At 41.8% G+C, this 288,358-nt stretch overlaps 1 protein-coding gene across 1 annotated transcript; it reads left to right on the forward strand.

Annotated features, from left to right (window-relative positions):
- Positions 1-5,933: 5,933 nt before the first annotated feature.
- On the forward strand, positions 5,934-234,169 carry ITGA9 (integrin subunit alpha 9; the record flags this gene model as incomplete). The annotated part of the gene is made up of 28 exons (XM_081996300.1): positions 5,934-6,167; positions 15,173-15,300; positions 16,449-16,555; positions 23,072-23,195; positions 31,578-31,645; positions 34,128-34,257; positions 35,874-35,959; positions 38,535-38,603; positions 41,791-41,928; positions 44,086-44,191; positions 45,467-45,561; positions 48,505-48,595; positions 49,136-49,181; positions 52,162-52,316; positions 58,868-59,028; positions 126,141-126,296; positions 140,781-140,857; positions 156,532-156,682; positions 181,630-181,716; positions 183,140-183,219; positions 186,491-186,580; positions 189,308-189,416; positions 192,184-192,291; positions 208,119-208,244; positions 209,305-209,424; positions 211,112-211,213; positions 218,783-218,902; positions 234,071-234,169. The coding sequence occupies exons 1-28, from the start codon at positions 5,995-5,997 to the stop codon at positions 234,167-234,169; spliced, it is 3,102 nt and encodes a 1,033-aa protein (XP_081852426.1). The 5' UTR covers positions 5,934-5,994.
- Positions 234,170-288,358: the final 54,189 nt, after the last annotated feature.

Here is a 288,358-nt window from a genome sequence, read left to right on the forward strand (position 1 = left end):
TGTGAGTATGAAAATGCAGAGATCTGGATGGACCAAAGAAAGAAAAAAAACCCCAAACCGAATAATCTTTATCAAATGGGAAAAATTTACCTGACGGATTTTTTTTTTTTACTTGGCTCAGATAAACTCCTTCAGTTACTGGCATACTTGCATATGATAAATGTTTTAGAAATACGTTGTATGTTCTACGATGCATTTTCCTTTGGGCACAAATTGACCATAAATCAGGCTGAAATATACCCTGATATTGAAAGCCGGGGCAAGTGTTTATATGCAACGTTAATGCATAGTTTTCAAGGGAATAGAAAAACGGTGAGGCTGGATTGCTAAATAAGCTGGACTGCTGCTGAAATGGTACAGTTTAGGAAAAGAAAACACTTAAATACTTTAAAAGATGCAATTGATTTTTGCATATGAGGCTCTGAAAATTCTGGCTTTCCGCTCTCTTAGCTATTATTATGAGAAGATGATTTTTGATTATATCATCAGCTTCTGTATCACCTAAGATTTGCATTGGCTCTGCCTTCCACCCAGATAAAACTTTCTGGATTCTCAGTCTGTTTGGAAAACTCCAGTAAAGCTCTATGAGAAAGGTAAGAGACAGTGATTGAGGGGCTAACAACAGCAACTAACAGTAACAGCAAGAGAATAATTTTCCTTCTTCCCTCTTGACTCCAGCTGGAGAACTAGCTACAGCCAAATGGAAGAACAGAACTGTAGGAATTAAAAGCCTATATTATGTGAGGAGATGAGTGTAGGCACTTCATTCAATTTTACAGTGGGAACTCAACCTGAACATTTTACCTATCAAAAGTAATTTCTCATGCGTTCTTTGATGTGAAAATTGAGGGAGACGTCTCCTTAACTTAATGGGAATAACATAGGAAGATATAGTTTGTACCATGACAATCACAGTCTGGATTTGCTGTTGAGCCTAGATGCTGCAAGCGGTCGGATGTCTGACAGACTGAAATGTTATGAGTTTAAACATAGGAAGCTCCTCTCTGTGTGAATGGAGTCATGTTGAAAACAGAGCTCCGTCCCTGCCAATCCGGCCGATTCCTACCTCATTCTCTGGTAGGCAAGTGAATGCGGGGAGTTCCCTCTTTATCCAATGTATTTTGTATTTATAATGTTTTTACGTGTATATATTAATATTTTTCCGGTCTTTTGTAGTTACTTGTTTCGTGTATTTGTTACAAAGCAACACCCTTCTCTCTGAGAGCTTCAGTGGTAGCGAGGTCTTGAAAACGGAGGAGGAAGGAGGAGAAGCCCCTTCCCTTCTCCTTACGTCGGCGTGAAAGGTGGCTGTGCTCTTCTCTCTCCTTCAGTGGGGGAGGCATCCACGATCAATCTCTTGCACGAAGCCATAGCGGGAGAGGAATCGAAGAGGATGCTCTTTACCTGCTATGCAAGAGGAGCAACAAAAAATTGCTGGAAAATCTCTCTTCCACTGAGCGACTGAAGAAGTCCAGTCTCCAGAGCTCCTCACAGCTGAGTCTGAAGGCGGACTAGATCACACGGCTCTGTGGGAAGTGACTAAAAAGAAACTGCAGTATTATCGTGAAGACCTGATTTACAAACGGCGTTACCCATCTCCTCCTGTTGGGCGCGCGCCAGAGCAATACGGAGAGTGCGTGCAAAGAATCGGCAAGTGTCGCAGACACGACGGGAAAGCTTTGGCACCAGTTTGCTTCAAGCCTCCTCGCTAAGCGCGTGCCGACATAAACCTGTAGGTAATGACTGGGAGAGGCAGCAGCCTTGCTGGTGATGAGCTTATGGGATGGCTTCCCATCCTTACCACGTCCCTGCTGACGGCTGCCGGGGTGGGAGGAGGGGACGTAGCTCGGTCCCCGCGTGGGACGGGTTGGAGATACCCACACCCCAACAGGCGGGGCTCAAAAGAGATGGTCAAACGAGCTTAAAGCAACTGTACTCGTAATTTGTGGGTGCCTGCGGGAAGTCAGTGAAAATGCAGAATTACTTGTGGATCTAGACTGGCTTAAAACAGACGGTAAAACCTCAACCACAGTAATACCACGGGAAGCCCATGGCACGACTTGGATACAAATGCCAGGAAAGGCAAATGATTGGCATATCAAAAAGAGTGTCTTAAAATTAAGTAAGGTATTGGTCAAAATAAGGAAAATTATTTTGAGTACAATATGTGTGGCACAGGAGCAAAATCATATATATATTAAAAAAAAAAATTATTTGCAAAGTGGCATTTTGCGGGGAGAAGCCTGCAGGAGGGAAATGGTCTGTTAACGCTCGCTCTTGATAAACCAGGTCTGTACCCAGCTGAATCTGCTGGCATGGGGCATTTCTTTTCTTTCTCTTCCCACAGTCAGAACATTATTGTGGTGGTGTTTTGTTTTGTTTTTTTCCTGAGCTCTACAATTCCAATTATTAATTAAAAAGTATTGCCAAGGGTGCTGTTTCACTGACGGTCCTCAATTTACAGGTAACTTCTAATTTAAAAACTAATCTGGAGACTGAGCCCTGCCAAAATACAGCATGCTAAATTCCAGTTAAGTGCTTAATTAATAGAGGTGGGTGTAAACTACGAATCAGCCCTGTGGTGCAGGTATGGAGCTTCTCTAGACGATGCAAACATCAAGGTTCAAGCAGCGAGGACAGGGATATAGAAACACAGATAGAGCTATTCCCACTTTGAATATTTCCTTCACAAAGGGTTGGCATATGATTTAATGTGTTATTCCTTGCTCTCAGCCCTTATTTTTACCATTATATTCATTTAACAGGACATTATTACTGTGCTTGTCGCCGCAGTTGGATGCTTCCCATTGCTTTCATAAATGGCATGCCAGGATTTTATCAGCTAAATCTACACCATCGAGACAGGCAGTTTCTGTTTCTGCTCGGACTGACAAAATTCCCGTTGGATTAAATGTTGTGAGATGACTTCAGCATTTGGATGCGCAGTAAAAGAAAGAAACGGATGGAAGTACAGTGTTTCTGGCCTTCCTCTGGATATCTTCCTTGCCAAGAATGGAGAGCTGAAATTTTTTATGGACTGACACAATTCCGTATTGTATCACTTCTAGTTGAAATAAGTCCTCCCGAGAGCGCTCCACAACATGAGAGACAAGTGTTTCGTTTGCCTCGTCCAGCCGCCGTGCTTCCCTCCTCCCTCTGGAGACGGATGAGCCCATCGCTCCCTCCAGCGTGTCGGCTCACACGTCCTTTAACGTTGGCGGAGAGCTGTCTGAGCATCGTTCGGTGCGCGGGTAATTAACTGCAAAACCCCATCACTTTCTTGCTTCAAAAGGCAGAGAATTAGGCTTGGTAGTGCTAATGGGATTGCATGTCGTTTGTGGAATTTGCTTAATCACGGCATATTGACTTTCTGCCTAAAGCAGGTTACTTTTATCCCTATTGATTGCACAGTTATAAAACCCTTCTGAAAATCTTTTCATTAAATGTTATAAATATCCCTGCTAATATGACGTAAATGCCCCGTTATTTTTACTTGGTGCTCTAATGAGTAAATCAGTTTTTTTCAATTTGACCCACACCTAGAGGCCGAAATTATTGGTAAGTGGCTTTTCCTCTTCATTTGATATTGGGCGCTGTGCCACTTAGATTTAAGACTGGAAAATGTTCATGCCTCCATAACCCTGGACGTACTTTTGCATAGGTGTCTACACACACGGAGAGGTAGAATTGTGTGCAGATAATGAACATAGTGCCGAAAATTGCAGAAGTGTCGTACGTGAACAGTGTAACATTGCCTCGCTCGACCTGTTTTGGAAGCAAATGTGAAGTGTCTCATAGTGGCGCTGGTGTTGCAGCTGTAGTGATCTAAAGACAAGATTTGTGAAGTAACTTTTGCCAGTCCCACCTACTTTGTAAAGGTGATGTGTCTCTAAGTCATCACATTGTCACTCGCAACTTTATCCCCCCAAAACTGAAGACTTGTGCTACTCCAACTTTTTTACAAGCCACCTTGAACGTGAGCTTCGAATACTTATACCACTAGGCTTCGCGCAGCAAATATAAAATACTTTGATGACTGGAAGCCTCCCTTCCTCCACTGATATTTCTCACCACAAAATTCTGTAGTTATTACTTCTCTATGAAACTTCTCCCCAGAATACTCCTGTGCTAACGTCCACTTTCAGGCATCACGGTCAACATCAAAAATGGTGTTTTCTAAACAGCAACACGTACATATGGCACCGGGGCACTTGCTCTGAGGGTGATGTTCAAGGGCGATGCTTATGAACCATCTTTTTACCTGACGAGGATGCTCCCCTGCAGAAACAGGCTATGCTTTTGAAAGAGCCATGCGGGTATTATGAAACAGCTTACCACGCGATCCTCTCCTTGCCGAACGCGCATCCTGCTGGCCACAGCCAGCACAAACCCCTTGTAGAAAACAATTAAACTTTCACCGAGATCTTCCTATACTGAAAGACGATTCGACCCGCGATAGCGTTTTCCCGCATCAGCTTTCAAACAGCCCCAACGTTCAGCGATCTTCCCTGGGCATCGCTGTCGTCATCAGAAACACCTTCTCCATGAACCGTCAGGTGCCAAAGACTCCCAGAACCTGCCTACGCGAGAAATACCAGACCTGGCCGAGTGTCTCCAGCTGCTTCCCAGAAGAAGCTGTTCCTGTCGTATTGGAGTTCCCTTGCTCCTGTGTTTCCCAGGACCTGCTCTGCTTCTCCCAGTGCACCTCCTCCGGGGGCACGTGGGATTACGTAGCCAAAGCCACAGCTAACAGCAACACAGGAAACTCCCAGTTACCTCCAAGGGAGCGTTTCTTCTCCAAGCTCCTGGTCTTGATCCTCAAGAGGGACCTAAACATGATTTCTCATAGTTTTTTATAAAAATTTATAGTATAAAAGTTGTAGGTTTTTACTGAATAATGAAAGGATGGGCTTTGTGGGCCCAAGGGTTTTCTAGCACGTAACTCCCCTCCTCCTGCAGGGTGGTGTGTCACCCTTGTCTCATCCATGGAGGAGACTATCCGCTTGCCTTTGCCCTTGCTCATCTTTCATTGCATGTTTGATTAGTTTCACTCTCAGATAGTCTAACTATTACGATATTAGAGCATTCACCTTCAGCTTTTACTTGGCTACAACGGTTGCCGCTTCTTTTTCAGACCTGAAGGACTGATGCCTGAAAACATGGGTCTGACTTTTTTTCCCCAAAGTATTTTCATTCCTGTCACCTTCCCAAACAATGACACCTCTCCGCTCGGCTTCGCTTTCCCCAGGACAACCTCCTGCTTATTTTGGCGTGATGTGAGTTGGGCCCTTCTTCCCTCACCCTAGACGTGAAGCGTTCCCCTCCGTGTGCCAAATTCAAGCAGGGCTGATAGCCCCAAACAGGCAGGGCCCATTGCTCCGGCTCCGTGACTTCCCTCTCCTCCCTCCGCACCCTCGACGGCCGTCGCGCCCGCGCTGCGGCTCAGGGCAGAGCGGCGGGACGGGCGGGGGTGGGGAGGGGAGCGCCAAATTCGAGATGAAGCCGCGGCCGAAGGGCTGGTTTCTGGAAGCCGGGGGGTGCCGGTGGGCGGCGGCGGGGCCCCCGCGGGACACCCAAGGGTGCCGCGGCGGGAGGAGCCGGGTGGCCGAGGCGCGGAGGGCGCGTTCCGGGGCCGAGGGCGGCGCGGGTGGGGTCACGCCGTGTCCCCCGGCGGGGCCGCCTTTACCGCGCCGCCCGGCCCTGCGGCGGCTGCCGCCGGGGGCCGCCAGGGGGCGCCGACGGCAGGCGGCGCAGAAGGCGCGCAGTCCCCGCGCGGCGCGGCGCGGGGCGCAGCGGAGCCGCGGCGGGGCCGGGCCGTGCCGGGCCAGGCCGCGCCGGGCCGTGCCGAGCGGCGGGGCGGGCACAAAAGGGCCGCGCCCGGCCGCCCCGCCCGGGAGTCGGCGCCGGGGGCGGCGCGGGCTCGGCGGGGCCGGGGCTTTGGGGCTCAGCGCTGTAGCGGCGCCGGGAGGGGCGGCTTGCCGCGGGGCTCGCAGGATGCCGGCGGCTGCGCGGCGGCGGGGGGCGCGGGCGCTGCTGCGGGCGCTGCTGTGGGTGGCCCTGGCGCGGTGCTACAACGTGGACGTGGGTCGCCCGGTGGTTTTCCAGGGCCCTAACGGCTCCTTCTTCGGGTACTCGGTGCTGCAGCACTACCACGACAGCACGCGGTGGTGAGTAGCGCGGACCCTGCGCAGCTGCGTCCAGGGCGGCGTAGCCAGGGGCGCGGGGGCAGGCGGCAGCGGGGACGCGGCGGGGCTGTAGCGCCGCCGGGGCGTCCCCCGCGGCTGCCGGGGCTCTTCCCCGCGTACCTTCCACCCCGTCCCGGACGGGTCGTTACGCGGGGAGGAGGCTCACCCAGGGCGGCGTCGTGGCGGGGAGTGCCCGCCAGCGCCGGCGGGCCCTCGCCCGGTGCTTTGGGGCTTTGCTTCTTCGGGGGAGGTGTGCAGCGGCTCACCTCCCTTGCCAGAAAACGTGTGGCGTGAAGGGTGCTCGGTCGCGCCGCGTTAGAGGGGAGGCGATTTAGCGGCGGTGAGTGACCCCGGCGGCGCTGGGCTCCCCACAGCCGTCCCTCCGGTGGCTGGGGGGTGCTTCCAAATCAGGAGGCGTTCGTCCCCTCTGCGTGCCCGCTCTTGGCGTGAGGGAGAGCAAATGGATAAGTAACTAAAAAAAAAAAAAAAACCCCAAAAAAACCCCCAAAAAATCCCAAAAAACCCGAAACCCTAGAAACCCCCCCAAAACAGCAAACCCTCCTGATGATAGAAAGTTTGTCTACATCTCAGAAAAATTATGCAAACTGGCAAGCTTCTTGTTTTTCCCGTTGACTGAAAAGAGCCTTGGAGCATAGTCTGTCTCTCTGTTGTCTGGGTCAGAGGCTCTTTGTTATAATTAAAACTGATTTCTGTTAACTGGACCCAGTTGATGTCATCTGGTGCACTTCTAATGTGAGTAGGTGCCACTCCTGCCAATAAATGTCCACAAAGCTTGTCTTTATCTTTTATGCTTAGATATGGCCCGATTACTCAGCTGTTGATGTTGGAACTGTGGTGCACTGTGATATAAATAAATGTATTGATGCCGGTGTCCAGTTCTTTAAAAATGAATTTCTTTCACACCCTTCAGTTCACAAGTAGTTGTGTGCTCAGCCGTTCTGCAATAGTGGCTTTCACGGAGTGTTCGTTTTTAAGGACTTATCAGAAGACTTCATAGAGGAAAAGCGCTCTGGGAGAAGAAAAGCTCTCAGTTTAAAGCAATGCTTAACTTGGGGCAGGAACCGACAAAGGATGCAGAGGCTGAAAAGCGACTTGTATTCGGCACAAATGGCTGGGGATTCACAGTGGTGTGAATGAAATGCCAATGTAGTGGGCTATGGTGGGATGAAAACAGTATAATTTGTTGCTCCTTGTGTAGGTGTCTATCATTCTGGTCAATAACATGAATTATATTATAGCACCTGTTGGTGGGGTTGGGTTTTTTTTTTCTTTTTAAGAGGAGAGGCTGAGCAGGGAAGAGAATCTACCTGCTACCCCACTTTGTTTGGAAATGATGCTGGACTGGCAGTGTTGGGCGGCTGTCTGAAGGCAGCCGTCTGCAAGAAGTCTGGTGCTGAAAAGTAAAAGCTCTAGTTATGGAAACTCCAGTTTTCTGAGAAAGGACCACCTTCACCCAGAAGGAAAAAGTATCTAAGATCAAGAAGTGTTTCTAAAGAAATAGATTGTTAGCCTCAACACCTAGCAGGGTTAACAGCGGCTTAATATGGGCAGCATCAGCACTGGGCTGTCCAAAATCATGAGAGTGGGATTGCCACCACTGATGGGAAAACTGCTCTCTTCATTGTGGAACGTGGGAGCTTGTTTTCTTTCACGGGTGTTTCAAAATCCGATGTCCAACAGAGGTTGGGGTAAAAAGTCTGGGAGACAACATTTTTTACAATCACCTTGACTCTAATTTGCTATATGCAATTGTGCCCTGAAATGTGTGCACGCAGCCTAAAGGTCAAGGGCCAGCAGTGGCCTCTTTCAAGAGCCCTCTTTGCTCTTAAAAGTATATGCAGCCTTCTTCCAGTTTTCTGGATGCTTCCCCTGTACTGGATGGGCATATGCTGAGTGCAGGCAGGTTTTTTTTGCATACTGCAAAGAAGTTAAGCGTTTAACATATTTATTCTGGCAAGCTTAAAAGATCTGGCCAATCTTCCTCAACACTCAGACCATCAAAGGACTGAACCCTTGTCAGTGCCTTCAGCTGTGCCCACTTCAACTGAGTAGGGCATAAAGGCTTCCAGTATCATATAGTACTATTTTAAAACCATATTTATACTGTATAGAATCTTATACATCCCTTTGGAGCATGAACTCTCTGATTTCAAGTTTGAAGTGATTACCAGTTGCAGGTTAATGAAATAGGAGATACAGTCCCAGTTTATTGGATGAGTGCAAAGGGAAATGCTTAGTAGATGCTGTTTTTCAGATTTGTCAGGGTTTTGTGTAAAGCTTTTGTGTGCAAAGCTATAGAGCTGTTAACTGGCTTGTAGAGTTACTGGGTGATTTTTAATTTTTTTTTTTTCCCCTTCTCTTTCAAATGTGGTATTCTGGGGAATGTCTGAAGTCTTTTATATGGACTAGGTAGTAAAAATGTTTCCTATTCATCCCGTTGTAGCATATAGCTCCTCTTAATAGTCATAGGGTTATTGTTTGGTTTTGTGTATCAGTTTTCTTCTTACTTTTGTAGCTTTTATATACCCAGAGTTATGATTTTATTTTTTCTCATATCTGTTTGACCTGTACACTATATACACTATATATTGGCAGTAGTTAAGCTAAGTTAACTTTAGACAGTGATATTTTGGGTATTCATGTCTTGCCTGGTGAGCTGTGGACGATGTGAGCCTGCAAAAATGGGATTGATTGTATCTGAGGCTGATAGGGCTCCCGCCTATCTAAAATTATTTAATGTGTTAATATGCTCTCAAGCATTTGAGAGTGTTGTCATGATAGTTCAGGGTTTCTCGCTCTGAATATCGGGGCCTGATATTCACCTAATGTACTTCTGATTATGAAGGCTTCTTAGCCTAAGTGTGTTATTCTCAGTAGCCCGTCCATGTGCTGGGGTGTGTGTATGTATCTGTGTATATGCCTATATCTTTGTCAGATAAACATGAATAGTCAGGCTGCTACGCAGCCCCTGCCACAGAAATTGTAGTGGAACATGGGTATTCAGCCTCCACGGGGACAGTGGAATACATCAGTGCCTTTGACCCGTCTGAAATAGTTTATTGCAACGATGCTTCCGTTTAGGAGTTGTTTTCGCACAGTTTTCGTCTCAAGAAAAGTTTGTCATCGCAGATGTTCTGGGGTTATTGTATTTCTGACAATGTCTCCTTTTGCTTCCTTAAGTGGGTTTTATGACTAAATCTTTAAAGATTTACCCGGTTCCCTGTCATTGCCATTTTCAGTGGAGTAAGGAACCAGGTGGCTGCTTGCATTTGGAGCAGAGACAAGCTGAAGTGCTTCTGTTCTCTGGATATAATTTTGAAGCTTGGATTAAAGGCCCTGCAAAATGACCAAGAATGTTGCTTTCTCTGCTTTCTATCAGACAGTTTAAGAAGAAACAAATGTCACATTATTAACATTTTTTTTTTATTGGGGCAAAATTGACATCTCAGATCATTCTTTTTGTAAAATAAGATGTTACTTTATCGCTCTCCTTTCCCCTCCCTATGCCCCCTTCTTGCTGACACCCCCAAATCCTTCAGCACATCCAGGGTAACAACTTCATCCTTTCTGGCAGCATAATCTGGCACGAATAAGTAATGGAGTCAGTTTAGTTGCATGGTGTCCTGCTGTGAGTTTTACAATAAGGAACGAGTCTGGTTTCTGTGCTGTTGCTTCATTCCTTCGGCCCTGCTCTTCACTGGATTGCGCTGCCGCTGAAAAACGAAGGCTGTCCTGCATCTCGGGCTGCTGGATACGTGTTGTTAGTGCATGATGTGCTTGTGTGCAACCAGAAGGAAGGTGTGGAAGCAGACTGACCCCATGGAGGCTGGGTGTTGTGTTAACGATGCTGTGTTGCATAAACCATGTAGTGATGCTGTAGGTGCTGCCGTGGTGTTTTGGGGAACCTGGGCTTGCTGCTGTTGGTCATGGGTCATCCGTCTGCTGCCCAAATAGCAGCCCTCCTGTTTCTTGCTCTGCATATAATGAATGAAGCAGGTTTTGGTGTGTGTGGTTTTTTTTTTTTTTTTTTTTAATTTTATTTTATTTTGAGGGCTTAGCAAGTGGCAGAGACCTTTGATGAGAAGAAACTCAACTGGGATATGCTGGTGCTGCACCCTCCTCTGGTGCTGCTTTTGAAATCAACTGCGGTATGCAAGGATATTTAAAGACTTTTTTCTCTGGCACTTAACATTGCAGTGAGGTGAGGTACCTACACTCCCCAGTCCTTGAGCTGTGATTGCCTAATCGCTGCTGGCGTGCTGTAGGCTGATGCTTAATGTGCTTGGCATCTCTCCATGCCATCGGTCAGCTCGACACTTTTGTTCGCTGTTCCTTCTGCTAAATGCAGCACTTAATTTCCAAATCTGTATGTCCCAAGGGTCAATCACCAGTGAAGTGATAGTTACTGTTCTGCAGGAAGTAATTTTAAGGAGGTGTGGATTTCCCTGTGGCCAAGAAAGCTTCTTGTCATCCATTAATATTGGCTGCTGTGGCTCTTGCAGTGTGATGGTTTCTGGCCACGCAGCTACGTAGGTGTCTCCATATAGATGCGGGTGTTTGTCCTTGATCATGCGAGTGTGAGTGCAAGAAGAGAAGGTTTAAGTGGCCTCTCTGCCTGCTGCTCTTCATGTTGGTTTAGACCCCAGTACTTCCTTCACAGAGCCAGTGGGATGTGGCTGATTGTAATAGATTTCTGGGCACGTCAAGCAAAAGTGATCCTAAAATGACCCCAAACCCACTCCTGGTTCTCTTCCATAGAAAGTAGTCTCTTCCTCTTGATGGCATTTCCCCTTTAAGGTGTCTTCATGTAGCTACTTACAAATATCCTAGGGGCTTCCTGCAGAGTATTGTGGTTGTGATGAGAACCTGCACTCATCCCTAGTCTCTGCAAAGAGTACTGCCCACGTCATAAGCCTTTTGGCAAAAGGCTGGAGAACTGCTGGTGCTTGCTTGCTGACAACACAAGTAGTGCTATAGCAGCACTGGAAAGCTCTACCACAAAATTAAGCTATTAAACGAGAGCTGGTTAAACTACTTGGAGTATGTTGGAAGGTTGCCTGATAATGGCAAGAGGACAGGACTGTACTTCTGCTGGCTGTTTACATATCCTTTGTGTTTATGCCAGGCAAGACTCCACAGCACTGAAATGCAAAAAGACTGTATTGGACTTTAAGGCTTTGTTCTGAAATTTCTGTTTTGTATGGTACCAGAGAAAAACACCTTTTCTGGTTGCAGCGTTGTTTCATAGAAATTGCAAAAGATTTCAAAGGTGTTTTAATATGTAGGGGAGATAGAAAACAGGTGTTTGTTTTGCTTGATGAGTACCAAAGTATTCGGCTGCAAATGAGTCTTCTATCCAGGTCTGCTGAAAAGTCTCATGACAGTTAAATAGGTGACTTTCTTCCAACTGTTAAGCTGTTACATACAGAAACTAATGAATGGGACTCTCTTCTTGACAAAAGAAATATTCCAGTCTCAAACCTTTGAATAAAACCAAAGTAGGTGGTATGTGGCAAATATCAACTTGACCAACCAAAAAGCACGTGAACCAACAGAAAACCTCCCATTGTCCCTGAAGGTAACAGTCTCATGGCACGTCTGAGCATGGGCCATGCTGGATGGAACAGGAGATCTGCAAAGGTTTCACCTGCTGGGGTCTAGGTGCAAGAGTGAAGGAGTGAGACAAGATCCTAAGATGACACAGTGTGTGATGTAGGTGAAACATCAAATTTGAATGTATGGACATTCAGGACAATCCAAGCTAGATTTGCTTTTGGCACATGTCACCAGTTGCCTTTACTGGCTGCTTCCTTCTGCGCAGTCCCCATAAAGAAATGGCAACAGATGTTTTCTTTTTGAAAGGTATATTTGCTTAAGACAGCAATGTTATCTGTGCCAGTAGCCTACTCAAATCATTAATTATCAATTTTTCCCATTCAGCTTTTTAAAGAGAGCTGAAGAATCTTTGTGATTTAGACTCCTTCATCTCCGTCTTGCATTCTGCAACCCAAGGTATCTTGTGCACTAATTGCTGAATCGTGTTTACTTTTCTTGGGTTAGAGCAAAGCTTCTTTTAAACTGGATGTCAATGTGGGCTACATTATCTTATTGTTATAACAGGTCATAGAAACAGCTTCTTGCCATTTGCAATTTGAACCCGTAACTCTTTAAGCTAGTAATATCCCCCCTTATTTATTTTTGTTAGACCTCATGAATGTCACTAAGTGAATGACATGCATTCATCGCCTGTGTAAATGAAATGATTGGCATTTGATTTCCTGCCTGCTGCCTGCCTGGTGGGATTTCCATTTCGAGCTATTATTTCAGTCTCTTTTGCGCTTGCTGCCCAGTGTGTGCAGGCTTTGTAGTTTTAGCAGCTTAAGTATTTTGGTCATTAATTCTTCTCACTTGTGAAAACATGATGTGCGTTGTAGAGTGCAGCCCCATCAAACTTCTCCAAATGATACTGCTTAGCTCCTGAAACCTGGGAGAAAATGATCACTTAATATAGGGGATTCTCTTCTTTTTGTAAACGTACTTCCAAATGCCATGGGATGCTTTTGTCGCATCCAGGGAGCTGTATCGCAGCAGGAGTGGAGACGTGCTGCTGTTTGGTACAGAGCAGGCTGATGCAGGAGCAGCTCTTCTGGGTGGCTCAGGCTGACCCTGGACATGCGCATGCCTTGTGCCTTGGGTCTCCCTGTGTTTACTGGGATGGTGATGATGGGTAGCGGCTGGGGACGGCACTTAAAGGATGAAGGAGACGTTGCATAAAACAGGGAAAACTTCCCTTTTGGGGCTGGTGCTGGGCTGTCCATCTGTGCTGTGGGCGGGCTGCGTATGCAGACTGACTTTGCACCAGTAGCTCTTTATCCTTTTAGAGGGTAAACCAAGAGCAGTGTCTCCTTGGACAGCTGCAGCCTCCCAGGTAGCAGGTTGGATCCACGCATGCGAGTGCTGGAGGCTCAGTCTTTTACAGACTGTCGCCCCTAGTTCCAGCCCTGGGCTTATCTTCAGCGAGGATTTTGTTACGTGTAGCGACTCTGCCCTGACTTACAGTTCAACAGAACTGATACTAAACTACCTGGTGCTCCCTACCACCCTCCCTGGAACTGCCTTCCTCCTGCTTAACCTCCCTTCTCACCCTCAAGTGCCCAGGTATGGGCTCACAACCAGGCGAGAAAGATTGTCCCTTTAATGAGGCGGCAGTAAAAGGGCTCCCTTAATTATAGAATCACAGAATCTTTGGGTTGGAAGGGACATTTAAAGGTCATGTAGTCCAAGCCCCCTGCAATGAGCAGGGACATCTTCAACTAGATCAGGTTGCTCAGAGCCCCGTCCAACTTCACCTTCAATGTTGCCAGGGATGGGGCATCTACCACCTCTCTGGGCAACCTGTGCCGGTGGTTCACCACCCTCATTGTAAAAAATTTCTTCCTTATAGCTAGTTGAAATCTACCCTCTTTTAATTTAAAACCATTACCTCTTGTCTTATCCCAACAGGCCTTGCTAAAAAATCTGTCCCTATCTTTCTTAGAAGCCTTCTTTAAGTACCGGAAAGCTGCAGTAAGGTCTCCCTGGAGCCTTCTCTGCTCCAGGCTGAACAACCCTGGTTCTCTCAGCCTGTCCTCACAGGAGAGGTGCTCCAGCCCTCTGATCATTTCTGTGGCCCTCCTCTGGACCCTCTCCAACAGGCCCATGTCTTTCCTGTGCTGAGGGCTCCAGAGCTGGATGCAGGACTCCAGCTGGGGTCTCCCCAGAGCAGAGCAGAGGGACAGAATCACCTCCCTCGATCTGCTGGCCAGGCTGCTTTGGATGCAGCCCAGGATATGGTTGGCCTTCTGGGCTGCCAGCGCACATTGCTGGCTCATGTCCAGCTTTTCCTCCACCAGTACTCCCAAGCCCTTCTCAGCGGGGCTGCTCTCAGTCCCTTCATTCCCCAGCCTGTACTGATACTGGGGCTTGCCCCAACCCAGGTGCAGGACCCTGCACCTGGCATTGTTGAACCTTATGAGGTTCACACGGGCCCATTCCTTCAGCTTGTCCGGGTCCCTCTGGATGGCATCCCGTCCCTCAGATGTGTCAACTGCACCCGTCAGCTTGGTGTCATCTGTGAACTTGCTAACGTGCACTTGATCCCACCATCAATGGGGATCCCACTGTCCCACTTGTGCTTCCTCTTGTAATCCTCCTCAAAAAGCATTTCTTAGGACATGAGCAGCTGCCACTTGTTAAACAGTTAATTGGGTTGTAACACAGGTGATTAAAAACTGCTCATCATTTCTCAAGGGTATGTTAAGGAACCCTATGGTTAGAGTTTGTGCATTGGTGCTTCCCAGAGACACTAGCTCTCATGTGGGATAAACAGCCCAGCTATAGTCTTCACAGCCTTCGTGGTAAACGTTGATTGATAGCACAGTGTCGTGGCAGAGATTTGCTCCTGTGTTGTTGGTTGGGTGTTTTTGTTGTTTTTTAAAGCTGTAGTTACATAAAGTGTTCTGAGAATGGGGTGCCTCAATTTTGTAAATGAGCTTATTAATCTTTGGCTGGCTGGCAAGCACGCAGGCTCAGATTTCATCCTCTCGTGGGTGTGTGTATTAGCTCTTGTGGGTTCTTGGGTTGATAGGGATGTAGTTAAAACTGAGGAAAAATGGATGCAGCTGCTGTTGTCTGTCCTAATACTTTCCTAAATGCTTTCAGGGTGGGGGTAGGGTGGTGCTTTAAATGTGTTACAATCCTAATGGTAATTTAACTTGTTAAGGTATTTGTGGCTTCGCTGGGGAAAAATGCCTGTATTGCGTGTGGTGTTTTCAGTTTGTGAGACAATGTCATAATTTTACAAGGCTGCTGGAGACAGGCCTTTTGCTAAGGAAGCTTTGGCAGTGTGAACTTTGGTGGTGTGTTTGTTTTTTTTTTTTACTTTTCTCCTAAAATTAATCACTTGTTACTTTGCTTTTGGTTTCCAGGGTCTTGGTTGGTGCTCCCAAGGCAGAATCTAAATACAGCACCTCTGTTCAGTCCCCAGGAGCAGTATTTAAATGTCGAGTCCATACCAATCCTGACAGAAGATGCACAGAACTGGATATGGGTCGAGGTGGGTAGTTCAGCGTGAGTTTGCAGCGTGTCGTGGGTATGTGAGTGGCTGGGAGCACTGCTGCCTACTCCAGGCAGTGCTGAAATAGGGGTGCGTGGGGTAGCCCCAGGCGGTACGGTGGTGGGCTCGTGATGGGCGGTGTTATTAGCAACGTGGCCATCTGTGTGTTCGCTCATAATGTCATTCCTTGGGTTTGCTTCTTGTGCTGAAGGAAGTATGTTTCTCAGTGAGAGCCGTGCTTGTATGCTATTGCACGTGATCAGGATCAGCTTTGGTTTCTCTGATGTATTGTCTGAGTCGGGGGAAGGAAGAGTGCTAAAGTAAGGCTCTGATCTAAAGCCTCGTGCTGGATTCCGATGGAGAAAATTGAAGCCTTTTAATATTTTTATTTTCTTGGTGACATGCGTGTAATTGCTTTCTCCGCCTGTAAAAAAGGCATGTTGGTATTGTTCGTTTTTTCATGACTGAGTCAAGTAGAATTTATTTTTATGAAGCTTACATGTGTTAAAACAGTGTTTTGGCTAAGTTTGATTTGTCCTGCTACTATAATGTAAAATGTTTCTCATGGATTTGTGAATACTGCCTGACAGGACTAAGCATTTAGACCTCAATTTTTTTTAAATGCTCCAGATCTCATTTTCAAGAGTAATTCTTGGTTTGATTCCATGCTGCAGGCAAGCTTACCTCCCTCCGATTGACTTCAGTTGCATGATTTATTCAAGGAGAGCTGTGGACATGCTGTAATAACTGCTGTCTTTTTGGGACAGGATCTGTCCTCTACTGTGTGTTTGTATGATGCCTAGTAAGAGTGGGAGCATTGCCCTGAGTAATGCATACAAGAAGTAATAACCAGGATGAAAGAGAAAAGACAAGCACTGTCAGCAGATGTTTGATGGGCAGTCTGTTTTCTTATAGGGATTCTTTGGTGGGAACAGGTTGCCCAGAGAGGTGGTAGATGCCCCGTCCCTGGCAACATTGAAGGACAGGTTGGACGGGGCTCTGAGCAACCTGATCTAGTTGAAGATGTCCCTGGCCCTTGCAGGGGGCTTGGACTACATGGCCATTAAAGGTCCCTTCCAGTCCACAGATTCTATGGTTCCATTTAAGTCATGTCTCCTTGCCTTGCTGCCTTTCCTCTCTTTCTGTAGGCAATTCTCGGGGCACGATCTGCGGGAAGACCTGCAAAGAAGACAGAGATGATGAATGGATGGGCGTGAGCCTGGCGAGACAGCCGAAGGCTGGTGGAAGTGTGCTGGTAAGTCCACTCTTTTCTTTGAACTGATTAAAACTGATGCTGATGCTAAACACGTCAGGATTCATGTATTCGGCAGTGACTGATGGAGTCCAGCTTTACAGGCAGCAAATTCTGAAGTCCTTTTCTTCAAGTGGAAGGAAAAGTGAGCCCCAGCCAGAAAGCTTTATTTGTAGAGGGAGGACTTCAAAGCTATCACACCTGACTTGTGTCACCCAAGGGCTTCCTCCTAAATCTGAGGGATTAAATCTTTGAACCGAACAAATAGAACTTTGTCTGGGAGGCACCTGCTAGTTTTTTCTTTTTGTCATTTGCCTGTGTTTGTGGTGAATATGTATGCATCCATTTTCCCTGAGCATATGTATTGTGTGTCAGGACTTAACATGAAAAATGTAAGATGAGTCTTTGTAGCGATATTTTTTCTTTTTGTATATTAATTTTCCATTAATAAGGCAGAAGAGTTGAGAGTAGCGATTACTTAGCTGTGTGTGGGTGGCCTTGTCTTTGATATGGTTACCATGCACATAGACAGGTCAAGGAGAGCAGATGTGATCCTTAGGATGTGGAAATTATCTTTGCAAAACAACATTTCCTGTGTTGGAAAAAAAAATAAAACGAAGAGAGCTGGGCAAAAACCTTTCTAAAATACATGGATTGTGTTATGATCAATAGTTGTCTCTGTTTACATCTGCGGTTGGGTTCTGACTGTCTACCCGAGTGAGTCTGTCTACAGGAATGTTAAACTGAAATAAAAAAAAATTTGCAACATAATGTTGTGAATAGTGTATGTGGCAGGCAAATTTCAAGCTCGTATCAGAGTAACCCTGACAACCATCTAATTCTAAACACCGTTGTTCGGGAGTTGGAAACTTGAAGTATGACCCCATCTTTGCAAGGAGATAGGGGATTTCCTGGGTACGTGGCACCAAACCGTCAGAAAGCTGCTAGTGAGAAAGATCTTGTTCGATGATTACTGTGCCAACCACCCCTGTAAGCCAAGCGCACGAAGCTGCTTTGCTCAAAGGCGTTGTTCTTAGCATGCGCTCGGAGACCAAAAGCTCATGACCCGGGTCCTTGCACACCAGCTTCCCCATGGGGGGGCAGGTGGTTTTTATACCTTTCTGCGATAGTACTGTGGTATTTTATCTGATTGTCTCTTCTGGTGTACAGCTTGCCAGTGCTGTAGCAGCTGGCTGATGCTTTACTTTTCTTGGATGTTTGAAATGTGTTTAGCAGTAGGGGCGGAGAGGCATAAACAAAATACACTGTAAACATGTATAGCAGAGCACAAAATTAAGGCATTCATGCTGGTGTAAGCAATCCATGTATTCATGTTTCCCGATCTGCATATGTGCTCAGTCCTGTGTGACAACTGAGGAGTAACTTGCCCTGCTCGGGATAACGCTGCCGTGAGGCAGAGCATCCTCTCCATTTTGCAGTCATCAGGCTGAACTAGACAAATTCTTGTCCCATTTTCAGAAGCTAGCGCGTATACTTTTTTAGGCAAAACTGAGGCATTTTTGTAAAAATGGTATCTTAAGAATAATGGCTTCATGTATTTTGATTCAAAGGGAAAGGGTTGCAGATGATGCTTAGGTGTCGTGCCCCTAGACAGAAGCAGCAAAGGAAGAGAAGGCTGGTGGGGAAAAAAAGCCGGGCAACTACCAAGGCTGGGCTGGCTGCTCGCTGGCTGAGGGGAGGCTACAAGGGTGAGAGATGTGGGCAGGCTGTGAGGGCTTAGGTTGGGGCTGAGGGGCTAGAAATTTCCGACATAAAGCAGCTTAAAAGCAAAATGCAGCTGAAGTAAAATGCGTGGCCGGTAGCGTGCTTATAGCGGTGCAGCTCAAGCTGGTAAAATATCTCCAAGTTACATCGACTTAAGGCAGTCCTAAACCAGCCCCTCTACAAGATTACACTGCCCTGAACAAGTATAAATGTATAATTCCCATTGATTTCAGTGAGATAGTTGTCACCAAAGCTCTTTATCTTAAACTACTAATTAAACTGTGCACATCTGTCTGCAGACAGAGTCTGGAATGAGGGCATAGGGATTCCTTCGTGGATGGAAAATACCTGGCTGTTTCAGGGCATTGTTGCTCTTTGTTTTGAGATACCTTTTTAATGAAAAAGATCTGTGACTTTCCCATAAGCAGATGGTATTTAATTCACGTGCTCTTCTAGTTTTAAAGATCAGGATTTCTTTAAAATGCAGTTGTCTTTGAAGCGCGTGTGAGAAACTGGTGTTTTGAGAAGACGTGTCTGAATGTGTGTTCACAGCTGCATCTATTGATTTTTAGCTTTTTAGCAAAATTGCTAGCTAACTGTCGTGAGCGGTGCCCAATAGTTACGACTATGTGCAGTCTATGTTGTCAGGCATTACAGCTCTATTTACTGCACCTCTTCCTTTAAGTCAGAGTGGTATCTTTTGGTGAATAGCCCTGGATGGACTTTTTTTTTTTTTTGCATAAATATGCTTAGTCGCTTTTTAAACCCATGTGAACTAGTCATGCTCTTGATGTCCTGTGTTAGAGGAATTAACCCCACAATTTAACCGTGATTGTACAAAGAAGTTGTTGCTTTTGCTTTGCAACTGCTTTGTGGCTTAAATGTCTGTCTTATCGGCCTTCCTCAGTTGCCCTGTTGAAGTACCAGCTTCTGTGGAAAGGGGCGGTAGGGAAGGTGAGGAGTGTGCCGCGGGGCTTTAGCTGATGGTTGGTAAACTGGATTGTGTTTGAGCTCATATGATGCCACAATGTTACTGAACCACAGTTTTATGTTTGTGTGACGGGCTAAATAGAAAAGCATCAAACAGTGAGGATTTACACAAATGAAGAAGTAAGATTAGCTTAGAAAAGCTGAGAGTCTGCAGGTCAGTGGCTTCCTGTCCTTGGGTATCCTATCAGTCAATATTTGCATTAATCTAGGTGCTGCGATAATACAGCTGAGATTGCCAGCTCTTTCCAAACTGAAATGGCTAAAGTCCTCCTTTTACTTCTGCTGGGAGAGGAACCGGGGACAGTGCATTATGATTTGGAGATAAGCCACATCCTTCAGTCTTGCTCTTCCTAAGTACCTGCCATATTTGTCATTACTCTGTCTTTTGTCAAGTGTTGCTATTCTTCATTTTAAGTAGTTGACTTACTGGCACATTTAGTGATTGTGTGTGTGTGTGTCAAAAAACCCAAACATCACTGCCGTAAAGACAAAGTCCTCCTAGGGAAGAGCAAACCAGAAGTGATCTGCCAGTGGCATGTTGCAGAAAGTCCCTTGTTTTGACTTTGACTTTAGGAGTCAGCAGAGGGCTCTGTAAGGACCCTGCATTCAGGTGGGGCCTCTGAAGTGAAGTTTGGGTCTCCCGTGTTGCTTTTCCTATGGTACAAAGCCCGTGGCTGTCGTTCGGTATGCAAGAGCGGAGTGGCTGCAATTCTGAAATGGCCTATTCATTATATTGCGGTAATGCAGTGTCTGCCGTTGATAGAGACTGTGTGCTTTGCCCAGAAGTGTCTTATTTTGCTTCAAGGGTTTGCATCCTTTTCCCCCTGTTCCATGGTAGAGCTGGAGCCCGTGCCTTGGCAGCAGCTGCTGAGCACCTAAGTGTGTTGGTGGCCACCTCATTGCACAGGGGCATGCCTATGGCTTGCATCTAAAAAAGGATGTATAAGCTGGCAATTGTTTGCAATAACCTTAGGAAAAAAAAAGCCCTCCCCAAAAACCAAACCCCAAAACTACAGAAAAACCCTCTCCACAGCATCAAATTCAGGTGACTTATTTCTGTTCCCAAGACAATCAAAGGAGGAGGGCGGCTGTGGCTGCCCTCGGGAGCACATCACCTTGCCTCAGCACCATTCAATAATGCAGGCACTGCATACTGTAACACAGCTATGCATTTTTAGGAAGGCAGGAGAACCCACAGCAGCTGTGGATGAGCTTTGCCATGGCTGGGAGACAAATGTGCTAGTTGTTTGGCTGCAGAGAAATGAGTGTCAGGAAGTAAAAGGACTCCTCTCCATTGGGAAAAAGTCAAATTCTGCAGCTGTGGTGTGGGGGAGTCTGGGGAAGCCCCTGCTGAGTTAGGCAAGGTGGAGTTCATCTCTTAGAGCTACAGTTACGAGCTGTCCACGGACTCAGGTAATTAGTGGTAAACCGTAGTGTACCTGAACACACAGCATGCTGAAGGTACAGAAAAGTGATAATTTAAAAAAAAAAAAAACAAAACCACCCAACAAAACCAAAAAAACCCACACAAAAACCCCAAGAACACCAAAGAAAAAACAAATCCTAACAGATTAGTTAAGTGTGCCCAGAATTGCTAAACTGAGCCCATAGCCTCTGTTTGATTTTGAACATATTTCTTATGCAGCAGGTCCTTTTTTGTTTTTTGTTTTTTTTTTTAAACTTGTTTCTTTTTTCCTCCTCCTTATACTGTTCTGTCTTTCTTGGCCTCTGCACCTCACTCCTGAGCAAAGACTCCTGCTTGTGATGAAATGCTATTGCTCTTCCCAACTCTGTCATTTGTGCTCCTCTGGGAGAGATTGGTAGGTTAATTTATGTGATTCTCTTGCAGTTTCTGAGATATAAAATGTCAAGGAATTTACGATATCATGATCCTTTATTTATCTTTCCATAATTTAAAAAAAATACCCTTGGTCTGTTTCTGTTTGAGTTTATATCCGGAGTTGGGGTTGACCTGGCTGTCACTTTAATGGTATGTGTCTTTATGGTACTGTCTTTAAAAGGGCTGTGCATGTATATATTTGTGCTCACAGCACAGATCCGTCAGGAGAGAAACTATTTCCTGGTTACTCTTAAAATGAGTGTTTCACGTGCTGTTTTTTTGTCGCTGTTGAATTTTGAATGAGTAGTGCACGGGGATTAAAAAAGTAACTGAGCTTCCTTTAAAGCAAGTAAGGGAGCCCCCAAAGCTGCTCTTTGTAAAGACTCCCCATGTACACTTGGCTGTTGAGCAGAGTGCCATCAGGAGCATCCTTTGCATCATGGGTGGCAGCCTGCGTCGCGCGGTGCAGTGCAGAGCTTTCCGTGGCCGCCAGAGTCCCTTGTTATCCCTCTGATAGACATTTAGACATAGAAAGCAGTAAATATCAAACTCTGAATACAGGATGACTAGCAGCAGAGCAGGCTTGTGCACAACTGGCTTTGCTCTGTTTCAGTTAAAAAAATGAAAGTAGCATTACCCTTTTATGCCTTTCTGGGGTTAAGTATATCGGAAGGGGCCTGGGTTGACTGATGGATTGAATTCTGAGTTGATACACTTCCCAGGTCCTGGACTGTGCCTGGTTGATGGAGGTTTTTACTGTGAGATGGTCCCATGGGCAACATGCTCAGCTCTGAGCTGCTGAGGCAGAGAAGTAGAGTAGCACGCAGGGAAGGAAGAGAGAGGGTGTCTCATATGGGGAGGATAGGGTCAGATGTGGGGATCGTGAAGTAGACTGATGCACAGTTTCCAGAAAAAGTTGAAAGTATGCGGACATGATTTGTAGCATAGAGGCTGCTCTGTGTGCATGGGACCAAGCCTTAAATGATATAAATTGACACATCTGCACTGACTTCAGTGACTTAGACCAGCTGGAGATACGTCCCGGCATGTGCTCAAGTTCAAAGCCGTTGCTGTTTCACATTTCCTATCTTTTTATTCAACTAATCCCTGAGCATGAGGTGACTTGTGGTTTGTTTGACAGGAATGCAGTGTTAATTTTTGGAGTAAATGGGTTCTGGGAAGGTGTGAACCAGTTTCCACATAGCTTGTATGTGTAGTTGTCTGTGGCAGTTGTACTGAGGAGTGTGTCCTGGTGAAACTGGTTTAGCTCTGGTTTTGCTGCGTCATCGTATTCTTCACCACGAAGGGAAAGGCACTTGGATCTTTGCAGCTCATCTCACACAGACTGATACTGCCACTCGTGTTGACACAAAACCACTGGCATTTTCACTTGAATTCATTCCCAGTAAGCAAGGCCCAGCTCTTCTGTCGCCAGAAACAAAGCCACCTTTCCCAGTGAGACAAGCCTTTGACTCACACATGTGTCCTCTGGTGGGGTAACCTTCTAATATGGTCTTAGTAACATTCTGAGTCTTAGTATCACTTCTGATCATCTTTTGTGAATTCTCAATGTCTTTATTCCCATCTTCCCCCCCGTTTCTGGCTTGACTGTGTTCTGTCAGTGCATCTTTAATTTAGAAAAGCTCCGCTGCCTGTGGGGATTCGTACACAGTGAGAGATCTTGAAATCTCCAGCGTGGACTCTATCTTGCTCTGGAACCTGCTGTTTTCCTAGTCATACACACATGAAGGCTGAGATCTGAGCTGCCAGGTCAGGCAGTGTCACAAGTTGCAGAAGATAAGTGAGAAGACACTTTATCTAGAAAGGGTGGGGTGTAAGGGGAGGACAACAGGGCGGTGGGGAGAAAGTGATGCTGAAGAGGTCTTGTGCGTGCGTGCTGTGCCTTGGTCGAAGGGCTCTTCTGTGACTCTGGGTCGATAACACATGTGGTATGATCTGTTCAGGCATGTGCGCACCGCTGGAAAAACATCTACTACGAGACAGAGTACATCCTGCCCCATGGCTTCTGCAACATCATTCCCCCCAACCTGCAACCCAACGGGAAGAAGCTCTTGCCCTGCTATGAAGGTAAGGGGTATGGGGGCCATCAGTGGGGCTCACCTCCCTCGCTGCGCTCTCATTTTACAGCTGCTGTGCTCTCCCTTTATTTCCAAAGCCATCCACAGTAACCCTCACTACTGATACTCTTCTTTCTTTTCTTTGGTAACATAAAACTGCCTTGTGGCACATCTGGGGTGGAGGTTGGGTTTTGGATGAAGTTAGGAGAGTAGCAGAATGACTGGATGGGTCCTGTGACTTGCTGTGCGTGGTTGCACTTTAGTAAAGGAATAATACATTTCTGAACTGTGTTTTTGAGGCAACAGCTTTCTCTCACTTATGTGACCAATTAGTAGATATTGATCTGAACTTGGCCTTTCATGCTTTGCTGCAGCACAGAGTAAAAATCCTGAATTACGTTGAAGTGGGGAACCAATTTGCCCATCTTAAGGAAGTATTTTCCTTTTTATGCGTTGATTTATCAGAGGAGTGGGGGCAGGGGGGAGCAAAAGGGCTGTTTAACACCTTGCTCATTTCAGGGAATTTTGGCAGCAGTTTTTATTAGACTGTTTCGGGTGCCATAAGGTGTCTTGGTCCTTGTTTGGACCCTCCGAAGGTTTGGCTTTGGGGGGCATGGAGAGGGAGGGCTCCGACTCTGAGCAGTTGGTGGCTGTGCCTGTTGATTCTGCTCCAAATGTCAAGTGTCAGCATTTTAATGTTCCAGCTCTTTGGTGCATTTGAGACTCTTGTATCGAGTTTCCTTTCCTAAAGACTTCAGAAGACACAGTCTCCTCTGCCAAGAGCAATTAACTAAACCAGAGGCATGAGTGTGTTGTTAGGAAGAAGATAGGGTATCTCCTAAGATTTCTTGGCCTTCAGAGAAATGCTTTGGGGGGAGAACAGCTTCTTGGCTTCTCCTGTCTTTCCCCTCTCATCTGTAGGAGCCTGAGGAAGCATGGGAGTTCGGAGGACAAGACGCACCAGGTTTTGTTGTGGGCGAGACCTAAAAACCCCCTTTTAAAATTTTTTTTTATTTGTTTTTATTCATTCCCACCCTTCCCAAGTTAGCTGCAGCCAGCAGCAGGCTTGCCACTGACATTAGTAAGTGGGAAAAGGATAAGGTGGTGGATGTCCTGGTGAGTTTCTTTTGCTGCTGGCGAGTGACCATGTCCCAGCTCAGTGGCCTGTGAAGCCAGTTGCCCACTCCTTTTCCTAAGGCAGCTCCTCACCTCCCTGCGGGGAGCTGCCACTGCAAACCCACACACCTTTTGGAGACGGCACGCACTCATGCATTGAGCCTTTCCCAGCCCTGAAATTGGTCATTATTTGAAACATGAGGACTTTTGAGTCTTTCAACCAGGCCATGCCAGCTGCTTTGCAGCAGAATAGAAGTAAACTATGTAAGCCTTCCTGTTGTGAGCACCATCCTACTGTATTTATCCTTTTATCCCCCCTCCCCCCCGCCACCTTGTTCCTGTCAGCAAAATCGGGATAAGGTCTCACACTGAGGTAATGCACCGCAAATCATCCGATAAGAACTTCATGGCCAACGCACACACGCGGGGACGCTGCGGGGGCTCCCTCTGAGCCTGTGTCACCGCTCCTGCGCCACCTTAAAGACAGCCCGCCTGAAGCTGTGGCGGGGAGGTGGTTTCTGGAAGAGATGAACCGCTTGTGTTTTTCTGTGCGTCATGTCTTTGGAGTAAAACTGCTGCTAATCTGACAGGATATTTGCCAGGAATTGCTAGAAAATAGAAATGTGTGGGCCTAGTACATGCAGAGCAGCCAGTGGAAAATTGGCAAGGCTGGTGCTGTGCGATGTTGGCTTAATTTCACTCCGTGGAGTGAAAATTGCAGGTTTGGGACTGATTTTTTTCCACCCCCCACCCCTCAGACATGAAATCACAAAGTATCATGAGGGATGGCTGCATTTGTTTACTTCTGGATCTTTTAGGTTTCAATAAAACAAGCTCAAAGAGCGAGAGATAGCCGTGGTGCGTCACGGAGAGGGATTTGTTGTTTGAGGTTTGCTGTGAAATAAGATTGCAGTCATCCTTGTAACATTTTTCCTTCGCTTTCTGGAAGCAGAAGAAGAAATTCTCCTCCACTGACACTGAGGAACAATCCAAAGGGGAGAAGTGGCGAGTCTGTTAGGGATAATAAACATGGTGTGTAATACAGCTGAAGTGCTGCTATACCAAGAGCCTCTTGGCCGTCACTGGGAGGCTGCCAGACCCATGGCTGCAAGCCCTGTGCTGGCCAGCGCACCTTCACTCACCAAGGTCCCGGCGTCTCGGCCTTCTCCAGGACTTGCCGTATATGAATGGGTGCAGGCAGTCATGTCCTCATTTCCAGAAGCCCCGTCGTTGGCACAGCTAAGGCAATAAGCCCCGTGAGAGGCTGGCGCAGCTGCACGGTCCGCAACCAGAGCTGGCCCTTGCCTAACTGGCGAAGGGTGCAGGCCAGTTGAGTGCACATCAGCCTCCACCCGTGTGTGTGTGTGCATACACCTCAAGACAATTAGCTTGTATATCAAAAGCCATGTGCCAGAAAGGGAGAGGAGTCTGACCTTGGGACAGACGTACTTAATGCATATGGTATGTTTTCTCTCCGCACAAAGCAGGCTTAATAATTAAAGACAAAGGAGGAAATGGAAATTTCCTGACTGCATGGTAGTGGTGCAACAACATAGTAGTCTCAATCCATCTTATTCTTGTCCAGCTTCCCTGAAAGGGCTGACAGAAGTCTGGAACTGATTGAGAGCTAATGAGAACAGCAGCAAGCCTAATAGTTAAACACAATCTTTTTGAATAGGAATTAATCTGGTTTATATGAGCTGGATGTCCTGTGTAGTATAGCTGGTGTATGGAGCTATGGTCTTCCAGGCAGTGCTTTCACGTGCTTACGTTTCCTGTAGTTTTAATTGCCTTCCAAAAAACAGAAAGCTGTCTCTTCGTTCCCCCGATGCATTCAGTTTGCAAAGAAGAAGGGTAGCCACATCTACTGTGAGAGGCAGCCCAGCTGGTTTGGAGAGCTGGGATGGTTTCCTAGTTCTCTGCGGTAGGAGTCGGTGGTGGAGGTGGGGACGTTGATGCACGCTTTGGTTAGTAAGTAAGCGGAACAGCACATGCTCGTGTGCCTTGCCTCCAAAGGGATAAGCAAGTTTTCCCACAGGGTCCAGACCACATTTGGTTTTCTGGGAGCCATCAAAACATGCCGGCTTTGTGGTGCAAACCAAATACCACAATGCTAGGTCAGAAAGATTGCTACTGTTTCTTCCTAGTGTAGTGAAACACTGTCAGATAGGAAGGAAGAGGCTCCCAGTGCAAATAATAGTTTACTGTAACTGTCCACTTTGCTTCCCTCAGTGAAGATGGTAGATACAGGATTTTATTGCACTGTGGAGTTTATGCTATGTTACGGCATTGAAGTTTGCTTAGGGTCTTTTAGAGAGGTTTGCTCAGAGAAGAGGTTGAGGAGCATTTGCCTTCAGAATCGTCATGCATCACAGCTTATCCTTTTTGTTTGTATCTTGTTTTATCCAATTACTTCTTCCTCAGCCTTGCTTCTCTTACAACCCGAGATCGTCATGGCTACAAAACACTAATGTCTCTTTCTTCTGTGGTGTTTTTTCTTTATGTTTTTATTCATGGCACATCTTCAAAGCCACAGAGGCAGCCACCTCTTCCAGACCCAGCCTCGTCTTTCTTACTGCTTTGCTACCAGCTGTTGCTGCAGCAGTTAGTGTAGTGTCTTGCAGTCTGTGTCATCGGGGGTGCACAGCAGCCTGCGGGCAGATGAGGAGGAACAGTAAGGAAGGAACAAAGGATCTGTTCACGACAGCAGTTATTGCCTGGAGCTATGTGGAAACTACCGAATCCACTATATGCAATATCAAAACCTCATGCAGATGTTGCTGTTCAGGTGTGCGAAGGCTGCGAGCTGACGCAGTAGCTGCACGGTTTCCTGCTGGTTGATCGTTTCACTGCATTGACGGGTGAATGGATGGATAGCAGTGTCGTAGGAGTGACAGGTGTCACTGCTGTGCCCCAAAGTGGAGGGGAGGAAGTGGAGCAATCTTGGTTTTCATGCCTTTTGGGCTCATCCATTGCTGGGCAGAGGCAGACCAGCTCTAGGGAGGAAACAGAAGTCTGTGGGGCTGGGATGTGACAATCCAGGATGTGGTGGGGTTGCTCTGGGCTGTGACCGTGGGTGGAAGGAGACCCAGTTGGCATGTGGGGAGGGATGGAGGGAGCCGCATGCAGGTGGGAGTTAGGTGGGCTGATGAGGAGGGAAGGGTTTTGTGCTGAAAGGGTTATGCTGGAGACCAGGAGCTCAGTGTCCATCTGGGCTGGGCTGCTGGCTCCCTGGGGAGGACTGCTTCTGGATCCCCCTCAAAACACAATACTGATCTCTGCTCTGTGTCAATGGAGGTTTAAACACTCAAATAACTTCAATATCTGAGGTGTTTGGGCCTTTATGCTTCCATTTCATCTGGCAAAATGTCACTAAAGCTGTTTTCCCTCTCAGAGGTGTTGGGAAAAGAGGTGAACTGGTATGCGTGATGTGCTTACGACCCCATAATGATAAGATGGAGTCTTGATACCTGTAGGGAGGAAGGACGGTCATTGCTTTGCATTGTTGCTGTATATTAAACCATGCTACTGTAATGAATCCATTTATTATTCTTCTGTAAGCTCGTATTTTTTTCCTGAGATGTACTGTCAGGTATTTATTCAAGTCAAAATGTTTTGATGTCTCTTCTTCATGGTTATATCCAAACTATGAATGTAATTGAAATGCCGCAATCCCATCTATGCGCTGTTACAACCACAATGTAACTAATTACTTAAATGAAATGTAGGACCATTAGTTCAAGCAGACAGTATTGCCAATATAAGTGACTCAGAAAACACTGAACATCACAGAAAGCCATGAACTGGGAAAGTATGAGCTTCGGTGGATGTACCAACTCAATTTATTACACAACCATTTAAAACACCAAATCTCTCCCATTCCTTATGCATTGCAGTTAATAATAATTTGGTTAATTTAAAGAATTAAAACAAAAATTGGTTTTTCATTGCCTGACAATGAAAACAATGTATGTGTTTCTGTTCCTTTTCTAATACGTATATGGCTGATGAAAATCAGCTATGTTGTGTCCTCTGTTTGGGCTTTTGTTTCAAGTTCCTCCCTGATCTGAATTTGGTGTCTGTCTTTTTTTTTAAGTAGGCAAAATTATATTATAATAAAACAATGCTATGAATTCAACAAACTTTTTGAGTTGATTGGAGAAACAGTTTAACTTTTGTGCATACACTGTTTTATCGGAAGAAAATCCTCTGTTTATGCGAAGAAACACAGCAGTTTTGCTTATTTGTTAAACACAGTCGCATGAAACTACGGATCCATCTACCACCCTTGAATAGCTGCCTTGTTCCATTGCTAAAGCTGCCGCCATTCCTTCTGCCGTCCTCCTATGGTTTTACATGCCCGGGGTTTTTCATCGCAGCCGAATTCAGGGGACAGCTCCTGCCAGCTGGATCACTCGCACTCCCAGGCGTGTGTGGACGGGGCCTCTCCCTCGTCTGGAGCTATGGAGGGCGACGGTTTGGAGGACGTTCAGGTCTCACCCAAGTCTACTTGGGAAGCCGCCATTGTGTTTGAGGCTTTTACGTGTTGCTGAGTTGTGAAAAAAGTTCTGGGAAGCCTGTTTGTGAAAGAAGGGAAGGACAATTTTGAAAAGCCAAACTAAGAAACAAATTTTATTTGCCTCCCATCCCCTCTTGAGGCATTCCCCGCAGTTATGTCATTATTCCCCTGACCTAAATCTTCACTGCGCAAGTTAAATATCCTATGGCAATTTTCCTCTTTTATTTTAAAGCAAATTGAGCCGTGTGTTTTTTGAAGACGACACTTAAGGAAACGGTGAGCCAAGCGTAGTACGATTTTATAGGGAAATACAACATTTTAAACCCATCAGCTTGTCAGTGGGGCCTACTCGCAGCCGGGGGTCATGGGCCTGACACAGAGAGCCGTTGAGGCTTGCTCTCACAAGAAATACATGCGTAAGCAATCCTCTCTCCTCGTGTCCCGGAGCATGGGCTTGTTTGGCTTTTAAGAGGTGAGGCACTGTCCTGGGTTGTGAGTAAGAGCTAGCAGGGATCATGGCCTTTAGTGCCTAAAGGGAGGGGGACCGCTGTGGTCTTGTGGTGGAGTGGGGGCTTGGCTGGCAGGCCTGGTCGGCCATGGCTGTGCAGCCCTGGGTGGCTTTTCAGGCAGGGCATGGTGCTTGCTTGTGCTGCCTGAGCATCAGCCTGAGCCTCTTTATCCCTCCCTTAAAAAAAAAAAAAAAAAATCCTGTAAAGTGGGATTTAAGAAGGCAGTCTCTAAAGCCTTCAGCATTATAAAAGCCTCCTGCCAAGTTTAGCAGGTAAGGCAGAAAGATACTTCCCCACCTCCAGGGCCACAGTGGCTAGTGGTGTTTTGTTTCAAATTACAGTAGGTCGAGTGCAAAATTGGGAAGAGGCAAGATCTGTTCACATTTCAGTACATCATGTAAAGGGAAAAGCTTGGCTGGAGGCAAAAGCAGCTGAATGGGATGGACATGGAACTTGCTGCATTTCATCCTATGTGAGGGTGGGAATCCAGCCATAGCAAAGGCAAGGTCTTTAGGACATGCACAGAATTATTTTTCAGGAAATGCCAGAGGGAGAAACCTCATCTCCTTGGCTCTCTGAATAAAAAAAAGTTCATATCAACAAACAAATATTTTTTTCCCAGGCAAGGAGTGCTGGGCTCGGTGAAAGACTATATGTGGAGAGTTAGCGATTCAGAGGCCCAGCGCTTTCTGAATAACCATGAGCAAATACGATCTTCATTTCTCAGTGGAATTGTTGTTGTGTGTACCCACTAGGAAACCCAAGTGTGCTTCTGGCCCTCCTGGTCTGCTGGGACACACATCTGCTTTGGCAGGACCCTGCCTCAGCCAAGGGCGTTAGGCATTTGAGCTGTAATTTGTGGATCAAGTCACTGTTCTGCACAGTCTCTCCAATTAAACCTCTCCCTGTACAACTGGTATGACCTCAGCAAATTCCTTAAAATCTGAGCATCTTTATGGTATTAGGAAGAGACTATATATAACATATAAAGGGGGAATGGCGTGTGTATGTGTGTATATATATACATAGAATGTTTTGAAAGAATTCTGTGAGAAGGCAGCAATTTGTCATTAATTCCTTTTGATCTTCAATAAAATAAAATGCAACTCAAAAGGAACTTGCTGGATTCTGAAGAGCCAATTTTCTCATTGATTTCATTAAATTTTTTATCATTTAGCAATGAGTTAATGGTGCTTACTTAAAAAAAAAAAAATCAGAAAAATTTCACAGTTACCAGGCTATATGGTGAATGTTTTTTGGAACCTGAATTACTGTAACAGACAGGAAGTGGCAATACACTGAAGCTGGGTGCTCATTAGTATGGTAAATATTTAAAAGTAATGCTCTGGAAAAAACTTGCCAAGATTCTGATGCAGCCTTAAGTTTCAAATGCTCCTAAACTGAAAATGTTTGGATTAAGGCAGGGTGGAAGATGACTTCCTTTTTAATTCCTTCCCCCACTGCCCTGCCCTGCCCCGCCCCCCCAACTTAATGTATTTATAAAAATATTTTTTTTCCTATTCTGCAAAAAAAGAAAGTAAAAATTCATCAGGTTTGATAGAGAAAGCAATCACTACATAAAATACAGACACAAAATATACAGTGATGCTGGTTGGGTCCCCTGTGAACTGGGGGCTCTGAGTAGGTGGCCATGAAAAGTGGCAGACCTGAGTATCCCTCAAATGAGACTGTTGTCTGATCACTTAGAAATGCAGCACCCTCTCCTCATCACCACCTCCCTCCTGGGGCAGGTGTCTTGAAGCATCCCTCTATCAGAAATGTTTATGGGGGCTTTGGTAACTGTTGTTGTAGGGGAAAATCACTTTACTTCTGTAGGTAGTGATGGGCCTGAGGATTAAACCTCCTCGTGCGTGGTTGGTGGCGTGCGGGCACGTCCATCACCTTTTGCTGTGCTAATCTGGCTGACAGAGGCAGAAGCCTCTTCTGATGCACCTTTACAGGGGTGATGCTGCTGCTGTTATCGTGTTACTGTGATGCCGCTCACTTAGTGTCTCCCTAGGCAGCATGCTGGCTGCCCCCCGAGTTTCAGGCCCCTTGCTTTACCCCCCGATGTGGGTGAGGATGCTGCCATGGTGCACGTTGGTGACAGGTCCATTGATAAAAGCTAGGAGCCCTGCGTGCTGGTGTCTCTCCAGGCTGTGCATGTAGCGATGCAGACAGCTCAGGTGGAGAGCATGTGCTGTGCCAGGGATGACCATGATTTGTTTTCTTCTCTTCTCCCATCCAGAGTACAAGAAGAAGTACGGGGAGGAGCACGGCTCATGCCAGGCAGGGATTGCAGGCTTCTTCACCGAGGTGAGTGGAGGCGCGTGCAGGGAAGGGATGGGGTTGGTGGCTGTCCTGCCGCTTGCCCCAGGAGGGGAGCCCCAAGCATGGCTTGGACAGCCAGCTGAGCGCTGAGTATGGTCCCTTCCTGCCAGCAAACACCCTCCTGCCTCATCCGGCCTCCCGGGCACCTGCATCTTGCACAATGCCTGCCCGGTGGTTTGTACATAGGTGTATGTGTCTTTCAAGACGTATGTGTCATTCTTTTGTCTGTGGACAAAAATGAATGAATTGACTCTGGGAAATGTCCTCAGGGAATATTTTTATTGTGTACATCCTAAAACTAGCATAGACGTGTTTCTGTGTCTAACATTAACTCTTTAAGTGATGATGTAAAACAGTCACAAAATCACGGAATCACAGAATCATTGAGATTGGAAAACACCTTTAAGATCAACAAGTCCAACCATCAACCCAACACCACCAAGCCCACTAAACCATGTCCTGAAGTGCAATATCCATGCATTTTTTCAATAATTCCAGTGATGGTGACTCCACCAGTCCTCCCTGGACAGTTTTGTTTATGTATGTGTACATGCCGGTATATGTGTCTATGTGAATATATATACACATGCACATGCATATCCATATACATACAAAAGAGAAACACTTTTTTTTAGTTCTGCTTCAGTTCTTTATAGCAAAAAGATGGAAAAAAAATACCATGGTAAAATACACACTCCAGAGCTGTTCTAAATACCAGACCATATTCTTTCCTGGACAGAAATCTATCAGCTGTCTTTTAGTTATGTCAAGGATTAATTTTTTCCCTTATGTATGTATTGGATATTTTTTTGTAATGTTTCAGGGTTGGGGTTTTTTTTGTTTGTTTCGTTGGTTTGGTTGTTTTTAAGGAAAAAAGGCTATTTCAGTGTCAGTCTCTTTGTTACTGTCATGTCAAGTATATACTTCTAATTATGTATGCACTGGTCTGCAGAATTTATTGCCCAGGTTGATATAAGCAGAATAAAGGTGTCCTCTCTGAAATGGAGAAGGTGATTTCTGAGTAAACTGGGATGGCAGGCGATGTTGCCACAGTGGCACTGTCTGATAACTGGATGTTCAGCCAGCCGCAGCTGTTTCCTGGCTTGTCTGCTCTCTCCAGCCTGTTTCTGTTCCCATGCTTTAAAATCCTCCTTTGCTACCCTAGTTCAAAAGATATCTTTGAACTTTCATTGCTTCAGCCTGATGGCAGCTCACTGAGCAGGAAACGCAGATAAATGGCTTTTTGGGTCAAACAGGCAAGCCCCTACCGTATATTCAGCGCTGCTGATGGTAGTCGTTCCTGCCGGTAAATGATCCCTGACCTCAAGAGCATGGCCCCTCACAAGGAAAAAAAGCTGTTGCCAAGCATGTCCTGCTCTTTGGTTGGGTTTATAGTCCTGTCTCCATAGTCTTATTAGGAAAATCCCTTGTTTAACATCTCCCCTCCCAACTGGAACTGGTCACCCAAAGGGATCCTTGGCATGGGGAGCATTTTTGCACAAGGATGGAGTCTACCCATGGCCTTGCATTGAACAGAGATGTGAGACAAAGCAGCTGTCCTTGTGTTTCCTCCAGGGATGGAGAACTTACCTAGGCTTAATGCTCCCCAGGCTTAATTTGGTCCCTTGCTGGAGGTTTTTAATCCACATCCAGAAGTAAGGTTTCCCCACAAGGCTGCTGGATGCTTTGGGGCAACGTTTTCTCAATCTCTCTTGCATGCAAATGTACTTTGGATTTTGATTCAAAAACATGATCCATGAGCATCTACCTTTGTGTGTTGGATCAAGCTTTGAATCCTAGTCTGTTAAAACCCTGAATCATAGTGGGTGTCTGTAATGAAATATAGCCAGATTGTCTCTCAAAGAGCAGAGCATATATGAGGACAGAGGAAGGCAAAATGTTCCAACCATGACATAACACACCCTCTGCTTGTCGGGTGCATGGCAGCTTTTTGGCTTCAGAGTAGTAAAATCGAAATCCTTTGTGCTGTATCCTTCATGATACAGATTGGTGTAGCATGTACTGGGGGCACGGTCTGTAGCTGAGGGGTGGGGTCTGGGTGGGTTGGGGTACTTCTGTCACCTGGTGACGGTCTTCAGGTCTTCTGGAGGATGGTTGGGAAACGCAGCAGGTGGAGAGAGATTTTTGGGAGGGTTGTGTTAGCAGGGATAAATTGGATGGTTAGGAAGGCTGAGGAAGGTCTTCTACTGAAGCAGCAGAACAGCTGAGCAGAAGTGGACCATAAAAGGGGAGACCACGTGTCTCTAGGGTGTATGCAGTGGCCTCTGTGCTTGGGAAGAAGGATAGAATAGAGATTGTTATAGATGGACTTATAATTGGTGTTTTAAGTTAATATCCTGTCCCTTTTCCATTACTGTGTAAAGCATGATTTTTTGTCCAGTTTTGATTGTTATATATTTTTTTCCCCCATCCTTTCCCACACGCCCTTCTATTTTTCCTGTTGTAGGAGCTGGTCATCATGGGGGCACCAGGATCTTATTACTGGACAGGAACTGTCAAAGTACTGAATCTCACCGACAACACATATTACAAGCTGAATGATGATGCTGTGATAGCCAGGCGGTACACGTACCTTGGTAAGCAGCTTACTGTGAGAATGGATCAGTTTGACAACATATTTCAAAGCTTTGATGCTATAAAGTTGGTACTGATTTTTTTTGGTGGTGTAGAGTATTTTTATGAAAATTGTGAAAGGAAGAACATCTGAATTAAAGGGTTACCTACCTGGAAAGAAATACAAGCAAAGCAGCAGCCAGAATATTCCATTTTTCTTTGCTTGTTTTAAAAAAACTTATAATAATTTTTTTTGACTAATATGGAAAATGCATTTTGACTGAAAAGCAGGATGGATGGTAGTGTGCATCCTACATTGCCGTTTTTGCCTTGTGATAGACAAATTTTTTGTCATTGATTAGGTTGCGTGTCTGCTTACACCGGTTTTTAAAATGAGTAAAACACATAATTACAGAATGTATATTTCAGATACAAATTTATTTCAACAAAAATAGCTCCATATAAGTGAGTCATTGGCAACAGAAGGAGGTTGTGAAAGGATTGGCTATAGCTTTGAGTACATCTTTGACTCAATTGGTTTTACTTGTTCTAAAACCAGGTAACATCCAAAAAAATACTTCATTTAAAGGCCTCCACCTAATCCAGAGTGCCTTAGACTGTTGAGACCTAGAAGGCATTTCAAACAGTCGGTAGTTTGATACCATTTGGCTAAAGACTCGCACTGACCTCTTTTTCCCCTTAACCTGTAGTCTTTAAAAAACTACAACTTGGAAGATGCTGCTTGTTGATAGCTAAATGAGGAGTGAATTGTTAAATATGTATTACATAAATACATATTATATATTTACATTTGATACATAATATGTATTAAATAAATACATCTTTAAGGACATAAATAGGTTTTGCCCCTGATAGACCTGAATTATAGTGTTTACCGTGTAGACAAGAGCCTCATAATTTACAGCAGTAGAGCAAGGCAAATACAAGAAAGCCTTAAAAGGAAAGTACTCTACTCTTCTTTAGTTATTATATATCATTTTAATATATCAAATAAGACTGAATCTTTGATCTCCTTCTTTCAAATACACTCCTTCTTTCTTTGATCTAGCCTTCCATTTTTCTTCTTGCTTAAACAAAAATCTTTTTTAAGCCATTAATTTCTCTGACCTCTTTGCCTACTGTCCTCCGCTCTCCCCTCCCCCAACTGAAAAAGCACATAATTTCCCAAGCCTTCCTGGGCAGTGATTTTAGCCAAGGGAGGACACTTCTGTCTGGTCGATGTGGGACTGTCACTCTCTGATGTGATACTTTGTCTGAGACGATGTGGTCTCTTTGCTTTGTTTGTGTGTGCCTGTTCCTCTTTTACCACTTGCTTTTCTGGACTCGCAGTTACCGAACTGCTCCCCATACCTGCTTCGTGTGTCCCTCGGCCAGCTCCACACATACCTTTCTTCTCTCAGCTTTTGGAAGAGTACTGGAGGGTGTACTGTCACTTCCCACCATTGTGACACTGAGCAGAATGGTTGTTGAACGCTAACAGCGGGCAGCCTAGGAGGAGCCCTGAAACCCAATGAGCATGATCCAGCTGGCTGACGTGTTTCTCAGGCTCTTCCCTTTCACGATTATTTATTTATTTGTTTCCTTTCTCCTCTCCCACCCCACCCCATCTCCCGCTCAGGATATGCAGTGACAGCAGGTCATTTCTCTCAGCCGACTACCACGGACGTTGTAGGAGGAGCTCCCCAGGATGGAGGCATCGGAAAGGTGCGGCTTTTTGTCAAACAATAACATGGTCGGATGCAACGGGGAAAAAAAAGTAATACTGATGTGATTTTCACATGCCTGAGAAGCCAAGAGATTTTTGCCTACAGGGTAGTTTTGGAGCACTGAGCAGGGGAGAGGTGAGGTAGTTTGATGAAGTCATCAAATTTTGTTGACCTGTCTCTCGTGGTGCTTCACATCCCTCACCCCTCTCTTTCCTCTCTCTTACACCTAGTCCTTATAATAGTTATTTTAATGAGATGCAGGCAACATTTCTTTCACATTGCTTTTGTTTAGGATTTGTAACATTTAGGTATCACTTAAACCTTGCCTAGAAATGAAAAAACTTGGAAAAGAGTTTGTCTTCTGCTTGTTTTCTTCATATGTTTGTTTCATTATTTACTTCAGGGTAGCATCTCCAATAGCATGAAAAGCCATTTATTAGGCGATTTGATGTCCCTCTTACAACTTCATAATACCTTGATGTTTAGTGGATTAGAATCTGGGTTCTGCCAGCTGTGCTTACAAATCTTGGTGATAGTCTCTTGAGAAGGAATTAAAAAAAGGTTCTCCTGTAGGCATACATATGTTCAATGTCCCAAAGATGTAAGCAAGTGAAAGGCTAGATGGAAGTGGCTGGTGAGTTAGGTGTGCCTGGTGTTCCTGTGCCAAGTACCCAGCTGCTACTGGGGGAGCCAGTTGAGGGTGAGCGCTGAGCCTTATACACTTCTGAACCAAAGGTGGAGAAGTGGGAGTGGGGAGAGGGAGGGAAGGGACGTAAAGGATCTGCTTTTGTCCCTCTTTTTTCAAAATCCAATCCTTTTGGGACCTGCTGCCACCATGTGCTTGAGCAGAGATGTCCTGCAGCCCCTTTCCACCTTTCCTCCCTCTGGCTCTTCTGCTCTGCATGGACGTGAGCTGTAGCTGAGTTGTAACATTGAGTGAGAGGTCTCCACTACCAGGAACACTATCCCTTGGTTTAAGCAGATTATTTTTGGCAGTAACCATGTACCAGGGGGTAGCAGCACAAGCGGGGAAAATGGAGCAAAAGTAAAGGATGAACTTGGTATATATACCTGATCTGGCATGACTGGGACATATGGGAGATAGTAGCAGTGCCGTTGCTACTGAGAGGACATGCGTGTGGGAAAGACATAGTCTCCTTATCCTAGGTACTCTGTTACAGCTGCTCCAATGCACCTTCCTTCCAACCTGTTTTCTCTGTGGAACAGATTTAATTTCTGTACAAGGAGAGGGGAAAAAAACATCTGTTAACATGAGATCCGTGTAATTTAAAGACTACTGCTCTAGTTGCAAAAGCTCCTGTTATTCTCCCTTGGCATGGGATGTGGGTAGCAGGAACGCATGACAAAGGGGCGGTAAGAGGTGTTGAGTACAGGACGCAGTTCTGTTGTGCTTTCCACACTCTCTAATAAGCTAATCCTTTCCACTTCCCTGATAGAAAGTGATTAGCATTGTCACATCCTTTTCACTGAAGGTAAAGCCAAGACACTTACTAAGACTGAGTCATTTCTCCAAAGTCACCAAGAGTGTCATTAGTTAAGACTGAGTTTGGAGTCATGACACCTGGCAACATGCTCTCACTGCTAAACATGCCACTTCAAAACCTAGGGAGTCCTTTATATCTAGAGCAATTGTCCTCAGTAAATCTGTGCTGTGTTCTCATGTGAAAACAGCTTTGAACTTTGTCTTACCACCTATTAATAACTCATCACATATTCAACTATGTCAAGTGCTTGGCTCCGCCACGGGACCTTGGAAGTAAGGGATCCTCTGTCCTGCAAACTGCGTGAGCACCTGCTAGGCGGGAGCCCGTCAAACGGTGGAGGAGTCTCAAAGGCTGACCGAGCTAGCCTTTCTGCCAAAGGGAGTCCATTTCTACAAGCCAGGCATTTTAGGTCTTAAATTCTGGTGCAAGATCTGTTACTGAACTTGTATCAATACTTCTATCCCCAAGAGTTCCTGGTTAAACAGTTTCTCCTGTGGAAACGAGCAATGAGTGAACTATGTTTGAATAGTTTTCTGGTTTGCAGATTGTTTCAGACAGAAACAGTGCAAATGTCTTGGGTGGTCCAATTGGGATTTCTACTCTGACCTTTGCTAACACATCATGAAGTTTGCGGTGCAGTATGTGCAGGCATGTGTCCTTGAGAAGGGAAGGCTGGATAAGGGAAGGGCAGCAGGGTTATGCCTTCTCAGCCTTTTGCCCCGCTCGTTTCCAGGCAGTCTCCAGATGCCGCTTGTTTGAGCGTTGGAAAGTTCCTTTACTAGGTGCTTTTAAATACTCACATGTGCACATGCACACCAAAAAAGTAGGAGACAAGATACTATTCAAGCATTTCTCATGATAGGAGGCCTGTGATTCATCAGGAAGATGGGGAATTACATGTTTTGTCTTTTAAAAGAAGGCTGGGCAATAAAGTGGTCAAGAAATTCGATCTTGGCAATAGCCGTGGCCATGAACATGGTTTAGGTATTACTTAGAAAGCGCCAATGCTGTACCATTATGTGCTTCATAGTTAATGTTGGTTAACTTTTCTCTTTTTTCACTTTTCAGGTTTATATTTTCAGAACAGACAGACGATCAGGCTCTCTAGTAAAGATTTTCCAGGCTTCAGGAAAAAAGGTGAGCTTTTATGTATGTGTGTTTTTTTTTAAGGGGTAGAGAAGGGGGAAATAATGGCAGGGTCATCTCAGAGCATTATTTTCATTCCACTGCTTCATGAGTTGTCAAGCAAATTCTCTTTTTTCTTATCCTCCCAGAAGAGCTAAACCTGTTGTACAGACTGGCAGTATGCCCTTTCTTCTGTAGCAGTCATGACTGCAATGTCTGCTCAATGCGCAGGTGACTGAAATGAAAGGTCTTGCTGAAGATTGTACTAATGGTTCTCTTTAGCCTTATGCAACTGTAGCAGTGTCTTCTGAGATGTGGGACATGGGGCACCAGGTGAGCCTAGATGCTGGGATTTCCTCTTAGTAGATGTTACTGGGCAACATGGGTAGCCTGGAGCTTAGTTGAATACACAAAGCCCCAATCTGTTTTTCTGTGTCCTGCTGTGACAAGGCGGGCGTGGGTGTTAGAGTTATGCTGCTTTGTAGGGAAGCGGCTTCGTTGCTTCAGGAGATGATGATTTCCCCCTTCCCACCACGAATCAGTCCTGCATTTTGCTGTTAGGACTGGTGTCTTAGAGCTGAACCACTCCTCCCTGCCCCCGAAATTTAGTGCATGCTGGTGAGATCTAGCTCTCCCTGTGTGGTGTTGTGTTTGAGTGAGGAACAGCTTGTGTTCTTTGGTGGGGGCTTGCTGGAGATGTGTTGCAGGAGAAATGAAATGGACAGTATGTCTAACTATAGGTAACAATAAAAAGATGTCTTATTTGAGAATAATGCAGTGAGGAAACAATACCCGTTACCTGGGGCTGTCAGCATTCTCCTGGAAGGAGGGGAATTACAGAAGAAAAAGGTTATTGGTGGCTTCTGGCTCTAGGAAGACCGGCCAGCCTCAGAAGGTTCTAAAGTGTTTGACTGTATCATCAAGTTGAGAGTGCTAGCATGTTTTGCTATTTTTTCCCAACAAAATCAGTTGCAGTCTTTAAAAACATGTCTGGAATAGGGGAAAACTGCAAGGATGAATGTGATGGTGTGACTTGTATTTTAGGGCCTCTCCAAAATTTGTCTTTCTCTGTACTAGCAGAATTGCAGACACCTTGAAAGGAAAAGACCTCCCAGTTCATCCAGGGCATCTCCTGTGTTTGATTGCTTCCTGTTAATTTTTTTCCCTGTTGATTTTTAAATGTCCCTAAGGATGTGCTCCTGGAGAACTATTCCTCAGCCTAATAAACAGAGCTATCAGGAAGTTTCCAGATCTCAGCCAAAAACTTTCCTTTTTCAATTTAATTGCTTTATTCTTCTATGTAACGTAACTAATCAAGTATTTACATCCCATTTACTTCTAGGCTGTCATCTCCTCCTTTCCCATTAGGATCTGTTTTATACAAATTCTCTAAAATCCAAATGAGAATTTTATTTTAAAGAGAAGGCTGTCCTAAATCACTCTTTCTTTGTTTTTTGATTGAAATATAACCAGACATGCTCAGCAGTGAGCACTGCCTGGAAATGAGCTCTCACAAAATGCTGCGTCCTTCCCAGTGGTGCGGAAGTTCATTGCTCTGACATTCTTGTTAGACAGACATTAAAAGCAGGCCAGTTTCTTCCTTCTCTTTTTTACTGCTGGATGCTGAACTAGGAAATCAAATGCAGACAAGAAAAAGGAAAATGCGGTGCCTTGTTACAAATGTTAAGTGCACAAACTTCAGGTTCTCGCAGCACCATGAACTCACCCACGCTGCAGATGTACCATGTTGTAGTTAAGTAAATAACAGCCTTTCCCTGAAAACTGCCTGAATACATAGTGAAATGCTTTTCATAACTTTCGCTCCTTACCCATGAGAAATTTGTTTTAAAACCTTAGTGGATTAAAAAAATAAACAAATAAAAAATCCACAAGGGAACTTAAGCTACAAAATAACTAGAATCAAGTGATGTTTGAGGTCTGACCTTAAACCCACACAAACACAAAAATCTGTATTACAAACTGAAACTCTATCCTTAACTTACCCCACTATATATATTTAGTAGCTTTTAAATCTTACGGACTGCATAGAATAGAGTTGCTGCTGCCCATCTCTTAGCATGCCCAGTAGTTCAGGCTCATGCATCTAAACTGGTGTGGAAGGCAGTGGGTCAGAGATCTGCAGTGAGGAATGTAAAAACATGCGAGAAATGTGATTCATTCTTTTTAACCTAAATAATTATTTCTGTAACCTCAATTTTTCCCAGTGTGTAAACAGCTCTCAATTTCAAATAAAAAGTGGTATCTTTCCAATTTTCCTGTGGAAGTTGCTTTTAATTTTGAGACCATGGTTTGTAGTTGGTCTCAAAGACTATGCCTTGTGGTACCTTAGCAGAAGTGCATGAAATGAGGTTGAAATATGATTCTTGCTTTTGGTTTCCTTTTTGTGTTTAAATGTGTTTTGAAATTCATAATGTGGGTGCCGGTTGAGAGATTGTTAACATTTAATGTTAACCCATATGAAAAATCATATAATGAAATGAATGTATTTCTTAAATTTAAGCAATTTAGTTTTATCAGGCAATAATAACTGGAGGTTGAAAGTGGCTTAGGTTTTTTGTGTATCAGCTGGAAAGCTTTTATTGAAAGTCTTCTTTCTGTGTCAACTCACCTACCTGTACATGAGAGGAAAGGCTATGATCAAAACCCACAACCAGTACTGCTATTTGAAGATGACTGATACAAATAGAGCAGGGGAAGATAGTCCACAACCAAGAGGTAATTTTAGATGCCTCTTCTCATGGATACCCTACCTTTTGCCTCTTTTTTCTTTTCTTTATTTCTGTGGTACCCAACTTCAACTCTCTTTAGGAAGTCTGGCACAGGGCATGATTAATCATTAGCCAAGTCTTGGTTTGAGAAACTTACTTCACCCCTTCCTGGTTTTAAATATTTGACAAGTGAAAGCTAGTCTAAGAAGGCTCTTTAGGTGTCTCACTTAAGCATGTCCCGGGTTATAAACTTTATTCTGTTGGCGAAACATCCGAGCTGATGCACTGTTACAGTAAAGTGTTTAATTCCTGCCAGAATTATCCCCTAAGCTTTCTCTGTAGGAGTGCTTGTGAGTGATAAAGCAGCAAGTCATCATTTGAAATTAAAAAAAAAACCAACACGCCTAAATGATTTCCTCCTGTGTGTGGGCAGATACTGAATGCTTTGTTGTGACTCGGCTTGGTTACAGATGGGCTCTTACTTTGGCTCCTCCTTATGTGCAGTTGATCTGAACTCTGACGGGTTGTCAGACCTGCTGGTCGGAGCACCTATGTTTTCTGAGATCAGAGATGAGGGTCAAGTCACAGTCTATATCAACAGAGGAAACGTGAGTATGTACAGGAGATGACTTGGTAAGGGATGAGGGTGTGGGTTTGGGTGGGGTAATGCTAATGCCCTTCCAGCACTGCATGGTGAAACTCAATGTCTCAAATAGTGGGGCTCTGGATGTTTCTAGCAGAGCATGAAGGCATGGAAAACTCATCTGGTATCATGATTACCCAGACACCAGCCCACATTCATCATAGAGCTGTGAATCTTTCGAGGAGGTCTGGGAAAGTTTCTGGTTTTATGATGAAACTTGGTGGTGTTTGTGGCTTTACATGAATTTGATGCCAAAACCAAGTAAGAGCAGCTTTGACTGAGTTTTCCTTTGTGTTTTGGGTGGTCACTGTGACCTACACATCAGAACAAAAATGTCTGAGGGTTTGGGAGTCCTTGTGAAGAGAAGCCAGACACTGAATTCACTTTATATCAACATTATGGCGCATATATAGTCTCTAGTGGGAAGTTCTTATCAGTTGGTACTGTTGGCTTTGACATGACCCAACAGCACTCTTGGAAAAGTATAAACTTTCTTGCATCAGCAAAACAAGATCATTCTTATGTTGTATTTATAGGAAAACAGTGGTTGTTCACCTATTTTTATGTATTTAATATTCAAGTCCTAAACCTGCTGTCTCAGCATAGGAGTTGTTATGGACTAAAATGAAATTCATTTGCTTCATCAGTATTTTGTAAACTTTAGTGTATGGAGTTTGTTTATTCTAGACTTAACATTCACCCCGAGTCCTATAGGAGGCATTTGGGAGACTTCAGAATTGCTTTTGGTGTAATTTTATTTTCTATTATCACTCCTTTAAATGAGCTTTACTTTGGCAGTTTGATCCACAGGCTGTCCTACTTCTTATATCGCTGCTGAGTCCTCAGGATAGGGTCCAGAATGGCAAGCAGATAATATCTAACATTTCCTGCTCACAGTGAGAGCCTACATGAGTTCGTTTTTATCTTTTATGAAACAGTCAAGAAGCTAGTACGAATTTCTTATACTCCTGCAGCAAGAATTATGTGCAGGAGCAGTGGCTTGCAGGATTGTGGGTTTTATTTTAGAGTTTGGTAATTTTAAACTGTTTCATTTTGCAAGCACCATTGCTTAAGAGCTTGTTGCAGTGGATCAGAGAAAACTGCATTAGAATACAAGCATGCATACTGATGCTAGATTTAATATGCTCCTCTTTTGCCCTTTCCTGTGAGGACTGCAAAGAAATGAGTCACACACACAGGCCTGCCTGTCTCCTCTCTGTTGTGTTTCAATTTCATTATGTGGGATTTTCTTAAAGTCAGCAACTCCCCGCAGCCAAAAAAAAAGATTTTATTGCATGTTCCAGAGGGCAGTTTACTCTCATTCACAAAGGAAGCAAAAACAAAACAAAACAACCCTTGAGGTGGGTACAGAGTTGGATTGCGTAACTAAATTTTGTTTTCTTGTGGAAATGTTCCTTTTCCCTTGAGGGAAGACTGCAAGAAACTCAAGCTTATGCATTTGACCAGAAAGTGGGTGGCCAAGAAATACCAAATCCATATAAGGCTTCTCACGGCATAGGAGTACAAAGCTACTTTATTCTGAATTTTTCTCTGTCTCTTTATTTCCTTAAGTTTCTTTCCTTATTCTTCATTTCAGAAGGCTTTTTAGGGACTTTGCTTTAATCCTTCTGTCCAATACTTAAGAAGTTTTCAAATCCAGTTCCTGAAATGTTCTTTGCTTAGGGGAAAATTCTCCTTAACTCACTGGAGTTTAGCTGAATAAGCTTGGACTGAGGATTTCAGTCTTTGTATGTAATCTGCCAGTAGAGCAAGCTCTGGACTGTTACATTTTAGGCATCTGGAAACTTTCATGAGCTCACCAAGCCCTGTGACTGCATTTAGTTACATCATTGAGTTATCATGTAGTTAATTTAGCTTTTTAGTTATACCACTCATGCGCTCCTTCTTGCCTCCCCTTCCCCCCGCCAAAGGCTGAAGGTTAAAAACCCAAATAAATTAAATTTCTAGCGCCCAGGTGATTCATGTGCAGTGAGAGTGAGAGTCAGGCTGCAGCCCTGGCCCAGGTGCTTACCACAGTGTGTGGGTGTCTCCCATGGGGAAGGCTTGCCTCATCCAGGGCTGGCACCATTTCCCTGACCCTGTTTTATTTCCTGCTTGCTAGGGAGTGCTGGAAGAGCAGCTTGTCCTGGATGGTGATGGTGCCTACAACGCGCACTTTGGGGAGAGCATGGCTGCCCTCGGTGACATTGATGATGATGGCTTCCCAGGTCGGTGTGATTTCTTCCTGGGCCGCAGGGCTGACAGCACTGCTGCTCTCCTTCCATGGCTTGGTGCATGTGGCATCCATTGCTCCTCCGGACCCAGCCAGCACCTGGGCTCATGCTAAGGATAAATGTGCTTTTGTAGGCTTTGCCTGCTAAAGCTTTTGTAGCTGATTGTCCTTGATGTGTGTTTAGTCCGTGTCCATGTCCACACAGCTCACACTCCAATCTCATTAACATTGCTTTGCTTTCCTTGTTGCATTTTCTTCTTCCCTGTATGGTTTATGAAAGGCTTTAGATACCCATGCCCTGAACAAAACAGAAACCTGTCTTTCTTCTTTATGTATGTAATTTCTTTTCTTTATGTCTTCAAGCCTTTCCAGTTTTGTTGACACCTTTTCTGCCCTGATTTCTGGCAGCACAGATGGAGGACTTCCAAACAAAGGCTGGCTTACTCAGTGTGTGCCTGTATTTATTTCTTCCAGGCTGCTCAGAGCACTGTATCCCATTAAGTCTAACCCAATCTCATTGCATGTTGCCTTCACAAATGGTGCGCATGTTCTTCCTCTGCACTTGGACATGCATTGGTGCGTTCTTGCTGCTGCTTGTGGGTGAGGTGTGGTGAAGGAGAGACTGCAGAGTGACTTGGATCAGTCTGTGGATATGAAGCCATCAGGAAGACTTTAATTTTAGCAGCTGTGCATTCACTAGATTCAACTAGGAGAGGAGAATGGGAGGTGGGGATCACTCTTTCTGCAGGAGTTTTCAAATTTAATCAAATTTAATTGGAGTTGCACCCTTAGCAGCCTTTTTTCCTTCCTGCCTATCCATTTAATATACCCAGCCTCATTTTGGAGCCTTGGATTTTCAAGCAAACATAATGTGGTGCTACAATAAATGTTTTTCCAGTGCTGTCCTGGTTCACAAAGCTGATGTTCCTCTGGATTGGAGATTTTGATAAGAAAGTATTCTAAATTAACTTTCTGGGCATGGTTGCTGGTTAATAAACACACATTTTCACAAAAAGCACATGTTTCTGATTAGGCACAAAATAGCCATAGGCATGTACAAATTCATCTACATTTGTGTATTTTTTTGAGTTTAGCTTAACATGAGCTCTTCATTAAATCAAACAAATTCTTCTAGCCAGGTTGACATGAACTGCTGATCATTTTTGTCATGAGGAGCTATTTTCCTATGGATAGCTGGCTTCTAAAATTATGAAAAAGCTGGATTAATGGAATGGATTGTGAAATGCTTATAATTTGTACTGTTTTACAGATGTTGCCATTGGGGCACCCAAGGAGGATAACTATGTAGGAGCAGTGTACATTTATCATGGGGATGCCAATGGTATTGTACCTCAGTACTCTATGGTATGTGACACTATTGTTTATGATGCCTATCTGAAGTGACTTTCCTGGGGCCTGCAGAAATAAACCATACTTAGGGGTCCCCTTATAGGTAGCCTTATCATAGCTCTACATCTTTTTCTCAGTCCTTGTTTGAAAATGGCTTCTCCCAAAGTTTGTCCATATCTATGCTGTAGAGTAAAATTACGTTCATAAGGAGGTATTTTTCACTGTCTTTTGTTAGAGTTATCAGCTGTAGTTTCCTTCTTGAAATGAACGAAGTCTTGGGTTTGAATGTCAGTTTTTAGAGATAGTAGTGCTGCAGAGGAGAAATGAAAACCTTGGAGAGGCTGAGCATACAAATTATGGAGAGGCCAGTTGAGAGCTGGGAGGTTGCTCTTTCTTCCTGCAGAAGCAGGCTTAGCAAGGAGGAAGAGGTACTAAGTTTTCTTTTGTTCACTGCAGAAGCCTCTTTACCCATGTTGTTGACTCTCATCTTGCAACGTGACAATACGTCACAAGGCTGTTCTTAGCTGCCATTCCCCCGACCATTATTATGAAGTAAAAACTCAACTGGGGTATGCTATAGCATCTTGTGCAGAGATGACACTGTGCAATTTAGCTACTGTAGCCAGGCAATAGAGAAGATAAATTTATGCTCATGCTGCCCAACATGTGTCCCCTAGTCTCTGTCTAGCACATTTCTTTTTTTGAGAGAGCCTGAATCTTCCCTCCCTCTGTGTGTTTGAAGTTCTGGCTGTTTTGTTTTGTTGCTGGGTGGGATCCTTCACAGTAAATCAGTTTAAGCAGAATTAAAAGAGTTTAGTGGTTATATTGGAGGCTCTTCTAACAGACTGTAGAAGTTTAGTCCTTCTTCCTTTTACCATGTACATGCCATGCACTGCTTTTTAGAAAAAAGGAAGTTAAATGACTCTTTATGGATACTTCTAAAATGGACTAATGTGTGGCATGTGGAGGATTTTGCCCATTTCTTGTTGACAGCCACTGGTTGGGAAGTTCTTCTCTGGCCATTCAAAAGCTTGGAGCTTACCAGCTCTTGCTGAAAAGGATCAGTTTTTTGGGGTTTTTTTCTGGTTATTCATGAGAAAATTTAACATTTTTGAAAGAGACCAGATGAGCAGGGTGAGAAGCAAAACATGCTGCTTGCGATCTCTCCCTCCCCATGGGAGCAAGGCCAGCAGACGTGGCGCGTGCCTCTCTGCTTGGTCAGTGGGACAAAGTCTAGCCCAAGAGGGTGTCAGGGTACCATGGTCATTGACTCTTGATACCATTCCTATCATTGTCCCATGTCCTGAGGCAGCTGAGGGGGCACCGTTTATGGTCAGTGTCTCTGTGCAGTTTCCCAGTGTCTGCTGCAGGGCACCAGACACATCACCAGTTCATCTCCTGTGTGCAACCAAAAAAGCTGTGTAACAACTTCAGCTCTTTACCTACCTGCCCTGGATTTGAACCCAGAGGTGAAAGACTTTTTGTGTCTTATTACTATACCCCTGAGCCATCTTAATGCCCTGGATTTCCTTTTTTAAATAAGCTGAGAGGTGGAGGGGGGGCCCGGAGGGTGTATGTTTTCACCCTTTTCATTTTGTTAGCTCCCCCCCCCCTCTTTTCTTTTAAATTGCTGATCAATGTCGTTCCCTCATGTCCCTTCAGCAGCTTTAGTGGTGGCTATGAGCAGAAGCAGCTTAATTGGCTTTGTGGCCTGCTGTTTTCATTCATGGCACTTATGAACAGAGCAGCATTATACCTCTGCCTTCTAGGCTGTAATAGCCTGCAGATGTCCTCTGGGATGTTTGCAGGCAGGATTTACCACCCTAACTGGGACCTCCCAAAAATATGATGCAAGTGTAATGTGGGGAGGAAGTTACTTCCAGTTGTCTTAATCTTATCTGCCCATGAGTAGGAGAAGGAGATCAGTACATGGTGGAACACTGATTTCTCTTTAAACTGGCTGACAGGACTGCAGGATATCTTTCTTGCCCTCAAATTGTCTTTTTTCCCCTGAATTTCCTGCCTGACCTTTTGTCCAGTATTGTGTCCTTTTATGGGAGGGCCAGGAAAAGCTGGTCGCATGTCACAAGCTGTGAAGCACCACCAACAGTCTCGAAATTACTTCGTGGGATAGGTTTCTTTTGTCTGTAGCTTCTGCAGTCAGATGTTGGTTTGAGTTCAGGTCTTGCATTGGTGGCCTAGCATAATGAGTGAGAGCTGGGAGACATCTGATTGCCTTTGAAAATGAGATTTTGATATATTAATTTGCTTCAGACAAAGGCATTTACAATTCAAACTGTTTAGAGAAAGCTTTTGTGTTAATTAAAAAAAAAGAAGCTATGTTAGAAGTTAATTAATCCTTGCATTGGGGAGACAGAAATGAGATACAGCTTTCAAACTGACACAAAATACTGCATAATAGCTGATGGAAACCAGAATTTCTAAGTGGGATGAAAATTAATCATTTTGACTTTGAGTATGCTGGCAAACTTTGCGAAAAGAAATGGTTGTACAGGATTTTCTGTTTCAATCATTAATTTTGTTAAGATGCCACTTAAAACTTTTATTTACAGAAATGAAGGTAATGAGGGGAAAAAAAAAAAGAGAAAATCTCTAGGGTGCAGTTGAATTTCCCCCCCACCCCGAGAAATCTGTTTGATGTGTTCTGTATTTTGTTTGGGTCTGCAGCAGGGTTGTAACGCAGGTGTGTTTTTTAATCCAAGTCAACACTGGCCTCCTCCTAGCCCAGAGCAGAAGGGCTTCCTGCAGTCGGCAGCCTTCCTGCTCGGGGCTGCGTGGGTGAAGTGCGAGCCTGCAGATGTGCAGCACTCCCAGCCCATGGAAAAGAGCCCCAGTGACCATGAAAATCAGACTTGAAGAGGATTTTTTGGGTTTTCCTTCCCCCCTCCGAGATTTCTTTGTGTTACTGACTGATTTCACGTGTGTTTTCCGCTGCAGAAGCTGTCTGGGCAAACGATAAACCCGATGCTGCGGATGTTCGGCCAGTCCATATCAGGGGGAGTCGATATGGATGGCAATGGTTATCCAGGTACGTCTGCTACTCTGGCAGTGAGAGCACTGGGGAAATGCAGCAACAGGCTGACAAAACAGCGGAGCTGGTCATTTCCAGGTTGCTGGTTCCTGCGATTGCAGGAGGCCAGCGAAGCTGAACGTTTTCTTCCCATTTCCCTCCGTTATTCGAAGCTCCTGAAAAGAATTTGAGCCAATTGCTTGATTCAGGTGTTTGGGCAGTCATGACGAAGGATTGAGATATTAAAGCAGAGGATTTCAGTATATGGCCAAGATTGTAAGTCGCCTGGAAGCTGCTCAGTCATGAGGACAATCTTAAAAAAGGAAAAAAGTAGGTAATAATAAAAACCAAACAATGAAGTAGAAGTGAAGTAATGTCACAGACATAATCCTCCAGTTATAATACTTAATGACATAATGATATTTGAAGGGACCAGCTGGCTAATTAAAGTCAGAAAAATGCTTTTTTTAGATATATGCTCCATAATTTACCAACTGACTTGAGAGAACTGAATTTTGTGCCTCCTTTGTAACTGTCTCAATGTTACAAAAATTTCAGATATGACTGTTGGAGCCTTCTTGTCAGACAATGTGGTACTTCTGAGGTGAGATCAATGTCTTTTTTCATCAGCTGTTGCTTTCTTTTTGTGTCTGTTTTCTGTTTATATCTTATGTGGCCTAAGTCTTCCACCACTTCGATTTTCTCCCTAGTTTACTGTGGTCAGAAGCAGCAAGCTGGATTACTTTTTAAGCAGAACCTTAGACATGGAATGCAAAATCTAATTTAAACAGCATAGTGAGGAATGACAATATGTAGGACTCCCAGGGCTATGAACAATACAAAGGATTAAGGCCAGAAGGAGATGTGTTGTGTCTTAATGCCTTTTTAGAAAGGTTACTCTGAATGTGCGAGAGGGCCTTTTATTGTTCTTACATTTGCATAAAGTAAATAAATTATGATTTAAGGGAATGCAGTTGAGCAAAAAGCCAGCTGTGTATGATGCCAGGATGTAATTTTGCAAGTTATAATGGGACGCAGAATGAAATAAGAGTCTTCAGGGAAATGAAATACGGAGATGTTTGCAATACACACAGGATTTGGGCTGCTGTTGTCGAATGTATGAATTAAGTGCAATTTTTTTTTTCATCTGATGGAGAGGTGTGACAGCTTGGTCTACCAAATTTGCAGGTGGAGAGTTAGAGTAGGAGCAGGCTTGAGATGCACAGACCTGCGGAAGAGAATAGGAAGTTTGAATTTTGCCAGTAGCTTCATTGTTCTACTTGTTAATATTTAATAGAAAAATCCTGTCAATACCTAGATATCACTAGGGACTCCTGCATCTTAATGAAAGATACAGGGATGTGGTGAGACTGGCAAGACAAATGGTGGAGCTGAAGAATGGATGTGCCAGCCTCCTTCCTGTTCAAGGCAGGAAAAACTTGGCTATGTTGCCATTTGAATCAATTGAACAAAACATAAAGAAAAAAGGAGAGGGGAGAAGAAATGCTCTTGATGATCAGCATGGCCAGTAGTCAAGTCTTGTGAAGAGTTTTCTGTTCCTTCATCATGTGTGCAGGGGAAGCCAATTGTTGCTTCTGTGAAAAGGTGTCCCATGCTCCGGATGGGATCTTGCAGCCCTGCACCTCTGAAACCGATAGGAAGAAAACTGCATTTTTCTCCTGCATTGTTGTTACTTGCAGGGCCGGGAAGGGCAATATGAAAGGCTTGCTGTGATGTTTAAAACAACATACGTTGCAACAGCATGGTGACTTCTGTCCACATGTTCAGTCACTGCCTGTGCATTTTGCAGGAGATTAGTGCATTACTGACTTTGTGGGCAGACTGATTAATTGCTGCTACTGCCAATTTACCGCGTGTCCCTCTTGTTGTTTAGATTCAGGTTAGGATAAAGAAATCAGCTTTTTTTTTTCCTCCTTACCCTTCCAGAAGCCTTTGTGAAGTCCTTTGGCCAAAACCAACAAATGTTTTGCCCAGTGATATTAAAGGCTTTAGTGGAAGCTGTGGTGACTTGGAGCAGATCGTCATTGCTGTATTGCTCGCGTGTGCGTATGGCTGTTTGACAGATGCATTGGTTTTTGCTTTTTTTCCCAGTGAATAACCCAGTGAGTTAACGTTAAGGAAAAATCACATAGTGCATCATGGCTGGAGAATTTTTTTTTTTCCTAGGAGAAATATTTTTCTAAATCAATTATAGCATTTACTCTTTTATGTTTCCGCAAGCATTTGGAAACAGTTTTTTTCCAAAGTGTGAAATGATCCTGGGAAGCTCACTCTTTTTTCTCTCTTTTCCCTTTTCCCTGCATTACTGTATATATTTCTAGGGTTAGCATTTATCTTCATCCTCCACCTCAAAAGAACTTGCACTGTTATTTCAGGCTGTGGTAAAAAAGTCTGAGCAGCTGTCTTGGAGATTGATGTGAAGCTTGTTCCAGTCGATATGAATTAGGTGTAACCACAATCCCTGCTCTCTTCTCCCCCATCTCCCCTGCCTCTAGATTAAGTGGCTTGTGGAGTGAGAGTCCTGAAGTGATTTGCTTACGTGGTCTGGCCTTGCATGGCTGCTGGGAATACCTTAGAAGTGAATCTGCTGGTTGCTGCACATTTTTTTACTGCTAGAGTTGGTTTTGGAAGAATATGTTCATATTGAACATGTACAGAATTGAAACCACGAAGAATAACACTCAATGAATTTTTGGGCTGAAGTCCTGTGCTGGGGGTGGCTCAGCAGAGCTTGGGTTTCTGGGCTGCTTTTCCCAACCAAGCTGGTGGGGCTTAGTTGTGTGAGAAAGGAGACCCACCTGGGCCCTAATGGCACTCAGCTTGCTTTGCAATTCTGGCCAAGGTCGTCTTCAGCTGGGAATAGTCATAGCAATAACGTGGTGCCAGAGTTGCAAGGGTAGAAGCTTTCATTCACACTGTACCGGGTAAGTCCTGAAACAGAGTTCAACAGCATGAAAAAAGTATTCAACCTTACCATTCGCTGGGAGGAATTAGCCAAATGTTCCCTCTTCCAGAAAACATGGAGTCTGTGGGTCTGTTGTCCCTCTTGTACTGTCAGAAAAATTATGTATGAATCCATCTCCTAGCCCCGTGCTCGCTCTTTGACTTTCAGGTCACAAATTTGACTGTAGACCATTGTCTGGAAGCCTAAGACCTACCTGTTCCTGACCATACAGACTGCTTAGCAAGCAGTCTCACTTGCCTGAGCTTGTTGTTCTTGGTTGCCGTTGTGCTAATGTTTTTTATCCTCTTCAGTCATCAGGAAGGCTTTATGCAACTTTTGCTGGAGATTATTATTATCATATATTAATCAGTTTCCCCAGCTGCCTGCCTGCAGTTTGTATTTGAGCACTGAACTTCAAGTTGATGCTATGGTTTTCATTCAGACACTAGTAGTCCTTGCCAGCTAGGTCAAATGCTAATTTATGTTACAGTTTGAATGCACTCTCTTATTTTTCATGTCTGCTTGAAATTGTGCAGTTTACCAAATTTACTTTATTTTCCTTTGACTAAGAACTTCCCTCTGAATGATCACTCAATTCCACTTCTTTGTTGACCTCCAGATCCAGGCCTGTCATTACCATGGACATCTCCATTTTCCTGCCCGCATCCATCAATATCACAGCTCCTCAGTGCCATGACGGCTTGCAGCCAGTGAACTGCCTCAATGTCACAGCATGCTTTCACTTCAGTGGCAAACGTGTTCCTGGAGAAATAGGTAAGGTACCTGCACCAGCCCTGGCCGGGGGCATGCTAGCAGTTTGACCTGGAGTTGAGGGCTCCCTTTGGAGTCGGTAACAGAGCTTTTATGTGAAATAAATTGTTTTGAGGTGAGCTGGGCTATACAATTCTAGAAAGTTGGAGGCTCCCTGGGAACTTCCTTGGGTTTGTTTTTACCTTCTGATGAGGCTGATGTAATACTGGGGCAGTTTCTTCCTCAGTGAATGGAGGGAAATGTGTTCTTGGGCTTACTGCAAGGACAGAGGACACAGAAGCAGTTGATGCTGTGTAAATTCATATTCCCTGTTTACCTCTTGATAACACATTTCTATAATCCATATCCTCTACCAGTGTTATCAGAAAGCAGGTGTGATTTGCTCTGGGTTAATAGTTTTTGAAAGTCTCCAAGAAGCTCTTGAAACAGAGCCCTATAAATCTGAGTTCTTACTGGAAGTGAGCAAATCCTTTTCTGTGTATCAGTTTACCTGTCTGTAAAAGGAATATAAATAGCCCAATATTTTACGGACGGCAAGAATATCTTCCAGGCTAGTTAGTCTCTGTAAAACACACAGAGTTTCTTGGGTGAATGGAATTGTGTAAGGTATGTAGTTGTGCAAGCCTTTATGTCTTGGCTGCATTAAAGTATTACTTAGGTCTTCCACAGCCCACTGTTTACAAGTCTCAGATACTGTGTGAAGTGATATGGCATAGATAGAACATTTCTAAATATTGTAAGGTGTGGGTTTGTTTAGTTCAGCCATGATGTTTTACCTTCGCATGCTTCAGGAGTGGCATAGGACTTGCAGTGTGCTGCGTCTCTGCAGTGGGTCTGGTGAGGAGCTGGGGGAAGCAGTGCCTTCTCCTGCTTTGTGCCCCAGCCTTTCTGAACCACTAATTGAGAAGGGTGAGTGTTGCATCTGTGTGTCCCAGTATGCAGAGCTTGCTGCAGTATCTGGATTTTAAATGAGTCGGACAAGAAAAAGGCTTCTTGCTACTTTTCCAGACATTCACATGGAGTGAGAACTACAAGCTGCTTGTTGAAGTTGCTCTCTGCAGCTTGACACTTTGTCACCTGAACAGCTCAAAAAAGTGAAGTTACTAAATTTAAGATTCCTCTGGATTCTAACATATAGATGCAACTGAGACTTCAGTTTCTATTTTTGCACTTTTTCCTTCCCTGTGAATGATGTCCCTCAGCAGACAAATACATGCTTTGATGAGGTATTTTTTGTACTGCCTGCTACTCTGTCAGTTAAGAAAACACTTATCTCTGAGTGCTCCAGGGGTGTTAATTCCTTTCTGAAAATCACTGAATAGATTTTCTGAGTATTTAGGTTTTCTTATGTTCCTGGGGGTATTGTTTAAAATGTTACCTTTGCTTTAATTTCATATCTCTGGACCTGTGGCTAAGAAGTAACTGCCTTTTTTTCCAATCTAAATATCTGTTCCCCTTGTTTGCAAAAGACTGATCTTCCTGCTTCATCATGTCTTGTAAGAGCCAGCTGAATTCCTCTCTGTTGTCATACAAACTGTACTCCTGATGATTTATTGTGGTGAAAGCACATGTGCATCTTCTTTGGCGAGTAACATCCATCTCATTACAAGGAATTTTTTTACTATTAAGTAGACAGTTATAAAACTTCCAACCATTGTCCTTTTATACAATGCTTCTAGCAAAGTGATTTGTCTTGAAAACAGCCGGTTCCTGCAGCCAGAACTATCTGACTGTATAAAACCCCTTGAGGATGTGATTTGGATAAAATATCTCAAATAAGCTCTCAGTTTGTAATCTAACAGTCAGGCCATTTTAATTATGTTGCAGTTGAAGAGTATCAATTAACAAAGAGTGGAACAATTCATGGAAATATTGCAATGGTTCCTCTCCTGCGTGGTTAAATGTGGGGGGAAAAAAACAGAGTATCTCTGTAAGTACATTGTTGTCCAGTTTGCACTCTGAAAGGCATATGGAGGTGTTGAAATGCTATGTCAAAGTTTTGTGGCCAAAAGTGTTGGGATCATCTCATTTTTGGGTGTCTGGGGGCGGTCTGTGAAGTCAGACGGCGAGAACACAGTGCTGACCGGGAACGCCTAAGCTCTCCTAAGGCTTGTCAGCACGGACACTCAAGACTGCTGCTTACTGCTGAAAAGCTGGATGTTGCTCTTGCTTTTTGGCAGCTGAAGTTGGTCACCTACTACACAATGTTCAGGAAGTCAAGCTTCATTTCATTGCTTCAAATATTTAAAGTAATTTCATTGCTAAAATGTTTTTTTCTGAGCAAAGAGCCACGCCCAAGTGAAGCATGTGCTCTGCACTGTGTGCCAGGCATTGTCTGACCCTGTGCTCTGCCTCCATGCTTGCTGGAGAGCTGAGCATCTAATTGTACGCCCACCGCCAGACACAGCCTCTGGTACATCTTGGACATGTGAGAAATACAGCACTTTAAGTTTTCACTCTTCCACCTCGGAATCTCACTCAGGCTGTTCCTCCATCACTTGAGGGGCCATTGCTTTGTCTCCTGGGGTCTCTGTATCTGCAGGAAAAGCAGGGGTGACAGAAAGGCCTTTCTTAGCCTGGATGAGCAGACTTCAGGCTGTTCAGACCATGTGCTTCTGGGTGACCAGGACAAGAAAACAGAGGCTGCTGGCATCTCTGGGTATCAAGGACTGGTTCTGCACTCACCCCTGTAGGAGAATGGAAATAAACTTGTGCCCACACTCTGATAATTTCCTCAACAATAATAGCAACTACAATAGTAATAATAGTGCCAGGGTAAGAGTTAGGCGAATTAAGTGGCTATGAAATGAAGGGCTTTGGGCACTCGGCCAGAGTTAGGCAGATGCATTAGAAACTTCTTCAAAGTTTCTCTTATAGTTCACTTCGGGTGTGCACTGCTTGTGTGTTGATCCATTTCTAGGGTAGTCTTCATGTCCTAAATACTGTTGCCTGAAAGACTGGTGTGAGATTTAGTGTGGGATAATGGGTTGCTTGACATTTTTGCTCTATTTGGATACATTTCTAGGTCTGAAGAAACACGACTGATCCAAAACCTGATGAAAGTGGACACTCTTCTTCTCTGTATCCTGCTGTAGTTTGGTTCTCTCTGTCTTTCATTTTTCCTGTCCGCTTGGATGCAGGCGTAAGACAGGGCTACCCTCTGAATGCCTCAGAAGCAGGGATGCTGTAGGAATGTATTGTTCAGCGTACGCCCGGAGCAGTGAGGATGGCTCCCTACTTAGAAGCTAGGGACAACACTATGAGAAAGGATTTGAAACAAAGTTTGAAGTAAGGGGAAAAGGAGAGCTTTTTGGGAGAGGATGGGGGTAATGTCCTACGTATGTTGTCATTTGCGAGGGCAATTTTTTTTAATACTTTCATTATGAATGTTCTTTGCAAGCGAAGTTCATGAATCATTTTCTCCTCATTATTACTGGTAGAGAAGGCAAAGCAGCACATTCCTCTTCCAGTGGCTTTTTGTTATTATTTAGTAAGTTCTTCATCTTTTCCACGTGTTGTCTCCCCCCCACCGCCCCGCCCTCTGTGAATCAGTACTATAGCTAGTAGTTTAACAAGCAGTTACGGATGTGCTTATTCCTGCTGAGCATTTTGCTGCTTGCTTTTTGTGTGCTGTAGCATCATCTGAGTGGGCAACAAAGGGATGCGCGGCAGCTCGAGGTGTGTAACCCCTCCATTAGCACAGCCAGCTGCTATTCCCGTTTTGGCTCACAGCATACTGCTGCCCAGTTTCTGGCAGTTTTGCCTCACTCCTCTCTGCTTCCACACTGCCTTCAGCCCTGTGAGGGGGCAACTCTTGCTTCATGAGTATGTACATGCCACTTAGGGTAAAAATCCATTATAAAATGCCTTCTGCCATTTACTTTGTTTGTCTGTTACTGGCTGGAGTAACTTGCCTGGTCTGCTGGCTGGTGGTCCTCTTGCAGGTATGACCAAAAATTTCTCAGACGGAGTTGTTACTGAAGCTTTTAGGCATTTAACTTTGCTCATGGAAAAGGAATAGTCATTAGATAAATCAAGCCCTTCATCTGAGCTCATCAGATCCATGCCAGAGTTTTATTTTGATCGTTTGAAATTGGGCGGGCAGATCCCCAGAAACATTTGTAACCAGATGTGCTTAAAGCTGCTGGACAACTATTTGAAGGCATTACCTGAAGAGTTAATTCGCTAGTGAAACCTTGCCTCCCGATCTACTGGAATGAGCAGGAGGAACTTACATCACCAGCAGTGCTAAGTTTGGCTAGTTATCTTCCCACCCCGGCTGCTTTTTGGAAGCAATGAAGCTGGGGAGGGGGGAAAGAAAAAACCTTACTCATGATATTTCAGTTTTTCCACTGATGTGACATCATTGGATATAACATAGAAACAAGTTGTCAAAATAAAGGGGAAGCGGAGGGGAGGATGGGAACTGTGCTGCTTGATTGAAAACATCCACTGCTGTTTCGGAGAGACGGTAGCTAGGGTTGCTTTGCTCAGAGGCCTGCTACGGGGCTTGCGTTGGGACGCGTCTCTGTGCCTGCAGTGAGGAATTGTTCAGCGTCAGTAATACGTCGCCCTTCTTTCGGAGAGCCTCCGAGCCTCCCCAGGCGCCCCTGCAAGCTCTGCAGCCCTGCCTTCCTTTGGTGTTCCTCCTTTGAAGAGGGCTGCGTCTCCCCGCAGAGCTTTTTGCCTCTGCCTGTGCAGAGCCTGGGTTTGCTAATGGGTTTTTTTGTCTTTATTCTAGTGACGCTGGTGTAGCTCTCAGCATGCATGCATGCATGTGAGGTCTTGAAAGAGGAAGGGAGACAACTGGGGATGAGTGTGGGATGTGCACGCTTTAGAAAAGAAAAAAAAAGTTAAAAGACTGCTGGGATTTTAAACAGGCTAACCTTTGTGTTCCTGTTCAGGTGGTGCTCTTCAGTGGGACTGAGCAAACACCACTTCAGTGAGAGTTTTTGGTGCTCAGCTTGTCAGAGTTTGAAACACTTTCAAGGCATTTTCCTTCTCAGCAAGTTATTCTGCCAAAAGCAAGCAAAAAAAGTTCAGGTGGAGCTCTGTGATGGTAGTTAGGCTGATTCCTCAGCTGTGGCTTTTCTTACTACCTAGGGTATGTTTCTGGTTGCTTTATGTGAACTTGTGAGTGAGCTTTTTATCAGAATGCACTCCACAAATGAAAGTGAGATCGCTTTGAATTATGTGAATTATGAATGTTGACAGAGACTGTTGCACAAAGTTTTACAATATCATTACATAAATTCTTCAAAGTAGTGAAATTTTGGTGCAGAAATGTTTGGAAGTGGTAGCATTGGCTGCAGTGTTAATTTAGAGAGATTAGGATTTTCGTTGATTAAAAAAACCCCACCACCACAAAACTAAATAAAAACCCAGAAAAGACCCCTTGCTGAAATTTGGTATAGAAGACCTCACTCCAGGAATGTGTTACATTTACACTGATTGTTTATAAAACTGTGGCTTACAAAAAATTTACATTTATGGGGAGCATATTATCTGGTACCAATCATTTAGGACTTAAAACATAAATAAAAGACAAAGCAATAATTCGGCAAGCACGCTACGTATGTAATGAATCAGCACAGGAGCTGGTGCTGGCTGTTGTTTACAAACCTTATCAACTAATTAAGCCATTTATAGTGAGCCAGTCGCATGGTATTCCCATTATTGCCTTGATAACGGCGGAAATCAGTACAGGCTGTGGTCTGTGATGATGAAAGGAGCTCACAGTCAGTGTTTCCCTTGTTTGTAGAAAGCAGCAGAACAAGCGTTCATGCTTCTGTTGCAGTTTGTTTGCTCCTGTTGTTGTTGCATTTGCCAAGAGGAAAGGACCAGTCAGCTTGGATTATTCAATCACTGTACAACTACTTCAGGTAACAAATAAAGTGGTTTTTTGGACACAGATGCATCCAGTCACAAACCAACCAATTGTGTTAAGCTACCTATCCTGCAGAACAGCAGGAAACAGGATTTACAGAGATACAGCTCATTAGTTTTTGGGTATGTCTTCTATAAACTGCTAGGGATGTGTAACAGCTAGGAGGGAGGATACTGAGTGCAAGGTAGGGACCTCTAGTTAAGGTCTAAATGCAAAGATGACTGCAAATCAGCAAAACTAATTGTCAGGAAGTGCCACATCCTGGTTGACATTTGCATGGTTTCTGCTGTTCTAGAAGGAAAACAAAGCTTGAGGTTGCTGTTGTTGTTTGTGTCATGTTGTTGCTTTTTATGTTAGCAACACAGTTTAAGCATCTCTTGTTTCTTTCTTTTTAATGAAGTATGTGTGTCTAGATGTATTTTTATGCATCATTTCCTATGGGAAAGGATGGGCTGGGGAACTGAGTGACATGAAACCTGGGAGTACATTAGTAATTGGATTTGGTTTTGTGCAACCACAGGAAACTTAGTGATTGATTGAGGGCCTGCAACAGTTGACCTTTCTTCAAGCACACATGCTCCGGGGGCAACAGGATCCATTGATAGGTGGCTAGAAAATAACTATTGTTCACTGACATCCTTTGTTTTCTTCTTCCTTTTTAAAACAGGTCTGAATTATAACTTGACTGCTGATGTGGCAAAGAAAGAAAAGAGCCAGCAACCCAGAGTTTACTTTGTGACTTCAGGAGAGACAGCGGGGCAGATCACAGAGAAGTTACAACTGTCATACATGCAGGAAAAGTGCGAGCACTACCTAGCGTATGTGAAGGTCAGTTCATTCCTGTCCTTACTTACATTGGTGTTGCTGCAATTCCACTCTTTTTTTTTTCTTTTTTTTTTAATATTCAACCAATTAAAGTGGTGTTGCTTGGCTTCAGATGTTCTTTGTTTTCCTGACAGGTGGATGAACTTTTTTGTGTGAAAGCTCAGAACTTCTTACTTGGCATGATTTGTCAGTCTGAGCACCATCAGGCCTTCAAGACCTGGTGCCAGGAATATGTATTTTATTTACTTTTGATCAGGCACATTTGCGGGGTATTTCTTTCTTCTTTGGCATAGTTTGTTGCTACACTTGTTATATGCAAAATAAGGAGGCAAAGTTTTGTTGGAGGCTAAGTTTTGGCAGGAGCAGCAGGTTCGGTGTTTAGTTTTGTGTAAGATCTGACTGCACAAGGGGCTGCTGATGCAATCTGCATGGGAATGGCAGGATGATGTGGGTCTGTCCTGAAGCAGTTGGGCTCTCGGGTTTGAAGAGCACCCTGTATTTCATCTGGACTTGAAAATAGCAGTGAGATAACTTAATTTCACATGTATCGTGGTCCTAGGGGTATAGAGAGTGCTTTCCAGACATGCTGGGACATGGAAAGAGTCTTTTCTTCCTCTGACAAACACTTTGTCCAGGGTCTGCTAGTACTGTAGTTATCTTTGCTTGGCAGCTGTTGTTGAAGAAATGTCACCGAGGTGCCATTCTGTTTGCAAAGTAAGCACAATAGTTTTCTTCTTGGTGAAGAAATTTATAGAATGGATTTTAGTATTATGTAGGAAGGAGATTTATCTTTTAAACCACAAATGCCTTACAAGCACTTATCCTCCTTACTGAAGGACATATTCCCATAGATGAGTGTGACCTAAATTCAATGGATGTCACTTGGGACTCTCTTGTTTTGAGAATCCAGCAGGTCCAGACATCCCTAAATGTATAAACTTTTCCAGGAAGCTGCTTTGTACCTAAAAACTGTGAGAACGGGAGATAAAATTCATCCTTTGACTTTATCAACATTTTATGCATGGCTGTTGAGAGAAAATAAAATAAATAAAGGGACCAGCAAGGAGGAAATTCTGTCCTGTTAAGTTTTGTGGATCTCTGGGAAGAGACGAGATATCTTCCATGTTTTTTTGTTTCTGGAACAATCTTTGCTTTCTGCTGTGGAAAAGCTCGTTAAAGAAAATGTAAACCTGTGAGATTACCGTTACTTAGAAAATATGTCTGTGAGTTTACTAATTATGGTCTTTCTAAAATGAGCACATCTGGTTAGGCTTTAATGTATTGAGTTTGGATGAAAAGGAGCCATATGCCTTTATCTTAACCCAATAACAATTTCTTTCACACTAGCTTTGTTGTATTTTTTTTTTGTACTACACAATTCATTAAAGAGCTACATGTGCCCAGGAAGCTATTTAATTTATTGTAGCATTTCTAGCTTATGTTGGGAATGCAAAGGTAAGAACTATTTTTCTGGAAAATTCCTGGGAAATTTGATTTTTATAAGCAAGTAAGTATGTTTAAAAATATCAACAACTTAAAGCAAACCCAGCTGGTTAACAAACAAGGCTACTGGCTTTCTATACCATATAAGCAGCTATTTTTCACAGTTGGAAGAATAGCAGGAAGTGTCGTTTGTTCATGTAAGGGAGAATACAACGTAGTGGAGAAAGATAATCCCTGTGCTTTCATGGGAAAGGTGATATGATCCACAAGGCTACATGACATTAGAAACATCAAAGAGAGCCCTGCCAGACTCTGGAGGAGTGGAAATGGGGTCATGATCTTTCACTGCTATCCTGAAGTAACAGCTAGTAAAACAAAACCCAAAACCCTGCAAAACAAAAAAACTTCCCCAAACTCAAACCGGAAATCTCCTTGATTGCATAGTTTTGCGATGGAATGGGTGATAAAAGATGTGGGCTTAAAATATATGAAGTATTTCACTTGGGCTTTCCTCTTTCCTTTTATTTACTGTATGCCCCGTGAATTTGCCTCCATGCCACAGTTGTTTGCAGTTTCATCCTTAATCTGTTCACTGTATTATTGTTTATTTGAATCCCTGGTGACAAAGAGGTTTATATGCTAATATGAGGATGTCAGTTCTGGACTGCATGTGATCAAGGGTAGAGAAGCTGTTTGGACTTGGTCAAGCTAGCACATGAGGTCATGCACAACACTACTAGGTAAACAAGGCATCCAGTCCGAATGTCACACAGTAGAGCTCTGTAGGGTACATTAGTTAAATGAAACCTGTTCCAGGTCTTTCTTGCCTGGATGACATTGTCTTACCAACATGTAGTTCTAGCATGCTGGAGGCATAAAACAGAAGGACTGAGAAATGTCATAAAAAACCTAGAACTTGCTGCAGTTTCCTTTGACAGATTTGATCTTAAGAGACCCCAGTGAAACTGAGCACTAAAAGAGTTGCAGTCTGCAAATAAACTGACAGTGATACTCATTAAATCATTTTGCAATTGGTAAGTGTCGATGTTTTGAGCATGACTCTTTTCCTATTTGTGGTTCCCTTTCAGAACAGGAGCTACTGTTCTTATTGTTGCTACTGTATTTGAGTACTAAAGTCTTGTCTTTCCTCATAACTGTGTGACTGAGATAAGTGGATCTCAGAAGGTTCATCGGATATGTGTAGCTCAGAACTTGATCTGGTACAAGGCAGGCTATCAAATTACAGCTCAAGTTGCTGGAGTTATGGCAGTTTTTCTGGTTAAAACAGAATGAAATGGAAACGCTTTGAGACTTCAGAATGCTTTGGGTTTGGTTTTGTAGTGGGCATGGGGAAGGAGAGATTCAGTTTTCTGACTTTTTTTTTTTTCCCCCCCTTCATTGGAACGTGTTTGATGGTTTCTAGTTAAGAAACTTTAATTCTTTAGTATACATAGACAGTAATTCCAATACTCACAGCGCCTCAGGTGTCCTTTGCAAAAGCTGCATTTGTTTTAGTTTAAACAAACTTTGGAGGTTTGGCTGGTACATTCAGTAGAAAATGGACAGCCAGTGCAAGTGGCTACTGATTGAGTTCAGGAGCATCGTTCTTTTCTCGTGTCAGTGCGTAGCCGATCCCTGCCGCCTAGCAGGAGGTGCTTCACTGCTGGACAGTTCCTCCTCTGGCGGTCTAGGGATGATGGTGCTGCCACTGCAGACCTTCTCTCCTTCAGTGGTGATAAAACTACTAACAGCAGATAAATACATTACGTGGTAACTGTCTGTCCATTTTGCTGGAGGAAAATGAAGCAGAAGTTTAAATCTGATTAGTTTGGGGTTTTTTTAAGGGATTTGTTTTTTGGTGGAAGGAATGGCAAACATAAACGTGAGAAAATGGAACGTGGTACTAAACAGAGAAGAAGCAGACATTGCAGAAGAAGGTAGAAACAAGAAAGATGAAGAAAATAAGTAGGTTTGGAGGCTTTACAAGTGTCTCCTTAATCTTTATATCTGGGCTTGCAGCTGAAATGTAGAGGTTTTCTCTTGGGGACTGCACTCGTTTGATAGTGCTTAGAAGCCTTGAGCTGTGTATTTAAGACATGCTGTGATCAGGACATTGACTCTGAGGAAACATTGGTTCCCCTTTCCAGTAACTGGCCTGGTGATTTCCTGCTTGTGTGGGCTCCCCTAATATTTAGGATAAATTTACCTGTGGATAGGACAAAAGAATTTGATGCAGGCAGCAAAGCACATTGTGCCTGCAGACTCACGTGGGGTCAAATCTCATCTTCTTTGGTTTATCACAAAGTGGTGATGGTGAAAGCAGCTTGTACGATTCCTGCATTTATTAAAGAATCACCTTCTGTTTTTTTACCCCACCGTGGGCCAGCCAGCTGGGCTGCTTGTTGCTACCAATCACTGCTGTCTGTGTGCAGAGTGAAAGTTGTAATAGTTTCAAACACAGTCCTGGCACATGATTAAAACAGACACAGCATTTATATTTTCCAGAGATCTTTATCTTGGTGACTGTCTGGTTGCTTTAAGCAGTCTCATGTTGCTCATTGTATTAACTCTTAATGGATCCGGCCATAGCTCATGGCACGGATGAAGCTGAGAAGTGACAGAGGAGTGGTGATACCAAAGGCTTTTCGTAACTGTGTAGATGAGGAACTTATGCTGTGTTTGTAGAGGCAGGTTTGGAATAAAATGCTGCCTTTTCAACAGAAATTGCACAGCTATGTTTTTTTCATTGCTGAATTCAGTAGGCAAAATTTTGCCTTTTTATAAAGTATGTTTCTGGCTTTTGTCTGCCATGCATCACTGTTACCTCAATTCTCTGAAGATACTCTGGGCTACTGATCCCACACAACTTCTTCTCTCATGCTTGTCAGTTTTAGTCGCTGTCTGTGGTTGTGATTGTTTCTCCCTCTGCAGCTGTTTGATCTCATCTGAGGGGGATGCATGTATTAAAGTCTTTTATTCTTAATTCATAGTAATCTGGCTTTTTTCTAGAGTCTGGGGAGCAAAGCATTCAGTCTCACAGTCACGTGTGATGTAGAGATGGTATCACCGTAATCATTTGCAAGATACACTTTCTTATGAAAGTTGTCTGCCTGTCAGTTAACATCTCTGTGTTTGGCTGGTGGTGTTACAGGATAGAGATATACAGCCAGAGACACTTAGAGCTTATTTTGAAGGTTGGGGTTTTTTGGGGGGGGTTGGATTTTTTTAATGAGATCGATTTCTGCCATATTGTCAACACGGAGCCTTTTAGAAACAGGGTGTTTCAGCAGAGCTTGGTTGCTCACTTTTAGCAAGGCCTTTCCTGGGATTCTGGCACTATGAGCGATGGATTGTGTGTTGGATGTGGATGACAACCACTGCTCTGTGGAGGTAGAAGTGAAAACCAGACCCTTGGCAAGTGCAGCTCCCCTCGGTAGTGGCCCAACTGGTCCTGCACACCTCTCCCTGGGAGAGAAGAGAAATTGGAGCAAGTCAGGGGATAACACTTGAAGCAGGGACTGCTTTCACAGCAGCAACAGCTATGAAAACTTAGTCCTGACTGTCTAGGATTTCACAGGGTTTGGGCCACTGGGCAGACAAAGAGAGCACTGACCTGTTCTAGCCTGCAGCAGGAAGTTTATCGTTGCTGCAAGACGAAAGCTGCTATGTAGTTTTGCCAGCAATGATGATTGCAGTGAGATTCAGCACTAAGACCAAGAGCAGAGTTGATATCTTTGGGTTTGTTCCTTTTTGTTGTTTTATATAACTTTTTTTTGCCCCTTTTGCTGAGCCAACTGAGAAACTGTCAGGCCGAGCCAGATGCAGTCATAGCATATGTTCAGCCTTAAAGGGCTGTGGGATAGGTAGGGTGATCATGAAGCACAGGGGTTTATTTACAGAGGCATGCTTTCCGGAACAATTCTGTTTTCCAAAACTGCGCAAAGTGTGCTCGTAATCTATTAGCATAGCCTGCCTCCCCTCCAGCACAGCAAAATAATCTCAGCAAAATAAATGTTTTCCGTTGCCTTACTTTGTAAAGTGATCATCCCTCTCCTTTCAGATACGCTCTGGCTGGCATTTTGTAGAGCTGATGTCTCACCTTGAAAAATAAGCCAGGGAGAAGAGAAGCTGCATTTTTTCCTGAGTAGCTTATATGGACAAGGGAAGAACAGTTGTTAGCTGCATAACTCTGGGTTCCTTTTCATTGCTTCTTAAGTACAGAGACTTAGACGTACCAGGAAGAGTATTAGGAGTTGCTGGGAGGACTGACATCTTTGAGCTGAGCATTAACTGTATTGAGATTTAAATACTGTTAATGACCATGGAGTTGTCTTTGTTTTTTCCAAGGTTTTTGCAAGGTTCACGGAAAACAAGTAAGATTGCCTTTCAAGGGTGAGCTTATACTCAGGTTTGAAACTGTCCTGCATAATTTGGCCAAAATGAAACTGCCAAATATGCCTGGCACTAGCATCTGTTCAGAGGGGACCCATGCTGCAAGTAGTTAAGTGCTTGTAAGATCTGCTAGGACTGATAATGCAGCTACATGGGAGAGGAAATTGTAGCAAATATTGTGCTATTTACTGCTTGGGGGCTTTTTACTTGGCAGTGTAGCTAGTGGGTCGTGTAGCCCAAAGGGTCTTTTGTTCTGAGGCCAGTGGGAGGTTTGCAGCTGTGAACTGAACGCAGAGGTTTTGTCCAGATGCCCTCCTCTGCCCATCCTCCCAGGGCAAACTGGGAAGTTATTCCCAAATAACTACTTCTTTTTCTCCTCACACCTATAGATGATATAACTGGGTGGCAAATGCCGCCTCCTTTCTGGTTGGAGAGTTTCTTTTGAGTGTTTTCTGCTCTTTATGAAGCTTGTCCATTATAAAAACAACAAAACAAAAAAAAAAACCCTTCCCATTTCAAGTTTTAGCAAGGAAGCTGATTTTACTTCAGTTCCCTGTTGCTCTTCAACTTTTGCCAGCATGTATGAAAAAGTCCAAGTATGTTGTTTATGGCCCAGGCAGAAACTTAGTTGCTCTGGTGGAGCTGCTGTCAGACAAAGTGCTTGGTTAATCAGATTCATGAATACAAGTAGAGGGATTTTATGCTCTCTAAATGAAATAAATATCATCTTGAATGAGGCTCAGTCAGTTGGCTTATAGCACAGGAGCTGCTGAAATTCTGCTTTGCTTGCTTTGTATTTCTTTTAACCTGCTTTTTTTAAACTGTAGTGTTCCCTGCTAAACCCTAAAGGGATCCAAATCTTTATTTTTGAATCCTTTGATAAACTTATCCCTTTGATATATTCTGTAACGGGAAAGAAATAGGATATATTTTTCAACTAGAATCTCTCAAGAGTACATATTTCTTAAGTTTTAACAGAGTTGAGAATTGATTTTATTTCACGTAAAGTCTTAATGAAGTGTGACACTTCACTGCTGCTCTTAGACATTCAGTAGCAGGCATATGCCTGGCTTTACTGTCTGCCCGCTGATGTATTTCTGTCTGATACTGTAGCTCCTCAAAAAGAGATTTCATGTGCAGATTAAACCTTTTGGTGACTCAGGAAGGGAAGATTTAGGCCTGGACGGAGGATTGCTCTTCTAGGGAGGAGGATACTAGACCCCATGGTTTGGAGAGACAGTCCATAGGGCTTTTGTCTGAGAGGAGTCACTGCGTTTCCCAGTGATGGCACTTCTAGGAAGTGAATGGCCAAACAGAGATAAAAGAGGTGCTGCACTTTGTGCTAGGAAAAGTAATTTCAAAAGGCAGGTAATGATGGATAGGACTATTTTTGCTTTCTCTGGCACTCCTGGTTAACCAAAGAGCTTGTTTTCTCAGGTGGAAAGAAGCAGCAAAGAAGGCAACATTACTGTTTTAGAAACTTTCTAAGCTTGTTTTTTGTATGGAGTGATATAAACTAAACACATGATGGCAAATTATGCTGTAAAAGTTTATTAGTACTTCTTTGGGACAAATTTACACTTAAGGGGAATACGCTTAATGCTAGAGTATTGCTGCAGAAAATTACAATAGGGAACAGCTTGTTTGTCTTAGTGGTTTTCCTGTTTATAACACATGGAGGAATATCAGTCTGTGGTAATCTCAGACACACACATGTACACGGTCGGCTTATCCTGTCCAAACTGGAGAGTGCCTAAAATTATCACCCTTTCATTTTGCTATGCTTAGGAAGGAACGAGCAGGGCACTTAATCAGGAAACATTGGAGGCAACTTCCAACAGAAAACTCCTCTCTGGGATAAAAAGAGAACAATTAATTTTGCTAGCTGTGGCTTCTGGGTATGTTCCAAATATATAACCTCCTTGTAGTCAGAACAGACTTGAGTCTCCTGCAAGACTCTTAAAGATGCTGTGTTTGGTTTGGGTGGCAACATGTAATGCTAATCCAGTGCCCTAATTCATACCAAAAGTGCCTGACAATATGTTTGAAGAAATGTGGGAGTAATAGGTTGCAGGCATAGAGCTTTTTTGGCAGAAAATGCCTGTTCTCCCTTTCTTCCCCACTACATTACTTCAGTTGTGGAACTAAATTAATCTTGAACTCCTGAGGTCCAGAAACAGTTGAGGAAAGGCACATACACTGTGCCATTACCCTCGCCCCCACGCACCCACTGGCATTTCCATATGCAATGGGGTAGTTACCAATGGTATGGTTGTGCTGGTGATAACAAGTTACATCCCTCATTATAGGCTTCCAGTTTGTTGCATAATTTTAATTATCGTTTCCCCTTGTAGAGCTCCGACCTCTCCTGGAGTCCCAGTTATTTTAGGGAATGTATAGTATTCTCTACGTGGAAGCTGCATGTTGTTCTGTGCTAGCTGTGCTCTTGTGGAGATTTGAAATAGGTAGTTACCTGGGAGTTCAAACTGTTTTCCATTTGCCTACAACGTCTTTGACCCAATGGCATATGCTTAAGCTTGTTTCCTGACTTTATATACAAGATGTTCTTATGGATTGAATGTATTAGGCAAATTAGCTTGTGCTTCTCCACTTTAGTGTGTCATGATTTTACAATGGCCTTTTCTCCCATCCAATGTTTGTGGCCACTGTACTTGCTTTCAGTGGTCATTTTTGCTTTGAAAATTGGGTCATCTCTGAAAATGAGTATATTTTTGAAAGCTGTCCTCCAAGCAGGGAAGTAGTAAAATTTTAGGAATATGTGCAGTCTAATTTTGAGGGTTTGTGTCATTCGTGTCCTCTGGATGGCTCCCAGTGTAATGTGCCGTTTGTTTTCATCTGATGTTAAAATTTGTATTGCTGCATGTGAATGACACAGCTTTAAAAGAACAATTTTCAGAAGAGGACATTGTAACGGCTTCACAGAACATAATTAACTGATTGGTTCTTAAGCAAAAACTCCATGTTACTGCACCAGAGTGGTTTCTCTGACCAAATTCCACCAAGAACATAACATAGCAACTTCCGTGTTTCACAGAAAATTTCACCAGAGGATCTTTTAGTCTGCCTTTATTGTCAAGTTCTTGACCACGTTTTCTGCTTAAGTTGCACCTATTGGTGTTCATGATTTCTCATATGTCACACGAGCAGTTTCTTGTAAATAAAGTCCTTCTTGAAATTATTTGTGAACATCTATTGTGAAAAAACTGAGAAATACTTATTAATGTATGGCTTCTGCATGCTTTTTATGCAAGTTGGTTTATTGTCATCTTGTTGTCGCTATTTTTGATCTCCATGTATGCATGGCTTTTAAGGCACTGAATATGTTTTACTCTGTAAATACCATAAGGCTAGGACATGGTGATAGCCTGACTGTAATAACAAATCATAATGAAAAGGAAGAGAATCCTGCAATAGTTCATATTGCTTTTTTTTCTGTCCTGGGAGAAGACCCAGGTCTGATGTTAAATTCTAGACTGAAATGTGAAGAGTTAGCTGAAAATCTAAGGGAATCTAATGTGAGAGTAAAGTAAATTTACTACTTCCTTCTTTTGGCACACACACACTGCATCACTTAAGACTTCCTTAGATGACAAAATAAGGTGAAAATACAACTGGTTAAACTTGTCATGACTTAGTAATTTTCATCCTATTAGCAGGCACACAGCTTCTCGTTTGGCAAGATTGACTGTAAGGGAACTGACATCAATGTAACTTTGAGAAGAAAAGAGTGTAAAAATAGAAACAACTAACAAAGAATGTAAATTAAAACAGGGTATGTCTTATATAAAGTTATACCTTCTTTCACATATTTTTGATGTGCTAGGATACAGAAATTACCGAGTGAAATGTACCATTAGCCATGAAAAAGTGGTTTTGGTGAAGTCCAATTGTATAGGGACAACAGTCAGATGGAAAGGCTTTTAAAATCCCTTCCTTGTAAGAGACTAAGTTCTATCACTCTGCATGCAAATTTGTCTTGTGTGCTCTTGCTCTGGAAGCTAGAAAGGATGTGAAAATTGAAAAGCCAGAAACTTCATTGCACTCCAAGGAGTTTACATGTATTGCAATGCCTTTTTTTTTTTTTTTAAAAAGTTTTTACCCTCTTGTATCTCCCCCTTTCACTGGGACAGGCAGTGGATCATGGATGCTTTGAGAACTGACTGGATAGCTGCAGTTGTGTGTAAGGTACCTTGAATGTTTTTAGGAAGTGTTGAGGCTTTCAGCCTGTAAATAAAAAAAAAAAAATATTGTGGCAAGTGTTCATGGAGGTGCAGAAGCAGCAACAGTGTTGGAGTGGTACAATCTGTAAACTTTGTTGGTTTTTTTTTTTTGCTCTTCAATGTCTGCTCTTTCAGGTACAAAGTCTTTGAGACCAAAGTGAAAAATTGTAAAGCAGAACCTTTTTTGCTATTGTTTTCTCATAATGATTTTCTTTATTCAGAGCAAACAGGTGGTTTCATGCAACTGTAATAGTTATAAACTGCTCCTTTTAAATCATTGAGCAGATCACTGAGTGGTTCTGAATCACTCTTTTGGTTATGTGCCACTGAGGGAAACCATTCCTTCATGCCCTGGTAAAATACAAAAGCCTGACAAATTCACACGGTAACAAACCCAACTTCGTGTGAATAATATTACCCCTGTGAAAATAAGTGAGTGCAGTTCTCATTTGTTGTGCTTACCCCTCCCCACCCCAGAAGCAGCTTGCCCAGGAAAGGCTGCTGGTTTGCTCCCATTCAGTGAGCTCTGCAGCTCATGGTGAAAAGGAGGGTTGAGCTCTCCAGCTGTCATTGGCAACCCATGAGCTCCCTGTGACTTGGAGATGTCAGTGGGGACCCTGGCACACACGAGCGTTCAACCCATCCACTGCTCGATTGCAGGAAGGGAGCTGGAGGAGGTGGTTTCCATTTTCTTGTGCTACCCATGTGATCGTTTCCATGAAAGCTGTCCCTGTCCGCTTTTGAATTACAGCAGCAAAAGTCATGAGCTGTCTTGGAGAGGCTGAGCCCTGGAGCGCAGCCAGGTTTGGGAGCCCAATCTGCAGCCTGTGCCGAGACAGCACAAGCACTGCAACCCTGGCGATAGAAATCAATGGCAAAAACTATCCCAGGCTTCATCAAGGGGTGAGGATCTCGCCTGCAGACCAGAGCAGATTCTACTCACATGAGACAGCATTTTCAAAGCCTTTCCTGAACCCACTAAAACTTTCTGGTGTGGGGGAATGGGTGAGTGTTTTTAAGCTGTTTGGGACGGTGCTTCCAGTTCTGGTGTTTCCATTCCTGCTAAAAGTACTGGGGCAGGTTGTGCTGCCTGTATCTCTGCTTGACCAATACGTATGTAGTCAACTGTGGCAAAGTGCATCCCCGAAATTGAGATACTGCATGAAACTGTGCTGTGACATCTTAGCTCTTGCAAGCAATAAATATTATCCGAAGCACTGGTTTTTATTTGTCCCTTCCAAGAACTTGGACAAATGCCAGAATTTATTTTTAAACTTTATATAAGCGACTTAAATATTTGTGATGGCTCATTTTTCTTTTCTTACTATTTTGGGAGCAGTCTTAATTTTGCCCTGTATTGTTTCTGTTGGTCTTTTTTGGCATTGGCTCTTTCTCTCCCTTTCTGTAACAAAATAATCTAATGTCCTGTGTTGATTGAAGGCTTGTGGGTTCAACACAAGGTTGCTTGCTTCAGGGAATAAGCAGAATGTATTTACAGGGCTTCTGCCCTGTCCCCCTCCTACCCACCAAGACAGCTATCTAAAAATCTAACGTTTCTGACTGCATAATCTTTATGTATCTTATTTTTGGTGTTAATACTGTCTTTTTCATCTTGAAAGGAATATTCCTGATTGTGGCTCTGGAGAGCTGCATGGTGGGCAGCCAGCTTAACACTTAATACTTATGTATTAATACTTATGTATTAGTCTCTTACTCTTGTAAGCATTTACCTTATGTCATCTGTCTCTAATTCTTTAATGCAGTGGTTCTTACATTGTCAGCCTTGAAAATGTTGCAACAGCAATAAAGGTAAAATGCTGCTTAATAAGGTTCTGTAGATCTCTTCCTATTGCTTTTCTGACTACCAGTACCATTTGGGAGCCACTGCTCCCACCTACGCCAGAGGGACAGAAACCACCATGATTCCTCATTGACTTCATCCCACAAAGTCACTGGGATTATTAAAGTACAGCAATACATCTGCCTTTCATGATGGTACCTCATAAGACCTATTCGTCTCTTTAGTGACTGGTCATCAGTCCAGGATTTTGGATTGCAAGCTATCAGGATCAGGGACTGCTGGTGGTACAGACCCTTGTATAAACAGCAGCAGTTTTCATAGCTATAAACAGCCAGGGAGACAGTCACTGTGATGGATGAGGAACTTGTAAGGTTTGGATGTTTGAGGGGTTGTTTTCTTAAAGCAGACATCCCCAAAATAATCCAAACGAGTGTATAAGCTGTCTAAATCTTTTGAGAAAGCAAAGTTTAGGCTAGTGGTCCCATGACAGAAGGTTTTCTTCTCTTACACTTCCCAGTTTTGGCTTGTCTGTAGATGCTTTGTAGGGGTGTTTATGGAAATGTATACGCTCTCATCCTAGTTCCAGTTGGAACCAGAAAGAAAAGAAAGGTAGGAAATAATTAGTAGCTTATTAAGAAAAAAAACCCCAAAAGCTAAAGCTCAAAAAGGCTCATGTAAAGCTTTGTATACGTGTTTTATTTTTTATATAGCTGCAGTCTTTGCCATCTGTACAGTGAAGTATTCTGCTGGTGGCTGAGAAGAAGGAAATGAAGTAAGTAGGTATGAAGAAGAGATGAAGAACATCAGTAATGTATATCTTTAGCTATACGTCTCTCATAATTCTAATGTCAATATGCAAAGACTATTTAAATGAATTTAGGATATGATGATATGTTTCTAATTGTCATACTTCTCTCATCTTCCTCTTCAGCTTAATCTTTTTTCCCCCCAAATTCTCTGTGTGTACGTTTTGAGAACTTCTTAGAGAACTGTGTTACATGCGAGGTAGAGGGAAATCTAGTCAGCCAGATAAATGCTTTGTGATGTGTTTTGCAAAGGATTCATTACAAAAAATAATAGATTGATACTTGGGAATCTTCTTCACAACAAAACGTGTTGTTTAGCGTGTTGGTTTTCCTACTACTAAATCTCTTCTTGTTCTGCTGAAAGCATTCCTCCAGTGCCAGGCTGGATGATAGGTATAGGCCATGAGACAAGTGTTGTGTAGCAGTTTTTCTTTGCCAGCATCTTGGCGTTATCCAAAAGGAGCTTGATTTATGATCCCTGGAGAGCATGGCATGTAGGTTAGCTTAGATTGCCAAGAAGTGTACTGCCAAACTTACACTCCACCTAAGAGCTCATTGGTCTGTAGTGGACCTACAGCTGACTCTAGCCTTTGGCAGAGGAATTTAGAATACTTCTATTGTAAACCGCTTCTTTTCTTTTAAAACCTTTTTGTCAGCTGACAGCTGTCAAAACTGTGCTTCTACAGAAGTTACAGTAGTTACAACTACAGGTTGCAGTGTTTCAGATGAGTGTGCTAATGTCCTTAATGGATATTTCATTGGTAATAACAAAGTTAAGGAGAGGTATGATCAGGTTTTGCTCATTTATGTACTACTTGCAATTTTGAACAGATGGAATATTCGTATTCAGCTTTGTCCTCACCATTTGATCTGTGCTCCACCCTAAGAAAAGTTTTTCCTTTTGAGGTGTTGCAAGAAGTTATTTTTGTGGATGCATACTACTGAATCTGGGTATGAAAGACAGGACTACATCAAGTTGTGGGCTGGAAATTCTTATCTGATGTATACAGTAAACACAGATGATGGAAGTTCTGACCCAGGAGATTGCTTCACTAGACAGATGGATGAAACTAAAAACATGCAAATTTATTTCATTCCCTTAGAAAAAGACCTTTGAGTCATAAACTGGCTATACAAACAAATCTTTATTTTTACTTTACTATTATTACCACTGATTTACTAATATTTACAACTATTTAGTATGCATTTTCAGCTTATCCTTCATTTTATACCAACCATACACTTCTGAGTAATGAGCTGGAATAAACTGCAGTCATTTGCATAACTAAGCTTTCTGCTGTTCCCCTTTTCTCTTACTTTGGAGCAGTCTTGCTCTCATGAAGAGAGAGTGAGTGATGCTGGTTTTTATGTTAGTTATATTTACAGAAACCACCCCTAATGAAAATTTGTTTGAAAAACAAAGCCTGTTTAGAAAGAAGCTAATTAAGACATCTTCTCCAGGAGAAGAAAAACATAAGGGTATATTAGAAAAATTCCTCACAAGACACGAACTTTTACTGTGCTAGTCATGAACAAAAGCACATTTAGGAACAGTCCTTTAGCCTTTGGATGTCATAGTCTGTCAGGACCGCTCTTACCTCTTTGCTTGAGAATCTCTGCTGGGTAATCCAAGGAAGGAGAAGTCACTGAAGGAAATGAGTTGGCTGCAGCTCTTGCATACAGTATGTTATATTCCGTACTTATCTCAGATCTCTTTCAAGCCTGCATTTTATGAATGCAATTGTAAGGGTAACGGGATAAATATCTGTGACTTTACCAGCCAGTGGTTGGGGGACTGTGGAGTTAAGACATAACCCCTATGAGTGTTCACCACCACATGCAGAAGCAATGTACGAGGCCCTTTCCTATGGAGGCAGAAGTGAGCAAGGTGAGCGTGGCATTGGGAGTCAGCACTGCCCTTCAGCAAGAGGGCAGCTGTGGCATCTACCACATGACCTGTTGTAGCTAGATAACACATGTGGATGAATCTTGTTTAATCATTTAAGTCTATACCTACAGCTGATTGAAACTTTGTTACCTTCTGTATGTATATTTGTGACTTTAAAAAAAGGTGTATTGATGTTTTAGTGTTGTATTTGCAAATGGATCTTTTCAGTTGACAGTCCAGGTTTTCCCAGGTTTTTGTTGAAGCACTGAAAACAGGTGCAATTTTCTTTTTTTTGTATACAAGAAAGTGTTTTTTTTTCATGTAATCTCTTTTCCTAACAGTGCAAAGGGACTAAGCTATGATGCTAAGCATATTTCATTCCAGATCAGTCATTAAAGCTTGTTACCTCATAGCACTTTAGGCCCCCTGGAAGAAAGAAATTATTCTACTGCAGGGGAAGGTAGCATGACATAAGACATTTTTGAGTCTGGAACAAGATGCCAACAGTGTCACCTGAGAGAAAAAGTGACAGCAGCACTGGCGTAAATGAGGCTGACGTGCATGACGGGGTGATACTCAGCTTGTCACACTTTCCATGTCTGTAGCTATTCACCTTTGGATGCCCTTACAATTAATGGTAAGAAATTAGCATTTTTGGGTCACAGCTCACTTGGTCCACTCCACATGTGTGTTTTAGGGTGAGACAAGTCAGACTCCATTGACTAGGTCTCCACTGGTTCACAAGAAAGCCAAGGGCAACTTGTTGGAGGTAGACATCTGTATTCCAGATGTCTACACTTAGCCTAATCAATCCAGGCCAGTGTTGTCTGCCATTATTTGCAAGTTAAGAAGAAAAAAATGCTCAGTTGGTAACGATGCTCTGATCTGTTTCCAATATTCTATTTATTAAGTGAATCAGATTGAATTTTAGCCAAAGGCCTGGAATAGAGAAGTGGTACAGTCAAAACCCCACTTTCCACACACCACACCCCCTAGTCAAGAAAAAAATCAGGCTTTTCAGCTATAAATCTGAAATCAACATGGGACATACAAGGTCTAGCTGAGTGAAAAGAAATGAAAGCGAGCAGACCACAACTGCTATCCTGTGTTCCTGTCTTTTTTTGTCTGCTGTTCATGCGGTGAAAGATATAGGAGTCTTTTATACATCCAAATCCTACAAATTTTATTTGGCTCCACTGAAACGTGATGTGATGGCTATCCATAATCAACAAATTTGTATTCCATTACAACTGGGGTATCCCACCTTACTTTTTAAAATGGCAGTCAACATGTGTGGGAGCTCATCATAGCCTTTCTATGGTCATTGTAGTAGTAGTTGGATCAGAGCCCCGGCAAACAACCCAACAGCTGTGAAAGATGTTAGCTAAATGGTTTTAAATAGTTTATATTACTCTCACTGAAGAGCTTAGTGGTAGCATTGTTATGGTCTACTACTTTTTCATGTTTGAAACGCCTGTAAAGTTACATTGTGTTTGAAGCCAGTCATATTTTACACCATGTCTTTTGAAAATTGAGTGGGCATAAGGGTAAAATCTGCTTTGTTGGACATGAGATGTACACTAATTCAATAATACAGATCTCTTACAATTTTTGTCATCACTTAGGATTTTGGAGAACAGATTGTGGAGTGTAGAAGGCAGATGGTATGGTATGGCATGGGAATGTTAATGCAAGGGGCTAGCAGAGGTTTGTGTTTGGACTGTGCCAGGATCAAGTGCCATCAGGTTTTTCTTCTTAGCAATGTCCACAGCTGTATTAAACAATTTTACAAACAAACGTGTAGGAGTGCAGGCACAATAAAATCAGGCATTACTTCTCCTTTAAGCATTCAGAGATGCTTCCAACTTCGTATAGAGAGGAATAACTTTCATTCATTCTGCTGTGAAAAACCTGTTCCCTCCTGGATAGGAATAAAAACTTCCATGTGTGGGGTTTTTTTGGTTGCTTGGTGGCTTTTTTTTTGGTGTGTGTAATGTAAGGCTTAACCAAAAGGTGAAAACGTGTGCAAGGTGTTTGGGATTTTAATAACTGGTATATCATGTGGCTTTGAGAGCTAATGAATAGATTTATTCTTGTGTTTCCATTGCTGTGTGATTAGCTGTGTCTCCAGAAAGTTGCATTATACTTTCTTGGCCCCTCAAGAGCTAAGGTGTTGATGAAATGTCTGTTCTCATGTTCTGGTGTTAAACATTTGAGTTGAGATTTTGCGTCAAGATTTTGATGACTCGATTTATATGATTTACCACTAAGATCTTTCAGATCTCTGTCTTCAGTCATGGGAAAAAGGGGGAATCAGCTAAAACATGTGAATGAGCATTATTAAGTAAAGCCATGAGAAAATTCTTCTCTTCTCCCTCCTTGTTTTGATTTTTTAAAAAGTTCTAACTAGATCTCGTTATTTTTACTGCCTGATAATTAACTAGATTCATGACAAAATAAATCATAAAACACACTTATCATAGAATCATAGAATCTTTGGGTTGGAAGGGACATTTAAACGTCATGTAGTCCAAGCCTCCTGCAATGAGCGGGGACATCTTCAACTAGATCAGGTTGCTCAGAGCCCCGTCCAACCTCACCTGGAATGTTGCTAGGGATGGAGCATCTACCACCTCTCTGGGCAACCTGTGCCAGTGGTTCACCACTCTCATTGTCAAAAAATTTCTTCCTTATATCTAGTCTGAATCTGCCCTCTTTTAGTTTAAAACCATTACCTCTTGTCCTATCCCAACAGGCCCTGCTAAAAAGTCTCTCCCAATCTTTCTCAGAAGCCCCCTTTAAGTACTGGGAGGCTACAATAAGGTCTCCCTGCAGCCTTCTCTGCACCAGGCTGAACAACCCCAACTCTCTGTCTTTCTTCACGGGGGAGGTGTTCCAACCCTCTGATCATTTCTGTGGTCCTTCTCTGGACCTGCTCTAACAGGTCCATGTCTTTCCTGCGCTGAGGGCTCCAGAGCTGGATGCAGTACCCCAGGTGGAGTCTCCCCAGAGCAGAGGGGCAGAATCCCCTCCCTCGACCTGCTGGCGTATTTCTTTTGATGCAGCCCAGGATATGGTTGGCCTTCTGGGCTGCAAGTGTTCATGGCCAGCTCATGTCCAGCTTTTCTTCCACCAGTACCCTCAAGTCCTTCTTGGCAGGCCTGCTCTCAATCCCTTCATTCCCCAGCCTGTACTGATACTGGGTCTTTCCCCAACCCAGGTGCAGGACTCTGCACTTGGCCTTGTTGAACCTCATGAGGTTCATATGGGCCCATTCCTCAGGCTTGTCCAGGTCCCTCTGCCTGGCATCCCATCCCTCAGGCATGTCAGCCGCACCGCTCAGCTTGGTGTCATCTGCAAACTTGCCCTCCATCCCACTGTCTATGTCACTGATGAAGATATTAAAGAGTACTGGTCTCTATACAACCCCCTGAGGGACACCACTCATCACCAATCTCCATCTGGACAACTGTTGACAACTACCGTCTGGATGCGACCATCCAGCCAATTCCTCATCGACCCAACAGTCCACTTAATCCATCCTTGAACAGTTTACCATCTAATTTTAGATCTGCTGTTAGGAAGAGATTGGAACAATGAGCAGCATCATCGCTCTGTCAGGCTGAACCCTAACTAGTTTCAGAGATAGGTTCCTGGAGTGGGAGAAACAGTGATACGTTTTTTATTTCCTATGGTAGGAAATGGCTGGCTGTACAGGAGTGTGCAGTTGGTGCCTGGAGGCTGTCTAGCTGACCTACTGTGTAGATTTAAATAAAGAAATAAATACTGTTAATGAAAAATATTAGCTCCTTGCAGAAAATTTCCCAGTCAGCCACTTTGTTCTTTTTCTTCATGGAAATCTTCAATTTTCTGTGGAAAGTAAACATTTTTGCAAGAAACCCACTGTTTGTTCCCTGAAAAGTTTTTACTTATGCTGTTGTTGAACCACTGTCACCTCCTTTGTTGAGCTGAAATGAATAACTATTGAAACATCTTCATAAGTGTCAAGTAATATTGGTGGTACATGGGAAGGTAAAAGAACATGTGGGGCTTGTCTCTTAAAAGCTGCTGTGTTGAGCTTGAACCAATGTGTACTGAAGTCAGTGAAAAGAGCTGTGCTAATCTGAAAGGGCTTTTGCTGGGTACTGTGACAAGATGGTGATACTTGGTGGTGAGGAGGAAGCATTATGGATAGTAATGAGAAATCATTGCCTTTTCTATAGCAAACAAAACTTTTGCTGAGAAATTGCATTTTTGCTGTGGCAGATGCACTTCAGTCTCTCAAGTTTTGTTGCCCAATAAATGAGGATCTGGGTTGCCTTTGCCTCCCTTCAGGAGGGAAGAGGAAGAGGAAGGAAGAGAGCTGGAGGAGAGGCCTGGAGAGGAGGAGTTCTTGCTGTCAATGGGCAAGCAAAATAATAAGTTGCAGCAGTGACTTCTGGTGTAGGCAAGTATGTTCCTACAACTATGGCTACCATCCCACGCGCTCTGGTCCAAACTATAGACATGGAACAGCCTGGATTTTAGGTTTTCACCGATACAAGGAGGGACCAATCCAACCTTAGTGGTTACCAGTCTGCCAGTGATGAGCACCATGTCTGCCCACCATCTCTGAGGACCCACGCACTTGCAGTGCTGCACAGCTCGTGCACTCTCAAGCTCCTCTCCCCTTCCCGGGAGAGAGCATCCACTACCTGTGGGGCCCCTGGCAGAGGGGTCATGCGGTGCCCATGGATCACGGACCTGGCATTTCCATCACTGGGTAGCAGATGTGAAAATGACTCCTGGAAAGGTTCACTTGACTTTGGCTGACTTCAATTTATCCTGCTTGCTTAACTACCTAAATGCATCGTAAGGAGCTTGTTAAAACATGCTGTCTGTTTCTTTCCTTCCCAACAGTGTTCATCTTAAAAGCTCCAGAAGCACAGAGAGATAGAGACAGAGTTTCTCTCATTCTGTGACAGCTTCTTTCAAGGCCATGCTGCCATGATAAAATTAAATACCTTTCTGCTGGTCAAACACTGCTTTCAGTGGAAAACAGTGGCTCTTTCAATTTTTATTTCTGTAACCCTTTTGCTTTCATAATGAAACTTAAAGCTTTCTCCATGTCTTTGGCTGCTGCTTTTGCTGAATTAGTATTGTGTTTCCTGTCTTAAATGAACAGTGAGGAAAACTTCAAAGGAAACAAGAGGACAGGTGAGGAACTTGTCAGCAGTCAAGAAAAGTCAAGCAGTTTTCCTGCTAGTAACAGGACATTTTAATCTGCAGAGCCTCCACTGCAAGGATTAGGTAGTGGTGGCTGAGAATGAAGCAGAGCTGGTAAGGGAATGTGCCCATTCCTCCCAGTAGCAGCCTGTGTTTAAGCAAAGTGTACTCTGTGTTTATATGGGCACCACCGCGTGCGTGACAGATCTAATTTGCCACCTTGTGAATGGAAAAGTTAATCTCGGTAAGGTGGTTTATTTTTAGTTAGTCTACACAGAAGTATAATGAAGGAGCGTCAGAGTTGGCCTCACAGTATGTTGGATTAAAAAGTCTGAATTTGTGTGTAGCACAAAAACTTTCAGAGTTTATTTTTACTCTGTTTCCTTTCTATAATAAACAATACTTCTTTTAATGTAAGAGCAATTCCTTCTCCTTTTTTAGCACCAAAACAATCTTTTGAGCTTTTCCGTTTAGAGATCTCTCTGCTTCATTTTAATTCATCAGCATGAGTAAGATGTAGGATCTTGATCCCTGGCTGCATTGCGAAGGGGAGATTCATTTCGTAAGGGACCCTTACTGCTTCTTCTTGGGATGCTGTTCTTGTAACACACTTCACAAGGGAGAGTTAGTTCAGGTCGTAGTGATTATTTCCTCTAAAGCTGGAAAAAAATACTTGGTAGTTCCTGGCGGGATGAACTTCAGATCAGCACCTCAGTGTTGGTAAACTCGAAACTTTCTGAATTACATGTGATTTGTACTTGACTTAAACTTTACCTCAGAACAACTGATTTTGCATCATCCAAGATGACTCTGTTCCTACTGATGAGTTTACCCTCAGTGCATCCTTGCTGACATCAGCTAGGACTTGTGGCCTCTGTCTGCAAGTGAGGGAAACTGAGACTCAGAGGTCTTTTTGCTCTGCCTGCTTGCCATGTAGCCAGCTGCTGCAGCATGTAAGGTAGGGGTGTGGTAGCTGAGAGGAACAAATGTAATGCCAGCCCTGGTCAGATGCTAGCAGCTTCTGAAAAAGCAGGGAACTAGCTGGCATCTCCTGGTTCCTGCCTGCAGGGATGGCTCTTCGTCCCTAATGTTGCCCAGAAAACCTGCCAGAATTAGCACTTCTTGTATTTCCATAGCAGCCAGGAAATGCCTGATGTGCATATGGAGAAGTGGGAGAAGCATTTCCGTGTGTTAAGAGATGTTCCTGTGGGAGTTGGGTCCTAATCATGACAGCAGGCTCCCCTCCTGCCTCTGGGCTTTGGCCTTTTTCCAGGATTTCAGCTCACACCTTGGAGATGTTTTTTTTTTTTTTCCCCCTCCTTTGTTAGACTTAGCAGTGCATCTCGGAATAAGATGGAATAAAATAGTTCATGGGCCATGGCATGTTGCCATGTGAGTGAATGGTGGGTTTTAACAGTTTTCTTAGGAAATAAAAAGAAAATAGTGGGAACTTTACTTTAAAAAAAACAAAAAAACCCCCAAAAAACAAAAAGCAAAACAAAACACAAAACCAAACACAAACTAAATAAAGCTTTATAGTGTAAGCAAGTGGCTGATGTTTCCCTGCTGGTAAAATTTTGTAGCCTTCATCTGATCTGTAAACCAGGCATAGCAAATAATACTGCTGCAGAAAGCTCCCTTGGGGCTGTTGAGTAGGACTCGTAGGGGAGAAGGGACATCACTGAAGATGCTGCTCATGCCTGCATTCTTCACCAAGATCTGTTGCAGGGATGCCCCTTTTTTCCTCAGCTGTCTGGCACAGTGTGGCCCTCACCACATTGTTCATCTCTGGTCACCCTAGGGTGGTCTGACCACCCTCGTTCACTGCAGTGAGGTGCTGCGTGTTCGCTGGCTCAGCAACTGTCCAGCAATACCCGTGCTTCTGCTCATCCAAATGCATCTGGCCTGCACCTCGTTGCATGGTGCAGCTGCTGTAGCATGTCCCAAGAGGTTGCCAAAGGGCTGATGCAGCTATGGTTCTCCCACATTCTCCTTCCTCCTCTTCTTCCAGTCTGAGGGCACCCCACTGCTACGGGGTCTGGGATTCGAGTGCTGCCATGTAACCTCCTAGGAAAGGGGTGTGGGGGGGTGTTAACTGGTGGCAGCAGGCTCAGTGGAGCGGGTTCCCATAGGCAGTCAAGACCTATGTGTGCAAAAAGTGGTGATGAGAAAGCACAGTCATCGCTTTCTAGGCCAGTACTCACAGGAAGGGAAGCTTAGGAAGCAGTGTCCAAGTGATAGTCAAAAAAACCCAGACAATCCGGCAAAACCATAGAATAATGCAAGCATTCGAGATTGGGATTAAAATGTGACAGGCAAATTTGTTAATTTAAACAAAATACCTTCAGGCAATGGAGTGTTAGTGCTACAATATGGTTTACTAAAATGACACGAGCTCTGCTTTTTGCTACTTTTGCGTATAACCTTGCTGAAGGGAGCGCAGCTGTATGTGCAAGTAAGGCACACAACCTCCTCCCATGGCTTCTAACCAAGGAGTTCATGTTTTTGTATGAAGATTTATAGCTGTATAATAAACATTCCTCGGGATTAGCACAATGATATTTTAGGTATCAGAGTTGCATCAATCAGTGTGTGAAGGAAACCTTGACAGGGCAGGAAGCTGAGCGAGAAACTCACACGCCTGCAACCATAGCACTCGCAGTCTCACAGCTTCATGTTCAGCAGTACCCGTGGCATAAGACAGCTTGTGAAAGGCAAAGTTGTTCTTGAAGGTTTCTGATGGCAGAACTGCCATTTCCCTGGCCCACGAGGGGAAGAAAACAGAGCACTTTCATATTTGTTCATAAAGCAATGTGGTAGGTTGCATTGCCTGTACCCAGCTAATTCTACCTACCAGTATCACCCAGGGTACGAAAAAGACGTCGTAAGGAGTCTGGCCTCTCTAAGATGCCCAAATATACTGTATAAGATTGTATTTTGGCTTGTACAAGGTAGGATAGAAGCTCTCAGTTTGGGGATCGCCTACATGTGTTAGATGTGCTCTCCTCACCCCAGACTTCATCTTTCTCTGCTTTCTATTGCAGGGCTGTTTGTCTCTCTGTGCTGCTTTCTCACAGCCCTTCTTTTTGTTCCCTGTTTTCTCCATGAGAGCCAGAGTCAATCTGGTCTTTGATGTTTTTATGGCATTGCTGCTTTCCCACAGTATGTGACTGCTGTGTCTGGTCTGTCACCAGTCCTCCTAGGAAGTAGCTTAGAAAATGCCTTGTTTAATGACTGAACAAACTCGCACTCTGTCCTATGACTTCCCTGACATTCATTAACCATTTTATGCCAGCATGTGTAATATTGCAGAACAATAGTTTTGTGTCGTGTTATCTACGAGCACAGTCCTAATAGTATTATCTAACAAAGACATCAGTGCAGTCAGAAGCACTTTTCCTTACGTCTAGGCTTTGCTTTACATGGCTTTCTTGAAATCATGGACTGCTGTCGTGCAATAATGCATCTATAAAGCCGTGTGTAGTCTTCTACTCTCATAGATGTAGCTAGTAGGTCAACTCAGGAGACTTCGGCACCTTTCTTAGAGATGACCACAATACTGTGTTCTGCTATTTTGAAGTACTACCCTCACCTACTTATCTTATTTTCTTCAGTTAAATTTTATTCTTTTGGCACAGGGGCTTTCTTTCTTGTTTGTGTTAGAACAGCATCATTGTCATCTTCTATAAATGAGATTCTGTATCCTGTGGTGATGCCCAGTTGCTATATTGCCCAGAAATAAAGACACTTCTTTTTTTTATGTCTTTAGAAATGGTTAAATGTTTCCTTTTTTTAAAAATCTTCTTTTTTCTAGGAGAATTCCTAAGAGCCTAGGGTAGTGAATTAAAAAGAAATAATGAGAAATGTAAGATCAGAAAGTAGATCCATCTCCTTTTGTTCCACTGCTCCTCTCATCCGTTGCATTTCAGTTATAGTAATTATAGTGTGCCATATTCCCATATAATACTAGCAGAAATAATTTTTAGTCAGTGCTCCAAAAAAAGGTGTAAACTGTCTCAAAATTCCCTACTTGTGTTAATACATGACAAAGAAAAATGCCACTCATTAAAAAAACATTTGAACATCACATTTGAATAGGCAGAGGTAAAATTTTGCTTAATGATCTAATCCTGCCCATGCGTCTGTCTCTATGTATACCTCCTGAGCCACCCGTGGCAGAGAACGCGATTACTTTCTTGATTCTTCATTTTCATTGGAATTCACTTTGCCAGGGATTTAATTACATAGCATGTTTTTCTGAGGATTCCATGGGCATACTGCACACAGAGTTATATGCCACCGTAGTCCAGCACAGTGTAAACAGTATGACTTGGGACATGAAATAACTGTGAGCCCTGGCCAGGCACCTCTTCAGCCAGTCTTTTGCCAGCGTAACTTTTTCAACAAAAAAAAATGCGCTTGTTTTTGAAGGCAGTGCAGGTTGCTCCTTTTATGAGGTAGGTGTCCAATTTTAGTTTCGAGCTGCAGACACAGGTTCTTGTTGTTATGCTTAATGTTGCTTTAGACTTACAGATGTCAATTTGGGGATGCATTCTAGACATACCAGAAGGAGGGGGTTTTCTGCATCAGAAGATAAGGGGACACACAAGGATGCTCTAACTGCATAGCAGTAGCACAGCTATCTTGTAATCTTGAAGCTTGATATCTTGAAGCTATCTTCAGCTTCTTGTAATTTAGAAATAAACGATGGACGAAGAATCCATTCTAAAGAAACCACATTAATTGTTCTACTTGATTAAGAAAGATTTTGGTCATGCTGCCATGTATGTGGGTTGAAAGAAAGGTTCAATTTGGATGAATTTCTGAAATGCTGCTCAGTCAGGTCAGAGCAGCACTGGTGTGAACTGATCACAGGAGACTATACAAGTGCAGGCAGTGACATGTTGCTCCCTGTGGATCAGCCTGCATCTTTTCAGCAGAGCAGACCAGCTTCCAAATGTCAGTGATCCTTCCCCCCAACGATATTTTGGGAACCTCAGCTTTGCTTTAGGTAGAAGGTCAAGTTCCAAGAAAACTTCAGGAAAGTAGCCAGCCTTCTGCTTCCCTTTACAGACTTAGACTACAACAGAAGAGCCAAAATAGGCATATATGGGGAATTCTGCATGAAAATCAATGGACAAGGTTGTGCCTAGGGACACAGTCCCTGCTAGGGACTTATTCCGGGGTTGGTTTCTGTGGGTGGTTTTCAGTGTGATCAGGTCAAACTCAAGTGAGTATATCTACACTGTGCAGTAATTTTTGTATGTACTAGTGGTACCACGTGGATGAATACTTTCAGTTTTTTTCACATCTATAACTCAGTGGTTGTCTGTAAATGAAACAGTTTTTATTTTTCTTCAGGAGTCTTGGTTGTATACATGTGCAGGTAGTATGTTGAAGACTCCAGAGCACTCAGTTTTGTAGAAACAACTGTTGGTACTTCTTTTCTTTGCGTGTTCCGAAATAGCCCTTTACTTTTCCTGGGTTGTTGAGTGGGCTCTCTGAGGAGCTTGCCCATCCATTGCCTTATTTTCAAGTCATGGAATTTTTAAAAGGCTTCAAAGGGAGGGTGGATTGTGTGCAAGGTAATGTGGCAATGGTGTTTGCTCAGTGTTAGTATAGTTTTGAAGAGAAGCAGCACAGCCGATGTGTCTGAAATAATTTCTGAAAATGGTGCTCTATTCTTTTGCTGAAAATGCCTATTCATCAAGGAAATGAGTTTTGTCTTCTGAGGAGTATGAGCTTTAGGACATGTGGAACTTCTGGGTTGGTTGGTTGGTTGTTCACCGAATAAGAAATACACTGAAAAGAAAAGCTCTCCAGAACTTACTAAATAACTGTTGCTTGTGTCTCAAAGTGTGGTGAGGAAAAAAGACCTTCTGGATGAAACACCCAAACTTGAATTCATTGCTTCATCTAACCCAAAGAAGCTGCTCTTGCTTTTCATAAATCTTTCATTGGGCTACAATAGGTGTTTACTGTAGTTTTGCAAGTCCTGAGTATGTTCATACTCAGTAGCCATATTGTTGTACGGATTTATTTCTACTAGGGTTTCCAGTGCTTTCATTGAGTGATATGATCCACAGCCCTAAGAATTAATCCTTCTGTGGCAGAGACCATGAAGCTAAGGATTATTGGGAATGTTGTAATCTCTGTCCTATATAAAAATACTTTACCAAGTAGTGCAGGAAACCTTGTAAGAAGTACATGAAATTAGGTCTGAACCAAAACTTCCTCTAACATTTGAGGCATGACTGCTTTCTTTCTATTCTAGAGCCAGACCCATAATGCACTCTTCACTGGTGAAACCTTGGCCAGCTCTCCAGCTAGAAGATCATATTAGCCAGTTTCTAGAATAAAAATGGGGATTCGATGAGAGTTTCATTACACACAGCAGAGCAAACTGGTTCATGTTAGAGAAAAGCACCTGTGCTTTTCATATCTAACAGAATCTCAACATTTAACTCAAGTGTCTTTTTCAGGTTACTGCCTTGCACGCCATAGGAGGTGGGTCTGCCTGAGCTGTCCGTAGCATTACCCACCTCTTTCTCTTGAATGGTACCCAACAATATAAATCAAATTATTTCTCTAAAGTAGCTATTACCCTAGCTTTATCAATAGTAGGTTTCATGTGCCCTAGCTCTCTTTTCCATTTGCTGTATGTTTCTGAATTTCATCATGCTCTTTTCTAGTTTTGGCTAAACTTAATAATTTGGCGTCACTTGCCACTTCAGTGCTTGCTTATTTTTCCCAATCACTTAAAATTGCATTAAACAGTGGTCCTCACTCTTTGAATGCCAGACTGCACTCTTAACCTCTTGCTGTGTCTCTTCTATTAATGGTTTAATGTGATACAAATTGACATGAGTCATCCAGGGAAGGAAAATGTTGATGTGAAAGAAAATGCCTAGAACATGGACCTGAGGTTCATAGAAATCAAAGCTTTTAGAAACAGTATCACATCAGTAGGAATTTGCCCTCATTAACCTTCCTGCTCTCAAAAAAATCCCCACAAAACCCAAAAGCATGCCAATTTAGGCAGGAGTTGCAGGTAAAGGCTTAAGTTTTAAGATTGATTTTATTTGTTGGTGTTTTTTTTTTTAACAAAGAAATTACTTTCTTAAACGGAAATGGTGAAATAATCACCTTTTTCTCCTCTCAAACATATTCCATGCTTTACAAATGACTTTGGAAGTACTGAAATGTCATTGCTGAACATCTAAAGATACAAAGCGTCTGCTTGTCTCCATGCTTTGGGTGAATTCAGGTCTGTTCTAATTCTTTGCCTGATCTCCCTCAGCATAAAATAGACCCTGAAGTGTTCAGTGGTTCCTCCGTGGGTCCCTCATGAGACAGACAGCAATGTTCCAAGCATCCCCTGATTGACAAATGCAATATTAAACATGCCTGGCTAGTTACCACCTCCAGCAAAGAAATCCTTGCATTTGATCTCCAAGGCACGCATCCCTACCGTTTGAACTGAAGGGTTCACTTTATGAGCTGCTACCATTAGCAGTCACCATCTCCTTTGTGAACCAGCCAGTAACTAGCCAGTGTATGACAAGCACTCCTGACCACCCAGTTTGTTGTTTAAATAATCCAGAGAGTTTAAAAAAACCCAAGCCCTTGCACCACCACCACCACCACCAAACTTGGCATGTCCTAGAGAGCTTTGTTTGAAGCTGTCATTGTTTCCTGAAGAGGAAATATTGTATGTTTGAAGTCCTGGGCTGGGAGTTCAGAAATCTGAGTTGAGTTCTCAGCTGTAAAGCAGTAATCTGGTGTGAAGCTGGGAAGGCGCTTGGAATTTTTCTTTTGGTTTCTGATCTTTGTGTTGCCCTCCTCTCTTGCCCTTGAGTCGTCACGCCTGTTTGCTCCACAGACTTTTTGCACTTTGAGGACAGCCTGTAGCTTGCTTGCAGTTCCTATGGTGATCATTTGTTTTATGTATTTGTGTATTACTGGAACACTAATTCTCTGAATCCAGATCAGAATTCAGTTCTGTCTGACTGTTCTGCCAGACAAATTAATTTACATTTTGGGTTTTTTTTTCTTTTGCACTCTGTTTTTTCTCTTCCCTTTGGGTGTTTTGGCAAAAGTAATCATTGCCAAATCTCACTGCGACACATTGCAGTGTGGAGAGCTTGGGTGAAAGTGTGCAGATTGGTTACTCACAACTGCCAACGGTATTGTAAGAGACGGAGCACTCCAGGGTCAGGGGTCAAGGCAATACATCACAGAGGTGCTTTTAAGTTGCAGGCATTGATTGTTTGCTTTAAAATTCTTCTCATCTTCCACACATTTTGTGTGTGTGTGCGTATCTGCCAGCTGGGCTACATCAGTCTCATTCTGTAAATATATTTTTCACAATGCTTTTAGTCATTTTCTCTGTTTGGGACCTTCTGTTAGGCTTTTCCACTCAAATCTATTTTAATGCTTTGTACAGCCACAGCCTAAACCTTGTATGCCCTGTTACACATAACTGTTAATGTTTTTCAACAAAAGCAGAACAAGCTGTTAGTTGGCCTGTCGATAGCAAAGAATTGCACTGAGGGCCTCAAGCTATAACACTTCAAGCTGTGACCTTGCTAGATCTCCTAAGAAAAACAAGGCCTAGGAAGCAGGAAAACTGTGTGGGAAAACTTGAAGACTTCAAAGCTGTAGCGAAGTGGGTGTGGGGCTTTGGGTTTTGGCCTTCCTTCCTCTGACTTAGTGATGAGCCAGTTGCCCAGCATGATGTGCTCTGCTGTTGTAGGTGCTTTTATTTTAAATGGACCAAAAATCTTTGGGCTGAGATTATCCCTTCTAACTTAAGGCAGTTAACTGTTGTAAAGTGAGGGCCTCATTGCTGCAGTCCATCTGTGTTGCTAAACAACGGAGGCAGATACCTCCACAAGGCAGGTGACTTTGAGTCTTGGTGACCAGAGAGAGTGTGAAAGAGAGAGAAAACACCTAAGCATCCAGTCATGAGTCTCAGAAGAAGGTGTTGACCTTGGGATATCTCAAGGCTACTTTTCAGGAGATATCAGTATCACAGATGTTGGTGGAGCCAGTATTTCATTTGTTCTTCCTTACCTCCAGCAGCTGGTACCAGCTTAGTCCCAGAGAACAACCAAGGGAGGCAGAGATGATGTTTCGGTTAAAAGATGAGCCTGGGAGGCATGTATCTCAGATTTTTCTCAGAATGACTCTCAGTAACCTGGGGGATGTGTTTTGGGAAAAAGAGAGCTCTTAACTGAGTGTGGCAGAAGGCTGCCTGTTGGAATTGAGTTCCTTGTGGATGCCGAAAATTTACCTGGGTTCGGAAAGTGATCACATGAATCAACAGCATAATACTTCAGTGATAAATGCGAAGATACAGCCCTGGTCTTAAGGAGCCTTTACATATTGCTGGAAGCTGAGACAGTGTGTCAGGGGGGTAACATTGTGTGCTTGGCCTTCGCTTATTCTTCTCTGATAGGATTTGCCATTGGCCATGGTTGGGAATGGGCACAGACTGAGACAGTCCCCTGGTCTCACCCAGTACTCTTAGGCCCTATTCTCATCCTCGTGAGTATTTTAAGTTAATTATGGTTGAAATACTAGGGTCATAGGAGATCCTTAAGCAGGGTTTTAATGAATTTAACATGTCTGCTGATGCTTCAGTTGGCTGACAGCTGTTTTTCAGTATCTGGTTGTACAAGTAATGTCTTCATCCAAGGCTGCACCCAAAGTGTTTCACAATGACAGGTAGAAAGATACAGCAAAGCTATGTCAGGCACATTACAAGCAGGATAATCTGCAAACAGGTAGGCTCTGGCATCAGAAGGGGCAGGGGTTGAGCTGGGAGGAGAGATGACTTAACGTCCAGATGGAGATTGGTGATGAGTGGTGCCCCTCAGGGGGCCACACTGGGACTAGTACTGTTTAATATCTTCATCAGTGACATAGACAGTGGGATCAAGTGCACCCTCAGCAAGTTTGCAGATGACACCAAGCTGAGCGGTGCGGCTGACATGCCTGAGGGATGGGATGCCGTCCAGAGGGACCTGCACAAGCCTGAGGAATGGGCCCACATGAACCTCATGAGGTTCAACAAGGCCAGGTACAGGGTCCTGCACCTGGTTCAAGGCAACCCTTGAGATCAATACAGGGTGGGGGATGAAGGGATTGAGAGCAGTCCGGCCAAGAAGGACTTGGGGGTGCTGGTGGAGGAAAAGCTGGACATGAGCTGGCAATGCATGCTCACAGCCAGGAAGGCCAACTGTATCCTGGGCTGCATCCAAAGCAGGGTGGCCAGCAGGTTGAGGGAGGTGATGCTGCCCCTCTACTTCACTCTGGGGAGACCCCAGCTGGATTCCTGCATCCAGCTCTGGAGCCCTCAGCACAGGGAAGACATGGGCCTGTTGGAGAAGGTCCAGAGGAGGGCCACAAAAATGATTTAGATGGCTGGAACACCTCTCCTGTGAGGAAAGGCTGCGAGAGTTGGGGTTGTTCAGCCTGGAGAAGAGAAGGCTGCGGGGAGACCTTATTGCAGCCTTCTGGTACTTAAAGGGGGCTTCTAAGAAAGATGGGGACAGACTTTTTAGCAGAGTCTGAAGTGATAGGACAAGGAGTAATAGTTTTAAAGTAAAAGAGGGCAGATTCAGACTAGATATAAGGAAGAAATTTTTCACAATGAGGGTGGTAAACCATTGGCACAGGTTGCCCAGAGAGGTGGTAGATGCCCCATCCCTGGCAACATTCCAGGTCAGGTTGGACGGGGCTCTGAGCAACCTGATCCAGTTGAAGATGTCTCTGGTCATTGCAGGGGGGTTGGACTAGATGGCCTTTAAATGTCCCTTCTAACACAAAATATTCTATGATTCTGTTCTCGGTGACAGAGACTGAGTCTGTGCTATAACCTGAGGAAGGAACAAAAGAGTTTTACAGCCTGGAGAAATAATTGTCACTGGGATGTGAGACTCTAAGATGAATGAGTTAAAGCCAGAGGCCTGTTTGAAAGGACATTTCCTCTTTCTGTAGTTGTCCCTCCCAGTTTTCTATAAATGTGTCTTTTAATAAAAAGTAGATGGTTGCAAACAATTCTGCAATGTTCCTTTGCAGGTGTGTATTTTTTTCCAGAGACCATGAGGGAGGAGGGAGAGGTTCTAAATTGACCATATTGTTATTAAACAATCCTAGTTTTTATCACTGTTTGCTTTTAAGAAATCAGCTTTTTGCACTGCTTCCTGTTTCCACCATCAGCTAGAAATGCCCTTATTAACAGAGTAGGAAGCAAGTATTTAGTTAGATTGCAAGTGACGTGAAAATGAAGCTGGCTTGAAAATGTTTGTTCCTTGCCACCACTTGTTTAACGTTTTCTTTTTTCTCCAAATTATCATTGCAGAGGCCCAGGATGAATATTTTGGCAATTATCAAATGAATAAAAAAAATATGTAAGCTGTTCTCTGTTTTTATTTTTACTTTTAAAAATAACTGCTGTGTTTATGTCTGGTCAATAGGTTCCTTGACAAACCAAACAAATTATTTTCTGTTGCTGGATCTAAAAGCAGTCCTATGATTTAATAAAAGGGGAAAGAAAGGCTTCCAAAGAGAGACTGAAGGCAGTTTGGATGCCTTTTGTGGTTTAGTATCTAGCATTTTAAAAATAAGGGGAAAACCTGAACTCCAGGGGGAATGACTGGTCTGCGGAAGATTGTGTGATTTCAGATGATATCATTAAGCCCTGGCATACACAGAAACACTGATGACAGTATCTTAGGGTTTCAGACTGCTTTGATTGTTTTCATCTGTGGAACCCCAAGAGCTTCTGTGCAGGCTCTTTGGCCTGTGTAACTCGCAATCCATTCATCTGAAATTTTGTAGGTTTACCTTGGTATAAGTCAGGGGGGGCATTTCCCCTCAACTTGGGGACAAGTGTGCCTGACAACAGATGAAGAACACTGCTTTGATTCTGCGTGGTCACTTTGAAGAGGGAGGGTGAATGAGCAAAGAGGAGTGATGAACCTTCCAGAGATTATTTCAAGAAGTACAGTGCCGGAGGGGAGGAAGATCATGAGATCTTAGTAGTTTTGTACCCTGGAGTCATCATTGTTTTATCCTTCCATGTCCAAGGAGTTGCCCCTTCCAAAATAAAGAGATGTCCTACCCAGTGATGGTATCTACCATTTCTAAATGCTGCATAAGGTTTGAGTCCCAAGGGACCATAAACTGATTCTTTGTAGCCGTGTACAAAGTATAGGGGCTGAAACAAGGGGTTGCTCTGAAGAGAGGCAGCTAACATTTAGCAGGCTTGAAAAGTGATGGCTGGGAGCAGAAAGGTTGCCAGAGCAACATGAATAGGCAGAGGTGGAGACCGGCTGGGATTTGGACAGCACGTTAGGACTGATTCAAAAGCGGAGAGGAAGCACCCTATGGCTTTAATGAAGACTTTGGTTTTCTGATTAATTTGCAAAACAATACTTATAGCAGTATATAATTTCCTTATCTCATGAGCATTGGTTAATTAGAGGCTATGTGAATGCTAAATGAGTTTTGGCTCAACCCTACACTGGAAAAAGTGGGATGTATGGGAGAAAGAAAACTAAAAACTAAAAAGGAGGACAGAGATTGGACTGAAGAGAAGTGTTCTTGACAAAACTGTCCATGGGAAAAAAAAACAACAACAAACTTGGACATTTTCAAGTTAAATATTTCATTGTGGTGAAAGCAATGGTTGTTTCTTTTCCATTTTAGAAAGGATTTTTACAGAAAGAAAGTAGTAGAAACAAAGAATTAAACTTTGAATGCATTTACAAAACCAATGAAAATAGAAGGTGGTGGCCTGGTGGTAACAGCTGCTAAGCAAGACAGTGAGTAGGATATTCATCCCAGATATGAAAGGAATATTAGCCTTGCTCTGCCTGAGGAGAAGAAGCAGCCTAGGTGAGAAACTGAAAGATCTGTAAAAAATCAGATCCTGAAATGAGGATTCACAGATAGCAAAGTCACCTCAGAAAAAAAATCTCAATTCTTTCCATTTAAGTTCCTTCTCAAAATGCTTAGAAGGCTTCCTACATGATCCTTTCATTATGGGAGACAAATGAGGTGAGTTGTCTCCAGCCAAAGTGGCAGTGGAAGAGGTTGTGTGACAAACTGATGCAATGAATAATTGTGTTTGCATTTCTAGGACCAGCTGGCTTTCACCCAAAAGTTCTGAGGGAACTCAAATAGGAAGTAGCAAACTATCAGCTCCGGTTCATAAGCTGCCACTTAATTTGCTTTTTGGTATCAGAACAATTGCAAATGTGATACAAATTCATTAGACTTCATGGAGACTAAATACTGTTTGTCTTCCTTACATACCAGGGGACCTGACAGAAAGTATAAAAAATAAAATTATTGTGTCCATAAATCATATGATAGAATGAGAAGAAATCAGTGTGATTTTCTTAGGGGGATGTCCATTTCTTACAAAACTGTTTGCATTAATTAGAAAGAGTCAGTGAACATACAATTCTAGGTATTGTGTAAATGAATTTCTAAAAAGGCTTAATGAGCTCTTTCATTAGGTAGCCTTGTAGAAATGAAACCCTCAAGAGGAGAGGTACTGTTGCGAATTAGGAGCTGATTGAAGAGTGGGAATAAATAGTCTGGTTTTGTAGTTGAAGATTACTGGGGTGTCAAGGAGAACTGTGTTGGGCCTGTGCTTCATAATCGATCTAGAAAAGGGTTGAATGGTGAGATGACGAAGTTTTCTGATGATACAGTAGTATTCAGAATATGAAAAAATTGCCAGTGGTATAGTAGAATTCAGGGTAGAAAAAAAACAAAAGATGTTATTCCGCCCTTGTAGAAAGGTTTCATGGTGAATGGGCAATAAAATGGCAGATGAAATTCCCAGTAACATACATGGCCTAAGTCAGCTGTAAATATATATACACGATTACAGGGTTTAAACTGGTTATTACAATTCAATATAGAAATATTGAAATCATTATGGCTAGCTCTTTGAAAACATCAGCTCTAGTCGCAGCCAAAAAGTCAATCCTTGATCTGAATTTATTAGGAGAGTAGAGAGCCAAACTGAAAATTCATTTATGTTCAGGATATCTCTGTGGTCTGTGCATACCCTGGGCACTGTCATCTTTCTCTGCTTTCAGAAAAAGGTTATGACAAAGCTAGAAGAGATACAGAGAAATAAGGATAGTCAGAGGAGAGAGATGACTTCAGAAGGTGATTGGGCAAATTCAAGGAAGAAAAGTTATGAAGGGTTAATAACAAAAAGTTTTGGTAAAAAAATAAGTTTCTGAACTTGGGAGTATATAGGAGGAATAGTAGTGTTGTGTATTCTCTTGGCTCTTGTAGTCTCTCCCTCAATGTCCTTTATTGACTCCTGTATATGCCATACCTACTGGTTCGTTTGATCCTGTACAGCTGGTCTGGGCTGCTAGTTGAAGCGGCATTTCTCACTGGCCATGGGAGGACTCTCATCAGAAGGCTGGCTCTGTGCTGTTCCCGTCTGGGCTTTGCAGTCTGGTAATGCTATTCCACTTCCTATTACGTATTGTAATCTTTGGGCAAAAAAGTAAGCTTTTGACCAAAGCCTCATAGTTAAATCCTGAACTTGGTGGTGTGGCCTGAATCAGGCTGAGAGTGGGTGTAAACTTGATTTGCTCAAGTCGTTCTTGTCCTGTGTCAGAAATGGGGGTACTTTGTGGGAAGGAGGATGGGGAAGCAGTTTTAAATTTCCCTTAGTAATTTTGGCTGAAAAACAGTATTCTTGTTGGATTTACAGCAAGATAGTGAGACCCTTTTTCCCCTCTTTTTACAGTAGGGTCTGTGCGCTCTTTGGTGCATCCTGGCTTGAGGCAAAGAGCCTGTAGTCCCTGTCAGACCCCCTTGTAGGCAGAGTGCAAGCAGAGCACCATTAGAAAAGGTTTAAGAAATCATGCCTTGGGACCCACTGATCCTCAGGAGGCTACACAGCACTTGCAAGCACTGCTTGCTTTATCAACCTGATGGGGAGGAACAAAAAATCTGTGCGAATACTGGAGAGTGTCACCTCTGATTTCTGTGTGTTGGAGGGTAATTGGCTACCACTGTTGGTCACAGGAAAGAGTTCCTACTTTGTAACTAAGACTTCATTGCTTCTCAGAGGTTTTCATACTCGTTTGTTCATCTAGTCTCCTCCTGTGATGCCTGTCACAGTCCTGGCAGAACATGCTAAGGAACTCAGGTTTGTTTATGGTCTTTTAAAGAAGAGAGGGAATACAAACATAAAACCCCAAGCAAAACAAATCAAAAAACCCAAACAAACAAAAAAAAGGAAGGAAAAGGAAAAAAAAAAAAAAGCCTGGTAACATGTTCTTAAAGATCTTAATTATGGATTCAAAATGAAACAGCAAACTAAACTAGCATAAAGCCATGTTTTGTTTACAAAAAAAACCCCTAGTGTACATGTGAGAGGGAAAAGTGGGTAAGTGAAGACCCAAACCCTATTGCAACAGGCCATTGACAATGCAGGCATGAAATATGGTTGTTTATAGTATTTGGCAGGGGATTTCAAAGTAGATTCTTTGCTTTTTTCTGCAGGGGGTAGGAAGTGCTCAGGCTCTTGCTTGAGGTAGTTCTAAATATTAACTTTATAAAACCAGTGTTGAAACCCTACAGAAACCTATAAAGCCAGACAGCAGAACTCATTGATGCAAACATACTTGGGCACTGGCAGAGCTGTCTACAGGAGAAAGGAAAAAGACAAAGCCTGAAGGCTTTGTTACTTATCCATAATACTGATTGCAAAGCAAATTAGACTTCCAGGGTTGGGTACTGTTTCGGTCTCATGGTTTGATTCAGGCCTGTCTTGTTAGGTTGCACTCCTACATCTCATCATGGCAGGACAAAATAATATTATCATTGAATTAAACTCACATATGTGGGTTTTCACTGCTGTGTATCAAAATAGTTGCTTTCATATTTGCTGATTTCTAGAAGCATTGAATGCAGGAAAATACTATGGGAGAGTGGGAATGCAGCACGGTGGCGTCTGGTTTGCAAATAGACTGTTGCACTTCTGTATCAAGATGAACTGCAAAATACAGTGTCAAGATAAAGAGAACCAGATATTTGCGTCATTACGACATAACGTAACGACTGTGTTTTACTGAAAGGAACAAAGTTTTAGTGGCTGAATAAATCCTCTGACGGCAGCTTCTTTTTCCATTCCAAACACTTTTTTCCCCCCCTCAAACCGTGAGGAAATCTTGCGACACTGCTTGTAAAAAGTAACACCGGTGAGTTGACATTATTTAGGGGACGGGAGGTCACACCAGCTGCTCTTCAGTGAGTGCAACAGATGTTCCTTCCTAAAAAGGACATGCTGTACTCTTTCTCCAGCATTCTAATGTCTCCAAAATACTGTATATCAAGCACTGCAGCTTTTGCGCAGAAGTCTTGGCATTAGGTATTTATAGTTACTCCTACATGGGATGACTCAGCCCCTCTTTTACACAAAAGAACATGGTTTGTTAAAGTCTTCCAAAAATTGTCAAGTGGGAAAACTTTACAATTGAAATGGATTGTGATTGTGCCCCTGGGGTTTCACTGCTGTATATTTTGATTCCCTAATGAAGTCCTATGGTAGTCTTGGTGCTTTGGTTCTTTTCAGTGAAAACAAATGAAAAATGGATGAAGATATACTCCTTTAATGACTTTGCTACTAAAAAAGGCCCAATCTGATATGAGGATGCACTGGATTGATTTTAGGGTGCTACTGGTTAATGTCCGCTGCTTCTGAAGAAATGCAGCAAGTCCACTGGGAAAGAAAGATGCTGTAAATGTAGTCAAGAAAGCGTGCTCTGTTTAACTTCAGTTTTGTATTTGAATTCACATTATATGTGGCCAGTCTCCTTGCTACCGTCCCGGGATTCTACCTGCTGTGTTACATGACGCATTTTTATCCATTTGCTTTGATAAATGAAGTATTAACATGTTTTTTAGATGAAGATCCAATAGTTTGGTGCTCAGTACTGATTTGGCCAGCTACCAAACAAGGTGATGCTGGGAAATTGGAAGGCTACTGAGCATAAAGAGCAGTCACTTCTATATTGCTACCCCTACGCTTCCTCTGACATTTGGGATAGAACTTGCTGTTTGCAGTCCAAAGCAAATAACATTTAGCTAATAATACTTTGATTTACTGGAAGTTGGAGATAATGGAGAGGTAGTGTGTTCTTTGTGCCAGGAATTTAAAAATGTCAAATTGTTGGTTAAAAGACCAAGTCTGAAGGTGAGGGGGTGATGGAACAGGCTTCTGGATGCATTCTAAAATGAAACAAGTGGTTTTTCATTTGCTAGTTCTGGAGTTAATATACTTACTTTTTTTTCTCTCTCTCCCTTTTTTATTTTTCTTTTTTAATTTAAACAGTACTACAAGGACTATGCAGTCCTGTCGCAGCATTCAGTCACTGAACTTACATGCTTGTACACTTCTTTTCCTGTGACTAAGGTCAGGTGTCAGCTGTCTGCGGGATGCAGGTGCAACACGAACCCCCTTTCTCACCTGAGGTTCAGTTCAAGCACAGGTTTTGTAACTCTCAGGACACTATGAATTAGCAAATTAAAGAGCTGCAGCAAGTGTCGAGCATTACAAAACTGTATAGTCCATAGTCCCCAGTCATGTCAGTCAGAGTTTGCTACATGCGGTCATTTCTGTGTTTGACTACAGAAAGTTCACAAAGTATACTGGAGCTCATTGATTTTCATGTAACTTTAGGTTGCCCTGGGACAAATATAACTGCTGCTACTGTGCTTTTAACCATTGAGCTTCCTTCTCATTTAGATGAAATAAACTGGAGAAGTCAGTGGGAGAATGATGACTTGTAGAATGGCAAATATTTAATACAATTGAAGTAATTCTTTCAGTTTTTTTGGTAGCTATCATATTTCTTAAACCTTGCTATTGACTAGCTTCTGGTGACAGAAATCAGTCTTAAAGGCAAACATGTCAGAGGTGAGTTTCTTATGAAACCTGTAATCTTTCCTAACTGTGTCATCTTCATCTGAAATGTTTTCTCTTTTTTTGTATTAAAAAAACCACAACACAACCCATCCTGTAGATATGATGTTTCCACTCATGTTAGCAACAGTGCTGATCATCTGGTGAAAGTCAGATTTCTGATCTAATATCCCATTGCAACTCTAATTTTGAAATTGTTTGCCTTATTTAGTAACCATTCTAGTTTTCTTGCTGCTTTTTACCTTGGTGATTTTCCTGAACCCTATAGCAGCACTCAAATCTTGTGCCAAGGTTGCATCATCCATTATGCAGCTGAATCTGAAAGTAGCCTCCTCAGACTTTTTGGTTTCTTTTTATGGGAACTGCAGTGGTTCTGAAAACACTGGGTCTGGGAAGCCTTGCAAGATAAAATCCTCCAGTAGAGCACAAGCTCTGGAAGTGCAAGGTCTCCTTCAGTGCCCTGCTGCTCTGTCTCACCATTGCACACCCTGTCTGCAGCTACTGTGGTAACTACATTTAAGCTCTGCACCTTGAACCCCAACAGCTGTAAATCAGGAATAAGTCCTAATTAACCTCCTCCCCTCCTCAGCAGGGTTGCTGTGAAATGACAACACATTGCACAGGCGAAAAAAAATTACCCCGTATCCTATTTCCCACCTCCTGAAACAGCCTGCACCTGGGTTTCAGTAAGTCAGCTGCACTGGTGGCCATGCCGTTGGTACACTGGGGCTTGGCTTCAGCCCAAGAGCAAGACCATTTTTCTGCTGGTCAGATGTTGCCTCTGAAGCATGTGGTGCTGAATACACAGTGTGGTTGTGTGTTACTCATCCGAATGCCATGTTTATATTAGTGCAGTTGGGGTTGTTTGTTGTGATGTGAGTTACTTGGTGTGCGATTACCCTGGAGACAATTTAGTATTTCTGTGAGCCTCATGGGAAACAATAGCCTTGTGCCTTTTTTTTAGCTCAGATGTTTCCCTCTTGTTAATAAACAGGATGGCCATAGGAATTTAGGTTGAAAAATGTTTTGCTTTGCATTTCTGAAGTGTTTTTCTTCAGGGTGCCTTGCAGACATTAATTAATCAGTCGCAAGAAAGTTCCTTTAAGATAGGTGAATAGCATTATCTCTATCTCACAGGTGGGAAAGTGAGGTAGTGAGACAAAATAATTTGCTCCAAATCACCAAGGAAGCAAGTGTCAAAACTGTGGGATTAAAACTGTAGCTTTGACTCCGTTTCAGGTAGGGTCCAACAGGAGCAATAGGGACAGGTGAATGGGGGAACCTTGGCCACATTGCACCTTGTGCAAGCTGTACCCAAGCACTGAGGTCCCCAGTGGTGGGTTCATCAGCGGTAACTTGTATGAGAATCAGTTATATTTATTTACTTGAAATGTTTGTTATTTGGATGTAGTGGAATTTCTTTGTTGCAGGAGTTTTCGGTTTAGTGTTCGTCTGAGCTGTTTAGACATGCCCAAGAGGCTACGTAACCTCCAGAACTGTACAGATCTCTTGAGGGAAGTAATTTTTGACCTTTCTTCTCAGTTTTCTTGTTCTTTACTAGACTACTGAAGGAATCAGAGTATAGATTTGAAAGCAAAACCAGGCAAGGAGAGAATGTGGTGAAATATTTCACCTAGACTTGAAAGCTTCCGGTGGCTGCGTTTCTCCTTGATGTAGGCCTCCAGTCAGTAGATTTTAGGTTTTGGTAGAGAAAGGTATTTCTACTTCATGTGAGATACCTTTGATATTTAGAAACTTGGTTTTGTTCCAGTTTGGAATGGAAATGGCAAGTGTTGCTGGAGAGGGATGGTGACTACAAAGGTGTATAGTCCTCTTCTTGGCGTTGGCTGCCTTGCAGCTCAAAGTTCTCAGCCTTGAGGCAGTTTGTGTAGCTGGAGGTTGGTGTATCGATGTTTATGCATTTAAGCACAGGACTTAATTTTTACATTTAGTGCCCGTACTACTGAATTAAGCATTATTGGGAAGCTCTGCTGGCTGCTGTGGTTCAGTCACCTGTGGCACCACATTGTAGCATAGCTCCTGGCATGGTTTTGGGCCAAACTAGCTTTCTGCAGTGATTCCCAGGCAGACTTTGGGAGCTGGTGTGTGCCGCATGTGGCTTCTGGTGGGTCGCGTGCATGAGGCTGGGAGGGAAGAGAGTTGCCAGATGTGTTTGCTTGTGGTCTTATCTGACTCCTCCGGGGGGGGGGGCTGCTCAGGCTCTGGAATTAGTATGGGGATGAATTTGGCCTATTAAGGATTTTTAAAGGGATTAAAAGCTCTTCTTCTGTTACTGATTTTTCTTAAAAATAGCTCTTTCGGAGATCTAGGCTCATTCTGAAGCGACTTTTTTTTTTTCTTTAAATTAGGATCAAGTTAAAAACAAGTCATTATACTATCGCTGCTGGTGACTTAGCCCCAGAGGAGCCACCGTGTCTGCCCGTGGGGCATTTCACGCACATGGGAACAGCATTAGCAGGCACTCTACCATCTCCTTTTCTCTGTCAAACTCTCCCAAAACCATACCGTGATTCCCCAGCAGCAGCTTAGACAGCTATGGGAGCCCCAGGGGACCAATTTTCTTACTGCACCCTTGCAGTTAAAAGGAAAGAGGAGGGGGGAAAGGAGAAACGGAGTGTGCTTCCTGCAGCCTAACCCTGACGCCGCACTGGCACTGCAGCTTGCCTCACCTGGCCCTGAAGCACATGCAGCCATGGTGCATGCCGGCCTCAGGCGTGGAGAATTTACAGAGATGTATTTATTAGTGGAGGGTTTTGGTTTGGATTTGGCAGGTCTGTGCAGGTGGGTAACGTGGCCGGGGTGGTTTGCGAGGGTGCCCACCTGGATCCATGTGGGGACCCGAAGGCCCGTGGCATCCCACGCTGATTTTCCCTCTGTCATCCCTTCCTCCAGTGCAGGGAAACCCTCTGCTCCTCTCAGGGGAACTCATTTTCCATGTCCAGCTGCATTTGGATTCTTTATTTATAATACTGTAGGTGGGGCTGGTCATTAAAGCAGCAGCGTTTTCCCAAGGTGTGTTTTTCCATTCAGGGGAGGCTCCCTGGAGCGACCCCAGATGACATGGGAAAGCTTTTTTTCCATTCTAGTGGACCCATTTTTTTTGCAAGCAGTTCCACCCTGCCCTCATCCTGGCATGGAGCTGCTCCCAGGAGGGAGGCACTGCATTGTCCCCAAGAGAGCTGCGGTGGCAGCGGGCAACAGGGTCCCCTCCAAATGTTGGTGTGACACGGGAAGCCCCTCTGCTGCATGGTTTCTGAAAGCCACCCCTGTCTGTGGGGCTGCCATTGGAGTTAATTAAAACCTCCAGCTGGTTTAATGATCCTCAGGGGATAAAGGTAGGGGCCAGTCCCCAGAGACCTGGTGGAGATTAGGCATTAATAAAGTACAGATACCGCTATTTATCCTTGGGCAGGAAATGAGTCCTTGGGAAGTTTTGGGTCTGTGCATTTGGAGGCCTTCAGGGTGGAAGAGTGCAATGACCCTTTGATAATTTTAGAGGAAAAGGACAGTAGGAGAGAGTGTGCTGTTACAGGTGTGTCCTTCTTTGATGGGATGGGTTTAATGAGAGAATATATGATTCTTTCAGTCAATAAATCAAGATTTCTGCATCCCTTCTAGAAGCTGGCAGTGGCCGAGTCTGTACCCAGGAATGTGCTTGGAGAACTAAAAAAAAAAAAAATTGGAGAAATGTAAACATATAAATCCATTCACCAGCTTTGCAGGCAGTTCTTTTCCACTCACAAATGTCCAGAAGTCCCTCATATTGCAAAACTGCAGCCACATAGTTATCAGTAACCCATTTTAAAGCTAATTCAGCTACTGCTACACATTTATACTCTTGGGAAGTAACATAGATAATTAGATAATGATCTTTTCCAAATCCTGCTGATTATTCCCATTTATTTTATTCTGAATGTTCTTTGCTTTCTCTGTACATTTAAGGATCTCTTTTCTTACTTTAAAAATGTGTCTTTCCATGTTCACATTTTTTATTATAAGTTGTCTATACCTTTGATTTGCAAATAAACTACCTTTTTTTTTTTAAGATGGTTTGAGGAAAATTAACAGATCAAGAGGTTTAAATCTCTTTTTGTATTATTTCCCTCTCCTGTGGTTTTTCCTCATATGAAATGTGATTCTTCTGAAAGGCATTACTTGGAATAGTTTGAAAGACTGTGCTGTCTTTAAAGTATAAAGAAGGGACCACTTCTTATGAATATCATGCCCAAATGTTTCTTCATTATTATGTTGCTCTTGAGGGTTTCATATTATCAGCTTAAAGGGAACTTTGACAGGTTGTAGTTTGTACTTTGTCACAGGGCATTTTCTGTAACGCAGTGATATATATTTGAGCAACATCTGACCCTGCCCCATTAAACCTTCAGTACCCAAAACTAAAGCAATCTTTCTGTGCCAATCCTAGAGGAATCCAGAAACTATCCCAAACCCAAGTCATTTGTGTGTCCTGTCCCTGTGATGACTTTGGGAGCAATCTTTATGTCATTTAGATTGATCAGCGTTGGGTGGTTGGGCGACTTTTTGGTGGGATAACATTGTGTTTTAAACACAAGCTTTGGTAGCAACCATGGTGGCTTACAAAAAATTAAACTGGTGTCCCATTGTGGCCAGCTTGGCGCAAACAAAAAAGAAAATGTGTTTTTTCTTACTCTGCTGTGTAAGATGCATCGCCTGGCAGTTATTGCTTTTGGGACAAGAATAGTCAAATGTGGGAGGCAGACATTTGTATGGCTTAAAATATTTCTGGTAATAGTGGGATAATTCTGCATAAATGGATTTGAATGAGGAAGAGATATAAAGAAACTCTAATACTACTTTTTGTAAAGGAAGCTTTTTTCTATAGAGACTTAGTTTGGGTAAAAATGGGCTTGGCTTGATATGAGAACAAGTTGCTGTAATTGAAATATGTGTTTTCTCATCTTTCAGACCCCTGGAAGGAGGAATTTCATAGTCTAGTAAAGCTATGTAAACTCTGAACAACTGCAAGTAAGCAGTCAGTTGTACTGCCAATAAGCATTAATGTTTTTCCATATGAAATTCCACTGTGAATTTCTACAACTCCTGAAATACGCTTTAAAAATGTTTATCCATTGTAACGCTTATCTTTGGGTTAGAATTTTTTCTGTGTTTATCAGAAATGGAAGCTGAGTCAAGTCATACTCTGTGCAATGAATGGTGTTTGCAAGTGAGAGGAAAATTGTAATATAGGAAAGTTGAGATATTTTGCCTAAAAGGCACAGGGAATAAGGAGTGACTGGAGTTTCCAGGAAAGAACAAGTTATATGCAGACATTGACGTGGCCTTGAGAAAAGAATCTATGTAGAAGTGGAAAAGATAGGCTTTTTATAAAGTTACATAAATACCCTGAAGTTGGAAGATCAGAAAAATTCAGTTTTTCAACTTTGGACATCTCATGCTACAACATTAGAAAGCATATTTTTTTCTGTTTGTATGCTTAATGTGGGAAGAGGCAGTCTAGAATAAAAGGGTTATTTTTTGGTCCTCCAACTGTGGTTGGTGGGTTTTTTTTCATCACCTTGTGCTCAAAGTATTTTTCTATTAGGGATAGTAATTTCCATGGGAAAGGGTTATGAATCATCCCCTTGTTTTAATTTCCACTTCCCCCCCCCCCCAATTCAGAATTAATTATTTCTAAATAGAGTTGATTTTTTCTTTAATTTTATAAATCCTTTCAGACTTTTCCTTACAGAAAAACAAAGACTTTTGAGAATTTTTTTTTGTCACCACAAGAATTCACAATTTTTCTCCTTCAGTTTAGCAGAAGATTTTCTGAACCTTGAATATAAGAACTTTTATCTTTCTATCACAAGAGAAAGAGAAGCAGTCTCCAGAGTCCTGCTTATCTGTAATTACAGCCATAATCTGCAGTAACCTTTTATCTCAAAGAAAATTGATTTTAAAAGGGAAATGAGAAGCTATAGAGGCAAGAAATACAGACTTTGTATTTAAGTAGCTGGCTGATAATTAAGTGGTTTGGAAGAGGTCAACCAGTTTTTTGCAGTAAAGTTCAAGTGACCAAAAACAGCAGTTTATTCTCTTGTAAATGTGGACAGAATGATAACTTGTACTTTGCTGCTTTTTCAAAAATGGATGCTTGGCCATGGTATGAAGTGATACATGTATGTTTTTTACAAAAGTTTTGTTGGCTAAACCAGCAATTTATCTCAAATATAGGAAAAATATAACACTTTCTCTTTTCATAGAATTTTCATAGTTTGAAAAAAAACCCCAAAACACAAACCTTCTAACCAACTGCAGATGATACAGGAAGAACAACTAAGGGAGTACATTTAAAAAATGTAGTGGTTAAGTAAGTATGATCATGTTCCATGTTTCCATATCATTGCCATTTTGACAACTGGGAATTCTCAGAGCTCATAAGCTGAGCCAATGCTATTCAAATTTAAAATACTACCTGATCTTGCAGCAGTGCTGTATTCTGGGCCAACAGTCAATCCTGCTTGCTTTAGCTGCAAACAGAAATGTGAGACCAAGCCCTTCCTGGAGTTATCTGCTTCTCCTTGAGCTGAGCATAACCCATACCCTCTGATCTCTCTCAGTGTATAGTATAGAAGCTGAAACAGGTCCTTTTTGAAACTGGGAAGTACAGACGTGGATAAAACGTTTAAAGCGGGATTTTTTGATTGCTAGTGTATCCTCTCACCCTAAGAAGGACTGGAACCATGTCGAGTTATTCTCAGAAATTTTCTTTGGGCTCTATTTATTGTGCTAAAAATCAACAATGAAATCTTAGAAAAAAAGCAGATCAATGTAAATTCAATAGCCAAACAAAGCAAAAACTGTTTTCTTCTCCAAAGATTGAATTCTTAGCTGGGTTGCTGGGTTTCTCTAGACCATGGTGCAGGTCTGGGAGGTCAGGTTGGTTGTGTGCATCCTTCAGTCTGCATTTTTCAGTGAGACCATCTTCTTGCAACTGTGGTTGACCTGACTTGGATGGGGTTCTTGCGCCTGCTCCTTCTCTTTTCCATTAGCTTGCGACACTCTTCTGATGTGCTCTATGTAAATGAATAGCTACTCTGTGGCCATAGGAATATAAGCCATTATAGAGCCTATTGCAGGATTGGGACTTGTTTGGGGTTTTTTGTTTGTTTTTTCATTTGTTTTTAATATCATTGATCATTTAACTAGGAAGGAGGAGGATTCAATTTGGGTAATGTTCCGGATGATTTACAAATACTCTCTAATTGCATTATATTGCAAAAATACTGAGAAGCCTGGATCCTGGCGGAGAACATCAATACAGCTTTCATGTGTCTTCATGACCCCACCCTTCACTGCTTTGATTAAACAGCAGGAAAGGAAAGAAAACCTCCCTCATAGCTTTCCAAAACAATTGCAGTACTTTTGTTCCTTTTGCTTTAGTTTGGCTTGCAAAAATTATAGCCTTGGCTTCGTAGCAACTGCTATAATTACAGTGCAAAAGGATTTCATTTATAGCACCCTTTTTCACACTGTCATACCTTTTCGGTAGACTGCTTTTTGGGGAATGAAATTTTCCGTGTGGCGTGGCTGTGAGAAGTAGAAGAAATGGGACTTTCTCTACTTGTCCTTGGGTTTGGGCAAGGATGGAAAAATTCATGCTTGAGCCATTTTATTTTTTCATCTTTTTAACATCTACACAGACAGCCTGCATTCAATATGATGTGTAGATGCAAGTGCTGAAGACAAACATAGTCTTTCTCAAGGAGTATATTTTAAAAGTTGGAAAAATAAGTGCTTCCTAGTAAGCTCATAGTAATAAAATAAAAGTCTAAAGGATGTTTGAGTGCTTTCAAGGGAAGGACTTTTACAATTAGAGCCTGGAAAATGTCCTTTTTGTGACCAACTGTAGTTAGGGGCTGACAGCATGCAGTGAGGATGCCCGAGGGACAGCATGGTGGGAAGAGGCAGCGTATATCTTCCTCTAAATGCAGCAAAGACCTGGTGTCCTCTTGGGATTTAGGGAATATCTTATGAAAGAGATGAAGGTACCACAGCAAGGTAAAATCCTTCAGTCTTTGAATAGCAGCTGCAATGAGCACCCATTCAGTCAGGGGAGGAGGTGATAGACACTGTAGATCATAAAATATGTATTTTGAAAGGAAAAGTATCTGAGAAGAAAGCAAGAGATGTTTAATTCCCAGGTAAGCTGTCCCTCTTCTCCGATGGCAGGCTGTCCTTAGAACAAATATTTATCCCGGCACATGGAGGTCCCGTGGGGTAAGCCCACTGCTCTGGTGAGGGGCGCATTGCAGCTTTGCACTGCAGCACAGCTGGGGAATGTGCTCTTCGGAAATCCCTCACCAAAGTTGTTAGAGCCCCAATGCCAAGGACACTGTCCTAACTTGAGGCTGAAGCTGAGAGCCAAATACCCAGCACTACTTCAGTGGGTCTGACTATGAAGTAGAGACAGCCTATGGTGATGTGCATGAGCTTTCATTTGGCCTCTGGTACATATTTTTTTTTAAGGACTCCCTTTGATTTTTTTTTTTTTTTTTTAATCCTCATTGCCCAACTAAAATTGTGGATTGCCAGTAGTTGTTTTTTGAAGAGACCAAGTCTTTAAACTGATTCCAAATAAGATTGGGAATTAACTGTGAGATTAGTGAAAAGGAGTACACATCCAGGTTGGGCTGAAAGGTGAATCTGGAGATACAAACCTGTCTTCCTCCAGAGTGGCTTGACAATGTCGTGATGCCCAGTGCATACTTGTATTGCTTACAGTGCACAGACTGTATGTGCAGATGCTAGTTTCCTACAAGCGTTACCTGCTGAACATGCTCTTTCCAATTGCTTACAGCTTGGAAAACCTACCAAAAGGTTAATCTGAGCATTTTTTGCCTGAGTTGGAGTCTTCAGATACTACCAGCGAAGGATGGTGGAGCAGATATACTTTATAACTACAACAAAAGCAGAACAAGGCAATTATCAAGATTGCTTCTTCTTAGAAGCAGAATCTCATTTGTGTATTTGCTTTTTCCCCACATGCACTTACCCATGAGGTGGAGGTGAGGTGAAAGATTCAGGAAACCTATGGCAAGATAAAAAGGATTTGATTCATTATTTATGCAACTGGAATTAGTTGGCATAAACTGTGTTTGATTTGCAGACCAGGTACCTGGGCCGTAGCCCTATTTCTGCCCTTGCACCATCGCGTGCTGTGCCCTCTGTTATGCAGGACTCTCAACTAGATCACCAAAATGAACTGCCTCGGAAAAGACTTTTTATTGAGGACGCAGCTGGGCCCACTCTAAAAGACTGGCTGTGCTAAGAGCTATGCCAGCGCAGGAAGAAGAGTGTCCCTGTGGATGTAAGAGGTAGTCCAGTGTTACAGCCAGATGTTGTGTAGTGTGGAAATAAGCTGCCATGATCGGAGGGGTGCGATTGGTCTGCACGGTGCCCGGACGGTCAGCAGCAGGGTTCCACGGGGCGGGCTCTGGGGCTGCTCCTCAAGTTTGTTGACAAAACTGGTTTTGCTTTTCATGCCGGGTTTTTCACACGCACTGCCTCCACTCGTCCTCTCTCCAAAAACATTTCCTTCCTCCATTACACTTTGTAGTTGTTTGCTATCTGGCTAGCCAGGTATTTGTATCGTATTAATAGAAAAAGGTGGTTTTAGGAAAGCAAGGGTATACTTTACAATTACTTCGGTTCAGAGACCAATGATCTAGTTTTAGATTGCTTTATGTCCTCCTCTGAAAAAAAAGAAAAAAAAAAAAAGGCTGAATATATGAATTTTCCAGCAAGCAGTTGGGTAGAAAGTAAGGAGAATTAAAAACAGCACCAGGAGTTTTTAAGAATAACTTCTAAAGCGAGAATGCATAGCGTCTCCCTTTTTTGGTTTAAAAGATTTGCAGTGTATGTCTGAGTGCTTCATGTATAAATGACTCCTGACAGCATTGTTGTAAACGACTGTGGAGGTGTTCCTCAGGCTGACCAAAGGCCAAGTTCTTTCTTTAGGCAGGAAGTGCCACGGAAGTTTCCTAAAGCAAAAATGGCATTTGTCTGCCTTTCCCACAGTTGTCTCAGTGCCTCTTTCCCTTCCACAGCACGCCTCGTCAAGGCCTCCTGACACTCACTTCCCTCCAGTGAGGTTTACAAGACCCAAATTGATGAAGAAAGAGTGGGTTGGGGAACCATGGGATAGACCAGTCTAGTCCTCGCTCTGCTCTTAAAAGTAGACACATGTTCTTACCCCCCAAAAGTATACAAGGGTAGGGATATCGTTTTGTCTTCTTAAAATCATTGTGGCTGCATTTTATTCAAGTGGCAGGGGTGGACATAAACATGAGTCTCCATTACAGGTCTAGGTTCTACACGAACTTGAGCAGTGTAGTCCAAGGATCTGGTAATGGTCTTGCAGCAGGCAGCAGCAGCGGTGGCAGGGAAGCACCATAGACCGCTGGAAGGACAGAAGTCTACTTTAAAACTAGGTTGAAAGAGCTCGGGGGTAAGCAGTGCTGTGGAAAGGAGCTTGAAAATGGTTTCTTGCTGTATGTTACTGCTGTATTCAAAGGGGACTTTGCATATACTCTTGATGTGACAACAGGAGTTCCTGACTCTATCTTCAGTCTCAGCTCCTAACAGGCATGGAACAGATAGTTTGGTTTTAGGAGAATTCATTAGAAATATGTCCAGTCTTCATTGTCACCAGCTAAGGTATTCTCCCTTCCCACCCTATCCTTCTCAAATGGTTTGTATTTTTAGCTTGTCATGCATTTGGGGGTCTGTTTGTTAATGTACCATTTAGTCTCTGTGGGGATTGCTTGAATCAATTCCGAAGTAATACATTACATTCAAACCATATGTTATGTCTGACTTGATAGTAAGCCAATTTTAATTGTACGTGGGATTTGTGTGTGTGTGTGCGTGTATAAGAAGCAGTTTTAAAGCAAGCCTAATGGGGCTAAGCTTGAAGTTTGAACATGATTGATAATCAAGCAGAGGTCTTCCAGAAACTTTCAGGCATCATGTTTTTGTAATAAATTATTAGTATGTTACAGTATGGTGTAAAACACAGTGAAGAGAAGCAGAACATGTTACAGTTCTACTCAATGGAAAGAAAAACAGGGGCCTGTTTTGAACTGTTACACTTCTTATAGCTTGTTCTGTTGGCTCAAGGCTGAGTGGGAGCTCAGGATACTACCCAAGATTTTTCAGTGTGGAGAAATGATCAGATCAAGAGCAGATTTTGAAAACTATGGATGTGAACTGCATCTGTGTTCATGTAAGCACAAAATAATAGCTATGTGCATGGTCAGTTGGAAGGGTAATAATTTGATTTACATGTCAAGCTGCACACTCAGGTACTCAGAGGTCCAAAGAGAATGCAGATGTGCGGGTGCCATTTAGGCAGGCATGTTCAGAGAAAACTGATTTTAACTAGTGGTTTGGCTCAGCGTTTCAGTGTGACAGTACTGCTTTGAAGATTGTCACTGGAGACATCAATACGGGAACTCACGGTTGCAGGAGTCATTATATGAAGAGTTTAGTAAATTTCTACCCAGCATGTTGGAAAGTGTAAAAAAGTTTTCTTTGACAAAGTGCTTTAAAAATAAGTATTAAAGGTGAAAGGGAGTGAGGGGTGCGTGTGAAACACCACTTCCAGAAGCGTGTAAGTTTTTGGCTGTGGCATGTCGCAAGTGTGTTTCAGGACTGCACAGCTGCAGTGGGACAGTGGTGTTCACCTGCGCTTCACCTCTGAGGCAACGGTTTCATCAATTAGGTGCGCAGGTTTTCACTTCTTTCTTTGCCTTTTTTCCAGTAGAAACAATTTATGGGCTTTTTGCATGGAGTAACCTGGATCTTGTTTGGACGGACAATTTTCCCCTCTTCAGGTTTCCAGGGAAGGAGATTAACAAACCTTCGTAACTGTTATTCTGAATCCTAGGGTAGTTGTGACCCCTCCTGGGTAGCCAATTTTCATTTTAAATTCCATTTACATTAGCCAAGAAAGTAAACTGGCAATCCTTCAGTCTTTATAAAATTTCATCTTTGCAAAGCAGATAACATTATGGTGGTTTATGTAGCATACGGAGAATACCACAAATATCTCAATTATTACTTCCTAAAGCATTAAGGTTTAACAGCACTATGTGAATCTGTCTTGCCTAAGGATTTGAAGTTCCTGTAAAATGTTTCATCCATCCACAACAAGCTGGGGAATTGCTGGCAGTGAACACTTGTTACTTTAGGATACTCAGGAGGATTTGTAATATATTTTTATGTTGTTTTGGGTTTTTTGTTTATTTTTTTAAATGCCCTTTCCAAGGAAAAGATGTGGCTGTTAATTTGGTCAGCTCTAAAGGTAGACTTTTCAGATTATATGTGCTGCAGACCGGCAGTTAAAGCAGTGGAAAAGTCAATTGAGGCTATTTCTACATAACGGGAAGGGTTTTCCTCTCAGAGGCCTTGGAAAAACTTGCTGGAGGTGGATGCCTACTACCGTAACATGATCTTTATTTTTCCCTTTTTGTTTCCTTTTTAAATGTCATATGCTGAGAGAAGCCTCTTCTTTACTGATGAGTAGTGGTAAAAACAGGTTTCTGTGGAAAGAGAATTCCACCCACTTTAAATAAAAAGAAAACCTGAAAATCATTCCATATTTTTAACAAAATAGAGCTAAGACAGACCTTTCTTTTCATCCTGTCACTTGTGATGTCTCACTTTATTCTTCCTTGCCTGAGGGCTTTTTAAAAGGAATCAGATCACCTGTGGGCGGCCATAAATAATTTCTGCCATCTAGGTTTAAACACCTACTATATTGCATGGAGCTTTTTACAGGACATTTTTCCATTCTTAGTAAAAAGCTTTGTGTCTGTTGAACCACACTATACCACTAAGTCTAGGGTGTAAATTTGCCTTCATGCTGTTATTTGTGGGTGTTTCATGATTTCAGATTACAGAAATTTAAAGCTGTCACCTTTGAAATCAGTCTGGATGATGAGGAAGCGGAGAGTAGTTGTTTGGAGTCATGCATTTATCTCTACAGAGAAAAGGAAGAGGCGCAGTGCATTTTTAGGGACCTTTCTCAACTCACAACCCTTCCTGTGTTCTCTAAGATGATAAAACATTTCTGACCTATTGCCTTGCCTACTCCATGGCACCTGTATCAGGACCATCAGTACTTGTGGTACAGCAGCTGTATTTTGTCCCCTTAGAATTTATGTGGGAGTCTTTTCCTTTGTGATTATAGCCTCTTCAGAATAAAGTTGTGATGCATTAATGAAATAAATCCTAGCAATAATATTGGCCCGTCATTTGATGATGGTAATAAAACTGTTCATATACAAAGGCAAAAGTGCTTCATTAAATACTTACGCGTTTCTTAAAGGAGGAGGAGGATGCACTCATATTTTGTGAAGTTTATGCTGTGCTTTTAATGCATTTGTAAATATGGACAATGTCAAATACTGTTTACCAGAAATAAACATATTAAAATGGTCTGGAAACCTAAGAGTCCCAAAGAGTAGCTGAAGAACTCTCTGGCTCCATATTGTTAACTTTTCCTAATTCTTGCAATGCAAGGGGAATTCCAGCAAGCATTGAGGGTTTTCAGCTGTCAATATACCAAAAAAGGGTAGGAAAGCTGATCTGAAGGGCTGTAGATTGACATCATCGTACAAGCGATATAATGGATCTGCAAATATGTCATGTGGTTGCTCAAGAAATTAAAGGAATAAATACAGTTTGATTTTAAAAAAAAAAGGAAAAAAACCACTGAATAATGAGGTAATGAGTTTGCTCAGGGAGGTTAGCTGTGAAGATGTGATAGGTTTATGGGCTTGCAATTTTACTTAGTGTTTTAGGCACTATGATTTTTTTTAAAAAAAAAAGGACTGTACAATATCCATATGTATAAAAGTTAATACTTGGACAGCACACTGATCTAAAAAGGACATGTCAGTGTAGGGTTATTAAGTGGGGTTACTTCTAGTGACATTCTTGAGGGATCAACAAAAAGCTTAAAATTAATAGTCATTAGATGAAAAAAATACAAAATTACTGCTATGTTTTGCAGATAACACAAAAATACTTGATTAAAAGGGGAGGATAAGGAATTTTTTATGAAGTGCTTTGGATTAGCTACTAAACTGAGCCATTTAGGCAAAGTTTATTTCAATCCAGCTAAGCGTGAGGTCACATACCCAGGAACGAAGAATGGGGGTCCCACCAACAAAGGGGAAGAGGCTTGTCTCCTGGAAAGCAGGGGCCTTGAGAAGGATTTCAGGGTCATAGCAGACCAACAATTTAACATGACTTCCCAGCATGATGGTTGACAAAAAGGAGTAATGAGTTCTTTGGCTATACAAACAGAGAGAATGGTACCTTGGAGTCATTCTTCTTCTGTATAAATCACTGCTTTGGCCAGGGCTAGAGCTGTGTGTTCACTGATGAGATGCTTTCTGCTCAGATGATGTTGTAAACATCTGTAAAACCTGTTCAAGTGTCCAAGGGAAGGCCTCACTTAGAAATCTGAACTAGTCACAGTGTTGATTTTAATGAAGGTCAAGAGGCACCTAGTAAGGTATTTGTAATCTAGCAGAGAAAGGTGTGACAAAAACCTGTGACTGAAAGGTGATGCCACATGCATTTAAAGAAGCCAGAGCCAGGACTTTTTAAGTTCAAGAGGGAATACTATAGGACCTAACTATATGCATTTCTGGAAAATATGCTGTAACTAAACAAATGATTTCATATAGTGGAAGGTTAACAAATGAAATGAAATGTAATGTCTGGAATATACAAGTAGGCAGACTAAATGATACAGTCTATTACTGCCTCTTAGGATCATTTATTTTTGCAAAAAGGGGAATTTCAAGGAGCATCATTAGTATCCCAGTGTTTGTTTCTCAGAGTTTCCTGTTGATAAAATAGGGACAAATTATAACAAAGCGGTGTGAGTTTCTCTGTACTGGATTTCTGAAGCAGTACCAAAGCAGAGAGATAGGATGAAATCCCACAGCCAGTGGGATAGAAAAGAACAGGGCGCGGTTTGTGTCAGGGATTGAAGATACAATTTCTGAACAAGTAATACAGAAATTAAGATAAAGGTAAAAATATTACAACTTGCCAGTGCCAGTGGGTGTGTATTTAATACATTCACAGCATAGTTCTGTGACTATAACATGCTGCTGGTAAATGTCCAGGTCTAGGCAAAGCCACGCAACATGAGTTGGTGCTTGAGCAGGCTATGCTGGGAGTTTGATGCACACTTCTGACCTGTGATTGTTTTGTGAAAGACTCCCTTTGTGTCTTGAATCTGTCCGCTGACACTTCCTACGCAACTATTTTTCTTCTGCTTTCTTTAGTAATCACTAACCGTTTAGAGGTGGCTGAGAGCGATTTTCAGCATTCGGTATGTGCTGCTTCTATGGTCAGAGCTTTGCCATCCCAGCCTGCGCCTGTGGTTTCCTTTTCTTCTCCATCTTCCCTTCGCTTTGTCTTTCCCAAGCTCTGACTTCCATGCTTCTAATGCACTTGCAGCTCTCTCCAAGTACTCCCTGGCCTCCACACTTGCTCCTTGCTGTGTCTGATGTTTTTTCTCCGACGCACTTACTGTTCTCTGATCTGCTCTTACTTCAATGCTGCATCCCAGCCAATTTGGAAATGAGCAGACCCTGGAAAAATATGTTCCAAAAGTTCATGCAGTAAGAAAATTAAAGAAAGGCTTCACCCCATAAAGCTTTGACCTAGTTTAATAGCTAGGGTGAGCATATTTATTGCTGTTGGTGCTGTGTGCTGTAACAAAGCTGCTTCCAAGCCTGGTGCTGCCGAGCATGCAGCCTTTGAAAGCTGAGTTAGCCAAGGGCAGTGATGCTGTGCTGCATACTCCTAAACTGGAGGGCAGTTGAAGAGGTCTTGTTCCCTTTGGAGCTGGAAAGGAGGGTTGAAGCAGTACCTCTTTGGCTGGTGATGTTGAAAGCTGCCTCCTGGCAGGGGTCTGCCACAGTGTCAGTGGTGTTATGAGCCCCCACCATGCAACTGGTTCCAGTTGGCTTATGCCTGAGACCTGGAAAGATGCCTTTCTCCACAGTATTGGCTCTTGGTTTTTAATGGGTTGCCATCTGCTGAGGAGGTAATTTTGTATTGCACCCTTTCCCAAAAGTGTAGAGTGTGCTTGGGGTACCACGCAAATGATGATCATAGGGAGGGAAGTAGTGGTTATTTCTGGGACACCCAAGGAGAGCAGCTGGACAAAAAGAGGAATTGCTAAAGAGATGAGTTTCCTGATAATGTTAGATAGTGCTCTGTGTGCTGTCATGTGTTGTTGAGATTAATGTGAAGTTACTTTCTACAGTGAAAAAGTAGAATTCGCAGATGAAACCACCGAGCCTCCAACAGTTTGAATGTTGCTGAAGTATAGCACAAGCTATTTCTGCTCCTTGGGTGCTGGCAGCTATTACCTGCACTCACTTTCAGGTATACTGTGAGCTGTTCGCAGATGCAGTGGTTGGGAATTCAAAGTTGCTGTCTTTAGAATGGACAGTGTTTTTGTTGCACGATAAAGCCACCATTTCAGCCTCTCCCCATTCTGGTATTTATGTAGTTTTGTATCTCAACCTGATGTGCTGAACACACACACACACAAAAATCAGCTCTTGAGGGGAGTCTGGTTGGCGTTGCCACCATTAGGTAAGAGGAAGGTGCTTCTGTTCAAAATAATAATCTGGACAGATCAAGATTATTTTACAGCTCTACAATACAAGATAATAATCTAGTGCAGAGAAACCTGCCTTTATGAATTTTTATTATCTTATGTCTTCCTAAAAAACAGAATTTAAAAAAAAGCCAATCCCCAACCACTGCCTCCTTCTGATACTTTCTCCCTTATTACTCCCACTGGTTATAATCTCTTTCAGACCTCTCCTCAAGGTGTTGTGTGTATTTAGCTGGCAGGGCCTGCAGTTGGGTAGGGGCTAACTCTGCCCTTTCCCAGCTTTGCTGGCATCTCTTCCCTTGCCCCAAACCACAGCATATTCCAGTTACCCATTTAGAGTCACTGCATATTGTCTAGAGTAGTCTTCTGTGTAGGCCATAAATTTCTGTTGCCACTGAAGTGTTACATGTTGCGGAAGAGAGAGTCGGGGCTTTGAGGAAGTGCTGCTGTTAGAATGATCACTGTTGTCCCGGTGGATAATGTATAAAATAATCAAAAGTAATCAAATGTAGGCTGCAGATGTGTAAAGTGACAATGCCTGCACTTAATCATATTCGGTCACAACCTTATTATGGTAAATGCAGTATTGCTGTTGTGAAGGGCCATTTTTTCCATTCCTCATGAATTCACCTCCAGGTTCAGAGTAAAGCTCTCTGCTTTGATCTGGGGAACTGTATGGTTTGCACTTATTTGTGGAAACACTTGCCTTGTTTGTTTTTAAAGCCAGAGGAACTTGAAGGGAAAGTTTTGCTTTTCCTTGGTTCCCCTGAGAAATGCTTGTTCATCCCGCTCCTGTCTGTGGGTTTAAACAATCGCCCTTTGTCGTTGTACAATATCCTCCAGCCTGGCCATCTCTGAGAGCTGGGCAGCCATATCCGCTGACGTGTTGCTGAGCAGGAGGCTCTGCCTCTTTGTGAATGATCGGTGAGACAAGGGGAAAGGCCTTACCCTTGCTGAAATGAATGGCAAGCTTTCCATTTAGTCATGATTTCAGATGTAAATGGACTAAAATGACCGTCAGGTTCCTGAAATATGTCCTGATTCCTTCCTTTTCTTTTTGGTTTTGTGCTGGCTGTGAGCAGAGGCTGGGAGCCTGAAGAGAGGAGGATGTTAGCAAAGTGGTGTCTGGATGATCAGAGAAGAATGGGAGAAGAGGAGGAAAGTGGTGGGGAGGGAAATGACATGGAGGCAGGGTGTTACTGAGGTGGTCTTCAGCATGCTGGTATGTAGGTATGTGCAGGATGGGAGACCTAGAGGCTAATGAAATGTCCTTGGAATCGTCCGTAATGCTTGTGCTATGTAATGAATAAGTTTCCTTCAATTCTTCTTGACATTACTTGCTTAATAATATTAATTCCAATTAATTAAGTTGTTACAGAATACTGAATGGGAACTTGGCATCCTTAGAGATTTCATTGTTTCCAGACAATATGGCGCTCTCATCCTCTTCAGATTTCGCAGCTCATGTGCATACAGAGGCTATGGCACAGGGGAATAAAGATCTTAAACTGTGGATCCTGGTTTCAGAAGGTTTCTAGCAGGTAGCTAGCGTGTGAAACATGAATTGATATTAAGCATACAAGTAGACGTCAAAGAGGAGGTCTATTCACATTTTTAAATTCATGTAGCAAAGCAGACAATCATAACAGTTTTTCCTTTTACCTGTATTGATTTTAAATCCCACTCTCAAGAGGATTAGATTAGTCCTCCATTTAATAGTGGAAGAATAGACTTGGGTCACATTATTGCCACACTCCTCTCAGGACCCCATTGTGGAGCTATTCGTTCTCCTGTGACTGAAAGAAGGATTTATATTTTTGTGAGTAAATACCTCCAGATTTCTTAAGAAAACTATTCTCATCTCAATAGTATGTCAGTGAACACCATTCTTTTCTCTCTCAGATGCATGCAGGCAGGCAGGATGAGTAGTGTATTGCTTTCTTTGCAAGACTTCCAAGAACCATTTCTATCAACTCTACTCAACTGAATTAAAATACTGCCAGTAAAAATGTAATTGATAACCTTCTTTCATCTCTATCTGTCCTCTTCTACCAAGGATGATTCTGCTTACTTTCAATCCTGACAGAATGCTACTATTTTTTTTTCCCTTTAGCTGTTTTTTGTAGGATACTGGGCTTAAGTAGAACATTTCTTTGTTCCATACATGTGTTTCTTATAAAGCTGTATTGATGAAATGCTTTTTGTCACAATGGTGTTGAAAGGATCATAGCATATTGTCAGGCCTTCAGTTATAGTCACCTTAAGATGAAGTATCCATAAAAATATTTTTTCTACTGCTATTGTGATGTTTCATAGCCATCCAGGCTTTCTGTCTTCTGCCCTAACTCTTCTAGCGGATATTCAGCCACCTTGACCATTTGAGATACAAGGATTAGAACTGAAGGGACATGTGGACATCTGCCAGTTGGTACAGATCGATGCTTTTCTCAAATCCACTGCAAATCTAGGGAATGCAGCAGGGTAATCTCGTTCAGCCCATAGATGTTTTACCTACTGATAATAAGGTGACCTGCTAGATATGAGGTAGACATACTTGATGACAGTGTGAGATAATATGTGCCTTAGGACCCAGATCCTAGAAGGGGTGTGGATCCTGTCTCAATTCACATAAACCTGTGTTAGATGCTTACTCCCCTTGAGAAGTGACAGGCACCTCCAAATGGGAGCAGGCATTTAGTCAGCCACTTTGTGGGATGGTCAGTGGGAAACACTGAGGAGAGGAGCGTGTCCTATATCTCAGCCCTCCCTGTGGCTCCCATGTCCTCTACAGAGATTTTGGGAGAAGCCTTTTGATTACTTCGCTGTTGCCTCTTGGGATGTGCTTGGAAAGGTGCTTCTGCCATTTTTTTTTCAAAAGGAGGAAGAAAATCCATCTGGAGAGCAAGGGAATGAGGGAGGGATGGCTGCTCTCTCTTAAAGAGCAGCACAAGGGTTTACATGTGGCTTCGTAGAAGCAGGCTGAGGTCAGGCAAAGACAGAGGGGCACAGTGCCTTGGAGCATCCCCTGACCAGCAGCGACAGCTGTGGGGCTGCACCGCGCCACCAATCTGAGCTGCCACACACAGTAAAAGAGGTATAGGACCAGCAAGAAGGGCTCCTGACTGCCTCTGTGGGCTGTGGTTTTGAGAACAGGCTGGGAGGGTCAGTCCTCAACCTCAGTCCTGGGCTCTGAAGACAGCTTGTGTGTGAGGTTTTGCACTGAAAGTTTGTTGGATGACACGTATGCACAGCTGTTTTTATCCCTAGCTAGATGTATACAGGAAGAAAGCGAGAGAGTGAGCAAGCAAATACAGTGTATGAACGCTAAAGTTAACTGTGATGTCTTGACCAAACAGCGCTCCCCCAGGTTGGTGGATGTGTTGAACTTTTAGCAGAACTGTTATTATATACGATGACCCAGGAGCCAAGGGTCTTAAAATCCTTCTCCTCTAACAGCTTCATACACAGAGACCCCTGTGTTTGGCTTTTGCATCAAGGTTGGAGGGAAATGCTGTGTAAAGGGAAACAGGTAGTTGAATTAACTCATATGCTGGACCAAATGCATTTTAAGACACTATTAAAGGAAATCTCTTTAAAGCTTGGTTTTGATAAAATCTTGTATCAGCACAATATGAAATGTGGCAATTCCAGCGGAAAAGACAAGTATATGATAGGGTTACATATGTGCAGGAAGAGTCTGGATTTAATTATTGTCTCCATTCTGCATATAATTTCCTGCTGAAATAGATCATATTTTTGGAAAGAGTTGAAATAAATAAATGTTTGAATTGTTACTCCTGTTCTTCCTTCTTGGGTTCTTTTTGCTCACCTCCTAAGAGCTAACTCTTAAGTTCAAGTCCTCATTTCACAAATACCCATCAGCTCCCAGACTTTCTAATTGTTTGTATTTCTGTACTGTTGGTATTTCAGGTATCCAGTCATATGTTATGGAGATTGGTTGTGTCTGGCCTAGTACCAGGAAAAAGCTGGGCATCTGAGCGCAGCAGGGCTGTTTACTTCAGAGAGGAGTAAAACGATTTTAGATAGTTGAGGAATTTTCCTTATTTTTCATCAAAAAAACCACCAATGAAAGACTGAAAGTGAACTATAAAAGAGAGAAAGGCAATGGGTGATAAAAATGTAACTGAAAACATTAGGTCCAATAAAAGACCCAACATTCAAATGTATAGATAGGACTTGAAACTATATTGTCATAATGCATTTTAATACTGAGCTGACAAATCAAGGTCTGAGGTCATTAATATGTAGTATCATATTTGGGTGGCATGTAGTGACTTTTCTCACTGATTACCATGAAAGGATTATCAGTAATACATTATTGCTAAGCCTTTGTAACCTTTGACATGGAATATTTACACTATTGATCGCAATCTCTCCTATGCCAACATCAGTAATACCTTTATCACTCCCCAGCTGATAGGAGGAAGCCAGATGCACAGGGGTGGTGAGCACTTATTTAAACTCAGAGTGCGACTATACCCAGCTGGGGTTTGGACTCCTCTTCCCTCACTGTTTCAGGGTGTCTTCTCAATGCGCGCAGGCTTCTGGGCGCCTGGTGTTTATTTAACACCAGATTCCCCCAGGATTTGCTTTTTTTTCTCTCCCACAACGTCTTTCCAGTTATCAGTGTTTGCGAAGAAGGGTTGCTGACCTGATGGAAACAGTTGTGTGCTGGAGTAATGCATCTAGGAAGAGGACAAAGGAAGCACTCCCCCCCTTCCCCCCTTTTTTTTTCCCCCCAAACCCTAAATAACACTTGAGGGTGTGACACCCTGCAAATCCTTTGCTCTTTTTTCTCCCCGCTCTAAACTTTGTGATTCTTCAGAAGCCTTGTAATGTTTGAAGTTTAGCAACAAAGACTATTTGCTTACTTGTTGAATTGTAGCTGTCACAAGATCTTAAAAGAAAACAGAAGCATGTATTAGTGAAACATCAGGCCTCTGATTGCCTTCATATGCTATTAATTTGACAAAAAATTCACCAATAATGTGGTAAATGAGCTTTTACCAACCAAGTAAACTTCTAGTTCTGGCTCTTCTCTGGAAAAGAATTTGCAGTTGGGTTTTTTCCCCCTTTAACTACAGTCACATCTTTAAAAAAATTTAAAAAAAAATTATGTAAAAAACCCCAACTTGTGTGCAGGATGGAAACTAGATCTTTTCTAGATGATTTTGGCATGACTATGTTTTGTCTGCCTTAGCATTGGTATCCCCCCACTGCAAAAATTACACCAATCTGAAATAAATTACTAGAAGTCCTAGAATATCTTTATCAAAGTAAACAGAGGACAGGGGAAGGCTCTTGTGAGGGCAGAGGTGGTTATTCTTTTGCACAGGATTAGTAGAAGGTTGAAATTAACAACTTGCAGTGGGAACTGATACCAGGGAATCTAAACTTGGACTCAATGAGTGTTGCAAGGAACAGGGCTGAGGAAGTTAAGTTGCTTCTTACTGATTTTCAGGTACAAGAATGACCTGTACATTCATTTGTCTGAAGTGAATGGAAATCTATCTTCCAGTTTAAAGCCAATTTGTCTAATTGATATTTTCATTGAATTGTATGGCACTTAAGCCTTGTGTCCCCAATAACTCACAGTTTAGAGAGGGAGGCTGAAATAATAGGAGAGGGTAATTAATTTTAAAGTCAAGCACTGTGATCTTATTGATTCGTAAGCCATAATGTATGCTTATTAAGACCTACAGCTGATATTTCATTTGATAAATTGTGGAGGTAGTGGCCTTTGGCTCTGAAGGCTGGTGGATATTTGAGCCATTTTTGATATCACTGAATGGGGAACGATTTGTCTCTTGGCACTGGGTTGAGGGCTTATATGTCAGTGACCTGTGAGCTGATTGAAGTGTTATGCTGGATTAGCATTAGCACGACGGCTTTCATACATTTTACATCATTAATATGTTATCTATTAAATTGGGATTGTCAAATTTATTTTGGGTGTTCTAAGGCTGTAAAAATTTCTATAGTCTATTATTAGTGCTTGTTTAAAACTTGAAATAAATATGTTTAGACTAAAAGTTTTAAGTTGAGTGTTTTAAAAGCCAGGTTCTTGAATTCATTCTTAGTCATCAAACTAAACAGAGCTTGATTCTCAGAAGTACTGAGAAGCTGTGCTGAATTCAGTAAAACCTCTGGAATCTATGCATGGGTTGATGTCCTCGGGATCAAGTAGAATAAAGGCTTGACAGATGAGAAAACTTTCCCACAGAGAAAGAGGAGAGAAACTCCAGAAAGACATGAATAAGGATGAAAGCAAAGGGGCAACTGTAGAAGTCACCCTGAGGGTTACGTGTATTTCCTCACTCAATGCTGTTTAAAATAACTTCATATTCATTGCTTTAAAGGACCACGTTTCATCCTTTATTCCTGCAGGACTCTTGCTGTAGATTGTGGGGATTATTTACAACTCAATTTATTTCTTAGCCCATTGGCCGTAATTAAAAATGGAATTTGGCACTCTCCAGAGCCCCTGCTGGAGACTTTCACCTTGTAGAAGGGGATTAGATGAGATGATTTAGTGGGCTCACGTACAGTCCCCTGACTGTACTGTGGCACTGAGCCGAAAGAAAGCTGAAATGATACCCAGTCCTCTCTGGCAACCACTTGCACCATGAGCAGAGTTAGTCCTATCTCTTGACTAAAACCCTGTCTTATTTCATGCAAATTTGCCCAAGTTTCTGATGTGTGTGGGCTCTTGGTAGCACAAAGTTAAGGTTGGAGAAGGCAGTGGCTATCTGCCAAAGCAGTGTGCCTTCAGGATGTTGGAATCTGTGTCTGTGTTTGTGTTGTCATGATGTGCCTTTGGCTGTGCCTATGAAAAGCACGTTTCTTTGCGCATTCAAAATCATTTCTTACGGTCATCACACTCCATCTTCGAGATGGAATTGGAAATGATGTTCAGAATCACAACTCCAATGTTTGATCATTGCTCTGTGATTACTTTTCAGGTTTTTAGGAATTTTTGGTACTAAAGCTAAACAGAAATGCAGTCATAAATCTGGCAGAGGCTTTGCTTGCTTGCTTGCTTCTCCCCTGCTAAGCCAGAAAACAAAAAGGAAGAAATATGTAGCCATGCCCAGCTTCTACCACAGCATTTAGAAAATGTGTGTTTCTTTTGAGGTGATTGTTCTGGGAGAGGAGATGGCAAGCCTGCTCTTTGTTAAGAGTGAGCTTTCAGGGCCATAGTGTCTTCCGAAACATCTCTAAGCACTTTATTGCTTTCCAGATGCTCTTAAAAGTGTGCCCTTTTTGGACTCAGGAGTTCTTTCTCTTTGCTAGATACTAGTGAGAGTTCATCCTGTAATACCCTTGATAAAAACCCAGCTTGCTCATACCAAAACACCTTTTTCTTCAACTCAGAGTGATGTCATGTGCCTCACAGGAAAAGCTAAAAGATCCCAAGGAAAGGCTACAGCTGGCTAGGGCTGTTTGCATTGCAGGAAGGGATACTGGCAGAAGGGCAATTTACTAGGACTGAAGTGTACCGATTTCTGCAAAAACCTTATTGCAAAAATTTCTTGTGGCCAGAATGAAATCTGGTCCGAAGGAAAGAGAAGGAAAACAGCCCGCCACCCTAGAGAAAACCCATATTAGAACAAGAAAACTACATAGGATAGGTGATGGCTAGTGGGAAACCCAGCTTCAGGTCCCCAGTCTAATTCAGGCAAAGTGAAAACTTACAGCAGTTTAGTGCCATGTAGTCTGTGCAGACTGGATATTTATTGCTATTACTCACTGAACCCTTGTTACGCGGTTGTTTCTGTTGATAATCATAGAATAATTTGGGTTGGAAGGGACCTTTAAAGGCCATCTAGTCCAACCCCCCAGCAATGACCAGGGACATCTTCAACTAGATCAGGTTGCTCAGAGCCTCACCCAACCTCACCTGGAACGTTGCCAGGGATGGGGCATCTACCACCTCCCTGGGCAACCTGTGCCAGTGGTTCACCACTCTCATTGTCAAAAAATTCTTCCTTATATGTACTCTAAATCTACCCTCTTTTACTTTAAAACCATTACTCCTTGTCCTATCCCAGCAGCCCCTGCTAAAAAGTCTGTCCCCATCTTTCTTGGAAGCCCCCTTTAAGTACTGGGAGGCTACAATAAGGTCTCCCCGGAGCCTTCTCTCCTCCAGGCTGAACAACTCCAAGTCTCTTCAGTCTTTCCTCACAGGAGACGTGTTCTATCCCTCTGATCATTTTTGCAGCCCTCCTCTGGGCCCTCTCCAACAGGCCCATGTCTTTCCTGTGCTGAGGGCTCCAGAGCTGGATGCAGGACTCCAGGTGGGGTCTCCCCCAAGCACAGTAGAGGGGCAGCATCACCTTCCTCAACCTGCTGGCCAACACTGATTTGGATGCAGCCCAGGAGGCGGTTGGCCTTCTGGGCTATGAGTGCACATTGCCAGCTCATGTCCAGCTTTTCCTCCACCAGTACCCCCAAGGCCTTCTCGGCACAGGGCTGCTCTCAATGCCTTCATCCCCCAGCCTGTACTGATACTGGGGGTTGCCGCAACCCAGGTGCAGGACCCTACACTTGGCCTTCTTGAACCTCATGAGGCTCACACACGGGCGCATTCCTCAAGCCTGCCCAGGTCCCTCTGGATGGCATCTTGTCCCTCAGGCATGACAACCACACCGTTCAGCTCAGTGTCGTCTGCAAACTTGCAGAGAGTGCACTCGATCCCGCTGTCTATGTCATTAATGAAGATATTAAAGAGTACTGGTCCCCTTACGGACCCCTGAGGGACACCGCTCGTCACCGATCTCCATCTGGACATTTGAGCCATTGACCATTTGAGCCATTGACCAGTACCCTCCGGGTGCAATCATCCAAGCAACAGCACACTCATCAAATCTGCATCTCTCCAGTTTAGAGAGAAGGATGTTGTGGGAGACTGTGTCAGAGGCCTTACAGAAGTCCAGATAAGGCAACATTGGTAGCTCTTCCGTTGTCCACTGATGTGGTCACTCCATCATAGAAGGCCACTAGGTTGGTCAGGCGGGACTTGCCCTTGGTGAAGCCACACTGGCTGTCTCGAATCACCTCCCTGCCCTCCCTGTGCCTTAGCATAGCTTGTAGGAGGATCTGCTCCATGATCTTCCCAGGCACAGAGGTGAGGCTGACAGGTCAGTAGTTTGCAGGATCCTCCTTGCTACTCTTCTTAAAAATGAGTGCAATATTTCCCTTTTTCCAGTCTCCAGGGATTTCACCTGACTGCCAGGGCTTTCCAAATATCATGGAGAGTGGCTTGGCAACTACATCAGCCAATTCCCTCAGCACTCTGGGATGCATGTCGTCAGGTCCCATAGACTTGTGCATGTTCGTGTTACTCAGGTGGTCTTGAATCTGATCTTCTCTTACAGTGGGAGGCACTTTGCTCCTCCAGTCCCTGTCTTGCGGCCCATCCCCTGAGAAGTGTGGGAAGAGAAACTGCCAGTCAAGAGTGAGGCAAAGATGTCATTGAGTACCTCAGCCTTCTCCTTGTCTGTTGTTACTAGTCTGCCAGTCTTGCTCATCGTGGGGATTCCGCTTTCTTTGACCTTCCTTTTCTGGCTGACATACCTGTAGAAGCCCTTCTTATTATTCTTTGCATCCCTTGCCAAGTTCAGTTCCTGCCACACCTTGGCTTTCCAGACCCCATTCCTAGACAACCCGGCAGTGTCCCTGTACTCATCCCAGGATACCTATCCCTGCTTCCTGTGCATTTCCTTCTTGTCCTTTAATTTGACCAGTAGGTCTCCGCTCAGCCACACCAGTCTCTTGCCTTCCTTTCCTGATTTCTTACATCTAGGAATCAAGAGCTCTTGCGTTCTGTGGAAACGTGAACTCCTTGGATGTTATACCTGTTTTAATGACCTCCAGATTTTTTTTTCCATTAATGAAGCTGTGCTGTCCGTGTGCTATGATTTGCCAGGGATGCTTTTGCATGATGCAGAAGTGTCTTTAACCTTTGACACTTCCTCAGTGTAGCAGCATCATGGTGAAAAATGATGAATACATGTAAAAGTTGCTTATGGACATTACTTCCCTTGGCAAATCCACTTCATTGGGGCCATGTAACTGATACGAAAAGCAACACATACAGTTTCCTTACCTTGAAGCACTTTTCAGTCTATTTCAAACCTGATTGTCATTGCATCTTTTGACTTCCTTTTAGAAATCAGGAATACTTAAAAGCAAACCGTGGGCTATGTCATCAGTATATGGTTCAACCACTGGAAGCTGTATGTTTGGGTAGACTGAAGGAGAAAGAAACTGGGTGTATTTCCAACCTAAAACAGTACTTCTCCAGATTGTGTTTGGGCAAATATTCATCGTTCTTTTTACCTGCTCGCATCCCAGACAGTCTGTGGCGTACCTGCGAGGCAGAACTGTCTTGTCTCTGTCTTAGTGAGGACAAGTCCCACAGACTGTCACCTTTGTGTTTGTAGGATTGTGAGCAGAAGGGACTGAACATGTGGCAAAATTTAATAAGTGGGTAGCATTCATACTTTCATCCTTAATTAAAGACAAGTGAGTATGTGAAATATATTTCCCCAGGGCTGTGGTGAGTGAATATCCACACATGTAATTAATCTAGCTGCTGGAAGTCACAATTTCACCACTAAAATGAAGCAGAAAGAGACACCAGCGAACAATATGGGCACGCTCCAACATTCATTGAAGTCAATGGGAAACTTGCCTTTTGACTTCAAAAGGCTTTGGACTGAACCCTGCAAGATCATATTAAACCATTTAGAAGTCATTAAACACTTATTCTTGCCATACTGCAGTAATAGAGCTAGAAAAAGTATAGGTGGATTTTAATTTAACCCACTCCCTACTTGTTAATTGTTTCATGTTTACACAGTTGGTTGCATACAGTTGGATTAGGTGGCGATTTGCCTGATGATTTATTGTGTTTGACTGTTGCATGCTCTTTTATAGCCTTGTTTTTCTGTATATGTAGTCATCTTGTATGCTGATACAATCCTCCCTTAAGTTAATACACATGATTTTCTTGTCTCTTCTGTTGAGGGGATTAGCAGTGCTCCAGAGCATGCATGGTCCTTTTTATGGGATGAGGAAGAGCTCACAGAGCTGCTGTCACTGCTGCCGCTATATCTGCTGTGGTTCAGTGTCCATTACCAAGAAAGCACAAACCACTCCAAGCAACGCACAGTCTAAACTTTGGGTGCTCTGGGCTGCTGCTGGGCGTGAGGCACTGGCAGACATTGGTAACAGGGGAGGGAATTCAGCGGCTGGCTGAAGGCTTCAAGGCGCAGGAGGGTAAATGTCATCCAACCTGGTCTCTGCTATTATTCACCTAGCTAACTGATGATTTGGGAATTTGGTTAGCCACTAATCTTTGCCCGCCTTCAGAGATCTGTGGCCAGTCGATGTATTAGAGAGAGCAAATGATTGCCTTGAAACAGATCAAACAGGGTGGTCAGAAAGCCAGTTAGTGCCCAGGTTTCCTGCATCTGGAAGATGCAATTTAAATTGCATTGCATCTCAATTTCTTGTTGTAGTTGGCAGGCTGTGTTCAGAGAAGCTCTCAATCTGATGCAAGGCGAAGTTGAGAGTTGGCCCATTTGAAGATCTGTTGTGAAAATTTGTGTATTTATTTTTTCCTCAATTTCATCTGCACTGAATTCACACTAAGTTTTTAAGTAGCTAAAATTTGAGAGGAATGTTTGCCTATGAAAAGGTAGAGCATTTTCTGCTTCTGTTTTCTGCTAAATTGGATTTTGGAAGTCAGGGCTGAACAGAGCACAATGAACATTTTGTCCTCACATGTCAAACTGGATGTAGGCATCGCATGTTGTGACAAATGGTATGAATTTTGTGGCTTGGGCTCCAGCAACAAGAAAAGGCAATCCTTTCGTCCCATCAGACAAATAATGTGGCACCATTTAATAAATCTGGTATGAAGCCTAGAATATAGCTAATAAAGAAACTGAAAAACTTTCTACCTTTACATACTGAAATTGTTACTGTGCTGAGGGTTGGAGGAGCTGTGAGTTTTCCTTTCAGACCTGTGCTGGAAGATGGCTTTTCTTGCCCGTGCATGTCTCTAATCTTGTTTTATAGCCACATTGGTATCTTTACCCATCCATTCATTTCATTGATACTGCAAAAGAACAAGACAAGATGGAGTTTTCTTTTCTTTTAATTAGTAGAGCACACTGGCGGTGACCTCAGTTGAAGTCTATGATTTAGAAACTCCAGCGATGAAGATGATTTGCTCTTTGCTTCCACTTTGTGCAGGACTAATGGAAACACTTCCTAATTGAATTTATTTTTTAAGAAAACGTCTTGGTTTTATTGAAAAACACTTGATTTATATGTGTGCCAAATATACCACTGCTTCTGTGGAACCAAGAGTATGTCCCAAAAGAATAACTAATTTTTTTTGTTGACTTTTTTTTCAATCTTCTGACTCGTTTTGGTATAATGTGCTTATTCCTATTTCACACGGAGAAGAATAAAGGAAGTAGAGAAGCCTGCTTCCTGTCTGCATTGCTGAATACAAAAATCTGCTTTAATTGTATGTATAATTGTCATATGATAAAAATCTGCTTGCCTGTCTGCATAGGTGAAATATCTGTTTGTTTTCTTTTCCAGAAGAGAGTCAAAGATGTCATTTCTCCAATTGTATTTGAAGCTGCATACAGCCTTGGGGAACATGTGATAGAAAGAGGAAAAGAGGACAAGGAACTACCTCCGCTCAAGCCCATTCTCCGCTGGAAGAAAGGACAAAAGATAGCGCAAAGGAATCAGGTCAGATTTGGACTATGTTATTTCCCTAGAAGCCCTGTGGCTGAATTGACAGCAGAAGTGGATGTAAAAGGGGATTGCCAAGCGCTGGGTTGTTTGCACGCAGTAGCCTTTTTGTACAATCCCTACCATTGCTGACATCGGTGCTTCTCCATGACTTAGTAAAGTCTTGTGCTGATTAGATTGGGCAGTGCAAGGTGAGGTCACTTTCTTATTTCAAGGTGTTTGTGGTGGGAAGGAAGAGACTGAATAAGGGAAAGGATGACAAAGGTCCTGCTCCTTCTGATTCTTCCATTCTTCCATTTCTGTAGGAGGTTCTTGTGAAAGGCTTGGCCCTGGCCTTCTTTCCAGGTTGAGCCTTCATTAGTGCCAGAGGCACAGGGCTGGCTCCTGGAGGGTATATGGGAACTTGCCCCCTTGTGTGAGGGGAGAATGGTGGACAGAATAAAGAAAAATATGCCTGGCCCAACTGCCTTCTTTTCTTGGGGGCTTCTCCTGTCCAGTCATGGGGCAAGGGATACCTGCTCCTGCTGTTATTCTAGGACATGCTGTGCTAAAATGGGATGGTTTTGTTTCAGAAAAAGTAAAGTCTAGGTGCAGCCATGTACTTATTAGGTTCTTATTTTGCTCCACTGCAGTGCAGAAAACCTGTTTGTCTTTCATTTTGGTGAGAGCAAAAGAATTCCCTGAATTTTGAAACATTTTCTCGTTTAGTGAGTAGAGATCTTTTTTTCTTTCTTTTTTTTCTTTCTTGCAAATTGTTCCCTAAGGAATTAAAGTTTATGTGAATATCCTACCTCTCTTCTTTGTCTGTCTTGACCTCACCAGTATCTTTGGAAAATGCTGGCCAATTTTGGCAGGTTTTGACAGGAGTGATCAAGACAGTGTTTATGAAGTTATTAAACACTTTCAGGGTTCATGAAGCAGGCAGTCATGTTGAGAAGAGAAGACCCTCTTCGTGACCTTTTCAAAGACTTCAGTTTGAGTGCAGTCCTTGTAGATGCAGGACAGCCTGCCAAAGGAGGAGTCTGCAGGACAATTCAACCTCCCACCATGCTGGCACCAGAGCATCCAACTGTGAAGCTTGAGGCTCCACAGGGAAATCAGACTTCTTCTGTGGCTTGCAAAACTTCTTTTATGTCAGAATTACAGGATAATTGAGGCTGGAAGGGACCTTTGTAGATCCAGTTCCATGCTCAAAGCAGAGCCAACTTAAAAGTTATATTGAGTTGCTCATCCAGTCAAGTATATTTTCCAAAGCATGCTTACAGAGTTATAAGCTGATATTGCTTGTGAATAGGAAAGTTTGGGGTGGGTTGGTTGTTTGTTTGTTTAAAGCTGTGAAAAGTCTTCTGGAGTCTGATGCTTTTAGCAGTGAATTGTTAGATCTGTTTGTTTAACCGTGGGAAGTTCATGTCTATTAAATGGTGCTTGCATCATCATCTGTAACATTACTTTTGATGCTGCTTATAAGGATATGTTATTGTGTTGAAATTGCAGGTCCCTGAATACTACTCAAAAAAAAAAGGTAACTAAAATGCTTGAAGAGATTTGCTTTGTCATATACCCAAGTGTTTTCAACTGTATTTGGCCCTAAACCTTGTAATTAGGGACATGAGTATTTAATCAAGTATGCTTTATTTTTATAAAAGTATGAATGAAAGATGCATCTAAGAATTACTTACTTTTATGAAGAGGGATTGTGTGGTGGTTACATATCTGAATGTTGTATTGTTGCAATGATATGATGAGAATTCGTGGAGAACTTTGGAACTTGAGCAGTGTGCTGAAAACCCAAGTGTTACATGAATGAAACTACTCAGATTTAAACTCAAAAGGTCACATCTTGCCCTGCAGGCATAGTCTCGGATCAATATTAAAATACCTAAATGCTGAGGTAAATAGAACAGAAACAAAAAATATGTTGGTAATTTCCCTTACTTGTTTTCTTGTTTAATTTTGATGAAGGGGAGCCAGTTTAACAGTCCCTTTCAATTTGTTTTCCAGACATTGTTCACTTTGCTTAGTAAGAAAAGGATTTTGACATGGGGTGTGCCTGCAAGCGTGCTTTCAGCTAGGGAAGTGGGAAGAGCTTCAGAGTTAGTGTGGCAGTCATGGTGACAAAGCGCTGATAGAGTACCCTCGAGGCATGGTGGCGGGTCCTCGAAGACCAATTTCATTGGAAGATCAGGGCGTAGCATTTTCTTTCAGGATTCTTGTTACCTCACAAATAGAGCTTGTTTTAAAAGGTCAAGAGGGATAGTAGGAACCAAAGTTTATGTAATAAAGGATTTACATTTTCAAAGAATCTAGTGATTATGGAGGGACCTTGGGAGCTACCAACCTGTAAGCCTCACCTCTGTGCCTGGGAAGATCATGGAGCAGATCCTCCTACAAGCTATGCTAAGGCACAGGGAGGGCAGGGAGGTGATTCGAGACAGCCAGTGTGGCTTCACCAAGGGCAAGTCCCGCCTGACCAACCTAGTGGCCTTCTATGATGGAGTGACCACATCAGTGGACAACGGAAGAGCTACCAATGTTGCCTTATCTGGACTTCTGTAAGGCCTCTGACACAGTCTCCCACAACATCCTTCTCTCTAAACTGGAGAGATGCAGATTTGATGAGTGTGCTGTTGCTTGGATGATTGCACCCGGAGGGTACTGGTCAATGGCTCAAATGGTCAATGGCTCAAATGTCCAGATGGAGATCGGTGACGAGCGGTGTCCCTCAGGGGTCCGTAAGGGGACCAGTACTCTTTAATATCTTCATTAATGACATAGACAGTGGGATCGAGTGCACTCTCTGCAAGTTTGCAGACGACACTGAGCTGAACGGTGTGGTTGTCATGCCTGAGGGACAAGATGCCATCCAGAGGGACCTGGGCAGGCTTGAGGAATGCGCCCGTGTGTGAGCCTCATGAGGTTCAAGAAGGCCAAGTGTAGGGTCCTGCACCTGGGTTGCGGCAACCCCCAGTATCAGTACAGGCTGGGGGATGAAGGCATTGAGAGCAGCCCTGTGCCGAGAAGGCCTTGGGGGTACTGGTGGAGGAAAAGCTGGACATGAGCTGGCAATGTGCACTCATAGCCCAGAAGGCCAACCGCCTCCTGGGCTGCATCCAAATCAGTGTTGGCCAGCAGGTTGAGGAAGGTGATGCTGCCCCTCTACTGTGCTTGGGGGAGACCCCACCTGGAGTCCTGCATCCAGCTCTGGAGCCCTCAGCACAGGAAAGACATGGGCCTGTTGGAGAGGGCCCAGAGGAGGGCTGCAAAAATGATCAGAGGGATAGAACACGTCTCCTGTGAGGAAAGACTGAAGAGACTTGGAGTTGTTCAGCCTGGAGGAGAGAAGGCTCCGGGGAGACCTTATTGTAGCCTCCCAGTACTTAAAGAAAGTACTTCCAAGAAAGATGGGGACAGACTTTTTAGCAGGGGCTGCTGGGATAGGACAAGGAGTAATGGTTTTAAAGTAAAAGAGGGTAGATTTAGAGTACATATAAGGAAGAATTTTTTGACAATGAGAGTGGTGAACCACTGGCACAGGTTGCCCAGGGAGGTGGTAGATGCCCCATCCCTGGCAACGTTCCAGGTGAGGTTGGGTGAGGCTCTGAGCAACCTGATCTAGTTGAAGATGTCCCTGGTCATTGCTGGGGGGTTGGACTATATGGCCTTTAAAGGTCCCTTCCAACTCAAAGATTCTATGATTTTGAAAGTCACATTCAAGACATTTATTGGCCTCTGTTTTCAGAAGATACAGCATGGGTAAGGGCAGGTGGTCAAGCTTAGTGTTAGTGCTAGTGCTGAAGTCTTTAAATATAGCTGGTTTTGTGTGCTTTTCAAAAGCCCTGGATCTTATTTGTCCAGTAAGAAGCGGCATTTTGAAATCAGAAATGTTACATCTGTTGCTTCGAGGCACCATTAAGATACTGTTAAGAGGTTGATACTTTTCTAAAAAGCCTAGGTGGCTGGTTTTTGTGAATGAATGCAAGAAAACAAGCTGGAAGTAGTAAATAGCTTGAAGAAATGGGAGGGAGTCATGACTGGCCAGGAAACAGGGAGACTTCCGTCTTTCAAGATCCTACTGCAGGTCTGCTAGACCTACTTACAGATCCACACACCTTGCAAACATGGGCTTTATAGTCACCTAGATAGGATTTTATTTAAACAAAAGTCATGTCAAAACTGAAGTGATTACTTTCACTGGGATTTCAGTTTGTTTTTCATGAGCCAGATGTTCCTTGCATGCATGTGTGACTTCACATCAAGTCACATTTTGTACACAAAAGTGTACAGCTCTATGGCTCACAAACAAGGAGGTAGGAAAGCCACCAAGAGGCCTCTTGACATGAGAAATGAAGATTATATTGAGCATATGAAGTTCTTCATGGTGCTTTGCTCTAATGCGTTAAGGAGTCATCTTGGAAATAGTGTTCATGCACACCCACCACCAGAAGTGAAATCTCCCTAATGACATAATCACAGAAGAGAATTTTGTTGGATATTCATCCTTTAAATCAGTAATACGTTGTATGCGAGTGAACAGTCTGGTCTTGCAGTAAAGTACTTGATTAGTAATCACTTAAACCAAAGCAGAGCTATAGTAGTAAAGGAGTGCATGGATGTGGGATATAATTCAAGATGCTTTTTTTTATTGGTCACCTTTATTTTAAAAGAATGCAGCTTTTAGTGTAAGGCAGTGCAATATGATTGTATTTAATAATAAAACCAAACCAAACCTTGATTGTTCAGTGAAGGAGCCTGCTTCTATTCCTAAATGAACTGTGCTTGAAAGAATCAAAAAAATGTGATAAATAATTTGAACATCTGATTGATTTGAAGAAAAAGATCTTAATTGAAATTTCCTAATGAAAAAGCATGCTATTTTGGGACTTCATGTATTGGCCATTTTTTGTACGCAGAGAAGCTCTGATACTTCAAAATGAAGGAGGGAGTATTTGGCCCAGGATACAGTAACAGTTGATTTCTCATGGACTTAATTATTTTCTTGGTTCTTGTATATGCTTCCCAGAAATGATGGTTGCTATAGCTTGGTGTAATTTTTTGTGGTAGCAAAAGCAAATACTTAAGGGTTATGTGTACGTGTCTATTGATAGATGCCTCGGCAACTTGTAATATTGTTGGGTGGAGACTGGTTGTGTGGAGAAGATTACAGCTTTCCAAGTTGTAGGTGGCTAGCCAGCTCAGTTTTGCTCAAACAGAAAATCTCCAATGGGTCAAGATTTGGTGGGGGGAAAAAAATATTCTATTTTTTGAGTGCATATTACAAACTTTAAAACTTCCCACCCTGAGGATGACTTTCCGTTAGCAGTTTTGTTGCCTCCCAAATCCAGTTGCTACCTCCATCCACTGGAAAAAACTAATAAGACTTCTTACTTCAGGGAAATTAATGTGTATTTAGAACTTGGTTTGGCTTAGTTTGTCGAAGAGGTTTGTACTATAATGTTATTTTTGTATACCCTCTGTATAAATACATGTCAACCAAGAAGGAGAACGATCTCCTGCCAAATACAGTGGGGATTTGTTCCTACTAGTATCCACTAATGTATCTTAATGTTCAAAACGTGGTATGCTAGGATTCTGCCTGTTCTAAGTACTGTAATAAAATCACCTGCTGTTATGTGGATGGAGATACCATTTTGTTATAGGAAAATACTCTCAGTAGATTTACTTGCGTCAGTGTCTTCAGGACTTCGTGAAGGGTCTGCCATAAAACTGCTTGTAAGTTATAAGAGGAGACAGCAAATGTTTAGGACGTTCTGTTCCCAGTTGTGCCACTGACTGGCAGTGAGAATTTGGGTACAGTGCTGCACCTCCACGTGACTGAGGCTGCACATCTCTGGGATAAGCTTCACCTTTTTAAAGCAGAGGACTATTTTTGGAAATAATGTATTTGAAAAGCTGGTTAAGTATTTACAGATAAATTAGCTTAGTTGGTAGCTATGAGAAAGTATAGGAGGATTTTTATGGAGCTGAATTAAGAACACCTGTAGTGATTTTTGGTTTGCTGCACAAATAATGCCATTCTCTATTTTAAAACATGCACGTACACCCCCGGTCTCATACTGAGGACCAAGCAATGACAGATCTGTACAGGCTGAAATGCAGTATCCATACACACAGCATGGTCCAGGTTTTTCAGTGGTGTCTTTTCCAGAGCAGAGATCTCTGTGTGCTTGGTTGAGCGAGGTCATGTCTCTGCCAGCAAACTGAGCTGTGCCTGGGGCATTTCTAGGCATTGGAGTGACAGCTTTATCCTGGTAAGCTGCTGGAATGGCTCTTGGCACAGTTTTAGCCTGTGCCAACTACTTCAAACCATTCCCAGGCATGGGTCAGGAGTTAGTCTTGGAGGCCAGGGCAGTGTAATTTACTGGTACAGCTGAAGCCTAGTACCTTAGTATACCTGTCAGTAGCTGGATAGTTTGAGGATTAATGGACTTCTACCCAGGCACATAGGAAGTCTTTGGGAGACTGCAGGAGTCGGCCGAATTGCCATGTTCCAGATGAAGCATCTTGACACTAAACTCCTTCCTTCTTGGGCAAGGCAAGCGCCCAAATTATCTTCTGCATGTATTCTTGCAGAGATCAACTGTGTGACACCCTTCCTGCTTAATTGCCGTTGTTTCCCTTTGGTTGGAGTGGGACTGCTGGAAGTGATGATTTCCACTCCTCCCTCTGCCATCCCTTCAGTGGTGTCTGTCTTTTGCTCTAGACAAGTTTGTCAGAGTTGTGCTGTACTGGCAGGGATGGGGTGCTGTTCGTGCCAGGAAATCTGGAAAGGACCCACCCTGAGCTTGTACTGGGTTAGGCTGAGTATTACATTTGCCTGCTTTTTTTTTGTTGTTGTTGCTGAATGGCAATAAAGAGGAAAGATTTACAAATCTGGAAGAGATTCAGAACTGAACAAGAACAGCAGGTGTCCAGATGTGTTGTACCTCTGAAATGTTTATAATTAGCAAACTTGCTGAAGTAAGAATGAGTGGAAATCAGTGCCTCTGATGGTATGCATGTTTCTGTATGCTCGTTCTTAAGCAATGACAGGCTTGGCCAGTAATTGCCCAACTTATTCATATTCCTGTTTAACAATAGAGGAAAAACAACATAACTGAGAATGTGTAAGACATGGTTTAATTCCCAGGTTTAGATTTCATGGACTTCCTAAAGGAACAATAATCAATATCATATGCTAATATATGCATGAACACATACACACAGATATATAGACCTTCATGTCTTGGCATATGTGCTAGGGGAGAGTCGGAATATAGGGTGATCCCATCTCAGGTGGTAGGACATGAATTATGTGATTTAGTTTACAGGTTCTTTAAATAAATAGGTAGAGAAAGGAGAGATGATCACGTAAGCATTTGCAAGCTGAGCCCTAACTTAAAATCCTACTGGGTAATTTCTGCATTTCAGCATAACAGCATGCATTTAATTTCCAAACTACTCTGTGGATGGAGAGTTGTAATTGTAAGAAAGGGGGAGTTCCTGCTTACGCGTGGAAAACTGTAATATTCTTAAAAAGGCACAGAAACAGGTGACAGACTTCAGGAAGCCAGGCTCCATTAGCTCTGTTCATATCTTTTCAGCAGTTACATGAAGGATCAGTAGAGCTTAATTGGAATACCTAACATTTTCTGAGGAGATAATATTAGTATTAGTTCCTTCAGTTCAGAGTACCGCAGTGACACAAAATCTTTGTCAGTTCAGAGTAGCATTCATAAATACAAAACCACTGAAGTGCAGGTGGATTACAGGAGAGGACTTTCATGTATCCTACCATGAGCTACAGGTAGACATAAGTTGCCTTATCTGATGATTTGAAGACTTCTTTTGCATTTCCAGCTGACAAAACAGCTGCCACATCTGTTTTTCATTTGTCGTTGTTACTATGCTTTTATATTTTTAATTACACAATTGTGTGATGAGTAACAAAGGTTTTGACTCTTGTGTTAAAATGTTTAAGTATGAAAGCATCCTGGGTGAAAAGATACATCTTACACGGTTCCACTATTAGTAGTAGAAATAAGGAGTTTGAGAGTAGAAAATATTCTCAAATATCATTAAAGAACCCTCCTGAGATGTTATAATTTAATTATTCTGTAGTCAGCCAAAATAAATGGAAGACCATTTAAGACAAGACAGGAAATATATTGAGAAATGTGCTGCAGAAATCTATCCTATAATGGTATGGGGAGATGGGACAATTAACCCAACAGGTCTTTCCCATCTATTGTTCTATGAATTTATAAGGTTTGAAGTCTTGTAAAATGAGAACACTGTTTGGATGATTTGAACTGCTAATGATTTAAAAAAGAAAAAATTGCCTCAGCCTGAAAAATGAGTGAGTCAGACTAGAAACCTAATAAAGCTCTGAAAGGCTGAGATATTTCTATTGCCACCAATTGTAATTCTTCACCCCAGGAGAATATGAGGACAAAAGATTGCCTTGTTAAATCCACTCACTGCTGTGAGGAATAACTAATACATATGTTTATTTATGCTTGCCTTCAATACCTAACAGGTTTCATGCCTGATCTCTTCTAAACAGCTGATCTCATTTGGGAGTTCCCGTTCCTCTTATATTTGAGTGGCCTCTCTCCTTTTTAGCTTGATGCTCTGGCCCAGTTTTTAACCCTTACTGAAAGCAGGATGCAGCTGAAACAGGGGAGAAATGATTGCATTTGGCCTTAGGTGGCTTGACAAGTGGCAATGTGCTAGTCATAAGCTGTAGGCCCAGAGTCTTCCACTCAATAAAGTGGATGAATTCCCCTGTAGCCTTCACCAGCTGGAGAAATTCGACTTACATGGTTGCACCCTTACTAGTGTAGCAAAATAATTATTGCTGGCCAGTTTCTGTTGTCTTATGCTAATGCACTATAAATGAGCATCTGTTTCCTTTGGATGAAGACATGCTCTGATGAAGTCTACATGGAGCTGAGGGAGCTTACTAGCTAATGTTGGTCCCCTGCACCATGCAGTACTGGTACAGCTCTTTGATTGCGTAGTAGGATTCTATTGAATGCTTATCACTCGCTTGGTATTCCTGCCTTCATCGCGTGTTCACTCCACCACTCACTAGGGGTATTGTGGAAATCATGTGTTCTCATTTTAGCCAGCACATCTGATGAAATCCTGGAAAGTTTTTCACAATATTAATTGCTTTTCTAGTGGGAATTTAAATCAGCCATTTTTCACTTGGCTCAGCAGAATATATGAATGGACCATTTCCACGAGTAGTATAGTGAAGCACAGGATGTCTCGGGAGAGTCAGTCACTATTTCTTTTGCTGTGGTCAATAGATATGTAGGTAATGGTTTTATTTTGCAGACAACTTGAAAATTTAAAGACAAAATAAATAAAGGTCTAAAATCAGGCTCCTGTGTCTATATTTAGGCACATTAATATTTAAATGATTCATCTGGAAAGCAATAAAATGGGAAGTAGTTCCCAGAAAAGGCAGTGAGATTTGCTTACAGCTCAGGGCTTTTGAAGATTGTATCACATATCCTGGTCCCTAAATGAGGACACAGGAACCCAGCTTCACCAGATAACGTGATAATAGCAATATAGCATGGCCTAAGAAGTAAAGAATTATTAGACTAACAAGCCCCCTTATCCTGCATTCTTTAAATAGAATAGCTTTTGTGTTACTAGCATGATCTAATTGCTAAGTCATCCCTGCACATACCATAGGGTATGGTGACAATTTACAGGAAATCAGTGTAGAGATTGGAATACTGTATTCTTAACCCAGATTATTGTGCATAACGTAAATTATTCTGCTGAAGTACGTGCCACAGTTTATGAAGTTAAAGGAACGGACCCTCAATTACAGAAGGTCAGCTCTGCCACCTTTTAAGAAGTGCTATCTGAACCTTTTGTAGACTGTTGTGTGAGGAAGTAGTTAAAGGCCTGATCCAGAGTGAATCACTATTCTCTTATCCAGACCATAAAACAATGTGTTTTCAAGGGTTCTTTTAAGACTCTAGTTTTTCCCCCTTCTCTTCAAGTGTTGTCCTTCAGCTGTCACTTTCCCTTTTCTGTGAAAGGATGGGCAAAACTCTCATTGGAACAGAGTACTGGCAACCTCTCAAAGTCTTGATTGCACATTTTGGCTACAACCTGAAATTTCCATGTGCTTCCCTGAATTTTGGGAGGTTGAATGTCTTGAAATACTTTTTTTTCTTTGTTTATCAGATGATTTCCAGTATTTTCTGTGGGCAGAAGTGCCATAAATACAGCTTTTTTTGGTTTTCTCTGTTTCCTGTTCTCTTCTGTACTCTCAGAACCATAGATGTGTTTAATTTTAGATAGCCATTGAAAGTGAAGCAATTTAGTGAGGCAGGTTTGACATCCCAGATCACCTTCCTCTGAGCAGAGAGCTCTGACCATTAGGCTGAAGCCAGGCTCCTTCCTGCTTGTTTTACCTCCCAGCAGCATTCCTGAGCAGTCTACCATCAGCAGGAAAGAAAAGGAGAATATCTTCACACCCCAAACCCAGCAGCTTTGTATTTAGGATGCCTTAGGGTGCAGGAACTAGGGATTCATCCTCCTCCTACTTCCTGAGGCAGAGGACTGTACCCCTGGCCTTTACCACAAAATGTGGAATGTAATCCACTACCTCTCTTCAAGAGGCAGAGTGGACACAAAGGTACTTGCTTTGAGGCCCTGATCTGAGTGGCTGTCTAGACATATCCCCTTCCTTATCAGCTGGCTCTAGATGTTTCCTTAGTGTACATTTAATTGTGTGCAGGTAGGTATATTCACTCTTTATAAGGAGTATATCTTAATGTAGGCTTTTTGACTTACTCTCTGGAGGACATGGGCAAGATCCATCTCCGCTAATCTTTCAGGATATATCTGCCATATTCCTTGACCTCCCAAGAAGCATCATTGTTTCTACCCAGAAAAGTTGCCATACAGAATTTGAGAAAACTGTTTGTCCAGGAAGTTTGGTGACCTGGTGGGAACTGCCGTCGAGCAATTCCCTATAGCTGCTGCATTCCGTGCAGTAGGGCAGAGTATAGAGAGGAATCATGGACCCCGGAAACACTGGATTTGCTCTGTGCTTTGCTGTAGACCTGATGATTGTAGGAAGCCTGACGGACTCACTGTACATGCACTTTACATAAACTTTGTGTTTGTACAGTAAAGATGGGTCCTAGAAACATTGAAGTTATCCTGTCCCTGCTACAGAGCACACAAACACCTATTTCTCTCATGGAAATGCCAGTCAAAAGTGTGGTGGCCTTGAGATAAGAGATGCAGCTGTGTTTCTCATTCAGGACAATTTTTACCCCCTCCCTGTCTCTCCGTGTCTTCCTCCACCCCCTCATTCCCCCCAAAATTTTCTTTGTCTGTATTTCTTACGGCAAGAAGTAAGAAATCCTTCCTGACCGTCTCTGATGTACGTATTCAAACCTCTGAGGTATTTGGTACAATGTAACTGGAATCCGGTAAGAATCAATTGGGCTTCAGTAAAACCACTGTTCAGAATTGCTCCTCTTCACTTTGGGTAACAGTAACTGCAAAAATTATGAAGTGTTTCCACAGTGCAATGAATTTGTTTTGTTCTACTTCCCTTTTTCCAGTTCTGCATAATATACATACAGCCCATTGGTTACCTTGTTAAAATGCTTTTAATATATAAAGAGTTCTATAAATCCCTAAAGCTGGTATGGTAAACCTGAAACCACTTTAAAGATTGCTTAGAGTTAAAATTAGTGATTATGTTGTACTAGGGCCTGTGCATGTCCCAGGAATGGATTCCTGCTCTAACAACATGCAGTGTTGAGTTAGATACCGTTTCTGGTCCAAAGAAATCACAGCCCTAGTAGACCAAGTAAGGGCACAGTAACAGAATATATAAGCAGTGTTCACAAATGTTATGATGACTTAAAGTGTGTTTACTCCTTAATTCTTTAGGAGGGATTTGAACAGGCGGGCATTAGTCAACTGGAAAGGCAGAAGAAGCAACAGGCTGGGGAAAGGGAGGCTCAAGATAGCAGAGAAGAAAATGGAAGAAGTAGAATGACTGTGAGAAGCGACAGGGCAGAGGCTTTAGCAGGCACACAAAAAGGGGAGGTGGAGTAGAGTCACGGCAACATCTATCCAGACCAGGGAAACAGCAGAAAATAGCAAAATAATCCATAGGTGTCATTAGCTTGTGGTGGAGGTGGGCTGCTGAACCAGCTGTGGCTGCATTGATGGGTCCTAACAAGCAGCTGGCTGGACTGGAAATCCTTTCTCCCCCCAAACCTGAACGGGTTCAAGATCCTCCACAGAAGCAAAGGGTTCATTCCTACACAGTTATGGATCTGGGAACTCATCATCCTTATTTATTTCTCCTATCCCACTGCTTGTAGGAACTTGGGTTTCTATGACATAGTGAAATACTCCCAATGTATTTCAAAGTAGCCTGCTGTCTAGCGGATGATAGGTTGGAAGAGGTACATGCTCAGTAGTTTTAGAAAATGAAGTATTTGTTCATTCTTTCTGAAGAACCACAACTATAGATTTAGTAACAGAATTCCAGGATTATTAGGTAGTTACTTAAATGTACTTACAGTACTTTATTCTTTGAAACGTTCCGGTCGTATCTTTGATCGCTGTGTTTGCTTTGCCAAGATTTCTGCAATGCAAAAAGGGAAACTGTCAGGCAAGAATATTTTTACAGTTTATTTTTCTTTCTCCTCTGAAGGTCAAATGGTCTTTCCTATATATAGCTACTACAGTGGTTGACGATTAATTCTGAGAACTTTTGAGTCTATACCTCTGAAACGTGCCATGTTTTGAGAGGGATACCTTGTGCTGGTGTCTGTCTCGGGGCTATTCTTGTCCTTTGGTGTGGTAGTCTTTATTAAGGAGGAAGGGTAAGTTCAGCCCTTGTGTTTAAATCTTCAACAATTTCCACTTCTGAGATTCTGAGAAAGCAAAAGGTCAGAAAAGAAAATGAAAGGGCAAAGTAAATAGCCCCAAATGAACTGTCCACCTCCCACCTTTCTTCTTTTTGCAGCTCAGTACAGCATACAGCATAATTTGATATCCACTAGTCTAACACCAATTAACTTCTTCATAAAGGTCCACTCCTTTTTGGAGAGCTCTGGCAATATAGAAAAAGGAGAGCAGGCTGCCTCCTTAGCCAAGAGTCTTCCTGGAAAGACAAGGACTAGAAATCTCTGTGTCCTCTGGGCTTAAGATTCAAAGTCTTTTTCCAGTCCTGATACAGTTGGGCAGAGCTCTTTAAAAATGTATTAACTCTGTATCTTCTTTTATTTCCTCCCTGCCCCCCCAGTCTCTCCAACCCTATCTGGCCATTAGGTGTGTCCTGCACAGACTTGCTCTGTCTTTACATTTATGATTGAAACATATTTACTTTGCTAATAAAAGTCATGAAGCCAACCCTGTAGAAAGGAACACTTATATTAAGGAAGAGATTGGTGGATTGTCAGGTTTCCTAGCTGAACAGTGTTGGCAACCCTTGTTTTGGGTATTTGTCCTTTGAGTATTTGTTAAGCTGAAGAGCATTACAACTCTGAAAGAATGAATCCTCCAGCCTGAAAAGTCTAGTCATATGTTCAGAAAGGTATTGGACACTGTTCTCAACAGCAGGGGAAAGTAACCGTGATCTTGACAGCATCTGGGTTTCTTGGACACCAGGAACGTGTTCCTGTCCTCTTCTTTCACTCACTGGTGGCTGCCTTGTTTAACCATGACAAACTACTGTAGAGATCTGCATAGGCTCATAGACTTCTTACGTATTCCCCTTCTTTTTGCTGCTTAAATATCATGCCTGTGTCTAGTAGTATGTCATCCTTTCACAGTTCCCAGCTTTATCAGTCTGTTACATTTCCTAAATGATAGTCTTTACCAGAGTTCACAAGATTGACAGTGGTTACATTATTTGAGAGTATCGCTGGTACTTAACAGTCTTTGTAATTTTCTGTTGCTTGCAGGATGGCAGAAATGTTTCCTACCATATATAAAATCTAAAAAAAAAAAAACCCCAAAGTTATGATTCCTTATCTTTAATGTAGGCTAGTGAATATGTTTGGTGCACGATTTCCTTACTTGCAGCTATTAGGACTGAAAGTAGTTTCATAAATAGTTTATTTTCTGTTTCATTTTCATGCACATGCATGGGGAAGAGAAATAAGAGTGCCAGAAATATAGTGTGAGTAATAATTCTTGCCAGATGAGAAGTGGGAATGGATTGAAGAAAAGCTCTGACAGTCTGGTTTTGGTGAAACTTCTCATTTAGTTAGAATAGAATAAAAATGGTTCTGATAAAGATGAGATTTCCCTGCCCTTGAATTTTCTTAACACTCACATCATATATTCATATATTCCCGTATCACAGATTTTTGTGGGTTGGTGGGTTTCTATTTCCATCCAAGCATGTTCCTTCTCTGAGTTTTGATCTTACTCTTTTCATGCTGTAACAAGTTCTTTCTCTGTTTTTCACAGACTGTTTTTGAGAGGAACTGTCAATCTGATGACTGTGCTGCTGATTTGAAACTTCAGGGTAAATTATTGCTGTCTAGGTGAGTAGGTGAACTTTTTTCTCTTTTTTTTCTTTCTTACATGCTATTATTCCATTCATTGTATGTAAGATGGCACTGAAAAATCAGAATACAAACACAGACATTTTATATGGAGACTAGAAGGATGGTGACAGTGATATTATCTTTAGTGCAGAAAGGTCTTGAGATGTACACAGAATCTGAACTCCTGTGGTGGTGGGCTCTGTGCACATACATACACAAGACACCTTCACCTTCCCAATTACAATAGGCAAAACTGGAGAAAAAAAATAGCATATCAGAGAGGGGCAGGGAAAGTAAAGATGTGTGTTCAAATGAAGTACCGATGTGGACCAATTTCAAAGACGATAAAGTACTGCTTATGACATGGTAAGAGTTCAAACTGCCTGCAGAAAGCAGTTTTGTTCAGAAGATGTCACATGGAAGGTTAAAAAAAAGCCCTTCAGAACATGGCAAATTATCTTCTTCAAATTATCTTTTTCTGAACTTGTAGTTTTGCTAACTCTCCTGAAATACTGCTGCTCTTTTGTCAGATTATTCTCGTTGGTAAATTGGGGAGGTGTGTCTGATTTCACTTTCTTCTGGGATAATAAACCTCATCAAATAGACCAGAGGTGAAGTTTATGTTCTGTCCCTTGTGAATGGTGATCCTAGGAAAATGCCTATTGTTTTTCCAGGATGAAGTTATTCAATTTCGGGATAAATCAGGCTAAAGGTGAACTTTACACATCACTTCCGTTTCCTTTTTTTCAGCATTTTTAGCACATTTTTAGAAATGGAAGTGCTGATGTGAGTTATTTAATTGTGTGCCAGAGGTTTTGCTGTTTGACAGAGATGCTTTCTGTGAAATGCTTTGCTTTCAGGAAAGTGAGGGGAAGAAACTCCCCTGCTTTGGGGGGAAAAAAAAGGCGGCGAGGGGGGAGAAGTAATAGTCAGGAGATACATAAAACATGTGTGTAAGTCTACAGCATGCTGTAACTGTACTTGGAGACAAAACTGAACCAGAGACAAGTCTGAGAAGTTACGGACTTCTCCAGACACGACTGAAGTCCACAGGAATGTTTCGGGGGATTGGCTGGGAGCAGGGTTAGGTCTCAGGTTGCAGAGTCCGAGCTTTGACTGCGATTAGTCTGGATTTTTGACCTTTCATTCAATCTTCATGGTGAGCAAAATCTGTTAAGAGCTGGAGATGTCTCGGTGCAGATGAGGGAAGCCAGTGAGGGATTTTGTCCTGCAGTTGAGGAATAACCAATAAAAAGAAAAGTAAGGGACATGTTCTAAAAACTTGTCAGTCAGCGTATAGTAGTCACAGCAGTAAGAGCTATGTTCATGATTAGAGCATTAAAATGTTTATTTTTATGGCTGCTGTTTCTACAACTGTCAAAAAAGCTCAGGATATTCAAATACAGTTTCTATGTTTGTATAGCAAAATGTTGAACAAATGCTCTCAAACCTTTATCCAGTGATACTCTGAAGTCCTGTTTGAAATAAACAGGATGTCATCAAATCCATCAAGTCTGCACAGAATGGGTTTTCTTTAGCTAAAGGGCTGGGTAAGCTTCAGTTATTGAGAAACATAACACAATGGGAATCTTTAAAGAAAACAGATTTTTTTATTATTCTTATTGCATATAAAACTACAAAAACATGCTATGGATTCTGATTTTAGAGAAGTGCCTGTCTTGAAGAATATGGTAATTTTTTCAGCCCCATGGGTTTCATGATAAAGAATCCTATCAGTGTTTTTCCACATTATTCCTGTTTATGCTAAATCTGTGTACAAAGCATTTTTTATTTTTAGAAAGAGCAAAAAAGATGACTCATTTTTTACTATCTGCACTAAACAATTGACTTCATTGTTAGCAAGGTTATGGCAATGCCTTTGTCTAAATAATCACGTCTGACTAAATTTCATGGATTTACTATTGGAAATAATGCAATTAATGACACATAGATACATTGGATTGAAATAGGATGTTTATGGGAAGGCAGTGGTAAGTGCTGTCTCAGATCTGTTGCAGCTCTTTGAGGATGTCACTGGACGTGTGGATAGGGTGATCCAGTTAAGATCATCTGCCTGGGCTTGCATAGGACTTTCATGAAGTTTTTTCACCAAAGGTTCACAAAGAAAGTAAGTTTCCCAGGTCTGAGAGGAATGGTGCCCGACCATTACTACCTAACTAAAAGGTAGTCAACAGAGAGGAGGAGTAAATAATTTGTTTTCCTGGTGGAGAAAACTCCACAAGTGCTTGTGCTGGGGCGGGTGGTATTCAGCATATTCATAAATGATCAGGGAAATAATCTGCTAAAAATGAATAGCAAGGTGATAAAGTTTGCTAATCATAGTAGACTATTCAGACCAATGAAAGAACAAATGAGGAGGTGTGTTTTCATGAAGTGTGTGACTAATCTGTGGATTTTACTGTTGAGTATGTTGTAAATGCTGAGAGTTTACATGGTAGAGAAATGGCAAATACAAATGCTGGAAGCTGCCTAAATGATCATCAAAATAACACTCTGTGCTTGCCTTGTTCTTCTGTAGGCCTCTCACTTTTAGACATGGTTGGATACAGGATTCTCTGCTAGATGGACTGACTTGGTCTGACTGTTCTTACACGCTTTTCATGAATTTATAGCATGTTAGAGCCGAAAGTTGTGCAGAGAGCTATGTATTCTAAGTTCTAGTTTTGTCCATCACTATCTATAATACACTTTCAAACACATGCTAGTTAGAGCATATATGTGCATAAGAAGTTAGCTCACATCAAGAGAATTGCTTACCAGCTCAGGAAGTGCACAAGCTACCCCAATTTAGAGCTCACCTGGGATGCGTTTGAATCACTAGAATTACCCGGTTAAAAGATTGCACCCAGCTTTGAAGATGCCAAACCCGCATGCCAAATGACTAGTAGGAAAACCAGCCCATGCTAGCAAGAGCTAACCACGTCTGCTCTGATTTTGCTTTTCTTGGGATCCTCCTTCTCTTCTGAAAACTTATTCACGTGCCTTCAAATTCGGAGCACTGCACTTTGATAAATAACAGATAGACAGCCTGGGATGTTAACACTTGGTCTAGGTAATGACCTAATATATGGCCATTTATCCAAAGTGCTCGAATCAAGCAAATCTGCATGTGTAAGTTAGAAACTTCACTGCTGTTCTGACCAGATATGATTGGGTTTGCCTCGTTATTTCTTGTTGTTGAGGTGCTGCTGCATATGGAAACGGCGCTGCTGGGCAAGCTGAAACCCTCCACTGTGAAGTTGGAGAAGAGGGTAGGGTAGGAGTGCTTGAAAGTGGACAATGACAAAAAACCTTAAAGCCTTCTAACTCTGTCTGAAAGCTTTTGCAAGGATTTGGGAGGGTGGCGGTGGGATGAGGTGGTAATTCCTGTATTCTGTTTTTTTGAATGCCTCTGTTATAGTGAAAGATGTCTTTGGAGACTTGGGCTGAAGACCAGGGGAACATGTTATACCGGAGTGAAGAGACTTAGAATGCATTTATTCTGGAAAGAAAAAGGTTTGTTTTCAGTTAACAGATGAATCTCTTTAAGGCTTGTCCACCTTCATTAGCATCAGTTTGCATGTAAACCCGTCCCAGCTTCATGAAGGGATTGTGGAACAAGAGAGCCAAACTCTTCCTGCTTGTGGCAGACGGCAAGAGGGGCAAGAGTCATGGACTGTGGCTTGGCAGGTTCAGACCGGAGATTTGGAAAAACCTTCTTGTGTAGGCAGTTTGTGCTGCATGGGAATGAGGTGCGCAGAGACTGCGTGCTCTGCCGTCCTGGGTTTCAGGACTTGGCTAGATAAGGTCCCTGCTGACCTCAGCTGTTGCTGGCAATAGTCCTGTGTCGAGGAGGATGAGGATGGATTGTATGACCTCTAGAAATCCCTTCCAACCAACTTTTCTGCAGTTTTCCAACTTGCGTCTCTGTAACCTGAGCAAAATTGCCTGAAGGAAAAACCGCTCTTCTCCAACATGGAAACACCTGCCTAGGATGGTGGTGGGTATCTTCCAGCGCTGTGGCTGGAAACCTGCCTGTGGGACTCCTTGCCTCTTGCTGATGCCACCTCTGCCAGCGAGAACATGCAGCATCACCAGAGGGGACAGTAATATCAAAGGCTGGACCTGGCAATGAAAACTGTGGGGATTAACTTTCTACAGCAGACATTATGAGGCAGCATGTAAACAGCTACAGTAGTGTGTGCTAGTATTGCTACAAATGATCTTTTTAATGGTTGGCCCGGACTTATAGGAGTATGACTGTTTGTTAGCCTAAAACTACAGATGGCAACTTAAGAGTAAGGAGAAAGGAGCGGTGGAGTGTGCTGGGGACTTGGTGAAGGCAGTGTTGGGAGAAACTGAAGGAGCAAAAGAAAGGCATGTCCTCTTTCCAGTCATGACTGTTTTCAAATCCATTTTTCTTAAAGCATAAACAAGGGTTTTGGCAGCACAGAGCAGAGACACTACTCATTGCCTCCCCTTCAAAGAGTCTCCAGTGTTAAATCTTGTGGCTGTCATAGGAGATAGCAAAATCTGGCACTATCCATGCCGTAATGTTCAGGGGAGGGGGGGGTGGGTGAGGACATTTCTAAAGGAGGAGACTTAAAAGTATCTTAGTGTAAAGAAGGTATTTATGTATTGTATACGGGTAACTTTAGTGATGCAATCTGAAACCATAAGAGAAATAAGAATAGAATATTTTGTAATAAACTTTATTTTTACAGCCATAGGTTTGGGACAGCAATAGGAAACCAGTTTTCTTTTCCAGCAACCCAGTACTGAAAAACAAAATGCAATTAGAGAGTGTTCTGTTAGCTATTATTTTCAAATATTGTTTAATAATAAAAATATATTTATTACATATCATGCTGTAATGTGGTATGTAATGAAGTTCAGCACAACTTCAATGCCTCACTCTGTTTTCTCAGCACAGCAAATGTCTTTTCCATCAGGTTTCTGTAGCAAATAGCACATTTTTATTGAGCCTCTCCATAGCTACTTGTTTAGAAGCTGAACTGCATCTGTTTCCTCAACATGTGCTGGGAGAAACTCTGAAGTACGTAGGTGTTCTATAGAAGATTAGACCTCCCTAGCCTTTAAAATCTGCTAATCCATTCCTCTGGTACTTTATATGGGAGAAAAGCACTCTAGTCTTTTAAGAAGAACCTGAAAGTGCTAAGGGAGCAGTGTTCACAGGAGCACACATCTTGTCTGACATACCAAGGCAGTTTCAGGTCCTGAGCTGATGCCTGTCCGTCTGATTGGCACTCTGCAAAGGCAACGGTAGTTATCAAGCCTTGTTTAGGCTGTAATGGGCACCAAGTGAAAACCGTGGAGAAGACATTTGAGTAACAGTGAGGGTGTTTGAAAAAACAGACTTTCTTCCAGCTATAATAAACAAACCAGCTAAAAAGACCAGAGCAGAATGGGTGGTAGCCTCCCTGCAAGATGCAGCTAGGAAGGAAATCCTGTATGGCTGTGCAAATATACTGACAGCCTGTGTGTCGCAATGAATAGAGCAGCTTTACCGAAAACAAACAGTACAAGAAGAAGGATGATGTTGCACATGTCATGTAGCTGCTGTGTTCCAGCACAAGCTGTGCACATGGTATGTAAATCAGGTTGTAAGCACAGGACTATGAGCCCCCTTGGATAGAAAATCCTGTAATAAATACTGCTATAATAAATATTATAGCAACAGAAAATACTGTAATAAATATTGCTATTCCTGAGAAGGTTCCAGGAGGAAGTCTGTCTTCCATATATTTATGTGACATAAGGTTATCCTTCATCTGTCATTAGAAACAGAATTACTCACCCATTGGAGTGCTTCTGAGTGATGTTTGGCTGCTTGGAATAAGCAGCTTGCTTTTATGTATCGGTTTAGAGCATCCTTAACAGCCACCATTCATTAGACTCAAATTTATATTCTTCTCCTACCGCCTGGCTGGGGTTCCCATATATACTGCTGCAAATTATTTATTTTGAAAACATGAAATTGGAAGCAAAAGTCATACAAAGCCAAAGGGGGTGACAGGTGCATTTTGCAGACGTTTTCAAGGTTTTTCAAATTTTGGGGTTTTTTTTGAGGTGGAGTCAATGCTCTCAAAAGTTCTCTTGTGAAATGGGATTTCTGAGAAGTGCTCTTTTCCAGTTAAAAGGTCAAGTTTGTGACTTGGGCTGTTTCTGCTTCTTTTGGTTCCTCTGGAATTAGCCAGAGAATGGACAAAACCCTAGTCTTTAAAAATTTTCATTGAGTCTGAAATGTTTCCATTTTTCTGAAATGGTAATTGATGAAGAAAAAGTATTTTCCAGTATCTTCTGGTCAGCTCCACAGAAAGTTGGTTCTTTTTTCTTTTTTTTTTTCCCTCTGTGACTTACTAAAGGATTAACATGTTTTCTGCCAGCAGTCCTTTTGTTTCTGTGATCACTTTTGTCTTATGCATGGCTCTGTATCTGATAGGCAGTTAAATGATTTGATGTGATGTTTTGGGATGTAATCTCGAAGTACTTAATCCAGGCCTCATTGAAAAGACCAGGGAGAGTATGTACCACCACCATGTGTCTCCCCCCAGCCCTTCAGCTTACAACTCTGAAGTTTATAAGCATATTATTTGTATTAGTGAAAAATGAATAATTTCACAGAGGTGATTTAGCTATGCAACTGCAAAACTGGTTGTTTCGCAAATGCTGTGCATAGATGCAAGGATGAATATGCTCATGGACCTATTAAAATCAGTGGAAGGACTCCCTCTGGTTCACTGGGCACATCATCAGACATTGGTCACCTGGATTTGAAAAATGAACCTCAGCAGTTTTATATTGACTTGTCAAATTATTACAGAACCTGAGCTGAAGGAATCCAGAAATCATAAATAACAACATGTGTTATGACAGCTTTGTCCAATTTGCTTTTCCCCAGCACAAAATGTAACACCACAGAACATAGGTTAGTGCAGTAACAGTGCAGCAAGTCAGTGTCTTCTGGAGGAAGGAGCAATAGCATAAAATTTTCATGAGAAAGTTCAAAACTTTTTGAGTGCAACTCATGAATATAGTAGTGTTTTATAAAAAAAAAAAAATTAATGAGGGTTTTCACTGATCACAGGCTTTTGCAAACCCATGGAGAAAAGCTGCAAGCCTGTGGTTTAATGTGGGAAGCAAAGCTGTTTCATAAATTTGACCAGGCTCACGCCTCAGCGCTTATCTTCCTTTGATCACACAACGGGGATTTGTTTCCAGAGAAGCCTCACGTTTCATGGCATGCCTGTTGAGGTTTTATGCCCCTGAAGTGCATCTTAACAAAACAGTCGTGATGAGGAAAAACAATATCCTTTCATTTGGAGCTTAATTACGTGCTCTGATAGTATCTGTTTTTCCCTTCCTCTTCATTCATAGCAGATGAAGAATTTGTTTTCACTTATTTTATCTTTCATTGAACAAACACTTCTTTCAAAAATATTTTTGATTTTTACCCTAGACAGGCTACCCTAAATAGCTGAGCTGCTCAGATGGAGCTAATTTTCTGCTTTACAAAAAACAATCAAAGAAAAATGAGGAAATGCTATGGTTTAGCATTTCTAGTGCTAGGGGAGTGGTCTTGAGCTTTCAGTCAAGACCTTGTGTGTATAAAGCTGTGTGTACCAGCATGGATATTTCCAACTCCCAGGACACAAATACAGAGCCATGGCTGATCCCACTGCAGGCATGTGCTGCCCACTGGTTACTTGGTCATACCGCAGTGGTGTCCTAACTTGCGATCTTTTTAAACTACCAGAAGAGTTATTTCCAGGGAGGAACCAACGGCATAACATTGGAAAATTGGATATGAGTAGCTTGCTTTCTGTTTTCTCAAAAAGTCATACCAAGTTTCACATTGTGATTTAAGTCATTTCATGAATTATAGTGTTGTTTAATGTTATTTCAAAGCAATTTGCTGTACTGTAAAAGGGTGCAAGGAAAAAAATCCTTATGCCATTTCATGTACATTAGTACATTTGTAATTCTGTTTGGAATTTAGTCTTCAGGGTGAATCCAGGAAGCAGAATTCTGATTTCTAATTTATATTTACTTTTATTTGTCTTTTACCTACAGACAGTTCTTAGTGTATTGAATGCTGCATTTGTGAGGCACATGGAAAACTTTGTTGTAGCTCATCCAGGATCGGATTTACAGTTTCCTGGAAGGGCTGCCCAGCAGAGCCCGCAATTAATCAGGACGTAGCACAAGTTGCAGTGGGAGCATCATCTCAGGAACGAATGAATGTTTTCCCTTGTTGAGGGTGAATGGGGATGAAGGAATGGTTTCTTCGTTTCCATCTGGTTAGTTGCGCTCAGAGCTCCATAAATCTCTCCCAAAATAAATAAATAAGTCCAGTTTGATAGCAGTGGGCAGTCCTGTTCCTTTTGAACATGTGATTAAACCCATATGGATGGTAATAGAGCTATCAAGTGATGAGTGGAAACAAACCTCAGTAGTCCACATCTCATATAAGAATACAGATTCCCAATCTCTATTTTCTACTAACAGACCACTGATGATCAGTCAGGGATACTGTACAAGCCAGTCTTGTCACTTTTTAAATGCTGGTTTTGTTTTGCAAGAATCACTTGACTGTATCTACTGGAGTAGGATTTTGCTGTAGACCCTAAAGAGATGTTGTTTCATATAATTTGAATTCATTGCTGAACTAATGTGTAGCCTGGCCCTCCTTGTGAACATCTCAACATCAGTGTTTTATGGGCCTAACGATAAGTCACCATATTGTTTTTTGCTCTAGCAACCAAAATATAAAGCTAGCAAAACAAAAGCTTAACATCAGGCAGCGCTGTCAAACATTAGCTGCCTCCAGAGGTGGAAGTTCTTAATGCTGTACAGACCACAATGAGAAGCAGATGCACCATTGTTCTGTATTTCCAGAATACATCCTGGCTGATGCATATATGCATATGTCTGTATATATAGACACTTACACACATACTCTTTTGTGATGCAGCTACATGAACTTTTTCTAGTAATACATCCTGCAGTTACAAAATCTGGTAAGGCTGAGGTTCTTCACAGGTCACCCGGTAAATCATCTTGCTGCTTTTGCATGAGCTATAGAGGAAATGTGCTGATATATCTATATGCTGCTTATCGTGTTTGACATCTAGATGTAACCTATTCCTGGCTTGTAACACCTGATACTGCAAAACAAATTTCCTAAAGTAACAAACCTGTACTGTTTCTAACGTTTCATCTCTGATTAACTGCCTTTTATTGACCTCTGAAAGTGACTGCTGGATAGGGGACCGGTCGTCTTCTCCCTCATCGATGGTCAGCTGAGTATGCTTTTTAAATTACATATTGCGCTTCAGCATCCCAGGAATGGGACAAACAATTGAAGATACATAATAATAGGAAATCTATTTCTGAAGGCATAATTTCTATGGTAAATACATGGTTTGCGTGATGACTTTGTTAATGATCTAATTCCTAGAAACAGTACGTTAGAAAGTGCTACTGATTCATGCTCAAATTTCAGGCCCAGATGTATGGTCAAGAATCACCTATTTTAACAGAGCTCTTCAAGGATTTTAACAAACTGGGAAAAGAGAGAGGTTTTTTTCTTTACATCAGGCTGATGCGTGCAACTTTCAGCTACATGCCTGGTACCATTTATCTTTTGCATTTCTTTCTGTCACTAGTAACTAGTTTTTGTGTTCCAACCTTAGGACGCTTAGGATTACACACACATGCAGGGATAACTTTGTCGCAGGGGCACAGTACCATTGATTTCAAGGACGTTGCTAAAAGATGTTGGTTTGTATGTGTGTCTGCAAGGGTGAAAGATTAGATTAGAGTTTCTGTAGATGTTGTGCCTCATCTTGCTTTCATGTGACAGTTTCATAAACCAGGGTAGCTCCATTCAAACCAAAAGCTGCTCCCTGGAGTAAACACTATGTGAAAACAGAGGTGGCTCTTTCCCCGTTGATTATTCAGTTCTGTTTATAAAGAGTTGTGAACATCTGGGTACAATTGAAATTACTGATAATAATAAAAGGTACCAGATTTCTGTAGGGTCATAAGATAAGGGGTATTTTTATGTGGATGTTGTGCCCGGCTCTGTGCTTTTTACTTAAAAGTTTGAAGACACAGGTGGCTGGGAGTTATATCTATTGTGTAGTTATGGGGGATTTACATGGAGAAACTACATTTGGGGAAAAGAGGACAATTTCTAGAGAAGCTTTGAATGTATGGTAACTAACTGTAACTAGAAATCACACTGTTGTTTCAATACCATAATAAAGAGCAAAAAGGATTTCCTAGAGTGTTTTTTCTTCCCCATTGTTTACTACTACTCAAAGGCATTCATTTTTAAAATTAAAGTGTAGGAAGGATGGAAATGGTAGCTCTCTGTGCCATGTTCCTGAATTGCAATATATAGGAACTGAAGTTCCAGAGACTGCAGCTCTGCTCCAGAAGGGTACTGGCATGAGCAATTCCACATCCTTGGCCCTGGGCTTGCTGCAGTAGGCGCTTTTTTCATATGGCACATTTGGTCCCTTCCTATGGGGAAACATTGGGACATCATTACTCAATCTTCACAGGGAGTGATTATTGGTATGGTATTATTCCCAAACTGTGCTCTGCTGGCACAGAACCTCAGCTGACCGCTCCGCGAATTGTCTATTATGTTTTTCCAGTCACCTCATGTTACCTGCTACTCAGAGCACACTGGAAAGTTTCCATGTGAGAAATAAAGTGATCATTAATTAAATGATCTGGTGGGCTCAGAGCTAGTTTACCATAGCTGATTTAGTGTGTCTCAGGCTATGGTCATCACCTGCATGAGGTCTTTTAGCACCTTTGCTAGTGTAGGCTTCAGGGTGAGAGGGGGAAGGCAGCAGCTCCAGTAATGCAGAATAAGCCAGGATACCTTGCGTGTTTGGCAGAGTCCTTAGTCTAGATTGGCTGTGAGCTTTACAGCGAGGACTGACCTTGAACCCACATGCGATGGTACGACAATATAACCAAGCGGTGTAAAACCCAATGGGTTTGCTCTCTGTGGGGTTGTTTAAAATTTTTACTTGGTTTGGATTTCTTTATGGAGCTGCTACCTCTCAGTTTTGCACTGAGACATCAAATGAATTCCCAGAAGATCAGCTGAGGGTTTCAGCTTTTCCTTGGCCCTTGAGGTTGAAGTATTTGCAAAACTCCTCCCAAAGTTCAACTGACCCTGGAGCCTGTGATGAAAACCTTTCTCCTGTTGGGTTTTTAGGGTTGATGTCGAGAGTCCGTGGAGACAAAATTAATATTCAAGTATCATAGTAACTGTGAAGACCAACTGCAACACTGGTTGGTGAAGGTACAAATCTGTTTGGATCTGTCACAGGACCAATGTTGTTGACTCACACCTTTTACTGATTTAAAAGCAAAAGGTGGAACTCTAATCTGATAGAGGTAGAGGACACATTGGACTTTAGTTGTTTGAAGCATTTTTAACTACTTGCAGTCTAACTGACCCCAGCTGTAACTTCCACTGTCCATCGAGCAATAGCTGTGATTTATCCATGTAGGTGCCAATTTGCTGTAAGCAAAGAAAGGGTCCTAATATAAAAGGGAAAGTTGGTGACCCAGACCAACAGGGTAAGTGCGACCTCATCACATTCTTTGCCCTATGTATGATCTGCGCAGGCTGAGAGGAAGTGCTAAATACGTTTTCAATTTTTAAAAAAATTCTCTCTAGTGCAGGAAATAGAGAAATACGTCCCTGTGTACTTTTTGGAATGTGGATTATGTCTCCCCTGACCCACATTAGTAAAAACACCAGCATGTTGGGGGGTGGGGAAATGAAAATTGCAGATCTTTTCAGTTTGCCTTTCCCAGCTGGTCTTTCTTCCTTTGCTGACCATAGTGCAGTGATGTGGCTCAGGCATTAACAAAGAGCGTTAAAGCATGCAAAAAAGATGATACTTGTTTTATCCTGGAATTTAGTTTCCTTTTCTTATTCACTTAAGAGGAAAGCATTAACTATTTCTGTTTACATTTGATGTGTAGTACCATGGCCAGTGAATTCAAAACCGTGGCAGAAATTTGTAGCCTGATTTTCGGAATTGCTTGTTACCTGCAAGTCTGGGTTGTGTGAATGAAAAATGCAGGTATTTAGTACTTCCGAATGTCACACTACTTTCCCTTGCCATGCAAGCATTTATAGCTTGACATCCTTCATGTGCTGTTACGTATCTGTGTACAACTGTGGTTGCCTATGTATAATGTATATATAAGTCCACAGTCTACCCAGAACTCTTATTCAGTTCATTCTTTGTGTGTAGTACCTGATGTAATGAGATGGTGGTGTTCTGTCCAATTAAGTGATTATATCTTGATTCCTTTCTTTTTTCTTTTTTTTTCCCCTTTTTTGAGTCTAGTTTTGTGGGGTTTTTTTAGCTTCTCTTCCTTGATGTGAGCAAGGTTATGAGGTCCATAGTGAAGATATTGGCAGCTTTACAGTTCTTATCCAACAAAACATAAACTGAAAGTCATTGCTTGATTACATTTCCGAAATTGTTTGACATACCTTGTTGAGTTGAAGGGGTGGCTTTAGTTTGCTTTCTTGTTTCTGGCGAGTGAGAACAGTTCTTTAGTTGATATATTTTGACTTGGCAACTAGGTTGCTTAACGTGCGGCAGGCACTGGAGGAGGGTGGCACCGGGTTGGTGGCAGAGCTGCTCTAGCACCACAGCAGGCTGTCCGTGCCCCATGACATTCTCTCTCAAGCAGCAAACAGAGCCTGGGAGCTCCCCTGTGAACAGGGAGATTCCTAATCCTCTTCTCACTGCAAGTGAACCTGATTAATTCCAGATGTACGCAGATTTAATGACTCAGAAAGCTGCTCGCTTAAGATGGGACTTACAGCACAATCTCATGGAGCCTTTCAGAGGAAGAACTGAACCCCTCTGCCAGCCTAATATCAGTGACGTTTTTCAGAGTTTACTAGTGTGTGAATTGTTTGTAGGAGCAACTACGGTGTGCGCTTAGAAAGTGGATTTTCTTTGTCTGCTGAGGAAAATGTTGTTACAAACATAATTTTGGTATGATGCACATTTAACAGAGGAGTGATAGCTTTAGAAAGGACTAACACAACCCAATGGTGTTTATTTTGACATTATTTCTTGTGGTTTTAGTTTTAGTTAGGATTTCATTCTGACTATTTTTTATTATTCAGTAGGAAGGAGAGTATTCTTGATTGTCTTTACGTTAAATCTCAAAGTGCTGCTACTACTAATTCAGAGATAATTCTATAGCATGCGTTGCATTTAGTATCAACCCTCCATCAGATAAATATCTTTTAATGTTCCTTTGCCTGCTAAGCAATACTTCCAGATTTTGCTAATGGGTTTAATAGATGTCGATTTAAGTTTTGAAGTGATTGCAAGAAGTGAGATTATAAAGTTCATGAGAAATAATTCACAGTAATAAATGGTTGGTTTATTTCTTTGCTTCTAAATGTGCACTTTTGATTATTAGAAAATCGCAGTAGGTTGTTTAGCATCTTCATAATTTGTCTGCTTTTCAACAGTAAACATTGAGGTTGGGGCCAAAAGGTTAAATGCTTCCAAGTACTCTCACATAGTTGGGCCATTATTTTGGTGCATAAGGAGCAACAACACAAATTATTTGGACCTCTCAAACTAGTTTTGCAGTTGATCCTGTGCTGCATACACTTTTGAAAATGTTTATTTGCACTGGTAGTTGACTATGAGAATAAACTATAAAGTTTAGAAAGCAAAATGTCCAATTATAAGTAGGATTGGTTGGTGTCTGCAGTTGATTATAAGTGTGAGAAAGCAAGCACATTTCCTGGAGACTTATATCTGCCTCATAAGAAGCTGTCATTAAACTGTAAGCCATAATTTTGGGCCTAATAAATGAAGATCATCATAAATGAAGCAAGTACAGGAAGAAAAAATGCCATAAATATTGTCTACGTTACATGGAAAAGTTACACTCCCAATCCACAGCCTTCAGCTTTAAAGCCCGAGTCTAGACCATCTTCCTCCGAACTTCTCACTCACCAGAGCCCCGGGCTGCTTCAGTACCTACCTTCGGAAGCCTGTGTCTAGAAACTTCTTGGCAAACACAGGGAGACGGAGCCCAGCGAGCTCGTGTCTGCCTTTGGACTTCTGGTATGGCTGTGGTTGGCAGAAGATGCTGAACAGTTTCTAAGCACTGCATTCTCAGAAACCCCACTTTTGTGCAGGTGCTCTGGCTTCAGTACCATGAGCAAGGCAGGCAAAGGAGGGCTGGTGGCAATGGAGGGACAGGCTGCCTTTAAACACAGCTCACATCCTGCACCCCAGCCATTTTCAGAGGGTGGCTGATACGCAGAGGAGCAGCGTGTGCCAATGTGTATGTCCTTGGCACAGCCATGCCTTCATGGAAATTGGGTGAGTGAAAGGTGACTTAGTTGGCTATGGATTTCTCTGTGCCGTTGCGTGCTGCTGCATGCATGTGTGTTGTGCATGTGTGTTGTGCAACAGCATCTGGCAGAGTGGGTGGCGCAAGGGTACATTTCCTCAGAGGTGGTTCCTTCTTTACTTTTGGGCTGGCTGTTGCCTTAGAAGAAATAATTGAGAGCATCTCCCTGCTGTGTGGCTGGAGGTCTCTCCCCTTTTCTGACCAGCTACTTAGTGTTTTCTCCAGGATCTATGGATAGTCTCAGATACCAGTTATGATAACTGTATCCAATTTGATATTTTGGCTATTTTTGCTTATTTTTACATTTATACCTGGTATATTTCATATTATCTTTTACTGTACTTCTAGTTGCTAGACCTGCAGATCTGTGCATTGATATTGTATTTTCTTGTGATTTATCTTTAGCCTTTATTCCTACTTGTTAGCTCATCTTCTGGACAGCCTAGTATGATTAAATATCAAATAATAAATGTGTGTGTGAATATTTATATTTGCCTCTGTGTGCATATCTGTGTTCATAACCTGTGATGCCGTATTATGATAGTGTATTGATTCATGACATATAGCTGTTATTTTAAATCAACCATTCCCTTGGTATTCCACTTGTAGAAAATTACTCCATCGTGTTAGGTCTAGCATAAACACCTGAAGAATGATTAGTTATATTCAGTGCACATTTGTTGTACTTCCCATACATTTTTTCCACTTAGACCAGTTTCTGGATCTTATTTGACCCTCTTTTCCATTTTTTCTATTCATAGCATAAGTCTAAGAAAATTTTTCAGAAAGTTACTAGAGTGTTAGAATAAGTTTGAATTATTGAGAGAAAAACTGAAATAGCTTGTGTATTTGAATGTGGGCATAATATCTTGCACTTGTTGCATTTCCCTTGTACAATTACTTTACAGTCTTCAACTATTTTATTCTCACTAAAACTGTGTTAACAATAAGTCACATGAAATATTTCCAAATGAGGATCGTGGGGTTTCCTTACGGTCACAAAAGGCTGTGTCAGAACCAGGACTCAGGAGCTGCTCGTTCCCAGTACAACCCCCCCCACCGTACATTGGCTGTACAGCACATTCCTGAATTACTGACTGATGAGCTTGTAAGCAGTTGAGTTGTGACACTATTGTAGCGGGAAAAAAGAAGGACCAGAGTGTGAAAGTTGCCCACAGTTAAACCGGTGTAACTGTTTCTGCCTACAGTGTTGATGACAGAACTGCCTACCTGGCCCTGGGAGCGGTGAGGAACATCTCACTTAACATTTCCATCTCTAACGTTGGGGATGACGCCTACGACACCAATGTTTTCTTCAATTTTTCTGGGGAGCTCTTCTTCATCAAAATGTGGCAAAAGGTAAGAAAGGCCAATCTTGCTATGAGCAAGTCTCCTAAATTTAAGCCAATTTAACTACAAGATATAGGAACAGGGGGTGGCCTGGTCCACACTGCTGAGACATTTGGAAGTTATTTCTGGTTATGCTGGGCTTGAATTTCTTCCAGGCTCTTTACTGAGTTTTTTTATTTTGTGGATTTGATCTGTGTAAATCACACCCTTTGTGTTTCTGTAGAAGACACAGCACTGTTACTTGGGGAGCACAAATGAAAAAGACAGACCATTTGGTTGAGGTATTAAGAGGTAGAGGGAGACTGGTTTGGAAACTGGTAGGGTACCAAATGGCACTGAAATACAAAGGGTGCTTCTAGTTTGAGTGGTGCCACACTGCATTCAGCAGTCCTAGTCATCTCCTGACCTGAGCTCCTAGGTTTTTTCCTCATTGAAACCAAGATACAAGGCTGTTCTTTGCTCATGTCCTGCTGCAAGTTCGGGTTGTGGCCAAGGCACGTTACTGATCCAAGAGCTCAAAAGTGCTTTTAATTTCACCAACATGGAGTCAGGTGAATATTTTGAGGTTTAGTCTCCTTACATTTAGATTTAAATACTTGCATGTTTTCATTAGTATGAGTTCATTTAAAGTTGTTGAAATACAAACACTGAATCAAGCTTTTTGCAAACTGATGCCTGTGAAAGCTGTCGTGAGTGTGAGTAATGTGAAAATAATTGTACAAAACGGGAGCTGTACAGTTGTACCAACATTCTGTCTGTTCCTGCTTTTCACAGTTGTTTGTCTCTCTGCTGGAGCCATTTTGCTTTGTAAGCCATGAGAGCAATATTAAAAACAGTAGTACAACTGTTGTGAAGTATGGGATTAACTCAGTCATTGAACCAATGACCTTTTGGCAGTATTTGTTGTATTTTATGGTAGATTTTGGTTATTATAAACCTCTTAAATTAACTCGTTACATGATAAAACATGTTCATTTCTTATACATGTTAATTCTCGTAGTGTTCAGTTTTGATTAATACAGTTGCAAGTCTCAAAGTTGTATTGTAAGCTTTGTTTTCAGACATTATGTGCTGCAAGTATGCAGTTTATCAAAAGCACGCGATAAAATAGAAATGCCTTACACCAATATGCAACTTCTCCTTGATGGAAGTTGTATTTGAAGACGTTCAGGGTCTGACCGAGCTCCCGTTGAAGTCAGTGGGAGGGTTTCCATTCCTTTGCACTGGAAGAGAAACAAAGCTTGACACGTTTTTTTAAAAGGTTGTTGTGGGTTTTTTATTTTTCTTTTGTGCTTACACATTGAATATTTTACACACACGGATTAACTGGAACATCAGTTGCCTTCATTGTTCTTCTTGGCCAACACTGTGAGGGAACAAGCTGAAGATGATGTGCTGTTTCCCTTGGTATTTTACCTTGAGCCTGGGTCTAACAGCAGACTTGAAACATCTGTGCTGAATGCTGCCTAGAAGGAGCAGTTTCTGGAAGCAGATGACGTTGTTGTAGGCTTATCTCACTTCTCAGTGTGTCTTCTGCTGATAGAAACTAGCATTTCTTTAAAAAAAAACCACAAACCCAAAACTGAAAACCACACATCAAGGAAGCTTGTAGGCTTCCTTCTTCCTCAGGTTTTACAAATAGGATGAGGGTGTAGTCTGCTGTTGTTCCTGCTGTTCCACTTTTCTTGTGATTGATTTGATAGGATTTGGAGTTTTTTCTGATAATAATTCTAGTTACAGCTTTGAAAAACTGAGTCACAGGTTTGTGTTGGGCTATTTTACTTCCTCTCAGTCAGCTTTTGCTTTAGAAACTTACTTTAAAAACTAATATATTTTTGGCCTCACCATTTTTCTAGTTAGAAACCTGGATTACAACCTTGTAGTCTCAATTACAGTGTTAGGTTTTCCTTAAGCTCTTTGAACAATGATTTTTCTGTAAAATATCACAGCCTTCATGTTTCATAACCTACTCCCATCCCTTGACATCTATGCATAATATGTACTGTGCATGTACTTTAAATAGATTTTGTTCCTGGTTGAACATTGCCCAGGCAAAAATCCAGAACATAAAGCCAGAATGAAAATCACGACTCCTAAGATTTTCCTTAGTGAAGCAATTTTGGAATCAAAAGAAATTCTTGTGGGAAAATTTCAGGAGCAACTGCCTTTTAATGAATAACGCTAAAGTGGAAGAGAATGGTCTCTTCCATGTGGTTGCTTGATCCTTTTTCTGTAAGGTGACTCTGAGAATGAGGATCATGTGTTGGCTTTCATAACCTGTCTCTGAAGTCCTTTCAAGATGCTGTGAGTCCCCTGTGTGTTTTCCCTGTGTCCCCACTGGGGACATTTCTAGTGGATTTAGTGTGGTTTTGTTTCTTTCTATGGATTGGTTACAATGAGACGTGACAGTGCAGAAGTTTAATGCTGGTTTTTTTCAACAGTTATTGAGACAAAATGCCACATCTTGTGTTTTGAAAAGAAACGATGTGGCCTAGATCCAGGATGGCAATGGTAGCATTCCCTGAAGGGTCTGAGTGGAGCTAGACCCTCTTCCCTTTCTGCAGACTGAGATTTCGTGAGGCGTGGTGGTGTCGTGGTTTAGCCCCAGCCAGCAACTAAGCACCACGCAGCCCCATGGTGGGATGGGGGAGAGAATCAGAAGAGTAAAAGTGGGAAAACTCAAGGTTTGAGATAAAGACAGTTCAATAGGTAAAGCAAAAGCCGCGCACGCAAGCAAAACAAAACAAGGAATCCATTCACCACTCCCCATGGGCAGGCAGGTGTTCAGCCATCTCCAGGGAAGCAGGGCTGCATCACGCATAATGGTTTCTTGGGAAGACCGATGCCATCACTCCAAACGTCCCTCCACCCCTTCCTCCTTCTTCGTCCCAGCTTTATATACCGAGCATGATGTCATATGGTATGGAATATCTCTTTGGCCAGGCTGGGTCAGCTGTCCTGGCTGTGTCCCCTCCTAGCTTCCCGTGCACCCCCAGCCTTCTTGCTAGCAGGCCAGCACGAGAAGCTGGACTGTCTTTGACTGCTTAGTGACAACTCAGAACATCAGCACGTTATCAACATTTTCTCATCCCAAATCCAAAACACAGCCTTACACTAGCTTCTGTGAAGAAATTAACTCTACCCTGGCTGAAACTGGGACAGGTGGATAGACCTAGAGAACAATCAGCCATTGGAATAATCTCCCCAGGGAAGTGGTGGATTCCCCAATACTGGACACTTTTAAGATTTGGCTGGACCGGGTGCTGGGCCATCTTGTCGGGACCATGGTTTACCAAGAAAGGTTGGACCAGATTATCCTTGAGTTCCCTTCCAACCTGGGATTCTACAATTCTGTGATACCTGGCAAGGTTTTGCTGCCTCTCTGTGAGGTGAAAAAGCATTCGCCGAATGGTATTTAGGAGACTCCACCTATTCCACTGTCTGATTTTCCTGTTGTGCTGCAGCCAGTCCTCCCTCTCTCCATGGACAAAGCCCAGCGTTTTCTTTCCGTAGCTCCTGACAGCCAATCCTTCTCGAGAGGCACAGTATGTGGCACGGGCTGACTTCTGATTCCTGCCTGTGCTCCCTGCAGTGCTGTTAACTGTCTCGCCACTACTGCCCTTTGAAAGGGCTGTCTTCACCAAGGTGTCACTGTCCTTCTGCGCTCAAAGCATCCCTTCACCCTTTTTAAATAAAGGGGGACTTTTCTGGGGAAATGGGCATGTAACAATAAAATACCAAATTTATTAACTTAGGATACAGCTGTGCGTTTCGTCTCCAGTAGCTTAGTGTGCCTATTATTTTCCTTTAGGTTTACATTTACTGCCTTACAGTTATGCCAGTTATCGTACCTCTTATTGGTCATGTCAATGCTTTTGTTGTGAACCTTATTTTTCAACTCCTAAATTTGGTGGGGTTAAACTATTTGAGATGAGATTTTTAGAAGACAATTACAACTCACATTGCTTATTTAAAAAAACTGTTCAGCTAAAATGAAAAGTTCTTCCAGGGCTGGGCTGAGGCTGGATGTGTTTTTGAGAGATTGGTGAAGATTGGGTGTTGATACAACTCCTATGCAAAGTTTCAAGCTCTCACTCTGTGAAAACGGGTTGTTTTACAGGTGTGTGGAAGTATTGTACTCCAGTGAACTTCAGAATATGTCCACTAAGAAAAATGTTCCTTCTGAAATACAGAAAGGTTTAATCAATCATGTTCATTTTAAAAAAGAAAAAAGAGAGAGGGAGAAAAACACCTCACCTCTCCACTTAGATTCTTTTCTTTACTATGTTGACAAAGAAATCTTGGTTTCTTCTTCTGTGTAGAGTAGACTTTTTTTTTTTTTTTTTTAATCTTAAAGTTTATTGTCCCATAATCTTAATTCAGCTTCAGGAAAGCATCCTATTTCAGAGTCTGAAAAATCCACCTAACAGAGGTGAAACCACTTTCCTATAGAAGAATGCAGAGTGCTGCTCTGTGCTGAGTCTGAAAAAAAAATAAAAAGCTATTGCTACTAATTTCTACACCATTTCACATCTATTGGAATTGCCTCCTGGCTTGTGATGTTTGCTGAAAATGCTTATCAGCAATGAGCACTTTGCTGACCGTTCATTAGGTGCTGTTCAGCACAGGTGGATATTTTCAGTACAAGTTGCAGAAAAAGCACTCTAAGCTTGCTGGCAGTGTCAATTAACGTGGTGTAGGGCAGAGACATATCTTTATTAAATCAGCTCAGCTATGGCATGAGACTTTATAGCAATAGTATAAAAATAACATATATAACATAATAATAATAATAACAGCAGCAGTATCCCAGTATGTACAGCATTAATCTCCCACTGCTCTGCAAGGGCTGGCGAGAGTCTATCAGCTAACCCCATTTCTGCGCTGGTTACAGAGAGAGTAGGTCAGGAAATCCCACTGCTGACCATTTCCAGCCATGGATTGTTCCTAAATTTCAGACAGGCTCCCAGCATCCAAAGCCAGCTGTATGTAACATTCCGGCTGCTTCTCACAGCAGCTTTTGCAAGCAACAGCTGAGTGAAGTTAGTGGGGCCGGGCCAGGGCAGGGTGAACAGCAAGGTTATGGTTTCCTCAGGCGCAGTAATTTCCCCTGAGCCCTTCATGAGCGTGTACCTGAAACTCTGGTCTTGAGTATGAATATTGCCGATAACCAGAGTCATGCTGCTTATGGGCTCTGGGGTTTTTCTTCTGACAAGTAATGTGGTACCTCTCTTTCTGGGTTAGCAGGGGGGCCGTGCAATTTGGATACAAACTCTTTCTTCCTCGCTCCCAGAGTGCTTGCTGGCATCTCTTGACTAAGGTTGCCCAGAAGAGCCACAGATACAGGCAGAGTTTAATTTTTTCCAAATTGGAAATTCCCTTACGGCGGTTTCCCATACTGCTCATACTGTCTGAGAGTCTTAAGGCTGTCAGGGACAGGATACTGATAGGGCACAAAAGCCAAAGACACGTGCCCTCTTTTGGATCCAGCTGTGCCATTGGAAGCAAGTTTAGGTCCCGAGTGTTCATTAGGTCTCTTTTTCCAGCAGTTACTGCCCCTTTGGATCCACTGGCAGACAAGTTAACATGATCAGTCTGAATTCACATCCAGCTGGTTAGCAGAAACCTTTTAAATTAGTGGTTTGATTTAATCCAGCTGATTTTTTGTGGATTGAGTTGGACTTGCTCCTGTAAATCACTCTGCCAGAGGGTCAGATGGGAGTGATGCCAAGTAGCATGGAAGCTGTGACCCTTGTGCTGATACAAGTGCATCTGGAAGATTGCCCAAGCCATATATCACTTACGTGAGGGGATTTGAACCCTTTTGCCAGAAGAGCTTTATATAACCAGGGCTTGGGAATATGAGTAGTGTGGCAGTAACCATGCCACATGCTGCCTCTCCATTTTTGCAAACCTAATGCTTAACTTCTGCTCCAGAATGCACCAAATGTTTCACATCCCTGGAGTAAAGTTGCCCAGTTTCTTAATTGGGAACAAAAAACACGTGCAGTTCAAGCTATCTGACTTCACTGTTTATTTTAATTTTCTTTTTCTGTGAATGTTCAATGAAAACCTCAACTTTTATGCTTCCCTAGGGATAAGTAAGGAGCAGGGCCTTTTTTAGGCCAGGGGCTGTTAGAGCCATCTAATATGACCCTGCTCTTAGCAGGTAGGAATTTTGATCCAAACTTTCCACTTGGGATTCATGTATCACTCCCACATTCAGGGAACAGGCATTGGAGACTGGGTTTAGTTGTGTAATTAGTACTGATTGGAGTCTTGTAAATTTTTCTCCTATACTCTAATTTATCATGTGTATCTGAAAGAAGTCTTTGTTATTTTTCCCAACAAATTAACTTGATGAATAGAATGAAAAATCCCTAAAGTCTTTTGGCAAAATCCAAAAATTGGAATAAATTATTCAGAAGCTGTGATTTTGTAGGACTTTAGATCTTGTTCTGCTCAATGTTGGAAGAGCCTACGTGAGTTTGATTGTTATATCCCATTTTCAGGAGCAGCTAAACACTTAGAAATCTCATAGCGTATAAGGTTCTAAAAGCCTAAGTGACTCTGGCACTGCAAAACCGAATGCAGCTAATTCCAGCCAGCCTTTAAAATCCAAGTTTTTGCAATCTTAAGCTACTTGCAGGGAAACAATGAGTTGCAATGGGGGATCATCCCACGCATTTCCACAGAAAGGAGCAGAAACTTCAGATTCAAGAAGACAGGACTCGATGACATGCCTGTTTCTTTCACGTGAGGTTAGGCAGGGTAAAAATTCATTTTGCAGTACAAAAATGTGGTGTAAATTTTTGTGAGGATTTGGGAAGGGCAAAGTTGGTTAGTTGTTTTTAAACAGCTTGCTATTACCAAACATCTCTGTTTTTAAGGACTTGATGGTCCTGGAGTAACATATGTGACCAGAAAAATTGAGAAGTTTTATGCTGATCAGGTGGGGCTGTGCTCTGGGTTACGTGATGTGGAAAGTGTTTGTCCTGGAAGTAGCTCGTCATGCCTCTTAATTTGACTGTTTACATATATATAGACATAGTGGTTTTGAGGAATAGCCTGGGATGCTTTGTGTGGCTCAGACTATTAAGGGAGGTTTTGTTTCACTGCCTAGCCCTGCTCTTCCCTTGGGTCTGTGAGGAGAATGGTTTTCTAAAGGAGGAACAGCTGTGTGGATGAATACAGTCATGTGAGATGTACTTTTTGTAGAGGCTAGAAGGCAGCCTGTGCTATAGCGAAGCCTGTTTACAGTGAATCCTGACCTACCTGCTGGTGTCCCACCCAAGGTGGGGTTTCACCATGGCTGGGTACTAGTGGAGGTCCTAGTTTCCATCCAAGTGAGGGAGGGAAAAGGAGATCCGAAGCATTGAAATTGAGACTTTCTCGAGGGCGTGGAGAAAGGCTCCCTGGGCCACAGGCGGTAGCTGCCCACCCCATTTTGGTCCCTGTGTGGCCCATAGCTCATTGTTCGAGCTGCTTCAGGAGGTGCGCAGAGTTGGGAGCCACCGCCACAGTTGCATCAGTGCCGGCCACGGGAGAGAGCTTTGGAAAAGGGATTCAGCTGCCTCGGTTGCTGAGATCCAGCCACCCGAATCTAGACTGTTGTCTTGATAAACTGCATTGCTAGGAGGAAGGGAAAAACCCTTCACAGAGGGTAGAGCCCAGTATACAGAAAGCTTAATACACTTGATCTTGGATATGCTTAATTAAAGACTATGCAGTCCCTATGGAAAGATCACCAGTGACTTTCCTGTCTCGCAGTGTCTCTCTTCGTTATCATATTTTGCTCTTAAACTCAGTGACTTGCCAATGTTTGAGGTGAGAAATCTATGGGACAGGGTTTGTCTCCTGTGTTCTTAGGATGAGGCTTAAAATTGTCCAAACTTTGACATCCTCTGCAAAACACTCGAGTAAGAATTGATTTGTGTGGCTTTCAGTGGCTTTCATTACAGCAAGAAATGGTGGTTTGTTTTTGTTGTAACTTGAAGTTTAAAATTTATCAAGTTTCGGGTATGAAAGGTCAATTTTGTTCTTGCAGGAGTTTCTTTTGGTCACTTGTCTTACAAGTGGCTCAAGATGGTGCCAGAAGATAAATGATACCCTGAGAGAAAAATCCAATAGAATCGTAAACAACTATATATATGTTTACATTATATATAAACAAATATATATTTACATTATATGTATAATATACATGTGTACCTATATATACACACATATTTACATTGCTTAGTCCTGTGGGATATTGTAGTCGCGGTGCTGTGTGGCTGAAGTGGTGGCAATTGCTGTCTTTCACCTAGTTGTTCAGATTTCTCCTGTGATGCTGGTAGGATCTATACATAAAAACGAAACTCTCTTTAATTAACCGTATTAGGCACAAGGTATGATCCTGCAGTCATAATTCAGGCGTAGCCTCTCTGAAGTCAACAGCAGGTTTGTCCATAGAAAGACTTAAAAAAACCCAGCTGCACAGTCAAAAAGATGAGTAAGGGCGTGAAGGGTTTTTAGCTGAAAGTCCAAGGAAGGGCCAGCACTGCTTAAGAAATCACAGGCTTCCCTTTCCTTGGGTCTGACACTGGGTCCCTGGGATTTTCTGACTCTCTTGCGAACTCCCTGGTTTCTCCTGGTGTGAAAGTAAAGTCACAGCCTTTTTTTTTTCCCCCCTTTCTGTCACCTCTCCCTCTTTCTTGCTCATTCTTTGCACTTGCCCTTACTTCAAAGACATGGCGGAAAAGCTCTCAAGAGAGCCTTGATTTCTTCTAGGCAACCAGGTGAGGCAGGCTCCCTCCTCCCAGAGCAGCTGACAGTCAGCGACGTAACCCTGCGTTCAGCTGGCATCAGTCTGCGTTCCTATTAGCAGAAGCAGGCATGTTAAACCCCCCCTTCAGAGGAAGCCTCTGGGCCCCAAATTTGTTTTTTTCTGGAGAAGGAGCTTCCTGTGGCGCTTCATCAAAACCAGAGGCGTTGAGCAAGGCAGGGAGGAAGAGCGAGAAGCGTTTCAGCTGGCTCCGTTGCAGGCTGCAGGGGTGAGTGGGGGGGACCCCCTCTCCGGGCCGTCTCAGCAGAGCCCCTGCCCAGGCAGGCTGCGGCGGACGCCGAGCCAGGCGCGTTCCCAGCCGGCAGCGCTTTCCCAGCCTGCCTTTGGGAGGAGGCCAGAAAACCTGCGCTTGACTTTTGGCCGTAACCATCTGCAGAAGAGTAAAGCAGTGATTTCCACTTAGCAAGGGGAAAAGTGGGAGTGCACTAAAAAGCTGGTCTGTACAGTAGAGCGGCACCTCTTAAAGTAAAGCCTTACAGGTGAACTGCTAAGCTTTTGTTTTAAAAAAAGAAAATATATACTCTAAAAAAACCTGTTTCAATATCCTGGTGCAGTAGGTAGTGGATTATACCTTTGCATTTCAGCGGTGTCCCTAGGTTATCTAGTATTTGTCATGTTATCAGGTTTTTCTGTTTAGAAGACCTGGTGCACTTTGTATTTGAATTTCTGAAAGAGAAAGACCAGAATCCCCAAACCTGTGTGTGTTTGCAAAAGGCATTTCCTGGGGTTTCAGATTTGGCTTTGGTTGTTGGGGATTATAGGTTGAGCTAAGGTATTAATTCCAGGAAAATACCCAGTGCCAAACTCATTATTATTGTTATTACCTTAGTATTATTCTTTATACTTGAAAATTACCACCAGTGAAGAAGCAGGAGGGGCATAATGCTTGATCTTATTGATTGTGTTTCCTCATCCAGTTTGGTTTTAATTTTCTTTTTAATTATTTGTGAGGTTTTCCATTTGTTTTTTCATTGAGCGATGTGTAGTTGATGACATTTGAATTTATTTCCTGAACTCGCTATTAATTTAAGCATATCATTGTAACACAAATGTATAGCAAATAGCTGTGTTGCAGTTGAGTACACCAATATTCAGTATAATTGATGCCTTACACACAGAAGGTTGTCTTACAGTATATGTGGGCATATATTACTGTGCTTTCAGAAATGTCACTAGGAAGTGAATGTTGGTTCATTTATTTGATTTCTGCCAGGTTTTTTTTTTCTGCTTTTAATTTTGAGAAGCATGTTTTGAAGATATATTTTTGTTATTATAGAATAATAATGTGTATAACCCATGGGCTATCTGTAATGATTAAAAAACAATATCCCTGTTAATGTTGCCATGCAACCGTGATTTAGTAGCGAGAGACGTGTGTGTGTGAGTGTGAGCACACATATACACACATCTACATGTGAAGTGAGATGAAGGAAAGCTTACCCCAGAGCCCTTTCTGCTCCCAACACTTTCCCTGTCTGATTTTTCCCTGGGTTATTGGAGAGCATGGACTCATACGCACAAGAATGCACTGCTGTTAGTAAGCTTATCTTAATATTCCTGTGCACAGATCATGAGGGAATAATAGAGATAAAAAGATATGTTCATCCACAATTTTTCTGAAATAAAGGTGTAATCAAATGTAACACACTGCTGACAGATTACAACAGCATATGTATTTTGGATATACAGGTAATGGTATGAAGAATATAGGAACATGCCAGTGTATAATCCTGGACATGCTTTTTTTTTTTACTCTCAAGACTAAATTTTCTTTTCTGGGCAATTGCATTATGTCTGGATAGCATTTAATCCAACAAAGTTTCTCCAGTTTTATAGACAAAAGTTTTTTTGGGGGGAGTAGCACAATTTAAACTACTGCCAAATATAGCTGAATGTGTATCAGAGGTATTTTGTGTAATAGCTTTTATGATTGCTTTTTAACTATATCACTGTGGAGTCAGAAACCTGATTTTCCCTTAGTCTTTATTTTCTTCAGGGTTTTACTATGTTTTCATATGTGGAACTTGACGGACATGGCAAGTACAAAGAAGTTTCCTTAGGCTTAGTAGTATATTAGTGTATGTACTAGCCAGTGTAGTGTTTTCAAAAGATGTGTCTTCACATTTTTATGAGCAAAGGTTTTATCTTCGTTGGCAAACTGATAGTGCATTACTAAGTAAGCACCATTTTGTAATGTTTTGGTACATGTGGATCATGGATTTTTCCCATTCTGCACCTAAGCCTCCATTTTTCTTGAAATCTTTCTTGGGTCTAACTTGAAAAATATTGTAGCAAAGCATGATTCGTAAGACTGGCAGTGGTGCACTGGGTTACGTTTTGCAGGTTTCCTTTTTAAGATCAGCCTTGTAATCAAGGGATACAGAGAAGAAACAAGTGTATGTTCAACCATTTTTAAGTGTCTCTTTTGTGAGTGGTGGTCTGTGTTGAATTTCCTATTACAGTTGGCTCACAGTCCAGTGGTCATCCACACATGGGCCTCTGGCTGCTTGGCAGAACAGTTGGACCAGAACAGTAAAGGTACAAATTCTAAAATAAAGTGTAAGGAGATGGGGAAGATGGAGTTTGATTAGATTTAGTCCAAGTTTCCAGCTTTGTATTTGGCTGCATTAATATCTCAGGAACCCTGATACTGTGGCACTTAGAGACAGCACTGGGATCTCACAGGAGAGGAGCGTCCAGACCAGTGCTCCAAACAGAGAGGAGGTTGCTGAGTCCATTTTCCATTTGCCTTGTGGATGGTGGGAGTTCAGCTGGCCAGCTTGCTTCTCAGTTGTTTTGTTCCTCTTGTCCTGTTGTTGGATGCAAAAGGCTGTTGCCTACATCATGCCAGGAAATGGCACTGTGTGCCTTTAGAAGGGGGAGCTCCACATCTCTTGGAATAAATGAAGAATGGTATTTCCAGTGATGGCAACAAAAGATTTGTTTTGCAAGGTGGCTACCTAAGACAGTAGCTGGGGAAGGAGTCTAGTAAATCACCTGAGTGGACTTAGGAGGGGCAATGAATTTTTTCTGCTATTCTGCTGTCTATGGTAGGAAGCAAACAAAAGAAAGGGGTGCTTCACACCACATCTGGTCTGTGCAACCCATGACACTGGTCTTGAAAAATAAGAGTATGAAATGATCTGTGTGGTTAGAATTCCCGTTACAAGTGATGGTTGCCATCCTTTCCAATATTGAGAGGGAAAACTCATGCAAAAGTAAATGGCTTGTATAAAAAATCTACTGAAAAGACCCCACAAACGTAAGTGTAACCTGCATGCGCTTGACTCCTCAACTATAATATCTACTGATGGTAATAACCTGTGGGGTACAAAATACCTGCTGTAAAGTGGCTGTGTTTGGGTCATTGGTAGTGTGTGTGTGTTACTGATTTTGACTCTAGGAAATAGTTTCTTTTACTTGGCTGCAAATACAGAGTTACCTTTTTATTTTGCACTGTGCCTTGCTAGTGAATGAGGCAATGTATGTGTGCATGGATATGTGAGCGTGTGTATGAAAGAAAGAAGCTGAATTTATTCCAAAAATGGTGCAATATGAATAGACGGAAAATATAAATACTTCTGACAACACTGAGTCAACTCAGGGATCCTTTATGTCCCTAATCCTTCTGCAACTAAGGCAGAGCAGTCTATTTTTTTAATCAAAAATAAACTTTCAATGGAATTGATGGAATATGTAGAACTTCTGACATTGAAGGATTGGGTTTTCCAGTTGTCGGCTCTTTTTTTTCTTTTCCTCAAGAGGAAAAAAAGTCTTAACTTTATTATTATGCCTTTTGATTTTTGTCTTCCTTTTTTTTAAATGCAGACACCATATATCTATCCATATGTATTTACAGAGCAAGGAGTATAGCAATAGGAGCAACACATATTTTGGAAATATCTGTGAGGTCAGATCTCTGTGAAGGTGCCTGATGTAGCATGATACTTTACCAGCTCTGATTACAATCATGATGTCCTTTCTCCCATTTCTCATCTGAGCTGCCCGTGGAGGTTAGTTTATGTATATGAGTGGAGCCAATGGATTAATCCCAGTTTGAAACCAGTATACTTTTGCCTGTCAGCCTCAGCTGGAAAATAGTATGACCAGTAGACCTCAAATGAAGTTTGATGTTAGCTTTTTTTCAAAAGAAATTTCTTTCTTTTTTCCCCAGTGACTGTACATAGTTTTGAAATGCTGCATGCAAAGAAGAGCAAGAGCGAGGGGCCTGTTTATTGTTTTAGCCAGAGAGTTCCAAGCAAGGAATTCTTTCTCTTTCTATTCCAAGCAATAATTACATTTTTCCATTATAGAAAGTACTTGTTATGTGAAAGGCACTTGTGTCTTAATAGAAGTTATGAGCCTGATTCTTTAGTGAAAATTACAAAGGACGGGTGAAACCTGGATCACTGGAATGGCTTTTGTTTGGTTTTATTAAACATTAATTCATACAGGCTTAGAAAGGTAGTAATTTCTTGGTAACAATAGACATGAATTACATTAAACTATTCAGTAGGTAAGTTGAGCTTGTGAAACTGTCTTGTGTTCCAAGCTTGATGTTTCACTACTTTGCATTTTTAGTATTTTTTTAATTGTGGAGTGACAGTAACTGCCCCATCCTACAAGCAGGCAACCCTTTTGTCCTCCCTCTCCTTGGGTCTCTAAAGAGGGGAAGTGACACAGCGAACAAGACAGACATTCAAGAGACTTCTGATCATAATACAGTCTTAAATGAAGTCATCTTGTTAGAAGTGCCTTGTTGTAGCTTAGCGTCCTTTAAAGGAAGGAAGGATGAAAGAGAAGGTTAATTTGCAAAAGGGAGAAGCCAGAAAGGGATCCAAGTGCAAGCACCGCTTCCTGCCACAACCTGCTCAAGATGGGTTTTGCTTAAATACTGCAAGGGACAGAGGGCTTCATCTGAATCTTTCCTGCAAAAAGAACACTCTTCCTTTTTCTGTAGAAAACTGAACTGACTTTGGGGCTGGTACTGATCTTCCTCCAACATTTCCTTGGTCATTCTTCTGTGGAAGCAGGCAAATGCCATCCCAAAGCCACCCCAGCCTAAGACAAGTGTTAAAAGCAAGGTGGAGCATTGGCAGAAAGTGGTTGGGGGAAGCTCTCAAGCCCTTGTGTGCTCCTCCAAAGCCTCAGATAGCAAAATGCCCACAAAATGGTGTGACAAGAGGCTTCCTTGGGAAGTTTGCAGTGCCTGCAGTCAAGGTAGCTGCTGGCCTCCTTCTTTCAGCCTCTCAGCTCACGTGGTTCCTCCCCGATGGGATCTAGGAAGCGTTAAAGGCTCGTGGGAGTAGGAGGGAAAAGGCAGTTTGAGCTTTGTGGCCCTGGGAAAGTGTTTGATTTGGGTTGTGTTAGGGAGTTAGAAAGGCCTTCAGGAGCCTGAGGTTATCCTGACTGGACCAGCAGACCCCTGCGCTGAGAAAAGAGGCATGAGTGCCAAGCCTGAGCTAATGCATCTTCCCTGGAGCATGGAGGTAGCTGCAGGGGCCAGAGGCCCAGCATGAGTTCCTGATGGTGTCAGCAATGATGTCACTTCTCAGATGCTAATTGCTGCTGCGGGGGGTGGGGTGGCCTCAGAAATGCAAAGTCGTCATTAAGAGCCAGATTCCAAAAAATACATATTTGCTCTGCTGAGAATTATTTTCCTCTGTGACTCCTTTTGTACCACTGCCTGCGGAAAGGATATAAAAGGAAGAATAAGGCTCTTGTCTCTATTCCAAACTTTTATGATACGTAGTAAAGACATCACAGGGAAAGTCCGGTGTCTCCAGCCATTACTCATCTGGATAACTCCACTGGGGACACTGGTCATCCGCCACTGTAAAGTAGGCTACCAACCTGTACTTGGGTGACACTGTATCAGTTTATCCTCCATAACAAGCTCTACGCAACTTAGTCATATGGCCCCCTGTGCCCAAATGTAAAGGGCGTTCCTTATGTTATTAGTAACACCCAGGTCATGCCTGAGGGTGCTCCAGAGGATGAGCATTGTTGTGTGGGCAGGTGGAATTCTGACCTTTAAGCTGCTTTGGCTCTGCTGGCAGAGTTCATGTAGCTGTACATTAACACATATGGAAGAGGGTCATACAGTCAGGCCTGACCAAACGGCTTAGTGGAAATGTGGCCAGCCTTGCGATGAATGAGGGACAGCTGACCAAACAGCTCTGTGGGGACGGTGGATTTTGGTGATGTTCCCTGCATTATTTCCTGTATCTTGAAGAAATTAAGTTCAGCAGTTCTCAGCAATTGGGGAAAAAGAAGGACTTAGGCTGTGTGGTACAATGAAAGCTGATGTAAGTCTAATTGGTCTGTTAAAAATGAGAGTTAATGTGGCAGCAAAGGAGGTGAAACTTCTCAGCGTGGCACCAAATCCCCCATTCCCAATATGGTTTCACCACCTGCCCTGCAGGTGCCTTAAAATATGGGAGAAGCAAAAACACATTCCATTTTGTTGACGAGTTCTGAAACTTGTTTTGGGGCTTCATCACTTAACGTGAGCTGAGCAAACAATTTCTGCTGCTTCTTCAGCTTCTGAGAGAGTGTGCTTTAAAATTCTGCTGCACTAGTTTTTCACCAGTTAAGATAAACGTTTATAAGAGAGAGAGAGAAAATAAGAATACTGGGAATATCCAGTAAATAGAAAAGTTTTTGTCTTTCCCTTTTTACTCAAAGATTTGCTGTGTCGGCTGGGATCGGTGAGCTCACGATCTATAAATAGGTTCCGTCTAGGGAGGAGAGGGAAGAGGCGGGAGGCTCTAATTAATTATATAGAAATAGTTGTTTTCACAAAATAAGCAGCAAATCCAAGGTATTTGAAGCCAGGCTCACTGGGCTTGGGGGTGGGGTGTGCCTACAGCATTTACTAGTGAGATCATGGAATAGGACAGGAAATCTCTCCCTAATGCCAAAGAAAACTCCTCCCCCCCCTTCTTTTTATGAAGCAACTGTCGAGGTTCCCCAACCCCCTTTCAAGCTTATTTTCTGATAATGAATCAAAGGATCAATTCATTATCAGAATACAGGTCCAGATGCCCCCCTCCCCCAGGTCTTTATATGCACATTCGGCTGCGTGCACGTCAGCGTACTCGGGTATGTGGTTTTCCATGCTCATGTAAGCGCAGGGATGATGAGGGTCGTCGCCAGTGAAACAGCAAGTTGTGGAGCTGCAGGATTTATGATATACGATATTCATATTTGCTTATTTGGTTTGTAAGGGGAATATCCATGTGTTGAAAAGTAAAGGAAAACTTTCAGTACCTGTGACACCTTTAAAATGGACCTTTGCAACACACACACAAAATCATTTTATTCCATTGTATAATTTGATTTGATACCCAATATTCTTCAATCATTGTATTCAAGAGGTTAGTTGGATGCTAGTTTCATGACAATGTCTAGCTGAGCAAGTCAGTATTGAGTCTGTATCTCCCTCTGTAATATTTTTTCTAGCAGGTAATGATTAACAAGAATTTTTACACTATAGTTGCTACTGCTGATGATTTATCATTGGCTTGTCCTTCATGTTATTCATATTGTTACTTGCTTTCCACCTGTGTTTGGAAATTATTTACAACGGAAGAAACCTGTGAAGCTTAGGCAACAGAGCTGTTATGTTAAAAGTAAAGCCTTCTTAAATGTCTTTCTGTCATGAACATCTTTTTCCTCCTTATGTGTGATTCTGTCACACACTGCTTTGGCAAGTGAAGAAGTGCATGTAGAAGAGTTTCTGAACACAAGGTGTTTGCTTGAAGTTGCCAAGTAAACCACGTTTCAAAAAAATGGAACAAAACTCATGAGATTTTCACTCTAAGAGCAGGAACTCTGTAAAATGCACATAAGAATGCTTTTAAAGCCATGCCCACCCATGCCAGACCATTGCAGTCCATCTTCAAAGCTACTATCAGTAGTAGGATTATTTTTTTTCCCCAGGTTGCATTGCATACGTGCAGCTCATGAGAGGCCCTGTGGCCTTCCCAGGTGGCCCAGTGCCACCACTGTATGCCACCGCTGCCGCCTGGGAAGCTGGCCTCAGGGAAGCAGAGTATCGCACCACCACGCTCATCTTTCCCTGTACCTTCCTCTGTCTGACCCCTGGTTTGTGCAGTATTGGGAATTGCGTGTTGATGGCAGTGGGTGTTTGGAACTTTGTGCATTTGTAACTCCTGAAACAGATGAGCAAAAAAAGGAAAACCAAACCCCAAAACTGCTGGCTCAGTTTGTGAGATACTGAGATTTCCAAACGTAAGCTAGTTGCTGATGCCTTTGGCATTGGCTGTGGGCTGAAGGAGTTGGGGACGGTCTGTGCATGGCAGGGTCCGGCCCAGAAACGCAGAGGAAATACTGTCTGTTCAGGTAACAGAGAATACTGCTGACAAAGAGGAAAAGGAGATGTCAGTCTGCTGGTCGTACGAAGAAAACAGAGGCCCAAAGGGCTTTCAAGGATGATAATCAGAGCAACTTTTAAGAGGTATCTGAGGTAGATCAGACCCACCATTTTGGTCATTTCAGATAATTTTTACTTGAATTACTGTTACAGTGCCAGGAAGAGTTCCCAGTCAGTAATACCACTGATCCTCTTTGTGTTCTTGCAGTTTTAAAATACCCAGCGAAGCCCCATTTTGGAGGAAAGCATGGTATCTCTGGAATTTTCTGTTAGAAAAATTGAGCTGTTGTATGCACAAGAAGGGGCCTCCAAGATTAAATTACTCTGAGTTGCACTTGTGCTCAGTCATAGGGAAACAGCCTGAGCCAGTCTTTTTATTTGAAAAAAATCCCTGAGCTTTCCTGAGCTCAGGGATCCCTAATTGCTCTGTATGTGTGGGTAACTGTGACCCGCATTCTTTGGTGACCTCAGTTGCTGTGAAAAGGAAGTACATCAGTGTGCTCAGGGGGTGGCGATTAAATTAATCGACAAATCTTCATATCTTTGAAGCCTCAGTGAAGACATGAAGAGGATTGTGAGTCAGGGAGTGATAAGGGTAGGAGCAAAATAAAAATTATGCTCTCAAAACCCTAGAGCAACCCACAAGTTGTTGATAGTATTACTGAAGGGCTTAGACCAAGATTATGAAGAGTGATTTGAAGAAGTCTCCTCAAACCTCATCAAAGAGGTGAGCCTTTATTTTAGGTTCCTGACATGGGAGGTGTTTTTGCTACCCGGCTTTTCTAGCTAAGTGCATAAGAAGATTACCAGCTGTGAACAAACATATGTTCAGTGGTATTTTCCAAAAGTAAGAAGCTCTTAAAATGCAGGTCAGGTCTATATAATTGTCCTGTTGGTTGGAACAAAACATCCAGATGTTCATCTAAACTCTTATTTGGGAAAGTGTCCCTCTTCACCAAAAGTACAAATTGGAATTACTGAGGTATAAGTGTGTGCTTTAAGTCTGGTTCCATGATGAGAATAAAAAATGGTACAAATTTAGCAAAACTGTTTTTTCCCCAATGCCTGATATAAGCCTCTACCTTTTGTGCAGGTCAGAGAACCCACATTTCCAAATAACTAGTGAGGAGAGTTAGTTGTAAAGTCTATATACTGGAAAGTATATAGTAGGAAGATGCGTAGTACCTAACTTTTGAGACTTGGCATAGCATGAAGTGGACAGTGCAAGTAGCCCTCCTTTGTGATATTTCTTAGCTTCTTTGGTTTAGGACTTCTCAGATGAGGATACTGTTCATGGTCCCCTGTGGTGTCAAGTGTAATGGTTCACAGACAGGCGTTACAGAACAAGAAAAGCAATAACAACAAGAAAAGCAATAACAAGAGTGTGTGCTCTGGCAACAAGTGCAGGGTTCGTCAGTATTCACTCTTGTCATTCTTCTTTGTACCCTTTGGAAAATGTGCAGCAACATAAAAAACCTTAATAAGTTAAATAAATTCTCAACATCTTCAAAACAGGAATGTTCTGCCAACATATTATCAAGGCTTCCAGGACATTTTCTCCTCTGTTCCAGAATATATGTGCTAGTAGCCAGGACTTGCACAGGAGACTTTTTTCCCATCTAAACAACAACAAAAATTTAAATTTACTATAGCTAAGGAAAGGGAAATATAAGCTGCTGGTGAATGTATTTTCTAACAAGTTGGGTTTTTTTTTCATTCTAAAAAATATGCAGATTATCTTAATTTCTGCAATGAAGATATTTTCAGTGCCTTTCACTAGTGGTTTTAATCCATTAAAAAATAACAGCTAATCAGGAGAGTATTTAAAAGGGTGAGGTCAACTCTGGCACAGATAATCAACAGTATTCAGAGCAGTACTGAACTTACCCTAAGTTCAGAAATTAATATAACTTTCTATTGACTACCTTGGTATGATTTCATTTAAAAAAATATCAGAGCCATATCCGGCACATCCTTTTGCAAGTTTGGTATTGCTCTGTTGCACCTCCCTGTTGACATTTCGGCTGTAGTATCTACTAGTAGCTTGTGTGCTTGGGAAAGCAGAAAGCTAGCAGGCCATAAATGAGTGTTACGAGAGCTGAATTCACACCTTCTCTGTGAGAGCACTGGTAAGTTCAAAATAACACAAGTGGCCTATACTTTTATATTCATTTGATTTTGCTGATAGTCGTAATTTGGTAGAAGAGTCATCAGATAGGTAAAAGGCTGGGACTGGAGATTGTTGAAGGGGATTGTTAATGCGCTGGGGGAGATTATGTAAGGAGATGCTTGATGCTTGCAACCAGTCATGGGTGGGGATGAGGGATGGGAGCAAGTTGAGGAAGCGTGCTGATGACTGTGGGTTGGGGCCAACATCAGTTCAGGGGAGTTGTTCTTCTGCCTTTGGGGAAGAAATGAATGACTCTAAGGGTGGGAAAAATAAAAAGATAATATGATTATATGAACTGCCAGATTAGACTCAGGAAGGTTAGAGGCTTTTGGCTGGACAGAAGTGAGGCAGAGGAGGGTCAGGGTGTATTGGCTGATCAATAAGTCATCACATACAAGTTATACAAGACTCTCTTGGGGAAAAAAAACCCATACGTGATCTGATTTGAAAACAGTCAAGGTGAAGCTGAGGAAGTTTCAATATCCTTTTTTGGGCTGTGCCATTTCATGTATGATGGAGGTTTTGGTCATCAGCACTTAGGAAGAGGGAGTTCAATTAGGAGCAGCATGTTGCTTGGTGTGTCAACATGAAGACTTTTCCCAGAGACAGAGTCTCTGACCTGTGACTGTTTTTTATCCAGAGCCAGGCAGCCTTTCTTCCACCGGCAGTTCTTTCTTACTGTTTTCTTAATGCATTCCCTTTTCATTCTTCTTAAGTCTTAGATTTGGCGGTTAACCAAGTTGAAAAGGACCCTTCAAGGTCAAAGTAAACAATATTTAAGAAATCTTCTAAGAATGTTTGTTTCAGGAGGAGGGGGGACAAATGGCAGCTGTCTTTGAGCAGGGTTTGGTTCTAATAAGGGGCCTTTTGCAGGATCATACCTAAAGTCATCTGGTCTTTCGCTCCAGCTGGCACTGGTCCTACCTTGGTACCATGAGAACATTGGGCCCATCGAATAAAATTAAGGGAAGACATGCTTTTGAAATGCCAAAATAGATGCAGTGAAAGACTTACTTGGTATGACCTGTTCTAGTGCTGACAAGCTATTTTCTTACTGATAACCTACCTTGTGTGGCCTGAAAAAACATGTGGTTCTCTTGCAGTCCAGTCAGGATCTCTGTGATAGGAAAAGAGCAAAATCTGGAGTAGTTCAATCTTTTACATCCCCAGATAATCAGCTAGGTGAAGTCAGCAAAAGGATACTGCCTGTGAATTACTCCAGGGTAAGATAATCATCCCATAATCAAGCATCCCGTCTCTGTGGTTGAAATGCTTTACTCATGTTGAAACACTTTCTAGACCAAGCTGCATGCATTGTTTTAAGCATTCAGCTTGATCTAGCTTGTTTACCTGTCTCTCAAAAAATTACTCTGTGAACACCTTCCTTTATTCTGGCAGGTGTCTGAGTTGTTTTGGGCAGTAAGGACTTGACTGCATGTAGTGTGTGGGTTAGGGACAAGAATATGAGGGGCCATTGCTCCTAGGCACATCCCATGTTGTCAGCCTGTAGTCAGATATACTTAGACCTCCCATGTTCAGCAGTTGCCCACTTCTGCTGAGACAGGTACTGGCCAAAGAAGCCCATGGAGGAGACAGCTGGTGTCCTTGTGCAGACTGTGTGGTGCACCACATGAATATCTGAAACAGCAGAGATGGGAAGAAATGGTGAAGAACATGAGCATTGCTGAAATTTCTCCTCTTTTAAGTCTTAAAATTATCAAATAGCAACATTCCCAGGTAGCTGCTTCTAGGCACTATATTAATATGATCATTGCCAGCTTCCTGCACTACTTAGTTGAAATCACACATAATATTTACGCTTCAAAACACTTACATCTAGAAGTAAGGCCATTTTGTTACATCTCTGCTTATACCCCTGATCACATACCCTAGGGATTATGTTTGACAGCATTATGCTACAGGATTTACGTTGAGTTTTTGTTTCCGCATGTACCCCTTCTAATGGAGTTAGAACTTGACTGTTTCATTGCTCATGTTATAATTATCAGGAACTTTCCTTTCTGCAATAAAGGACTTTGAGAAACAGATTGTGAGCCAGCCTGAGCTTCGTGTTTCTCATACCCAGGTCTGTGTTTGTTACGCAGTAATAGTACAGCTATTTGGCTAATAGCTGGCCATTTATCTGATCAACTCTCCTAAGAATATGAAATACTGTGAAATGTTTCAGAAAGAAAACAAAGTTTTCCAGATAAAGCTTCACACTGTCTCGTTGGAAGGGAAACTTCCAACCCCTTTGGCTATGTTTTCTAAGCAAACTAGAAACTGCTATGGAAACTCATGCAATAAGCTGAGTTCTCAGCTGGGTTGTATTGTCATAGAGAAGCATTGCACACTAAAAGCGTTACCTAACGTCAGCAAAGAGTGGCATCCAGAATTTCTGTAAGCCCTGAGTTGTGTTGTTTCCATTCCCTATTTGTTAGATAAGACAGCACCAACCCTTCAGCCTGTTGGAATAGTGTGAAAATTGAGTTTATTTAGTGCTTACGGAGTACCCATGTGTTACAGAGCTGAACACCATAGGAAACCCCATGAAGAAACTCTTTTCTCTCTTTCCAAAATAGTCCACTGCAAATAAAACCTGAAAACCAGACAGTAAGCAGTGGAGGAAAAACAACATGTTTACTCATTAGCTTAGCTTTTCCATCCTAATCACAGAGCAAGGCACGGGGTCCATGGGAGAAGTTTTCTGGGTAGCCTGTGTAATTTAGCAGTGTGTGGAAGGCTGAATCAGTGTGGTGCAGGCAAACTTATTTCTGCTATTTCCTAGCATTGAACAATTTGACTTTGCAGCGTTAATAGAATCATAGAATATCTCAAATTGGAAGGGACGCCTAAGGATCATCGAATCCCACTCCCTGCTCCTTGCAGGACTACGTAAAACTAAATCATATGACTAAGTGCATCATCCAGATGCTCCTTGAACTCTGACAGGTTTTGTGCCATGACCACTTCCCTGGGGAGCCTGTTCCAGTGACTGACCACCCTCTTGGTGAAGAACCTTTTCCTAGAGTCCAATCGAACTTTTTAGTAATGTTGTATTAATATTAATCGTTAAACTGGATGGTATGCTAATGAAGCCAGAAGGTCATTCAAATCAACCTTACTGCATCCATTAAGCTGTTGCAAGCAATAACAGCAAAACCACCCAATGCAACATTATCTGTCATTTACTTAACAGGCCATTATAAAACAACTGGCATCTGCCTGCCTACTGTCAGGGCTGCAAAGGCAGGCAGCCACCAACATGCAAAATGAAGAAGTACTGCACTTCTTCCATTATCAAGATGAGAGTTCTTTCTGTTATCCTGTTTTTTGACATCTGTGAAGGGATATGGCCTTGAGGAGAGGAGGCAGCCTCTTGGGTCTGTCTGGTCACTGTCACCACTAGACAGCTATGTAAATAGAAACCCCTCTTGAATGAACAGAGGCTGGGAGTTGATGAAAGAGAGTTCATAGGTTGCCACAGTTAGACAGCAAGGGACATTTGAACAACACAGAACCAAGAATGTTCCCAGAGGAAACAGCTGTGAAATTTTTCGTTTGGTTGCGCAGCTGCTCAGAGTTTGTGTTCACTTGATCACTCGCATAAAACTCGAGAACCGCCCAGATTGCCGAGAGGAAAAGGCAAGTAAAGGGGATGCTTCACCCATGAAGCTCTTACTCTGCTGCTTTGTGTTAAATGGAGGAGAAAATCTAACACAGCATATGAGGATGGCAACTTTGGATGACTGAAGCTAGATACTTGATTTGGTGGGCAGTGACATCTTTTGTATTTCTGGAAATAGAAGCCTACTGAAGATTGCAAGGAAACAAATCCATAAAGAAGCTGAATGTGGAAGTCACTGCTCTGGCATTTGAATAGTACTGGAGTAATATCATGCCATGAGGCATCTCCAAGCATATATTGATTTTCTCCTCATGTTATTTTCTTTTCATATGAAACCTGTGAAATACTGTCTGAGTCAGATAAGGTGGCATTAGGTCTATAATTTTCTATAAATGTGTGCCCTGATTTGAATCATTATTTTGAAGGTAAAGGATATCTTGTCTTTCAGGTATTACAGGAAGCAGTTAAAAGATCAAGTGTCTGAGTGCTGTCATACTCATAACTAGGTTAATGTCTGTAGAGCACTAATGTTGTGCTTGGGTCAGAACGTGAAAGGCAGAGAGGCATTTCCTGGGGTGCTTATAGCCTGCGCCCATGGTTCAGGAAGCTACTTCTGCATGTGCTTGTTCCAGTGAGAATGGTACTCATGTAAATTTTAAATGCAAATTTAAAGCAGAACTCATGTTTGAGGTGATTTGGGAAATGTGCATAAGGAAACAGAGCCTTGGCTTTGCAAACTGCTGTAGATATGAAAAATAGATCAAATAAATAGTATTTATGATTCCTGTAGCTAAGAGATTCTCAGCTACATGTCTACAATAGAGTTTATTTCTAGATTCAGATGTCTAAATTTAGGCATTCATATTGTAGCTGCACAACATCAATACGATAGCTCCAGTGATGATCTAGTCAATACTAGGGCCTAGAGAGGTGTTCAGCCCAGTCTAAACTAAACATCTGCATTTGGTCTGCTGATCCATTTTCTACATCCATTGACTACAACGGGAGCAGTGACACCTAGATCACAGAGCAGTCACTTGCTGTATAGGCACCTGGAAGTACGTATCAGATTCTGGAGCTGAATCCCACTCCTAAAGTTTAACGAGGTGAACTTGTCCACAGTGGCAGAGCATAAAACTGTTCCCTGATAATCTGGAGATGAAGATGTGCTAACCTGGGCCAAGACACTTATTTTATGGAGTAATGAAACACTCGTCCATTCAACAGAAGTATTTCTGTTATTGTAGTGGCATCGCCAGTCAAGCAGGATAAGGCTGCTCTAACCTTTTTCATTTGTATTATTGACATGTTCATAGTCTTTCAATCTCTGGAATGAGGAGGGGCTCATCCCTCTACTTTATGTATGCCACCATTGTATCACTAAAGAAAGTTGGTATCCGTACCAATGTGGCTCATCATGTGGGCCAGAGAAAGAGATCGGGGCAGTGAATGACACCAGGACCAGATTAAGATTTTCTCTAGCATCTGTGTGTGGCATGGCTTGGTCACTGTCGCCCAACACAGTTCTCTCGTTATGATACTGGTACCTGGAAAGACTACCTTGGGGAACCTGTATGCTGGAACATTCGAAAGCTGTCTTTTAATAAACAGAGGGAACAACTGATGGTCTGAGTTATCCAAGAACTTGGGCTGATCCCCTGACTTGTGTGTTTAGTCATGCGGTATTTCCCGTGGTCTGTATCTTGGAGTAACATTCTGATGGTTGTCTTCTTCCCAGTGCTGGTCTGAGGTGCAGTAAGGAAGTGCAACACTGCACTTTTCTTTGTTCAATGAGTATTAGTTTTCTCAGAATAACAGTGCTATGATGGGAAGTGTTTAGTTTTCTATGATACTTCATCACAATGGTATTTCTTAGTAATTCTCCTCTTCTCCCCAAATCTATCATCTCATGGTCTTTTTTATTTTCTTACAGGAGGAGCTGGGCATTGCCTGTGAGTTGCTGGAGTCAGACTTCCTCAAGTGCAGTGTGGGATTTCCTTTCATGAGATCGAAATCTAGGGTAATGTTGTGATATTTGCATTTGCAGAGTGATGGTCCATTCACCTCTTTGTCTCCAAGGAGTGGCTGGAAAGGAAACTGCTCTGTTAAATGTCTGCGACTGGTACTTTCTGTAGCTTTCTAACCCAGATATCTAAGCCTTTCACAGTTACAGTGGGTAGCTGTCCTCTTTCTCACCAGATAGAGCCAATGACAGTGCCCGGTGCACTGCAATACGATGCTGTTGAAAAATTACGCAAGAGTTGCAGCTACAAAAAACTTACATATTTCATCTGCAGAAAATAAGAAAACAATCTATCTTATTTATGTTGCCTTGTTCTGTTTTTATTTTTGTCTTCTCTCATGTTAAAGTGCAACTGACCTTGTACGAATTACAATTATGATTGTAATTGTAATCATTGTCTTAATGATTTTTTCGTATTATGGTTTCCTGGTAGCTTTTAAAGAGGATTGTGTTCGGTAATAGAAGATGAACTCTGTCATAATGTTTAGAAATCCAGCTGGGTTCTTTCTGTCACTAAACTGAGCTGTGCAAATAACAACACAGAAAGGTGAGAAGATGAGGAATAACTTCAGGATGACCTGAAAAAAATGAGTCTGAAATTTTTCAGAAAATTTCAATTTCAAAAACTAATCCTTTCCATTTGAATTGACATAGCCTTTGAACCAACATGAAATGTTTTGGTTTATGTGTTTTACTGACTGTAACATGCTCTTCTGAAACATTTGAAAATATTTTAAACGGAATGGAAAAAACAAATGCAGTAGCAAAATATTATCTGAAATGTAAGAATTTCAGTTGTTTGCTTCAGAATGACATAGTTTTTTTTCAGCAAGCCATTGAAATTAGCATGAATTTGGAAACTGTTTTGCTTGGCCAAAAACTGTTTTGGAGTTAGGTAGAAAAGTTGTTGCATGGAGAACTTAATATAGTGCTACCGTGGTCGTCAAAGTAGATTCTCCTTTCAAAATTAGCACCTGATTTTATCCATTATGCTAGGTGGCCTGAATGCTGCTTTAGCTTGTGCCAGTTGCTCAAAGTCTCTGTGCAGGTCTATGGCATGATCTTTATTCCCCCAAAAGATCTCTTGACCAGCAAGATTGGTGCTGAGGTAGTTTCAGGTAGTGTTCCCCCTATACTGGAAGACTCTTACCCTGGCAGATGATCTCCTCAAGAAATATCTTTGAATGGCAATTCTAGTAAATGCCTTTTCACAATGAAGGAAAAATTGGACTCTCTACTATTTGGAGAGACATAATTGCTAAGATTTAAAAGCTAATCTACAGTAGAGGAAGCTCTCTTACACGTATCAAAATATGCTACTTTTGTACAGCTAGACTAGTAAAATATATGTGAAGTTTCAGAATAAATAAATTTTGAAACAATAAATGGTGTCTCTAAATACTGCTTTTTCTTTGCGCAGTATGAGTTCAGTGTGATCTTTGACACAAGCCACTTGTCTGGGCAGGAAGAAACACTTACCTTCCTTGTCACTGCCCAAAGGTAAGAGAACCATTGTACATCTTGATGACTTTGATATTTTTTGTTGCATGAAGTATGTATTGCATATGCTTGCCAGTTGTGTGGTATTAGTTGTAGACATACGTATGTGTAGTAAATGCGGTTAAATTACTGGGACTAAATGCATGTATTTTGATAATATAGAGGAACCATGTGATGCAGCTTCCTGAAACATGAGGTAGGATCATACTTAGGCTTTCTTTGCCAAGCAGTTACAATTCTGCAGGAGTATTTCGTGTTCCCTCAGTCGGAAGGCCCTTGTGTTTCTGTGCCCATCCCTGTGGGCATTGTATCAAGCTCAGCTCAGCTGCGGTTGATGATCAGCACCAGGCAGACCCATTTGTTCCAGCATTTGAATGAAATAAGCATGCTTGGACGCAAACCAAAAAAGATAAATGCTTTCATCAGATGGTCAGGGATCTCACTGACAGTTTCCAAAGTTGCATGTCTATTTTTTTTCCCCCCTCTGGATCCTTCAGTGAGCTATGACAAACTGCATGAAACAGCTGAATAGGGTACTTCCCCAAGGGCACTTGCAGCAGGCATTGATTTAGGGTGATGCCAAGTATGCGTGCATAGGGATTTTATTTCAGGCAGAATAAAAGTTGTGACACAGGCTCTGTCCCTTCTAAGATGATATGCCACAAACAAGCAGACTCCATGAGTGATTGTCACAAGCACTGTCAGGGTGTGTGGGAACTGACGGTAGCACAGCTACATTAACCTGGGCCATGAACTGCTCCTCCAGTGTCCTGGGTGTGTGACTGCTTCCTGCTTCCACTTGCTGTGGGAGTGAGACACCTTCATACCCTCCCGTGTCAAAATCAGGATCTACAGCCTGTATTTTCCTTCCCAATTTGATGACACCTCACTGACCGGCTGGAGATGAGACATGAGATGTAGCAGTTGCCGAGTGGCTGCTCTTGTAAGGCATAGTACTCCCCTGCAGTAACAGCTGTAGGTGGGAACAAGGTTCTGCAGTACTTGGGGCTGGTATGAAACACTGACAGTGAGACTTCGCATCCGAGAGGCAAGACCATGTATTTTACGTTCAAGAAGTTTATTCTCTGTGAGAAGTTCGTCGTGCATTCAGATGACCCTGTGATGCTTCTAGGTCAGGGAGGTGTATCAGTATCTGCTAGGTGAATGTCAGCGGGTGCAAAGATGGGTCAGCACTGCTTTAATTTTGCCTAGCCAGTGTTTTCCAGATTGTACCGCCCATTTTCCAGCCTTGGATAGCAAAGGGCTTTCCTCTGTAACCTCACTCCTCAGATTTCTGTGCCCTAAGGAGTGAGAAGGGTTAGTCAGTGCCTTTAGGTGGAGCAAAGACATAAATAGTGGTTTGTACACATAGTGCGAATACTCAGAGGGGTTAAGAGAAGGTTTCTCATTTCAGAAGGATGGGAGGGAGGACAGTTGTGTTTCAAAGGATTCAGCTGAACCTCCAAAGACAACAGTGCAGGTCCCAGTGCTGACTACCCTCTGTGACTTTGGGCAATTGCTCAGTTCTTTTGCTGTCAAAGTGTAATAAAATCTCTCTACCAGAAGAGTTGCAAGGAGCCCTAGGGTAAAGTCAGCGATAAGGAAATAAAGAGGGAGTGTTTGTGCTGTGGCCAGACTGTGCTGAGTGGGGACAGTTTCCACACAAAACTGGAGCTAGTCTGGCAGAAATGGCTGGACGCAGAGAAGTGTCAAGGGAGAGTAAGTATTGCCCTTCAAGTGGCCACTTAAGCCTGTCCCTTGAAGCTGCAAATCTGGCAGTTGCCTCTGTAACAAGAGACTGGTTCAACAGTGGAAGAAATCAGTTGGTGAAATAACTAAACATTACGTTACATTTACTCTTTGTGTTTAAAAAAAACCCCAAACCCTCTACTGTGCTTCTTGGCGTGAACAGGTTTTCTAGACCTAGATTCACTGAGCTATATTCTGCTTTTCTGACAGTACCTTTGCTCCATTTGAAACAGATAAGCACATACCCATGAACCTTGTATGGAATTCTACTTGCTTATTCTGCTTGCCGCCATGGTATCTTGGTATTTGTGTTGGATGAGAAATGTCTCCATCTTGGACTCTTCTCTGGGCCTATTCAGAGGAAAAGCTTTTATTAAGCTTGTTTTTTCCTGGGACTGAAAGCTTGTGGGTTTTTCCATCTGGGCCATAGTTTTATTAGCAGGCATGGCCAATGTGTTGGTTGCAGAAAGCTGAGCTGTATCTGTGCATGTATGTAGCCAGCAGGCTCTGTTTTTGTAATCTGAGCAACTCATCATCTGCATGGTATCACTTTGGATGTTACTGCCTGCTGTTGCCTCAGTGATACTGTCCTTAAATAAATAACAATCACATCTTTTGTTTTGCCAGTTTGATTTGTGAGTAAATCCAATAAACTGCAAGGCAAAAGAGATTCCAGAGTCACTGCTGAAGAAATTGGGAATATATATATCTTTCAAGATTGTTCTTGTGTCATCCACCAAGCAGACTCACCATTAGAATTAGAATAATTACAAGTTAGCATGTTGGACATGCATTTCAGGAACCTTTCCCAGACTTCATACAAAAGTGTTCACACTGAAATAAACTGACTCAAACGAGAAATGATTGCTCACTTTTCTCTTTCCTCCTTCTGCTTTTGACCATTTGAGGCCACTGCCTTTGAAAATACAAAGTAGAAGTGCTTTCATTTTGGCAACTGAGTACAGGAAGAGAGGATGGAACTCCTGAGAGTTTACGGCTGGTTCAGTATGAGGGGCTTACCCTCAAGTTGCTTGTAGTGGCACCAAATTGGTGCTGTGGTACAATGCAGGTACGGTGAAAGCGCAGTTTCATTTACGGAGTCAAGACCCGCTGTGGGGTGTGTGTATCCCTCCCAAACTGACATACAGTCAGGCTGGGAGAAAATGAACCCTTGCACTGGAGTCTAAATGTCCTTGTTTCTCTCCACTGTGAATGATGGTTGCTGTAGTTTCACGCTGCCTTTTGAATTCACACCTTGCTCCAAAACAGTTTTTTCAGTGTGAGCCTGATCATGTCACAGCCACAGAGGAGCAGCCGCAAAACACTTTTTATGTGTGTGCCCTCTCCAAGGTGGGTGAACAAATGTAACTCTTAATCTTTTAAGAGGCTTCTTAAGGAGAGCTGACATCACTCAAATAGAGAGGCTCAGACTACAAGGCAGAGAGAAGGTAGCTCTGAAACTGTATGATATATTGCAAAGGCTGTCAATTTACAGCATGTTTATTCTTTCTTTCTGGCACAGTGGAAACCTAGAACGCACTGAATCTCTGCATGATAATACTCTAACCCTGTCAGTCCCCCTGATGCATGAAGTGGACTCATCTATCAATGGGTAAGTACCAGTCACAAAATGAAAACAACAAAATGATAATAATCCTAACAATAACATCTGAGTCTCTTCCAGTGAAAAACTGAATTCTTTGTTTACATGTAGCTGGACTGTTGCTTTTTCCTTGTTTCCCAGACTCTGGAAATACAGACAACCTCATTCATCATCTGGAAATTTTATTTGTCGTGCCTTTCATTCCAACACTGTATCTCTTTCTCACTCCTTTCTAGCTAATGCTAATTAGTTACCATGACATTTATTGTAGGTATTTTAGTGATGATATCCAAATTCATTCATGTGATGCTGTAGGTATGATGGACCTTAAAATAAAATAAAAAGAGAACAAGTAAATCACATATTGTTCCTTAGGGCATGTCTTTAAGGATATGGTTGAGAATCACCAGGCCAAAGGTTAGGGTCAAATGTTCTGGGATTTTAAGGAGCTTAGTGGAGTCTAGCTGTTTGCCTTTGTGTTTAATTTGACCATCAGAATTCGCTTCTGCTTCTGTTCATTTTCCCACTCCCTCTGCTCCTTAGTCTACGAGGTGTCTGAATACCAGCCGAGGAATATCACTCACTCTTTGACTGAAATACTTGTATAACACATAGCTGTTGTCCTCTCCCTGGGGCTGCACATCTGTGAGTTCCTGCCTTTGTACTCAGGGGCCTTCTCTTCCACTTCTGCATTACAATCCTAAGTCTAGAATGAAAGATTTGTGGTCAGTCCCAACAGACAGACCATCCTCTAGCATAGACAGTGCTCGAGTTGGAACTGGGGGACCTGGTCACTGGAGGGGAATTAGCATCCACATACACTGAGAAAGTTGACATTCGTTCTGAGACTGTGGAAACAAAAACTCATTAGCAGTGTCCCCAAGAGGTCAGTGTCTGTTTTAGCCACCATTTATGGCAATGCCAGGGAATATGTATTGCCTAAATGACCAGTACAGGTTGGTATCAATAGAAGTCGAAGATTGCCTAGACCAGCATGCTACATGTGTAGGAGCAAAGTTACTGTACTGACATGTAATTTATCTGAAAAGCTGGATAAACTCAGATTCATGGCCTAGTCTGGCTTTCACCACAGCTGATTTCCCTACTTGTTGCATCGAGATAAAATCCCTTAATTACTGCTACAATAGACAGATTGGGTAGAAGATATGCTTGAGCCTGCTCAGAGAAGTGAAGAGCACTATCGGACCTCACAAGATGACTAGCAAGGACAAAAATCTCCTCTGTATTGAGAGTACAGGCTCAGCAGTGTGTTCTGGAAGTTCTTGAATGCTTTCATTGTTACAGATTGTGTAGACATTTAATTCTGTATCCCTTACGTCTTGATGCTTTGATACAGATGTATTTTTATACAGGTTTACAGATATGAATGCTTTCATCTGTGTCTTTAGATCTCTGTTTGTCACCTACAGAATTCTGCACGCCAAAAAAACTGTTAAAAATTGGGCTCCTTTCTCTTCAGAATGTACTTTTCTGAAGCACAAGGTCTCTGAATTTATAAACCCCACCCAACTGACTATGTGGATTATTTTTTTATTCTCTCATAGGCAAAGCTTAGTTAATTCAAGTTCAAAGAAATGTCCAACTACCAGGGAAAAGTTGGGTTTATTGGAGGGCAAAACATTCCCAGACATGGTAATATTAGTAATACTCTTTTTTGGACAGTGTATTTTTAACGCTTATTTTTATTAGCTGTCCTGCATTTGAGTCTACGAGAGCAAACTTCATCCCTGGTAATAAATAGCCCGGAAGGGCTTGTGCCATTTTTGGGAGGAGCCTTCTGGCACAACACCGTAAATGGGAGGAATAAATCTCTCTCTCACTGTTTCCCCTAGCAATACCCAGCATAGGACGCAAGCAGGAAAAAAAGGAAATGTTTCTAAACAGGCTTAAAATCCTCTCTCAAAAGCTCTGATCCAAAGGGACAGGCTGGGGAGGAAGCAGATTTTAGGCAGTCCCTCACCAAGTTTTGTCTGAAATTACACCAGGGCACTTTCCAGACGATGGAGCAGCCTGAGATTAGAACGAGGCACAAAGGATGCTTAAAGCAGTCCTAGTCCTCTTCTGCAGGATTTCCAGGTACTGTGTGGTGCTTCCAAGCCTTTTCTGATAAAACCCTACTGCATTTTACTTTGTAATAAGGTGATAAAAGTAGTTCAGGAGGACTTGGCCTGTGCCACTGTAGTTGAAAGCAAGTTATATCCCCCTCTACTCTTCCCTTTAACCATCTACTAATCATAAAGGTAGTGAAACTCAGATAATTAATGAAGTGTTTATTCCTGCAATGCTATGTAAAGTGATAGATAAAATTGAGATGTTACTTTAATGAATATGTGACTGAAAGTATTCCTATTAGTAACTGTTTCTTCAGATTAACTTGGTAGTGCAATGATTTCCTGTGTTACGCAAGCTATAGGACTTGCACAAATCATCCATGGTAGGGGGCCCTGGAGAAGAGGTTTTGTGATAAGGAGAAAAAGAGGTAAGATAAGTAATCAGAAGAAGCCTGCTTCAATGACAGGATCTTAACCCGGGTCACCTGAGATGCTGCTTGTGTAGTCTAGTGTTGTCAAGACAAAATCAAATCACAAATAATAGATTAATGCAAAATGGTCCTGTAGAATTTCACATGACCAGAAAGCAAGGGGTGCAATTTAGCTTGCCACAAATATTTTGGTGACAAACACAGCTTATTAAGTCTGTGTCTTGATCTTTCAGAGAAGTCTTCCCTACTTCGTTTTTCTACGGTGATTCTGTGGAAGCATCCAACTTTGTTCAGCTGGAAAAGCACGAATGCCTTTTCCAGTCTCTCAACTTCACACTGCAGGTAAAACTGATCCTTATTTTGACTGGTTTCCTGCTTGACGGCACATTCTGGTTTTGTATCCTTTCTATTCTGAGTGTGGTATGGGCTTTGGTGCATGTTTCTCAATCACAGTATGCTGTGAATGGAATCAAATCCATTCTTGATTGAATGCCATATTTACAGCATGTGGGGATGGTATATTTCCTTATCTGAATATATGGTAACAAGAATTGCAAATAGGGCATCTCACTTCCATAGGAATGAAGCTACTACCATTTGTTTATCTTTTCCCTTTCATCACATGCTGAGTAAAGAGCTCTAGATACTCAAGTGCCACATCTTGGATGCAGTCACAGGTTTAAAAGAGAAGAGTAATTCTTTTTAGTGGCATGGTCATTGATCAGAGGAGTGGGTAGCCTTTATCCGTGAGAACAAATGCATACCTGTGCAAGGGATTTAGACCTGCTAAATGCCCCCCAGTATGAAAATGTTTATAGCATTACAGATAAGAGTACAGTACAGGGAAGAGAGACAGGTGTGAAAAGGTTTCATTAAATGTCTCGTAGCATCTCAGTGTTACTCCAGTACTATCCATAGATGACCCTTCAGATGGCAGTTAGATGGGTTCCTGATCTGGCAAGATACATGGATGATTTATTGTAACAAACTGTTGTGATGTGGCCAAAATGAACTTGTCTCTATTACAAGCACTTCAAATCCTTTTTGACCACTAGATGGAACTAGGGAATGATAAATCACACAGGAGGTGGGGGAATAATTTATTGTGAAAAATAGTCTTTTGCCTTTTTTTCTGTTCTCCTAGGCATGAATGCCACTTAGCTCATAATGAATAACACATGTCTGCCTCTGTGGACAGACTGTGGTCCAGAGCAATTAAGCCCCTACTGTCATGCAGTGCCCTTAGCTATTTACTGAAAAGGAGTGAAAGCAGGATTTCAGGACATTAAAGCTTTTGTGAACCAGGCTATTAATTCTTGTGATTCTGATTTCATTCTTGAGGGTTTATAGGTCTTCCCCGCTCCCTCGCCCCCATAACCAGTTATTGGTTAAAAGCAGATAAAGAACAGATGTACTGATGCTTTAACTAGATGAATATTTTCAATAAAACAAAGTGATAACAGGTAAGGGAGGGAGAATCTATGTATTGGCAGAGCCACCATTTGTCCTGCCCCATCCTCTTGTCTCTCATGCACACAGAAGTTTCAATGTTAGGTTTTTTTTCCATATAGAAGTAGAAAATTATACTGTAACAAGTCACAGATCTGCTCTCCACTAACATAGTAAACCTCATAACTGTGTGTGTCAGAGAGAAAAAGGGTAGAGTTTCATAATGGGCAAAGCATGGTTTGTATCACTGTTTCCTTAATTGTTTTTAATAATTTGCCTGCCATTTATTAAACTTCTCCAGATGGAGAAAAGTAATAGTTTCTTAACCAAGAAAAAGAGGTGATCTACAAAAATTTGGGACTTTATAGCAGTTTTTATATATGAAAATCTATAGCATGTCCAATGTCAATACGGAAACAGATATCCACATATTTTTTTTTTCAGTAACAAGATGTGCAATGAAAATGTCTTTTCTGCTTTAACTCTTATATCTGATCTCAGTGAGATAATCAAGTTTTTTTAAATGTCTAATATAAAACTTTATGTTTGTATTTCATGCAGCATTTATCATGCTGCATTGTAGTGGGATATCTCCCCCTGCCTGGAGCCTCAGGGTTTTTGTAAGGATTTGGCATTGTGAACCAATTCTCTTTATCAGCTAGGCATTTCTTCAAATATAAACAGTGTTTGAAGAATGAAAACCTGTTGGTTTTAATATTTGTACTTTGCACAATTAACAACTGATTGCTACATCTTTTGACAGTACTGTTTCAGTGCAGATAAATATTCTAATGGGCTTGATGTTTTTACTGCATGCACTTACATATGTGTTGTTGGAAACAACCAGGAAATATTTTTCCTAATAAAAAAATGTAGATAGACATGAAAGGTTATTTTCATTGAAATTTTTCCATGGATTGTTTCTTTTCAGCAAAAACCCACAAATTTTTGATTTTTCACTGGATATGTTTCAGTGGTGGACTGGAAATTCTTGGAGTTTCTGTTGAAAATTTGTGGGGGGTTGATAGAAAGCCGATGTTTTCCACTAAGAGTTTCATTTAATTGGAAACCTCGGAACTTGAATGGAAGTTGTTCACATGCATTTCCTGGCAGCTCACTCAGCAAAACCCACAGTCCGGTAGTCACAATCATCATTACTTTGGCTTCTGCTCCATAAGGAAAACATATGCTGAATATAATGCAGTGGTTACCAGACGGAAATAAGAATGTTAACTGAGACAGCAATAGTTCTTAGGGTTTTGCCGATGGTATTACCAAAACACTCAAAGAGTACTAGCAGTGTCTCTCTATATAAGGTAGCAGTCTCACTCTGTTTGTATCGGTGATTATTATTAATGGTAATTAATAATATATATAATAAAAATATAATTATGGTAATTATCCTGCAAAACTGCTTCTCACTTGATACTTGAGCTGCGCCTAAAGACCGTTAGATAAGCTAAACCTTTTACTTCATCCTGATATTTACAAAAGAAGTCTTCATCTGAAGACACTGAAAAACTTGCATAGTATTTGAAAGTTTTCAAATTTACCTATATCTCAGCTCTGATTCTACAGTAGCTTCCCATTTATGAGTAGTCATACATGTAATTTTATTTTTATTTATTTTTATACGTTTATATGCATCTTTGTCTTACAGGTCTACAATGCCGGACCAAGCACTCTCCCTGGAGCTTTTCTTGACATTTCATTTCCAAACCGCCTCTCTGCCACTGGAGCTGAAATATTTCATGTTCAGCAGATGATGGTGAGTACATTAAGATGTGTGCTGAGCCCAGAGAGGCACTGAGAGCTATCAATGACTGAAACAAAAAAAAGTCCAGCAGAACTAGATGAATCAGTTGCTTTTTTAGACAATAAAAGGTTCCTTGTGTCTGTGGCCAGATCATCTTAAGTAGCTGAGCCCCTCCAGCTTTGGACTGCTGTCCCTCACCTAGGGCAAGCAGCTGGTTGTGTGTTCCTGACTTCCTTCAGTGCAGTGTAAAACTAGGTCAGGCTAATCCTGAAGGAAATGTGGAGAACACTTCCCTGAGTCACACCTCCAAAGAGGATTGAGTCTTAATCAGTCCTCCCTGATTAAATGGTATATGTAATATCATCAGCAGGATGTGTTAACAAGTTGACTCACATTCCCTGTTTTTTTCTGTGGTTATCTGCAAAAATGCTAGCTAGGTCTGAATACATTACCAATACCTATTTTTCTACAGTCCATGTTATAATTTTCTCTTTTTGAGTGTTCTTTTAACAAATGTAAGTAACAGAGAAATTTATTCTTTCAACACAATGTTTTTCAAAAGATGATTTTGTGTCAACTATAAAGAAAATCAAAATAAATTTTGGTAGAGGAGCCATATTCTTAGATTTCATTTCTAATATTTATTTATTACCCTCAAAGCTTTTGTTAAACCACAAAAATACCATCATTAATACTGTGGTGGCCAAGTGAGGGAAACCTCACTATTGAGGTAAATTTATTGCTGAAATTCAGAGTAATCCATCTTTGTGAGACGGAACCAGCTCTTTGGGCTACTTGAAAAGAAGTATTATACCTTCTTTGTTGTTAGCTACTTTTATAGCCTTTTGGCTGAAAAATACTACCATCCCTTACATGCAGGTAACTGTCACTGAATCTGTGTAAGTATAGACCCAGTAAGACATTTCTAAGCAGGTTTCTAAGACTTGTGCTGTTGAAAGGTATGAGGTAAATACATGTATATGGCTTACAGATAGGCACTAAAGGCAGAATCACTGAGAAACAGATTTGGGATCTTGTACGAGGCACCAATATTGTGTATAGATTGAGACAATTCTCCAACTAGACCAAACTAAATCTCCAGCCTATGTCTTATTTTCCATGGCATTGCATTTTAATGTTATATTCAGTCCAGTTTTATATGTGGAAGATCACCTTCTCTTCGACATGTTGCCTGTTAAAGGACTGTGACCTGTTTCCTTGTCCCTTCCCTGGTCTCTGTGGGAAGAGGGTGTGTGTCTGTGTGTTCACAGCAGCAGCAGAGAGGTGGGGTTCTCCCTAACAGATGTCTGCCCAAACATCTGTGTCTCCTCTAAAGTCAGTCATCCTATGTACTCCTAATATAGCCAAGAGAGAGGAATAGAAAACTCAGCCCATCTAACTTACAGTGTGATGAATTCCTTCTAGGCATTGCTTGTTTCTTTGTGTTGACTATTCCAGAAGTCTGGGCAAATTGTCTTAGACAAGACACCTGTTTTGCATGCTTGAATTAGCTGAAGTGTACACTACCCACCAAGTGGGCAAGGGCTAATTTCCAGGCATAGTTTGTCATAATTTCTACACAAGACCCTCAGTTACACTGACAAGGATGGGATGGACTATATGGTTTTGAATAGCTGTTAGAAAAACAAAGGAAAAACATTAAATCTTGTGCTTAATTTGTTTTTCTTTGCTATCGTACCTCTGATGGCTTACTTAAAGGAGGTCCAGCTGGGTGGTGTGGTATTGGGCACTGGGCTAATAAATACTTGCAGGGTTTGTATCCCTTTTCCCCAGCAACAGTTTGCATTTCCTCCCACATTATTTTATGTCTTTCTTCTACCTTGCAGTTTGTCTTTGTAGAAATTTCAAGCCACTGTATTTGCTTTGCAGGCTGAGGAGTGGTAGTAGGCAAATATGGTTTTATGAGAGATGTCTGCGTGATACACTGGCATACCTTGGGTCTTTTCAACTACTGATTTTGGGTATATGGTCAGTAGGAGTCTAGTACATGAATTTTTGAGCACCTCTGACATGTTAATAAATGTTATCCAAGCAAATCCTGTCTGGGATAGTGGTTATCCCTGCTTTACCAATAAATAATTGAAACACCAAATGGTTTGCCTGAGGTCACACAGGAAATTTGTGTCAGAGCCAAGCACTGAACCCATGTCTCCCAAGTCTTGCTATCGTAACAGGAAAAGCATCCTACTCTCTTTCCTCCTGCCTCTCTCCCACTGAGTTTTTATTGACTGAAAAGGGAAGTAAAGTAATGGAGCTTTTCATCTTTTCACAGACCAAATACACTTAAACAAACAAACAAACAACCCCCCCTAAAAACAGCAGATTGGAATGAACTTTTGAAAAAGGATTAGAACAGCTGTTTTTCAAGAGCATTTTTGTAAGCATAGTCATTAAAGATTTCAAGCTTTTGCTTATTTTGAACTTCCCAGAATCTAGACTGCAATAAAGATGATAGTATCCTTTCAGACAGTGCAGGTGTTTCTGTAATTATACCTTTATACCTCTAATCCAGCCATTCTAGGTGTCAGCAGTGCCGGACCTTTCAGAATAGCTGTCATTAATACAGAGGATTAGGAATTGTCATTTATCTGTAACTGAAACAGTTGATAACAGCATTTGGGATTTGATGACATCATGGTTTTGTTTTTTAAAAGCTAATAATGCTTTTGTCACTTCTCTGATGTACAGTAGAGCAGTGAAATCTATAGGTGAAAATGCATAGTAAAACCACTAGTTTGTGTCTCAAATACACATATACCACACAAGATAGTGCCAGGAGCTAATTCCTTCATATTGTGTTGACTGATCCAGTCTTTCAGGCACAAAAAATAATAAAAGGAATAGAGTCACATATGGCCCGCTGGAACGGGCTGTATCTCTGGGAGGTGTTAATAGGAATCATTATCTTGCTGCTCTTAGAGGAAATGACAGCCCTCATGCTTCCTCTGTTCCTGTTGCTCTAAGCTTTTGGCTTTATTGCAGAAACTGCTTTAAGATTTTCTTCCAGAGAAATTCAGGTCACAGAGATGTTTTGACATTTGGAGTTCTGCCTTAGAGATGTTCAAATGCTCTTCAAGGGGTCTTGGGACTTTCTGCAGCACTTCCCCCAGCAAAACCCCTAGTATATAAAGGAAGCAAGTCAACAGTAAAAGCCAGAAGTAAAAGAAAATGCATAATTGAAAGAAAACTAGAAAAAAGCCAAGTGAACTTACTCCCTATTGGAAAATTTAAACTAAAAGGAAACGCTAGAAATTTTACAAGTCATTTTAACTAGGGAATTTCACTATTGATGTTGACTTTACATAGTAGATACTCAAATTCTGCAGTGGTAAATGATATTTTGGAAGCAGATAAAACAGATCAGTACTTGTTTGTTTTTAAGTATTTTTGTATTTTCTTTCTTGCAGAGGTTTCAAGCCAGGTTGTAAACATAATCAATTTAATACCTCAGCTTGTTGGTCAAAAGTGCTGTGATAGGAACAGTATAGGTGGTGATACAGAAGAACTTCACCCAAACAGAGTACAGTAGAGTAAGTGTTAACAGAAATGTATATTCTCCATTCTTCAAGCCGTTGATTATCTATTCTTCCACAAAGGAAAACGGTGCTCATTATACTTGTGTGTGTTTTGGTTTTGAACTGAAAGATTAGTAATTTCCTTTGGGTAGCCAGCTAATTTGGAGGGCAAGGGAAACGCTACTTGACTTGCCAGCCAAGGAGCTGCTTTCCGGGGCATCCAAAAAGATTTTTACAATGGGAGTTCCTACCAAATTAACCAGGGTATTTCCTGAAGCTGTTGATAAACTAGCAATGTGTCCAGGATTACTCTGATGCTGGCTTTATGGAACTGGATCAGATTGTTGCCTTCCTATTTATTTTATTTTCAGCAAAGGTAAACACAATTATGAGGAACAAGGGACTAACAGTTGGAAACCAAGTTTGCCTGTTTGAACTGGGAGCCAGCTGCAGTGCAAGCAGGTGATCCTCACCTCTCCTCTGGAGGGACCAAGCTCTGCAGGGCTGCCAAGTTATTTAGACTCCAGTCAGCCAGTTGCCACCAGAATCAAAGATGCACGGAGTTAACCCGGAGCAAGTGCCCTGTGCACTTGTGGGTTTTTGGAATGAGCTATTGCTGCTTCTATTGCATGCATCGTGCAGGCCAGCAAGCATTGATTTGTTTTTTCTTAAGAGCCTGTTTAGGTGAATCAATAACAAGGCTATGAAGCACTGTATTGTTGTCATTGCTGATGTCAGTATCTTGTTGGAAAGTGAGGTGTACACGTTGCAAGACAGACTCTTCAGAGAGTTTGCAGTCTAGGCAGTGAAATTTGGAGGAAGGGGGGAGAAGGAAAGAAATACTGTCCTCAATTTTCCAATGAGAAACTCTCTCCCTGCATGTAACTTTTGATACCTAAGTGTAGTAATTACTGTTCTAGTAATTGCCAGTAATAGAACATTTTGAAATTACTCTGTTTTCTTACTCAATTAATGGAGAGAGAGAGAGAGGCATAGAAACAACACTGGAGAAGCACTTGCCAGTCTCCACTGACAGTACAAAAGCCATCTAGTTTACCTAGGCATCTAAGCTTAGACTTTGAGAATTATCTCCAGGGAGTGAAAGATGGATTAAACCTCAGTCTTGTGAATCCTGCTCCCATTAACCCTGAGTGTGCCAATTAAGCCCCTAGTTCCTGGTCCAGCATTCCCATCACTTTTTGGTTAGAGGGCAAAACAAAAAGTCCTTTTGTTGGACAAACAGAAGTCCTCCACTTGTCCTATTATGCTTGGCATATTCACTTCACACTTCTCCTTTCTTCTAGCTGAGCAGGTGAGACCTGGATTGTGCCTTTTTGAAAGCTGGCTATCCATAAGATTTAAAAAATAAAGAAAAGCTGAACTGGAAATGAATTAACAGCATGGAGGAGTTGAAGAGAATTCCTTTTCCAAAGTGCCTTTTAAGTTAAAGGCTGCCTGAGCATGGGGCTGTAGAAAAGCTTGTCATTTCAATAAGGAAAACCATTGAAAATAAACATTATTCTCTTCCCATGAACACTGAAACAGAAAAAGTTAAATGGAGTCAGTCCCAGAGCCACAAGTCTTTCCTGGCTGATGACAGGTTACATTTTTAAGGCCATTTTTTTGTAGCACTCATGTAATTTTTCTTCCTGGCATTTCACAGTAATGTCTGTAAGGAGCAGGAAGACGTTAAGGGGAGGAGTTAAAGCTTGCTGTCTTGTTCCATGAAAGGTCCCTGGCTGCTTGAGGTTTTTCTTCACTTGTATAATGAAAAAGAAATCTTTGCAATTTTAAAACCTTGAATGTAATTTCTGCTTATTATCTGTAGGTTGCTATCCTCCAGCGTAACAATAAGGTGCTTTGGCAAGTGCACTGCTGGTGTTTAAAACCATAAGCAAAGGAGGACTCTGAGCTCTCTAAAGTGCTGGTAGTGTATGAGTGCTCCTTGAAGCGTATGTTGAGATTGTCAGGCTCACTATTGCATGCTTCACGTATAGAGGCAAACCTGTATATCATTATCATTATGTAGAAAAACCCTTGTTTGTTGGCAGCCAATTTAAAATTGTTTAGTTTCTGTCTTTTGAAGTTTCAGGTCTTGGCTCTGAAAACATATATACACAGTCCCAGCATGTGAAAATATAAATATTTGGTGATAGTACTTGATGTAGGGAAATTTTTTTCCAGCAGCAATTTATGCTGCTGCTGGTTGCCACCATTGATACAAGGTTTCTATAGGAACATTTTGGACTTACAGCAAGATTTATTTTAGCCCTTTGTATTAGTCATCCCCCCTGTTGTCTCTTCATTTCAATGATTGCAATACACATGCTCACATACACATATTTTGGCACCGTATTTAAAGGCATAACTAGATTGTTGGAGGAAATTATTCATTCCGGGGAGTGTATTGTACAGAAACTTGCTGACCTTCCTGCCTCCTTTGCTTTAATTGCTTCTTTAAATGACTATTCCAAAACATTTTGCTCAGGCAATTGGAGGTGTTCTCCCCACCCCTGGTCTAGAGCATCTCTGTGATAGCAACTGAATCTGGCTTTGCCTGGGAGCTCTGTCACTTGCCAGAGAAACTGGTGCATCCACCCTGTCCTGGGATGGCCGTGAGGGGAGGCAGGAGCATACACTGTGGTCCAGCATGGCCCAGTCGCCTCTAGGCATGGGAAACAGGACCCCAAAGCAGCTCAGAAAGAGCTCTCATAAACGTCTTCCTAAAGTCAGCATGATAAACTCAAGCTCTTTCAGTGAAGAGGAACTTAGTTCTCATTTAAGATTACATTGTTATACAGGAAAGGGTGCCTGGCCATAAAATTAAGATCTTTCCTGACTTAGGACCTTAAAATAAATCCGAAGTGGAACAAAAAATCATGACATTTTTGCTTTACAGGAACCATCTGAATCACTATACAAAAGCCATGCCTTGGTTAGAGTTCACTGCTTTTACAGTGCTTGAAAATTATCTTTTCATGCGTTGCTGCATATTGCCTTCAGGGTGCAGCAAGACTATTTAACATGGCAGAAAGTTTTCTGTGACTTCCTCGTTTGGATTTTTGGGTGAAACCAGATTTGGACAAATTTTGTGTCATTTTCTATTTGTTTTCTCCAAATCTTCTAGCACTGAGATGCTGTAGTATTTGCATAAGCAGTGTACGGGTTTTTTTGCAAATGCTAGATAAAGAGGATGTTCATGAAAAGCATGTTTTGAATGCACAAAGATAAGTCTGTCTTTCAAGAAAGACTGGTACTATAACGATCAGGGCCATCGAAACATGGACAAGAATGCACTGTGATCTACGTGTTAAATCAGACCATGGCAACACTTCACGTTATGGCCTGCTCACAATTAGTTTCTAAACGAAAGTGAAATTTGTCAAATTACTTACTTATTGAAATTTTCCAACACTTTCTCCCCCCAAAACTCATTACCTGTCAATATAATGTAGCAGTCTGATTAATATTTTGTGTCAACTGAGAGTGTTGCTACTTTGTAAACTGCGCGTAGTTCCTATTTTCTTGAGTGAATATGTGAAATTCTAGTTTTGAAAAAGAAGAATGATTTGCCTTTTATGAAAATTAATTTCAGTTAAAGAAAGAAGCCTTACAAAGTGAGTCAGGTATATACATTAGCTCTTATCAGATTCATGAAGGAAGCAGGAGGTTTGGTAGATACCACAGTAATCAGGAGTTTTGCTGAGGTATGGAAAAAAAATACAGTAGACTTTTTGTAAACTTTCCAAGTAGTGAATTCCCTGGTGGAGGAACTACTGAGTGAGAAAAGAAGAGAGTCTACAAAATGGTATTTTATTTTGAATTTTTTTATTTTTTTAAATTTTGTTTTAATTTTATTCTATTTTTATAATTTCTTTTTGAAGGAGCATACAGCTTACATCCTCTCACCATTTTCCCATTGGTGTAGCTGTTCCTGACAAAAAAAATGAAGAAAATTCATGAAAGAGCTGATTGATTAATTCTTTTAACATACACGCCTCTTTTAAATGCTAATTCATAAACTAGCCTTTTTACTTTTATAAATAACATACAAGATTTGTGGTTTAAATGTAAATTTAGAAACTAAGAAAGTAAGAGTTAAAAACAATGGTATCTGTATGTATAAACTCTATCTCCCATTTGATGGAAAAAGAGTTTACCCCCTTGGTCATGTATCAGAGCAGAAATAAACGTTTTCTGTTGGATTTCTCTCCTGACTTTGAAAGTACATCATTCCAGTCTTGTGCAAGGTACTGGATAGTATCAAAAGTATCAATAAACCGTTCCTTGGGGGAGTGAGAGCTCTGAGGATGTCCTGGAAACAAAGGAAGTCTTCTGCCTAACTTAAAATACACTACCACCACCTCACCCCCCAGGAGGTTTTTTTTTTTTTTAATGAGGATTACTCATTTAATCTTCAAATGTCTGCAATAGATCAGCAAAATCATCTTCTTGGAGGTCATACCTTCTCTACACTGCCTCTAAAGAGAGCTTAGATCTTAGAGCTGATCTTAGATACCTTTCTGATACATTCAAATGTCTGCTTTAGTGAAACATCCCACCCAAGCTGTTTGAGCCCTACAGAGAATGTATTTATCTGCAGAGTCTTCAGAACTTTTCATCCTAACATCAATACACACCGTGAGGAGAGTCCAACGATTAGGTAAAGAAAAGCCACGGGCTTATTTGTGTCTTATGCACCATAGGAAATGCTGTAGAAGCAGATGTTCTAGAGACAGGTAGAACCTAGCTGAAGGAGCACTGAACTCCAAGTGATCTCAGGGGCTTTTTAGAGACATACCTTGGGATGTATTTGCCATCTCGTATGTGATTAAGCATTTCACAGCTCGTCATAGGGAGAGCAGATGTACCTGTCAGTGACTCTCTCTTGGATTTCAACTGTTAAAGGGCGATATATAACGAGCACATGAATGTTAGAGGTACACTGGTTTCCATGTAAGGTGGTGTTCATTCATTCTTAGGCCTGAACCTTCTGTGGACCTCACAGTTAAATCGTACAAGCGGTCATTCTTTCTTCTCACTGTGTACATGTGGTGGTGCCCTCTGTCTAGGAAAGAAGCTGCTGTCTTGTAAGTCAGGAATTTCAAATCAGAAGATCTTTGTTTTTCTTACTAAACTGGGTAGGCAGCACTAGTTCTTGCGAGTAGTACTTCTGGGGATCGCTGCTAAGTATGTGCAAAGTGGTTGGAGGGCCAAGACCAGGCAAATGTTGCAGGATTATGCTGATCAAACCCAGTTAACAGGTTATTTAATTAAGCTGCAGGGTTAAGTGCATAAGAAAAACATCTACAGGCATTGCAATCAGGTTAGCACAGACTTATGCCAAACGTGCATCTGGTGTTTTCCTTTTGGAGAAGCAGGAGCCAGAGCTACGGTGGAATACTCCGCTATCCTGATTTAATGCTTTAGCATCTCCACTTTGCTGTTTAAATCTTGTCTCTCACAGCCATGTAAGTTTACCTATTGGATCTGTCGAATACTGCATTTCTTTAACAGCATTGGTATTTTTAGTCAACATCTTTCAAGGGTTGTGTAAAAAGGGTTACTTTTAAAAATTCTTCTCTGTTGTTTCAGTGGCTCTTAAATTTATTGCCAGAATCAACAAAACTGCTCTGATTCAAACATGTTTCATTATCTGTGAATATTAAACATTTTTGGCATATGGAGCAAGTACTCAGATAACATATTTACATAACTTATTTGTCTACTGTTGAAAGTCTGACCTTGTCTGGAATTTCTTGTGAGTACTCTTTTTTTCTCAGTGTGTGTGACATGTTAGATTAACCATGCCTATCAATTCATCTCTATTCACCTTCTATAGGGTGAATCACTATCTTTGAATCAGGACATACGTATACGTTTTTTCCCTAATATTAGGGTGAGTGTGCTATGGTTAGCAACAAAGATAAACAAAAGTGGATCTGTTATTTATTATCCAATTTGCAAACTTGAACCACTGATTAGACATGCATACATAAATAAAACAGTAAAAAAAACTAATAAGAAAGGAGAAATATGTAAAAACTATCTGGCAGCAATTTCAAGAAGTCTACGGCCAAACTGTCCTTTGGAGCCAGCATACCCCAGGGCTGATGAGGAAGGCATCCATTTCAGAGCTGAACAATGTTGACAATTTTGTGAAACAACTGACCTGTGTTCAGACCTTGAGCGCGTTTCCTGCAGCTAAAATTGCTGTTCCAAATATCTTGTGTCTCGTGACGTTTTCCCTGAACTTGCCCCTGTGCTTTTTCCGGTTTTGGACCTGGATTTGGTTCCACCACACACACTCATGGCTGGATTGCACCTTCACGCTTGCTTTGTGTCAGCTTAACGCTGCTGGCTCCCAGGCTCTCGCTAATAACTGGTGATGATTTAGCTCAAGAGTGGAATCAGGCTTACTGGAAAAGCCTGGAAACTTTAAGTTTCAATACCATACTGAATTCCTTTGCATTAGTGGGAGTCTAGTGTTGTCTATAAGGAATACGTGGAAGATACACATTTGTTCACCTGTTTATCTTGTAAAATGACAATCATTAAATATGGGATTAGCACTCGGCTTCTTATATGCAGCAATGAAGCAGGGAGATTGTACTTAATGCTTTGTTGGAAGGAACAGCTAGTTTCCTCATGTTTTACAGTCTCATTCTTCCAGGAGACTCCTATCATGCAGCTACTCAACCCTATGCCAGCTGCCAATCTCCACTTCCCTGTGCTTGGTCCTCAGCTGACCTTTCCAGCCCCCTGTTTGGAAATTGTATTTCATTTCCCTCTCCCAGGTTGGCATCTTGTGCAGGATACAAGGCTCTGAAAAAAATGGAGGGTCTTACCTTTGATGTATGTTAAACGGGTTGAGATTAAGTCTAGAAGGGGCCACGGGCTTTCAGTCCACCTGTGAAATTTGTGTTACAGGCAATATGGCCTGAATCCTTAAAATGTTTGCTAACAAACCCCAACAATTTCTTAAAGGCCCCAAACTCTTGCTAGAAATTGCCATGTTCTGAGAGTAGCTACGGATGAGCAGAAATTATGTTAGGAGTACCCTGAAGTGGGGGACAGAGCTGATAGTAGAAAGGGAATGTGCTGAGTCAGGAGGTGTGTTATTTTTCCTAGAAACTCCACATGCCCTAAACCCATGGCTGACCTGGGTTAGAAGTGCAAGAAGTGTTTCACTGGCAGCCTTGGGTTATCTTCTGTGTTCCCAGGGGAACGCGTGGTGATTGTCCCCCTTGCACTGGTACCACCTTGTTGGAGTTCCAAGCTCAGCCCAAGTATTCTCATAAATCCCTACACGTGCAGGGAAAGTCAGAGGCAATGGTCCCTGTATACATAATAAATCCAACATGCTATTCCCATACAACCCTAGTAAATATCCTGCAGTTTTTTAGGGTATAATGTGTGTGGAGCGTACGTGATATGTTTTACGTGCAACTGTTTCACTCTGAAATGGCCTCCTGCCACTTTTTCTTAAGGGTGGTGTAATCTGATATGGTTAAAAATCATTGCTACTTTATGGCTTTGCCCCTGCTCTGTAAGATGCTTCAAATATTGAGTCCACTAAAGTCATCCTGTGGGAATTTCTTCCTTGTTGCAGATACAGCATTTTTAAAGCATGAAGTAATGCACATGCTTTCTCCAGTGGTTGTGTCTTGTCTCTGAGAAGCTCAGTGGTTTGTGCTGACAACAAAAAAATGACAGACTAACCTATTGTATAGGTTGTCCTATTTAAACGTCCTCTCTCAAGCATGTTTATGGGCTCTTTAAGGGGACAGCAACTTCCAGTAAATTAACAAAGCTAGAGACTAACTCGTCTCTGAACACGTGGCCATTTATGGGTAGTTTTTTTCTTTGCAAAAATAAGATTTTTTTTTTCTTAATTGGAAAGGTTTTCCAGGAGTTGAAGGCTAGAATCAGTAGTTAGTAATATTTAGTTCTATGTTACAAAAATTTTATGCTGTTACCCTGAAACAACTCATTATATTGTGGGAGTCTAGACTATATAGAATTACAGAATCATAGAATAGTTTGGGTTGAAAGGGACCTTTAAAAGTCATCTAGTCCACCCGCCCTGCAGTGAGCAGGGACATCTTCAAGTAGATCAGGTTGCTCAGAGCCCCGTCCAACCTCACCTAGAATGTTGCCAGGGATGGGGCATCTACCACCTCTCTGGGAAACCTGTGCCAGCGTTTCACCATCCTCATGGTGAAAAATGTCTTCCTTCTATCTTGTCTAAATCTGCCCTCTTTTAGTTTAAAACTGATTTATGTGAGAGCATAGACTATTGTACCTAGCGAAGAAGAAAAACTAGAAAATAATTTAAGACCTTTGAAATTATTTTTATGCCATTTTCTCCTGCAATGTAAAGCTGTTCAATGAAACCTGCTAGATCACATTAAAAAAAAAAAAATATATATATATGCCACTTCTAGTTTTGGAGGAATTTTGTATGGTCTAGACTGATTGTAGCTTTTTTGTTCCAGAAAGGTTTGCTTATGTAGAAATGTAACGATTCTAGTACATAGCAATCAATCTAAATTCCAGGAGTCCTGCTTATATTTAATGTAATATCCACACTCATGGGTGAAAAAATTGAAAACTTGTTCTTAGCAAGCATGCATAATGTGTATTTTGCACACCTTTGGGGTCATCACCTTTTGCAGAAGTTTTGTTGGGTGGAAGACCAAAGTGTGCCTTAGAGTGCTTCTTTACTAGCATCTTAGTTCAGTCCAGAAGTAAGCTTTTAAAGCAAAATCCCCAGTCTTCCCCATGCAGGGAGCTGTGCAGAGTGCACAAACTTTTGGGGCAAAAGAAACACAAAGGAGCACTCGAAGAGTGCACTTAACGCTCATTTTTAGCTGTAGCACATTCAGGCTACAGGACCAGACCCAGAGCAAGCTAGGAAAGTATGTAGTATGGACATCAGGTGCTGAGGATGCCATGTAGTTAGCCTGGTTCACCTTTTTCTTTGGCCTACATTATAAGCTAACGTAGACTTTGTCTACTTCTGTCTGGGTACAGACTTTAGGTACAATTCCAGTACAAGAGATTTAACTGTACTGCCAGTGCACCAGACCGCAAATTATTTTATGAAGGACTTAAAACAGGTAAGTACCTTCTGGAAAACAAAATGAAAGAAGCTTCAACAGAGACAGCTCTGACAACTCCTTGGAAGTCCCTCCCTGGGAGGCTGCAGGACTGTTCCTGCTTGATACCTCACTCGGGGCAGGGTTTTTATTTCCCTAGTTGCAGTTTTTAACGTAGGATTTAAGAGAGCCTTCCTTCTGTCCCTGTTCCCCCTACCCCAGTTTTGTTGTTGTTTGTTTGTTTTAGGAGTTGGAGGTTGATTTTTCTCTGTGGCTTCTATATAGTCCTTGTACTAAGCACAAAGGCAACGCACATCTCTTTCCATATCCTCTGCACTGCTTCTGAAGAAAACTACCTTCTGCTATTTCTGTAGGATGTTAAATCCCAGGTCCTGGGAAGATCACTTTGGGGGTAGTCCTTTTCTATTTATAGGCTGCTGAGACCACATGGAAATTTCCAGAAAGCTCTAGTATGTCACGTACCCTGAAACTCCAAGAGTTTATCAAAGAGCCTGCCCACCTACTCCATTTCAAAGACTTGCACAGTTCTTGCATCTATAAATTGTAAGCATTTGCTCATGCAAAGCCCTTAAACTTTGCCGGAAATTTTCTTCTCTGTCTACCGGATTAGGAGGTTGGTCACAAGGAGAAAAACGGGGGGCTGGGGTAGCACCATGTTTGTACAAGGAGGAGGCTCATGCATGAGGCCAAATCCTGATTTGTATTCAGAGATGCAGTTTAATTTCAGCATAATGCAGGCAAGAGCTTTGTGCTAAGATTTTATTTAGCAGGTCAATTTCCTAGAACCGGACTTTTCATTGAAAACCAAGTTTAATGAAAAGTTACCATAGTTTTGTCTGACTGGTTGAATGAACCTTCTCTTTATGCATGTGAAAATTGAGGAAAATAAGAGATGGTGTGAAATATAATAGTCTGACAGTCACCCTAATAAAACAAACAAACAAAAACCCCAAAACCAACTGTGACCAGTCCTTTGGAAAGGCTGGATTTCCTTCCACCTCAGCATGATCCACCCATTTCAAAGCTTTTGGTTACTTTTTTCCTAGTTCTGTGGCTCTGCTATCTCTAAGAATGCTAAAAGAAACTGAGTGCTGCTCAGCCGTCTTGCATCCTTTCCTGCCTACTGGCTGTCAGCATATGCTGATTGATCACGGATACACAGATGAATGTGACCTAATTTCTGCCTGGTTGAATTCCTCCAAATACTGCAGGCCAAGTAGTACTGTCTGCTTACTCCTTCTAGGAAGTGGCATCTGCCTTTGGCTACTAAAACAGGCTGTAGGTGACCCTCTGGTCTGTTGCAGAGCAGCACAGGTGACAGCAGGTGCTTGGTCCTTGCACATGTCCCTCCTAACATGGGCAGAGACCCTGAATTTAATAGCCGCCTTGTGTAGGATTGCTGCATAGTTGGCAGAGAGGAAAGGGTATTTCCAAATTCAGACTTAGTCCTCTGGAGTTGCCTTCCTCTGTCTCAGCTAAAGAATGAGATGTAGCCAAGCTTCAGTTTAAGAAAAAGATAATCATTTAGAGAAGAAGGGACCAGATTTATGTTGCTTCATGTGAGATAATTCCTTTTAGTCTTATGAGATATTCCTGCTTTGGTTTGTTCTTACACAGTATTTGCACAGGATGTGAAGCAGGACTATTTGGAGAGTATGCCAAAAGCTGGGATAGTGCAGAAGCTCATATTGTCCTTTCTGTATCACTTGCATGAATCTAATGACATCTGTCCAAGTGTCTGGTAGTTCAAACTTTCAGGAAGAAAAAGCAAGTACTGAATAGATCTTGACTCTTGGCTGTTCTTGATTTAATATAAACCTTCTGGTTGGTCTGGATCTAATTCCCATATGAAAGTTCAAAGAAAATAAATGTCAGTGTGCTTTGTGAATCTCTTACCTACAATAAATAATGAAAACTCATTCCAGGTGATCTGGACAAATGGAGAACATCATAGCCTAATTTTCAGTTGATCCCAAGGAGACTGTAAATTGTGGGTAGCTACCTGTGTCTGCATCTGTTGGGAATGTAAGGACAGATTACGTACAGACAGGTTATAAAAACATACTTCAAAGAACAGATTATGAAGAGCTTGTGGGCCAGTGAAGCAGAAAAGGTGTATCTTACCGAGAGACATAGACATCACTTGTCTGGAAAATAGCATTTAATATTTAGATAGACCTTTGTTTTTGTTTCTTTTTTGGCAGTGCTTTGGCTAACTCACCTATAAACTGTTTAATGCAGAATCAGAGTTGGAGCATGCAATAATTTCATATCTATAACAACAATTTTTCTCTCTCTTTCAAGGATTTGCGATTTGAATACGGTACAAGTTTTCATTGTCTCAGAGTAGAGGATATGGGGAGGTCAACAGCAGTATGCATATGAATTTTCCTTGCTGGTTTAATGGGAAAATCTCCCTCTCTCTCATTTCTACAGGTTTTAAGGATGGCGGCAGGAGGGATTTGCTGATACTTTGTTGTCATAGTTTGTATTAAATTCCAACATATTTTCTTCAATGAATATACATAAGCTGCAAAAATTGAGAAGGGTTTTCTAGTGCAAGGTTATCTTGACTGAAGATCATTTTATCAAAGTTTGGTACAATTCACTTGCTTCAAGCATCTCTTTTCTGGACAAGTGAATAAGCTAATGATACAAAAAGTTTACTTTTGTGCTTTTTATGCTGAAGGTAAAAGAACAGATTTAGTGTCTGGGATTGTGCATTTGCACAAAGATTTCATTTATCTCATTAGTTCTGATATAAAGTGTGAAACAGCCAAGTTATCCAAAGTACCAAATAATACAGCTAGATAAAAGGTAATACACAAGGTAACACAATTGACTTAAAATGCTATGTAGTGGCTTATATCTTTTGCTGAGAATTTTCTCCTTTGTCTCCAGACAAGTAGAACACAGACACCTACATGTGAGATAGGTTAGATACCTTTGTATCCTATCCAGTCAAAAGATACAAGCATTTCCAGAGCGTGGTTCATCTGGCTTGCTTTAGATATTTTCTTTAGGATTATTTGACTCCTGAAATGTTTATTTCTCTCTTATCAGTGGGAGTCCAGACATCCAGCTCAGATGTAGGTGTATTTTTTCGGACAGGCTAATCCCACCTTCTTGTGTCATTTATTTTAATTCAGAATAATAATTGCGATTATAATTGTGCTTTCAGGTTGGTCAAGACAAAGGAAGCTGTTCTTTTCACAGAAACCCCAGCCCCTGCATTGTTCCTCAAGAGAATGAAAATATTTTCCACACTATATTTGCTTTTTTCACAAAGTCTGGCAGAAAAGTATTGGTAAGAAAGTCTACCTGTGACAAACTTGAACATACTGTGTATCTTAGAAAAGATTTTGCATGGCTCAGCATGAAGAACACAATCAGATAGTTCATTATAAAGCAACTGTTCGGTGCATGTAGATTAATCTACATTTTGTGTGTCCAAAGAAGGGCAACAAAGCTGGTGAGGGGTCTGGAGCACACGTCTTATGAGGAGCGGCTGAGGGAACTGGACTTGTTCAGTCTGGAGAAGAGAAGGCTGAGGGGAGACCTCTTCACTCTCTACAACTACCTGAAAGGGGGTTGTGGTGACGAGGGTGTTGGTCTCTTCTCCCAATTAACTAGTTATAAGATGAGAGGAAATAGCCTCAAGTTGCACCAGGGGAGGTTTAGATTGGATATTAGGAAAAATTTCTTCACTGAGAGGGTGGTCAACCATTGGACCAGGCTGCCCAGGGAGGTGGTGGAGTCGCCATCTCTGGAAGTGTTCAAAAAATGTGTGGATGTGGCACTTCAGGACATGGTTTAGTGGGCATGGTGGTGTTGGGTTAATGGTTGGACTTGATGATCTTGAAGGTCCTTTCCAACCTTAGTGATTGTGTGTGATTCTGTGTGTGTAATGCTGATGTTGTGCTGTGGAGATCTTTAGTGATTTTAATTATCTGATTTTAAATGGATATAGGAAGTTCAGTGGGGAGGGAGTTACCTGACGTCGCAGCACACGCTCAGTGACCAGAGCCCTCGTTCCCGTATTTTGTCGAAAGCACATGGGGCGGCGGGGCCCCGCACCGTGCTCGGTGCCTGCCCTGTGCAGAAGGCTGATGCACTGTGGTGGCCCAGTCCCAGGCACTCATGTCTCTGCAGCTCTGCTGAGAGCTGAATTTCACCTGCCTTGCTTTCATTCAGGTCTCTCTATCTAGCTGTCTTCAGGTCTTGAAAGTTGTTGCTATTTCAGTGCCGGAGTGCTGTATTTTAGCAGTTTACTATGTATCTTAGTCAGCTGGCATGTTTGCTGTCACACAACTTGTCACTGAATTTTTTCCTCCTTTGCCTAACAGCTTTTTCCATATTTCCTGTAGGACTGTGAAAGACCAGGCAGGTCCTGCTTAATTATACGCTGCAACTTAAGCTCACTAGCAAAAGCAGAGTCCTGTGATATAAGTGTCTACACACTGCTGAATACTGAGATACTGAAGAAGGTACGTGCTTCCTTTGTGTTTGTCTTAAATACCGATTTAAGTATGCTCATGTGCATCAATGGATGCAAGAGTTGCATTCCCTCTTCTTTTACTTGTGAGTTATAAAAAATCATGGTGTCAAAGAAAACAGATCTGTTTATCAACAGCGTCTATGGAGGTGTTAATCCTAATTATTACCCATTAAGACAGAAATAAATTCAGAAATTTATACACTGAGAATCAACAAATGAGGCCCCTAATTGTATGCATGGTGTTAAGGCTAGAGACTTCTGAAAGTTGAATTGATTTCTGAAAGTTTTAATTCTGAAAAATTAGAAGTAAAATAAGTGCATGTAAACTGTGACTGACTATCTATCATTCCCTCCATGTAAACGGAGACGTGGCAGTTTTTTGTAATTTTTTACTTCAAATGATTATTATTCAGAGAAGATACATCACGACCATATTAATACTGAGCTTGACATTTGTGACAAGAAACAAATGGTTGCAAGTTAATTCCTGTCTTCTCTGAAGCCACTGAGTGAGGGAGAAAATTTTTTAAATTTCTAGTAATTTACTGCATTTTGCTCTGTTTTCCTATACTTACAAAAATGCTGACTGTGTAATTGTGGCAAGATGCTGTAAGATTATGAGGATATAAAATAATCGGAGAAAACTGATAACATGAGCCTACTAAAATAAACCTGTCTTTGATAGCTGTTCAATTAAAAGTGTTGGAGAGAGCCCTTATTAGAAATCAGTTCCTAAAGCTGTTGGTAGCCCTGAGCTTTTCCAGCTGAAACCAACCAGTCTGCTAAAGTTTGTTCATATTTGAAAACAGGAAATATAGGCAAGGCCAGAAGTTTCAGGTGATTGTTACATGCTTATAGAAATGCTGAAATATGTAAGCAAGTAACTGAGTGCACACAAAATGTGCTTCTGGGAAATTCAGTCCTGGGAATAGCCGGAATTCATCCCGTCTGCTGGGTCCTTTCCAAGATGACCATTAGCAACGCCCCTTTAAAACACATACAGTGCTTACACGTGTCTTTGGGTCAGTATCACCAATACATGCCGCTTGCTACTTAGCAACTACCCTCCCCGAGGTGAACAGCATACAAATGACTAACCTATGAGTTGAAAAGGCAGCTTATTGGAATGTGCCTGTTAAAATGCACTGTGTAAAATAAAGGAGAAATATATATTAATAAGGGGAGATGTACATTGAATATTTAAGATCTTTGCAGTGCACAGATTAAAATAATTAAGACATTCTCGTCATGGGATATACTTAGGTTTATCTTAGGTTTTGTTTTTGTGGGGTTTTTTTCTGTTCGCTTGCAAAACAAATAGGAAATTTTCTTTAGTTAATATTGAGCCTGTCTGTGTTAATTGGCAATGTTCGGTCTTTTGCCTTTGTGGTAAATGTGGAAAACATTAACAGGCCAAATATAAATGATGTGTTTAAAGTCCAACATACCTGATGTTGTTTTAATCTCAGATAATGTGCTCAGTTTTGTCTGTCTGTTACGAGCATAATGTGTATTTTTTCAAAGCAGGGTTTTAACTAGGGTAGTACTTAACTCTCAATCCAACCTCCACTAAGCATTGTCTAGATGTGTTTATTACATTGGCAAATATTTTATGGGATTTTTTGGTCCTTTTTTTTTCCCCCACAAATCCAATTCTTCCTCTTTTTACTTCTCAGGATAGTTCATCAGTCATCCAGTTCGTTACAAGGGCGAGGGTGCGGGTGGACCCTGACCTCAGAGTTGTGGAAGTACCCAATGGGAGCCCAGAAGAAAAACCAGTAAGTAAATAAACCTGAAGAGGAAGGTTTCCTGATCTCAGTGGGATGGAGATCATTGAGAGCTCTACACAAACTGGAATTTGTGGCTGGGCTTAGTCTGGGCCAGCCCATGAAAGTGCCTAGACTTTGGCTAGACGAGCAGTGCTGCAAACTGTGCTTCTGTGGTTTTGCTCCCTGTGATAACCATGCCATCACAGTGAATGATGTTATGTGGAGCAGGAAGATCTGTGTTGTACTAGCCAAAATTGTAATATCCTTGAGGTCTTTGTGCCAAAATTAGGTTTAGCTTCCTGTTCTAGGGTTAACATCTGCTTTACTCTAATTCAGATTTTCCTTGAAACCCTAGCAGAGACTTGAAACCCCAGCAAAGTCTTTTGTGGCCTTATGTGCCAGTATGAAATATTTGGAAGTGTTAATGACGTTTTGGGAGCTGTGAAAATGGGCAAAAGGGTCTAAACTTTCAGAAATTCATTTAACTGTTCCATTGTGCTGACCTGGTGGAAATTAATGTATGACCTGATACTGCATTTTGTGTTAATCTATGGGAGGTTGGAATTGAAGTTCAAGGTGAATTCACTGTATAGTTTTGGCTGTAAGTAAAACTGTCCAGGGCCATGTTTACAATCTACTGGAGAAGGAGGACGTGATGGCTTTGGTTTCCTGCTACCAAGTCGCCTGGTACTTACACATGAAAATTGAATGGGACCACACCCAAATTCAGCTTTCTTTTTGCCTGGTGAAATTTTAAAGTTTCATTTCTTGTTTCTCTCTCACATGAGGATCAGAGGTAATCTGGACTACTTTCCATTTCTCCTCTTGCTGTGTATTTTTGGAACATGATCTAGCTCCCCTCTCTGTTATCCTTTTATCCCCAGTGATTGTTATCACCACCAGCTCATGCGACCATTCTCTCATTGGCTTCATTTCATTGAGTACTATTGAGGTTTGAGGGTGAAAGCATTGAGTTTAACACACTTTTGGAAGACACTGACATTCTAAATTAAAGCACTAGTCTCAGAGACACTGGATTTAAAACCCCACAGGCAAAGGAAGAATTGAACTTGTGTCTACTTACTACCTTCGGTCTCTAGGACACCACCACAGTCACCATCTTCTCCACCATCACGTCTGCAACTCTAGACTTAACTTTCTATTTTACTAGACCTGTCAGAAAAAGAAATTCTTATATATGACAGGCCCCCATTTTTTGCCTTCTGTTTTATTTTCTTTGTCAGGTTTCTGGACCATTCCAAAGAGCATTAAAAAATAGGCTTGTCAGCTGAAACGAAAAACATAGCTAGCCTTCCCTGGAATGTGTCTTATAAGTGACCTGCAGCCCTGATTGTTAATACATTGCTTGCTCTCTCTTTAGTTCTGCAGCTTGCACAGAGCAAATCTTGCAATTTTATGGCAAAATTTCATTAATGACTGAAGTAACACCTGACTGTGATACCTATGCCCCAACTGAAATGGAAGAAGCCAGGATCTCTCTGCCAAATATTTTTATCTGTAAAAGGATTTACAGGCTCTCAGAATGATAGGCACAATATAAAATGTGTGGCTTTACTATTATTTAATGTTAAAAATTTAGAAATGCTTTTATCTAGGAATGCAAGCTCTGCTGTATTTCATTGTTATCTAATGCTTGGAGGAAAAACGAAAACAAAAAACCCACACCATTGTCCTTTTCCTGTTCCCGGAAAGCCTTTCATCAAGCCTTGAGTTGCAACAATTATAAAGTGCACTGTGTGTGCTGGGAAGCTATATTAATCTTCAAACAAGACCTTGCTCCTAGTTCCTGGGAAGCCCTAGCTGTAAAGGAGCACACTTGACATGTTGTAGCCGTGTAACTTCAATTTGTAATTTCAAGTCTCTTCTAATGTGAGTGCCATTTGCTCTCTCCTTTATGCTATTTCCATATGTCTGTTGGCTTCACCATTGCTGTATGTTTTGCATAGGGTCATGTTCAGGGAAAAATTTAAGACATGTGGTTTGGCTCAAGGTATTAATTTCTCCCCCCCCCTCCTTGTGGAATGCAGAAGGGAATAGTACTTGTTGCAAGCCACAGCTATTCAGCTGGAAGTAGAGACAAGAGAGATAAGATGTTTTTGTTCATGCTCCTCCCTTCCTTTTTAAAGCCCATCCTGTATTCTTTTCATTGACCATGGACTGCTGTACCGTATCCGTTTGGATAGCAGCTCCTTCTGAACAGTAGCGCATGGACTTCCTTTGAGTCTATTTATGAAAGTGTTCCCTAACAATGAAAAACATTTTCTTAAACACTTTACCATGGTAAATTTGAAGAGGCCTTTTTGCTTTCTACAGCTAAATGTAGACTTATTAGCCCATTTAAATAGTTCTGTAGAACCAGGTGCCCTTACTTCATTTTTACAATATATTGTACAGTATCAGAGTGCAAACTACCTGTAAAGAAGACAAAAGGAAAAGGAAGACTGATACTTGTGATGCTACTGTAAGAAGTACCAGTGGTGACAGGACCACCCATATAAGTATCAGCTTTGTCAGAAACTCTAGTAGACGATTTGTAAGGGAGATGCAAAAGCTTATGTGAATATCTGTAAGTTGGGAAGCAGGCTATCTTTGAAATGAACCCATTTTTAAAAAAGATGCATTTATGCAATTTTCAGAGATCATTTCTCTGCATTTGGGTATGGTTTTATGTGATTTGGAATCATACATTTTCTGTCACCATTTACAATAGGCTGTTTGAACTCTTACATTGGACAAATCACATGAAGAAGGTGAGCAGAGTTTGGATTTGGCTCTGTGATGACAGTTGTATTAACATGAGTATGTATTGGCTGAAACCGATGGCGTGGTATTTTCAGGAGGCATGCTTTCTTTTCTTGAGCATATGGCTTTCCATGAAGGTTTGGCTCCCTTATTCTCTGCATGTGAGGCAAAACCAACAATAAGCTCCCTGAGACCACAGCGGTCAAATACCAGATCCAAGGATTTGCATCCTTTGCTCGCTGCTTATGCATAGAAGAAGGAGTGCTTTTATGGAGCAAAAGGACTTCCCTCTGTAAGTGCCAGTGTGGTGGGAAGAATAGGCTGGATTTCACTATGTCAAAACCAGCCGAATGCCTCTGAGTCTCCCTGTCTTGAAAGTGAGGGAATGCAAAGCTGAATAGATGAAAGGGGAACCCCAGATAAAATGCACGCAGCTCCTGCAACAAAGTGCTCTGTCTCGTGCTGTCAGCACAGCACAGGTATGCTTCATCAAGCCTTCGAATCTTTCTGTCCTCCTGGGTAGAGTTCACTGTTCTCTCATTTTCAGGCCAGTCACCTCAGGTTTAATTCAACACAGGCAAGTGGCTGGCTCGGGATTTTGCTATGTTTATGTTTGCGATAATAAATATATTTCAGGGAAAACAACAACAAAAAAGAGAAACTTAAAAATTAAGATGTTTTTGAGATGTATTTATATGCAGAGCATTTTAAATGCATATTCATGTGTCTAAGCTTTAGCTGTCTGCCTGTGGTGCAGAGGACTCCTGACTTTGGCTGGTTCTCCATGTCTGCATTAGAAGGAGCAGCCTGTGGTACTAGGCAGTGCTCATGATGTCCCAACCTGTTTCTTAATGCACATGGGAATACCTCTTCCACTCAGCCACACCCCTCTCCCTCGTCTTTTAGAAACACAGCATTTTAAGGTGCCTGTTCTCTCCAGCTTACCTTTGAGATGGGCACACCATCCTAGCCTGGCTGGAGCCAGATGTGTGGTTACTCCAGCGGCTTTGCAGCCCCCTTTCCAGTGGGTTATTTGCTGCCTTATTGTTTTCACCTTGTTTTGTTTTTCGTTTCATTGTTTTACCTTTCCATCTGTTACTGTAACAAACACTTTATAGATTTTCTTGTCTTTACGGTGCAGTCTGGCAGGTAGAAACACACACTTGGGTAAAGGAACAGAACAATATACAATGGCAATAAATACCGTTACTTTCCCATGGATAGAGACAAGCAGGTAGCAAGGATACCTCAGGTTTGCATTTTTCAAGAACATCCAAGGTTTTTCTTAGTAGATGTAAATAAATAAATATATTTTAAAAGATGCATATACATGTATGTATAGAAGTATAGGAGAATGGTGTCTGTACTGCAAGTCCCCCCAAGTATAACGACACTTGAATGGACAAGTCAGCCAGCAGTGCAGTGTGGTTTGAAACACCAGAGATATTCTGATGGTGTTTATATATATATACATATATAAAAAATACAGAAATAAAACAGCATTTTTTGATAAGCCCATGCCTTCCATGGTGCTGTGGTTCAAGATACAAGTGCATAAGCCTCACGGGCTTCCCCGCTTTCAGATCCCTCAAGTACAGCATGAAACGCAAAAGATAAATATGGAACTAAAACTCCTCATACATCGTCAAGACAACAGTGTTTTTCATGGCCTTTCCCTGGCGTTTCATCAGAGTCTGAAAACAAGCCTATAATCTGCTCCATATTTTCTGACAGTTGCATGTGCTTTCTCTGAACCAGACGGCTGCTGCCCGCCACTGCCCTCTCCGGGATGCTTTCCCACACACTCCCCCCTTATCTTCTGCATCAGTTGCTCTTATCACTCCTGTCTTCTCTGGCAGTTGGGGCTGTGGGAAGTGTGCTAGGCTGGCGACTTTTGTGCTCCCCAACGTGTTGGCTGCCCTATCGGGGCTGTGCTGCTGGGGTGGACAGGACGAAGAGTTCAAGGTTCACTCGAGATTGGCTTTCAGGAAGTGCACGACGGCCAGTGGGTCAAGCGGCAGGCGGTGGCCTGGCTCACTTCTCTTTAGTAACGTCACCCTCTGCCTCCAACCTCCCCACCAGGATGACTTGCTTCCCTGGTCTCCCACAACTTACTGTACTGGCTTCTTGCTGACACTGCTGATGTGTGATGTACACTGACTGTCTGCTCAGTCTGATTTGATTGGGGTTTGGCTTGTTTTTTTTGTTGTTGCTTGCTTCTTCACCAAAACTCATTGCACTGACAGTGTATTAATGCAGGCAGATTTTGAGGGCTTGAGAGGGATAAAGACATTAAGATGTGCAACATCCCCGCTCCTCTCCAAACCACAAAGCCATGAACAGTGCTTTTTTTATGCTTGTGTGTTGATTCCAGACTGCCAGAAGAAACTGGACAGATAAGAAGCTGTTGTTTCTCTCTATCCTTATAGTTTGAGCTGTGACTGCAAAAGCTACAGCCAAGCTACTCTAGCCAGTGTGCTTCAAACCTGAAATGTGGGGCTCTTGCTGTAGACATGATGTATGATTCGACCTCTGCAGCAGTTCCTGGCTCTGTCTTTTGGCAGCATGAAGGACATACGAGTCTATTGTGCTGGAGGTTGTGTTATGTTAACATTTACTCTCCAAGTAGTGGAGAGAAGGTACCACCTCATTTTGCGTCCAGGGACTGTTTGAAAAGTCTCTTCACTAAAGTTGGCAAAACTAGAGTCAGAAAGGAAAATAGTATTTGTGCCTTATCATCTAAGAAATAGTCATCTGACTTGTGTCCGCAAGATGGATGCTAACCATACCCTCTGTGAGAAATGGACTGCCACAGCAGATCATCTTTCCAAGCTGACTCAGAAATATGAGGAAGGCACAAGATTTGTCTTTGATCTCTCTGTCCAGTATTTCCCTTACACTAGTCTTGGCTTTGAGGGAAACTCTGCTGCTTAGGAAACTTTCTCTGTTCAGCAAGATGTCTTTAAAAGTCTGACAAAGACTTTGTGCTAATGTTTGAAACGCTTAAATTATTATTCTTTTTGAGTAAAGAACTGATCCCTGTTTGAGAGCAATTTTGAGCATTGTGATACTAGTTACGGGAATATGTTTGGATAATGCTATCTATGTATAGCTTCATTCCTGTCCATTTGTTATGTTTTCATGTCTTGTTGTCATCAAATGCCTGATAATATCTCATCAATAGGAAAAACAATGTGTGTAAATCATCTGTGTTCAAATTCCTCCTCCAGAAAAGCTGTGGTCTTAATCAGCATTAGCCTATAAAACTAAGACGAAGGATCTTTTAAGTACTGCTTTATGGGAACACCATGACAAAATATAGCCCTACTCACCTGCTTTCTCTCATCTGTGTCTGTACTTTTTGTGGGTGTTTGCTGAGGCTGCATATGCTTATGGAAACAGAGAAATGTTCATTGGTAGGATGCTGGGAGGCTGTCCTGTCCCATTTCCCACTCGAAGCCCGTTGCCCACCCTTGCTCAGGATTCCCATGACTTTGTCTTGAGGCTTGGAAATCTCCAAGGGTGGAGATCCCAGAGCCTTTTTGGCCCCTGTTCCAGTGCTGACATCAAGTCTCTGTTGAAACCTTTTCCTGAATGCCCACCTTCAACACCCATAGGGGTTGTATGGTATCGCGTTCCCTTTGCTGTCATAAACGACGCTGTTTGAACAGTGTCATCAGTGAGTGGAGGTATTTCATGGGTCTTCCACAGGCATCTTAAAGATGAGTATCTTGGGGTTGCATAATTGTATCTAACTCCTGGATTTTCACCCACTTCTAACTACCCTTTTTTTATTTTTTGTTCTGTGTAGAAGATTGATTTAACAATTCATATCTATGACATTTTTAAACAAAGATGATGAAAGTGGTTTGTGAAGGAGGGAGAAAAACTCACTATTTTGCCTTCCAAAACAAACCAAAACAAAGCCAGACAAAGCAAACGTACTACCTTTAAAAAAAGTCCTGCTGCCTCTCTGCATTTGCTGGATATTAAATTGCAAAATTTAGCACAGAAATAGCCCTCACTGAAGAGGACTGGTTTTGAGTTTTCCACTGAGGAACTGGTTTTGATTGAAATAAGATACTGGAAATTCACATAGTGTATATAAGTGGTATAATTTGCTCCCATTTTCTTCTTAAAGCAGACGATTAAGGAAAGCTCTTTGTAGGATGTATTTCCCTGCCATACATGCTATACAAACAGAGAGAAGAGAACAGCAGGGGACTGCTTTCTGCATTCCCAGAAGAACCCATGACTGCATGTGCCCTTCTCTCTTTCAAACAATGTGTCTTGTGAAGCACAGCAGGAACAACTCGTATTCAATAGGGATATATGCAAGTTGTCCCATTTTTTGTGGAAAAAGAGCTCAGCATACACAAGTGTTTCATGTGAAGCATCGGGGTGTTTGGCAGGGCCGGGAACATGACGAGTAAGACAAACCACGCACGATGTCATGGCAATCCCTGCCAATCCAAGGGATGGAGTTTTTCAAACCTTTGTGCACCTTTGGTGGCCCAGCACCAGAACAAGCTCAGTGTCTGGGTTGGGGCGGGGGGTTGGCAGGCTAAGAGTTATTTTGGAGTGGAAGCTGATATCCTTTGGATCCAACACATGGCTACTCAAATTCCACTTGAAAGCTTTAAATCCCTTGCGAAAAATAGATGGAAAGCACGAAATTAAGGACACATTCCATATTTGTTTGACAGATGAAATATGATCAGTGAGGCCACCATGCAATGTGTTTAATAAGATGAGGACGAGAGAAAACGATACAACTTCCAATCATAAAAAGATCTTTTTCTAATTGCTTTGTAGGTGGTCTTTGAGGCTTTGCACAATCTGGAGCCTCGTGGGTATGTTGTCGGATGGATCATTGCCATCAGTTTGCTGGTGGGAATTCTCATCTTCCTGTTGCTGGCTGTGCTCTTATGGAAGGTAAGGTAGCAGATGCAACATAAACACCAAGGCTAGTCGCAGGAAGAAAAGTTTAAATTTATCCTTGCATTTAATATCCATTTGCTTTAGGAACTAAATAATTGTCCACTCCATTACAGAAGCCATTGGTCAGCAAAAAAGTTTTCGTATCTAGGCTTTTGTGAGGGACAGGGAGAGATTCATAATGTAGAGAAGTGGAAAAGTGGATTTTTTGGGGGGCCTGGTTACTAAAAGTTGAAACCTCTGATACCATTTCAGGACAAAGGAGAATCCCTCTTAGAAACTTGAGGTTACCTCACACTGAGATACTTGGTACATCTCCATGGTTTTCTGATGACTGAAGCTCACTGATTTCAACAGGGTTTCCTGAAAATCAGGTCCACTTTGCTTGACCAGTTAAAAGATCTTGGGTGCATGCCTAGCAAAAGCCAATTTTTCAAGAGGTAAAGGCCTGGGGGAGAGGAGTATTCAGGAATAAATTCTTCAGATCCCTCAGAGAAAGAGTTCCAGATGAGTACGATGCATTACCAGAGCAAGAAGCACTGGGACCTGTTAAAAGCCAGCATTCACACCATCTCTAATAAGATAACAATTCTTGTACCCAGGCACTGTTACATGGTAAAAGCTGGGCTGATGCTGACACTTAGCAGCAGCCATCTGGTGTGGTAAGTATGAAGGGTAAGGAGCTTCAAGTGTTTTCATTCCTCAGTTCCCTGTTACCAATCCATAAATTTAATAGGCCATGGTCAAGGTCAGGGACTGTCTTTGAAAGAAGTAAATCTCAAATGCACACATGGGAACAAGTCCAACCTTATTTTGCTTCCCGTGGCGGAGGTCCAGCAGCCTGATTCGCACTGTTTAGCAGCATGTGCGCTGCAGGCTCTGCTCGCCGGCTGTGCCGGGACTGGAGGTTGCAGCCCCGATGTGCAAAAGGACATATCGCTGCGGGTCGCGAGGCTGTAAAATGGGTTTACAAACCTGGGCCAAAAACTGGCCATGCAGTTCTTATTATACAGATGTGCATATAGCTGTGTTATAGATTATACATCTACTTCATATATTATATAAATTTTTATGGGTTGTAGATTTAAAGTATTTTTATAGTCAGTTTTGAAGATTTTTAAGCATATAATGGCCAGGTCAAAATTGAGCATGCTTTCCACTTGGAAAACAATGTTTGACCACAGTCTCAAATGTCTCGTAACTTCTGTTTTTCTGGCACGTGGGAAATGCTTTTGCTTTCTGTGGCAGAAAGAGTGAAAAAAGAAAGAAAAGAAAAAAAGTCTGTACAATTAAGATGGCAGAATAACCATGAGACTGGAAAAATGTGAGATTGGAAGAGGCCCAGGGTTTATGTCCCAATGACACATAGTTTTGAAAACAGAGTTACTGCTGCTGATACCTTTATGACTGATTTCATATGGCTTGTTTCCTGAAGGCAAAAAGGCACTAGATGAACTGTTTGAAAATGTGCAAGATAAGAGGAATAGCACCTTTCACTGTGAGTCTCCATGAGAATCTGACACAAGTTCAGTTCTTGGTCTCTACTAGAATTAATACAGTCCTTTGCTTCCTGGCTTAATCTTGAGACTTGATCTCTTTTAAGTTTTATAGGGATCATTCAAGTACAGATGAAGAAGCTGCCATCTTGTTGCATGAAAGCCTTGAGGGAAATTCCAGGTGAACAGCAACAAATAATTATAACTAATGCCAGGCTTATATAGCCCTTTCTGCATGCAGATGTGCTGAGATATAGCAAGGTGAGATGTCTTGCCCAGAGTCCTGTGGCAGAGATGGCAGTAAAAGCCAAGCTTCATCAGCTGTACTCCAGTGCTTTATCCAGAGAGTTGCATGATTACTAAAGGAACTAATAACTTAAGGTTTTGTTTTAGAGAAAAGTGATTAAAAGTGTGTAGCTGCTAGTATCAGCCAGTATTTTCATTTAAGTCTTAGTTTGGAACATAAATATACATAAGTAATACTTTGTACTCACTAATTGCTATATTTATTAAAGTTACTGGCAATATTAAAGCTGTCTGAGATAAAACTGACATGGGAAAGTTGCAGTCCCACAGAGGAATCTTAATTGTCTGATTGTAAATATTTGTTAGACAAAATTGGCCAAGTATATCCTACAGTCATTCCCAAATTTTGTGTGTGAAGAAGTCAAAAAAACCCCTTCTATTAGAAGTGTTCTAGTCTTCAACTGTGGGTTGTAAAAACAGATTTGAATTAGATGGCGTTTTGGGCATCTTAGAACCACTGGTGAGAACTAGAAATGAACCAAATTTTAGGACTCAAGTATAAACTAAATTACATTTTTATTAAGAAATTAATTAGAGTTAAACTGTGGTCCTGGAAGGCAGCTGTTTACACAAAACAGAGCAGGAGCTGGAGCAAACTAATTAGAAGGGAACTGAGCACTGGCAGCAGTGCAGGGCTTGCTGGCAGCGACCGTGTCTCAGCCCTGGGTGGAAGGTACACTCTCACTGTGTGCACAACTGCGTCGCGAGTGGTGCAACACAACGGACAAACCCTCGAACACACTGGTATTTTGCAGACAGAATAAGCAACTCCTTAAAGTTGCGGAAAAATATTAAAATACACGTATTTCACATTACACACTGGTAGAATTAATGGCTTTAGCAGGAGTGAGATCTGAGGGACATTCCAGCCCAAAATCATATTTTGGATCAGAATAAGTTTACTGTGCATACAACAAGATGAGGACGGCAATTATTTCATTATTTGTAGATCTAAAATTGCACAGTTTAGGGGGTCCATGTCAATGGAAGTGATGTTAAATGCCTGGTTGTTTCACTTCAAATAAAAACTTATTTATTCACATGCAAGGCCACATAACAAGATTTTTAGTGTGAGCTTGATCAGTTTTTGCTTCTCTGTTTATTTTAGTGTTCCATGTAGACACCGTGTTTCCTCTGGTTTAAGTGCATACAGGTTCAGAAGGAGTGAGCAGCTTTTCCCTGACTTCCACGAGATGCTGTGTGTAAGGCAGACCGGCAAGAGTTGCCCCATTTTTGCCTATTTTGTTGGCTAGCCCAGTTTTACCCTGACTCTTGTGGCTATTTGTATCTTCATCCACTCTGGGTGCCTTTGTGCAGGTATCCATGAGGACATGCTCCCACTCTTACCGGTTCCTCTGTAGCATAGCTCGCTCTCCCTGCTCGCACTTCGCCTGTGGTCTCCCATGTGCAAGAGGAACAGGAGGGGCTCTCGTGCTATTGCCCACAGCAATACATCTTGCTTTTTACTGCGGAGATTGGCCTGCACCTCTTTGGTGGCCTCCAGATGCTTGTGGAGAGTGGAGCAGGAGAAGAGGTCGCTTTGCTTCAGGCCAACTACCCACATGCTAGATGAGCCTGTGGTTTCACAAGCACTGGCAACAGTTCAGGAGGGAAAGGCGGTCATGGCTGGATTATTTTGGGGAGTGCTGTCCCACACATGCTTCCCTCAGCTGTCAGGACTGCAGCCATGCGTGGGGACAAGGTCTCCTTCAGGCATGGTGGGTTTATGCACGTGTAAACCAGGGGAGAATTGGCATATGCAGTGCAAATGAAAAGCTGAAGCATAATATATTGTAACACAATAAACTATTAATAACAGCAGTATTTTAAAATGCTATGGATTGAAGTTTCTACATTTGAACTGGCTTGAGTTGTGGAGTGAGTTTTTCAATCTGTATCATTTTAGACAAAGTGCACAGAAATAAAAAAAATGGTTTGCGCCCAGAGCATATCAAAGAAGGGATGTGTCAGCAAGTACCAGACTGGACGTCTGGGCAGCTGAGTGATCTGTGGATCCAGCTGTCAAAGTGATTTGCAAAACAAAGATTTTATATTCATTGCAGTAACATTATTTTCTTTCTTTGTGGTGTGTTTAACACAGGAGATGGACTTCTATTTAAACTTACTTATCTAGACATTAGGCTTCTTTCTGAACTGAGCCTATCCCTGTGGTATCCAAGATCTGACTTGTACAAAATGAGTTTCTAGCATGGTTTTATAGCTTTTCGTTTCCTGGGGCAAAGAATTGATCTCTGGGTGTCCCTTAGGTAATAAGAACTCTTCTGCTCCAAACTCTTTTTTTGACAGGATTGCAGAGAGGAGAAGGACAAGCAGAATAGCACCCACATATGTTGTTTTTTGATTAGCCAGAGATGTCCTGCTCTTCAGTACATGCTAGACAGAACGTTTTTGCCCCTTGTCTTAAAATGAGAGTTTGAAGACTTTTTTTAGTTTTTAGGAGAAATATTGTGAAGACACTGCTGTCTATTGAGCTGAGTCAGTGCAGGTTTTGAACTGTTCTTTTGCAGTGGGGAGCATGAATTCTACCAAGTGCTAGGCTTACAAAATCCGCATTTAAGCAGAGGCTGTATGCATGGATGCAGCTCTTTGCTAGCACTGCTTTAAGGGACAAACTTGGAAATATAAAGTTTTCTTTATGGAATGTGACATTCTTTATAAAAAGCCAGGAAAACCCAAGCAGGTTTTTCAAAGGTACATTTGGGCTTCTTGCTTGGAGAAGTCTTATGACTTTTTTCTGTGACTGCACAAGTGTCTTGGAAAGAACACTTGTATTCCCCACATGCAGTAGTTGCCATTGCCTCACATATTGTCTCAGCATTCAGAAAATATCTGAATCTAACCAAAGCTAAAGCCAATTTGAAATTCACCTATGTAGCAAAACCCACTGTTTTCCCCTTCTTGGAAAGAGACACTTTCCCTTACTTAGGGCCTCAAACATTAAGTCTTTTTACAATGGGCCAAAACATACAGCTCACCATTTTCCAGCAGAGGAAAAAAAACAAAACAAAACAAAACAAAAAACCTCTGCACTTATTCTTTCCCAGTGGTTGCTCTGTATCCTGTGTTGCAAACCCAAAAGCGTTTTCTCTCCCTTTTATCTACAGCTCAGGTGGCAGAAGCTAACTGCCATTTTCTAGCCAATCCTTGTACCAACCTCCTTTCCTGGTGGCCAGGTTTTGAAGCCATAGCTCTGCAATGAAATAAAATTGCTTTGTTTGTTTGTTTGTTCCCCACCCTGAGGAAGGCACATATGGTTACAGCACAAAACCTCTTTGAATCTCAGCTTTTCTCTACTAGAGGAAGTTTTTTATAAATATATGTATGCATGTATGTCCTCCCATGTAATATTTCCAGGTAGAATATTTTTCAAAGAAAAAAGTCTCCTAGGCTGGTATAACCTACCCATTATCACACCTGTATAACTCCAAATGTAGGTTTTGGAGGTGAGGACAGAGAAACCAGTTGAAACTGAGTGGCATTTCATATCTTTGATGAAAGCTGTTGTATTTATTCACAGCTAACATGCTTGTTCCTTTCTGTACATATAATACCAAGAATAGACTATTATTTACTATGGTGATACTTTAAAATTAAGAATCATAACTGATGTTCAGATAAACAAGGCAGTTGGCTCAGCTTGCTACGAAAGCACTTACTAGGGGCTAGTGATGGAAAGAGTAGATTTCACAGTTTACAGATGTCTTCCCTGTAGAGATGTAGTGGTGATAATTAGCTTCTGTGATTCAAAACCAAACCCGTATTATCTCCCAGACATGGATGGATCTTCATTATGTGTGGCAGCTAGGAAACCTTGAGGGAATGGGGCAGCAGAAGTGGTTGGTTGTCTGTGTAAATAATGAAGTTTTCACCAGACAGAAGGTAGGTGGATCATTTGAAGTCTGACTATGTTCTTACAGAAGAGTCAAAACTGTTTTTTATTTCCTTTTCCTGGACCAAAGTGAGCATCACAAAATGTTTGTAGACCTTTGGCTTCCAAAAACAAAAAGGATTTGGATTCTGGCAACAGTGGCTCATCTACATTAGATTATTTGGGCCGTTTGCTGTGCTTTTTAAATTCTGACTGAATGTTACAGGAAGACTGGATTTGGACATCTTTTATTTGTTCTTACACAACTAAATGGTTAATGTTGCTGTTGTAGGCAAAACACTGCCTTCCCCAGTGAGTTTGCTGGCTACCATGTAATATTTGTTCACCACCCTCAAGAGCGAGGCTGGCAACATTTCAGTGGTGGTCTGTGTCCAGTACTTGTGAAATGCCTTTGTTATCTTTCCGGATAAAATGAGCTATGTAAATGTACAACAATAATGGTGTGGCTGAGTGTTCTCTCTGGTCTCAGTGTCCTCCAAATGAGAGCTGTGCATGCCAGGGCACTTCAAGAACATCACAGCCATTGCAGCTATGTTGCTCTCACCCTGGCACCATGTGAACAAATTGAATCCACTGGCAAGAGAGAGTTTGGGTTGTGGTTCAGAACATCTTTCTGAAAAGAAGAAAGATAGCCATCATTTTGAGGAGCCCAAACCAGAAAAAGAATATGTGTGTAGACTGAAAAATTGCAAATAAGTACCTAAGGTTCCAAGGTTCCCCACTGCCGGAACACAACATGTGTATATCTTGGAAGTCGCTAGCATCCCTCAGACCCAAATGCCAAGAACAGAGAAAATGTGACTTGCATAGTCTGAATTCTCTCTTTAAGCTTGGTGTCACAGTGGGAAATGCTGTGTTATGACTTACACCAGCCATAGCCATTTCCTCCTGGTTCAGCTAAACCCATGAAAGTAATTTATTCTGATAATTATGGACATAGTACAACTTTCATTCAAATATTTTTGGCAGGTCAAATATATCAAAGTACAGTTGTAAAGCTACTTTTTATTGATTCCAGAAATAGTCTTTAATGTTTAGTCTCTGGTTTTCATGCAAAGCCAGAAATATTGCAATAGTTTTTGCTTTTTTTTTTCTTTGGAGAGGAAATGGAAAATATGGATTGAGGTATGTCTTAAATTAATTGCACTTACAGGAATGATATATCTAATTACTGTCCTATTCCCTGCCGAGATTTAAGAAATCAGTATATAGTGATTTGTCCAGACATATCTGCAGTAGACATTGTGTTCTTTCTAATTTTTGAGACTGATAATCAGAGAAGAACTTTGGATGGTGGCTATGTTCATTCTATGACTTTTTTAAAAATAAACTACTTAGTGAAATTTTGCAATAGGAAAAAAATCTTTAAACTATTTGGAAGTGTTTGTAAGTTTTAATATTGTCTAATTCACTTCTTGATTACACTTATAAGTTTGCTGGTAACATCTGTTGTGCAAGTTACTGTACAGTTACCATTCTGCAAGAAGTCATGCTTTCATTAAACTCAAGTTACCAGAACGCAGCACTGAAAGATCTTTAAAAGTCCAGCCACTGGAGTTCTAAAGTACGTAAGTACTAAGTCTTTAGCAAAATATATTATATATGCACAAATGAATCAAATGCTAGGTGGATGAGTCTTGTCTGTGCCAAATTAGATCTTTCTTACATGGTAAAGATGTTCTAAGGGTAGACACCAGAACTACCAGCTTTATTCACTGCATTAGCAAGTAGGTCCATTGAAGCCAACTGAACCACTCCTGGGGGAAAAATTGCACGAGAATTGTTTAGAGGAACAAATTACTGATGACAGGTCTTTGTGTTTAGCGTGGGGTGTGATTCAGGCTGGTGGCGTGGACATGCCGTACAGGTCTTGACATGGCTTGTCACATGGTGAATTCCATTTCCTGTCCGTCAGTGACAGTGGAAAAGCACATTATATTCAAAAAACCAAAACACTAAATTAAGTTATCTGTACTAGTATCCATCTGTATGTGCAGTTATCTCTTTTGCACACCTAAACGCATCTTTTGCATGCATGCTGCTAGTCTGAATTTGTGTATCTACTTTGAGGTACCTAGCCCTAGTGACGACTCTTTGGAAGTTTGGCCTTTGAGACAGACATGAAGCCTTTGGTTAAATGAATAGTCTATTTAATGACCACTTGAGCTAAGTTTATGAATTGACTGACTGTTCTTAGCAAAAAAAAAAGAGCACTTAAAGTTTTTCTTATTATTTCAACGTTACAAAGCAACTGCCTAATAAAATATGTGTTTAAAAACTATGCTTGTTTTACTCCTAGAGCATGTAAAACAAATCTTCTAAAATCTATGGAGTACTGCAGATCTTCACCCTAGGTACCAACAGTAATATCTTAAGTCAATTAGCCAGGCTATATGAAAGTAACTTAAGTGTTAAGTGCAATTTTGTGTACATTGCTAATTCTTTTCTGCCATAGCAATGTCTATCTGTTGCAATACATTGGGATTAGATACAGATGCTAGGTATCAAATTCTTCCATATTAGCTAAACAAAGAGTTTGTAGAGGAGAACGTATCTTTGAGCAAGCTGCTGAACTTTTCTTTGCCTCAGCCGCTTAAGTATATATAGTACTGTGTATATACACAAAGTATATGTTGTATGTGTATACATACACACACCAGCCACTTGTGGAATGACGATGTTTGAAGCATATGTATTTTATCCTCGTATACATGTTTCATTGAGCAAATGAGGACCTACATTACAGGAAAGTTAGGGGATTTGCCTCTCAAAAAGTCAATGGAAGACTGAATAATCAAAGCCAGACCACTGGAGTCCTCATGAGCTTACCTTAGTCACACTATCATCCTTCCTCCTAAATATACAGTTTATCCATTAACTACAGGCAGGACACGTGGCCACTTTCCAAACATGCCTTTTCCTCACAGTGGGACCCAGGCGGTGGCAGTTTGCCAGTCCTTGATAGAAAAGCTCCTACTTAATATCTGTTCATGAGTCCTCTGTAAAGTGGCAAGGGTCCTTTAATTGGGAGGAAGGAAATGGTGCATCCTCTTGGAGCTGGTGGCTTGCCAGAATTATCCAGGGCCATGCAAACCCAAGTGCAAAGTACTTTTTCCTGCCTTTTTAGCAGTAGTAGAGTGAGAAGCACTTGATAACCAGTGATCAATTTCTGCTTGGGGAAACACTCTGTGCTTCCAATCTCGGCAGCACTGCTTTGCAGAGATTGGGGGTGTTTGCTGCTCTGCCAACTGGTGACATCTTGCTTGGCGTGAGGTTCCTGGCCCTGCTTTGAACTGTGATTAGCTGCATATTTTTCTAACTGTGGTACTGTTTATAAGAAGGGAGAAGTGCCCAAGGGGCAGGCACCCGAAACAGGTGAGAAGGGTGAGTTAATTCTTTCTGAAGGGCCACAAGGTAAATGGTTTGGGACCTCTGCCTAGACTGAAGAGAAGTGGCAGTAGAAGATTCATGATCTAAATCCAGACTGTAGCTATTCATCAGATATAACTGGATAGTGCTTTACAGTAGATGAAGAAACTGTAGAAGAGGAAAGACAGCTTGCATGGAACCCAAAGTATCTTGTCAAAGCCTTGTTCAATGGGACATTTCTTCAGTCATTCTTAAATTTCATTTTGTTTCTTAGTTACATCTATGTCAGTGTTTCCTTTGCTCTGTTTTTACTTGTTGGTTTGTACTGTGCTCAGTGACCTCCATGAGAAGACATTTGTCAGTAGAGCTATATTGATTACTTTCTGTGTGCAGCTTATTACCTCAATATACACTAGAGAAACTTAATTAGAAAACTGTACAAAAAGTGGCAAAAGTCTCTGGTACAGTTTTGGAATCTGTTTGAACATTATTGTTCACAAACGTTTATTCCTATAGCAGTTATAGTCTGCAAACACTACTGTGAATCAAGACATTAACTTTTTTTTTTTTACAGCAGTGTGTAACTGTTCTTATAGATTTTTTCTTGTTTCTTAATGGATGATGTTAATGGGAAAAAGACTTTAAAAAAAAAGGCAACATAACCATTCTTTTACAATCCACATTTCAAACTATTTCTCTTTTTATTTGTTTGGGAGAATTAACCTCATTGGGCACAATAAAAATGCTTTAGAAATTTACCCAATGGTCAATATAACAAAGACAGTGGTATTGCCTGCCCTCTCCTTAGATTTGATTTGTCCCAACTGTGGATTAAATTTTGTTTTGTAATATCATCACTCTTCAAAAGTATTTAGCATTGGCACCCTAGATAGCCACAGGATGGTACTGCAGGAAATGTTGGCTAAATGTTTATACTTTTGGAGTTTAGAAAAATAAGAAGTCCAGTAATTCAGTGATCAGCCTTTGGATGTGCAGATGGAAGTGCAGAAAATAGCAGCAGAAAAAACCACAATAATTTATTGTGATGTTAATTCAACACCTTGAAATCGCTTTGACTGAGGTTTTCAGTTTGTGTGAGTGCTTGAAGAATGCATCTTTTTGCAAGTATTGCTAGATATGACTTATCTGTGATTTTTAAGGCATTTAAACCTGGCATGACAGCTAAAGGGAGTTGTGTATGCTAGTAAAAGAGAGTCAAAATACTCAAGATTATATAGATGACTTGACAATGCTGTCACATGGCAAGGAATAACTTCACAATAACATGTGTAATTCCCCAGCCTACAAGTAACACAGATTTTCTGTTGCTTTGTTCAGTTTTGCCAGGACATGCTTTCTGCTCAGCATATACTGTAGATGGCAGTAAGTTTATGCTAGAAAAGGCTATGTGGGCTGGAATAGCTAAATTAAAGGATGTGTGTAAAACCTATGGATGGTTTCAGGTTTATGAATCTAAGCCACCTATTTGTAGTAACTCTAATACTTACTTGAAGCACCTCCAGAAAGAGCTGGTTATTGTTTGTCATTTCTGTTAAAGACAAGGCCAGCTTTTTCTTTCCATTTTGTTTGGTTCTGCCTGAATTTGTTTGGATGTGTTTAAAAGCAATCAGACATCTTTTCAATTTATCATGGCAGATGTAGAACACAGCAGTTTGTGGATTCACAGACAATTCAGGCACTCCTTTCTCTGGTGTGGGGCCTGAGTGAATGGTTAGTGATGGCGATAGCCCCAGGATTTCAGGACTATCCCTGTATTACCAAAGTCTTCAATGGCCCTTTTTCTCCTTTGTGTTTGCACACAGAAAAAAGGAAGAAGTACGTGGTGCCCTTGGCATAGCAGTTCCTCTCTGGTGAGGTCTGCCAGGTTTAAGAGTAAAGCATGGTGAATGCTGAGAAGTGCCCCACTATGGAGACCTTTTTTTCAGCCATACTGACCCAAAAGGAGAACTCAAGAGGGCCTCCTGACCCTTCCCCCAAATAATTTTCACCCAACTCCGAAATGCTGGCTGTAATTTGCTTTTCTCATTTGCTGCATTGCCTTCGGTGGCTGGTGTCTCTTTGTCCATTATAACCCTCCAGCTTCCCGTGGTACTCCCTCCTTAAATATGTTTTCCTGTTCCTCTGGTGAGTGCCTTCTCCAGACAGAGGTTGACTGATCAAAGTATTATCATCAGTCCTTTCCTTAGATACGGTGCTGTGTACTCACACACATGCAGGGCTCTGGACTTGTGTATGCCTTAGCAAATAAATAGCAAGTAAATAGCAATTTATTTATATGAATGTGCACACACACATATGTCTGTATATACAGAAAGCAAGGCTTGGGGGAACTGAACAATATTAGACACTCATTGCCTGTGAAACATGGGTTGGAGACCACTGGCCTATTAAAAACACTCTTCACAAATTAGCTTACAGCAATACTCCCGTTAAAGTTGAGGATCTCTCTTCCTCACTCTGCTTGAAATCCAGGACTAAGTCCCAGCAGTGCTGTCCTAATTGGATTTTCTGAGTAAGGTCTTTGCATTAGCCACAGAGGAGAGATCAGAGGCTGTAGGTCTTCTGGTGTCACTTCGGCCCTGGTGACAAAAGAGTCAGTATATACTCAGCCCCATGTTGCACCAATTCTCCCGCTTTGGTCCACGTGTCCTCCTCCTTATTACCCCTGTATCTCCTCACTATATCTTAAACTCACTTGTTCTCTCCAGCTTGCCATAGGCACTTATCAGCCCTCACCATATGGGTTAATATTGCTGTCATTTTAAATGAAATCATTTTACTGTAAGGAGATGGAAATGTGGGCTCTGTGGCCTCTTGTGAGGCAATGACTATGTTGTGATTTCTTCACGGCCATTACCAAAAAAAAAAGACCCAAAACATTTCTGGTGATGACAGGGACTCTATCATGTTAATGGGAAATATGCGGGGTTAACATTAAGGAAGAGTACCCCATAACAAAGCACATCCTTGTCTTTCAGGGCTGGGAAATATATCTAAACCCTGACCACTGTGTTAAAAAATATAAAAAAATATCCTTAAGGTCCAGTTTCTCTTTTGCTTGCACTTAATTTGTCTTCTACATAATTCTGGATTATCCACATCATTTACAGCAAGGAAACATATATAGCTTTGTCGTGGAATCACCACTAGATGTAGGATTTCATGCTTCATTAATATTTATTAAGGTCTTCAGCTCTCTTCTTTTACTCTACGGGAAAGCTATACAATAGCTTTCTGTATCCAGTAACAAAATAGTAAAATACCAAAACTATCATAACCAACTTTTAAAGATAATTCCTGAAGCAGATGTTCACAAACAGACAATTTTTATTAAAATAACAGTGGGAAAGGGTTTGCTTTTGTTTGTTTGGCCCTTGAGGAAATTAAAAAGCCTTTCTATAATTTTGATTATAACTTCAAGAGAGGATTTTATTGTACCAAGGATGTGGTTGCATGAAGGATGGAAACCTTAAGGGTTTAAAACCTGTTTTTAAAAGCTACAAATTGAACTTCTCTTGTTAATCTTAGGAAACAAAGTCCTGTGGCAATTTTGTTTTCTAATGTGCAGAACATGTAGGTCTGTTGTAAAAACTGATAATACAAAAATGGCACCCACTTCTTCAACCCACCTGCTCCCTGAGCATATGTATGGACTATCTGCAGATTCCTGTGACTAAAATAAGTACCTACAATTCATCCGATTGGGGCCGAACAATGGACGAGTAGTACGTTCTTATACTTTTTTTTTTTTCATTATCAATAAAATAATTCACTTCCATTTTAGACTGTGAGAATCTAGGGAAACTTTTGCTATTGGCTTCAAGTCTCTATTGAGCCAAAGTATGTTGGCATTAACGGTGAAATTTCACTGGGATTTTGTGATGATGCTATCGTGAGGATGTCTTCTCGAAATACATCCTTTGCAGTGGTACAGCTTGTAAGTACAAGTACAAAAATGACGAGTAATGATATTTTTCTGCTAAAGAAAGAACTTGATCTGACTTCTAGAGCAAGTTTGAAGAACAAGGAACTAGAGAAACTCTTCTTTAATTCTTTTTCTGAATCCTTGCATACACTGTTCTGAAAGATGCTAGGAGATGAGGGAGACATGGCCCTCCAACATTCAACAGTGTCGTTTTTGTGAGGTAGTTTTTCAGAACAGAACCACCATTATCTATGTATTTGCATGTATTGAACAGCAAATAAAGCTTTGCTTATGATAGATGGGAAAGAGACTGTGTCCATAGTCTGTGCACAAGACTATGAACAAATGACTTTTAAGGTCTAGTTCCAGTTATTTGTGGGGGCCTCTGGCAGGTCATGGGACCTCTGTAAAATCGAGATTGTAGGCATTTATGTGTATGTCTACCTATTGTGTATTTATAAAGTGGTTGTAGGTCTATGTGCAATGTACATCTATGCACTCAGCAGGTTACACCAATTTCTAAATTAATACCGTGCCCCAGGGCTATGGTCCATGGTTATCCAAAAAAGGGGCTTGTTAGACCACGCTGCAGCTTCTGTGTCCTTTGCACAGAAGCCAAGCAGCAGAGGTAAGGAGCAGTGAGAGGATGGAGTGTGTCTGGTCTCACGTTGCTGTGAATTCAGGATGTTGTTGGCACTGGCAAAGACCTGGGCTTTAGGAAGCTCTGCTGGAGAAGCACCCTAAGCAGTTTGAACAAGCTGCCTTTCAGACCTCTGTGAGTTAAAATATACTTGAAGAAAATTGAAGTTGCTAAAGAACTGAAACTAAAAAGCCCAACTTAACAGAAACTTAGTAGTGACAAAACAGCAAAAGATATTCCTACATATAGCCAATTTGGGAATAAAGGATGGCAATAACTGGTTGATAAAGGACGACTAAAGCATCATGTTTTAACCAGCAGGAGTAAGAAAACAGGTTTAGAGTGGTAGAAGTTACATAAATGTTTAATTATGATGAACTAAATATTGATTCAATGGTCTCAATAGTACGCTGCTAAGTTTGAGGAGTTATTCTTGAATGCTTACCAAAGTCTGTTATTAAAATAATTTTTGTTTATTTGAAAGACTAAAAAAACCAGAGATATGAGACATTTTATCCAAACTGAAATGAAAACCACTTGCATTTTTTTAACTAAGTACAAAGGTTTAGGAGTCAAGAAGACATGCAACAGTCATTATCAGCCCTGCAGCATTTTGAAAGCTTGTGGAGGAGTTATTGTTGATGCTCTGCATTTTGTAGGATCAAGCTTGTATTTTGCCTTCTGAGCTGCAGATTGCACAACTGGTAGCAATGGGACGAGGGAAATCATTTAGCAAAAAGAAGAGTCTGAAGCTATCGGTTTCCTCCAAAGCATCTTAACATAAATGATCCTTAAATAGAAAATTTGAGACCTGAACTTCGAGTGATTACTGGCAGGAAGACAAGTACCTGTGGTTGCACAGTGGTGGGCTGATACTTCTGGAGGCAGGTATGCCGAAATGGCAGCGAAGCTCTTCAGAACAGTGGTGGAGCACTTGTGATAGACAATAGACCATGTTGGCTTTTCTGGAAGAGGAGTTCTTCCAAAAAAGGCTGATAATTGGAATTTGGATGCTGGGAGGTGGCTGTACTGTATTCCTCTGATCTGTGTTGTTTTGCGCAGTTGTGGACACTGAGAGCACAGTTCGTAAAACTCTGGCAGCATTTGCTCAGGACCCAAGTGCTAGCCTGGCTTTAGGTTCAGATCCACATTTTGCATTAGTCTTTATTTCAAACCAATAAACCTGCATCTGCCCCTTCTGGTCTGTGTTTATTAGAAATACTTCATGTGCATTTTTTTTTTTAAATCATGTTTCATATAAGAGGACTCTTCCCTCAGAGCAATTCATCTATAAGGAGCAGAGTACTTGTGAAGATTTGGGATGGGATTTGATCTCATTTATATTTATGTAAACAAGGAGCTACGGTTCCAGATTAGCACTAGGAGAAATTAGATATTAAGACCTGTGCTATTGTTTTCTGCACACCGTTTTCTGACAAAGTAAGTTTCAACTTAATGGTACTGTTACTTACCTCTGTCGTCTCTTCTTGATTTGCAGATGGGCTTCTTCCGCCGGAGGTACAAAGAAATTATTGAAGCTGAAAAGAGCAGAAAGGAGAATGAAGATAGTTGGGACTGGGTCCAGAAAAATCAGTGAACTGCCCCTGAAAACTAGAGCCCAGTCATGTGACACGTGCTTGCTAGCCTATAGGTCCTGCTCTCGTATCTTCCATATGTGGAAGAAGGAATCTTCTCCAGATTTTTCGGAGACCCCGTTGATGCTGTGTCTTTATCACTCCAACAAGCTAGGGAACATATCCTGAGGCAACCACTGCAGCCATGTCAGGTGACTGGAGCAATTTATACTTCATTTAAGAGCTGAACTTTGAACTTTGGTAACCAAGCTGCAGTGCAGAGCAATATTTATGAATCCAGCTATGTGGTATACCCTCAGGGGAAGACTGTTACCTAAAAATATTTTTTATAAATATAAGCTTTTTATATTGATTATGTCTTTATATTTGTATCAATGTTTTATAGTTTCTATTGAATAGCTATATAGTTCACTCAAGCACTGATATCTGGCTAAATCCTTGGAAATACATATATGTATATATAAATCCTATTGTACTTTTAAACTTCAATGCAAGAGAGAAAAGAGATTTGCAGATAAAGGTAGCTGAAATCCTCATATGCTTACTTCACAAGGCTTGGTAATGTTGTATATAGACCATTTAATGACAATAAGCCAAAGTCTTTTCACTATCTCTCTTTTTTTGAGTTGAATTTGGTGTTTGATTTATAAACTAAAGAACCTAAAGTGTTACACAGATCTGATGTTCTGTATCTGAGTCTATCCTTTACTGGCCTGAACGGGAGAGGATGAAAACACTTCCTCGGTGACACGTAGCAAGACTTGTAGCTTGCTTTGGCTCACTGAAGAAAGCATCACAGAATGTTTTCCTTTGGGACTTTTTCTCTTGCGGTATCTAGTACTTTGATAACAAGCTAGGAATGTACAATTAAGATACCAAAAGGATATAATTGGGCCAACCACTATGGCATTGACAAATTTGTTGGAATTAAAAACAAAAGAAATTGAGCCATATTAATGTTAAGAAGGATAGTTTTTAAGCTACTGTTAATGATTGTGATCTGTTGCTATTAAAGCAAGTGATAAATTCCTACAAGATATGAGCATTATGCCTGCCTTGTGAATTTTATACACAAGTCATGAGTTTGTTTATATGAAAATTTTAAGAGAGATAAGTAGATGCAAGGGTTAAAATGTTTGAATCTTTGGATCTTGAGGTTCCCTATCTGGATGTTCCTAGTACTGTATGTCATCCTTCCTCAAGCATTAAGAAGGAAGTTTAGTCAAGATGCAAATGTTACTGGATCTCAGATTGCCTCTTTGCTGGTAATTCCTTAGTAAATAATCTGTTGAATTAGAAGAAACTTAGTTGTAATTAATTCAACCGTGTTTCTTCAAAAAGCTCTTGGATTTCTGAATAGAAATAGTACAACTCTGTTAAGACTTGGTTTTAGACTCTACTTGTACTTTGCACCTTGTGTAAATAAGAAGTAAATGTCATGTTGGTATAAAATATGTGTAAGGGAAAGAAGGATCAAGGTCTGATAGAAGGTGAAGGAGAAACAGGAATGGATTGTTGCAGGATGTCTCCTTCCATAAGGGTAAGGTAAAAGAACTGCTGGAAGTTTGCAAACTTGAATGCAGAGAACATTCAAGAAATCTGCTTGAGAACAGGCCTTATTCTTACTCTTGCTTGCCAAATTCATTCTAGCTTCAAATTTTTAAAAAAATCAACCACACCCATATTCCTGTTTGCCTTTTCCCCCCACTGGCATTAAGTGCCTGCTATTACTGCAGTATTGATCAATATTTAACTTAACTATCTGCATCCATTAGGCAGAAGATGTTTTTTAAGTGAATGAAGTGTATTGATTCAACGTTTGACAAGAAAAGCTATTAGTCTATTCAGCTATCTTTCTTAAAACAATAATTGGTGATTTGACAGATTTCATATAACAAATTATCATTTAAGCCAGAATCGGAAAAAAACTGCTGAGGCAAAACCCTGTTATAACCACATGTAGTGGACTGCAGATTTTTCGTCAGAGTGCAAAAACAAAAGGCTGATGGCCTCTGACTGCACTGTTGTAGTAGAGACTATTGAATTCCTCACAGTATGATATTTCTGGCATCGGTTAGTTTTGCAAGTATTTAAACCTAACATATCTACTTTTTCTGTTGTTGAAAATTACTGCCAGGAGTTGGACATGAGGTTGATTCGCAGCTATAAATTGAATAAGAAATTGCTTAAAATACTTGCTGAAAAGAAAGAATTCCATTTATTTAGCTGTAAGAATTTTCAGTATCTACTCTCTCTAAAACTGAGCCCCCCTCCCCCCCAATTATTAAAAAGCAAATTTGCTGGAAAAAAAAATTCAGGGGGACAAGTGAAACTATTTGTGAATTTAACTGAATTTGAAAATTTCCATCCAAAAAAAGGAGGAAATTCCCTTTGAAAAGTTGAAATGCCTTATTTCCACTTTTTAAACAAAAATTTACTTTCAGATCTGCCAAAAATGCTTCATTTCAATATTTTAAAAATCAAAATTAGTTATTCCTTTGAAACATCTTTTTAAAGTATATGAAGAAAAGAGTTTAAAAAGGTAAAATACACATTTAACGGTTCATATTGTGTTGGAAAATTATTACTTTTTTTGGCTCAAGGCAAAATTTTTTTTTCTTATTTGGTCAAAGTAAAAAACAAATAAAAGTAAATCCCACTTGACTGAGCCCACACTGGACTTTTTTGATCTCTGTCTTGAATTGTCTACTATTGATCCAGCACAAGTCATCACACGGTGAAAATCTAGTTGTTGGCCAGATTAGTGACATATTCTTGAAATAATTCATAAATTCTTAGTATCATCACTGTTAGGTACTCAGTAGTTCTGTTGTCACAGATGCTTTTGTTTTTATATGTATACTCTTCATAATTTTTTTTTTTTTTTTTTTTTTTGGTTCAAATTCCATTGTGGCTCTTGGTTGGTTCCAGTTAGGAGAGTCAGATTTGACAATGAAACATACCAGTAGTTAGAATTAAAACCCTGTAGATGCACCTTTCCACTCCTTAAAAAGCAACCAAGCAAGCCAAACAAAAAAAAAAAACAAACCACTAGTATCAGTTTGTTGCAATCAGTTTCTAACTCAAAAATCTTATGAAAACTTAATATACTTCAAGAATGTGTAGAAAATAGCTGTGCTATAGATCTGCTGGTTTGTGGTTTTGTGTTGTTTTTTTTTTTAATTAAGAAATGCTAATAAATGTAATTGTATCAAAATCTAGAGACATGGTTACTTTGGAAATTGCTTCTAGGTCTCTGGAAGTTCCCATCTGTCAGCTGCTTGTTAGTTCCTTTGTGCTGTACCTCTTGCGCAGCAGAGCTGGGGAAGTCACTGTAGCGGTTCTCTCCAGTTAATCCATTTTGGGACAAAGTCATCAATTGTCTTGGACAATTTCATTGAAAGGTTTGCTGAATTGGCATTGCATTTTTTTTGCAGCAGGCTCACTTTGCACTGGCTCTAAGCTATGCAGGTGGAAGCTTAGAAGTGGGGCAGTAATGTTTTCAAATGCATCACCTGGCACCTGAGAGATCTTTTAAGCCCTGAAGCTTGCAGTGTGCGGGGTGTCTTCTCATGGATAGGACCCTTGAAGTTACTTTTAGGGTAGGAGGAAAACAATCTCAGAAAAATATGATCAGGAAGAAAGCGGGGAAGAAAATTAAGGAAAAATTCCCCTAACAGCCCATGCTGTTGCAGCCCCATTTAATTTCCATCTTGAATTCAAGATTATCACAGTCATTTCAGAATTTTAGTGGCCCACAGCACAGGGGCGAATTTCACTTCCTGAGAGCTGAAAGCATTTGCCACTTTTCACAATGTAACTCATGACCATTTCATTTGAAAGCCAGGGGTCTGCTCTTGGAGAGGTGAATTTTCATCAGTTCAGCCCAAGTAACAGCGTATTCTGAGGCTGTCGCTAGTATGCTCTGGTACTTGGCCATTGTAACTAACAAAAATACTAGCTATGTTTCTCTGAATAAATCTAGTTTGTAATTTGCTTGGTTACAATGAGGAAGTCAGCAAACTGTAGAAAATATTGGAGCAGACTCTGAATTGAAGTCACCTCACAAATCACCTGGATTACCTGAAAGAGAAATTGTGCTTGATGTGAACACCAAGCCTGTAAACCACTTAAGCAATCCTTTAATCTCAAAGTGGCAAAGGCTTTTGCAGTGCCGAGCGTACCAGTGAGGACAACCCTCTCTGCCTTGATACAAGAACGAGAAGGACCCTGCACAGAAGTCAGTGATGTGCAGGTGTCTTGGCTTGCTGAAAGCAGCAGTTGCACAAAGATTATGTTTGGCAATATTTAGTATCGACTTTCTTGAATGTCTTCTGTTTATGGGCACATTTTTGAGTCTTGCACAAGTTTCAAGCGTAGTATCCATGTGGTGTGGGAATATATAGCATTGCTTTCACTGAAGGATTAAGGGAGTCATGGAACTGGTTTCTACCTTTGTCCAAGCTCATCCACTCGCTCGGGTTTCTTGGATATAAATGAAAGTAGGATTTGGTTCATTTAGTGTACATTGATTAAACTGGCATGAAGACTATAATTGCTTTTGGAGCATAGTTTGCATACGCAGTAGGGTACCCACACCATTGTCACTCCCTTTTCTTAGAATGTCACTCCTTATGTATTGTAAAATTGTATGTTTCTCTTTGTGAACTTGTGGTTGGAAAAATGTGTTCACTCTTATTGATGTCACCTGTATTTAGAAGCTCGTGTTCACCTGTATTCTAATTCACTTGCACTGTTTTGGAAATGTCAGGTTTACAAAAATACAACTTTTTGGAATAAAAAGTGGTGGCAAAATTATCCTAATAATATCATTTTGTCAGTTGTTGTCCTTGTCCAGCTCAAGTATTTTTCCATTAATCGGGTGAGACATTTTCTCATGTACGTTTGAATTAAATGGTATGTGCATGTGTTTATCTGTGTGTGGATAAGGGACATCTTTTATCATAATTCTATGACGTGTATAAAATCAAGGTATTTGGAGACTAAGAATATAACTAGCTTGACCGCAGTGGGAATTATTTATATGTCAACAGTATTGCTCTATCAACATCAAATAAAATAAAGCCCCACATGGTGGTGATACTGCCCTATTACAAGAGTGTCAACCTGTATAACTTCAGTTCTGTTTCAATCTGTATGGATTTGGATGAGAGTCAAATTATTCAGCGTCACATATTTCTTCTGCAAGGTTTTATATTCCCTGAGTACATAAATAATACATCTGAAAGTTTTTCTTCAACTCCAGCCACCCCCATGCTTGCTTTGTCTAAGGGAATAGAAGCTGGACAGAAGCAGTAAAAATAGCTGATTAATTTCTATGGCTGTGATGTGATTGTACTTCTTGACACCCATTAAGAGTCCATCAGAGTGTTCTCAGCATTCTGAGGATGGGTGAAACCGCTGTGGTAAAATATGAATTGACCTGAACCTTCATTCTAAAACAAATCAGATAAACTGAACTTGAAATTTCAGGCTCTTCCCTTCCTCATCTTTGGCTAAGTTCTCTGCTTTTTGTGGAGACCCTCTGTGTAAGCATTTAACTGATCTCCAGCCACACGGGAACGGTCTGGTTTCCTGTGCATCGGGCTGTCGGCTCAATATCTCGGAACTGGCTGGGCAGAGTTAGGACCCAACCTGTGACTCTGAGCACGTTGGTACTAGTGGAAGACCACGGCCTCAGGTACCACGAAGCCAAAGGCATTAGGAGAACTCCACGTAGATGTGGGTTCTGGCATGTAGCAGCGCCCTTCAAAGTAAAAACAAACGTTCTCAGTCAGGAAAGCTTTCTTCAAGGGAAAGGAAACATTGCTGGGCAAAAGCAGTGGGAGGACGCGGCTGCCGAGAGGAATGCAGTGCGCGGTTTGCTTTTGGAGATTAACAGGAGCTTTGGTGCGGCAGCAGCTAAAACAATAACCAGAAACTTTTGGATGTACTCATACCTTTTTTAGACGTATTGATATCTTTTTGTTATCGTGCGAGCACGTGTGTGTGTGTGTGTGTGGAGGCAGGCGGTGGCTTGTCCTGCCGGGGACGGGGGATTGATGGGCTAACGCTGCCCTCTGTGGGGCTCGCTCGCCTTTCTTCTTTTTAATGAGCAGAGAACAGCCCGCCTCTGTAGATTGCGGGATTTTGTGTGTTGCCTTCCCCCTGAGAGGCTTTTAAGAACCTCTTAGGAATTCTATGACAAAATGACTTTGTTTTAGAAAGCAAACCCAAAACCTTTTGCACATTTGTTTCTTCTGGTTTCAGCGAGAAGGGAAGAAGTAGATCAAAACTAGATTAAAATTCAAGAAAAGGAAGATGTTGTTCTTGCCGTGGAAAAAACAGCTCATTTGTTAGCATGCTGCTCAGCCTGGCTCGTGTGTAGGACTGGACTTGGTCTGATATTTTGGCTTCCTATGCCGGCCCTTGGCCTGCTCTTAGGATTTGGAGCGAGACCTCCTGTTTTTAGGAGCTTTGTTTTCTGTTTAGTAGTGAAGTACCCCGTGAGAAAGATACATGACTTTTCCCCACGCCTTTTGGGTCTAGTGGGGTGGATACTGACCTGAATAGTCCTAATTACGATGTTTTGATTTGATTAAAATTTTGAGTGCCCATAACACACCAGATAACTGAGTCCCAGAATGACTAACGAGATTGTTGTGGGAGTCATAAAAGATGAAAAGTAGATCTTACGGTCCTCTGGCCCCAGTTGGCTTGCTACCAGAATTAAAATACAACAAAAGCAGCTATTTTGAAAAGATTCAAATGCACAAACGGATTTAAAGTCATCTGACTGCTCACTCCTGCACATCCAAGGTTTCAACATTTTAAATGGCTGCAAATGGAGATTTTATTTGCTCGTGGTTTTGACTGAAGTAAAGCCTGATAGTGGAGAAATGAATCATCTTAACAAAAGAGCAATGGCAATTAGTTTTTCATGTTTTAGCCATGCTATAATTTCCTGTGACTGTCGGAAAGGATTAATTCATGGATTTACGGTTCATTTCTTCTTTGCTTTTGATGTAGTTGGTGTCGTTTTAATGCCCGAACTTCTTGATGTGCAATGTTTTGGTAAGTTAACCAGCAGTTCAACAGCTGTAAAGAATCAGAAATTAATGAAGTAGTAACCCTGAGCAGAGATTTCCCTGCTGCAGACATGTATTCAGATATGATGTATTGACTTTCATGAAATTATTCTAGATTTATACTAACACAAGTGAGAAGGGACTCAAAACAGGCTCCCTTGAAGCTGAAGGACACACATCATGAGACAAGCCTTCCACTAATGTGCATAAGTGGTAATGTAGAGTAATTTCTGTCATTTAAACAGTATTCCTCTGGGTTTGCTATCTGAGAGCTGTGTAATTCAATCCTAATGATGCTGCTCCATGCTACATTCAGAAAGAGAAAAGGAATAGTAAAAAAGTAATCACTTTATCCAGCAAAGAGACCATTTCACAGAGAGGATATAGTCCGTCCTGCACCAGTCTCTCAATGGAGATGGAGTACGATCTGTCCTTTCACCTTTATCTAACTTTTAGCTGATGGCTAAAATTCCTATTATGTATTTTGCTGTGTTGATTTTAGGAGAATGGCACAGAATAGGAAGCTGGCAATAAAATCATTACCTAGTAAGAGATCAAAATACCTGCTCAGTATTAAACTCGTGAAGCCTATATGTAGGGTTGGATAGAAGATGATAGAAGCAGGTTATAATACTTTTCCCCATTTTAATTTTCAGGGTGGGAGATGAGGGACTGCATCTAACACTGTAAGAAAATACAACTTGTTTGTGAGATTGCTAAATGCCAACACCCAAGGTAGCGTGTTGCCCTGTTTCTTAGCTCAAGTCTGTGTCTGTGATATGGCTTCATAAAGGGAGAGACTCATGCTTCACCTTGACCAGGTGGCACATGTCACCCTACAATAACCTTGTTTCATACCCCACTGCCTGCTCAGCTATGCTTGTCCCACTCTCATTCCCGTTCTACAGACACTTCCAAAATTTTTTACCTGACTGACTCTCACCTTCCTCCTCTGCTTCATAAAGTGTTATTACCCTTTTCTCTCAATTTGTCTGAATAAGAGGGCTAACTTATATTTAAGTGATATTTTTTCCCCGTCTTGCACTTAGTTTGAAATATGTCACTTTTGTTTCAGACTCAAAGAAAGATTTGTGCTGAAAACTCGGCAGTTTTCCCAAATGCATCAGTAGTTCTGAGGCCTGCGGGAGATTCTGTCAGGCACTGTGGTCTGTTCCTCAGCTTCCTTTTCATCTAACTTACGGTTGAAGCATACTTTGTCAAAACACTAACAAATGTGGAGTCTAAGGTAGGTAGGTAGATAGATGCATGTGTATATGACTGAAACTTATTTTGGAAGTGGACAATCGTATAAAAAGACCAAACCTGCCAAAGCCTCAGCCTTTCAGAATAATGTAAACATTTTGTTTGGAAATTCTGAAATGCAATTAGGAGCGTGGGATTGGAAGGTCCTCAAGTCCAGTGTCCTATTTTCATTGGCAACTACTCTATACATTTCCTTTCATGAACTAACTGAACAAGGTCCAGTAGAAGCAGTTAAATTTCTTTTCCTTATTATTCTTGCTGAAAGACTATTCTAGCACTTCGTTTTGATGGTGCTGTTAATGGTCATTTTCATCCCAATTTGTTCTCTTGACAACAAGGTCTTTTAATTTAAATAGTTCCCTTCCTTCCTTCCTGTTCTGAGTTGATCTTTCTTGAACATGGGTGACCAGAAAAAGACAGTATTTTTCAGGTGAGGTACCAAACTCCTTGTCCAATGCCTTGTATATCACCTGTACATAAGACTGGCTCTCCTGGCTCCAAGAAGGTTACCAGCTCTCTGTGAGATGTTTTGAATGACAAAGGACATTGAAAACTCTAGCACAAATGACCTTCCTCAAGAGCTCTTCATCTACCATTTTATGGAATCTGGAACCCAAATATCATATGGCCCAATGGAGAAGGTTGTTAGGAGATAAAGGGAACCATCCCATGGCTGTCTGGAGCTGTACGTATTTTGGAGAATGATGCCTTCATGCTAGGTGAGCTGGAAGGGAATCAGAGAGGTTCTCCATGGGAGGCTTTGGCTGTATTTTGACAGAAGTTAAGTGAAATTGCTAGATAAATGCATAAAGCAGTTTGACTTCAGTGAGTATTTTCATTAGAAAATTCCCAGCTTGTGCTGACCACGTGCTAGGTGACGAAAACGTCCATTGGACTTATTTATGCTTTTTGTCTTTCCTAAGATACCTTACACTTAAAGCACCATTAATTATTGTCTAATTACTTTCAGCAATGCAGTATGGGCAGAAAAAAAAGGTGCTCTGAGATGGTGAAGTTGTCAATTATAGCTGATAATTAAGGGGCCAGGTGCATGTTTTATTTATCAAGATAAATATCTCCCTAGATACAGAGTATCTGAAAGTTCATAACCACACAGGTATTTGGTACTGGATATGCCAAAGTCACCTTCAGTAGGTACTCATTTAAGATGGCCCCCCCCCTTTTTTTTTTTTTTTTTTTGTGCAATAGGGTTTGGATTGGCATATGAGCACATCATTGCCTGTTGAACGATGTGCTTTGAGTGCCAGGCTAATTTACCTTTGCATGCACTGGAAAAGTTATTTTAATTGTTTTATTTGATTAATTTTCTGACTAGGATAGCTGTCACATAGTTCTGAGTGCTGGTATACCATACAGAGAACACAGTCCTACAACAGGGTTATAATATCTGAGCAGTGTTTTTAAAAATAACGACTTATTTTTGGCAACAGGTAACAAACACTGACATATACTATAAAAGGGACACAGTTAGTTATTAAACATTTCTGTTTGGAATAATCTTTTCTTCAATAAAATGAAAAATATAATGGCCAAAATGTAAAGCCCACACATATTCTAAGGCAAGAATGGTGTAGGCTAAGTGCCATGAAAGAATCTCTAGCTATTTCTTTCTGTCTTAATTTCTTTCACTAGTTAACTCTTGATGTTCTTATACCTTGGGAGAGTAGCAATGGGCTTAGGCTAAGGCTCTTGGAAATTGCTCAAGTACTATTTACTAACTCAGTCGGACTTGATGATCGTTGTAGGTTCCTTCCAACTGAACTATTCTACTCTATTCTAGTTCAATGACTTTTCAATTAACTAAGACCTACATGACTGATTTAAATGTATCTTTGGATTTATGTGTTTATTATATTTATAGCTGTATGTTTTTTAGAGATATTTCTGTAACACCTGGTGTGGAGAATTCTAGATGGATTAAACTGCTTTTATAATGGTACAGAATCCTACAATTCTCATGAAGAAGGAATGTGTGCACCTTTATACTGGCAGAACATGTCGGCCCTCAGTGGAGAAGCATGTATACGTAAATTGGGGCAGTTCTGGGATGTAGAGAACACACAGGAAAATACTCAAACTTTACCTCATTGATTTTGCTTTCAATGCTAAACCAACTGACATGTAGAAGAAAAATCCATTAATGGTTATTAAAAGAAAATAGATCACCTCTGGCTCAGGAAATCCCAGCGATTTCTGCACTGTAGGCAGGATGTGTGTACCCGGGAAATGTCAGTCTCCAACTGACCCGCTCTTTTGCCTTTGTTTCTGCCCCCAAAAAGTGTTGGAGACAGGATGCTGGGCGAGATGGACCCTAGGTCTGGTGCAGCGCAGATATTTGTACATCCTCATGGCTTTCAACTGGCCTCCATCAGCAAGGCAGGGGCAGGAAATTCTTCAGATGAGCTACAGCACCAGAGAACTCCTCCAGCTTCCTAAGGGAGCTCTTTTTGTTTTGTTTCAGTGGTTGTAATAATAATGAAAAAATAATTGCTATTTCCATATAAGTAGGAAAAAACATCCCCATTTCCATGTAAGTCAGATATCATCTGTCTTAGAGGGAATAACAGGACATAATAACAGAACATAAGGAAGATTGAGGAGACCAGTTTGGGGGTTTATTAATTTGGTCTTTGTGTCTTTCCTTTTCAAGTTGGAGAGTGGATTATTCCAATAGCTCTTCCACTCCCCAAAAAACTACTTCTGAAGAAAATTAGTATTTCAGACTAAACCTATGAGAGACTCCCAATATCAAATACTCCAAGTATCCAATGTCAAATACTCCAAAGATCCCATTTCCCAATATCGTTTTGAGTTGTCTCAAGTCTCACCAAAATGATACCTAAGCATTCTGTTTGTTTCCATCATTTAAATTTTTCGCTCCTTCTGGCATAGCTCTTTATAATTTGTTTTACTGTCTAGCATTCTCCCATCACATAGTCGATAGCAAATACCTTCCCCCTGCCGCCCTGAACATATGTTACTGCAGCAAAACATTTCAGGTTATTCCCAGAGGAAAATTTTCCTTCATGTGCCAATCAACAATATTAATAAAAACAACAACAAAATAAATTCTACATTGCTTAGCTCACCCTAAAAGCTGCTAAAGGCTAGTCAGGAACATGACTGAAAGCTAAAGGTGTCCACCTTAAGAACATTGAAGAACTGTAATATGAAATTGTAATTTGAGTCTCAAAATAGCAGGTGATGGCTGCTTCTTCCATGTCTGTGTGTTGCAGCAATCACACAAAATGAAGTGCTAATAAATGTTTATGCTTTGTTTCCCCGCTCTTCTTTTTTTTTCCAGAGGAGATATGGTGCTTTGAGAGGTGGCAGAATGAAAGCTCTGAAGGACAAAGTCCTCTCCCTGGGGAGCAGATAGGTCCTGAAAAGCACCACTAGCGTTGTGATGAGTGTTGCCATAACAAGCATTTGAGTGCTGAAATAACAAGAGATGCCGTGGGAATGTGAAGCTGGATCCTAATTTTTTACTTGTGAGTAAAATTTCAATGGGACTGTCAATGGTAATGTGGGCATGCGTGTGCTCCTTAGCAGAATCAGTCTTAGCCCTTGAGCTTGTTAGAGCAGATAGATACATCTAAGAGGAGAAGTTATGACTAAAGTCATAGTGCTGGCAATTTTTTACCAGGGACTAGGTAGTCCTCAAAAACTCATTTCATGTAGACCACCAACACTTGTCACATTAAATTAACAACTGGGTAATTTTATATAGATACTTCAAAAGCTGGGTAACAGTAGACTCGGCTACCTGTCTCCTGAGTTGCTGTTGTTTGTATATTGATGTTACACTAGCACCAGTTGTCCCAAGCTTTAGACCGTGTTGTGTGAAATAAAAGAAAAGCTCCAAAGCTTCTATAGTATTAGAAGATCTTACAGGATTTTGATCTTTATCCTACCGATTGATCTCAATGATCTAAAAATCTGCCAGTTGTTGAAAACTCCATGGTCAACACGAAGAGTGCAAAAGAAGAACGAAGCACAACATTTTGGTTTTGGGAAAAGTGACACTGGTCCTACGATTTAAAAGCAAGTTATTCTAGTCTGATGGAGCATTCTCTTTGTCATTCACTTCTGAACACACTTTGAATGATAACTGCACTTTTAGAGTAATACGAATGTTTATATTGGGTAAGTTTCCATTGTAATTCACATTTACTAGTCTGACCTAAATTACCGAAAAATAAACCACCTAACTTTGCCAGATAATGAGTCTATGCCCTGCTCAAGCAGTGGTATGCTATAACAGTCTTAAAACTGCAGGCTGGGTTAAGAAAATATGGGTCATATCTTCTAATGTAGTACGCTGCTTATTTGTCCTGAATTTAAATCACTAGTGTATTCAAAGCCGTCTTAGATAATTAGGGTAATCTTAAATTGCTTGTCTCTCATGATGCCTACAATAATTCCACAACAGCATCCTGCTGTGTCACTTACTGCAATGCCCCATGTCTTACTGCTTCATCCCTCTCTGCTTCCCTGTACCCGTTCATTTTACCGACCTGGTGCCTGACTACAGAAACTGCCGAAGTGGCGGGCCAGGAATACTTTTTTCACTATTTGGCGTATCCTCAGGTCAGTCTGTGACTTCAAACGCTATATCATGGACATAACAAACCTCAGACTACTTGAAACTTGGATAGACCTTGAATCCTAGACAGAAAAAAAAAAAATAATTAAAACATTTAGTTGTTAAAAAACCATCATGTTTAGTTTAGGTGCTTTCATTTCTTTATGGCAAGCACTTTCAGCACAGCCACAGCGGAGGTAATTGGAGCAGCCGAGTGAATGTAAATCTGAGGAGGATTAAGCCCACTGTCCATAAAGCTCATGCAGCTCTCGAGCAATCCAGCAGTGATCAATTCATTACCATTACAAGCAGCCTGCCAAAGAAAACCTACAGGCTATTGAAGGCAAGATGACTGTAAAATTAGAGATCAGACCAACTCTAATGTTCACTAATGGACATGAACATTAGCATTGCAGCTTTAGCCAACTGCGCTGAAAGAGACCCTGGTGGCATTTTTGGATAAAGTACGTTAGGGATTGAAGATTTTCTTTTTTTTAATTTAATGTATTGATTTATTTTTTGTTGGGAGTTAAAGTGGCTGAGGAAATAAAGAACTTGGAAAGAATACTGGAAGTGGAAAGGAATAAAGATTGGCTACTGGCTTGTCTTAAATATTCCTTTCCTAGGTTTTTGCAATATTCAGCAACGGAATCTCTGAGTGAACGTTTTCTCCCCACAAAACTTTATTTGTCTACTTTACAGTCCAGTGCTAGTGCTGTCAAGCACTACATGCCAAACGAAACATTGGAGGTAAAACTGACACCATATAAACTCGAAAAGAGCAAAGTTTATGTGTACGCAGAGCTACTCGCTGTTAGAGAGCAGATATATAATATAATAAATAGAATAAAAGTAAGTAGAAAAAACAAATAATTTCTGCTGCCTTGACTGCTTTATTGTTAAAAAGATGTGATAACCTCTTAACAGAAATTATGATCTTTACAGTCCTTAGGAGGCAAGTAACCTCTGCACAACAGTTACAAGAACAAGTGACTTGAAAGATACCTTGATGGGTAAGCAGCAGCCTGATTTCCCTGTTAGATTTAACATCACATCAATAAACTTAGTCTCCTTCAATTAATTTTTTTTGGTGCAGAAATGACCTGAGTGCTTTGTTGCACTCCTTTTTTCAGCTATGCTGCATTCAATATTCTGACTAAAACTCCCTTTATCAGCTGTCCACAGCTGCCCCCAGGATTAGTTCTGCCCTTTTGAGTTCTTTTATACACCACTTCGCGTTAACTTGTATCAGGCTTCATTATATAAAGTCGCATGGCCACAGCACTGCAAGTTACATGCAAAAGCCTGGGCAGGATGTCTTCCCTGGCAGCCACTGGGATTTTGGGTTGGTTACGCATTTCAGGCATTTATTGTCTCTGTGTGGACTTCAAAAAGCGCCTTAAGAGAAACCCAGGGTTGTTGAAAAGCTGTCCTTTTACTGAATTTTCTGAAGCCTTTAAACAGAAATTCCTGTTATTCGTGCCAGACATCTGTGCGGTCACATCCTACCACAGAATATTCTGCACCTTCCCCGTAGCAGTCCGGCGCCAGTGCTCTGTGCAGCTAAGCGGGACCCACCGCTCCCCTCTCCGTCGCTCGCCCGGGGATGCTGCCCAAGGCGGTTCCCCGCGGCCGTAGCCCGGCGAGTGCTGGCACGCGAAGCCCGGGGTTACAGGGTGGAATCTGAATCAGCCTCCCTGGCTTCGCACTATGCTCTTCCCCACAATACACCTGGAAAATAAACTCAAAGATTTGGGGCTATGAAGCTCAGACAGGGACCCGGGAGAGGCTGCTTCCTGGGGAGTACCTGGCCTTAAGAGAGATGCTTTAATTCGCTAGGGAGGTAAAGGCAAGAGAGGGACTAGGAGGAGGGCAGCAGGCGAGGTGTGCCTAAGGGCTGGGGGAAGAGACTAAGGAGTCCGGGAAAAGCTCAGCATTATTTAGGTCCTTGGCTAAACTGGCCCCAGTGCAGTTTATTTTTAAAAGAAATGCTAGGCATGAAGGTTTTCTGTGATAGTTATAAGGTCCATATCCTGGAGGAGATGCAACTGAGACATACTTAATTTCTCTAACAACAAAATCCTGAATAAAATAGCAGGAAACTGAGAAATAAGAGGAGCACACCCCTTTCCTGAAGAAATTTTTCTAGAAGCTGTAAATAATTCACGTAATGGAGGCGAGACAGAGTCTTGCCTGATCCCACGTCTATCATAAGCTGCTCAGCTTTACCTAGTTAGCACTGAATTGATGGATGCCCCTTACTTTAGGGGAAGGGGGGAGAAAGCAAATCTTAGCTTTGTGTAGGAAAAAGCCGAAAATGTTTGTGTTGAAAAGCAGTCAAAAGCCGGGAAAGAGCGGCGAAAGGGCAATGCACTACCCTTATATAGCTGCATGAATGAAACCACAGTACTCTGGTACCGAAGCTGCTTCCAGGACTCAAGCTTAAATAAGTCTCCTGAGTCGCCCTTCTGCGTGTTTTAGGGTAAAATCCTGCTCCTTTGAGATCACAGCAATTCTTTATTGTTGATTTTGGCGGGGGCAGGGACTTAACCTAAATATTTTATGGTACCATCACATAGCATAACATCTTCTAATTCTTGGGGGAAAAAAAATCAGATATTCATTTGTGATGCCATGTGGCAAAGGATACGTCCATATGGCCATGTTCACAGCAATCAAACAGATAATGCCACTGAATTCAGTAGGCACCATCGCGGCACAGCCCTGCGGAGGCTGAAAGAGAGAAAAAAAATTAAAAAAAATCATTGATTCAAACGAGGCCAAGATTTCACCTCATGTTTTTAGTGTAGCAAATGTTATTGCAAGCCCACACAGAGCCAGCGTGAAGTGCAAATTACCACAGGAATTTGTCATATTCATTACCAACCTAGCATCATTAGTTTATATGAGTGTAGGCAATTAGAAGAGAGGTTTCAGTCTCTTTCTTTGAAAATGTGAGTTTTATTAACAAACTGACAAGCTTTCTTTCAATGAAAGAAAGTCATATGCTGCAGGAAGAGTCATAAATTTGGGGAAGGAGCTGAGAGCCAACATTTAACGAAGGCAGCATCGTTCCACAGGCTAGAAAACAGGTAATAACTCAATTCCTTGTGTACATGGGAAGCAACTAGAAGAAAAGTAACCATGACTGGAGAGATATCATCTGCAAAGACATATTTAAAGCTACTGAAGACAGGGTAAAGACCCTCAGGGACATCAGTGGACCTTCGTTGTCAGACACTCTACCTAGATTTGGTTATTTTCCATTAGTTGCTCTTCATTTCTTGGTTATTTAGTGACACCACCACCCCATATTTGATAACCCCTGTGTGCGAAATGAAGCTGCACTACTTATTGTGGGCAATGATAGTTCTCCCAGCGAACGAACAGAACCGATGAAAGTACCTCCCTTTCCTCCCACGGGAGTTAGTCCCACCCTGGCACATTGCTATTAGGTTGAGTCTGATTCTTTTGAGTATCAGTGGGAGAAGCGAAAAAAAATACAACAGCAGTTTTGTCCATGGATGTATGAGCATTATGTCTGTTTGAAAAAAAGATTTGCAACCTGGTGTACCTCCCTTGCTCTACAGGGTGGCTGTGTTTGCTTGGGGTTTGCCACCGCACGGGGTTAACGGGAGCTGTCAATGCGGGTAATCCTATTCTAGAGCGACCTCTCGTGTTATGTCGGTTAATTTCTGGTTTGTAGTATTTGTTTCTTTTCCCTCGTTTCCAGTAAGATTGTGAAAATGTCGTCAAATGACTTTGGCTGCTGGTTTTGCTCTGTGCAGCAAGCTCAGCTACACTTCCCCCGCTCCATGCTTGTTGCTTGGTCAATGCGCTGCGTTGCACTGACTCCCTTTTTTCCTGAAATCATCCCAACAGCACTAGCGAGAGGATTTCCTCCCTCTTTTAAATTAATTTTCATGTGTATTCACTTCTGTTCGGAGTCTTCACCTTTCAGCGAAATGACCAGATGTCTCAGAAAGCCTGGAGCAATGCTGGCATCAGGAGACTTCGCCCCCATCCTGAGTGACTGCAGCCTGAGATGCCAATATGTTCTGGTTTGTAATGGATGATTGATTTGCAAGGCTGTTTTGCTCTGATTTTCCCTTGCTTAAAGAAGCATTGGGCCTTTTTCTTTTTTTATACCAAGCAGTATTTCCCCTGTCTGCGGTCTTGTGTCCAATAAATCCAACCATATTACTCTTCTAACTAGATGCTCTTTTGTTTGTGATTTTTTTTTTCCCTCCAGAGGGATTCATATTATTTGAATCTTTACTAGCAGTAAAATTACATTGGGGAAATAACCAAATCGGTTGCCTAAATACCTCTGAATGTACAAGGATGGTCCATGGTGGAAGGAGGTGGAAGCCCGCTCCTCAGCAGCCATGTGGCCAGAGCGCCACACTTTCTGTCTTCTCCTTGGGCCCGCTATGTGCCTCCTCCTCCTCCTCTCATCTCATGCATCTGATCCAAACACCTAATGTCCAGACTTTGCAAGGCTTTGTAAGTTGTGTCTTCAGGCACCATGGACAACCCTGTGGTGAAACCCCCCAGGTTCTGCCAGGGTGTGAAGACGTGCAGCCACGCTCCATCTGTGCCAGCATTAGAAACTTTTCCACATCCAGTGGAAAGAGTAGAAAAATTTTTCTCTGTGTGTAACTTCTCTCCCTATTGAATGTTCACCTCTGAAATACCAATATGGGCCAGCCTACCTCTGGGGAGAAGCCTGCAAACGGCCAGAAAGTCAGAGTTTGGACCTTAGTGGCAGCTGGCATAAGACTGGAAGTGGGCTTTAGAAGTTACAGCCTCCAGTTTATAGTCCCCTGTCTTCTCCCTCGGAATTGGAGTATAGCTTGGTTGAACAACAGCAGAATCACTAATGCATTCCAGTTCCCGGGAGCTTTTTAATGCATGCTACAAATTAATTACACAACTTTTACAAATAACAGGGACTGAGCTTTTAATTCCTTATGCAGAGGAGAGTGCGCTGAAACATAACCTGCCAGCATACACGCACCTCTGCCTTAAAGACTTTTTATGCAGCTCTGGCGAGGGAAAGGAGTCTCTGAGTAAATGGGAATTGGATTCTCAATGTTTAAAAATGGAAACGGGCTCTCACTGAACAATACTGACAAATGATCTGCTTTTAGGTGCCAAGGATTGCTGTTTTATTTTTAAAAGTAGTATTTTTCTGGCAGGACTGTGGCTGGAGTTCCTTTGGGTAGTAATAAGTGGATGGAAGGCAGCCACCCACCGCGTCCTTCACACACTAAGGCGAGTGTGAGTTTTAACACTGTGTTCAACAGATAGAGGGTCTGACTCTCATATATGTATTTTAATTATTTTTTTTTTTCCACTTTGAGGTCATGTTCTCAGTTCATGACATTAATTTGTTTTCTGAGAGGCAACCTTTTTGTGTCAGGTTCTTTTTGGGAAAGACTTCTTCACAATTTCAAATATCTGGACGCACTGCAGAGCTCCCCGTGGAGGATTTTTGGATGATCCTCAAAACAAATCCTCGGGAGACTCCTTTTGCGTGAGGGAGACACGCTTTTCATCCCGAACCGAGGGAATCCTGCAGCTGTGCAGTTTACCCCTAGAGGTCACTGCGACCCAGGGATTTCAGGGAGCCCTCCCTGGCTCCGGGCGAGGCTGGAGCCTGGCTGGGTGCAGAAGCACAGCGTGGGCTGCCTGGGAGGTCTGCAGGGGGTCATAACTCTCACGAAGAGTCTTTTCCCCTCTCTTTCTTTTCCCCTTGCCATTTCTCTTTGAGTTTTGAGGCTTACCACTAGGAACCAGCCGGCAGAGTCAGCTTTTTTCAAATGAAATGATCCCTGGTATTTCTTTCTTTTTCTTTTTCTTTTTCTTTTTCCTTTTTTCTTTTGGTTTCTTCCTTTGCACTTGGAAAAATGAAGGATAAGTATGGCCAATTTGTTCTTAATTATTTTAAATTCAAGAGAGAATTCACCTTCAACAGGTGAAGGTGACAACTTCTGAGTTCTTTGGCACAAATTCTTCGTAGGAGTGAATTTTACTGTGCTACACAATTTAGGCTGCATCTGATGTAGTTTTCTGGCATGATTTACCAGTATCTCCCATTTTCTAAGCATATGATTTGAGATTTTTTTTTTTAGTTAATTCTCTAGTTTCAATGCAGATTGCTGGTAGCTCTTGAGGCTCAGTATTATGCAGACGGGTTCAAAAGCATCATGCTACTTTTGCAAGGATTCGTACAAAGACTGCTTCACACTTTAATTTTACTTTGCCTTTTAGAACAACTCAAGCTTAGCTGGAGCTACGCTGTTGGTAGTTTTCTAATGAACTCACGTTAGCATTTCAGTTTGGTGGGGGGAGGGATACCAGAATGTCCCACTTGCAATCAATCTTTTTCAGGTGTTTCCAGGTCTGCTAAGAATTTTGAAACACCTGTGAAATGTGAGCTGCTTTGTCTCAAATTTAGGAAAAAAATATATATTTCACAATGCAAAAAAGTCTAAAAGAAAACTCTTTTCTGACTTTTCACAATATTGTGATCGTATTCTGCCCACAGAAACTCGCCTGAGTAAGTTCTGCAGTAAAGCAAGTATATGTAGTCAAAATAAGTGAAAAAACAGTTGGCCAAAACTTCCTCCGTAGGAAACTTTAAACATGGAAAAATATCCATGGCTAGAAATAAGTGTATTGATGGAGCTGGGTAGGCTCTGGTCCCTTCTATATGACATCAATTACAATTGAATAGAGCAGAATCCCACCTTTGCATCATATTACAAAATATGCAAACGTCTATGAATAATGGATTTAATCCTATTAGAAAAGAGATTAAAAGTAGTTAAACATGTCAGCCTTGATTCTGCTCTATGGCTTGTTAGCAGAGACAGAAGTATATGCTTATCCAGTTGATGAACTGTTGTGGCATCAGCAGACAGAGCCCTCTCTGGGGAACCTGCCATCTTTGCAAAACTTGGCTGTTAGATTTTGCCTTATCTGAAATGACTTTTAAAATAGCACCAGCTATCCGGTACTATATATTCTGGTGATAATCGTATGCTCGTTTGTTTTGGACTGGCCTAGCACTTGGAGGAGAAATCACAAAGCCAGAAAGGATGAGGTGCGTTTTTTGCGCCTGGCTTTGCTACTGACTCTTGGTATTACCTCTGGCGAGTCGTTTAAACTCTACCTTTTGATTTCCTAATTTGCACAAGATTCGGCATAGCCACGCTAGTAAGCATTGTGTGGGAATGACCAATTATTGGCAGAAGTTGGGTAATCCTATCTGGATAGCAGAAAAATTAGAGAAATTGCAGGCAATTTGTTTGTTACCCAAACATCCACGATCTGACCAAATAGCTGTGATAAGATATCACAGTGATGTAAAGAAGACATATTGTGAAGTATTACATAGTTACATGGAAAAACAGAAGAAATGCCGCTGCCATAATTCACTAAATAAAGATATAAATACAGAAATTTACCTTTTCTGGGTTCCCCAAATGAATTGTGTATATTGGAGGTGGATAGGGTGCATGCACTTAATGGGGTGAAAGAACTTAGCTGGGGGGAAAAAAACAGGTGGTAACGTGCGCCTCTGATTACTTTCTGTTTCTTGCAATAAAAGGGAATGATGGGGAAAAAGTGTGAATTTCAGAGGTCAGATCTGTCGAGTAGAATAGGGCCTCCTCTGGCAAAGGCTTTACAGGCAGCTCTAGCGCACGGAACGCAATGGTCTCGGTTGGCTGCAGTGGAAGTACTGGGGCTGTAAGGGCTGCAAGCGCTTCAGTGTCCTTCCGAGCAAAGCCACGAGACCCCTCTGCCACAAGAGGCCACCACAGTGGGACAACTGGAGAAGTTAAGGCTGTGTGTATGCACACGTAGTGTGTGGGAACCTAGGTGTGTAGTTTGCTAACACGTAAAGTTATCCCAGGAATCAAAGTTCTAACTTTCTTTTAATCCTTATTTTTTGCATTTTCTTTTTTGAGTTTGATTTTTTAAAATTTCCTTTAGTTGTTGCTGCTTAAATACTTGGCAGTTGTGGCACTACAAAAGATCATTATAATCCTGTTGAAATATGAAATTTCTTGTTGAAATACGAAATTTCTGGAAAGCATCTGAAAGGCCTCAAACTGTTCAGTCTTTCCTTCAGCACAGAAAGCTTCACTTTTTGTGAGATGGGTTTTCACCACGTGACAGACCCCTGCTCTTTCCCCTAGTGTTGATTTATCATCTGTCTGTGCTACTTTGCAACTGGTTTTACTCACAAGTGTCATGACGGAGGGCGAGACCATCTCATTTTTTAAAATACAGTGGCAAAAGTCCTCCCGCAGACCACCTGGTCTTTGGCTGAGAGGTGGGACCACTCAGGAGAAGGCAATGTCCTGCTGTCTGGATTTTTCCACTCTTGTTTAGAGAAAGAAGAGTGTGTTTTATCATTTAGCCATGACATACGACGGGGCGAGGAGATCCTGAGAGATTTCTCAGAGCTGCCAAATTCAATGCAGTCCTGTGAAGGGTATTTCTTACCAGCGAGAAACCCTCCCGTTTCTTGCTCCCTTCTCATCACCAAAACTGTATCTGTTCCTCTCTCTAGGTCAGCCTACTTCCTGGCCCACTCGCAGTGCTCCTGAAGAAGTAGGACGTTGAAGGGGAGAAAAAAACCCATCAAATAGGATGGCTTCATCCGTCCTCAGCTGTCTCCCACTAGAAAGGTTGGCGGCACCGCCTCCTCTGCCCCAAACTGTGCTTCCTTGTGTATCATTTGGGACCTCTGGGGTTTCTGCTGCAATTATGGGCATGAAAAGGATTCTCCTGCAGAGAGCACCCGGGCAGCCCTCGAGAGCCGCAGCGGCAGACAGACGGCTGCTCCGGGGGTTGTGGTCCAGCAGGACGAGGAGTGGGAGATGCTCTCAGAGGCCAAAACGGCGATGGGGTGTTTTTGGCAGCCGCTGCAGTGAGAAGCAGAGAGCAGCAACGTGCAAGGGGGTGACCTGCCAGCCAGACCCTGCTTCTAATACAACACCACAGCATTGGCCGTGTGTCTGTCTAAAAGGGGAGTTTTACAGCTGTGGGGCAGGGAGGAGGCAGCAGGGTCACCAGGAAGGGTGGAGAGCAAATCGGGAAAAATCCCAAGTGAGGGGAAAGCGAGGCATGCAGCCCGGCCCGGCTTGGCGCCTCGCAGAGGGCAAACAGCTGCGGAGAGCCTGGAAATGGAGAGAAGGAGCGGGGAGAAGGAAGAGCCGGGGTCCGGGGGGCTGCTCCTGCCTGTGCTGCTTACGGCCTTGCTGTCACTTCCCTCTGATGTGGTGCCTTCCCTCTGCGCCCCAGGCGCGGGCGCTGAACTGCCCAGAACAGACGGGAACTGCCAAGCGAAAACGCTGCCTCTCGTGCCGGAGGCACAGTCCGGACGAGGGTTGTTTTCTTCCCAGTACGTCTGCCGCGCTAGACTTAAATTCACCTTGTCAAAGAGCGGGCACCTGCCATTTCTTGAGAAAGAAAAACCAACCCCGCCGTCTCTGCCGTGGTCCCCTGGGACCGGCGGAAACAAACAGCGCAGCAGCTTGCCGGGGCACTCGCTGTTATGGGGATAAAACGGAGCGGCGGAGGCCGATCGATGCCCGACAGAAACAATAGACACCAACTGCTGCGGTGAGAAAGCGGCCATTTGCTGCACCAGCTGCAGCCGGGGACGGCGGAGGGAAGGGACACGGGGTGGGCTGGGATGCCGCAGGCCCCAGCCCTGCCGCCTCCCGGTGTGACATCCCTGTTTTGCCATATTTCAGTGGTTACTAGACGGGCAGAGAAGCAAGGAGATGAGAACAATGATCGGTGTCGCCCGCCTTTCTGTTCATCCCTTCAGAGCTGTGCTGATACCAGCTTTGCTTGCTCCAGACTTGAAGCGTCCCGGGGTGGCGTCTGGAAGCTGGTGCCCGATATGCGTTGTCCTGAACGCCCATTTTAGCTTCCTGTGCTGGCACTCAGTGCACTTTCTTTCTGGAAACCTGATTTTCCCGCAAAATTTTACACTGCTGCGGACTCTCTGTTCTTTGAGGGAGCTGGTGTGGGCCTGTCAGACCAAAAGTAAGGCGGACATTTCCTAGCCCATAGCTCTGGCTGGATTAGGGCTTGGTGAGACTCTGTGTTGGCTGGCAGGGCCGCGGGCTGCCCGCCCTTGCCTCTGTGGCGGGTTTTTTCTATGAAGCTGAATCCTCACTCTTGTCTGGCTAAGCAGAGCTCTCACACCTACCAGCGAAACTCCATTCATTTCGTTTTGGTACCTGAGCACCGCAGGTCGTGTCGGATTGCATCCCTGTTGGAGAACGACATCAAGTCCGGGGGCCGTTGTATGGCGGAGCGCGCTTGTCGGCCAGGGCTTGCCAAGCTGCCGTGCGGATTCAGCTTTAAGCAGGCATCAGTGAAATCTGCAGGTCCAGGCTTTTCCCCAAAGCTTTACATCACTAAGCTTCAAGCCTCGCTCATGATTTGCTAACTAGATGTGTTCCTAGGGCAGGGCAGGGACCGGAGCATGTGGGCACCGCTGCTCCCCAGCTGCTTAGCCACAATAATTAGGTGTTGTAAGGGATGGAGGATCCATAGGGAGCTCTCTGCATCGTCACACACCACCAGACACTCCTGGGGTACTGTTACAAACTTAGAGCGAGTAGTAGAGGACTGACAATCATGAAAATAAGGGAAAATTAAAGATTAGGGGGTTCGGTCCTTTCAACAGGTTTTCAACATGAGATTCTCAGAGGACTATAAAAAGTGGGCAATGGTCCATTCTGCTGTGGACAGTCACATCGTTTCAGTGGAAGAAGGTGAAAAAATGTCCCAGAAACCATGCTATGTGTCAAAAGCCTAACTATTAGGCTTTTTGTTTTGAACCAAGACTAAACAAGGACTCCGATTTTGATCAGACAGCTGTCCCGTAATCTGTAGTTATGCTTGATTGAGACAAATTGAGAAAAAAGAGTTTCTTCTGGTCTGTTAGGTGACCAGAAAGAGCTCTGAAATATGGGGATAATAGCCTATAACTATTGCAGATCACTGGTGGGTGATGGTCTCCTTCCCAATACCTTTGGAAACCTCATCACATTAAGGATCTAAGGATTCAGCTCAAAAGCTCAATACTCTGTTATACCATCCCTTCCACAAACTTACAGGGTGAACTAAATGAGAGAAGAGGAATGTAGTCAGAGGAAGGCTTTTATCAGACATAGCTGGGGGGGGGGCGAAAAAAGGCAAAAGCTTTTAGACACATCAGAATTTCTCCTTATGTTGTCTTCTGTGCTTTGATGATCAGTTCATATAATTGGGAGAAAAACCTCAAACCCCACAACACCAACCCCTGTAGTAGCTGTCCTCTAAAGCTCGTTGCTGGGTTAAGAGCATTGACTCCGTGGAGAGAAGTCCTGCAGCCCACTCTTCAGAAGCATACGTGGGGTTGTGGAAGTGTGTGAGGAAATCACAGCAAGCGTGTCATCTGCCTAACGTGGTGGTAACAACTGGAGAAGCAAGCGGTGTAGCTAACAGGTTGGAGAAAACGACTTCTCGGTTGCACCTTTGTTGCTCCATGTATAGTGTTATAGGGAGAAATGAGTAGATGTCAAAATGACCTTACTGGTTATTTCTGTATTCATACACAGATTTCATACAAGAGTTTCCTATCAGACATATTTATAGGAACGGTGAATTTGAAGTGAATATTAAGAGGAAAAATAAAACCTTTAAATACAATCATTTACTGGCATCCTTCTTCTGAGAACCACTGTGATAGGGGGGCATGAACCAAGTAACTTGTGTTCCAGTAATAACTAGTTGAATCTGCCCAAACTGATATATCAGATGGCTGTTCAAAATTCTTTATGAGCCATGTTCAGTTGGGAATAAAAATGGTAGCAAAATTCCGCCAGTATTTGCAGTAACTGCAACAGAGAAACATGTCAAAAGTGGGTAGAAAATTATTCCCCAAAAATGTGGTATTGACCAAAAAGAGGGGAAAACCGCATGTGTCAATTTTTTTCCTAATTCTTTAAGAAGACCTATGAAAAAACCCAGTTGCTCAGGGACAGATTGCAGAAAGATGACATCAAAATTTGTTAAATAAAGTAAGAACTGTGAAGTACTTGCTCAGCTTTATTCAATCCTCTACTGTATAAGAAGAAAGCAGGAGCATGTACTTGGTTCTTCTACCGGTTTGCTTCTTCAACAGATTCATTCATACAGTGAAATCTTTCTTCTACTGGGGACGTAAAGAGAGAGAGGAAGAGAAATCTTTGGTTGGTACATCAGGTTTTCCATCTGATTTGTTCCCAGTACATGGGAAAAACATAGCAGACTGCATGTTGTGTTTACTAAAGAACATACACATGCATTTAAATCACTTACAGCTTCATTTTTTTATGATGCAGCTGTGAATTATGTTCTTTTTGCATTTGTGATTAGAGGGCAGAGCAGATGCGAAAGCTTAAAGTGGTATGTCCATTAAAATAACCTGGACTACTGAGTAATTGTTGACTCTAACGGGGGAATATGCCCATTGTAATAGTGTTCCTGTTCCAGTTCAGTATATTAAACGGACACAAGTCCTCAGCAAGTGTTGCTCAGCTTGTGAAAGTTCCTGAAATAGGGTGGTACTAGAGTAGTTTTTGTTTGTTTTGGAGGAAAAAATTGATGCCAACACCACCATACCACCATACCTTATTCTGGTACAAAGCGTCAGACTGATAATTTAAATGTATGAGAATTTCCCTGTTTTTTCACAAATGAGCTTTTGTTTTCCTCAGTGGGCCTTTTACTCACAATGGCACTTAGGCTACAAATTATTTTAAAATACTAACTATTAGGCTTTTTGTTTTGAACCAAGACTAAACAAGGACTCAGATTTTGATCAAAGACAGCTGCCCCGTAATCTGTAGTTATGCTTGATTGAGACAGGCTCTGACAGCCAACATAACAATAGACAGACCATTCTTTAACATATTAACCCTTGTGACCTAATTAGCCATCCAAAAAATACAACTAAGATCCTCAGCAGCCTTTTTAACTGCTCGCTTCTCAATGACATTTGATTTTCCTTTTTGCAATGTCAGTGTGCTCGTGTTAAAATTTTAAAGATGTTTAGCCTTTCTGCAGAACAGATGCACACATTAAGCACTTGCACAGCTCTAATTGAAAACCTCTGTCTTTAGCCACCAGTGCTCACAGCAACATTTGCAAGCTCAAGGTTGAAGATCTTGGCTAAACAGAATGTTAACCATCCCGACTACATCGTTTACGCATTTGCTGATGATCAGTAAATACAGTTGAAATTGCAAACAGAGGATGGGAGGTGAGGGAGCAGAAGGAAAAGAAGAGAGGAAGGAGGAAAGGAAAAGCTGAAATCACAGTGCCCTATTTACTTTTGCAAAGAAATATTTATTTCTCTGAGTCATTTAAAAAAAGCTTAAAAGGGACAATTCACATTACACAACAGAATATATAATAATGAGACTAAATCCCTACCAGTGGATTGCTTTTTTTACCTGGCATTATGTTATTTGTGCATGTTAACTGCAGTATATCTTCAGCATCTGTCTTTTTCTCTTTTCTTTTCGAAAACAAAGTCATAAAATCCACTGAAGGTTAATCCTGGACTGTTCTGGTCAAGGAGATTTAGATCAATATCTGTACAGGAAGGTTTGAATTCAGTTTACAGTAATTCCCACGTGGTTAATTATTGCCCCTAACTTATTCTAGCAACGTGTTCATTTGCAAATGCTGTTGCACCCCTTCCCGTTGTGTTTTGTAGTGACCCACCCAGTGAAAGAACGCATCGCCTTGTTGGCTGTCTGTCTTTTTTGGCTTTTATCCCTTCTTCTCTTTCTCCACCTCCACGTGGTGCCTCCCGCCAGCACTTCGGGTGTACACATGGTTCTTCCGTGAGCCGGGCAGGAAGCCCTCCATCCCAGTATGTCTGTTATTTCTTTATCACATAAACTCAAATATATTGTGTGCCTGTTCCTTTGGGCTGGGTAATGGAGTAATCTCACGACAAGGAGTCGTTGGATAAGAACCTGATGTTCGCTCAGCGGGCGTTAGCTTAAAATGCTCTGTCACTGAAGTAAACATAAAAAACCCTGCAGTCTAAATTGTTGATGTAGCTGGTTTTTGGATGCTCAGAGACATGTATTTCCTAAAATTTTGAGTGTATAGAGTGCAAGCACAAAGCATGACAAAACTTCCACTGGTGTTCACTGCAGAGACCAGCAGATGAAGTCTTGTAAGAAGTACAGAATAAATCAAAACATGGTGAGCAACACCTCATGCGTCCAGCCCTCGAAAAATCGCTAGAGATGTTTGTCTTTTCATCTGCTTTTTGGTTTTTTTGAGAAGGGAGGTCTCACTTACTGACTTTTTTCCTGGCTAAAGATTTACTTTTTGCTTTCCTTTTTATAAAACAGAGGCTGAAATTGCTGACACAGTTGCATGATTTGAAAGTACTGGGATTTCGAGAGAAATCCCCGATATCTCATCATTGGCAAGAAACTCACAGGAGCATCTTCAACTGAAGCCGTTTGTGATTTTTATTGTGAGGCTTGCGACACACTCGAGTGTGTGTCTACCCAAGAGTGGCCGCTGCGATTGCGGTGTACCTGGGCTGGCTTTCTTCGTGCTACCCGGGGATGCTCAGCAGGAACCGCTCTGTCTCTTGCCGTCTGTAGGGTGGCTCTGCCTCCACACGGCTGCTGGTTTAAAACTAGCTTGGACCGTGGGCAGAACTCGCCGTCTTTGTTGTGACTGCAGCGCAGACACATATTGTGTTTCTTCGCCTAAAAGAACAGAAGACAAATGGGGATTTGCAGCAATCTGCATTAAGAGGTTTGTTCACTGTAAGTGTTAATGATAACTGGAGAAAAATAACGTGCCAGAGCGTGGTGGCAGCTTATGCTGTCAGAGAACACATCTCATCGCACCTCTGACCAACACAGCTGTGCTGTCAGAATGGGATGGAGTTGGCCTTCGTAGGGGAAGCAGATGAGAAAAGAAGGCAGCAACCATCAGCAAACGATGCCAGAAGAACTGAGCTCTTGCCTGATCATGACTATGGCATTGATAACCCATGTCCTCCTAGCAAAGTTCTGTCCCTCTTTTGGAGGTCTGTCACCTCTCATCCTCTGTACTGCCTGGGCATTTCCGACCGTAATCACAAGGAGCGCTTGCATTGGACGTGTGCGCCTTGACTTGTGCAGTTTGTGAGTTTAGTACAGTCTTTCCCACAGAGGGAAAACCACAATGAACACTCCTAGTGCACAGAATGAGAGTGGGCTACGATATTAATTTTAAGACTGTGACAGGATTAAGTATAGTTCTGTAGCTTTGCCAGCCTTAGAAGAGCCAAAATCCGACATGACTAATTCACTAAGTCTATTGCCATTTCTTTCCCCCTCTTTTTTTTTAAAATAGGCTGAGTTAGGTTAAAAAAAAAAAAAAAGAATTGCTGCACTAGCATGCTGAGTCAACTCTCTTATAAGTGTCTTTTGCAAAAGTCTCAGACTTCACAATGTTTTACTTCTTAAGGTTTTATCACCACTGTTGCTACCTCCAGGTCATAGCCATGCTTAGCAGTAGAGACAATAGAAAAGGCAGCAGCGAAGGCAGGAGCACAAGGATTATGTATGTCCTTGAGGGGAAATATCCTGAGGAAAATGGTCCCTCAGGATACATTAGGTACTTCTCTGAGGGTCAATGGAGGAAGAAACATTACCATGCAGCTCTAAGTCAGTAACAGTTGAGTGCAAATTTTGTGGTGCTTTTGGAGAGAGAAAGCATCAGGACAGGGCAGTAATGAGATGTAATGGGCCAACTTCTGCCTAAAGATACTGTTGGAGGTCAAAAGTGCACTGAGTCTGGGCAGTGAACCACTCTCCATTCGTGAGTTTAGATAGTGTAAGAAACACATGGAAACATTCTTGGTGCTCTGGTGGTTTGTAAAAAACGCCAGGGCTCAATGTCATCTCCATCACATGGCGAAACTTCTTCTGCTGTCCATGCCTGGGAGGCACAGACCTCCTTCAGGAGCTGGTCCAGAGCCCAAAGGGCCGCTGCAGCTCTGCAGCACGTGCATGTCCTGGGTGGTGGGCCAGACCTCGTGCACCTGGCAAGAGGCCACAGCTTACGGGAGGAAGAGGAGTTGCTCATAGCCTCCCCCGTGATGCGTTTGCGGGCCTTAATATCCCACAGGTGGGTGCTGCTGCTGTCAGAAGGGGAAGTGAGAGTTTGTGGAGAGCTGGCTGGTAGGATTTGGTTTCCAGCAATGGGAAGCGCAGCGGTGCAGAAGCCGCTCCTTGCAGCGGGTAGGGAGATGCCTTTTTGCCTCTCTTCACGTCAGATAAGGCAAGCTGTGCTCTTCCCCTTTGCTGGTGGAAGCTGATGGACAGCTGACCCTTGGGGCCGCCAGACAGCAGGGAGGCTGCTGGTGCAGAGCAGCCCATGATCCCTCTGCAGAAGATGACAGATTGGCTTCCCAACATTGAGCATCAGGCATCTCATTGACCTCTAATTCCACTGGCTATGCCTGGGGGGAGATATGGGCTGGATTTTTCTATATAACATCATTGTGGAGGGAATTTTAACCCTTATGGGACAGCAGTGTTCTGCTGTAATAACTCTGAATATCTATCTTCAGTTCTTTCCTTTTGTCCCTAGTTCTGGATTTTTTATTCTTCTTTATTTTACCTCTGCTTTGTTCTGGAATGAATGTTTATCTTGATCTTCTGTTGCTCCTGGATTGCCTAATATTGCTCCTGGATTGGCTAAATCCTTGATGCTCTTGCAGTGGAGTCATGGACCACCAAAGAGCAGGCAGGCAGCTAATCCCAAAATGTGCTAATGAGGTCTAGAGGAGAAAGAAATATGAAACAAGGGTACGGGAACCAGAGCTGCCCAACTGAAGGAGCCTCTCAGCTGCTAAGCAATAGTGCTTTCTTCTTTTAAAATACTATTAGCGATGTATTTATGGTTCACCTAAATTTGCTCATTTAATAGAGTGTACAACCACAAATATGTTGCTCCAAAGGGATTACCTGAAAAGCTGATGCTTCTGGTCTTCAGTGGTGTTTGCCCAAATTGTTGTCCATGGTCTGGTGGCTTTCCACTTTATGCAGCCACTACTGAAAGACTCGGTTGTTCTCAGCAGCTTCGAGGGCAAGCTCAGGTCACCCCTTACCAGTGGGTTGTGAACTGGGAGGAAAGACGTATGTTCACGGTGCACCTACAGTGACAATTACCTGCTGTCACAGGCTATTTGGATGCAACTTTTAGGCTATGGAAAGGAAAGCAAGCTGGCTGCCTGCGTTATACAGAGCAAGAGTCAAACAGCTGGGTAATCCCAGGGGCAGCAGGTGTCCTTCATCTTTAAAACTGCTTCTGATGTGACTTTGATTGAAACCAAGGGTGTAGGTTTTGGATAGGGAAAAGTTTTTTTCATTTCCCCTCTTAACTAGAAATACCACATTGCAAATGGCTACAGAACGAAATATGCAAGAGGGTAGTATGCGTCTGATTTTACTAATAAAACCTTTCCTGACAGTTACAGAAAACAGCTGTTGCCCTACAATGGCAACAGGTATTTTATAAGTCTCTCTTTTTTTAACACTGCTATATAATTGTTGCTTCCCCTTAATTTTTTCATTTCATCGCCACTGTTTGGCAATTGTTATGTTAGATATTTTCATTGATTTGACATTTCTCACAACAGCTAGAACAAAAGTGGTTTGTTTAAACTGTAGGAGGTACCAGGAATCTTCTATTATTGTGTTCCCGTTAGGTGGAAAGACAAGTCATCTTCTTATGAGTAACAGTTTTACCTTGGAATATTTCAGAGTGAACAAGGACAGCCCTGGACACCTACGGTGTCTCAATCAGAGGGTGACAGACATTGCAACAGCATACACCCTGTCTTCAGTACGCTGCTGTAAGTCACCAGTGACTGAAGCTGTTCGTGGTCCATAATAATGCACAGCTGCTGTGCGGGAGAAATACTGTCACTAAACAAACACGGCGCAGTGCTAATCGTTTAATTGGTTTTAGACATTCTTGAAGTTCTGATAAATTCCTTTTTAAAAAGAGAGGTTATTCCTCTTTCCTGTACTGTTAAAGTTATTTCATGGGTTGTTTGTGTAACCTTCTTCCATGCAAATCGTCCTTCTCGTGGACTTCTCCTGGGCTATTTGCAGGAATTAGATACCAGCAGGGTGGCTTTCCATGTTAGCTATTTGGAACAACAGAAAATGATGGGTTGTAATTTCTTACTATCAGGTCCACTGTAAACTTTAAAGGAAAAGGAGAGTGGGGATACGTTGTGTATAATCATTCAGCTAAGTGAGAGGTAGTTTTTAATCAAAGTATTCACCAGTTCACTGGGCAAAGGTTAGGGATATAAAACAGTAGAGGCAGAGCTTCTGAAAAGGAAAGGGCTTTATCCATTGACTAGTCTTTCCCTCCACCATCTTAAAGTGAGAAATATTGTAGAGTCCCCCAACTACATACTGCAAATGAAGGGCTTGGTCAGAGTCCCCGGTGAGAAGTTTGTATTAGATTTCAGAAGGAGTGGGATGGGTTCTAGGTAATTAAGAAAGGAATGTATCCCTGCTAGAAAAAAACAGCTCAGGACTAAAGATTTTCTTATTTTGGGATGAACTCTTACGCTTTTGGATTACATGGCAATTTTGCCACTGTCTTCAGTTCAGTTGGGATTTCACCGCTGGTATTGTTTGACCCATCTTCTATTAAAAAAAAAAAATTTTTGAAAAGAAAAAGCCTTCCCCTCCCCTTTTTCATATACTCATGCAATATGCCCACTTGCACATCAAGTGTTTTCAGTAACTCTTTTTTCTTGCCTTTGGGCTTGATTTCAAAATATTCAAATATATTTGGCTTTTGTAACTTTCACTAATTAAACCATCTAAAGCAGATGGAATTACAGAAATTACAGGGTTTAAAATATCACCCTAATTGGTTTACGATCTATGTGACACTACAGTGCCATTCAGACTGTGTAATGTATAAGGACCGCACAAAAGAGAAATCTTGCCAATTAATTTTCTTAAACTCCATTATCTGCATTTTTCCCTTCCTTATAATCCTTTTTCTGTTATGCTTTTCTTGGTATCCTTGTTACTGTAGGAAGGCAGAAGGCATCCCATGGTCATATTGGGACTTTTCCTGTTTGCTGAAAAAACAATTTATTTTTCATGTGCAACAAAATAGAGTAAGTGAATAATAGAATACAAATAAGTGAACTTAAGAGGAACCAGCAGCTAGATGCTGTGGAGTTATTGAAAAAGCCTAATGCATATTAGAAATGTAAAATAGTCATTGTGCACTCTGACACATTTTCAGCAACGGGGATTTGGGAATGGTTAGAGAAAAGTCCTGGTTTTTTGAGAATGTAAGCATGCAAAGTTGTAACAATACTGTGCTTCCCTTTCACCAAAAAAAAAAAAAAAAAAAAAAAAATCCTTCTGTTTCTTTGAAGTATCTCATTTTGCCATTTAGACATGATTTTTAAACTCACTATTCCCTTTTGTTGCCATGGTAACAGGTTTTGGCCCTCATGGTGACAGAAAAGTATCTCAGTCCTTGTTCCTCTTTGAACGCATATGTTCCCGCGTATAGCTGTACAGGCAGAGGGGAGGGGGGTGTGAGGAGATCGCACCTCTCCGAGCACGGTAACTCCCTGTGCCAAATCAAGGCTGCGACTGAGGAAATAGCCGGCAGCAGGGACAGCTTCACCCCCCCCGTCCCTGCGAAGACTCCTTCAGACCCCGGCGCTAATGATGCCAGATAGGTTTGCTCCCCCGCTGCCGCTCCCCCCAGCACCCCTCTTTTCCTGGGTGATGTTTTAGGGACTTTTTATAGATGAAGCAAGTCTTTGAATGAAATCTGGTTTTAGGGGATTCCTACGGAGCTGGCTGCATCTTCCAGTGTTGCAGGGGTCAATTAAGAGAACCAATCATCTGGTTTTAAAGGTTTAAGAAAAAAAACCCTGAATAGAACAGAAAAGCAAGAAGGACGGGAGGAAAAAAGAAAAAGTGGACAAAAAGTAATGTTAAATAGCATGGAGCATGACTAATGGCACAAGCATGTTAAAATCATTGGGAAAATGTCCTTGGAAGACAAATGAATTTTCAGCAGAATAATTAACTTAATTAACAAATTTGCATGCATATTCATCAGGCTATTGAAGTCTTTCCAGCACAGCTTGATGAGCATTGGTGTAATAATTGTCTCATTTACATTCTGCAATCTACTACAATTTGGGGCATGCAAAAAAAGCCGACCTCTTCCCTTTGACTTTCTTTAGGACCCTGACCCTCTTAATAAACGCATGCAAACAACATGTAGTGTCCATTGCTTAGCCCTGTGTTCCACCCTTCATCAGAAAACCTGCTCCCACTCTGCCACGCTTTCCTTCCTTTCACTCCCCTCTTCCTTTGCTTTTTTTCTTTCTTTCTTTTTTTTTTTTTTTTTTCTTTCCCGTTGGCCCAGGTTCTCTGTTTTGCCTCTGCTTGCTCTCCTGGGTAAATCTTGGCACCAGTTCTGACTTCAAATCTCCAGGGCCGCCAGACTGCATCATGTAAAAATTGCCATTTTCCTCTATCTCTGCAGGGCAATCTTTAAAGGCAGTAAGGTGTGACGCTCCAGACTGGCAGCTTGGCAAGAAAGAGCCCATGGATACCAGCACACAGGAATCTGGAGGGTTCACTCTGACAGGCAGTCAGTACTGGGAACAAAAGGAATTTAAAAAAAAAAAAGCAAATATATTTTTACATATTGCAGGCATATGGCCACAAGACCAGCAGAAATATATTTAATTACTGATCTTGTGCGTTAAGCAGAAATAATGTACCAACGGCAGTACCTTATTTTTTTCCCCCTTAGATTTAAAAAAAAAGTAAATGAAGGGGGGCCTCTAGAACATAGTTGGTTAATAGTGTTGCATTTCAGCTCCATTTACACTTTTTACCCCAATTTTACAATCCTTTGCAAATAGAATCTGATCGCTCGATTTTAGACTGGTGTGATTATTTTAGCATGATTTTCTTTCTAGATGTGGATGGGCATTTTGCAATGTAACTAGGCCATTTACCAACCTTTTTGGTGCCTCGTTTTAAATCAAACACTTCAACCTTGCAGTATAGAGTCCCTCCAATGCTTACAACTAATAGCAGGTGCAAATGCAAACTGTGTTATAACGCAGTTGACTTGTAAGTAGTGGCATCTGAACGTTTGGTACCAAAAGACAACGTAAGTCTCACTGTGGTACCTGTGTTTCAGGCTGCACAACAGCACTGTACCAGCTATTTTCCTCAGAACCTACAATCACAGCAAAAATATGTTCCCTGGCTGCTGGTTAAAAGGTTCACTGGTAAAAAAATGGAGGGCCTAAAGCAGGATGGATATGGAAGGTTGAGATGTCGGTCCGGGATTGCAACGCAGAAGTCCCAAGCTTGTTAGCCTCTGCGTGCCTCCCCGTCGCTTCTGAGATGTCCACATGCCTAGAAGTGTGCTTGCACCCTGTCCCACACCTCTGAGCAAACCAATACTGATTTCCAGCTTGCCGAACTACAAGGATCCAGGAACCTCTCTATTCCACTATTTCTGTCTCTTCAGCGGCTTCAGCCAGGAACGTACGTTATGGCCACGCCTCATGAATACCAACGCGACTGGACCTTTCAGGAAATGCTGTTGTGATCACTTCCTTCTAAAATAATACTGCTGCTGGGGTTTTTGGCAGCAAATCAGAGTCCTCAACCTGGGGCAACCAAATGTAATTTACTTCTCAGACTGATGGGATTCAAACCCATCATGACCCAAGCAAGTGCTCTAACCAGCTGGTTGTAGAGCGTTTTGGCAGAAGAAGACATCTCTGCACCTATCCTGTTGGAGTTATGCTGTTATCTCTAGGCACTCCCTAAATACCTGAAGTATATCTATATAACAGCAATAAAGTTATCAAGGTAACACCTCTTTCAAGAATGTAAGCTGCACTAACTCAGTTGATGCAGGTGAATTCCACCATCAAAGTAAAACAAGAATAAGTTAGAAAACACTTAAAATTAAGATGTCTTAATATGCTAGGATATTTATGGTCCATTCAAGTACACAAAATATTCAGAATATTTAACTTCAGGGAGACACCAGTCAAGAGTTACAACTTGGTCTTTTTTGGCCTGTAGAGAAGAGATTAATCTCTTCTTTTACCTCAAACAGTGCAGCATATCCCCACCAAACTTAAGTTCTTCTTTTATAAGTATTGGGTGAATTTCCAAAGACTTTCATATAAAGCCATTAATTAGCTTGCTAGTTAACATTAGTTAAAAACTGGGTTATTTACAAAATTTAACACCTGTGTCAGTCTTTCCTTTGTCCCAAATGGTCCTAACAGCATAATAACAGTAATTTAAAACTTTTCATATAAAACTAAATCAGATCTTGTGTGTTTAGGCTGTGTTTGAAGAAATTAGGCTGTAATTAAGAAAAGTTATTAACATTTATTTTTTCTAATTGTGATGATTATTATAGGATATAGATGTGCCTTGGTCAACAGTCTTTATAATTCTTAAGTAGAGTGTATATGTTATGAGTAATTCTGCCAAGAACCATATTTCCACCGATGATAATTTTGTTGCAACAGTTCTACTGATTTCAGTGGCTTTATGGAAACTGCATGTGTCAAGAGAGAGTTGCTTTGTCCGTTTGTCATTGCCCTTTACAAATTCATTGCTACATGGAGATGGGCAATTTGAAGGCTCTCACAACACTGCTGAATTTGCATTCCTGCAAAATGAGGCAGTAGCACTAGAGAGAACTGAGGAAGGATGATTTTTCAGTTGAAAAAATTCAACTTTTTTTTCTTGGGGAAATAAACTAACCTGACTTACAACAGGAAGATACCAAAAGTGTGATTTTGAGGCAAGGTGGAGTTTTTTCTTTTGAGTGTTTTAACTTGAATTCTTATTTTGTTAAATTAATCAGATGGATTTGTAACATGGAGTTTAAGGATAAGTAGGAGACTTTAAAATATTTTATTTATTTGCAATTCTACTTTCTTACGTTAATTTGAAGTTTCAATGACTAGACTGAAATAAAAACACTAGCCAAATGTTTATTTTGATACAAAATTTACCAATTTTATTTTGGGACTCTGTAACACTTCTTAAAATATATTTTTTTTTTTTAAAGTTAGGTTACTTTGAAATTGAAATCTCAGTTAAAAGAACAATCAAATCATTTTGCATTGAAATTTTAAAGCAAGCATTTAAACTTCTCAGGAAAAAAAAAAACAACTTTTGTCAACTGAGAGTGTTCATGGGCTTCAATGTGACTGAATAGGGTTCTGTGGGTTTTTTAATAGTTCCCAAGCTGTGGTTTTGATGTATTTTCTATTAAGGAAAACAAAATTCCTAGCTCTGAAGCTGAGTCTGGCAGACCTGCCCAACGCGAGAGTGGGAGCGAGCCTGGGGACTGGACTGGAGCTCAGGAGTTCTCTGCTCCTTGTCCCAGCGGCACACTACAAACCCAAGACTCCAGCTTTCCTTCTCCTTTACTCACACAAGAAAATGAGATCTGCTCATTTTACATCTTTGGGGTAAAACCCCCCAACACCTACCAGGGCTGAGGCTGTAAGCCGCAGTCAGCTATCAGCCCAAGCTACGCAGCATTCCTGCCCACCTTCTTTTAAGCAGGACAAGCCTAAGAGGTAGGTGAGGGTGAAGAGAAAGGCCAAGAAGAGCGGCTGAAAGACGTCCCAAGCAGAGCAGAGATCTTGCATGTCTTTAATGCTCTGGTCCCTCTCCACGCAGTGATATCAACAGGATAGTTTGGAGCAACAAGGGAGAAAACAAGACTGGAGTACAGAGTCCCATATGGACCTGAAAGAAGAGTTTTGCTCATAATCCCTTTCAGTGTTAATTCCTTTGCTGCCCTAAGTCTACCAAAGGATTTTCCTTTTATTTTCTAACTAATTAAAAATTTCACTCCATCGCTACTAATGGCTTCATCTTCCTCTATACTTAATGAAATTAACTTTTTAAGAGTTTCCTTTGTCCAGTACATCATGTTTTGTAGAATAATGTTTGGATTTTCTAAAGTATGCAAAATAAGTTTACTAGGAAGCAAGAGAGACTAGCACAGATCATGCCTGCTAATTTCACGTGAGAGAAGAAAAGGAGGTGACTTTGCATCCTATACATGGTGTCAGCTGATGCTTTATTTTGTAAGCACATGATTATCCAAATTTACCTTTCTATTAAATAGGAGTTACTTAACAACTAATATGTAGTTTATAAGCGTGAGGAAAATTTGGGTGCCCTGAATGTGTGACTGGCCATTTGGATTTAGCCTGAGGTGCTGTCAAATAGAGAATACGGGTCTGTTTTCATAAATGGATCAGGTGTTGTATTGATCACCACTGTATCACTTGTTCTTATACGTAGGATGTTGTTAGGCTTACTATAATGCACCTTAAAGATGAGCAGGGCTGTGGGTATTCAACCACATGATTGTAATGGGTATTTTTATTATTGCCTATTTTAGAGTGAGGATAGAGATTTGACAATGCTAGGCAGCCTTGCTATAGGTTTTCTTATTTATCTGACTTGTACTAAAATTATCCTGATAAGAACTTCTCTGGCTTGCAGCTGTGAATGGTGTGTACCATTAATTGTGTTTCCTTGCCTCTTTCTGAGCTGCTAAGATACGCTGCTTACCACTAGCTTTAAAAACACATTGTAATTCATAGTTTAACTTACTTCTTTTCACACTGTCTTTCAGTGTTTATAGCTGGACATGTTCTGTCTGCTTAATACCTGCCTTCATGGTGTCAAGTATTTGGATAGCTGAAAGAAGCGGTTTGTTCTTTTTACTACCCCCTTACCTGAGAGTGAATGTGGGTATTCAGTACCAAAATCACTCACTTGATGAGCTAAATGTTCCTTGGCCTGCTTAAAATTTTTAGTTATCAGGAAGTTTTAATACATAATGAATAGCCACTTTGATGTCATTGGAAAGCAATTTTTAAATGTGATGGCTGCAGCCTGCCTTCAGGTTCTCAGCATTTCTCAATCACTTTAAATAGTATTTACCCAGGATTTGGCTGGGAAGTGTGAGTGTGTGGTAGCACAATCTCAACTGTTGGCTGCTTCTTGCTGCTGTGCCTTGCTGCAATTACCTTCCTCCTGCTGTCAAAAATTTGGAGGCAGGACTACCTCACCTAGCAGGAACATTTAAGGGGTCAGCTTGAGGAGCTGGGCTTTTTGCTACAGGAAGGAGCAAGATTTGGAGTAGGGGTTGAGGGTATAATTTGGGGTGGGGAGGGGCTTGAGAAGAGGAGGGGTTTAGCCTTAGACTTTATTGTAGCCTTTCACAGAGGCAATAGCTCTGGCTTTCTTTAAAACAGAGGCTGGATTTTTTGAATACCTGTTGCTTTCACTGACTAACCAAGAGGAATGGAGCTTCATTCTCTATCAAGACTCTTTGATTAAATCTTAAGATTTCAGATCAGATGCCACCAGCTCTTTCATATTGGCTATGTCTCTAGTAGGACACTAAACATGACTATTCCCTGGCCCCAAGGCAATCTGGCACAGTGAAGCCTACATACATTAATACTTGAACCATGATGAGGAATGGGTTTGGGAGGGGTAGTTGGCCTGGGCCAAAACTGGCAGTCAAAATCAAGATTCCTGTGCCTGTGAGGAAAGTATGTGGGAGTCTGGTAGATTAAGTGGCCTACACTTGCCACTGTGTAAACCAACTGATGATTTAACCTTTACCTATTGTCAGCAAGAGACCGGAACACCAAGCCCCTTCCAGATCTGCACATTTCTGTTTAGTGTGAGAATAAAAGCCTCTGGCAATAGTAGAGAGTCTTCAGATTGCAAGAAAATGGGTACTTTAGAAGATGCCTGACTTACTCAAGAACAAATAGAGTAGCAGGCAGCTTCTCAAACTTCTTGGTAGAATTTTTTTTGACACCATACTTTGTGCATTCTTGTCATGCATTGCCAACATGCCATATGCTTACAACACATGGTAAAAGCATGGGTAAGAAAATGTGATTGTGACATGTAAAGACAACTCTGGATCCGTAATACTTTTGGGCTAAAATACATTTGTGCATTTGTTATATAAGTTTAGAGGATTTTTTTTTTTTTTTTTTATCGAGCTCTTTGGATGTGTATCATTGGAAAGGATAGAGTAATTCCAACTTGGCAGACTCCATACAAAGAGAACAAGGACTGTATCAACTGGTTAGCAGTCAAGATTTCAAGGCTGTAGTCCGTAGTTTGCCACTGATTCTCAGAAGTTAAGGCTAGTCACCTGAGTGTCCTGTGTCGGTTTACTACTCTGTAAAAGCAGATTTTGCTGATTGTGAATTGTTTAAAAATTACATGTGCATACCAAGAACTGAAGTGCCGTATTTATGATTTAATCATGTAACAGACAGCTTAGGTCTCCTGATGCTCTATATAAAGAGTGGCAGCTCCTATCTCAAAGATCTTATAGCATGAAGAGATAAGATAGAAAATGAGTGGGAGAGAAAAGGAGCTAAGGAGAGGTAAAAAAGATCTGCCTAAGGTCAGTCACACAACACTCCATGACAGATTTGGAATAAAATCCAGGCTTCTTGCATTCCCAACCAATTTCAGACTCACCAGACCTTGCTATCTTCAGCTATCACCTTTACTCTTTTTCCTGGAGAACCAGGAAGCCTAGCAGCTGTCCTTGGATACTGGCATATGGGGCAGACTCATCTTCAGAAGTTATTGCAGGAGCTTGTCTTTCCAAACATGCCATTGATAAACCCAACTGCATTCAAGAAAAGTAGGTGACAGAAAAAAATGCATGAGAAATTGCAGTTAGGGATCTTAAGTTACTGACACAGTGAGGAAGATGGCCTCTGTAGGCTTCATCCATGGTTGAGCAGAGAGAGAGGCTCTTCCACAGGGATATTCAGTGAAAGGACATAGTTAAGGTGCCTGAGTCAGACCCATCTTACGTGTACACGTATTACCCATATTACGTGTACAAGTGTGGACATTGAGGCTTGGAAATTACTTGATATAGTTGATTGAAGAACATTATGTTACTTATCCCCACTAAAGACATTAGTATGAAGGCAAGATCACCTGCCATCAACTACTATGCAGACTTCTCAGAGGTGGTGCGTGTGATACAGCTTTTATCACAGACACTCAGGCACAAGACACTGCAAATCCAGTGCTAGTCTGTTCCTTGTCTCTCTTTTTGACTCCCTTCTCTCAGCAGGCCACTGGGCTCATCACAAACTCAGAGAAGAGAGAAAGGAAGGCTACACTTCATTTATCATCCCTTCAAACTTTAAAACCCAAGTGGTCCCTCAGATGAGACACGTTTGATTTAATCCTTTCATCTAACAATAGAAAACAGAGCCAAGGCTAACATACATTTTTGTTCATTTACCATGCCCCCAGAGGGTTCATAATGGAGTTTATTGATACCTTGTTGGCAATGATGGTGAAATACTCCAGACTTTTACCTCCAGAGATTTCAGCATTCATGCTGACAGGAGTGCAAATATAAAAAATCACAGAACTGATGTCTTCACTTCCCTATCTGCATTCCTGGGACTTAATACATTTACTCACGTGCTGTTTCAGGGCTTGCTTAAAGAGACTGTACTGAAAATACAGGAGTCTGCTCCTCCCCAACTGATGAGAAGAAAGGTTGTGAACAACTGATGCCGCTCATGGCCAAAACACACAATGCTTTTGTCAGGAAAGGGATTTTCCTGCGCTCCTTCAAAACATGGAATAATGCAACCCACACTGAAGAAATTAGTTTTGGGTATGTCAATCCCAGCTCCATGTTCTTCCTGCAGGGTACCTTCCAAAAACAGTGGAGGGTGCACCTTTGTCCCATGAGAACAGGAGTTTTCTCCCTGCAGAATCTCCATATGCAGGTATTAGCAAAATGTAAGGCAAAATAAACTCAACCAAGAGACATATACAGGTGACAGCTAAAGCCTTCAATTGCCTTCCACTACACATGGCCTTGCACTTTCTTCAGTGGTGACCCGCTGCTTTAGGACAGTGTTGGCTGAAGAAATGTTTGAGAAGAAGCATGACTTATGAATGTTTGTAGAGTTTTCTTTGAAAGGTTTCACGTAACTTCATTGTTCAGCACTGACTTTTAACATTTCTGCTTGGCACCTGTATGTGTTGGGCAATCCTTACTTAAACACGTTTCTGTCACTTTTGACCGAGCACAGTGTACGTATACCATGTGGTCTGGTATTCAGGAAACCACCAGCAGGACACAACACTGTGTGAACATGTTTGAACAATAGAGGCATTGCGTGGATGCTAGGCACTCTCCAGGCCAGGTGACTTGGTGAAAAGCAAATCTATTCTCAATTCTTAAGCCCTTGTATTCAATGCTCTCATTTGTTATCCTTTTATTTCTAAAGAAATCATTTACATCTCCAGAAAGGATACTGTAGTAACAGCTCTGTATTTAGAGCCCCTGGGAGCTCTTATAAGACTAAATCTCATTTGTACAGAGCTAACAACATGATGGTGGTGAAAAAGTTAATGAAAGCCTGAGAGCTCAATTACCCCCAAAGCTGTGTGACCTGATTGAATTATTGACACACCTGATTGAGCAAGACCTGGGGGGGAGAGCTGATAAAAGGTTGAAAAGAAGGGGATAAGGCTCCAGTGCCTTCATCCATCCCTCATCCATCCTGTTTTATGGCTAGAACCCTCAATCCTGGGGTATGCCCATCTCCATAGGCAGAAGGATCCTGCATCCTCTCCAGGCACCTGGGCTTTGGAGTTATAGGGGATGTTTGCCTAAAATTTTGAAAAGAGTGAGTCTCAGAGGGTCATCTAGCATGAAAGACTCAGAACAAGGTAAAGCTATTTTTGTTGGTGGTGAGGTTTTTTGTGTGGGGTTTTTTGTTGTTTTTATTTTCATCTAAACAATTGAAAATAGACTATTATGATACTAGTTAACAGGCAAATTTAACAAAAAATTAGCTATTTGGGGTGCTATTATGTTAGAATAAAGCAGGCAGATAGTTGCTGATGAAATTAGAGATGGACTTACTCTGAATTTGAGATCTTAACAAAGAAATTTAGAGATTGTTTAGACCCTGAAAAGAAAAGGCCAAAACCAATTTCCAGGCTTCGGCACTGGTGCTGGGTCTCCTCTTCTGTACACAGGCATTCTCCTAATACCCTTCTTGGCCCCAAGCTGGAGGAGCAGGATGTCATGACCCTAACAAGAATGAATCCCCAAAGGTGACAGTGAGCCTCTCGGCCCTCCAGGAGAGCAGAGACAACCTGCACTCAGTTGTGATGCAGCTTTCCAGGATTAAATCCCCCGGATCTCCATGGAAGTACTTATAATGAGAATTTTGCTCTTTTCATTTTGCTGTCAGATTCAAAGCTGGATCCCTCCTGTTGTCAAGGTTTTCGAACCTTGAATTTTAATTTTGATGGATTTATCACCAGCCACCCTTTGCACACGGTTATTTCCATCTATTTCTGGACATGCTGTGCTGGGATAGCAAACGGTAGGAAAAGGTATTAACTTAAATGAGCTACATGAAACAGATTTCTGTCCGTGTCCCCTCGGCATTTCTTGATAACAACACTGTCAACAGATCTAAACATTGTCAAGATGTGTGAAAAGAAGCTAAGTTTATGCCTGTGACTAGAACTTCTCAGAGAATGGGCTTCAAAAAGTTTTGATGTTTTTATTTTTTCAACAAGCAGACAAAATTTCTTTAGAAATTAGATACTTTTTGTAAAAATTTAATTTTAGTCAGAAAGTAAGGTTTTTGTTGGAAGAGTTTTGTTGGGTAAATGTTGACAGGCCCTTCTTGGTAAGGGGTTTCAAAATTTCATTACCTAACTTCGTGTGTATGCTCATGGAAGAGTCCAGCTTAAACTTTTAAGAATTCTAGTGGATGGCTGTGAGCACCTTTTCACCAATACTCTGTATTTTTACAATGTTGATGATTCAGCCCTCATCGGGTGCTCTATGCAGCAAGTACTTAGGGTAGGTCAACAAGAGAGAACAACTTTGTATGTAAGTCTAAAAGATTATTTTACTCGAAAGACAAAGTTAATTTCTGCATGGGCTTGTAATGCTTTTGCACAAAGATGAAGTATCATTGCAGAGTTTATCATCTTTGATACTGATGCAAGTCTTTCACCCTAGCTTCCCCAACACAAGTTTTCCCCAGCGGTCTGCATGTACAAGAAAAAGCAAACAGAAAAGTCACTGTACGCGACTGTCCCCTTGGGGAGAGGAAGAAAAAAATAATATGTGCTAGCGATGTTGCTTACTACTCTACTGAGAGGTGCTCTGATGGACGCAACACAAGAGACTGAATAGAAGTACTTGCTAAATTGTCAAATTCTTACTGCTTTTTTCTGGGATCATGTCAAAATGAGATATATGGATCCCTGCATGTAGTTCTCCAAGAAAAGCTTTTACATAACTGAACAATAGATTACAATGTGTAAGTGCATTCCACTGAAATTCTTAGCTTCTCCTTGTAGATAAAGTATTTCTGCTAGCGTTGGAATTGCAATTATTTATGTTTGTTTATATATATTCTTTATTACATTAAATACATTTTACCTTATTGTATACATTTGACATTTATATACATTAATTTAGTACATACATTTCTGTGTGTCTGTGGCTCAAAGAAGTTTTGAGCTTTCCTGCTTGTTGATTTGTTCCAAATTGTGGGCTTGACCCAATATTTAAGCAATGAATGTCAAATTTCAGGGAACAAGTGGTTTCTCCTGACACAACTCCTTTCACGTGCAGAAACTTCCCTTCCTGTGAGTTAACTGGGGCTAACTTTGTCTGCACCTCTGCGCTGGTGACCTAGATTTGCTGCCTGCTCAAGTGCTTCTGAGCAGCCCTGGCAATGGGATGGGGGAAGAGGAGGTGGTTTTGCCTGTAGGCGAGAGAATGGAAGGTAATTAAAGGCCTTCTTTACCTTGCAGTGAGTGTAACCTATCTGATAAGAGTGGTTTTAATGGGCCAAATCACAGATAGTAGGGTGTTGAATTCGGATTGTGCTAAATTTCAGTGAAACTCCAAATGTGAGCCAGCCAAACAGGCTACAGTTGAGATAGATAGATAGATATATATATATATATAGGGGATGTGTGTGGCTGCTGATTGCATTTTACCTCCGAGTCAAGAGAGGGCTCCTTGGCACTTCTCCATCAAAGATCTCAATAGTTCATTTTCAAGAGGAAGGGTGAGTTTGAGGTCCATTAAACACAGTGAAATTTCCTAATGTATCACAATTATGAAAACACCTGTGCTAGGCAGAGTAACTTTTTTGTTGAGTCACTGGATCAGACTCTTTATGCTGATGTGCTTACGTTCATTTATAAATGGTTTTAACAAATAAACAACATCCCAAACTGCAGTTACTTTCTTTGGATAATTTGATAATTGCAGCATTCCTTACAGTATTTATATGAGGAGACTGGCAATTCGTAAATGTTAAATTATACTGTATCTGCCTATTTGCCAATTGCATAAAATTATTGAACTAAATCTTGCAGCTATCAGAGTAACATAGCTTAAGCTACAGTAAATTCTGAAATACAGCTACCCTGTGCAATGCAGCTCTAAACTGATGTCAGATACTGTCAGTGCTGTGAAGAGATCCTACCTGTTACTCAGAATAGGTGCAGCCATGTCACAGCTGCAGAGCACTGGGGTAATTCACTCTGCTCCTCAGTGTTGTTAAAGACTTTCTAACTAATTTATTCCAGCTGGATTCATATTCTTAGGAAAACTGTCTTTTGTTCATGCCTGGTTTTGGAGAACTACTTTATCTCAGTTGTTTTATAAAATATATTCCTGCTCTTAATTATTCCTTGTGACTATCTTTTTATTTTTACATAATTTGTTTAATTATTCAGGCTGGGTTCAAAAGATCTGTTTTTGGTTTTTTAGTTGTTTAATCCCCAAATGCGTAAGAAAAGCCCAGAATTGCAGTTTTACAGCAATTCCAAGTTTTTTTTCCAGAATAAATATAAAAATTTATATTTATAATATAAATCCTAATGATCAAAGACTTAGATGGGCTGTTTTGGTATTCTTTAACAGCTCACATTTATTAACATATACTTACAAATAAAGCTGTCTTCTTTTTAAAACAGAACCTATATATTGGAATCCCAACTACACACTTCCTCCCCTCAAAAACAGAGGTGATGTCCTTCTGTCTCCAGTATTCCTTTCCACAGAATTCACTCATGGTGCTTTCCATGCCTTAGAAGCTCTGAGCTCCCTTGATAATAAAAGGAGACAGAATGGGATTTTTTTCTTTTTCGATTTGGCTTTTTTTCTCGCTTGAATGTGGTGTCCAGAAATGCCAGCGACAAGCAGCGCAGCCTGGGCTGAGGCGAGCGAGGCAGAATGTCAGCATATGGATTCCTCAAGCACCAATCTGGTGTACAACTCGGTTATTAAGCCAGGGAACAGGACAGGGCACTTGACCCATCAATGTTATTTTGCACAGAGGTTGCTCCCTGGAATTGATGATCCTGATAATCTTGAGTTTCCTGCTGTGGTTACAGGCCAAGGTGGTAAGTCACAGAAGTATTTCTTTACCATCAGATCCCAGTGAGATCCTTGGCGTGTACAGCTGTTTTTCAAGGTCCTGCATTTAAACCTTGGTTTATGCTTTTTTTTTCTTTTGAACATAACATAAATTTAAGTTGCAGTCTCATTCCTTGAATATGAGAGTACAGTTAAATTCCCAGGCAGGAGTTATTAGCATTTTGCCTTTGTAGCCATTTTCTAATCATTGTGCAGATGAAGTATTTCAGGATGAGAAAGTTACTGTAGTTTTTTAGCAAGTACCTCAGGCAATTTGCTGACATATATCAGTGCACTTGTCAAATGCTTTGACACAGATGTCTAGTTTTGGCAACCACAGAATTTGAATATCCTACCCTGTACATATCTATTCATAGAGTCAATTCAGATCCGGTGTAGGTGGGTGCAACTTCATTGACTTCAACTGTGAGGCAGCCGCCTGCACTCAAGCTGAATTTAGGCTTAGAGAAGTGTGCCCGAGAACAGCCTGGAGAGCACTCAAAATGGTCCTCCAAGACCTGTTGCTGTCTCCGCCTGTGAGTGGGGACGTGTCGCAGGCGTTACTGAGCCAACAGGGCCAGCCACAGCCGCGATGGATGGGCTGGCCTTGCCATTCCCCTCCTCTGCGGGAGGGTAATTTGGAGTCGGAGCCAGCCCTGGTGGCGGGGTGGTCTTGCTTGCCCCTGTGCTCCAGAGCCCATCCTTTACCCTCTGGCTGTCACGTTGCTTCTCCAGTTGACCCGAGAGAAACTGTAGAGCTTGGGATGCTGCAGAGGGTTTCTTGGCCACTCTATCCCAATTATCAAAAGGACTCTTTGTTCTCCCTCTGGCCAGCTATTCTAACTTCTGGCAGCTACAAATCCCCAGGATTATTAATCATTACTATTACTCACTTAACTGAGCCTCTCACTGGTTTCCCAGTAGGCATTGAGAGGGGGGGTTTCTTTTCCACCCTTGGAGGAGCAGCCACTCCAAACTGTCACCATGATGGAGGACACAGTTGTGGCACAGAAGCCCTTTGTCACCTCAGTTGGTCTCAGTCACTTTGGGTATCCACCAGAACATAGAGCTTCCCCTCTCCTGCCCCAGAACACTTCCAGGGAGAGTTTCACATTGCAGAGAGGATGGCCAGGAAATTAATGACGACAGGATCAGCCTTAATGTACCTGCTAATGGGTCTGTGGTAGCTGGTGCTGCTCTGCAGCTGTCACTTCCCCACTTGGTGATCCTCCACACTGTGAAATACATTAGCGTGGCTGGAAGGGAGAGGGAGAGTGCGTGTCCCTCACGTTGCTGGCAATTGCCTCTTCTGCTCCATCCCAGTCCAGAGCCATTGGGGGGTCCTAGTATATGCATTGCAATAGGGAGCAAAAAACCCGATATTAGTGTGTTAATATTCCCAGACACTATGGGATTTGCTAAAGGTTTGACTTGTTTTAGCAGTGCTATGAGAGAAGAATAAAAACATTGTTGTAGATGTTTGTTTGCCAGTAGATGAAAACACAATTGCCATGGTATATTTGGGTTTGTCACTGCGTGTCATGTCCAGATTTGATGTTTCTCAAGATGGTCGTGAAGTGAAATCCAGTGGATTGACACGATGTCTTCACTTGTAAATCATTGTGCTGGGCTGCCCTGCTGCTATCAGAAATAATCACAAAATACAACGCTACAAGATCATCCTTTGGTTTGAAGAACACAGTGATAATTTTATGCTCTCCTTTCACATAAACACCCTCACTTGTACCTTAACAAGCCCCCAAACATTGGTTACCAAATGACCATATTATATCAAACACACACCCCCCCCCCTTTTGTTCACTCGCTATAAAATTGAACAACTGGGACTGAGAGAATTTGGCCTCGGTCCAAAACATGGCTAGATGCATCTGCATTTGGCTCTGTGCCCAAAGATATAATATTCAAATGTGAGTTGTCCTTAATTTTTGTTTAAATCATCCTTTTTACTTTTTTTTTTTTCTGGGGAGGGTGCAGTGCTTGCAAGATTGAGGGGTGAACCCCCCCCCCACATTATCAGAGTTTTTTTTTTTTTTTTAAATGCAATTTCTATCTCTCTTTTCCGCATGGAATTCAGGAGAGATGAAACCCAGTGGGACTGTTTAGAAATTAAATGCCCCCACCCCCAACTACACTTTCAGAACCACTTAACATTTCATAGAGAATGGTACAACTTCTGTACTTTCTTCTAAGCATCCTATGAATTATAGTGAGGAGCCTTATTTCTCTGATTTTTTTTTTTTTTTAATAAAAAGGGCTCTTATTACCTATGAAATTCTAGGAGTTTTCTACTCAAACTGTTTTAGCTGATACTGCGGCTGGTTAATAATTATAAATGTGCTATGGACAAATAAGGGCTTGGTAGAGATGCTGGGGTGGACCTTCTCTGACTGCGATGGGCTTTGGGTCAAACCAGAGTAGGTCTTTGCTTGCAATGGAGTTGCAGATAAAGCCTTTGTGCAGGAAGCTGCCTGTGATCGAAGCAGAGCAGGACTTTGAGAAGTGGCACAGTAAAAAACAAGCCGCAAATTCAGTCTTGTCTTGCACTTCTCTGTTCATGCTGCCCTAAATTCAGTGATGTAAAGGGGGAGCAGGTCAACAGAGAGTGTGACATTCAGCTAAGGAAACATTTGCTCTATTTTCTGTGCTTTAGTTGCTGTTATTAATACTGATAATGCTTAGCAGCAGTACCAATTAGATTGGTGTAAATAGAGATTATAATGTGGTTAGGGATAACACAATTGACGATACGTGTATTTAGTAAACAAGACTGTCAGTATGTATAAAACATCAACAACATGTTAAAGCTTGATATTTCATAAGACGGCAGAGCATGGGGATTGCTTTGAGACAGCAAGCTGAAAAAACATTTCATTTATAAATGAAACGTGTTTTAGTGTTATAAACCCCAGCAGGCGATTCACTCATTGGGGCTAATCATTCAAAATCTGCTCTTCTTTGGTAACAGGCTGAAAGACGAAGCGGCATTTCCAAAGACATTGGGGGTTTTCTTAGTCCTTAGGAACAAGTTTATTTTAGTTTTATGGTTTTTTCAGATTTCAAAAATGTTGTCTTCTGTATCTGGAGAGTAGTCCTAAAAGGGTAGATTTATTAATATTTTCCAGATTTACATGAACAGTTATGTAAATAATGACAAATATGGAGACTTAAAACACACACCATATGTGGCGGAGGAATTAAGAGTCTTCCTTAGTTACCTGATCCAACAACCTTGAGTAAGGTATTTAAAACCAGATGTGATGAGTAATTGTAAATTAAGTGCTTGAGTGGCTGAACCAGTTAACAGAAGAAGTTTATGCTTATTGTCAAAGTATTTAAGAGACTAAATTTCTCACTGTCTCTTCTGTAGCTATTGTTACTTCTCTCTTATAATACTGTCATCTGTACGGGAGATTTGTTGGCTTGCCATCAGGGCTGGCAAGGTCGAGTACTAGCATGCTTAAGCTGAAGAAGTTTAGGTCTCAGTAGGTGGATGTAAAGACTTGAGTATGTGTCAGTAAATTCTGATCTCTCAGAGGAAACCAGATGCAAAAAGTTTCATCTCATCATTTATGAGGGATCAGCTTTTACTGGAACTGACTGTGAAAAATCACCCATCCCTGGCTTGGCATTTTCTCCTCCTCCTTATCTCCCTGCAACGGTACAAGACTTTTTTATTTCCCCAGCAATAATTGCAAATACGATACAAAGCCGGGAGACACATAGTGGCCGTGGACATGCCGTATTCAGCATTTGAAAAGAACACGATGAAGCAAAGGCCCAAGAGAAACTATTTAAATACTTTTTTGTAAAACTCTGGTCTTGGTTGTCACATGGGCTGCAACTGGCCCGCATTGGGAGGAGACCCAGAAAAAACAAGTAACACTATTAAAACATACTGAGCATAATAGCATGTCCTCCGCTCCTCTTACCAGGTTCAAAAAATGTCTCTGTACAAAATGGAGTTCTGCTTAAAGGTTCTGTAAAAGTGACTCTTATCTTCAAGTGGTATAATGAAGGTCACTTAGAAATTGAAAAATTTTAATGTTATGACAGAGTTCTTTTGTACTAGCCTAATTTAGCTTAATTTAAGAAAAGGTGCTGAACCTAGTGATAGGGAGGAAAAAAAAGCGAAGTAGACATACATCTGCATGGAACAAAGTATTCATAGATTCATCTAAGTTAGGAGGGGAAAACTGGATATTTCGCCTAATCTGATGTTTTCTCTTTCCCAAGATCTTCTTACTAGAAGATCTCATAGATTTTTGTTCATATTGAATCTATACCTTATACATTTTATATCTGGCATGGTAACTTCCACAAATGAATTACCACAAGTGTGAGCCATTTCTTCATGTCGAGTAAAGATTTTTACCAGTAACTGCCACTCTCCCTTAACCACTAGCAAGAAGGTTGCTGGAAGACAGCTTCAAAATAATATCACCTCTCTTAAAAAGACAGTGGAGGCAGACTTAATTTGTATACACTGCTGCTAAATTATAGAGCAGCACCAATGAAGCATGAGTCGTCACCTGCTGACATTTTGTTCAACGGATGGCTGCAGAGCACAATGTCTGTATGGTTACACACTGATGTCGGGCTCCGTGGACATGTAGAGACACAGAAAGAATAAAGATTAGAAAAACAGATGCTCAGTATGATTTGACTACCTGGATATTGCCATTTCTCTGAAGAGCAACATTATGTGTGTCTACACCAGGAGTCTGTAGCTGCAGATAATGGGGATAGCATACAAAGGTAGCCCTCCAGCTGCATGAAGCTTCCACTTCCACCAGCTTTGGGTCTCCTGTGGAAAAACGTGTGGCAGCCCCTCAAAATATCAGAGCAGTGAGGGCACCATATCAGTTGTTTCTACCAAGAGACGCTGAGACTAAGCCGAAGCAGAGATGCCTGTGAGAGCTGAGCCCCAGGGCAGGGAGGTAGATCGAGCACTTCTCGTTGCTGCCTCGCAAAAGTCACGTGTGGATGTGGAGGTCCATGTGCTGCTGCAACTGAATGTTTCCGCTCGAGTCAGCAGGTTGCTCATAAGCAACTGCAGATGTGCATTGTGTTCATATTGGTCAATCGGTGTTATTTTTGAGTGTGACAAGGAGAAAGTTGTGGGAACTGCCCCTTGCAAGACTCTGCCATGAGAATGTTGAACCCAATGGCCGTATTACGCAGAGGCTTGCATTTCACTGTGCTGACTGGCTGCCACTCAGATAGGGCCTGTAACCAGCTGCTTAGCTTCAAGTCATTTCTGAACAGCGCAAGTATCATGCAACTTCCCCTTATTCGTTATCAACAAGTGCAGAGGCTGAAATGCTTATGACTGTACTTCAGTGCAGATGCTTTTTTTTCCTGCTCGGGCCTATCATGTGTCTTTTGCCCAGCTGCTCTCTGGGTCTTTCCCACAGCACCTTCTCCATCCCATCTCCCATGCAGTTCCCTATGGCAATAGCTGTGCTGGCTCTCCTTTCAGCTGCCTCCTCCACAACAGTCAAGCTCCTGTGAAAGCAACTCGAAATCCTTCCATCAGATATCTGAGTGACTGCATTATGGACATCACGGATCACATACGCATGTCATATCACTGGATTGTGCTGTCTACTGCTAATTTTGGTTACAGATTTTCTCAGGAACAAATGAGTTTTTCTATGTCTTGTGCAGCTCTAACTTCACCTTTGGTGTCACATGGTAACTGAGAGGCAGACACAATCTTTTCAGCTGGTGACTTTGCCAATTTTTCCTGGAAATGGTTTAGGTCTAGCTCATGAAAAATCTTTTGCATCCATTTTTCCATATCTTTGACTTCTGTTTTCTTGTTAAAGCCTCTCTCATGTCTAGGGAGAAGGGTTTTTTTTTTCTCCTCTGTAGGAAGGAAGGACTCCTTTACTGTAGAACTTCCCTTTTCTTGATGATTTGCTTTCCTCCAAACCTGTGGCAACCGTTTCTTTCTGTCCTTGCCCAGTGAAATCCTGAGAAGCTCCGTGGACTGCAGCAAATGCTGCTTTCTGTCTGAAATCCCTCAGCGGTTTTGAGGCAGCTGTTGAGTCTTTTGACGCTAGCAGAAGAGGTGATGTTTGATCCTTACAAGTGTAATATTGGATTCCTATTCCAAAATTATGGTTAAAGACAAACATGGAAAGTTCATTATCTAACACACATAAGGTAACAGAAATCGTATGCTTTCTGCATAGAAAATATCTGAAATGAAAAGTCACTTACTTCTCAGTAACAGCTTTAAAAAGTAAATCCTACTTAGAAATTTTAAAATTGTTTCTAAAAAAACTGATATCTGTCTTAGGAGATCCCAAGAGCCTGCCTTAAAGGCTTTTTCTGTCCAGTTTCCTCCGCTGGCCTGTAGCAGGTTACAGAGCTGCGTCTCATTTTGTCTCCCAGTGCCCCTGCTCTGTAGCTGGCACTCTCCCAGCCTGCAGGCAAATGCCTTCAGTCTCCTCCATCCCAAGTTTTATGGGCAGCCAAAAACTCCCTGAACAAGACATTGACGCAAGTGGATTTTTTGCTGTTCCCATCTCAAAACACAACTAGGTCCTGCCTACGGCTAATGAGAAGGTTAAGAGCAATATGATGGTAACGCTTCGGTGCAAGGGCCAGCTCCACGGGCGTTGCAGGGGTCAAGATGAAAAAGTGATAATTTAGTGCTCTTTCGTCTCACGGATGCTTAGTGAAGCACCTCCTTGAAGAGGGCACACTAGAGTAGTCATGAAGAGTTACTCATCCTCGCCACTGCTGCACAGTGTAAATGTGAGTCACTCTGTGGTTTGTTACTGGAATAGGGGTGCATCCAACTCTCTGAATGCAGACCGCTATTTTCACCCTGGAGAGCGCTTGGATCTTCCAAAATAGCTCAAATAAAAGGCCTATGTAATTTATAAAAGAAACACGGATTCTTTTAATACTTTGGATTCCTTGAATCAGCGAAATTAAAAGTATCTCTGCTATTATTTCTTCTGTGTTTTCTACTTTTCCCACCTCCCCATAGAGTAGGATTTTTGAATAATAAGCAACTGATGATCATAATATTTCTCTAGATCTTCTTTGGTAGCAGGAATATTGAAAAATTAAGAAATAAAAATACTGCAGGGTTGTTTCTCCTCCTCATTAACTTTCCTCTGTATTTCAGCTTTCCACCACCAATAATTCCAGAGAAGATTTGTATTCCAAAAATGTAAATTTAATCTGGCATTTCTGCTATTCTTCCAAAGACCCACTTATCACAACATATGCAGGGATAGGTGGGGGTTACTCACCTGAAGTCTATCTTATTTTAATTTAACTCTACAGGATATATTTCCTCCCTTCCCCAACACCTGCCCTAAGGTGGTGAGAGAGATATAACATATTAATCAATACAAGTTTTCTGTGGTGGTCTCAAAGAAGTATGGAAATAGACTTGAGAGACTGTACTGTCGTTGCTAAAATACATATGAAATGCATGACTGAGGTCTCCTGCAGTATGTTATCAGCTTTGGGGAATCTGTAACTCTCTATGAAAATGATGGGGGGGTGGGGAGACCAGCTAAAATTGATGAATATTCAAAATCTTACTCCTGTTAAGCATGTAATTCTTCACAAATTCCAGTGGGTTTATTATTCACATTTAGAAACGTGAACCTGGATGATCCAGAGCTAACTGTGTGGCCTCCTAAAGGAGCTTCTGATGAGCATGGAGACAGTTCCAGTCCCCACAGGAGAGGACTCTTGCCCTGGTGGGAAGCGATTCTAAGGTCCCTCATTTGTATAACATGACCGCACAGCAGTTTGTCAAAATAATGGTTGTAAAATGCTATTTTAGCATATGCAATAGTCAAATGCTTTATTGGCTTGGCTTCTGATGAGCTAGGACCCTAGCTTGGAGCATACACCTGGACCTCGCCTTGTCATAGGTATCTTATTTTACAACTTGTGTTTGTTTTTCAGCAACAATGTAGAAACCCCTTGTCGCACACAGTATTTCTTTTGGTACCTTTCTTCCTATTCGCCTGGGCAACAGGTCAAGCACAAGACAGTTAAATACCTCTATATGGGATCTAACCTCATTCATTTTAAAGTATTCTTCGGGTCAGAAACTTGATCATAAAAAAAATGTGTGCATGTTTCCCACATGCAATTTTGTTCCTTCCTAGCTTCTGTGTTGTGTACATTATACTAAGATTTTTTTTTTATAAGAATTACCCTTGTAAGATCAGCCTGCTATCCAATAGTCTAAATACCACCTTCTCTAGTTGTTAACCATCACCAGCAGTCAAAATGCAACATTTTCCCCTGTCACAGCTTTTCATTCAAAGTTAGACTTAACACAAAGTTAAGGCTAATACACTGCCGATGTATTTTTGAAATTAATTGTCAATGCTGCTTCCTAAAAAGAAATAACCAAGCTCATTCTTTGCTGTTTTGTCTCTGCAGGGCAGGCAAGGAGCAGAAGCAACAATAACAACAACAAAGATTTGATGCCTAAGCAGATATATTTTATTACTGCCTTTAAATTATTTTTAAATGGCTTTTTTTTACTCAGTGACAATTAT

This window comes from Phaethon aethereus (assembly GCF_964289735.1).
Source record: "Phaethon aethereus genome assembly, chromosome: 2".
Classification (NCBI taxonomy): Eukaryota; Metazoa; Chordata; class Aves; order Phaethontiformes; family Phaethontidae; genus Phaethon; species Phaethon aethereus.